This window comes from Hippichthys cyanospilos, chromosome 20 (assembly GCF_059441005.1).
Source record: "Hippichthys cyanospilos isolate Australia breed blue-spotted pipefish chromosome 20, RoL_Hcya_1.0, whole genome shotgun sequence".
NCBI lineage: Eukaryota > Metazoa > Chordata > Actinopteri > Syngnathiformes > Syngnathidae > Hippichthys > Hippichthys cyanospilos.
This window is the reverse complement of record NC_142388.1, coordinates 2,423,931-2,669,353: the sequence shown is the minus strand read 5'-3', so window position 1 is coordinate 2,669,353 and position 245,423 is coordinate 2,423,931. Positions and strand designations below refer to the sequence as shown.

Genomic DNA, 245,423 nt, shown 5'->3' with positions numbered 1-245,423 from the left:
ACACTGTAATGCTAATTTTACAATTTCATTTTTCTTTACAAAATGTGCGAATTTTACACAAAAAGGTGGATTAATCAATCCACTTTTCCATGTTCCCCCATCTTTTTTCCCCCCACAGCTAGCAGTTAGCTAGGATTTAACCTCCGGTTCACCCGTGCGAACTAATGAGTACAAATCCTGGGTAAAAAATAGACGGACGGACGGTGTAGCCGATAATACTCATCCTCTCTATCTTTTCTTGCTCAGGGCTATGTTTGCACAGCATCTTTTTTCAGAAACGTAAACTGCATAGCTGAGACCACATGAAGCTGCGTTTGTGTGGGGGGGGGGGAACCCCTCAGATTAAGTTGAACACGTTGATGAAAAAGCACAGCGGCCTTTTGACTTTATATAGAGCTGAAGGGCGTGGGATGCGGCTGTGGAGGCTTAAGGCCGCTATATGCGCGCGGTCGGCCTCGGTGGCCAACCAGCGTATACGATACTCGCCGTCATTCATGCACGCGGGGGCCACCCTTGCCTCTAAGTAAATTTAGTTGTGGGTGAAACGGCCAAAAAAACTGCGGTCTGCTACTCTGCTAAGGGAAGTGAACAGCGGAGGCGCTGTTGATTTAGAGCGGAGTGCTTTGCTGTCAGCGATAGTCGGCTGTGACCGCACCCACAGTGGCGCAGGTCCGCTGACCTGTGCGCATCGGCGAATTTGCCAAATTGGGGTCCCACTCGTCTCTGCGGTAACAGTGTGTTGTTCATCAAACAAGATGTAATATATTGTCAGAATGGGACCACTTGGTGACATTTTTGATTGTTTTTTTTGTGCTTTTTTTGTTGTACATAGATAAACAATTGACAAATCTGTGTCAATTTTTTTTTTTTTAAACTATGAATTCTTGAATTTTTATTAAATCCTTCGCTTAGGATATCTAATATACAGACCAATAGATGGAGACCCCCCCCCCCTTGAACTCCCACCATTCCAGGAACCTCACTCTAATACAAAGACCAATAGAATGAGACCACTTGGTGAAATTTTCAATTTTTTTATTTTATTGATTGATTGATTGATTTATTTCCAATTTCATGCGTCAAAAAAGTACATTTCGTAGAAAATTTTGTGACTAAAGGAGCGACACCTTTTTGCCATGGGACCCCATAAAAAAACTGGAGGAACATACAAACCTGTTTAAATATCAATCGGGCATCAATTTAACTTCCTGTGTAAAAGCAAAGGCGCTGCTAAGCAAGGCCCTCAAGGACCCTTTTAGACTTTCTTTTTTTTTTTTTTGGGGGGGGGGGTGCTATTGGCGTATCCATGACAACTGTGTGATTTTTTTTTTAAAAAGGATATTTGAACGGCAAGCCGCAGGGCTACGTTCTAGCGTGCGAGTTTATTTTAAATGTGGGTCAGTCATAAGCTTCTATTGATTCTTTCCCCTGGTGAGCCGTATCCATTTGCATTTTTGCTCAACTCGCGTGTCTCGCACGTCCATTAGGAGGGCGCCCCGCTCTCGCTCGACTATAGATGTGAACTGCGAGTATGAAGAATATGCGCCGGTATTAAATTGCGAGTAAACGAAGGCCAAATGAGGCTCCCCCGCCGAGCAGCCTTTTTTCAGGAATAAATGCATGAAAAGTAGAGGATCAGCCAAAAGGGGCAGAGAGAAATATTTACTTCATTAACTTTGATTTCAAATCTGCTAGCTCAATGCTAATGCATGATGGAGAAACGCCATAGGTAAGCTAATAATTTTAGCAAGCAGATCATCATGTGTAATCCATGTAGAGGATTAATAAAACAACACTCTCAGGCATGCATTCTTTATCCTCTGAAAAGAACTAATATAGCTGCAATTGTTACATGCAGGAAGTCACTGGTGGGATTTTCTGTAAGACTGAATGCATACTGTGCTTTGATGCATTTTTATTTTTTTTGGACACTTATTGAAGCCATATTACAGTCTGACACCACAGTTAGGGATAGATCATTTATTGGTGCCGTTGTTTTGCATTTTGAGTAACATCTGTAGTTTTTGTTTTTAAATCTGATGGACAATATTAAATTCATTTCAATTTTCAATTATTTTTATTAGGGATTCTGCTGATATTGGGAGCATATATGGGACTGTGTATGTGTGTGTGTGTGTGTGTATATACAGTGTGTGTGTGTATATACAGTGTGTATGTGTAATATATATATTTAAAATGAATGACAGGCCACATATTGCCCCCGGGCCATAGTTTGGACACCACTGGCCGAATATTTTGCGACTTTGGTGAGTCGATGTCAAATGCCCTTTTGTGACAAGTTCATACGTTGGCGTTCCGTTAGCTTTTCGTCACGTACAACGCGCGCTTTGTCCGGACGAGTATCTGTCAGGTCCCTTTGCAGCCCGTTTACGCACAGATAACACAAATCCCCAAAGCCCCGACACGTCTGGTAATGAATACGCGCGGCTTGCTCTAAACGGGCTCCCCGGAGGCGCGCTTGTGATGAACGAGCGCTTTGCGTCTGCGTTTTCGGAGCCTCAAATTCCTCCCTAGCGATTATTGAGCCGGCGCGATGACCTCAGCACTAACCCGGACGGAAAACCCGGGGCAGACCTCGCCGAGCTGGATGCGCCGCAGCTATTCACGCATTCGCGGATTTGGTTTCGGATGCCGAAGAGGGGCGCTAATCTTGTTTTTACAGGACTTTGCATCTGGCATTCACCGGGCGCTAAACAAAAGATAGAGCTAATTAAGTTTAGGGAAGATCGCGTGGTCGTCTGCATTTGAATGTGCTTCAAGGTTAATTCGATACAAGTCACACCACCGCAATTAAATGTGTTTTTTGAATGACGGTAAAACAATGAAAAATTGGAATACAATGGATAGCCAAGATGGGGCGATATTTTGTGGGGGAGGGACCCACACTTTTTTTTTTAAATAGCGTGATTATATACCTTAATTTCAGTCAGTTCAATCAGTTTTTCATAGATCGATAAATTACTTTTTTTTTAAATTAATTTCCAACCATTTGAAATGGCTTTTTATAAGGAAAAATTTCCGATGCTCAAAAAATGATGGTGAATTTCCTGGTTTGGTCAGTAAAATGTCACAAAATTAGCGAAATTCAATCCCAGGTACTTGTGAATGGCTAAAGTAATCACTTTAGATACTTTATTAGGTAATCAAGTAACAAAGTAATTGGTTACTTGATGCCTTGAGTACTTTAAAAGCCTTATTAGGAGGCTTTAAAAGTCAATTACTTCAGAAAAGTGTTTAGACTCTTAACACCTAAAATAAATACACACATAATTACCTGGTATTGAATGCTTGGAAAAACGTAAAAATATGTCTTTGGGGTTGAATGAGTTAAGAATGAATAAATACTATGTTACAATCCATTTTATTTCCTTTCTTTTTTGACGTAGTGTTCATGAAACTTACGAAGAAGAAAGATGCTGATTGTTAAATCCTGGGTGCACCATTCGATTAGTCCGTTCGGGGAATTTAAAACGCGATTGCTAAAGATATCGTGTGATTGCTAATCTCTCGTACATCACGCAGCAATCCCGTTTGACCTGTTGTCAAATATGACACGTGAGCAAAATTGAGCCTTGTTTCAAACCTCTGCCAGTGCCTCGACCGTATTTCATCCTACTGCGGTCCTAAAAAGCATTTTCTCACTTGCGAAGCATAGAGAAGCTAAAGAGCATAATGGACCTGTGAGTGCTTTAATCCGGACCGTTTTGGGTCAGAAGCACGGTCCTTCTCGCCCATCCTGCCGTCGTTTTAGCACGTCCTTCATGCTGGTAATGACGCCTTTTTTTTCCATCAGTGCGCCGCATGAAAGCGTGGCTAATATGTTCTAATATGGATAATAGACTTGAATCAGTGTTTCATTTCCCCCACCCGCCCGTTTTCCGTCCGTTGAACGTTCAGCATTTTTGGGAGGATATTTGAGGGCGGTTGGAGGCGTTGCTTTTTATGTGGGTGGGGCTGAAACGTTGACCCCGCCCACCAGACGTTTGACTTTACCCCCTTTGTTTTTGGTTGAACCTTTTTCCTTGAGACTTAAATGGACAGTGTGAAAGTATGCATACATTTAAAAAAAATCTAGATTGAAATGACATCACTCTCATCTTGATGCTTTCAAAGTGTTTATTTTTAATGCAAATATAGCTCATTACTACCCACGTCTGCACGTAAGACTTGATACCTTAATTGTAAATATAAATAATTCCATCGGTAATGGTCTGTCAGCCTTGACAGTTCTATTAAATCTCCTGGTGTTATTTTTGAAAGAAAACATGACTGACATGAAAGAGAGCCAAACCTTTTGTGATGGGATGACAGCTGTTGACATGTTTTTTTTTTGTTTTTTTTTTCTTGGCAAAGACAAGAAACGTCTTTTACAAATATAACGCTGCATGCAGACTTTGTGTTGAGAGTTTTACCGTGCGCAAGACTTCTCTCTGGGGGAGGCGCGCACACATCAAGCGACCACAAGAAGCGTTTTCTTTTTCATTTATTTTTTTTCCCAGACTGAAAAATATTCACCTTGTCGAGTAAGCTAACACCTGTCATCTTTAGAAATCCTGAAAAAAACTGTTAGCATACACACTAAACTCATTAAAGATGCTAATCGACATAGAATGACTGCTTTTTTTTAATCTTTTTTTTTCCCTTTATCTTTGATTGGTATCTGAGACAATAATGGCTTCCGCATTTAATATATTCTTAATTTGTGCCTCCTGCGCTTATTATTATGCAAAACCATGAGCGGCCATCTAACGCGAGCTGTCATTTGGCTCACATGCCATATTTTTCCTCCCCCAGCAATGTGTCATTGGTGCCCTTTTAATTGTAGCGCTGCACTTAAGCTGTCAGCGTTCGATTCGCGTGTCTGGCGCGCGTCCGCTGACTCCTTGAGTACTCACCGATACCTGGACTCGATACCTTTGGTGATTTTAAATTATGAAGTTTCATTTACTTCTAATGCAGATGATAGTGTGTAAAACTGCCCTAATGTAGTGCCAACTAGGACTGACGTAACTTTTTCTTTGTCCTAAGTATCAGTGACTTATATCGACAGCCTACTTAAGACCTCGATACCTGAAAATAAGGGCTGTGGTCTGTTGTATTGCCTGCTCATTCATATGTCTGTTTATTTGTGTCCACTGGTGTGTCCATTTTGTCTCATGCAATAGAAGATTTAATTGCATCCCACCCAAACACAAGAGACATTGGAAAAGCCTGGATGTACTCTACCGAGGACATGATGATTAGTAGGATAACTCCAATGAGTTAAAAGAGACCAAAAATGTACTACAGTGGACACAAATCTACAATCTGGGTCCCAGTAGGATATTTGCACACAAGTGTAAATGAATATTTAAAAAAAAGTGTCCTTTGAATTTTATTTCTTTGAAGAGAAACGTCTTTTGCTCACAATTATTTCCAAACAATTTGAGTATGTTCAAGTGAAATGTGCAAATTACTGCTGCTAAATTAAATAATTGATAAATAATTGTTTATAAAAGTAATTGACAACTAATTTAATGATAGGAATACGCCATTTTGTAACTTACAATTGTCTGGTTCCACTCCAAGCTACTCGACAGTAATTAATATATTTTTAAAATCATTCATAAAAACATATGTTTAATAATCAAAACATTTGCAAACCTGTAACCAAATCAATTAAAATAAAAGTGTAACCGGAGAATATTATTTTCCAATACATTTTCATGCAAAATATGTCTTAATATGAAATAGTGACGGCCATCATTTGAAATTGAGCGTTCCTATTTCCTGAGCTAAAAGTCCTTCAAATCAGTTTTGAGAGCTATTTAACTCGATGTTTTTCAATCGGGGGTACTTGAAGACACCCCAGGGTTACGAGAGATTTGAATCGGGTTTCTGTAGGTATCAACAGACCTAATGTCATGCTTTTTCATTAGAAATTGTTGGTTTTTCCTTTCAAATTAAGAGCAAATTAATTGGAACATGACGCACGAGTGTCACAGCACACTTTAAGACTCTTTTAAAAAGCATTGCCATGGTTTGGGGCTACTTGGCTGAAAAAAAAAAAAAAAAACAAGGACGGTACATCTTTGAATAAACTCACAAGTTGGGCTACTTGCATCTTAAGCCGCCGAGGTATCGGCATTATTGCACTTTTATCCTCCATCTTAATCCTCAGAATTTTTATTAGCATCTGTCAACCCCAGTGAATCCATATGTTTATTTATTCCTTGCTGCCTTTCTCATCATTTACATTTCCCGCCTGGACGTACCTTGAGGGAAGCGCCATCTGCCTTGTTTTCCTCGCTCTATCTTTTAGTCTCATCACGTTGCCGCTCGGTGTCAACATTGCAGCGTTGCGTTGTTAGCTCTTTCCCCCGCTGTCAGCGGAATGACTTGTTTGTCGGTCGGCTTGCTCCCTCGCAGCTTTCGGTGACGACTGAATGAAATGTTAATCATGATACGAGCTGACCGGGGCCAGTGTGCCAGCAGCTGCTTGGCGCCAAAGACGCTGTTTGTTGCCCAAAATGTCCTCCTTGATAACGCTGTATGATGTCGTGGTGGATAATACAGTAAGAAAGAGAATAAGCAAGGCATGCTTACAAATGCATCAATGAAAGACAATAACACTCTGGGAGTGTTAAAGGTGAGAAATCTTCAAACAGTTGACTTTTTACTTTAATGCCCCTCTAAAAAAAGCTTATGACAACAGAAGAAATTCGTACCTCCCCTACACCACCTCTTTACCGCCAGTGCAAGACTAAATACACTCCGACTATATCCACATCTTTGTTTTGTTTTACTTCCGGAGTTGAGGAGAGATTTTTGCACCAAGTCAGCCAAGTAAGCAACATTTCCTTTATTAGCTACAATGTTTTAATGTGGAAAATGCAGAAGTGGCAAAAATCTTTGTTTGGGAGCACACAGCCAGACAATGTCATTCACTCACCAGAGGAACCTTTCTTATTAATACTGAGTTCCAACAGGGTACGATTTTGAATGACAAATGAGTGTCAGTGAGTGTGATCTATAGAAATTGTTTTGCATTTTCATGTCAGTAAAACACCTATTTTTGGCTCAGACATCAAAAAGGGGGCGTGGCAGCCACACGGCCCAGTTTTGAAAGCTGCTAACAGGAGCATGGGACGCTAACATCATGGATTCAGTTCCCGTCGTCCTCCAACCTTATCAAAGCTCCTCCCTAAACTCCATTAGTTGTCTCGGCTAGTTGGACTTTCAATCTGCTTGTGTGGTTCAAGTGGTTAATTAATCCATCAATCAGAGGCTTTAAGGATGCAGCCTCCATTTTCCCCACTTAGTTCCTCCAGTTCCACCTGGATTCACCTGGCTGCCCTTTTAAGCATCCTCGTCGCACTTTCTCATGTCTTCATTCCGCAGAGCCTCAAAAATCAATTGCGGACGGCCCGCGTGAGTCCCAGTGATTGGGTTTCTGTTGAACAAACTGTTAAACATGCCTCGGCGAGAATTCCTTGCTGTATCTGGGGAAATTTGAGTCATCTTAGCGGGAACTCTGAGTCATCTTAAGACATCTTGCCTTCCACTGTGTCAATTTTGTCAGATGAGGCGTTATGTTTCAGTTTTGATTAGCTAGTAGCAAAATGACATAAGTTTTTTTTTTTTTGGAGAACTTGTAGCGAGTTAGAGCATGAGCACATGAAGAATCTATTCCATTGTGATGAGAATATAAATAAAAGGTTGTTACAGTTCACAAAATTATGACCCATTCCATCCAAAAATGTGCGCGCTATTCATATGAGTCGACTGTATGCTACAAAATTAGATAGGATTTAGCTAGCGAAACTGTCTGCTAATTTGTGATAGCAACAGATGAACACACGGAAAAATTCAGTGGACAAATGTTTGCTCTTTCAATTTACAGTACACACGAAGGACCCAATCCATCAGAAAAAATGTAACTTTCTATTCATATGAGTCAGCTCTATGCTACAAAATTAAGCATGCTATAGCTAGCGAAACTGCTGGTTTTTAGTTCAAATATGTTCAGGGGACACATTTTTCCTTTCTATTTATAGTTCACATGAATCCATCTAAAATATAGAACCTGCTTCCAATTGATATACACCAATACAAACAGTTGTATGATATAAAAATAAACCTGATGCAGCTAGCAAAACATGATACACGAGTGACTACCAAACCTGCTAGTCTGCTAATTTAGCAAATAGGTGGTAGTGGTAGTAGCTACTAGGAAACATTTCAACCAAACTGATTCAATTAAACTATTGAACTTTCAACCTGAGATTATTTTGGGTGTAAACGGTGAATATTTTATCCATGTGATTTGTTTCCTTTTGGCGCTATCACCTGTACTGACAGCACATCAGCTATCTTTCTTAACATCTGCGCTTGGCATCCGAATGAGCGGCTCGCTGGTAAAAGACTACGCGGAGGGTGACAGAAAAAAAAATGCCAGGACGCCCTAATCTTAAATGCGATTTAGGTTGATGGTGATGACAGCGCTATCAATGAAGCTATCAGCGATTACGGTTATTTACGGTCCGGCCACATATTTTATCATCGGCCTGGCGACAGCTGCTTAATCTAATGCTGTTATCAAATTGATTATCACCCTGGAGGCTCATGGACTAGCGTCAACAAGTCTTTGGGGATTTTGGTAGCCTTGTGTAAGGTTCTCGGACAAGTTGTGGTTGACACACGCAGTATCACTCGTGCAGAATACACAGAAAGATGTATGAGGATGTATAGAACTATTTTGCAAAATTATTAAGCCCAAGTTCTGATGTGGCAACTTTACGGAACTCTATTTAAGAAAAAAAAAATGCTCGTGTTTACTCACAAGCGGAAATTTGCAACCCTGATTAGTGCCTGTGCCACCGCGCTTATGCTAATTGGAACAATTAGGCGACTAGGGCCTTCTTAATTTATGCAGCTGGGGCCATCACAGAAGCTCATTTGGAAATTTTACCCAATGACGTGGATCATCAATTAAAAGGCGAGGTAGAGGAAACCTGATAACATATCATGGTGATGATCCCTCCTGCTAAAACCCTCTGCATCATTTGCATGATCTATTAAGGGAGCGTTTACAAATGTTGTCACTCACGAGGGGACTGACACCCAGGGCGGATTTTTCTTCTCGTTTGTTTCCTGCCATAATTTGCACATGTGGATTCTCGGTGTGCTTTTCAATAATTGTGTGAAAATGTGTCCGGAATTAGTTTGTAGAATCGAGTCACAAACTAAGAATTCTTAAATGAAGAACCATTATATTAATGAAGGGAAAAAATCTTTAAGGCGAATTATATTGTTCTCGTGTTTTGTAATGCTGCAAATCAAACATAATGCTGTCAAATATGATTCTGTCAATCGTTTTTAAAAAAAAAAAAAAAAATCGACAAAAGGCGGTCCATTTTGTTCATGCCCCCTCTTACCTGAATAATAATTAAAAAAATAAAAACACAGCATTTTTTTTTTTTATCCCCCCCAGGAGCGCATATGATGTATTACTGAAAGCGAGCTCCAAGAAATAATTGACACAGAATGAAACAATTAAAAAAAAAATACATGCCAGATGGTAAATAAATTGGATAGTAGTTCTCTGCAGCATCCTTATTGGGTGGAAAAAAATGCCTGGATGTTTTATAACACGCCAAACACATTCTGTTACATCAGACTGACTGTGTGAAAAGCAACGATTTTTGCACATGTGATGTTATATATAGGCAACACATTTGGTCCTGTTATGTAATCGGTGGTAGTTGAAAAAATACCGTAGGTGTTTTTGCGAATGTATCTTCACGATTCACAATCCTGTTACATTTTCTGTGTTCTGTATCTAGGGTTAACTTTTCAATTTGTAGATTTGTTTCTAGTTGGACCGGGCAATAAATCAAATGAATTTGATTACTTTTTCGTTTCAAAATTAGGAAGTTGTGATATTGAGGTTTTGCTCAAAAATTTAAAGCAGTGTTTCTCAATTTTGCCAAGCCCAACTTGGAGACATTTTGCACCCCCCCGCTTGCCACGCCGATCATAAATAGGTTTATTATCTATAAATATTGCATACTTAAAACGGTATCCTTTTTAACTTTGACAAAAGAAATACAAACAGACTTTAAACAATCATCTATTTTTGCAGCATTTATACAGATTACAGGTTAGTCTAAAACTGAAAAAAGTGCCTGAAAAAAGATGCCATTTTAATCACAATGACGCTTCCCATGACAAAAACAAATCCTTTTCCCTGACCTTGGACGAAACCCGATAAAATTAAAAGAGCCGCTACCTTCGCCGACACTCGCCACCGTTTTTCCCTCGGTGGGATGGGAGATTAGAAAAGCATCCCTCGTGTTCCCTCATCACGATTCAAGCGCTTAGGCTTCCGAGAACAGCACTTCAGGAAAAAAAAAAAAGGTAAAAAATGCTAAGCTTGTTAATAAGAGGGACATCTAGATGACCGTAAATAGTAAAACGGGAGCCTCAACAATCGCTTGTAAAAAGACAAGGACAAGTGAAAGGCCTTTTAGTGTTTTTGTGCCTGATCTCCTGAGAGGACCACCGGTGAGAATCTGTATCACCTTGAGACGACAGATGGTGTTTAACGACACTGGAATTCAAGCTTAGCAGTTCCTGTGAGATGGCCTGAAACCACCACCTTAGCCTTGTGAAACCAGCTTATTTCTACTCAACCCGATTATTCTCCTCCTCCCGGTTTGTAAACTTATCCCGTTAACCAAGCTAACCAGAGTTCAGTCATAAATGTCTTTCAAACTCTTTCACTGCCAATGACGACGGCAAATACCAAATATTCACGTTAGCTCGTCAATTGAATTGAATCGCCCCTTGAATCTTCCTGAAGAGTCTTTTCAACCAACCGTCTTTCGAGCCGACCTTTACGCTCATCCGCTTGTCATCCTGTGGTCCCGTCTCTTGGGTGAAAGTCTGGCCAGATGACAGTACAGCGTCCTCATACCCCATGTGGCCGGGGTTGAAAAAATTGTGCTGCAAAAACTCCACAGGTTTAATCCGGAGATCGGGGTCTAGTTGAAGCATCTTTGTGACAAGATTTAGAAAGAGACGCTGGTTGCGCTCTTCTCCCGTTTTCCGAACCACCTGAATATCCTCCAGAGACTTGGGATTTAAAGGTCTAACTTCCATGGAGTGAAAACCCATCTCTTTGGGAGACTTGAATTTCCAGCCTTGTGGACTTCGGTCCTGTTTTTTGAAGTAAGCGCACGTTCGTAGTCCGCGGTCCAGCATGGACTTGGACAGCTGTCCCTGGGTTTGGATGATGTAGGCCAAAGTGTCGTAGTCTGAGTCCCCCGGGTAAAGATGGTAGCCTGTAGCTAGCTTGACCGCTACGATGCCAAGGGACCACATGTCAATGGCCTCATTGAAGGGAATACCCAGAATCACTTCTGGGGCTCTGTACCACGAAGTCTGGACATAGTCGCCGGCTTTCAGATCGCGCACATTTTTGGCCAAACCAAAGTCGATCAGCTTAAAGCTCAGTGGCCGCTGACGGCGGTCCACCACCATGATGTTGTCCGTTTTGATGTCCGTATGCACGATTCGAATGTCCCTCAGATGGAGCAGAGCCGTTCCCATCTGGTACAAAATTGGCTTGATTTGACAGACGGAAAGTGTAGGGAGATTTTGCTCCTGCTGGAACGTATTCAGGCTCTGGTCCAGAAGTTCGAAGTTTAAACAGATGAGGTATTTGTCAAAGAAGAAGTCATTCCAGCGGACAATGTGACACCGGTGCGGATCCAGACGCTGGAGTTGTTTTAGAACCGCGATTTCCTCCCTTGCCTGGTGCATGATCGTCGGATGATTCTTGCTAATTTTGATGGCCGCCATCTTGCCAGTCGCTGTGCAACGGCATTTGGCAACGATTCCAAAGCTGCCCTCGCCCAGAAAATCTTCCACCTTGTAGGACTGGCCTAGTGTGCTGCCTTTGCAAATGATCAATTTATCTGGATGGGAAACAGTGACACAGTGAACGCGTATGTAAATAGTCAATAAAATACACAAATCGATATTTTAAAGACTAACAAACGTACCTGACCTGTTATTCAATGCCATGGTCACTTTTCAGATACATTTTCAGTGGGAAGTGAAGGATGACGCTAAACATTTTGGCATTTACCCGCAATGGGTAAGAGCGTTGGTCTTGTTAACAACAGAGCTAAATTTTCCTCCCCTGTCACTCAAAGACATCAAGGACATTATAGCCGTCAAAGGGACGAGGAGTCACTCTTTGTATGGGCGAAGTTGATTTACAAGTTGATATGAAAATAAATGGCTTTGGTAATGAGAGGATGATCCGTTACATTTTTTTTGTTTACTGTCACGATTACTTCTAAGTTTGCCTGCACACCCCCAGCCCGCATTGAGACCCTAACTGTCGTCGTTTTTCTAATCACTCTGAAAAATGACTGAACTCGTCTCCATCCGAGTGTGTCGCCGACTACGCCCGCGCCGGCCGCTCCGACATCCATCACTCTAATTGGCACAAATGGCTTTAATATATGCCCCTATGTTGCCTTCATGAATCGGCGTTGCCTTTTACAAATCAATACCGGGGACGGGATGCAGAAAGTGAAAGCGTTGCGCTTCATAACGGTCGCGTTGGTAGTTTATCGTATCTTTTTGCGATACATCACCGAGAGTGTTGTAATTGGACTGACGCTGCTGTAAAATGGTCATGTTTATCTTGACCGCTTGTTATAATTATTGATATCCCTTAGCATGTGTTATGCAATGTGAAATAATGAAGGTGGTATAAAAAAAATCGGCACTGATACTTAGTCAATAGCGTGCGTCTTCATTTCCGCTTTACGATTGTCCTGTGTGACCAAGAACACATGACTCCAGTGAGTTCACGTAGAGGTAACTTACAATTTTGAACCTGTAACAAATTAGTGAGCGTTCCCAAGTCCCTATAGGGGGGAGGAACGGAATATGAAAGTAGGAATCATTGATTGTTGGTCAAAGAACAAGCGAGGTCACTATGACCTCATATACACACCTGCCATAGTTCAAGATCTCATTTGTTGATTAGCGCGCCACTCCACGCAGTTGTCTGATAGCATCGGACGCTGAAACGATTACAAAATGAAAGATGAAATTCCTTTCGACGTCCCGGTTTGCGGATTAGCTTCAGAAATTGGATTTGTAGGTAGGCCTTTTTGATTTGTTGTTTTACACCATAGCGCCGATGGGCCTTCTCCTCTTCATTTTTTACAATGATTCATGTATTTCTATCTTTATTGTCTATCTGCGATTTAGAGGCAGTGTAAAGAAATATGTGTACTGCCCATCAGGGGACATAGATTCCCTGTGAGATCATTTCACTTGGAAATTGTTTTCCATTTCGATTGTTCTTTTTGTTCTTTTAAAGTCTTTTAATGTAATTGCGTTATTTTTCCATTTTTCACATTTCCACAGATCAGTTTCGTCTTAATTTCTGACTGTAAAGTTTGATTTATCTGTTTTGTTGACTTTCCCTTTAGTACAGCTCCATCTAGTGTATGCATAACGCAACTCACCTACTACTGTGGCTTCAATTCTATGCACCTTATAATACGGTGCACCTCACATGAAAAACAATCCTAAAATAGGCCATTCATTGAAGGGGCGCCTTATCATCCCATGCGCCGTATCGTGCGGAAAATACCGTAGTAAATTCAAGTAAAGTTTGGTGATAACAGGAGCTGTGAAAGCGCTCATCGCAAGCTACCTCCAACCTCAACCATCACACACAATTGCATTAGTATGTATGCATACGGAAGACATTTAATTACGTAAAACGTCAATCATCTTCAATTTTCAACCATATCTTTAATTCGTTAGTGCCGCCCGGGTGGATATAACCTCCATCTTGCGTCTTCTCACGATCTTGACGGATCGGGTTTCTCTTAAAACAGAAGCACCAACGGGCGTATTAATCATGGCTAATTGAAGACCCCGCTGGGAGTAAATGAGCCCTAATCTGACAGCTCAGTGCCGACCATTAGCGCTGGAGGGTGGGAGCCATGCGACTGACGCTTTTCGGCTTGGCCTTAAACTAAAGGTATTTACGCTACAGTCAATCGTCTGATATTCTTTCTAAATTTACTCCTGATCCCAAGTGAATGTTTGGATCAGCCTTTGAATGCAGGGAGAGGACATAGTAATCATATTGTGAGTGCCATGACCCGGATTTCACATTTTTGGAGACCTGGGCCACCGTTTCAAACGCAGTTCCGGCCTTTAATAAATCAGACACAAAAAGGTCACTGCTTTAGATCATGCTGATCCTATTTGAAATAATCTCTTCGCTAAATGCTTTGGGATTGTTTTTTTTTTTTTTCTTTTTCTGAAACACAATTCTCACAAAACGAAGCTCTAGGAAAGCTCTACTCTTCCGAGAATTTCATCCGATTAGATTAGAATAGTCGATTGTGTGTCACGTACTATAATTTCGACTCGCTTGATGCCTTGCTCTCTCTCGCTCCGAAGAAATGTTATTTTCCCCAGATAAGACCCGGAAACTTTGAATTCCATTGGTAATATCTGCCTTTTTTTGTATGCGTTGTCGGAAGCGAGTAACCCTGCCTGACTTTCATCCCATTTGACAGATAAGCTCTGAATCTATATTTCTCCTCTCGGGCGAGTTGTGCGCCTGCTAAAGAAAGTGGGGAAAATAGAAGTTAAAGCCGGAAGGCGAACATATAGATTGTATGCAAAATGCGAATAAAATGCGCCTCCGAAGATGGAAGATGGCCACGTTTCAAAGTGAAACACTTTTCACAAGGAAGGCAGCAAACGTACTATCACTCAATAAGCATTCACACATTCCTCTAACACCTTCAGCGCATTCAATTTGAGTGGCGGCAAAAAAAATTGCCGCTCATTGACTGGTTATTATCATTTTCTTTTCGACCGCAACAGTTCAAACGTACCCGGTTTACGGTTCTTGGGAATCAGCGGGCGATCAGGATTATTGTGCCTGACATCGTCAGGGTCTCCATGGCGACACAGGCGTTTACCGGTGCAGAGTTAAAAGACCGGTAAAGGTAAAACCAAAATGATTCTTCCCGCTGATAAGACTTAAATCAAAAAATAGAAAGTCCCTCATTTTTTTTCCTTCTTTACTGTGGTACTAAAATCGCAGTCAGGCAAGGCAATAATTTAGAGCCCAATTTAAATGGAAGCAGACAAGGCAATTGGTTTGAACAGCTTGTACGTGATATACTCATAAATAACATGCACAACATGGATAAATAATCAGCAACACAACAAATCACAATAAATGATGTGGCCCAGAGCGTAGTTACATTATGCGAAATCAGTTTAATCATTCTTTGCATTTCTCTGGCAATGAGATGTGAGAAAGCTCTTAAATGCTTCTGTTACATCTTTTTCGCGATATTGTTGTAATAATTTTTCTACCAGTGTGCAGGGGCAGAGACCACCTCTTATCACTCTGTGGCCACCCCTTCTACCACTCCAATACAAAGAATTTCAAAATGTCATTTTTTTTCCTGCCATCTTTAAACAAATGTACACTTTAACCACTATCCTAATACAATAACAGTTTTTAAATACGTTTTAATGTTTTTTTCTTCCCACCAATCCAGTTAAGATTAATTATTTGCTTAAATATTTGTTTACTGTTACTTATTTATCAATCAAAAAGTTATATATATATATATATATATATATATATTAGTGTTTTTACACTATTTACACTTGGAGTTTTTATTATGCTGAATAGTCAAGCAAATATTATGTATATATCAACATAAATATAATGTAACGCGGTATACAATATAGATTATAGATCTCATGAAGAACTAAATGTATGTAAAATAAAGTAATGAATATCACATCAAAAAATACAATATAAAACTCTCTCTCTCGCTCTCTCTATACATATATATATATATATCTATATATATATATATCTATGTATGTATGTAATATATATATGTATGTAATATATATATATATATATATATATATATATATATATATATATATATATATATATATATATATATATATATATATATATATATATATGTATGTATGTAATATATATAAAATAATAATAATAAAATGGAATGATTTAAAATATCTACAATAATTAAGTGCATAATAAATATAAAACAATAATCAAAATATTCACAAAAATGTCTTGTATATAATATAGTAATCATAAATAAAAATAAATAAATATGAAATGATTAAAACAAAAACAAAAAATATCCTCAAACATATATTTGGAATCTGAATCATGGTGGACTCAAGCAAATACCTCATTCTGTTAGGCTGAAAAAATAAATGTTCCCCGTCGACACTGCTCCTCACTCAAGTCCAGATGGTGCTTACAGAGCACAATGCTGTTTTGCCCTCCCCATCACGCATACATCCCCAGCCAAAACATGTTGCCTATATTGCCAAAGCAAGCAGTTCCCCTTCAGTAAATCTCTATTGTAGTAGCAATAAAGCATAATGAGCTACATTGCAAATTGGAAGGCGGTGGGTGTAACTGTGCTGAAAACGAGCAGCGCGCATGCCTTTCGCTAATCCCTGTTGTGATTAACACTACTCGCCTTTGTCTTTACCCGCCGTCCCGCCTTGTGCGTGTGTATTTTCAACCATTGAACGTTTGATTTTTTTTTTTTCTTTCGACTATGCCATTCAGTCCGTTGTTTCATGAATGTGTGGCAGCACATTTTATTTTTCATCTTGAGTATGTTCTCACCGTCACGTTGTCGGTATTATTATTAACGTCGGATATTAATAATTGCAATTGAAACAATCGATCTCAAAATGATTTTCACTCCATGTTGACAAGTTTAGCTGATTATTCACCGTTAATCTTAAATGTTAATGCCGATATGGACTCATATGGTGACAGAGGAGACGTCAACAGCCGTAGTAGTCATTCTTCACAGAGGATAAAGAATATATGCCTGTGGATTTTATGTCTACATGTGTTCAGTAAACAGGTTACAACTTTAGATGCTAAAAGTTAGCGTGTTCATGCTGTCTTCTATTATTTGTAAGCTAGTATCAAGCTTGCAGACGAATAGCAAAAAAAAAAATGCCATGTCATTCTTGAAGTACTTTTAAATTCAGAAATATTACTTAATATCAAACTTCTGAAATATTAGACTTTGGAGATAATCAGCGCTCTCACACATTTCTTTTTCGACTCCCATCGGATCGGAAGCTGCTCGGCCAATTCGGTGACTGTTCGGGATTGACCGCCTATCCTGCGGCTCATCTTCTTGCTGTTAATTGTCTTAACGCTAATCCTTCTCCGAGTCAGCTGTAACGCAGACTCCACTATTTGGCGCGTGCTCAACTCGCTCCGCCAAGGGAACTTCTGCCAAATGCGAGCTGTTGGTATATTAGCAAAAGTGATGCGGGGATGCTCAAACACTTTGTTGTCGCATAAGCGTGGGAGGATGTTTGTCAACAGGAAGTTAACAACAGCCTCCGTGTATTAGCACAGTTTGTTTTGGAATGCTGTTAAGAGGCAAGCTTTTCATGTGACCATACTGCAGAAACTAGAACTCATTTACTTCCAGCCCAGCTCAAACGAACTGGGTCATATACAATCATAGAATTGTGTTTTTAAATTTCCTTATTCTCATTTCTAAACCCTTAAATGTATGCTTTCGGCATAAAGTACATTGTGAGTTTAGCCTACTGCATCAATGCAAAGCACTGAGCTGTGACACAGCTACAGCTAGCCATAGCAACAAATATAATAACGTATCAAGCCATAACAAAAGTCTTTGCAAAAATAAACTCAAGAACATTCAAGATCAGGTCTGTGCCAGACAGGATGGAAAATGTTTTATTTTAATGTTATTGTTAAAGAAAACTTCAACATTTATCCTGATGGTCAAAAATAAATGTCGGAGCCAGCATGTCGCTTTTTGAGTGAGATTAAAAAGAGATGAATGGATTTAATGAATCTCATTTTAATCTCTTGACAGATTAAATCTATGACGTCTATATCCGTCAATGGCAGTGAACGAGGGACCTAGCCTATGAGATGAAATAAACACAATAGAGTGTTTGACGACAGGATGTTTGAATTGATTCTCTTTATTTGATAGTGTAGGTTAAAGCGGCGGCCATGACAAAGCACAGAGGGCGAACGATCCCTAGATAAACCAATGACGCTTAATTAGCGTTGAGCTAATCTAATTCTATTGCAGGGCCTGTCCTTTTTACGCAGCATTTTGCCCAAGCGCAACACCATGCCATATGCTCCGCTCGGATCTGTCAACTCCCATTCCAGAGATTCCAGCTCCCGCCGTCCCCCTTACTGTCCATTTGCGTCAAGTTCGTCCCCTCGCCGTTGAAAACCGGAACAAATGTTCAGGCTAATTGATCCTGCTTGGAAAAATGATTGCCGTCATGAGTGTGTAAAACTACAAGGACAGAAGTGACGCACGAAACGAGCGGACAAGGACTTCATTTTCACATAGTTATGTGTCTTCTCACGGGCATTTAAACATCAGACATTGGACTGGAAAATGGCGTGATTGCTGATAGGAGGAATTCTGTGCAAAAATTGATTTAAAGAGTTAAGTAACCACTGCTTAGCGACGATAACTTACAAATGACTCAATAAATGATGCTATTTTTTGAAAAATTCCATGTGAAGGCCCTATGGCTGAATGAAAATGTATACAATGATTTGTAATTTAACAATAATTGGAAAGTGAAAGTGAATTTGGGTCATGGTTACATACATACACATTGCATATTTCCTCCTGCTAGGTTTGATGCTAATATCTCAGAACAGAATATCTGTATAAATATTTATTTATTACTATGTGATGGGGGGGGGTGATTGTTAACTTTTGGGGCAGTTGTTTCCAAGTGGAAACAACAAGCTTGTTTCACATTTTCCGCTTCATTTGTTTTGCACGGTGACAATTTCAATGGCGGCGCCGCTTGAAAACATTTTTTGTTGTGCCTCTTAATGGAAAATTCCATTAGGAAGTCAAAGTGTTTTTGTTGAGCCGCTCTGCATGCGCATTGGGAGGTGGTGATGAATCAAAATCAAACTATGCTAATAAATGTTTCCTGCAGCACCCCGCGTGCCTCATCAGGCTTTTTTTCCCTCCCTAGTCGACAGTTTGTCTGGTGAGTGGTGAATACAGTGGCAGCAGACAAGGTGGGAGGTGTTTCCTTTATTTTATTTTTTTTGTCCGCTTGTTTGTCCATTCCTACATTTTTGCCAATTTATATATATATATATATATATATATATATATATATATATATATATATATAGATCCATCCATCCATCCAACAGCCTCTATTGCTCGAGAGCGATAGATCTAACAGCCTGTTAATGCTCGATCGAGAGAGAGCGAGAGAGAGGGAGATATATAGATATGTAGATATAGATAGATAGATAGATGGATCTAACAGCCTGTTAATGCTCGATCGAGAGAGAGAGAGAGATAAAGATAGATGGATGGATAGATGGATCTAACAGCCTGTTAATGCTCGAGAGAGAGAGAGAGAGAGAGAGAGAGAGAGAGAGAGAGAGAGATCTAACAGCCTGTTAATGCTCGATCGAGAGAGAGAGATATAGATAGATATATAGACAGATAGATGGATCTAACAGACTGTTAATGCTCGATCTTGATATATATATTTGTGTGTGTGTGTGTGTGTGTGTGTGTGTGTGTGTGTGTGTGTGTGTGTGTGTGTGTGTGTTGTGCTGATCCAATTCCATCAAGTGGACACAAATGAATAGGCTGGGTGTCAGGAGGATATATAATAGGCACCATAGAAATGTTTATACAGTTAGTTTTTCCCGTCTCAAGAAGGAAAATTGGTTGCTTGGGTCGACGGCATCTTGCCATCCGTCTTCTGTCTTTTGAATGAATTTTTTTGATCATTTGTACGCTCGGAGCCGCAGCGCTTTGTTTGGTACCGAACGTCGTGTAAATCACCGGGACACGCAGCACGCCGCCAGGAAATGACTCGGCCGGCGTTCCAAAACATACCAGTCGGCTCGCAATTTCCTGCCGTATCCGTTTCTTTTTCCGTCATAAAACACCGGCTGGGGTGTTCGTAAAAGACCACGTGCACGATTCGCGATTTCAAGTTCACGTGTTGAAGTGTGGATCCAATGAGGTTATGATAAGTAAGTCTCCTGAGAAATGTTTCTTGCTTAATGCTTCTGTTGAAGCTGTCAACAGCTAATAAATAATATACCACTTTTCTCAGACATCATACCTGTATGCACTCTGAATACCGATAATTTTAAGAAGGGCTTGACTGATATTTATTTATTTACTGATATTTATAGTATTTTTTTTCAATGCTGATTACAATATTTGGTAAGAGAAGAAATACTAATTTATTGGATAATTATTTGAAAAAATAGTCCTCTCCAAGTGCATTTCAATAGGTGTCAATCATTATGCAAATGATCACTATTCACGGGCCAGGCTGGTTGCGTAATGGCCTGATTTAATCAGACCAACGTTGAAATTTGAAGTTTAGGTTTTGCTACAGAATACTGAATATTAACAAAATGATAAAACGCTGTGAATAGAATGTGTCTTTCGGATGCAGATGATGGTTCAACAATATCAGACTGACAGTGTTGTCCCAACCATTGTTTTACTTTTTTATACCTTATTTAGCCCTTTTCAGCGGTTAATATTTTGTCATTAGTAGCAAAATTATTCTAGTTTGTTGACGTGATTTTTGCAAACTGAGCTGTTATTCGTTGTTACAGTATCATAGCCTAAATACATTTTATGTCATTTTCAGTCGACAACAAGTGGCAAAATGCGTTTACCCTCAAGTATCAATGGTTGATATCGGCAGCCTCCACGACTTCTCGATACCTCTATTCAACTGCCGATTTGCGGTTTGTACACGTTTATCAATTTAAATGTCCGCCTTAATTTCTCATTATTATTTTTGACAAGGTTGCCTGCGATTTCTTTCTTATCCGACCCACTCAACATTCCAGAAAAAGAATGCAATCCTGTCGGTGTAGATTGTGAATGGCATGCGTGTATCATTGGTATGCAGAGCACGAGTAGCAGATATGCAGTGGCGAGCAGAAAAGATGTACAGTTTTTTTTTTTTTTTTGGGGGGGGGGCATCTTCTAACCATTCTCTTCTCATTCTCTTGGTAATTTCTCACACTCTTCATCCTCCATATTCCGACAGTCCTCTAGTACTTCATTTGAGTCCGCTTTTTCATATTTCCCACATCCCTTTTTACCCTCTGCGTGCACTAGGCCCATCCGTCTTCATCCGCTCGCTCTCTGTCTCTCCATTTTCATCTTCATTATCATTCTCCCCCTCCCCTCACCTCTTTTTGTCACCTGTAAGATTAGAGTGGAGGATAACCAAGATTCCATCACGGGACTCATGAATAGGTTATGCAGATGTCACCCGCAATCCCTGCGCTTCATAAATACGTTACTTATTACCTGCCCGGCGTGCCAGGCCTCACGCGCGCCGCGTTGGGCTTGACATCTCCCAATAGACTCCTCATTGTATGTTTACACAAGATTGCACGTTACGCTAAATTTAGCGGAACCTCCAAAACTGGTCTTTGGAAAAAAATGGCTTAGCTCGTTTGCTGCCATGATGGATATTAGTGAGACCATTTTTATTTAGCATTGAGCTAATCTCTCCATCTATTTTCTTCCTCGCTTATCCTCACTAAGGTCACAAGCATGCTAGGGCCTATCTCAGATGTCTATGGGCAGTAGGCGGGGCACACTTTGGTTACCAGCCAATCACAGGGCACACAGACAAACGTCCGTGCATACTCTCAAAGATACTTAAGGCCGATTTGAGATGTTTTGGAGTGTCCAATCTATCGACCGTGCATGTTTTTGGGAAGTGGGACGAAACCGGGGTACCCAGAGAAAATCCACACCAGCACAGGGAGAACATGCAAACTCACTGAAAGGATGCATGGACCTCTGGATGCATAACACAACTCCAGCCACTCCCGTAGCTTCTATTCTATGCGCCTTATAGTGTAGTGCGCCCAATAAAAACTTCACTGATAGCCCGATAAAAACGGTTCTTTGACGTCTATAGCCGTCAATGGCAGTGAATGAATTAAAGCGATATACGATTGAATGCCCCCCCCACCCATATGACCCAATCTGTGGGCCAGCTGTTCCTATGAGGACAAGCAGCAGGTCACTTGAACAGCTCCATGCGCTTCTCCCTTCGCAAGCGGCGCCACGTCTCTTGACATCAAGTCAATCCATCCGTGGCGATGGCGCCGACATGGCATGGCGGCGCGAGGTCAGGACATCTCGCCAGCGGTCAACGGGGTTTAAATGAAAATTGGCGCGCAAAGCCAAGTCCCACCGCGTCTTTGGTGTCGGGCCATCTGGACTGGTGGCTATCGAGCGCTGATGCGCAAAAGTGATTGGATGAAAACTGACGGCCGCTCAAGTGTGCCAAGTGCTGACAAAATGGCGTTTGAAGTTAGGCTGTTTGCAAACCCAGGACCGTTCCAGATTTGATTTGCCAAATCCAAGTCCCGGTTAAACTTCTCAGTCGAGGTCTGCATCATAAAGCCGGCAGGCCAGAGACGTAATCCCACAATAAGCTCTTGTATTAGCATCACTGATGCTCCTGGAGGGATGCGGGAAGAACAAAGTTGTTGCACTGAGTTTCACAGACGTGATAGACAGAAAAAAAAAAAAAATCACCCGCTTAGTACTCCCTTTGGGACAGTCCAAAGGGCTTCACAAGTAGAGAGTTGATACTGAGGGGCTCGCAGCATCACCACAATCAAAAAAGCAGAACCAGACTAAAGCAATTGTCACACCTGCAAAAAGTAGGGAGCATTCTCAGGTCAAAGGTTTAAGGGTGCTGATATACATCCAGGATCAATTTTAACAATTTTTCTCTCATTTTATTCTCACTTTCTTCATTCAATCCCAGGTACTTATTTGCATGTTTTTTTTGTCTAAAGTGGTGCTTCTCACTTATTTTTTGCAAAGCCCCCCCAGGAAAAAGTAAACCCTTCACACCCACCCACCACTCACTGTGCTGATTTTAAGAAAGTAAGATTATCTATGAAAATTGTAGACTTTAAATCGTATCCTTTTCAACATTAACAAAAGAAAAACACTTTTTTACAGCGTTACAGCTTACCACGTGCATCCGAAGTGCCTGAAATAATAGAAAATTATGCCCATCCTTATTTTATTACAATTACGCTTCACATGGCAAAGACAAAGCTTTTTGTCTGGAGTCAAATTTTTGAGAAATAACTCTTAGACCCTTCATCCAAACATTTGACGTTTAAATACGTAAATAAGCACCTATGGACGCTTAAAACAAAACAAAAAAGTAAAACTATGTCTTTCAACTTGAATAAGTTAATAATTGGCAATAACCACAAATAGATGCCAAAATTGGTCGTCATCTCTCCACATGTGCAGATCTTAAGAGCGTCAAATCCCAAATGCTTTCCCGCTAATTCTAACCTACTTTTGGTTTCTACTTCAAAAACCCGTCTTCTGTCTTCACTCACCGGCCTCGTTTGAGGTTCATACAAAGGATAGCGGCCGCGCCGGCCAACGCCAGTACTGTACGCATGTGTGTGTGCCGTCTTCCATTGTAGCAAATTATCTTCTTCATTAATTTTGACACACCAGGAAATTAGCCAGTTCTCTGCCGGGGGCTATACATCTAAATTAGAATGCTTGTGGTAATCTGGAGATTTCAAAGGCTGGGGAGCCTAAGCCTATTCATGGCTCTTGTTATTAAAAAAAAAAATGGCTGTGACATTTCTCCGTAATTTATCTCATTGAATGTTATCAGCCGGTCTTTCATGGTTGTTAAACATCTGGCAAGCGACATTGTGATGTCTCTGTTGCCATTTATTTTTAGTATCGCTCATCTCTTTAACAATGGGTGGATTTCATTCTTTTTGCCCGGAGCGAGCGTGTATCGTCCCTTGTCATCTGATATCCGATGATACCTTTCGCTCGGTGTCGAGTCAAAGTCAAACCTTCGTTCGACATACGCTGATGGCGATTGGTAGGCCGTCCTGTGACGATAGAAGCACCGAAATTACTTTTTTGTCCAACTTTCTCCCTTATATTTACCATAATTTCTGCACTATGCGGTGCAAGGGATTATAATGAATGGCCTATTTTAAAACTGTTTTCGTATATAGGGCTCAGCGCATTATAAGGCGCTTAGAACAGAAGCTGCAGTAGTGGGTTCGGTTAAGTTCCAGTCTGCATCCACTAGATGGAGCTGCGCTAAAGGGAATGTCAACAATCAGATAAGTCAGTAAAACTTTTCAATAAAAAAATAAAATAATAATAATTAATTAATCTGAAGAATTGGCGGGGAAATAACTCTTTATTACATAAGACTGCAATATTTAGATCAATGCCAAGACAAATCAAGACTTTAAAAGAATATAATTGAACAATTAAAAAATAAACTTCACTTTTTTTTTAATCAAATTGCATCCAAAAACCTTAAATTTATTGTTCTGTGGATTTATAAAGTTTCTGGATTTAATTGGATTCCAAATTGGATTTAATTGCATGTCAAAATGGAGCATATAGCATTCAAACAGGGTGGTATAAAAAAAAAAATAATTGTGAAAAACATTTAGAACTGATGCGGAGGTACAAATTGAAGAATTTACAATTCAATCACTCAATCAATAATTGGGAACCACACGAAAAATAATTTATGGCCGTGACTCCCGGAGACTGCTCTACTGGTCTTCGGTTTACTTCCTCCACAGATGCAGTTCCTGCCTCTAAGTGGCGAATGGTCATGCGGCGTTCCAGGTATCCCCCCCCGAAATGAAATTGTTCCTTTTCCTCGAATTTATATTTTGACGTGTTTACCGAGACGATGGTTTTCAAAAAGTAGATGACGGCGGCGCGCGCTCACCTCTTTGTGGAGCGCAAATTGAAAAGCGGAGCACTAGACTGTAAAGTAGAGCCGTTATCCCGCCGCCACATGCCATCAAGCGTTCCCCGGGAGAGGGGCCCAGCCAGCCATTTACAGCAAAATAGGCGGGAGCTAAGATATGCGGACTCACACCAGACAAAATCCGCGTCTCTCCACGACCGATTGAGGGAAATTAAATTGATAGATTGTGTCGATTTAGAGCAATGTACGAAATGCAAGGCTGCGGTTTTGCTATCAGGTTCGTATATCGCGTACTACTTAAGTTGGATCTGACTGGGATTGGGGGGGGGGGGCTGAAGACCCCAGGAAAAAGGCTTTGATTTTGCCATGTGAGGTGTAGTTGCAATATTATAAAAATTCACGCTTTTGTTTTGTTTTTAGATACTTTGATGCACTTGGTTGATTTTCTTTCAGTTTTAGACTAACCTGTAACATGTATAAACGCTGTAAAAAATGAGTTAACAGTGGATGGAAGTTCATTAATTTGATATTTCTTTTATCAGTGTTAAAAATGGTATAGTTTTAGGAATACTTACACACATTTTTATGCTAAAGACTATAGCTTTAGGTGTACTTACACAATTTTTATTTTAGGAGGTCTTATTTGTAGTCTGGGGGAGAATGACCCTAGGAGAAAGTCTTTGTTTTTGTTTTTGCCATTTGCACTTTGATGCACTTGGTTGGTTTTAGAAAAAAAAAAAACGTAACGTATAAACGAGTTAATCATTTTTGAAAGTTCATTTGCGGCATAATGCTTTTTTTTTTCTTTTATTTGTAGTCAGCGCATGGGGGTGGGCGGGCATGAAAGGATTTCTTTTTCCTGGGGGGGCTTCGAAAAATGTTATTGAGAAGCACTGGAATCAAGGCTAACTTAAAAAAACAGCCTTTAATAATGAAAATGTTCTTCAATACATTATTCATGTTACTACATTGTTTTTGTTTTTTTTTTACACATGCAGTATTCCATCTTGAAGCACGTTCCTTTATAAAATATAAGTGCACAATGAGTTTCCGGAGCCGCCGCACTTGCAAAAGATTTTAATTCCTAGCGTGTTCTTCCAATTCATATTTCATCAGCTTCACATGATTTTGCACTAATCAACATTTAATGTATCAAAATAAGCAGTGCCAGCCTCTGGCGCCCAACACTTATTAGAAAACAAAATTCAGCGTGGAGTCTAAAACTGACCTTGGATAAATAAAAAGGCAATTTGCATGCAAATGATACCGCTGGCATTTGCCGTAATTGCCATTTGAGTCGCTCGTCTGCAACCATACAATGCACTTTTCAAAGGGACTCCCGCTGTTGAGTTGAACGAGGGCTCTTAAAGAAGCATCGGAGCTCGCTTGATGGATCAGCGTCAATATTTCATATCGTATCGCCGGTCGCGGTCTCGGCCAAAATCATCTTAAAAACCAACTCGTTCACACTGGCGTAATTTGAGCAAAGGTTTTGATGTTTGGCGGTGGCGAGGGAGGCGGTGGGGGAGGAAAAAAGTGGCTCTTTTATCTTTAGATGTTAAAAACTAACAAACATGAGCAGATGGGGATGAAAACATGATGGGAGATGATGATCGCAGGCTCCCGTTTGGCACATAATTCATGAAAATGAATCTGGCCTCTGGCATTAGCATTAATATTTAGCGTTAACCGAGAGTAAAGGGTTGAAAATGACAAAGCTCAGTAAGTCTTTGTGTTTTGTGTCTGCGACAAACTGGGAAGCAATAGGGTTTCTAACTGGTTTTTATCTACTGTATATAAAAGAAAAAGAAAAAAAATATATATAATGGGACTGATGACCTGGGGCACACGAGCTGATTCAGGTTCCAGTTAATTTGCTCTTAAATTGAAGAGAAAACATGTACTGTGGGCATAAACTGGATTTTAAATAGAAAATTGGATTTGCTGTAACCTGGAGAAACGTACTGTAAAACTGTCATACCCCCTTAACTGGCTTGATGTACCCCAAGGGTACCCAAAACCTATTTTAATCAAAATAAATCAAAACTATCGGTCTCAATTCATAAAATCTAGCTTTATTAAAAAAAAAAGTGGGAACAATATATAAGCAATATATAAACAAGTCAAACTTGTATACCCATAGTTTAGTTTAGAATTTATTTGGACAAAAGTTAGTCGTTTAAACTATGGAATTACCACAATGCCTAATTTTCACGAATGTGTCCTGTTCTAATAGATGTCCACTGATATTTGTCTCCCGGTGACAAAATTACAAAGAAGAGAATAAAATAAAATAAAATAATTTATTTGCCTTGAGTATCAGTGGCTAGTATCGCCAGCCTCCATGAGTATCCGATACGAACAATAAATATATTATACTGGAAACCACATCCAAACAAATAACTGTACAGCACTGATCATTTTCCAGCTGATATGCATTTGCTAATTCAAGCAATATGGTTGCCATAGTTTGACATAATTTATTTTTTTGTCAGTTTTTTTTATACTCGGAGTATTGCTCCAATTAGCCATGCATGTTAGCGTCACCCTTTGGTTCCCCTGCTTTGAATTACAACCACAAAAATAAATTCTCCTCACAAAAATGCGGTATACATTAGCAAAAGTACATTCCAACCAGCTGCGAGCGATTAAAAACAGACGAGTTGACAATCGTGCCGCAAAAATGACTACATTGCTAGCACATGCAAAGCTCGCTGGAGCCATGTCAAATCACCACCCAAAAGCGGCCTTTTAGACAAAAACTTCTTTGACGTATGCGAGCCAGTTTGTCAAAACAAACCAAATTTGTCCCAAGTCAAAAAAAAGTGGTCTGACGAGCCCAGTAAACAGAACAGTTGTTCTGAATGCGAGAAGGCGAGAGTAAAATGTGCTCCTGAGGCGACCTCTAGAAAAACTCGTAAAAACGGTAGTGAAACAGGATTCGAGTGTCTGCGAGTGCGTCTGAAGCCGAGGAAACCAGAAATAAATTAAGAGGGAAGCCAACACAAAAGCGGAATGCGGAGCCAATGTCGGAGTCAAGCTTTCGCTCTTCAGACCTCCCAGCAGGTCCACGCCGATATCAGCTGCTCATATATTCCGCCTCCGCCATTGTGCATGAGTTGACCACTGCTGAAGCATATTTAATTATCTAGTGCTTTGTAAAACCATGACTGAACAGTGCATTTTTTTTTTATTTTCTAATTGAGAGCAAATTAATTGGAACACGACACACCTTATTGCTTAATTTTGTTTGCGGCTTTTTGTAGAACATTGGATGCTTTTATTTTGATAAATGTTGATTACATTTGAAGTGGATGGGGATTGTCATTATTTTTTGCGAGAGAAATAAAATCAGATGTTACAGACAGATAAATTTAGGAATGGATGGCACTCTACTCGTTTATTTTTTTTCCCATCCTAAATGCTTTGTACTGATTTTGGAGTACTTGGCTGACAATAATATTTCCCAGGCGTCACATTTTTGAAAACCTAATTTGTAAAGCCCTGAGTAGGGGAATATTTTTTTTCAAATTGAGAGTGAATCAATTGGAACACCTTTATTGCTAAATTGTTAGAAACTTATTTTTCTAAAACATTGTATGCATTCTTGTTAAATTTGATCTGGATTGGTGTTGTCAAGATGCATTTTTTTTTTCGTGCGGACGTCTGGAAAAAAAATGTTGCATCAAGCTAGCGCTTGCAAGCTGTAGTTAGCCAATTTGTGTTTTTTAATAATTTGCGGTCAGTTGTGGCTAGTGCATCAATGGTGCTTTTTTTTTTTTCAGTAAGCGTTATGGAACGGACGACATTTCATTCGACTTAGTGGTTACATGCTAATTAGCTAACAGTTTACTTAGCTAATAGCGTTTACTGTTAATGTGTAGCTGTGTATCAATTTTCCATAATGTTCTTAATGTGAACTGATCATACATTCGACCAGTAGACCAATCGGAGTCGGAAGATCCGCTCGCTTGCGAAATTAGCATAAAAGCGTTCTGCTCTCATAAACCGAAAAACCCAAAGCTTCCATTTCTCGTACACAGGCAAGCGTTTACCGTAAGGCCAGCTGCACAAACCGTCGAAGTGTTCTTGAACAAGAAACAGACTTTTTCCTCCTCCAAGACATGTTTTAGCATCTGGAATTGGAGAAGGCAAGTATAAAACTTGTCGGGTGAAAGTATTTCCTGTTCCTTTTTATCTTCCACGCCGTAAAGGTTGCCCTCAGCTAGCAGCCTCCTTCGCGGACCAAATGTTCTTTGTAGCGTTGTAGTAAATTATGTTTATGCCCGCCTTCATTTCTATTTGATAAAATCTCTTGAAATATTGACAGGCTTCTGTATTTTTTTGCGAAAATCTATTAGGAAGGCGGCGCTCTCAAAGTGTCTCGTAAATGTCGCTCTTGCCGCATATGCATTTAAATAGAAATATTAGCAAGACGTCGGGGGAAGTTTTCGCTACGTATGCCAGTCTCGGAACGCCTGTAATTGGATTGAGAGGTCTGTCGAGATTTTTTTTTTTCAAACGTTTGACCTCCTCCTTGTCTCGAGTTGATTCAACATTCAATCTCCCGCGCGGGACCCTTTGACAAACGACCAATTTGCGGCTGTCAAGACGTTTTGAGCCCAAATGTCCTCGCCGGTTATGAAAAACAAAAGGATTCAAACTGTTAATAGTAGCAGTGGATCATGCAACCCGCTGTGCAAATATCTGGCCGCGCGCCCAACCATAAATCCGCCGAAGAATAGATTTGCCTCCGTCTGCAAAAAAAAGACCTGCGGCCTGGCCCGGCACCTGCCGACCGATATATCTTCATAACCGCCGCGCGGGTGGCTGTAAACTTTGGACTTTTATTTGACAAAGTGGATAAATCTTTGCGCTAATTTGTCAGCGGTAGCGCAGAGAGACATTGAAAATGGTCAACCTCAAAAAGGTTAGGCCTAATAAACATGGGCGTCATAAAGTTGTCGTTTTTTTATTACGTGTTGGCCTGCTTCGGGCCATCCCCCTTGAGAAAGCATCTTGGACATCGTTTTATTTTTTCATGTGCGGTAGGAAGAATATTGGGTTACCTCATCAAAAAAATATATATTTTTTTTGTAAGTTGTGTGGCTTCCTTCTCAGCCGCTTTCCTCCTGATGGGAAGTTTATACCCGTGTTGAATCCTTACTATAGACTCAAATAGGAGGCTTGTGTACCCTAACAGGGTATGTGAGATCCAAACAGTTTCGACAGAGATCGGGAAATCTAATTTAATGCGTCTTAATGCTGTGATAAGTTGCTGATATTTTTTTTCAAATTAAGACCAAATTAAGTGATAAATCCTATCATAGAGCAAAAATGTGTATGCCTTTGCTTGCTTTTACATTACTTTAATGCTTTATGATGATTTGACAGGAGTTGTGCACTTCTTTTCAAATTAAGAGCAAATTAATTGGAACCCACTGCAATTTATTTCTAAATTGTGTGGTGGTGCAACATTTTTTATGCCATTGGTTGGTATTAAATTATTTTGGTGCTTTTGATGGTGACAGGGATAGTGCACTTTTTTTTCCAAATTAAGAGCAAATTAATTGGAACCCGCAGCCACTTATAACTAAATTGTGTCATAGTGCAAAACTTTGTATGCTTTGCTTGGTTTTGAGTTACTTTGATGCGTTGATGATGATGTGACAGGAACAGTACGCTTTTATTTTCAAATTAAGGGAAAACTAAGTATAACATGAAGCAATTTACAAGATTACTTTAGAGACCCCTTTGCAAAAATGCCTTTATTTTTTTCTATCTTTTATACAGATGTGCATTGTCATCAGTGAAGCAATTTTCTGACAGGCAAGCCAGAAATAAATCTTTGGGCCCACTTGCAATTTGAACAAATGCGAAAATGCGAAAGTTCTTCAGCCTAAAGCTCACATGAGTAATAATACCCCCGACTCCTACTGTGAGTGTAATCTTAAATCCAGGCTTGTTTTTCTTGGATGCGGCATCTGGTAAACTCTATTTTCTTCTTCCTCTCGAGCGGACAAACGAAAATTTCCTACAACGCTGCCAGATCCCCCCCCCCCCCAACTCTGCTTATTAATGTTTCCAAAGTGCTGAATCAGAAATTTCAGGTTCTGCGCTGAATTATTTTTTGGGGGGGGGAAAGGGAATTTTTATGGGCTTTTAATGTACTGGCGAAAGATGTCATCGGGGAAGTTTCCTATTTGCCGTAAAGCGGCCGGGCAGACACCGGTGACTTCATTCCATATTTTCTGGAGGACCTCGGCATCGAAGATATCATTTCCGACGCCGGGTTTCGCATTTGTCGGTAATTTTCAAGGGCCGGAGGGGGTTACGTCTCAGTTGCGGTTCACAAGCCACAAATGGAAAGCTTGTGTAAACGTTCTCAACAGTTAGCGTGATAAGCTAGCGGCGGTTTCGCCGACGCGTACGAACGTGGAAAAATTGCACGTAGTGATTACGTTGAGTTGATGAGCTGATCCCTCTAAGAGCATGTTGTCAAACTCGCCCCGAACGGAGTGCGCTACATTTGTCATCCTCCTGTTGGAAAATCATTAGCCGCTAATGGAATCTTTATCCGTAGCCATCATCATCTCCCCCGTAATGATTCGGCAAGAAAAATGAACCGCCACATGCAAAGATGAAGCCATCCATTGAGGCCTGTGTTCGATATTCAATTTGCCTGACATTTTTGTTTTGTTGTTTTTCACTTTGACAAAGACGTGACGCCAGGCCATAAATGATGAGAAAAACATAGTCGGGCCTTTTTTTTTTGTTGTGTATTTACTGTCTGACCACCGAGGGGCATAAACTTTAGATATTAAAGTGTCATAGGGCAACACTTCGGCCAAAAACTGAAAAGATAAAGTGCGTGTTCAGTCGTAAGCTAACCGTTAGCTAGCGGTTAGCTTGACTTTTCATTAAATCACTACTTGTAGGCTACTGTCGCAAAGTCTGGCAAAGTTTTTTTTTAATTTTTTTATTTTTTAAACATTACATTTCAGACCAATTGAATTGAAAAATGAACTGGCACATTTTAATATAATATATATAATATAATATAGTATTTTAACAATTGTGATTCATTAACTCTTTCAGTGCCATGGAGGAGCAATCTTGTCCTTAAATAATTATATTGTATGCCAATGATAGAAATTCTTCTCAAATGCTTTTTTTTTTAATTATTAATATTTACTGATTTTTTTGGACTATATGCCAGCAATAACCTATCTTCAACAGACTGAACATGCCAGCGTGTGACGCACCGACGTATTTATAAAAAATGAATGTAAGAATAGATTTTTTTTCAAGATGACACCAACAATACTGAAAAGTTAAATAGCATTTCAAACTCATAAGCAATACTTCCTTAGCATCTTCTTCGGTTGACTTTTGTTTGATTGCTTCATTATTTTAGTGAACAAATGACACATTACACATATAGTAATTCATATATACAACGTTACAAGATTCAAGCGTTCTACTGTCATATGCACAGTAATACCACACAATGAAATTCTTATTCTGTTGACTTGCCCGAGCAGGCTAAATTCCATAATCGAGCCAATAATAAGGTAGGCGACAAAACAAAAACAAAACAAGCAGTATATAGAGCTATATATATATATATATATATATATATATATATATAGTTGTAACCACAAAATGAGTTGTGCTTACTGTTACGTATTGCAGTACTGCAACAAACCACACGGAACAACTGTGACATTTGCACAACATGAAATCCAATCTCGTCTATTTTCGTAAGTACTGTGCGCATAAATGAACCTTTCCGTGATGACATTATTTCCTTTTATTGGGTATTACAGCAGATCGTTTAATCCGCAGTCTTTTGTCCGGCAAGCGATTTCACGAGCGCTTCCCCCTTCACCGCTACATCTTCCCCATTACCGAAACCCAGTGGACCTCACTGATAGTTCAAAATGCTCTGAGCCTTATTCATTAATATCACATGTTCACCAAACTGGGCTGGCAGCCATCATTTTCCCATCCATTTGAGACAGGATTTATTACAGGAAGACGTGCGCTCGCCGCGTCTAATTGCTCTTTTGTCCTCGTTTCTCCCGAGGTTCCGAAACCGGGAAAGGCCGCCGAGTGACAAATCCAATGTGGAAGTACGGTATTAATTCTATGATTCAGTGTTTATTTCTGTTGGACTTCCCTCTGCATGCTCCCTGTTTCTGTTTCGGACGTTTCTGCGTTTCCTGCGCTGGTCGTAGTCTGCATCCGCGGGGAGCTTTTGCAATAACTGCGTCAACTGCTTTCCTTTGGGAATTACTGGGAAAAAAATATTTTTGAAAGCTTACTCATGACATTTGATGACAATAAAAATAATGTACCGTATTTTCCGCGCTATAAGGCGCGTAAGGCGCACCCTCAATTAATGATATATTTTAAAACCTTTTCCATATATAAGGCGCACCAGATTATAAGGCGCACCCTCAATTATGACATTTTAAAACTTTTTCAATCATAATATAGTAATACTCAAAGTAATAACAGTAATAACTCAAAAACTCTAAACTCTCAACAGCATAATAACTCAATGTCAATATGACCAAGATTGGTCATATTGGGTCATATACAAGGTTGTTCAACTGTAAACACACAAAAGAAACGGGTAAAGCTTACTTTATCACTTCATTCCCTATCTACTAATCCCATTCTCAATATCGATCCATATATAAGGCGCACCTGATTATAAGGCGCACCATCAGCTTTTTTAAAAAAAAAAAAAAGAAATAAGGCTTTTAGGTGCGCCTTATAGTGCGGAAAATAGGGTAAATGTTTTTCTTTCATCCTAGAATTTGATTACCACCCCAAAAAAATTCCAAAAAGTAAAGGTGGCCTTTTTATGTGCTACCTTAATGCTAACTAAGTAGCGACTATACACAGTAATCCTCAAGCTGTCTTTTAATTTCTTCAAAACTTGATTAAAAGTCTGCTGCGATTACACTCCGAAATAGCATAATGGAATGACTCTCAATTATCCACTTGGGTAAGTCGTAGATCACGCGGCGGCGAGGCCTCGGGTCGATATCGCTTGTCGGTGCTTCTGCAGCCAGTCTTTGACCCCTTAGATTAACGCTATACCTGTAATTAAATGCAGTTGACTGCCTCTGCACGCCAAACTAATTCAAAGCTGCTTCTTATCTGCATTCGTAATCAACTGCTTTGAGAGGGATAGTGTGCGTATATACTGTTATATATATATATATAATTTCCTTGAGTTGCATTCGATCATGACTCCCGATTAACATGACGGGAACGGCCAGCAGCCACGTGTCAAGTTTGTGTACACACAACGGCACACAGCCCAGATGCGGAGGCCGGGCGCCGTCATCCATATTAATTATGCAGGCTCCGGTTCACCGTGATGGCGTATTAGCGCTCTTGCCCGGGGAATTAAACGGCTGTCCTTGGAGCATGTCCATGCCCTTTGAGCCACCAAATCTCTGCTGGCAAGTACCTCAGCTGCCGCGCTCAGGGGTCAAAGGTTAGGCGGGTCTTATTAAAGCGCAGCCCAAGGCAATAATGGGAGTCGCATTGCCGGATAATTCTCTCATCAGGACGGCCGGGGTCTCCGAAAATGTCCGCCTCCCGCTACTAAGCGGTAGCTTAGTGCCTTCTGGAGGTGGAAATAAGACGATTGAGGCTGTCGGTCGTTTCGACGCTTTCAAATCATAAAAGTTTATTCCTGGACGACCGTCTGACCCATTTAAGAAAATGACTTGATTATGTGTTTATTGAGATGTCTCCTCGTACGCAAATCTTCCCGGTCCATTAAGCCGCCGGGCCTTGTGAGCGTTCTTTTCACAGCACAATAAATACATTCCCTTTTAACTGTTCCTTTGTCCCGCAAGTGATTTTAATTAGGAATCTCTTTATTTTTCTCTCTCTCCAGTGTGGGCCTATTTTTTTTTTTTTTTTTCTTCCAAGTCCTTGGGAAAGGCTTTTGGCTATGAATGCACACTGCTAATTTATAAGCGGATTGTAAACAGGAAGCTACAAGATGCTGACATTCTGGTACAGAATGCAAGCGAGTGTGAACTACAAACAATGGCAATGTTTCCAATCGGTATCCGACTATTGATGATAGTAAATCTAAGCTACCGGTAACAACAAGTGCGATCCAATGAAACGCTGTACAAATTATCGTTAAAAGAGTGCAGTTGTCTTTTTATTTTTTGGGTCCGCTGCCATGTCTATCCGACGGCCATCTGTCCGTCACCGCCCCCGACCACCTGATCGAGACAAATGCTCAGGTTAAGAGGTTGGCTCCCGCTGAAACTCGGCGTCGGTTTGATTGATGGCTTCTCTCGCGCTAACGCAGACCAGCGACCTGTTGCCCGGCCGATTGAATCCACGGAATGATTGGCGGGAGTCGGAGTCCTCGCGTGAACCCCGGTTCTCCCCGCGGACTTGATGCTTGTTGAAGTTGACGTGCGACTGCCGACGAAGCGCCGTCTGGGCCCTGATATGTTTGCTTCACCTCCGCTCCCCAGAGATTGAAGCCCGGCCAGCCATTTGTAATTAAAAGCGCATGAAGGCGGCTCACGGCCTCCTTTCTTTTCTCTCCGTGTCAGCAGACTGAAATGGGATCCGCTCAATCCGCCGTCCACCGGGGAGCGTTCCCAACTTTTTAAGTTGCCTTTTATTGCATCTCAAGATGATGTTTATTTACCATATTCCGGCCGGGGTTCAAGCCAAGTTTATTCTGTCAAAGCAAAAGCGTAGGTATTGAGCCTCGGTTGCGAACGTTCCCCCGAGAAAAGTCGCGTTAGCTACGGAAAACAGATGCGGCCAAATGACGTGTACGCTCATTATGGGCAACCCTCCGTTTACTTGAGGATCGTTTCCTCTCGTCTTGGCCGTTCCCAAGAGCGGGCCGCCCCGGCCAAGCCTCAAATCTGGAAAAGGCACCGTTTGACCAAACAATACCGCAGACTAATTGAAAGTATCTGCTCCTTTTTACGTTTCGAAAAACTATTTGTTGCTTTGGTACCATTTTTGGGGGTTATTTAGGCTTATTTTCTGGGGGGTGGGGGGATGAGGGCTGTTGCACAAAACGACCGTCCAAAAATGGGCCGTTTTGTACAAGTCAAACTCAAAAAGAGTTGCTGTATAAAACATTCCAGAAAGTTTGGTTGAATGGACCCAAATATTGGATTGGCCCTTTTATGACACCTTTAAAAACAGTTGGGTTAAAAGTAACGTAGTAAAGTGTGTCTCCTGAAAATGTCATCACGGTTACTCAGTTATTGGTACCAACCAATCATGGCTCACTTGTGAAACAAAGTGAACAAAGATCACTTGGGGAGTTCCACAAGGGTCCATTCTTGAACCACTGTAATACCAGCATGTTGCCCCTTGCTCACATTATGGAGATGATCATACTTGTGCGAAAATGAATTGACGAGAATCCCTCGCTCAATTCCGACAAGACAGAACTCATTTTTGTTTCCTTTTTAACAAACTGGTTATTCCACTGAGGTCAGAGTTCACGTCCCGTGTCGCAATCGACGACGATATCATCGCGTCTACCGGCCAAGCAAATGGACTTAAACTCAAACTGGCATTTGTGTCTTTGTGGAGAAGAACCGCCATTTCTATCAGGGGCTGACAGACAGCCCCGCCTCCCCTCCCTCCGACAAAAGCCTGCGCACGGCGGCGGCGGCCAGAAGCCATTCCCCGCTTCAAAGCCTTTTCAAATTGAGCTTTGCGAAGGTGCAATGGAGACCTGTGAAGCCAAAATTTCACTCTGCTGAAATCTTCACCCTCCAAATACTAATACCCGGCTTTTCTTGTTACAAAGGCGTGCAGCCCAGACTGTATCTTGGCTGGAGGTGGAGCCGCCGCTATTGTCCGCCTGCCTCGCGCCCCCTTCCAGCTGTGTCGAGTCCCAACCTTTCAGTCTCTCAATCAACATTCAAAGCGGCATACGCTTGGCTGTCTCGTATTCATTTTCGCCCGCGCTAATGGTATGCGGGATGGAGTTTTATTAAAATGCTATTGATGTAGCGGCACTTTTTTGGCTGCTGGGCGTATCCGCCGTCACGAGGAAGAGCAATGGGTCTGATTCAAGCTTGAAAAAAAAAAACAATAACAGTTCTACCTTTGTGCGAATCCTATGTAGGTCAGTATATGCATGTCGCGAATTCGTGGTCAAGGACGCATTCCGAGACTACTTGAAAAATGCGTTTAAACTGGGGGTGGAACAAAAAACATTTTAATCAAATCAATTTTGATTTGAAAAAAAATTAATGCATCAAATGAACTTCATGTTACAGTAGTTCAAATGAGTCAAAAGACCAAAAATAAACGTCCACCACAGTGGACACAAATGAATAGGCTTAATCTCAATAGGATATTCCCCTCATCTTTACCCATGAGACATCATTGGAAAGGCCTGGATGTCCTCGACTTTGTAGGCTCGCTCAAACGAGTCAAAACAACAAATGTCTGCCACAGTGGACGCAAATTAATAGGCTGGGTCTCAGGAGGATATTCACCTACTCTCCAATTGTGTAACATCATTGGAAATTCTCTAAGGTTTGATGTGGTATCTTAAAATGAGCTCAAATATATAGACAAAAAAACAATGTCCACTACAGTGGACACAAATGAATAGGCTTCATCTCAGAATGATATTCCCATTGCACCTGCTCATGAGACATCATTTGAAAGACCAACACGTCCTCTACTGAGCACAACTAGGACTCAGTAGGATAGCTACAATGGGTCAAGAAATCGAGGCCAAAAACAAATGTCCACTACAGTGGACACAAATGAATAGGCCAACAGGAAATGGAATTAGTCTTTGTTTGACAGGTCACTTTTTTTTGCCACACTTTAGCAGATAATTAACTTCAGTAAATTCAGTGGTGCATCAGAATTTCCTTACAGTGTTTAGCGTTCTCATCTCTGATGATGTTTCTGACATTTTGCCTGCTTGATATGCTAGCCCGCAAGTCCGGGATGGCATGTTTGTTCTCTGTCATGTTCTTAAACTCGCATCCAGCCAGGAGCTGAGACAGTCGCTGTTGCGTCAAGCCCAATCCTAACAAGCTGTCAGCTCATATTTCATAAAGCATGCATCAACACTCGCCAATTCGGCGTCCGTTTGGACAGATTGGACAGGTTCTTCTTTAAACACTGCACGTTCTGAAACGTGTTGCTATAAATGAGGATATTGCTGTGCGATGTTGTAATCTGCCATAATAGGGGAACTTTACTTTCTCTGAAATATTTGAATCAATTTTTGCATTTTCATTTTGGATGTCAATTTTTTAAAAGTCTACATCCAAATTTTATTTTACAGTGATATATTCTATGGCTACGCAGTCTAAATCGTATTATGATTGATAGCGTGTTTGTGGAATATAAATTAAACATCAAAATCAATGTTTTTAGCTAGTTTGTCATTTGCTGTCGACTGAAAATGACATCACAGTTGCTCGGTTCTCAGCTAACAACGTGATTGGTTGCTACCAACCTCTGAGCAACTATGATGTCATCTTCACTCGACAGCAGGTGACAAAATTGCCCCCTGCTGATAGATTAAAAAAAAAAAAAAACGTTTATTCTACACAAAATTATAATCAGGACACCATGTTATACAAAAATATTTGAACTATTTTCTTTAATTTATTTAGCTGATAGTGAGTTAAAAGCAAATTATATGCAGGATAAGGTCATTTAAATCATCTTTTCATAATTGTCTCCATTTATCGACTTCCTTAGCCGCTTATCCCTCCAATACCAGTATTGTGTGCAGTTCCCCCTGTCACCCTACAGGGGGCGCGCTAAGGCGATAAAGCCGACCGTGTGGAAATGTTTGAATGAGTGAGCGAGCGTAGACGTGTGATAGGGCGAGAGGGAGAAGAGACAAAAATCTCAGCACACAGTGTCACCCAAGGATGAACATTAAACTTTCAAATCCTCTAAGGAGCTCCCACGCAACTTTGCGCAAGTTGTGCGAACGTGTGACAATCTGTGTGTGCATGTGTGTGTGTGCTTCCTTGAAGGGGGGCGTGGACGTCGGAGGAGCCGCAGCGTGCAGTCAGCCCGGCTTGCTTGTTGCCTCTTGGCTGCAGTTCCAGCGTGGAGTGAGTGACGTGCACGCCCGAGGAGCACGCGTGGATCTCGCCTGCTTTCAAAGGAGCCACTCGCAGCGAAATCGCCTTTTGTGATTTGACGTCTAAGGCGTGCGAGCGCAGGTGGCATTTTTTTGTATTTGTTATAAGCCTCGTGCGAGTATTTCAAACGCTTTTTTTCTGGAAATATTTCACCCTCCTTTTCGGGGATGGTCGTTTGGATTCCGAAGTGAGGATCTATCTAGTGTCAACATTGGCAGGTGTTGCGTTCGCACGCACACGGATCACCTTTTTTTCCCACCCCTCTCACTCTTTCGCACGGGAATGTACTCGTACTTTTGCACGGAAATGCGCTCGATCTTCTCACGTGTAATTTTTTAATTCCCTAACGAGGGGAGCGCTCATGATGCGTTCAAGACGCCGGGTGGGAAAGTGAGCGTCACTTTATTTTCCGGACTGCCTGCAAGGCAACAAGCGTCCCCTCAAAAACATGACAAGCAACGGACCTGTCATCGTCTACGAGTGGCTCAAGACTCTGCAGTTGGCCCAGTACGTGGAAGCCTTCGTGGATAATGGCTACGACGACCTGGAGGTGTGCAAGCAGATCGGCGACCCGGACCTGGACGCCATCGGCGTGTACGTCGCGCACCACCGGAGCAGGATCCACGACGCCGTGCGCCGCCTCAAGGAGGAAGCCAGGGACTCCGCCAGCGGGCTCTACTTCACCCTGGAGCCCATGCCGCCATCTGCGGACGTCTACACCGGACATATGGTGGACCAGTACGAGTCCAAGATGCGCGCGTCCAAGTCGTGGACCGAACCCGCGCGCGGCGTCGGCTACATGGGCGCGCACAGGAACCTGACCCTGGGCAGCAGCAGGAGGGAGATGCTCATCTACCCCAAGCTCAAACTCAAGATCATGATCCGGGATAAACTCATCAGGGACGGCATCAATCTGGCGACGGCGCCCTACTCCAACAAGGTAAGAGGGGCGGGGGGGGGGGGGGGGGGGGGGGGATAAGCAAGACACGCCAGTATCATAAACAAACTTGCTATAAGGGTTATCATTTGATCTTTACACCAAAATGATCAGATTCAAAGAGCGAGCATTGAAAAAAGACCCTAGGGAGCTGAAATTTCAGCCAAATGGTGACATGTCAAATTTCAACATGACGCAACCGTTTTGGTATCACACTACTATGAGTTTGCCATTCCTTGGCTAAAATACCATGAAAATGATGTGAAAGAAAAAAGCGATGAAAAACCGCGCAGGTGTTTAATGAAGTATCTCACGTGAAGCATTTTTTCAGCCAAGCAACGCCCAACCGGCGCGAAACATTTGTGAATGAAAACAAAAAGACTTAAACGAGTTATGTGCCGTGTGTCTGAATCATTGAATTTCAGAACAACGTTTGTAGTGGCATTTCTTGGTGTCATTTATTTTAGCAACTCCACAAGATGGATCATGTAACATCAGTTCTATTCCTTGCTCATTTGCTGGAAAATGGTGTCACAAATAGTATTAAACTTGACAAAACAAAGGCAAGGGAAGTTTTGAAAATAAGGCACTATCACCCAATTTAGCAATAATTGCTATGGAGGTTCATGTTCCACTTCATTTGCTCTTAATTTGAAAAGTGCACTGTTCCTATTACGGCTTTTCAAAGCATTTAATTGACAGATATCTGCAAAAGCCATGTAAAATGTCACATACTCCCTGAAGTGCCTTCATGTTCCCCACGGGTATTCCCGCCCTCATTTGAGAACCACAGTTCTCATGCACAGGTGTCAAACTCAAGATCTTGTGAAAACGTCTTGCCAAAATGTCAATGCTGATGTTTGAACACACTTGACTTTTTGCGGTCTCCTGGAAAGTCATGATTATGGAGATCTGAGGCTTCCGTCCATCGCCAGTTCTTTAATAGCAGCTTATTATACGACAACGCCATAAAATATATTGTTTAATACCATAAGTTGTAGTTTTGGATCATCTGTCTGAAAATGGTGAAAAAATAACAATATAGCAATCAGTTACTTCCTGTTCCAACTCATTTCCTCTTAATTTGAAATTAAAAAATACACAACTGTGCCACATCAGTCAGCTGGAGCATTTCAAGTTCATAATTTCTTTTAGCTTTGAAAAACAATACTTTTACAAAAACTTACCAGAAAAAAGTTGTTCATAAGCATCCTGCTGACTCCGCCCACTCAGTTGCTTTTGTTTTTAAACACAAACCACCAACTTGGAAAAGCCTTACAGTGCCTTAGTTTTGACTGATAGTGGCTTCCCGGCTCTGAAAAACTACCAAACGTTCTGTATTGATATGCCCCCAGCATCTAATCTACACAAGAGGCTTCAGGTAAATGTCAAGGCATTGAAGTGTCGCCACACTTTGAGCCGGCGTGACCGGCGAGTGGCTGTCACCGTGACTGATGGCAAAGCAGTTGGTGCAGATCGATATACAGGCAGAGGAGTTTTCATCATGCCTGTGATTTCCTCTGAGGAGAAAAGGGGGCAGGGCTAAAATGTACCCCGAGATTATGAATCCACTTAAGAATCAGGTGCAAACTCTTTTCCTTGTCACCTCTATTGTAGGGAATGACTTGTCGTCATGGAAGGAGTAGTACTTTTTATTTTTTCTACCCAAAAAATAAAAAAATAGCTTATTATGACAAAGTTGACATTGTACTTGATCAAGAATTAAAATTACAACACATCGTGCATACAAAAAAATAGAAGTGAGGGCCACTATTTTCACTTTAAATGATTAAAGGTGGTTAAAAAACTCAAGCTACTATACGTTGCCAATTAAAAAAGCTGTGACATCAAGGACATTAGGATCTTTTTTCATACTTTGCGGGCAACGTCAAAATGTATTAATCACGGGCCGCCAAAATGCGAATGTTGGGTCCCAAATGGCCCCCGGGCCTTAGTTTGGACACCACTTTATTAGGCTCTCCTCCCTTTGAATTCGGCATCAGGAGAAAGCTTCAATTTATTTCCTGATTTGATTCATTGCTTAGTCCACAAACCTGGTTTAACATTTTAGATTATTCCCAATAATTTTGAGTGCATTCGGTTGGGGGAAAAAAAACAAATAAAGAGCGCCGCCCAATTGTGAACTCAAGTGTCTGAAAAAAGCCCCTCGTTTTTACTGACAAAGAAGCTTTTCGTTTCTATGTCCACGGGCTTTAGTGGTCTTCTCTTGCCTCTGCTTTAAAAGTGGTTGATGCGCAACCAGACTTGACACGCAATCTGTGTAACTCGATCCCAGCTAAAAGCAAGGTCAGCTGCATGTGGCCTTAGCGTCTTTTAAAAAGGCCAAATGTTGAATCCTTTGGCGGTTTTCACAGGCAGTCGTAGACCACGTGGTGCCAATGATGCTGCTGGGCTAAGATGGAGCTATTCTGGTTGCTTCGCATCAGTTCTTGTTGCAGCTCTCTTGTCCTCGTTTCATAAATTTCACAGAAAAATGCCCAGAAATTCTTCTTAAAAGTCACAGTGTCCTCAAGACCGCCTTGGAGAAGTTTTTTTTTTTTTTTTTTTTTTTTGTGGTATGGGCATGACGTTGCCCACTTGAGTGCCTTTTGATGAAGTTCTTCTTTCATATTCTGAAAGTCACATTCCATAAAATGTACGCACAGCCGCTCCTCACTGAAGTGATGTCGCCCTGGCCACCCTTCTAAAAAAAGTTTCTAACTATGCCCCATGTGAAACAGACATTTTTTACTAAAAGATCTGATATTTTGAAGAGTGAACTACTCAAGGATACGTTTGTACTCTCATCTGCGTCCGACCCGTAATTAGCACTAATCTTGTTTGGAATCAAACCTAATTAATGTATTTTTGGTTGGAACAAAGTTGAAACACAAACGAACCGTATCACTTATTTGGCATTGTACCAATTAGGTGATCTTGAGTAGTTTGAGTAGCTTAGTGTTTAGATATCATACTGAAAATTCTATTGAATAACTGAGTATTCCGTTTGTAATAAAAACTCTGTTCTCTACTCGTGCTTTGGAGAAGACAAAAATACACATTTCCACCTGAAAATAAACAACTTTTTTTGTATTTTTAGATGCTCTACTTGCCTAAATTGTGCTCTGAAATTTTAAACAAAATATTGGACAAATTGCTTCCTAAAGAGTTTGATATTTGAGATCAGGCGATGTCACAATTAGAGTTTTGCTATCTTAATTTTGAATTAGCCTTGTTTGTTAAAAAAAAAAGTGATCGGTAGTAACAGCAACTGTGTCAGTTTATCAGCATCAAAATAAGCTGAGTCATTGTAGTCTATTAAACCACTTTGAAAAGTATTCATACAACTGTTGCCAGCCTAAAGGGACATTTGCTTTGTTAGCTAGCTGCTAGCCGCTAACAATGGTGCCGCGACTAACAACCACTTAATAATACAATGCCTGCGCAATTATTTTATTTTTTTTAAACGTTTTTAATTAGCAATTGAACTTGATTTTGGGCTGACGTGGTCTTTATGTAGGAAGCAACAGGTTGTGGTGGCAACATAAACACTTTGAATCCATCCGGGATCAAGTCAGTCGTTATCCGGAAAAAAAAAACGTCCGATTAAAAACATCTTCTCTTTGAGGAATTTTCTCACCCTAGAGATCATCAGCGCTCAAGTTTATTTCAAAAGGACTACAGGATGCTAAAGTCGTTTAAGTGATAAAAAAATGTAGAATTTTGCTAAAAAGAGAGGTTGACTCAACTCAGCCATTGTGTCAGCTCCTCAAGGTGACGCCAGCTTAGATTCAAATGTGCATGCTTCATACATTTCTGCCACTTTGGATAAATGAATCCTACAGAGATTCGGGATTTGTGTGAGGGATTATCAGACAAACCAAGGCCGAAACAAACAACGCTCCCGTTTTTTTTTTTTTTGAAGGCAGCATTCATTTAGAGGCAAAGCTTCAGCATTGAGCCTCTGGGGATGTCAAGGTTTTTCTTTAGCTAGATTTGAATTGGCTCCAGCCCAGTGCTTTTTTTTTTTTGTCTCCCCCAAGTCTGATAGATAGAGCCATGACCAGCTGATGGAGCTCCGACCAACTGGCCTGTGATTGGTCTTCAGATAAGATGAGATACCCCCCACCCCTGCTACCCCCATCCTTTTCACAGAGGAGACTCTGAGCCGAGAGGGCAATTACAAGACACACAATGTTAGCCACAAGGGACGCCCATTGTATAGTCCGACCGTTTCCACGTCTTCTTTACTTCCAATGCGGCTCGTCTTTGTCATGCAAAAAAACAAAAAAAACTGTCCGTTGGTGCCTTGTGAGACAAGCCATTACCAAACAATTCCTCGAAAGAGCTCAGCTGGGTAAAATAAATACCCATGATCCTTATCAAGGCCGCCGAGAGCACTTGTCTGCGAGCGAGGATGATTTGGTACGGCGTAAATAAACACTTGTAGGTTTCTAAATCTCTCGTCGGAGGACAATATCGGCGCGCGAGACACTGCTTTCAGACTGATGGTAGCCATTGGCTTGATGGAAAACTATACTTGGACTGTAAAACAAACAAAAGCCAAACCGCGCTGAATCTTTTGTTTACTAACATGAACGTTGCAGTCTACATATTTCATATTTATTGAATTACATTAAATACCAGGAAAAAAACTATCCATTCATTAAAAAAAAAAAAAAAAACAGTTGAGCATTGTTCTCTCTGGCAAGTATTTTACATTAGGAAAATTCTCGTCCATGGTGCTGAAAGAGTTAATACTTAAGTCATCAACATAATGTTCATTCATGATGTTGACGGAATTATTTTGCTACCAATTTAGTCAAAAGAATGTATGAATTAGATTCTTCAATGTTTTGCACATCTTGCAAATTTTGCGGTCAGCTTAATGACGTGGATGATGCTTTATGAGCTGGAGTGATTTTAATTTCACAGATGCGCATTTAAAGAGTTAACAGTTTGAATTTCTTCACATTTTAAAGTGTTTCCAACCAAAGAATTTGAAGCTGTTTGACTTGTACTGTACCTGCATCCACATCATAGTCTCAGAATTTCTCCTACCATTTCTAAACCCAAAAGGGGATTATTTTGTACAAAACAAATGAAAATTTGCGGTTTTATACAAAAGCACCGATCCATACTAAGTTTACTAAGTTGGCAATATTTTTTGACAAGTCCTTATTGAGTATTCTAATCGTTAACAATCAGAAGAATTGTGCAGTTTTTGTCGCAATCCTCCGATCTTTACATCAAAGACATTTCACATCAAAGGCAAAGCATCGAAAGAAGACACTAGGGAGCTGAAATTTCACCCAGATGGTGAGAACATGTCAAATTTCAACATAACTTAACCACTTAGCTATCACACTGTAGCATCCCTTGGCTAACACACTCCTAGTAGAATGTGGAAGGATTTGTCCAAAAAAATACACAATACTGCACAAGGATGAAACAAATATGCGGGTCGGCCGATAATGTTGACGATGGCACACGGACAGGTCGAGTCATGTCAAGCCATCATTGTCGGCGCGATGTGTCTGTGGGGGAAGTGGCCTCCAAACACCAGGGCCCGTCTCCATTGTTCAGCGAGACCGACGGAGCCGCGTGTCCTTTCACCGCCTCGCCTGTTTTGCATACCCAATTTCCGTCCATTCACGCAGACGGCACAGGCGCATATCCAGCATTGTACCGATGATGATGATGAGGATGAGACTGAGGTGGCCGTCTCGTAAAGAGACACAGGGAGCGCTTGTAAATAGAAGGCCACCTTGTCGTTTATCGTGCCGACAAGCTCCGGCTGCCGATAAGGTGGAACGCGGCCCGCGCGGCGAAGACGGAAAGTCTTCCTCGTGTCCTTTATCTGACCCGCGCTCGCAACATTGATGCCATTGGCCTGGACCTCTAAAGATAAAGCAGCCTTTTAATCTACTGCCAGGCTTCAGTGCAAAAAGGAAGCTGCCACTTGGAAGGGTACCTTCGTGACGACGGCCGCTTCTTTTTATGTGCGCTTGCCACGCAACTGTTGTTCCAGTTAATTTGCTCTTAGTTTGCCTAATTTACTGTTCCTGTCAAGAATTTACATAGCATGAAATTAGATTTGACGATACCTGCAGAAAGCCTGTTAAAATTTGACGTACCCCCCTTGAGAACCGGTAATTCAGCGTGTCTTTATAAGGCAAACTGGTTGAAACTGGAACGCAAAAATCACATTTTCAGGTCACCCCCAAACTTCTGCACAGTGTTTAGAAGCTTCTGACTTGGTTGACAGCCGTGTTTTCTGACCAAACAGGAAATTAAGATTTTGTTGATTATGGAAATGGGCTTGGGTGTGTGAGTGTGTTTCTTTTTTTTTTTTTTCTCATTTATTGGCAGTTGAGGCTCCGTTGGACCACTGCCAAGACTTTTAGCATGATGTCAGCCATTTCACCCTTTAACACATTTTCCTGTTTTCAAAAAGCATCTGACATGTCGAAGGGAAAGTCAACTTCCCACACTAAATAGACTGTATTTCTTTTACCAGTTGCGAAATCAGAACGCGCGTGTTCGATTGCTACAGTTGAGAATCCCAGTGAAGCGTTAAATTTAGGCTTAATGTTTCTGGCAAATATTTCTCAACCGTACTTTATCCTGAAGTATACAGCTGGCGTTTTGCCCTGAGGGGAAAAAAGGGGAAAAGCGTTCACAAAAGCCTGTCTGTCGTTTTTTTTGTTTTTTTCGCTCCCCCAATTTCAACATTCTTGTGAAAGCGATGTTTGCTTAGTCTTCATTAAGAGCTCCTTAAGCGTGCAAGCCTATAAAGGGGCAAGTCGTAAAGAAAGCCAAGGACCCCCTGTGTTTTTTTTTTTTTTTTTCAAATGTCTTAGGATGTATATTTAATAAACAATTTTTGGGGGGTATTTTATTCCCATGCTTGCAGCAACATCACCAAAAAAAACTTGGAATGTGACCTGCTAAAACGGCGATTCGTTTGTCGAAAGAATAACAACCACGGGCCCTAATAATAGCGTCGTTCCGTTCCTCTTGGGTTATATGGACGGCTATAAAGTGACAGCTCGCGTTTAAAGAAGTGCATCCACTCTCTTAAGGGGCTGCGCTTTAAACAAACCGTGCTTAGGTCCTCTTAAAAGCCTTTTGTGAGCCATTAATGACATGTAGCCGCGTTGTCGGCGCGCAGAGGTCTGATGGTTATCACGGTGAACTTTAAACCCTTAGCATGCTTTACCGTGCGTGGCGACTGAAACGGTCCCTGTAAAATACAAAAACAGTTACCTCGACGTTTAATTTGTATGTTTTCATTTCACATTTCCAGTGATCCAGGAATCGCTTACAAGTCCACACATGCAACAGCATTTATTTTGGGGGATGTAGCATGTAAGTTTACTTAAGTTTAGTTTGGGGTCTTGCGAAGTGCTTCCTGTGTGATGCTATTGCCTGAAAAGCAAACGGCGTGCTAACAACGCTAACGTCAAACGCGACTACCTAAGGTAGGATGTTACATCTGTGTTTTTAATGTCAATATCTACAATGTTAGCCGTAGCTAATGTCAATTTTACATTTGTTAGTTCTACGGCGTAAATTGTTGGATGAAACAAATCAAGATAAGTGGAAGACCACAGTAAACCGGTACAAAAAAACTAGTGTCTCGTTTGGGGGCAAGTTGGCATCTTAATAAACTATAAAAATGCACCGTAACTACAATAAATATGGTAGACATAACCGGCTGTGATAATGTACTACATTAGTCATGTTGCACCATCGGATTGTCTCCTTGTGGCTGGCAACATAAATAAAAAAATAAAAAATAAACCCTCTAGATAAGCTGCACTTGACTATAAGCCGCAGGGCTCAAATAATGAGAAAAAAGTTACGGCTTATAGTCCAAAAAATTTGGTACATTTTAGTTGAGCCGCCAAAATATATCAGCGTAAAGCCAGCTTGTTTTCCGCCTGAAGAGTTCAAGCATCTCTTGGGAACGTGTAAAAATGTGGGAAAACTCGCATACTGTGTGCTTGCAGCTGGCTTACTCAACTAAAACAGAAAGAAAAAAAAAAAAACAACAACTCGCTCTGTTTTTCACATGATCAGGTGACTCAGTATGCGGACATGTGAATCCGGTTAGTGGGGGATGACATTTTGCTGGTCTCATGTTTGCGGTCGGCTTCTCCACTTTCAGTCATACATGATAACGGAGAATGCGGATTTCTACCCGCGCTTGTATAACTGTCACTGAGATGTACTTGAACAGCATGAGCGCAGCTATCTAGCGTATGCCACAGGCTCTTAAAAATACCAAACTTGTGGCTCCCCCATACAGTATGTCTTTGAAATATTTAAGAGCCAAAGCATTCTTTGCAGTTACTATTGTCATAACAAAAAAAGATCACTTTTGCAGGCTTTCCCATATAGTTAAATTCCATGAATAGTAGTCTTTTTTTTATATATATATATATATACTGTATTCACATTTTTTAGACCACTTGTGTTTTTGTGACTCTTTTGTAAAACTTTTTTACGTATTTTTCTTTTAAATTTTACATGCTTATTAGATGCAATTACCCAGCAGATGAACCTGTAAGAAACAAAGATGATATATGAGCTTCTCCAGTTGTTGAATAAACTAGGCCAAAAGGTATAGAATATATACATATATTTATATATATGTATATATGTGTACACTGTATACAGTATATACATTCGTGGGTACTGTGGGATCAACAAGCAAAACTGCTATTCCAATTAATTTGTTCTTAATTTGAAAACTAAAAAATGTGGCGGTCCTGTCTCGTCCTCACAAAGAATAGGTTTTGCTGTTAGCGCCCCTATTTGAGAACCGACGACATTTTTACCAGTACCTAGGTAGTAAATACAAAGCATTGTTGCGACCGTGTTGCCACTTTCCTTCGCTTGTGCTAACAATGTGAGTTCAAGCAGGCCAAGCAAGCCTTTGAGGTGTCGGCCTGTTTTCCGCAGTTTGCGGAGGAACACGTCCTGATCGCGCACGTTCGTGACAGATGCATTATCAGAGTTATTCTGGTCCAAGGCTTCCAGACAGCCTGTCGACATAACCACATAGTGTGCGCGTGTGTTTACCATGAAGGAATGAACGGCTGCGTGCGCCATGTTCGGGGAAAAAAAAAAAAAAAAAAACACACACATAAAAGTATAGCGTTTTTTTCATGGACTTTTAAATCACAGTTATCATTGTTTATCGTTAAGCCATGAACGCTTTGTGTTTTGTTGTACAGGTCATGTCGATGGCTTTTCCAAATCTCATAACATTTGTTTTATAAGGCACTTAAAATATTCATACGGTGAACCTCAGCCGTGTACAGTTGGTTCACCAACCACAAACCCCAATGGAAAAATGGTCCGTCCCCCTTTAACCACAAACAATGTCCTTTTTAATGGTTTGGTAGTATGTTGGTGTCTTTTTATTATGGAGAACTTTCCAGTGAAGATTATGCAGAATGTAGGCCAACACTGAAAATAGAAATGTTTTGTCAGATGTCAAGAAAATGTAATAATTTGTCTTGCGGTTGCAGCTAGAATTTTTTTTAAAATAATATTTCTTCATGAGTGAATCTTTTTTTTTTTTTTTTTTACCAATTTATTAAAAAAACTAGACATTATGTTAAATTGACTGCAGAAAATGTGAAAAAAAATAAAATAAGTACAATTCAGTTACTTTTTTGGCCGTAAAATGTTTTTTCCTAAGCAACTGTATAGAAACGAGATTATATTAACACAAGAGGCTGAATTTTCAAGTATTTGGAAATTCAAATTTCAAATTATACGAAGTCTCCAAACTCATCAAAAATTACTTCAGTAATCGAAAAAATAGGTCAACTAGTCAACTAGCTTTATTTTAAGGTTCCAATGCTCTCAAAGAATAGATAATTGACATCAATTTCTTGCAATTTTAAAGAAAATTGGTATAGGCATATGGATGTCCCTATTTACACTTACTTTTTATTTTTCTCATTACTTCAAAGAAAATTTATTTAGCATAAATATTCGCGGTATTCGTTATTGGTGTTGGCCTCTCAAAAATCGAGTACTAGTATCGGTCTAAGAAATAAGAATTAAGTCTGTTCATCTCTACTTGTTTGTTTTTTGTCCTTTTTTTTATTGTTTGCGAGCACATACTTTTTAGAATTGTTTGTTTCACCGATTACTTGAGTGAATGAACAAACGCTTATGATGCTTTATCAAATCTCAAAATAATCACACGAGGATCACTTGGGGTCGTTAACCTCACAATCCAAACTTGAACATCTATGACTTTGCATGCGTGTGGCTTTAAAAGGCGGGGCCTAGTCTGGGAAGCGACGAAGGAGTCAGTAACAGAGTTAATTGATTAATCGGGACAAACGCTTTTTCCCGTCGACCTTGGCGACGTCTTTAAACTCGTTAGTAAACAAAGACGTTCCGATCCGAGTTCCCGCCCCAAAGGGAGCAAAAGTGACAAGCGAGCAGGTGCGAGCATCTGCCGGCGTCACAATGCGGATTGCAGTTAGCTCGCGACTCAGGCGCTTTCCGTCGCTGGCCCTCGCACTTGCCACGCTCATTACTCTGATTACTCGGGAGAATCATCCCGTATAAATAGAAACTGATTTTCTTTTTGATACTGTATTCAGTATCCCGCGGCGCCTCGCGGGTTCTCGTGACCTCGAGTGCGGTCATAATTGCCTCCGAGTCCCGCCGATCTCCGAGCGGGGAGGTCGCACGTGCTTGCAGGTGTTTGGATCAAACAGTCGCCATGGAAACTGCAGCATATTTAAACAACAAATGTCGTATTGCCATAAAAGAGAAATACAGCACTCGCTCCCGTGAGTTTTGCGTGGTGTTGATTAAACTGGCATCTGGTGGTGTTTATTTTTTATTTTTTTTGGGGGGGGGGGTTCCCCTCCAGTCATTAATGCCCAATGTTACCGTTATGACAGAGGTTAAACCGCAAGCACTTACCCAAGGTTGTCGAGGGCTCAGATCCTTGAGCTTGGAAATATTTCATCCACCGGGCTAATTATACACCGTTCTCATGAATAATTGCTTGCTTTGAGTGGACGTTTCGCACAGAAAAGGAGTCATATGATCAAAGACAAAAATACCATTTGTATCTCTTAGGCACAATTTCGCTATTAAACCCCCGGGGCTTCGTCCAAATCAAATAAATTGATGATGATCAGTCAGGTATGCATCATGTTTGATTTTTGTTCATATCCTGAAGTTTTGAAATCAGAAAATTATAGTAATTTGTTCGGCCACACTGTAAAATTAATAAAAAAAAAAAAACAGCAACTTGGTTGCCAGAAAAGTACCACTAAATCACGGTAACACATTTTCTACATTTAAGATAAGATATGGTAAGATATGGTGTTGATACTGTTGATTTTACACTGTACATTTTGTAGTCGTAAAATCAGTATCAATACCATTTTTTTACCGTAAAGTACCGGAAACTCGATTGTCAGAAAGGTGTTGCTAATATACATCTTTTTACCGTAATGCAGACAATTTTACGGTAATTTAACAGTACTTGACACCCAATTTGTTTTTTTGTTTTTTGTTGTTTTTTTTTACTTCTAAAGCCCTTTATTTTCTCTCAACAGTATGGCTTAACAAATTGTTATTAATGTTACGTTATTTTACCATTAAAATCTTTTTTTTTTTTTATGCGCTATGCAATACAATAATGTCTAAGTGTAATTTCAAGGGAAAAATGCTAATTGAAAGATTTGACGATGACAGTTGTATTTTACATAACACTTGGCTCACATTTCCACTTTTTTTCTCCAATTTACATGTGACCTGTCTGTTTCCTGAACAGGCATTACATATGTAAATACTTTCCTCTTATAAAGCTCCCTTTTCAAAAGCGGAACTTTGGCCTTCTGAAAAAGAAAGAAAAAAAAAACCAAAACATGACCAAGCACATTGGAGGCCTTTCCATTTTAAAACCCTGTTTCCAGACTGGAGCCCCAACTGGAGGAAATAATCCTCTTTTTCCAGGGGAAGACGCCATCGCCATAGAGTGTTTCCCAAGAAGCACCGGGCTCACGCAAATTCTGTAAATCACGACCGTTACCGGGAAGTTAAAAAAATTCCTCTCGGAAATTTGTGGCACGATTCTTTTTATCGAGTTGTTAAATCTTGACATCGGAGCCCAAATGTCTGTCTTTTGAAACTTTGACTTGCAAAAGGCATGTTTTCTTTGTTTCCATTATTTAACCACTTTTGATGGTAAAACTAAAGAATAATAAAACAAAAAATGTGAACTGTCACATAATGGCCATAAAAGCCATTGAAAAAGCAAAAGTGGAATCTTTTACCTCCCTTTACCTTTTATTAAACCGAAGGCTAAACCTGGTATGAGACGGAAATTTTAAATCCTAAAGTGAAACCTTGATTTGAACACTATGAAAATCTCACATACTTAAATGGTATTAATATTGATTAATTCGCCGGAGGGCCCTACACGCTCCACATACTTTAGGTTTGGAACCCGCAGCCCAAAACCCCAGTCGGGCACAACGAGAACGAAACCGACACGGAACGTGAGGATAATTACTTTGTCTCTAAAGCTCTGTCGGCTTGCCGCAAGGCACGCCAACACTCAACACCTCCTCCCTTCAGCCTAATTGGCCCTTTGCCAAAGTATGAGGGCGGAGCCTCGCTGAAAACTTTGATCCGGGCAGACCACACCGGCGTCGACGTCGCAACCCGAGCCTTTTACAGTCAGTCATTCAGTATTCCTGGCAGAGGATTAAGTCGTACGAAACCTGCTGAGTGTCTGCCTGCCCGCCTCATTCTGCTTCTGCATACCTGAATGTGGACTCGTAATTACGTAGCAGTTTCTGCATTCCTCCTACACGCCCATACACAGCGCACGCTAACTCTTGCGTGTGTCTTATAAAAGACAGCATTTTAAATTTAAAATATTTGTCTGTAAAACCACACGTTCTCACAAGTATCCCCAGGATAGGAAGGCCTTTATGAAAGGCGATGAGAAAACCCAATACAAAGCGCTCGCTAGCTATTGCTTCCCGACTATCTTGTTTGTTAGCGATCAGTTGCGCTACTTTCACGCACTCTTTTCATACGTTAAATAAAGGATGACTGAAAATGTTCGACCCTGTGTCAAACGCATCGGTTTTGTCCGCAAGCTGAGGACATGAGCTGTAAATCTTGCAGCACATTTAAGTGTGCCGCGAGCCACTTTTCAGGACAAAAAAAATCTTCAGCTCAGGCTCCGTTGTTGTCATGGTTGAAAGTTAGGGAGGGTACGCAAACGCAAGAAGTGAAGCACGCTACGTTACTCTGCCGTGCATGCGCACCTGCACAGCTATGTCCATACCCACGTATGCGTATATTAGGTAAGCGTATATAAATATAGGCGTATGCATACAGTACATACATGTGCGTATACATTATGTAAATCAACAAAATGGGACCTGAATTGTCCATCCTTTTTCTGGCAGCAACCGTAGAATGCGGCTTTAAGAAACGGACTGGTCCTTCCACCAGGCCGGTCCTCTGCCAGAGTCAAACACACCATTAGCCGATGCATCTCGACAACCGCAGCGGGGAAGGTTAAAGGTCACCGCACTAATTGCCGCTGTTTGACCTGACTGCATGCTAGACTTAATTGTTCTATTCATTCCACGTTAACTGGGCCATGCAGTGACGGATGAGAGCCGCGTGCGTCGAGCCCACAAGAAAGAAAAAAAAAAAAAAACCTCGGAACACAACATCAGGAAAGGCGGCAGGGGTTTGGAGTCCCCGCGGCTTCTGCCAAGACACGTCTGGTCAAGCTGCAACATGCACTGTTATTAAGTTCTTATGAACTTGGACATGTTGCGAAGCGCTCGTTCACCAAGACCGGGCCGTAGGAGATCCAAAGAGGAGGACTATATATAGATGCGGCGCTTTTCAGCTTCCATGGAAGGTCATGATCTTGATTGGCCCACAGGTCCTCCCTTCTCGCGCTTCTTGGTCGTCCTGCCATCAACCACCAAGAACCCGCAATTGTCATGTCAGCAAATTTGCTTGTGCCAAACCAAACCCTTACTTTAATAGCACCCCACAATTTTGCCTCAGAATTTAGATCTCCAGGACGGGGGGGGGGGGCTGGAATGGCATTGTGTCCTCTTTCTGGTGCCTTGAGATACAAATGACCTAATTTGGAAAGTTTTCCCGATATAAACTGTCATCTCACCGATTTTTGACCCAAAGTTTTCGTGCTGACCTAAAGTTCTAGTGATCGGTTTGCTTTAAGAAGATCACGCCTAAAGTGCTTATTCATTTCTAGGTGAGGAAAGGTTTGAACAATAGAGGATTGTTTTGAGCAATGGATTAAGGACGTTGATTGTAAGGGCAGGCATGAGAAAAAAAAACCAAATCGACAAGTTCAAGGCCTAAGCAGGGGGATTTACACCCGCATATTCTCACCCCCTTCTTGTGGTTTGCATGACATTATTCATTGAAAAAAAAATCGTTGCTACTTGAATCAGAATTGATGTAGTTCAGTGCAGTGTAGAATTCGTAAAATACTTGACTATACATACTCTAATTTTTAACAAAAACTATGCAGTGCTAATAATTTTTTTTTCAGCTTTACACCAATCAATACAATTATTCGTACAAAACAATTCTGCGAAATGTGTTGTTTACAGTATAACTTTGATTTTTTTTTAATCTTCCTATTGCTTTCTCTACGTGTAAAAAGCAGGACCGCAGAAAACATTGTCGTTTTTAACAAAACAGGCTGCACTAAAATAATCGTTCGATTTTACTCAAACTAAATGGTGGGCTGCCATCTAGTGGTTAAGTAATGTAATGCTTCTTTACTGTATAGCTTACAAACTTTATAACCGTTTACCAGAAATTGACGATCAAACAAATTTCTTGCCTAATAGATGACGGAGCAGAAACTCAGGACATTTAAAAACTTCGGGCGTGCTCGTCCCGCTAATCTTCTAAATTCCATCTTTTCCGGCGTGACTCCGGGTGTCTAAAGCTGCCGCGACGCACAAAAGCTTGAAACAATAAACTGGCTTATTGACAGCTCGCCGGCCGGAGCTGAGTTGAGCTGAGCCGAGCGAGCGAGACGAGGCGGGGGTCATGCATCTGGAATTTTTTGTCTGTGCTCCGCCAAACATCCTCGCCCAGTTTCACCTCATTCTCGCTCGCTCACGCACCGGAAAGACAGGCTGCAAAACAAACAAACAGATTGGCAGGCCTGTGCAGCCGAGCGGAGATGGGCGCAGCGGCGGTGGTGGTGGGGGGCGGGCAGGTAGATCCAGATTGGCGGATTCATTCTGGGAAATATTGCAAAAGATAAAACCTTCCCTCATTCACCGTCGTCTTCTTCTAATCTGTATGCATGCCGGCGTTTTGCCGCCTTGCGCGCTAAGCAGTCACTAATACTATATATGCTCCCGAGCATTTAAAGTGTGAATAATTAATACGCGGCTCATTAGATCATAAATCAGTTCATAAAGGATGTGTGGAGGGTCGCTAGCTTTACACTGTGGCGAGGCTGGCGAAGTATCACTTTTTAAAAATGGATCTTGCCGCATTTAAAGACTTGTTTTACCACCTTTTGCATGTTGATATTCCGTAGGAAAATTTCTAATGTAAAGTAACACCTACTCCACACAAAAAAAGATGAGAAAAATTTAATACACATATATATCATATTTTCCGCACTATAAGGCGCACTGGATTATAAGGCGCACCCTCAATTCATGACATATTTTAAAACTTTGTCCATATATAAGGCACACCGGATTATAAGGCGCACCCTCAATTAATGTTAACGTTTTCAATCACAATATAGTAATACTCAAAGTAATAACAATGACTCAAATATTATTACTTGATGTAGGATACATTTTGCTGTATATAATGCTTAACTTTCAATAGCATAATAACTCAATGTCAACATGAGCAACCTTGTTCGACTGTAAACACACAAAAGAAACAGGTAAAGCTTATCACTTCATTCCCCATCTACCAATCCCAATCTCAGTATCGATCCATATATAAGGCGCACCTGATTATAAGGCGCACCATCAGCTTTTTTAAAAAAATGAGGCTTTTAGGTGCATCTTATAGTGCGGAAAATACGGTATATACGGTATATTAGTCTATCTTCACAGATAATTTATATATATATATATATATATATATATATATATATATATATATATATTAATTACACGCACACACATAGATTTCTGGGATATCCCTCTCAGTTTGCTTGTAGTCGGTGGGAAAGAGTCTTTGAAAATGGCCCATTGGGGGGGGAAGCCTGGGAAGGCTCGCCATGAGCTTCCCCCAGGAAGAGCGTATTGTGTAGTGCGTCTGGGTGATGGTCACTTTACCATGAGAGCAAAGTTGCCAGCCCTCAACAATGGCCCGCAGGAACGAGCCGCTTCTCCTTGTGTGCAGCCATCCCTGTCCACTCCATTTATGGAACAGTGGCGCTCAAAGCCCCCGCACCAGCCCCCCCGCCCCCCTCCGCTCACCCCGCCCCTCCTCGGTTGCCGCATTCCTCAAACTGCACACGGTGACCTTAAATACGTACCAGCTGGTAAGCGTACATCCCGCGCGAGATCCTTCAGGGTGACCGGAATAGCTGAGTCAGATTGGATTACCTTGCTAATATTTCTCCCAAGATGACCAAAGACGGAAATCGCCCCATGAACTATTTCAATCCCAAATACATTTTTACGCTTTTTCCATTTTATCCCAAGTAATTTTTTGGGGGGGCTGGAGGAGGCTGTAAAAATAAGATTTTACTTCGTACTACATTATTCGTAGTATTAATCGGTAATTAAGTACTAAATGTATTTTACAAAGGTAATTTACTCCGGTACTTTGGTTTATTAAGTCCTAAAGTAATTGATTACTTTACCTACTTTACTTAGGTTTAAAATAATTAAATACTGTACTCACATAATCGATTACTTTAGGTAACTGTAACAAACAGCGAAAGTCAAATTAAAAGACTTCTTTAGGTCAAAAACTACTTGATTAGATTAAGTAACTAAGTACAAATGTAATCAATTAAATTTAATTAAGTTCATTTCCATGAGGTAATTACTTTACTTTAGTATTGTTACTTAAGACCAACACTTGAAAAAATGCGAATACCTGGCTGGGATTTAATAAATGCGCTAAAAAAAAAAACCCAAAAAAACGTAAAAATACGTCTTTGGGATTGAATGAGTTAACAGCCGGGCCGCGCGTCACCCTTTCCAAGTTGGAGGGCGGAGAGGCTTCTCCTTTGTCACGCTGGAATCCCACAGCAAGGCTTCACCCGCATTGTTATGTAAAGTGGCCCTTCATACTTTTACACTCAAAGGCCCGAGATTGTTTTGCCATTCCTGCACGCCATGCGTACAAAGAAGCGTTTCCTCTCATTATCGGCCATTAATCACTCTGCGAGATGGCGGCTTTCTCTTTCGGCACATGTAGCACAACTGTAAACGGCTCATCTTTTAAATGTTTATCGAGTCGAGGGCTGCTGATGAACGCAAGCATAATCAAGGATATTGTTGATGAACCCTTTTCATTTTTTTTTCCCCGTGATGAAGGTTTTTGTTGTTTGTGTTGTTTTTTTAATTGTGATCAAGTTCAAACGTACAAAACACGCACTTTAAGGAAAGTCAAATCGTCAAGTTGTCTGAATTTTTAGTATTTGTCGAAAATGAATTCAACAACAAATGTGGCGGCTTTTTTGACACTTAATGGCGAGATCACAAGCGGTGACCAATCATGGCTCAGCTTGCAAAGGTCACATGATTGTCATGATTGGTCGTTTCCGGAGCCCCGATCAACTGTGATGTCATTTTAGTCGACAACAAATGGCTGCCGCCTGAAACGGACAAAAACAAGTGGCTTTTGCTGCTTAATTCATATTCCAATAACAATATTAGTCAGTATACTATGTTAGTCAAATATATGCATGCGAGTAAGTTTGAAATATTCATAAAACAAACTTAAAAGTCTTCACTATAGCGACAACTTGAACGCAGTTCTGGTTGTTAAGCAACTTCAGCGGAACACTGAGAAAAGAGTTTGAATTTAAGGAAACATTGGCTTGTTTTTGTCATATGACCTTTTTAGGAGTCATATTCCTAAAGGTCTTGCTCATATTCTAGTTCTCGTCGATCCGCGAAGATGTTTGCTTGCGGTTGGTGGTCAAGCCTCAAAAAGGATTGAAAAGGCTCTTCCCCAAAACTGTTCTCACGATGTTGAAAGAAGAAAAAACATGATTTTAGTCCAGTTTTTCGTTTTTTTATTGATAATTCATTTATTTATTATTTTGTTATATATATAGATACACCTCAATACATATATATATAGATACACCTCATACATATAATTCAAGGCCACCTCATTTGGACCTTTGAAGTCCGTTCCAAAAACACTTCCTGTCTTGATTCACTGGAACTAGGGAAAGCCTTGTGAAGTCAAACCAGCCAAAGAATACAAAAAGCTTTTTGATTTTTTTTTTTCTTCTTCCCAACTCACGCGACACTGTTTGATTTGTGTCATCCTGGAATTTCTTTCCATCTCCCTCCCCCTGAACTTATCACACCTACAGTCAGCTTCTGTGTTTACCATTGACAAAATCGCCCTTAGGCCAAGGGGAAAAAAAAAATGAAATCAAAGTGAGCCGGCAGTGTTTGAGGTCTTCATATTTGGCAGTGACAGTTTTCTCTCCTGGCTTTTCCTTTTCTGGCTGACAAGGAGCATAAAACATTTATGTTGACACTCCTCACCCCCCCCCCCCCCCCCCCCTTAGCCACTGATCCACATTCATAGTCGACTCATTATGGGATGTCACGTCTGTTTCCTTCTTGCTTGTTTCCAAACCTTGAGACTGTGTGTGCGCGTATGTCTGTGCACGCTTTTTTTTTTTTTTTTTTTTGGGGGGGGGGGGGGGGGGGGGGGATGGGTAAAAGGTTTCCAAGGAAACGTGGACAAAAGGGCCAGTACAAGGTACAGTTGATGTTGCCTCCTGTAGAAATCTGGAAAACATTGATCAAATGTTGGAGCTTAACCAGATTTTTTTTACTGTGTTTTATTGATAGGAATTTAACGTAGCTCAGTGATTCCTCATTCCTGGTGAAAAAGATTAAACATTGTTTATTCAACTACCAATATTTTCACCAAAAACTACAATTTTTTTGTTGTGTCAGTAACAAATTCTGCTTTTAAAAAAACAAGCCACTCTCTCCCAAAAAAACACACTGCTGTTTTAAATTTATTTTTTACATGTGCTAGTTTATGCTAACAAAATGTGAAACCCCAGTTTCTTTTTTTTTTTTTTAGCAGGAAATGTCTACTAGCTTAAAGCTAGCAAAATGTGAAACACCTCAGTTAGTTTGTTTTTTTTTAAACAGGGAATGTCTGCTAGCTTGAAGCTAACAAAATGTGAAACATTGCAGTTAGTTTCTCTTTTTTTTAGCATGGAATGTCTACTAGCTTGATGCTAACAAGGTGAAACAATGGTTTGTTTACATTTTTGTCTAACAGAGAGGCCGCTAATGCTTTTGACTTCTCGACTACTAACTTTTTTATTGTTTGTAGGGAAGGTTTGCTATCTTAATACTAATATTTAATCTGAAACACCACAGTCAGTTTAAGGCAAATTTGCCGAATTTTCCGTGATCCTCATGATGAAACGTTCGCAGAGCGATCGTTCGTAAATGGCGTTGACGAGAAAATGTAGCTTTGTTGTACTTTTCAAGCTAAAGCTGGAGAATTAGGTCAGCGTGTGTGGGAAGACGGCGAGAATGCCAGAATGTTCCGCGCACAAAAGTGCCAAATAGCGAGTCCGCGGAGGAAGGCGTTGGTATAGAAGTCCACCCTCGGCCGCCATTAATCCTTTTGGCCAGCGTGCCACGTTTAGGAATCTGGCTGACTGGGCCAATTCGCGTCGGCCGCGAGGCTCTCGAGTGTCGGAGGTGGAGAGGGCTCGCGCCAAGCTCCCGAGTCCGACGTGAGGTTGAAGATGCTAATCCGGGGCCTCCGTGTTGTCGCGCCCCCTGCTGCTCCGTCGCTTGACTCGGGGGTCATTTGGCGGAACTTTCCCTTCACCACGTGTGTTGTCATTTATTAGTTGTCAAATGTACTTGAGAAATGAAACCTTGAAAAAACTCATTCATCCTTTCTTTCTTTCTTTCTTTCTTTCTTTCTTTCTTTCTTTCTTTCTTTCTTTCTTTCTTTCTTTCTTTCTTTCTTTGTTCTTTAATTTCTCTTCCAGTCCTGTTGAATTTTCTTTGTCACATTTTTCTTTTTCTTTTTCCTTTTTCTCTTTCTTTCTTTCTTTTTCTTTTTCTTTCTCTCTCATTCTTTCTTTCTCTTTCTTTCTTTGTTCTTTCTATCGTTCTTTCCCTCTTTCTTTCTTCTATCCTTTTTCTTTCTTTTCTTTCTTTCCTTCTGTCATTCTTTTTCCTTCTTTCTTTCTTTTTTCTTTCTCTTTTATTCTTTCTTTCTTTCTTTTTTCTTTCTTTCTTTCTTTCTTTCTCCTGTCCTGTTTCTTTCTTTCTATCTCGTTTGTTCTTTATTTTCTCTTCCCATCCTGTTTCATTTTCTTTATCACATGTTCTCTTTCTTTCTTTTTTCTTTCTTTCTTTTTTCTTTCTTTCTTTTTTCTTTTTCTTTCTCTTTCTGTCTTTTTATCTTTCTTTCCGTCCTTTCTTTCTGTCTTTCTTTCTTTCTCTTTCTTTCTGTCTTTCTTTGTCTTTTGTCCTGTAAAAAACAAATGAAAAAAACACGAATGTACTCGTATTCCTATTTTCTATGTACTATCTACTCTATACTCTATTTATTTACGTGCAGCCTTCTCTGTCATCAGTCAGCAGAGGCAAACCTGCTGACTCATCCATTTTTTTTTCAACGCCGCTTGTGATGTCGTTAGGATGGGGCAGGGTCATCCGGGAAGATTAGTGCTCATTGGAATCCTATAGGAAAGGTCGTCGCTGCAGTATCGCGTTCAAATCCACTCTCAAATCCACACCTCGAACCCAACACGTTCCGCACACGCCTGACGCTGTTTTGTAAACGTCTGCAACATCTACTTTGCTGCTTTCGCTTGCTCTGCCATGTTTGTTTTGCAGAACTAAGGTGTGCTGGACTTGATGTAGGATACATTTTGCTGTATCTGTGGCTGGTATCAGTAACCTTCACGAGTACCTGATACCATACAATAAAGCCTGAGAATTGGTTACAGTGCTCCCCCGTCTCTTGTTATTAGATAAATATTGATTTGGATCTGCCTCGGATGATGTGCATGGCACAGTTATGTATTTTGCTATTTTTTTTTTGTGTTGTGATAGTGGTGGTATTAACAGATGGATTCAGAGATGGTACCACATGCGCTCTTTCCTCGGTGATAAAGTCAAGTAAAGCAGTCCTCCACAGTATCAGTTGATTGTGCGCAAAAGCACACTGCTGCTGTCTGCACACAAGGCAGCGCCCCGCGGCGTCCCCTTATTACCTCGTGACAACCTCTCTCCGTTTCGACTCGGTCACAGTCGCGTTTGCTACAGCGGCGATGCGCACGTCTTGTCGCCTTTCATTGTGTTTGCTTTCAACTAATGGGAAACGGTATTTGCCGCCTCGCCTGTTTAAAGCAAACTGCATGAGGTGCGGGACGTCGCCCGCCGACGCCGCTCAACACGCAATTGATTTGCCGCGGCTCGCAATGGTGTGGATTAATGCAAATACATGCGAGGTGATGTACACAATGGCAAAAAAAAGTGTCAAAAGCGTACAAAGAAATCGTCAGACCGAACTGCGAATGCGTGGGGGCAGTTTAATACGATTGAACGGGACAGTCTCAACTCCTCAGTGCGGCAGTAATTTTTGTCATTTCTGCAGAGGATAAAGAATATATGCACATGAGTATTGCTCTAGTGCTCATCTTCATGTGTTGCTCTGCCATGTTTATCTTTTTTACAGTTTCAGCTCAGGCTGCAGCTGACAGTTTAATAGTCGATTTATCTGTCAGTTTCGTTGATTAATTGATGAATTGGCTAAAAACAAAGTTAATGAATTATTGTGAAAACTAAACTAAAACTAAACTAACTAAAATAGTGTTAAAAAGTTTGTTACATCACTTTATTCAAAAACAGAACATTGTTTTCGATTGACAGGGCACAAACCAAAAAAATTAGCTACTGGTGTAGTCGGTCAGGAAAAAAAGGTAAACAAAACGTTTTTGTTTTTCTTTCACAGTAAAATCAAATTGGGACAGGTATTATTTAGATAAGTCTGCTTAAATCTAGGACTACAAATGGACTATTTGTCAATTGATCGATTCATCGTTGCAGCCCTAATCAAAACACTGCAACAACAAAGCCATTTGTTAGCTTTTTGGAATCCAACTGAGAATAGCATCGTGTTTTTTCGGAATTTTTTGAGTTTGTCTTTGTGTCGACTTTCATTTTTATCTGTCTTGTACATTCTTTGACGCAGACCTTGTCTCGCTGCTGATCATTTTAATAAGGCATTCCTAGAAAATGAGATTTTTTTTTTGAATGACCTTGCTTGTTGGAATAGTTTCTCCTGATACATATATATAGTTTTAATATTCCATTGGTTACCTTTCTTTGAAGACTATAAAACAATGCCCTTAATTTATTTTCCTTCTACACTGAGACATCCGCGCCATAAAATGCCATCATCATTATCTCGCCCGAATGAAGGTCCTCATGCAGAACTCTTCATTAGCCTTCGTCTCGTCTGCGAGGGGGCCGCAAATGCCAGCGCCGCCATTTTTGTCCACCACGTGTTCTCATAAAGACACCAACTGCTGGTTTAATACCGGGCAGGCGCTGCCCACACAATTTGGGGTCAGCCTAGTGTGGAAAATAATGGATATGCATCATTAGGAAAATAATCGAGGGCCATGCATGGTAAAAATATCACCCAAAATTTCATTTTAGTCGAAAATGACCAGTGCAGGGGTGATGCATGTGATTAGATGATAGAGGCAATTATTTAGGTTAAAGTTAAAAACTCCCCTCATTAGGAAAGATGGAATCGCTTCCCATACGATGTTGATATTGCAGCCTAGACTACTGTCCGATACCAATATTGATCCAATCCAATATCAACATGAAATGTTATGAGCGACTTGATAAAGTGATCCTATTCAAAGAACAATAGTGAGCAACAGTAGGTCTGAGAAAATGTTACAATCAAAATTAAAATCGAGATACCGATACAGATACCAATCATTAATATCAGTGGCTGTAGCAGACCTGTATTTGCTTCCTGCTTGAAATGAGAGAAATACCATTTTTCTGTGCAATAAGATGCACCGGATTAAGAGGCGCACCTTCAATGAATGGCCTATTGAGAAAAAACAAAAACTGAAAAACTTGTGTATAAAAGATACACTGCATTATTAGGTGCATAGAATAGAAGCTAAAGTAGTAGGAGTAAACCAGCGGTTTTTGAGCTCTATAATATGCACCAGTTTATAAGGTGCTGCTATTGAGAAGAGCAGGAGCGGCGTCTGGATTGGACTGATTGAAAAATGATTGCTACTCCCGGGCATTTTGTTGACCAATATACTTCTATTCTATTTTTTTCTGGCCGATATGTCAATATTGATATCTGATGGGGATTCAGGTCATTTTCAATTTTTTTTTTTTTTTTTAAGAACTAATCAATCGAATTACTACGATTTATTGGCCAGCCCTATCACTACACAAAAGTACGGGTATGCCACAATTGCGAGTTCAGCTCCACACACTAATCAAGCTTCCATTGGGCTCCCTTCATGGAAAATGAAAGGCCGCTAACAAGCCTCGGAGTGAAGCGGCGTCTCGTTCTCCGCACCGGTGACTCGGCGGCGCCGCCGAGTAAATGAGCGGCTGTGTGCAAACTGCGGCTCACCCAATGACCAAGTGCAATGAGCTAATTTACTTGACGGATCCTCTCCGTACGGGAGAGGACTCGGCAGCGCGAGCAGATGGCCGCTTAACCCAAAGTTACCCAGAGGGAAATTTGGCTTCGGATGAAGCACCGAAGGAAAGATTTTGATTGGTCCAAAATAGCTCGGACTCACACAATGAACATTCTCTAACAGTTGCTGACTTAAATCAATAAGTAATTATAATCAACAGGTGGAGAAGATTAACACTATGGAATTTTGGTGATCCCTTCGTTATATATTTATTGAATTTTTTAGAAGCGTATTAATGACCCGCCCATACGAGATGAAAGTCATTGCACCGCCGATGAAGTCCAATGATGGAAATCATTGAAAGTAACAGAGGAGACGCTCTCACACCCATGGCAAAATGTCTTGGGAATCATTAAGCCAATAAGTTCATCATTAATCGATCGAGGAAACGACTTGAAAGAAATGCAAACAGCATACGTTTGTTCTTTGTTTTATTCCCTTCTAAGATGGTGGAGGATATTTACTCTCGTAATCTTTTGACATTAAATTGTTAGCCCACGCAAGGTTCAACATGGGCACATACTGTTAGAAAGGATTTTTAAGGGTGCCGCTCGTCTTAATAAAAAACCTCTTCTCATTTTGTTTTCGATTTGAAACGCACTTTAAAGATTACTTTTGACCTTGGTAGTGTTTACAGAAAAAGCAGCGTGAGAAGGCGGGCATCAAAAATGAATACACCCATAAGTGAAAATGACCAATTTGGGCCCAATTAGCCCAAATAACCAAAAACGTTTGAACACACTTTACCAGAGTTGGAGTCTAAAGGCTAAAAGAAATATATTTAACCTCAGTGCTACAGGGCATAGATAAACTAGTACCTCATGCTACTTAGGGGATAAAATGCCATTTTTAGCATTTACCCTCCAAGCACGTTTGAACGCATTTGTAAGTGTGTTTGAATGTACTTGAAAATATATTTGAAAGGCCTTGCTAAAATGCTAAATGCTAATAACATCACAAAATTGTTTTTAGCGTTGAGCCTACAAGTACTACATTTAAGCATATTTGCAAGTATGTTCGAACATTCCTTGCGTTTTAAAATATTTGCTAGTACATTTGAACACACATGCAACTACGCTTGCGAACGTTTTAGCAAATAAGGTTGACTTCTCCGGCGGCTGCCATGTTTGTTACAGCTACGGACAACGATAAACGCAGCACCACCTGCTGTCCGCAATGAGCAACAGTCTAAATCGTATACATTGTACTTTTAATACAAACGTTTTTCTTCCCATAATGCCGCGGGGCATGCAGAAGTCATGAAGTACCCCATGACGTTATGGGATAAAATGCTATATTTTTAGCTTTTAGCCTACATTTGAACAAGTTTGCAAATAAGTTCAAATGTATTTGCAAATACGTACGACGGTAGTTGCAAACACATGGTCAGCATGCCTCAGATTTCCCACCGCGTTCCGTAAAGATGCGTATGTCTGTCACTCGGACTCTGTATACTACCAGGTCATCTATTTTTTTAATTTTTTTTTTCATTTTGTAGCAATTACTACCCGTTAGCCTTTGCTGCAGTTGACGGGGTTGACAGCTTCAATTGTGCTTTAAAGCACTCCGGCACATTTAATCAGAAATAAGGGGCCCGTTCGCCCCCTCATCCAGGAAGCCGGCAGAGCGCGAGCGAGGAATCGCTAAGCAGTCTGGGTAATTATTTCTGAATCAATATTGTGACAAGCCCGGCCGCCGGTGCGCGTGCCAAATTCCCGGCCTCGTCAGATCCGAGCGCTCCCATCCCCGCGGAATCTCTCTCCGCCGAGCTCAAACGTTTTGGCCTTGATTGATTTCCCGCACGATACCTTTCACGTGACGGCCATCTGCAACGCTAACGCGGACGGCCTCATCGACCGCAAGCCTCGGCGGTGGAATACAGCGAGGCGAAGACTTGTTACGAGCGGTTCTCACACTGCCCGTGAAAGCTGACTTTTTCACGCCGCCTTTCCGTGTCACCGCACTTTAAAAATGACGGCCGATCGCAGCAAGGTCAAGTCGACGGAGACGCTTTTTTCTCGGGGGTTGAGAATCGCGTCTTGCGGATTTGAAATCGTAGTTTAAGTCTGCTAGCTTAAGGCTAACGCTAATTAGCATTCATGTTGGCGTGATATCACCGTTTAAGAAAAAAATTCAAGCTGATGATCTGAAAATATATGTATGTAATACACTTAGCTACACAAAATGACCAATAACTTGTTTCTGGCTCAGTCGAATTGAATATTTAAATTTGATTGTTTATGCGAGACACCGAGAGTTTATTTCGCTTACTTTTCTAAGCTCTTTTGCAGCTAGCTTGTTTTACTCTTTTCTATTTAGGTATGGCCACAGCTCTTGGATTATATCGTATGTATAAATTCAGCCCTTGTATTTGCTCGACCACATCACTACAACAGTTTGCAGATCAAAGAACAAACTGTGTCCTGTGACCAGCTCGACTAATCAACGTTAAACCCGCCGTTCCGACTTTTATAGTGACAGTAGGCCACAGTGAAGATATAAAAAGCCGTCTCCAGATGCACGTTTGACTGCCGCGGCGTAAAAGCTCCGCCGCCAAACCGACAATAAAACAAACAAATGAAGCTTTTGGGTTTATTTCGAAACGGCGAGCGAACTGCTTGTTAGGATGACGTTAATTGCCACTTGTGACTTCCGCAACCAGGATCGTTCTGTTCGTCTGTAGCATATGCCCAATCCGGCGCTTCTCAAATGGGGGTACGGGTGACCTTGGGGTTACTTGAAGGAACTTTGGGGGTACTCGAGTTTGAATAAAACAAACATGCAAAAATCCTTTCAAAATAATTATTGAATGAATTAAATGTTCTCAAACCTCATGTTATAAAACTTATTTATATGTGTGTGTAATTATTCATAATGATCAGGTCAGACACTTTGATTATTTTTTGTTATATTTGTTAATATTAAGTTAATTACTTTTTTGTGAACAAATCTCTAATGTAATCCCAAAAGAGGACGATTTATGTTTAGTATTTTTATGTGAACAAATAATTATTTCGAATTTCTTTTTGAGAACAGGTCTACTTTTTATGTTGACTATTTTTGTGGACAAATATTTATTAATAATTAAGTTCTTTGTTTTTTGTAACAGATATTTTCTATGATTCAAAAGAAGACACTTTATGTTTTTGTCTTTTTTTTTCTCTTTTGGCGTGTTTTTTAACTCAATGCTTTGCACTGGTTAAGGAATATTTGGAAACATTTCACATCGCTGAAAAAAGGTTGAGAAGCGCTGGCCTAATCAACCACATTTTTTTTAAGCCAGTTTCATGTACTTGGAGGACGTACAAAATTGTCTCAAGGACACATTGCAAATTGTTGAGCAAGTCAGTCGGTTTGACTAGTTATAAAATGCCCCTCAAAATAATTGCTCCTCGACATCCCTCTTTGTTAGCGTCGGCAATAACATTAAAAAAGCGTAACCGAGAAATAAACAAGCTAAATAAAAATCAATCGGAAAGCAGAGCTCGGCGCGGTTTGGTCGAAATCTCCGCCCTTGTTATTCTAGCCATCGGATTGACAAAGTGAAGAGAGTACGAGAACGTCTATTAAAATAGGACGCTCCCTGCTTTGTCCTATTATCACCTCCTCCAGGGATAACCGCTCCATGTCCTTCCCGTTTGCATACCTTTTGAATTGTGTGTGTGTGTGTCGACTTTGTTAGCATGCAGAACACATTAAAGCGGGTGGCTGGGGTTTACACACACACACACACACACACACACTAACTGTATGAAATTAAAAAGGATTCAAGTGGAGATCAGGCGGCGTTAAATTCCATGGCTGCTAAACACCTTCTGTTTTTGCTCCGTAGATCAGGCAATTCCAGGGGGTGCGCTAACAGCCAAGAGTGATTTAGATTTTCATAAAATAGTCTGGTTAATAATTCATGTTTGCTCAAATGCATACGCTATCATCTCAAAGTTCAGTGTTCTTGAGTGTGGAGAAAGAAAGGTGCACCAAAAAAAAAAAAAAACTACCAAAGATACATTTGTCGTCATCGCATTGGGATTTTTTTTTTTTAGAATTCAGATTGTAATAATCCACCATGAAATTTTTATGATTTTGGGTGCGTTTTCTCGCGATGAATTGGTGTGCGCCAACTTTGTCATGTACAAAGAAAAAAGAATGGACAGAATGAATTTATTGATTACTGGAGGATTTCTTACAATTCGGTTTTTAAGGGCTTTGATATGCATGATTCTGCGCGGTGTAAAGGGGTGCAAAAACTCACTTATAAGGAAATCATGTTTTGTTTGGACGTGTACTTGGGTATGACCATTTCGACTATATTATTACCTTAAACAAAACAATACCCACAAGTGAAATTTGGATTGGAGTTTGGTGTGCATGTTTGTGTGTGGTGTGAAGGGGGTGCACCAACTCATTACCTCCGTTAAATGACATTCTTACCACTATAAAAGCTCTTGTTTAATTATTTTCACTAAAATATTATCTTAATAAAACAAAACAGTACCCACAGGGTATAATTTTCCTATTATAGGTGTTCAAAGGAAGGAGGTGCACCATTTCTGAGTTTGAACATTTCTATTGAAAAAAACAGAAACAAAAAGAAAAAAAAAAACATGTAAGGAATGAATTTATTGATGAACAAAGGATTTCTTAGAATTTTTTTTTTTTAAGCGGTTTTGTGTTGTGGTGTGAAGGGGGTGCACCAACTTATGAGCTCCATTGTATTATGTTCTTAAAACAAAAAGCTTTTAAAGAAATCACATAATTTGTGATAACGTGTTCTTTGTTATAACCATTTGTGCTGTATTATAGTTTTAATAAAACAAAACGGGACCCGCTGGTTCTAATTGCACTTTTATAGGCGTTTAAAAGAAGGGGGGGCACCAGAAGATTCTCTTTGTTAAAAATACATACTTGCGCAAACGGAAAAAAAAGACAGTTTATTTTTACATGTTTTAAAAACGTCAACAAATCCTTTAAAAAGAGAATAAAAATATATTTCTAACTGTAAAATGAACAATTTCATAAAATGTATAATTCAGGTGCATTGACAAAAGTGGGGTGCGCCATGTGCGCGCTGCCATAGCGAGATCTGCCTTGATCATGCTCGGATTTTTTTTTTTGATGGTGCAACCCCCCCAAATGATTTCATTGTAGGATTTATCCAATAAATGTGCAGAACAACACACTCATCAAAGTGACACTAGCGCTGAAGGCTGAAAATGTGTCATTTGTGGCGCAGAGCCAAACCCTAATCCCTCCCTGCGCACCGTCAATGTTGCCGGCATCTTGATCGCCGATAGCGTATCTTGAACGAGGTTATCAGCGCCGGCGTCCCCCACGTCCCCAAGACAAAAAATTCCTGCGCTCCATCGGCTGAGCGTGCAGTTGGCATCCTTGCTTTTGGGGTTACTTTGTTCCATTTTGCAGTATCGGGGGTTACGTAGAGTTCACGGTGGGATTAGACGGAGGCTGCGGGGCCCGCCATTTAACAAAGAGAATTATCAATCCTCTCAAATCCACACTGACGGGGCCCGCGTGGCCAGGAATAGCGCCGGCGAAAAATGAAAATGAGCAAAACCGGAACGCTCGGCGCCGGCTTTGATTTGTCCCGCGTGGGCGTGCGCATTCATGTGTGTTTGTGAAATTTGAAAGTGTTTCTGCGGGGGTGTGCGTTCACACATGCCGCACGCCAAGCAGCTTTGCACCAGGCAGACAGCCCGGACGAGTGAAAGCTTTTGGCGGTGACGCATCCCGCTGTGATTTGGGCGTCAAGGATGACAGGACGTATTTAGCCGATCATTGTAATCGATACAAAACCGAACCTATTCATGTCGTCTCGTTTTTTTGGCTTTATTCTCGCAAATAGTCGTCACCGTGTCCGAATGAGTGTGCACTCAATCGACGCTTCATTGTGCTTGTGAGGGAACCAAAAAAAAAAGAGTAACAACTATAATTATTTTCATTCATAATTTCAGGAGTGCCTCAACTCTGTTAATGGTGAACCATGAATCATTTCCTCTATGAAATTAAATTGACATACATCTGCATGTTGAGTAAATAAACTCTCCAGTATTTTTGGAATCAGTCTTCATCATACGGTGGTGCCATGTCACATGACGTTTGATTTGTTCCTGGACCAAGTTCTGAAGTACAGTAATGTTTATTATGCCATGCCGATGCGTGCATTACCACGATTATAAATTTCGGACAACAAGCTGCACCGAAAGCAGCAAAAATTGCACGAATAAATGGATTGTTTATTTGATATAATACATAAACATTGCACTTTTGATAAATGCAATAATACACATATAAATATATCTATATATAGCTATAACATTTATGTGACAAAAAGTATGTAGTAAAAAAATTTAGTAAAAACTGCAGAGAAGCCGCACTGGACTATGCAGCGCAGGGCTCAAATCATGAGAAAAAAGTTGAGGCTTATAGTCCAAAATTTGCTATTTTATTATCATGAAGCATGATACCTGGCATTTTTTGGGGGGGGTTGTCCACTTTCAGCCTGGCAATCATTTGTAATTCAGCGTGACGCTGTGCGTTTGCGGCCGACCCGGTGGGGCCGGGCCTGACTTTTCCCGCTGACCTTGTGCTGTCTGGTGGCCACCTGGCTCCAGTGGGGGGAAGGCACCGTGACAGAGGACATGCTTGGCCCTCCCAACACACACCTGACCAAGATTAATGGCAACTCCGATATCCGTCATTATTCTCCCTAATGGCAGACGCGTATGGCCCTGGGCCCAGAGCGCCGCTGCCAAACAGACGCCTCCTGTTGTACTTTAGAGCATCTGTGACTCGGACTATTGCAACAGTTTGAAGACTATTAAATTGAAATGGATGTTTAATGTTCTGTAAAAAGGGCCCACATAACTTAATGTCACTGTCTGATAAGAAGCTCCAATCCTTGATTTTATCTAAAAAATATTTTTAAAAAAAAGATGCTAACATTCTTCTGGCCATATTCTATCCATAGACAACCAATGCAAATACCACACTGCAACACAGAAACAACAATCAGTAATTGGTATCTCGGAACATAGTTATGACCTGTGGTGTTCCTCAGGAGTCAATTCTAGCCCTCGATTGTTTCTTCTAGTTGATCAGTTAATAAGATGCTATAAAGTGCACATCTTATGGAGATGATACTTGGCTCTACTATTTACTTACAGCAGGTCAACACAGGCCTGTATCTTCGCTGGGATGTCCAATAAAAATAAAATAATTGTCTGACAAAATGAAAGTATTATTAGTCACCTTGGCACAGGCTACTATGTAATAGTTAAAAACCGTGGTGTTATATTACTCAAACTTGAGTTTTAAAATCAGGTAATCAACAGCGTCATATTATCTGATTTAAAATATTGCACAGTTTTGTTGTTTGTCTTTTTTCAGTATTTTTAACTTTACCACACAAATTCATCGTTCTATTATGGACTTGAGTTTAAGGCAGACAAACAAGACAACCACTTCACGTGTGTGTGTCAAAGTTTCTAAAGTATGAACGATACCTTGCTCGCTTTCAGGATGCAAAGTTGTGTCCAATGTATTGGACACTAGGTTTTGTTCAATATCTTTAAAGTCATTAGTGCGACCATATTCAGTCCCAGTGTGCTCTCGAGTGGCCACCCTGACTTTTCCATTGATGTGTCATTTGTGATGATGTGTCAACTTTGCTGGCTTGGTGAGACAAAATGGACACAGCAATGGGAACAAACGAATAGGCTGGATCTTAGAAGGATACAACATGTATCACAAACAAAACGGGTATTTACATATTTTCCCTTAACTAACACAGAGACGCTCGTGGCATTTTCATTATCAAGTGCATGTTATCAGTCTGTCCAACAACATGGCGCTTGACACAACATGTCTGTAACCTTGGGACGGGGGAGACACTGACAGATCTACATTATTATCCATCATTTCTGCTTTCCAGTTGCGAGTCGTACGCGTCAGGCCCCGTTGCAACCTTTGTCGTCCCTCCTAATTATCTGGAGATGAGGGTCAATCAAGTCCATAGAAAGGTCTGCTGCAGAGAGCCAAAGAATTGTTGCAGTAAGATGGATTGAGAGGTACTTGTGGGGGTTGGGGGGGACAACAGATGCAGAGGCAACAAGGGGAAGGACAGCGGGGTCCATGTTAGACGACGGATGGACAAAAGGGCAATTCTTCTGACCTAGATTGTGTCACCTACCCATGTTAAAACCCTCAAGGACCACATTATTTACAACTAGTTTAACCACAGAGCTGGTAATAATGCAGAAAATAACAGCTTGCAATTAAAGGGTGTGTCGGTGTTGCTTGAGTGCCATTTTTCTAAATTTACCGTCGTGAAGGCTCTGCCATTAATGCGCTTCATTTGAATGAATTTCCGATGACGCGATGCCAAAGGTGCCCGGGATTGGTGCCGGAAATTGCCCCGCACGCCATCTGTTGTACAGTTTCACGCCCCGCTGTTCTAATATTTACATTTTGGAAATGCAAACCTTCCCCTTATCCGAAACGAAATTCAGTGCTTTCTCTTCTTTTGATGAGACCTTTGCTGTTATTCCGTTGTGTGCCGGGTTGCCGCCGGACAGCTGCTGGGAAGTAGATTGAGGTTTGATCAAAACTGGTTCCACTTACCGCTCGGTTTTTGTTTTTTAGCACGGGTTGGATAAATTGAGGTCCCTGCCCATAAGTGTGAAATGAAACAACCAAATATGTTTTTTTTTCTTGTCTCCCTGGTTTTCAATAATGATTTTCTAAAAACTGCCCACCTCAAGACAGGCTAAATTTGAGGGTGAGGGCAAGATCTGTAAAATATCATCTTTAAGGTATAATGATGCCTGTCTGAAAAATGGCGATCCGTGTCCTTTCCCCTTTACAAGATTTAAGCTGCGAAAATAAAAACATGCACTGTTCTTGCTGAAACTCTATCGGATCGATATCGTTATTTGGTAGTACGCTAGCCCTCAATAATCGTATCAGAACTGAAAGATGTATTGAAACCCTTGTATTATCTGACAGTATAAGTATTCGCATTCCAAAAGGTTGCTCCAAAAGTCTTGAGCACATTTTTTGCGATTGAATATCTCCGAAACTGTTAAAGTTATAAAAATGCGCCTGACATTTTCTGAAAGGAATCATTTTACATAGACGGTTAAAAGATTTTCAATGTGAGCGCCATTGGTCACACTGCGTATATCAAGCTGAGTCAAATTCATTCCAAATGCGTTCCAGCGGTATGCTTTTGCTACGGGAGATGAAAAAATATCAAATCATCATTTGTATTACACATACCTTTATACCATAGGTGTCGAACTCCAGTCCTCGAGAGCCGGCATCCTGTATGTTTTCCGGTTTTCTTTCCCCAACACACCTGATTCTAATAATTATCTCATTAGCAAGCTCTGCGGGAGCTTCGAAATGATCCCAATCATTTGAATCAGGTGTTTTTGATGGAAAAGGTTTGAAAACATGTAGGATACCGGCCCTCGAGGACTGGAGTTCAACACCTGTGCTTTATACGGATACCTGGTATTGGTGTCCGACCATCCGTAATCTTTCTCATTTTCTCTCGTAAATCCATAGTGCATAGGTGCCTAAGGTCTCCTCTATTGTCTTAGCTACGGCAATATAGGACTAGCATCGAAAAAAAAATCCCTTTACCTTTCTTATCCGCTGCTAGATGGTAGCGGGTATTCGCTCCCCCTTTTTTTTTTTCCACCTGAGGCTTGCAGGGATTTACAGTCTTATCAGCTGCCGAAAACCTGGTTTGGACAGTGAGCTGCGAGCACACCGGCGGACCTGGAGCTCCGGTTATCATCCTGCACCGGTGGCACAGACATGGAGCGCTGCTTATCTCATCAGTAAGGCTGGCAGAAAAGCGGCGCGTGTATCGGGCGCACCGCCGGGAGCTACTTAGTCCAGTCAATGGTGCGAGCGTTTGCAGCTTTTACAGCGTCTAGTCCGCTGAGATTTTCGGCTGGAGCGTGTCTCCGAGATTGTTTGTCCAATCATCCGGAAGAGATCACCTGTGTCAATGCAACTTCGAAAACCCAATACGAGATCTAAGAATTCGGTCTTAAGTCAAGGTACCACTCCGTTGCCAGATGTGCTTCAAATCGCCTAAAAACCTCTCAATTTTTCACGTATTGATGAGCGAGCGGGAACGCGATGCCTCGGGGGGCGAGGTGTACCCCAGCCCGCTGACCTTTTCCGGCGGCGATGCGAACTTTGATCCGTTCACCGCGTGTGACTCATTATAGAACCTGCTTCCGTCCGTGACCTTTCGCAAGATAAATGGGAGGTGCCAAATGTCAGCGCCAACCTGAAGCCACGTCACATGATTGTTTATATATAGGTTGAGGGATGTCTAGGAATAGAGGCTGTTTGGATTTGACATGGTTACCGTGATTTATTCGGAGGGTTTGGATCAGCCGTTGTACGCAATGGCTACATTGAAACGGGCACATTCAAAGTATTTCAATACTTTAAAACATACCTGTAGGAAAAATGCATTTTTTTTTCCCGAATAATGGCACAAGGTCCTGATTTGTACTTTTCGCTTTTTTTGCTGGTCTGCGATTTATCATTTTGTCTGTACCTGAACCCCCTTCCGTCGTCATTGGTCCGTCATTTTTGTAAATGTACCCAAACTGTAAGTCGTCACTTTACATCGGTACTTGCTAAAATAAGACCGGTTTTGCAACCGGGTTACCTTGATTATTCAACATCCAAGTGACTCATTCCCTCCTCTTGAGGTGAAAGCCGATGTTATGCAAAAAACAAAGCTGCGCTTGCTTGCTGCAGCCTACACCCAATCTCTTGACATATGTTTATCTGAGTGCTAATCTGCACTGCCGTAAAAAGAAAGATTTGAGCAGAGTCACTGGCCAAGTTCTCAGCCGAGCCTAACGCCGAAACCAGTTTAACATACTGTATCTTCTTCTGCCCGTTAATTCAGGAAATCCCAACGTCTGCGGTCAAAGACGTTGGATTAGGATGCTTCAATCCAGTTCTTCATGCACAGGATTAAATTTATCCAAACCCTTTGGGTGCAAATGTTTCTGTGAGCCTTTCCGATGCCAACAAAGACAATAGTTCTGATTCTCCAAAGCTCGCACACCCACATGACGTATCACTGAGCCAAAGGTTGGTTTGAACCACAGCCTTTTTTTTTTATGATGAGGTAGATTAGTGTTCGCACAATTAAACCGGGTCACTACGAGTACGGTATTTGCATTTTGGGGAATATCCCGTTAGATTAGGACATTCTTTTCACACTGAGTCTAAAGCTAATTTTGAGAGGGAACGAAAGTCTTTAATAAGTTAAGATTTGAACTCATTCGCTGAGTATTCACCGCCATTGGGGAGGAGTCAAGCCAGTTAATTGCCGTCGCTCTGAGTACCCTCGTGCCATGGCGCCACGTCTTCCCACTGCATTTCAACACCCGGCTTTCATCGCTCTGACAAGAGCTTTTAAAGGAAGCAGAAGGTGAAGGGAACCGAGTCCTGAATCAAGACAGCGCCAGGAAATAATCAGTCTCGTGTTTTAATCCTGACATTTCAGCGCAATACCAGCGATGATCTGATTGCCATTCGCCTAATGGCGGACGATTGCCGATTGAACCAATCATCATTATCCCTTCTAATCAGGCCAGCGCTTTAACATATAGACTTGTACGTCATTCTAAAAATAACTGTCTGTCAAGGCTTGTTATTGTCAAATCATATTAAGGTGTAATTTGGCGCAGGAGGGTCTGACTTTCCTGAGCTAGGCTTGATGATGCCCTGGAAAGATGGGTGGTCGGGTGCACTTAAAGGTCATCCGTCATGGCATCCTTACTTCAAATAAGCTGTCTGCCCATGTAAGCGTCTTCAGTGTGTCTACTACCTTCCCGTATCTTCAAAACGTACTGTGGGACACTTGACCACAGGCTGTGTGGGTTGACGTGTTTAAGGGTGTGAAATTGACTCCCATCAAATTGACTCCAAGACTCAAGCAATGCATTTCAATGGGCGTTGATTAGTGTTTTAAAGTGTAACTGTCGTGCTGAGAAGAAAGAAGGAAGGAAGAAAAAAAGAAATATATATATGTGTTGTCGAGACAAATAGGTTACCCCAGCTTTTCTAAGCTAGAACCAACAAAACCAAATATGCGGTTGGATGCTGTTTTTGTTGACAACGTATAAATATTTCTCCTTTAAAGCACCACGCATACATTTTAGCTAGATTGGGCTATCTTCTGACTTGATTGTAATTTTTTTTATACTTTTATCCAATCATGTTTCAGATTTTTCATACCTGGTTTTCGCAAACCCCGTTTTTTCACATTGGTGTTTTTCTATTCTCTAATTTATGATTCAGCTTGATGAGAGCTAAGCAGACTTTCAAGTAGTGCCACGGGTTATGTTGTAAGATCTATGCTGGATATTATTAACCATTACCTTTCCAGCCCAACTTTTCAGGGAAAACTTGACATTGTGAAGATGGGTCAAACCGCGGTTCCCGACGTCGCATTTATTTAAAGCTAGCGGAAGTGCAACCGATTCCGCGACTCCGACTGCGTTTATTTTCGTTATTGCTGTGCTTTCATTTCAAAGCTCATCCGTCATATAAGGAGCGTCGGTTGGCCAACCCTGAACGTGGTTTCCGCGCAGCGCTGAGTTTTTGGCGCGGAATGCGCAGCGGCAGGCGGAGGAGGGAGTGTCGGCCTTGCGGGGGCTGTTGACAGATTGATGTATAGCGCTCGGCCCCTGGGAAATTGATGAATGACTCTTCGGCTTCTTGAGAGACTCTCGATTCGTGCAAATTTCGCGGGCGGAGCGGTGGGTACCTGGGGTGACTTTTGATTCTTTTTCAAAAAGATTGTAAATAAGGAATGGTAAATATCAGGTATTCGCCCTTTTCAGTTATAGAAAAAAACAACAGAATACGTTTTGAGGCCCCCAAAAAAACATATGTCAAGGCTAACTTGTCTTTTCAGATTCGGTTCTCATCATGAATTGCGGCTTTTGTGACAAAGAAATATAAGTTTCAAACTTTTTTTGTGTTGTTTTGCCGATACCGCCCAAGGCTCGTCTCCGTCTCTAGCAGTACGGCCGGTGTCATCAAAGAGATGGATGGACAGTGGCCGTTGCGTCGGCTCTTTTTAACAGGGGCCGGGGGGGGCGGGTTGGATTAATAGGGGACATGCGGTGACGGATGGGGTGACATCGGAAGACGGCTGTTTCAATTTCAGCCGCCCACTCTGCATTCTTGCGGCGATTCATCATGCAGAATCCGCATAGAGACGTCTCATCTCACTTTGCCGGTGGATTCACATTGAATTTATTGTGCCTCAAATAAGATGTTTGAGTGAAGACTGAAAATGAAACATTAACAATACTAATGATGTATTGTCACTCCTTTTTATCATTCACGCATTTTCAGTATTAAAGGGAAATTTCCATTGCTGTACACATTGTATGCTTTGTGCGTGTTAAAAAAGCGGTATTTCGGAGATTTATAACGACTGTAACGTCTATGCTAATTTCCACTACGCTGTCTGGTGTTGCTTCTTATATGATAGCATTAAGCTAGCAGATGTTCTTGTGGTGAAATTATAATGTATATCTCCGTAGGTGTTGTCTACAGTGTTGCTTGTGATATGGTAGCATTAAGCTAGCAGATGTTCCTTACAGGAAATTATAATGTATATCTCCGTAGGTGTTGTCTACAGTGTTGCTTGTGGTATGATAGCATTAAGCTAGCAGATGTTCCTTACAGGAAATTATAATGTTTATCTCCATTTATATGTGTTGCTTCTCCATGTGTGTCAAAGCAGCAGCATTTTGAATGATTGTAACTACGGTATTTTCAATGCCAGTTACTTTTAGACGGTTATTGTTATTTCTCATATGATAGCATTAAGCTAGTAGACTATACTAGGGATTGTTGCTGTGTGAACAAGTGAGGGATACAATCTCTAATGTTGGTAAAGCTGTTTATGGTGTTTCTGATATGAGGATATCATCGAGCTAGCTGGATTGAGATGAAATTATAAGGTCGTCCTGATGTTTGTTTGTGATTGTGTTTAAATAGTCACACACCTCTGCTAATTTCCGTTAGTGTCTGTGATGTTTCTCATTTTACGATAGCCTTAAGATAGCACGTTGGTGAGATGAGATTATGAGATTCGTCGCTCACTTTTGAATGACTTTTTCAAGTTTTGAAGGAATTCTGAATTTGCACTTAGCTGGTTGCACTTGTGCCTCACCATGAAACGTCTCACCACTTTTCTCACTACTTCACACTTCCCCTTGCGTACGCAGCTGCTCTTCACCTCTGCCGGACTTTTAAAGTCGAAGCAGACACTCCCACTAACCGCTTGCACGACGCTCAGTCATAAATCGTGGGAACTGCGAAGAAAGGGTAAAGGTAGCAGAAGCGGTATAGGAGGAAGCTGGGTGTGGTACACGAGAAGCGCATTAATTATTAATGAGCCCTCCGCCACGGGTAATGGGAATCACATCTGTTTTAATTATTGAACGCCTGACCGTCTGTCTTCATAAGCATTCTCCTCTGGGGACCGCGCTCCCTGACAGATGTATTCAATTGTTGTTTATGTATGATGCGGAGGTAGGCGCACGTCGGTTGAAATGGATGCGCTGGAAATGATTTATCGCCACCCAAGGCAAAAGTTTCCGCCGCCGCTTCCCTTTCGGTGCGTCCTGCCCGAGGCCGGAGCGAGAGGGGACGGTTTTAAGGTCGGCTAACGTTACAGGTGAAATACGGCTATTGGCAGTCGCAGCGAGCCGTAAATAGCACGCTGTCAAAGGATACATCTTTGGCAAGCACCTGCGTAGTCAAAACCAGTTTTTTTCCCTCCCTTGGACAGGAATATGACGAAAGTTGGCCAGCTCGAGTTGTCTTTTTGCCTCTTGAGTCTTGCGGTACTCAGATCCGTTGCCAACTGGCTCTCAGTCAGCCAGATCGCGGCGATACCGGAGTAGCAGATGGCAACCGGAAAAGGCTGAAGGTATCTTCCCCAAACATGGGGTCCCGCCTTCGATGAAAGTCGGCAGAAGCAAGCTTGAGATGTTTTGTTTGCCTCTCAGTCATGCAGTCTCCGCAAACATGGCATCCATCTCGCCCCGTCCTAATGGGCCCCCGGAGAGCTTGCTATTGAAAGGGAGAGCGGTCGGAGACAGTTATCAGTACCTGCCTTCTGCCGGCGAACCACTAACAACGCCAAAGACGGGCATTTATCACCTGCCGTTGTCAGACTTGATCAATGTTTCAATTAGGCAACATCACAAAGACGTGTGATTTGAAATTCTGACTACATGTGCAAATTTTCATCTATGAAGGAAATTATAGACGGCACTACAATTTAAAGTACATTTTTGGCTTTGTATGATGTCCCTTAAAAGTAAAATTATGTACTCCCATGGTTTCCAAATGTTTTCCCCTGAGGGTCATATACAGAAAAATAGAAAGACATAAGGGCCACGTTATTTATTTAGTTACTTTATTAAACAGTAAAAAAATCAACCAAGCAAGTACACTTTGTTTCTATATTGTACTGTATTTTTTTAAGTAGCTTTGCCAGCCACGTCAACATGTATTTTTCATACATGCCGTGGGCCATCAAAATGTGAATGGCGGGCCACAAATAACCCCCCGGGCCATAGATCGGACACCACTGATTTACATGTTTTTTTTGTAGTTATTTGCTTGAATTTGACGTGTGCTTGAGAGCATTTCAATTTTGAAGGCGTTCTCGAGCATTTGACTGGTACTGTACATACAATTGAACCTTTGACCCACTAAACCCGACGTCCTTTACAGACCAAGCTTCTGTTTCTGCAACGTATCAAATAAATGTTCCGGACACCTCACTCTGGGCCACGCCCTAATTTCACAGATGCAAACATCCTCAAGGATCTACTAGGAGCTAGATTACGCACCGGACAGTTTCAGACAAGTCCAGCTGATGAATGGGCCCTATTAAACACCTTCTGCAGGATGCGGCTTGCGCAAAGGGTGGACTTGCTAGGGAGGGGATGGATGGGTGAGGGCTTGTCCTGTCGCTGATGGATGACTTCAGGGATGGTCTTTACCGCACGTGTCATACAGCATCTTCAGACGTATTGATGGGCTTGCACAAAGGGTTGCAGCGCTCTTGCTTCATATTGCACAAGCAGAGGAGGGGAAAAAAAGGGAAAGTTGACAGGGAGTATGTAATACAGCTCTCCCACTCTGCTTCAGTCTGTTGGGAAAAATGGAAAAGCTGCGCTGCAGCTGAACATGGGTGTCCTGTTTTTGATTAAAAAAAAAAAAGATTTCTCACAGGATGATTAAAAAAAAAATCGCAAGTATGTTTGGGCCTTCTCCCTTAACTTGACTTGAGGGGTTCTCACAGACCAAGCTGTGCCACAGGCGTGCACAGTAGTAGTCAAGGGTCATTCCATGTCAATTCACAAAAGAAAAAAAAACTCCCTACTGACAGCTTGTCAATTGGCCTGATGTTTATTCTATCACCTTAGAGCTTAAACAGTTTTTTGAGAATACAAAATTGTGCATTATTTTGACCTTTTTTTAGGTCATTGGATGGTATAGTTCTTGTCGCGTGATAACTAAGTGGTCATGCCATGTTGGAATTTGACATCCCGTCACCGTCCGGGTGAAATTTCAGCTCCCTGGCTTCTTCTTTTACTGCTTTCCTTCTGATGCGCAATGCATTTGACGTAAAGATCGAAAGATTGGAGAAAATACTGCTCGTTTCACGTCACAATCAGCCGAAGTAAACCACACACATTAGGATTTGCGCTTGTAAATATTGAATAACATTTTTTATTGTTTCTGCCTAAGCTTTAATGACATCGGTGAGGAGACCACAGGGTAGTCTTTCAGTGACAATCAGCAATCTTTTGATTGCAAGGATTGAAAAATCCTCAAAATTTGGTCAAAACTGGGTCCAAAGCGCAAACTAGGGAGTAAATGCAGCGTTTAATATTACTCATGAAGTATCTCCTCACTTGGAACCAAAGCACGGCGATGTCATAGATCTGAATTGCAGCGAAATGCAACGGACGATTGTAAATTTAGTCCATAAATCAACGGAGTGACACTTCCTAATCGGCCGATGAGTGAGTGTAAATGAAGAGTCGTGGCCCGCTACCGCTCGCTGACGTGTTATCTTACCAACAGCGCATTATCCCTCGTTAGAGCCAGCCCAACGTTTAATTCTTGATTAGCTATGCGAAGATATGTCACTCACTAAAGACCTCATGCGGGGCGTCGGGGACATTGTGCTTCTTTCCCGCTGGGCACTGGCTGCGTGTGCTCTTAATCACTGTACTCACACACTAGTAGCATATTCCTGTTGTTATTAAATATAAGCACTCGCTGCTGTTATCGCTTCTTTAGTATTTCCGAAATGGTTTATTCAACGCAGTCAAAGATTTATCCGCTGTGAAATCTGTTTTTTTTCTGGCCCGTCAACCGGAAAATTGCATCACTAATGACGAAGCGCATTTGTATAACACTTAACATAATTGTACACAACGTTTTGCAAAGGCATTTTAGCAATAAGTTGCTTGAGCTTCCATTTGATTTGCTCTTAATTTGAAAGGCAAAATACATTATCACAACAATAAAGCACCGCATTTGTGGGATGATGAGTCGCACATTTTTTTCTCATAATTTGAGCCCTGCGGTTTATAGTCCAGTGCGTCTTATCTGTGTGTATTTGTTTTTTTGTTTTTTTTGGGGGGGGTCGCTAGTCACAAGGAGACAATCCACCGGTAAAGCAAATTTGTGTATCAGTTTAAAATGTCAACTTATGGATCAACAATGAAATAGAACTGAAATGATGTGAAACAATTGACTGCAAAAACGGTTTATATATATATATATATATATATATATATATATATATATATATATATTATATACACATACATACATACACATATATCTTTGTATAAATTATGTGGGTATATGTTCCCTAAAATAATCAATAGTGATTTTGCATAACTGCTTTTTAACGGTATTTTTGTCGGTGTTATGTTGAGAATATCCATCCTTTTTCTCGAAACATGTTGACGCTAAAAATGCAGGCATGTTCAACCAGTTGAAGATACGATGCTGCTGAAAGCAGGCGGTTAAGAAAAAAAGTTTCAAATAAAAAATAAAACGTTAAAAAAAACTTGCATCTTTCTGCATAAATATCTGATGTTACGACCTTTGGTTTACAGTCCGGTGCGGCTTGTCCGTGACAGAAATGCTTTTTTGCTCAATTCTTGCCGCTGTTTTATTCAGCGGTGCGGTTTATATTCGGAAAAATGTGGTACATTATATTGTACGTGTATAATCCCTATTAAAATCTCATTGTATCCCCAGACGTACTCGTTACCTCAAATGGCGACTATTCTTGACTCTTTTGCTTGACGCCGTACATCAAAAGACAATAGCTGCTGTGACTTTGTGTTTGGATTCCCGTTTCATGTAAATTATTACCAATTATTCCCATATCCTGTTATCGTCACCGTGGATTCTCCCGTAGCTTCTGCGGTCGGGGTCAAGCGGGGCAAATCTGACTTCATATGACTGTAGTAGTTAACCCAAGCCAGTAAATGGACTCCGAGTGTAAACCTCGCACAGACATTGTGAGGTGCTGACTTATCTAGTTCACAAACAAGAATGTGATATAACAGCGTGTGCACTCATTGATTTTTTTCTTGTCCCTCTAGGTAAGTGGCAGTGTCGTGCACCGCAGGGGTTTCTGAGGGATGATCGCCGGTACATGCAGAGTCACGCTGAACACCGGGTCATTTGTCAACGCGGTCCCCGTCCCCGCTCGCAAAAGGAAAGGTCATGTGATCGTTTTCATTTACGTTCGGTCACTGAATCTCGGAGCGTCGGGTAAGCGGATACTTCCAGGTGAAAAGGGTACGCGCGGAGGATTGATGGTGCGCTCGCTAGTTTCATTAGTCGCACAGAAATAACTATTTTTGGTGTAGATGGTTAGCTGAGAAACCTTGCGTTGGGTTAGCATTGTCGCTAATATATCTCAGTAAAGTTAACTTGCTAATTATGCTTATTAAGGATACTTAAAATTGTTAAAATTATTTATGCTGGCATTGTATGACAGAGTGTCTGTTTCTGGCGATTAGCGTCGGCTTCAATGTTAGTAGCTAGCTACGGCTGGCAACGCTTGCAGCGTTAGCGGTTTGAAGTCCTCGTATAGGCTGAGGACAGCCATTGGATTACTTTTCAAAAGCAGTTTAATCGATGTAATTGTCTCAAGTGACAGAGTTGCTGTTCCTACTGATCACATTTGAACATACTCAACTTCCACAAATGTGCCGTTTTAGCTAACAAAATCTCTCCTGTGGTTCCAACAGCACTCTAAGACTAAGCACAGTTTTAATTGAAGTAAAAAAATCTTATTAAAAAAGCACTCCTTTTTTTCTTCTGTTTTCATAATTGTTCTTTAACTAAGCAAAAATATATCTATTTTTTTTTTTATCAGAATACCTTAATAATAACCTGAGCCCAAAAATATTAGCTAGGTGGTGCATGTCCAAGGCTATTTGCTTCTATTACGTCTAAGTAGACAAGACTGATTCAACTTCCCATGAAGAACACCTGCATCTTAGAAAAGACTCCCCCCTGGCACATTTAGGAAGCATTTTTTTTTCAACATAATCATACAAATTACCCTTATTAAAAGTGACATTTTATATTCAATAACGTGGCTTCACGGCTCCCCGTCGACTGCACTTTAAGGCCCGCAATTACTTCCCGCCACGCTCTTTGTCTTTGTCTCCCGGGATTAACGTCAATCTTCTATACACCCTTGAAACGCTCGCCAAGCCTTAAAAACCGGAGAGCAGAATAAAGCTAACGACTTTACGCCTCCACTTGGGCGAGCGAGTGACACGGTGGACAAAGTGCGCCGCAAAGCAAATGTAAAAATAATTGCGTAACGCAGACAAGGGAGACAAAGCCAGGGGACGGCCAATTAATCCATTGTGGGCTTTTGTCTGCTAGGATTTGATTTAAAAAAAACGGCTGGACAGTGACCGCATGTTTGAGCAGCATTATAGCGTTGGTCTTTTTCAATGGATTTAAGCAAAGAGCAAAGCTAACATGGCGCTGAATATTTATTCAGCAGATCTACTGGAGACCTAACACGGCACAGTGTGGACAAAAGCTAAACCTCTGGACAGGTAGAAGCTAAAAGAAAAACACACACACACGTCCAGCAAATTTGAAAAGGTCACGCCGTGGACGTAGCGCCGCACGCGCGCCGCCTCGCATCTGTTCAAGGCTCGGCTCGTGTCCTCGCCACTCGTCATGGACGCGCACGGGATGGCGAGAAAGTAAATGTTTAACGTACATATTTGATGACAGCTTGGCCGATAGAATTAATCCCGGAGTTAATGATACAAGCGCAGGAGCAATGTTTGAGCTTGACTTTCGAAGTTTGTCTTAACCATATGTTCTGTTCAGAAGTTATTTTAAACAGTAGTTATTTGAAACATAACAGTGCAGAACTAAGGCTCAGGACTTAGGTGGTACCTTCAGGGAGTACTGGAAGAGTCTTTGAAGAGTCTATTCTGAGTTTTCCTTCTTTTAGAAAATTCCACGTTGCTAGTTTCTGTTTGCGATGGAAAATTCCTCTAAATTCTGGATTGTATGTTTTAAATATGAAATATGACATTTCAAATGGCACCCTAAACCCAACAAAATCTAACCGGTGTTTTTCCGCATCGTGGTGGGATGCGGGTGGTGTGCGTTTCATCTTTGAGGTTTAGCATATCTGGTATGATTACCTCTACAAGCGATGATTCGTGTCTCATCCCCTTGGGGAAGAGGAGCATATCAAGATGTTCTGGGAAAAGGTTAACCCTAATCTGCTTTATTATTCAGAATTCATCTCCCTCATTAAATGGGATGAAATGCACCATATCACATTAATTAATCTTCCAAGACTTTTGATGCACTGTCTCCAAAGTCTCATTTACTTCTTCTCACGTTTGTTCCTCAGTCATTGTATTGGTTGAAGGCACTTTTGCACTTGTCTGCATAGACTGTCCGAAATTTTGTCCGGGAGTTTTGGGCGGTTCGGTAGGGTACGTACCATCAACTCCGATGTTTCATGGGGTTCAGGTGCAATAGCTGAACATCTGAAATAGGGTATCCCCTCATAGGAAATTTTCAAATCTGATCACATAAAGATTAGCATAGCTACTAGCAGTCCTATTGGAGAAAAATCCAACAGGGATTACAAGAGACGGCGCTTTGTGTCAACTAATCCGCAGAAGCACAGGTTGCGTAGCGCCCCGCCGAGGGATGCGCATGTATCATGTTCCCGCGGCCTACGGCTCGACACGACACTTCACTAAGCCTCTTCGGGGGGGCGCCGTGCCGTGTGGACGTGGCCGAAGGCTGCGTGCGGCGCACCAAAAAACAGAGAGCAAAACTAAACCAGCTTCGCACCGAGCGGATATTCCAATCACATTAATGCGTCTCTCGGAAATGGGAGCGATTACCCTCTGTGAGGAACGCTTCGTGATAGCGCCGTGGCCGTTTTGGGATTATGCACAAGCTAGCTGATTTTCCAAAGGTCATTTTTGTTTATCGCCTTTGGCTGCCTATCGGCGCTTGAGAAATGTTAATCCAGAAAAAAAAATGTTAAATCCAAAAATGTTCATGGCCCTTTGTATGCACAAGTATTAGTACACCCATAGCGTAGGTTCCATTGCTCGGACAAAAAAATGCATCAATGCATAGTGCGATATCTCTGAATAATGTCGCAATGTCACAGTTTATGGTGTAAGATTTGATTAATGATAGGGAGGCGTTAATGCTCATAAATGCTTAAAATCTCTGTCCAAGAACATGTTTTGCTTCTGATTGAAATCTATATATCTGATTTATTTTATATTGCCCTGTTGCTTGTCTTACTAGCAAATGAGCTCGGAAGTCAGAACATAGTCTGAAAGTGGTTCACAACCATTTTTCAAGGCAAATCATTTTGGGACTCAACCAAAAAGATTCAAACAGAGTTCTGACCTTCCAATGCCTAATTTATTAAACTTTGGACCTTTGGCTGATAGTGTTTATGTCGTGAAATTAGAAGAAAACAAATATTTGCGAAAATAAACACAAAAGTGTAAAGATGAACAAATTCACTTGATACAATAAGATTTTCAAGCCTTCGACTCAAACTTCCTGGCAGAAGTTCAGAAGCACATAAAAACGTCAGCTAATATTTATAGTCAATAAATGTACAAGGAAGAGGGAACAAAACTGAATACGGTGTCGTCGTGACCTCATATTCTCACGCCGCCCGCAAACTAATTCCTCACACGTCGTTTGTAACCGCAAAATGCCGTACGTCTGGAATGTACGACTCAGCGATTGTGTGGGGAAATGTGAAGCATCGAGACTTAAGCTCCGTTCTGCCCGCCAAGCTGTCAGGCACATCAGCCTGAGCGAGTCTTGACGGGATCCGCCGGTTGACCCACATATGCTAATTTGACGATGGGTTCCTCCCAGGACCCGCTTTGTCGGCTCCGTTTGTCAGTCACGGGGCATTCGCCCGAGGCGTAAATGGGTGGCTGATACACACGGTCTTGACATCTCGCAGTTCGAAGCCAGACCGTTTGGACGGATGGCTCGAAACTCCAATCGGCATCCGGACCGTCGCGAATTTGTCCCGGCACGAGGGACCGTGTTGATTCAAGCTGGGAATGTTCTACGCAAGCTCGCTTGGGAGAACCGCAGAAAACCACAGGTCGCTCTTGACTTGGGTCCAACCTTCATTATGGCTTTGGCCTCGGCGGTGAGGCTGGCTTGTCGAGGCCGCTTCCCCTCAGACGTGCGGTTCATTAAGTCATTTTAACCCTACTGTGTTAAACACCGGTTGTCTAGCTTGGGAACGTGATCAACTATTCGCCTTGCGCACGCTTCAGACTGCCTGCAAACACGCAATACTTGTCTGGTAGCTCTAAATATAATCGTGATCACCCGTTTGTAGAGAAATATCTTTGTACTTTGAGGAGAGCGCCATTAGCATGCGTACGTCTTACACCTGTCCCAACTGACACACTTGTTAAGTTCAATCGGCGAATCGGTTGAAATGTAAATATTAAATCGTGCGGGCTTTGTTTTGATGAAGAGGATGTCGAAAAGAAAAAAAAAAGTGTCTGAAATCTCGCAGATGAACACTCTTTGTGATGCTAATGAGATGACACGCTGGATGACAGCCATTGGTTGCGGCGAGGACGAGGGCTCCGCGGCAGCCAATGGCTTTTTTGTTATCAGCGTCTGGCAGCTGGAAAAGCCATAAAGAACTGGAAGCCTACTTTTTTTTCCCCTCCTTTCTTTTTTTTGTGAGGCTCTGAATGAAAGAAAAGTGAGATGTCTGCAAATAGCCTTGTGACAACTATTTCATGAGAATTGGAAATTATTAATGCAAGATCCAGAATGGATGTTTTCCTTCACGGTCTTGATTGTGGATTTCTCCGGCTTTTGTGATTGCTTTTTTTTTTTTTTGACAGGTTCCTTTTGTTAGCTCTGAACTGATCTTTAAAGTTGTTCTCTAGTCCTGCGTTCAGTTGACTAAATCATACGCGGCGATTCGGACCGCAACAAAAACGAACTACAGGTGTAAAAGCGGCGTAGACCGAGGGAGCAAATCTAAGGAAGACTGAAGGCTTTCATTTATTATTTACAGCATAACACTTTTCCCATGAAGGACAGTGGTTGGAGCTTGGTCCCAAGGTGGAGTTGCTTCAGAAACATGGTTTCGCCCTGGACATATTCACTCTCACTCACAGGGCTGACATTTAAGAGTCAGATGACCGTTAACACTTCTGGGGATTTTAGAGGAACCCCATGCCCCAGTTGATCAGGGAAAAAAAAAAAACGGTACTACCAACCTCACACTGCGGTCAGTATGTGGTGAAAAAGTCCAGTGATTATCCATCATCGTTGATGCGTTTCCGTAGATAGTGGTTCTCAAGATCGGTCTCGGTTTCAAGTTAAATGACAAGACTGTTTCTTAGGGTACCATCTCATTTCCAAATCAAACACATTTGACCTTGGTTTTGTCTTGGTCCTGGACCGATCTTGGACAGGGCGGACTACTAAAACTACCACTTCTGCGATTAGTAGTTGATTGTGTAACAACAACATTGCTGAGATTGGAGGCCGATTTCATCATGCTTGTTCAAGAATAAAAAATTGTTTTTTAAAAAGTAGTTTGGGAAAAAAAAATACTGCTTAATTATTTTTTTCCTTAGGTATAGTCTTGGTCTTGGCTTGTTCTCAGTTGTGCTATAGACAAACTACAACACTAATTTTCCACCACGAAAGCAAGTACTGGGTACTATTTCTGGTGTTCCAGAGTTCCAAGTTTGATAAGTTTATACGATTTATCCATTTTTTTATGTTCCTATTCTGCTTAAGCATCGTGATGAGCTTGAGTGTGATTTCTCCATGATACGTTTAGTCTTTGTCTTGTTTCAGTCTCAAACTCCAAAGGTCTTGGCCTCGGTCGACCTTTAAAAGTCTTAATCTTGTCTTGGTCTCGAGACGGTCTAGCCTTAGTAATGTCTTGGTCTCTGATGGTTTTGTCTGGACTACTTATTTTCCATCACCATCACCAAAAGCAAGCACACGGTACTATTTCTGGTGTTTCAGAGTTCACCCAATTTATCCAATTAGCGTCTTGGTCCTGTACCGGTCTAGACAAAATCTAGTCTCAATAATGTCTTAGTCTCAGTTGATGTTATCTTGACGACAACACTACTTTCCGTCACCAAAAGCAAGCACTAGGTTTTTTTTTTTTCAACTTTTTATGGGGTTTCGGAGTTCCAAGCTCGCAGAGTTTATACCATCAATCCATAATTTTATGTCTCTATCTTGTATAAGGGTTGTGGATGAGCTGGACTTACTTTGGGCAGCAGCACTACTCACATTTTGAAACTACAGTCCCAGTTTAGAAATGTTGTGCCATTGTTCGATGTCCCAAACCGCCACTCCCCATTATCATCAACTCATTTTCTTCAGTGGTCTTCTCGTCTTGCTAATAACCGCCGCAATCAACATCTATTCCTGGCAATTGCAGCCCCCCTCTTAGTCTGATCAATAAAAGACGCCAATGCAGCAGGCTGCCGTCCAACCCCAGTTGCCTTCATACTCCCTCACTGTACGCAGGAGCCACGTACTCTTCTTCTGTGGTTTCCTCCTCCTGAAATGCACCAAAGACTGATGATGAACCGAGCCTCCAGGATTCAGCTGAACTTTGTCTACTCCTCACCAAGCGCTGGAGTGCGTGAACTCAAAATGAATCACTGGGGTTAGAGTCCCCCCCCCCGTGTGCCAGTTTACTTGCCTTCTTCCCCGAGCACTGTCAAAACATGCCAACATTGTCGTGGCAGCTGCCACTTGCAAAGTAATCTATAGCATATGCTTCATTACTGGGGCAAGTAGAGTTCAGTCGTCTCCAGCGGAGAATTTGCTTTGTGAAAAAGCTACCGGCAAACAGATGGAGAACCAACTGGAGGAGCTTTCCAGTGGGACGGTAACGTCGCAGCTACATCACCTAGCAAGCATGGGATATTTCTCTATAAGTCGGTTTGTAAGAAGGCAAAATTTGCTCAATTTCTTAACGCGCTATGTCTGCTTGATCTAAATGGAGTTAAAAGATTATCGTCCAGGGCTGGTGTAGCTCAGGGGTGATGCGGTTTCTCCCAAAGGAGAGGTTATCTGATTCCCGCCCATTGTGAACATACCGAAGTGTCCTTGAGCAAGATCTTGTCTAAGTCTACATGTAGCCAGGGTTCTTGCAATTGTGCTGTAAAGATTTAGCAAATTCTCCAGATCCGCGTTTGCGTGTGGCAATCATAAACAGGATATTTACATCATTACCGTCAAAGACGCTGACGACGTTAAAGACGGAAGTTCTTCAATTGAACCGAATTTTGTGAATCTACTGCCGCCTAGTGGCTTGGCATGCTTGTGAATGAATAAAACCGCACTATGCGGATTTTTGTAGCAGCATTTTTTTCAATAAACAATTTTATTTACACACAAAGACGGGTCAATTATCCGCGTTAACATGAAGACACGGCACAACGCCAACAGTAGAAAAGTGTCGTATAAGCGAAAGAACGTTTAACGGTCAACCAAACATTGCCTCGTGACCTGGAAGCAATTGTTCTGCTACTTAGGTTTAGCTAGCTCCCGTTGAGTTGCTAGCCTGCTGAGTGACCTCATCCATGCGCCGTGTGACCTTTTGTACAAGCTTGACTGCGGAGCCCGTCGATCAAGAGATACATCGTATTCTTTGCGTCGTTTGCGCTTCAAAAGCATCTTTGCTGGTGGATACAATTTTATCTATTTAGTTTTGATAAGACCCGCAGTCCTACGAAACACATTTTAGAATCCATTCGTTGCCTTTAATTCCGTCTATCGTTGTCATTTTTTTTTTCTTTATTAGCTACAGACAAGGTTCCTTCCAAACCCTTGAATGCAACTATCTCATTACAAAGACCATTTAGAGAAAATGTAGTAAAGGGGACTTTGATTAAGGCCGAGTGCCTAATCCCTCTCCGGCCCTCGGCTCAAGCCAGTCGATGGCCGGCGCCCTCCCGGGAGGCGCAGCCGATCGATCGGCAAACGGCATTCATTGATCCCGGCCGCTTTGAAGTCATGTCTCCCCCAGCCGGAAATCTCCGTCTTCCCCGCGCACCGCCGGCCCCCCTCCGTCACCGAGCGTCTCGGCTGGTTAATGGCTGTCAGAAAACAGAAACCTGTTTGTTTTGGCGCCGTTAACTGGCTAAGCAGACCGTTTGGGGAATAAGCAATAATCGATTAGCCTCACTGTTTGAAGATTTGGATTCATTAAAAAAAAAAAAAGTATCACCCAGTAAAGCAATAGTAAAGTCATAACAGAACTTCTTTAACGTACTTGTAATGTAAGCTATAAATATGGAGGTTCAAAACAAAACAATTGAGAAACAGTAGGTAACGTATCCCAGATGGCCTGTCCTGGACTTTTACGCAGTTTTTCCTCAGATTGAAGCATTCCCTCCCAGAAAGAGGCCACTATGTTATTATGCGGTTCTTTGCGAAGCTCCTCTGTCCCTGCCTGCGAACCGTTTCGTAAGACAGGAGGGATTCAATTTGCCCGAGGTGTGGAAATGCAACTTTTCCAGCCCGACGCGTACTGCTCGCGCTCGTTTGATTCGCCAACCTCGGCCGTAATTTTTCTTCTCCCGGAAACTTTTTTTTTTTTTTTTTGTGGACAGCACGATTCCTCCCTGCGCCACATTTCGCTGACTGAGGCAGTTCAGACAGAAGCATCAGCGCTCCCGATAATGTGAGCGTTTCCACCGGTGAGCACGATGAAAGGCTTCGCAAATCCATTCATTTCGCCACAATGGCTTGGAAATGGGGCGACACGCCGTGGGTTTTCATTCCCCGGATCAACGTTTATTGCATTTTATTTGGGCTTTTTTATGGCCCCTTTTCTGCTGCAAAAATGTCGTAACTATCACGGACAGGCGTATTCATTTGCTTTCATTTTTATAGACGATAGTTCTGGGAAAGCCGCGGCTAGCCGCGCAATCCGACAAACGCAAGCGATGGACAACAAGGATGAAAAAATGTTGGGCATTCCCGATCTGTGTTTAAGACGACAACAAAAAAAATTAGGAAGGGGTCCGGTTTAACAACTCTTAAGCGGCCACCAAAATCGTAGTCTTTTCTGGCATGAACTTTTAAAATTGTTTTTTGTGGGTCTGTCTACTAATGATAGACATTAATGCAGCTACTTGTAGCTTAAAGGAACAATATTAGTCTGAATTGTCTTATAAGGACCGCAAAAAATTTCAAGTGACCCTAAAATAGCTTTAAAGCATGGATTTTTTTAGATGATTTTTCATGTGTCTAATTACGATGAGACATTTTACCGAAATCCATGTCGCTAACAAGACCAAGTTTTCCTGAACTGGATTTATTTTGGAGTACCATCTGAAATGTTCAGAAGTAGCCCAAGCTGGAACCAAAATGCCAGACTTTACATGTCTTTTTAGCGAGGATTTTTGAGCTTTTTTTTTTTGTGTGTAATTATGGTAAATTTGCCAAACTGTATGCAACAAGAAGAAGGTTGTCTGACACGAAAATGATTTCTTCGAACTCAAGTGTCAGACTGTGTCATTTCAGAAATGGGTTTTTGATGGAAGACTTTTTATGTAAGACTATTCAGAGATATACCAAGGTATACCAAATACCAAATTTCATGAAGCTAACAGAAACTGTCTTTTTGGATATCATTTGTTTGGGAGGACCCCAAGAAATATTAGTGACCCTAAACCAACCATTTCAAACCAAAAATGCAATTTTCACGCATCGTTTCCGGTGTAGCTTTTTGAGTACCGGTACTGGTATGTGTATGATATTGTAACAAAAATTTTAGCCTTCAGTCTTAGCTGCGCACATGAAAAATGATTCATTCCATAACACCCAAGCAGCAGCTGCCAGACGGGACTCGCTCGCTTAGAGGAAGGCGGTCGATGCCGAGTGTGTAATTACACCAAAAATCTGAAATGGCAGCACGTTGGGGATGGGCGTCGCTTGGACGGGGTCTCGTCAATAAGTGCAGCCTTCATGTGTGAAGCCAACGTTCACACGTTCTCTCTTGCCCACGAGGCAATTAACACACACGTTCGGACAGCAGCCATAGGAATCGGACTTCCGATTACGAAGGAGGCGTGCTGTTAACTCGTTCAATCCCAAAGACATATTTTTACGTTCAAGTGTGTTGAAGTGTTTTTTTTTTTTCAAGTCTTTGGCTAATGGATGGTCCAACAACGGCTTTTATGAAAAGAAGTATGTGTTAAAGTAATCAATTAGTTTAAGTAATGTAAAATAAATGTAAAGTACTAAAGTAATCAGTTAATTTAGGTACCAAAGTAATTGATTACTCTTTCCTAGGGGGGGGGGGCTTGGAAAAATATAACCGAGAAGCACTGACCTAAAGTACCTCATTTATTTAGTGCCAGCCATTTTTAGACCCTACTTTAGTCAAACAATTAAAATATATTGTAAAAAAATATATATATAAATGAATGTCTAGGCTCTTAAAAAACGGAAGAATATGTCTTTGGCATTGAATGATTTCATTGCGCTTGAGTTCATTTGGTATCTGACAAAAAATCGTCAAAATAAGTCATCCACGTGCAATAAACAAACATTTCCTGCTTGGAAACGGTGAGTTGGAACTCTAATTCCAATTCGTACGTGCATATTCATCCGGGTAAAAAAAATTGCGATCGGGGTGGGAACCGGTGCCCTCTTTCAGACTTTCAGACTTGATTTTGTCAGCATTGTGGCGTCCCCTCCCCAGAGAATGTGAATGCCTGCATTACACTTTTAATGAGCTTAGCAGTCATCCGTGACATGGACGCAGTCTCCCCGCTTTGGACCTGCTTATTATTCATGACTTGCTGGTAATTGCCATCATGCTTTGTTTCCCGCGCCATTCCGATACCGCCGTCACCTAGCTTTACACAACAATCACTGCCGGCCGAGTTCCAATGTTTAATACTGGTTAAAGCTTGAAATGGCAAATTCAAAGTGAACGAGGTTTTAACCCTTGTGTAGTATTTTGACCATTTTGGCTCTTTTTTGTGCGATACCTAAGTGGTTGTTTGTGATTGAACTTCGAAATGTTGTCAGCGTCTGGGTGAAATTTCAGCTCCCCAGTGTCTTCTTTCAATGCTTCCCCTTTGATGTGAAATGTCTTTGATGTAAAGATCAAAGGATTGGAGAAAAATAGTTGAATTGTAATCCTGTTTTGATCATATTTGACCTGAAACACAATTTACATAAATAAGCCAATATGTGGGTATTTTATTCATATTTACTGTACATGTTTGAGTGCTCACTCATGAAAATGTTGGATTGCCAAATCCATATATTTATTTGAAGCTGAGAGTATTTTTCTTAATTGAAAAGTAATCTTCATATGAATATTAAATCAATAAAATGAATCATTCTTTTGAATTATATTTGCCAAGCTCAGCAGCAACCCATTTCTAACCATGCAAGTTTTAAAATGTATAACCATGCAAGTTTTAAACGGAATACTAATTATTCTTTTTATTATAGTATTTATTCTATTGATTATCCCATTATCTTAAAATGCACCAATCGGAACCGTGCTCTCAATTTCATTGTGTACGAGTGTACAATAGCAATTAAAAATGAAAAAAAATTAAAAAGTACTTACTATATCGATTTGAACTTCCTTGTTCTGCTCTCAGATTAAAAAAAATAGTTTTAAATACTGTAATATACAAGCTAGATATATACAAGCAGATACCTTCGCTTGCGTCCATCAACCAGGTGGACTTGTGACAATTTTCGCGTCCTCAGGCTGCTTGTTGCTGGAGCACAGACGTCGACCCAAGTGCCTGCAGGGCATACATGAAAAGACTATTTATTTTCTTGCTTGTTTATTGTATTTTTTTCCTCTTGTCGCTAAACTGGAGGAGCTGAGACATGGCGGCATGGGCCTCGGGCGCGCAGCTTGTTGATTTGTGGGCTTGAGTGTTCTGACCTCTGTGCCAGTGTGTAAAAGCCAAGACAGCCCCCCCCCCCCCCCAAAAAAAAAAGAAAAATCTCGAGCTATTACCACTTCATATGATGTAAAATATAAAACAAAACGTTAGTAAAATGACTTTACTTTTTACCAGCGGTCTCCAACATGCGGCCCGAGGGCCAGTTGGGGCCCGCATCCTCATTTTAGCGGCCCGCTGCAAATATTAAAATTACATTTTAACATGGCCCGCGATGCTACCTAAATAAAAATCGAAAAAAACATTTTCGATGGAAGAGATTTTTAAAAGTGTGACATAAATTCCTTATTTTTCTCGCCACCTTGAACAGAAAGCCTTGATGTTGCGTTTTTTTTAACAACTGCAAAATATAAATAGCTTGTTTTCTTTATTGATTTCTAAAATATTTAATTAGTAAAAATAAAAAAATCATAAAAATGTGTCACTTGGGTCATTCTACTTCTCTGTATGTGACCATCAGCAGAATTCAATAAATATCTTTTTAGTAATTTTTCTTTTGTGGTGTATATATATGGTACATAAATATGGTACATATTTGCTGTATTTGCATGACGCTTCAAGTTGAGTATGCTAGGCTAGAAATTTTCGTGTTCCCCAGGAGTCATTTAACCACTGTAGCAATTTGTTCTTATCTCTCGTTTCCCCCTACAAGACTGTCGTTATTAGACTCAAGGGTTTCTTTCAGCAATCTGCGGCTGCACAAATACGCTAAGTGGCATTTGCGATTATACGTAGAAAAAAAAAAACAATAATAACAATCCCTCTCTCTCGGCCCTGAAAACATTCCCACAGACACTACTCGGTGCTCCGAATGGGTTTTAATTCAGAGGCGGTAGCTTCTCTTAATTGGCTGGTTTATACCTATGAATAGACATTTGTAATGTGTTTTCATAAAGAAACTTGGACCCTATTTTATATTTTACAGAAAGAGTAAATTAATATATATATATATATATATATATATATAGCTACAATTAGTTTCACACATTTATATTTACATATTTACATATATAAATTTGAAAAAAATTCAGCTCCTTCTGTATTTTAATCAATGTAATATTGAATTAATGTCATATTTAATGCCTATATTTAATACCAATAAAAGTTTAGAAACAGCTCCTGAGTCAATTATCTGAAGCACATAATTTTAGTTAAAAATTCAAGCTAACTGCTGTGAAATGAAAGTCATTCTAGCTCATAAAACATCGTCCACATCATAAAGTCGAGTGAGAAAATAACAAGATGTGCAAAGCTGTGCACAAGGCGCCTATTTTGATGACGCTCAAAATCAAAAAAACATTCTATTATAGGATATTTGTTCAAGCAATTATGTTCGTTGTTGGTCGATATTTTGATTCCCAGGGAAGACTGTTTTCAAGTTTAACACATTTATAGAAAAGCTACGTATATGTTTACGTTAGGGGTGGTGGAACTGAAAATAATTTGATCTGTATTTTTTCATTCATTTTTACTGAATAATGAAAAAACAACAACACAGATTTAAAGGCTGTTTCTATTTGCATCAACGTGAAAGTTTCAGGAAAGTCCCAGGCATCGGAATCGGAACCTGAAGCGGGGTGGTGTGGACCACACCTCGCCACCGCATAGCGCCGCCACTGGTTGTGCTAACATGTTGAATGCGAGTCACGCTGAAACAATGTTTTCTCATTTGGCAGTGACAAGAACATAATTGCTCACACTTTTTTTTTTTTTTTGCAGTCGCCAAGTGTTTGGCGGTTAAATACGAGGCTGTGTTATAACTCCTCGTTTTAATTACCGCGCAGCCAAAATGATTTTACCTTGGGAAGAGGAGGACAAGAAAAAAAAAAAAAAAGCCTGAAGCGAGGAGCACTCCAGGGAGCGAGAAGCCGGCACGTAGCAAGGAACGCATGATTAAACCCCCAAAAAAGCTGAGGAATGCGTCTTGGGTTGCTCTTTGATTTTTTTTTTTTTTTGCCGCATAGAAGATCAAACAAGAAAGTATCATTATTGGCTCGGATATGATTAATCATTTAATATGTTGAATAATGCACACCGCCGCTGTTGCTTATGTACAAAGTGCGCAAATAATTTAAGTCAGTGTAAATTGTCTGGCATTGATTAGTTAATTATTGTCATTTTTTTTCTGTCAACAAAGAATATGGAAGAAAATCCAGGGGCGTAGTTAGAAAATTTTCCATGGGGTGGCAAGGGTGCCCCAACACCTCAGGAATTCAATAAAACACATTTATTTTATAGTGTAAACTTGAATGTAAGTATGCAGTTAAATCAAAATATACATTTATTTTATATTATCATTCCACATAGTTCAAAATCATCCCTTTGTTCATTCATAATTTGATGATTTATTTTAAATTAGATGCCTCAATTCACAAATGTTAGCTTGTCAGAAACAATGTTTCACATGGCTCGCTGACACTTCAGCTCTCTTATTTGCATTAAAAAACAATAGATCATGGTTTAATACACAGAGAATTGCAGTGAAAAGAAAATGAAGCTTCATGAAGCTTCATAAAGCGTCTGTGGTGGATTTGGTTTAAAAATAAACACTAGTGCTGTGGAAATAATTTCAACTTTGCTCTTTAAACCAAGAGTACCATCTAGAGGAGTCAATAAAGTCAAAAGTGTTTCATGAAGCTTCGTTTGTCCATTACTAGAAGATTGCTATTACATAGCGTTCTACATAAATCTGGACTGCACCCCCATTTTGTTTGTCATCATGCATTCCCTTTATTCCGTATTTTGATGTTTTTCGCTCTTTTTCGGAGTTGCCAACATCCTGCATGCTGGGATGAAGGCAAAAATGTTCTCAATGAAATATTGATCACGGTTTGCAAGTTTAATCTCTCGAAAAATGTTGAGTGTAAAGCAGAGGGCAGCGTGAATATCAGGAACTGTTTGGCGGCGGTAATTGCTTTATGATGCTGTTTACTCGGTTGCAGCGCTGTAAATAATGGTACCGGAACGTTTTCTAGGCCGACCACGTCAGCAGCCTTATTTCAATGGCCGCCTTGGTTGACCCTGAATGAACTGCGCTTGTGCAGCCGTCCTGTCTCATAATCGTCAGTGCTGAATGCCGGCAAAATAAAGGCCATGCCTCCAGGTATTTTTATTGTGATATCCAGGAATGTTTGTGTAGTCTACTCGCTGATTAGGAAAGAAAAAAATGTCCCTTCAAATCACCAGTATATTGAGTATCATCTAGTCTTTTTTTTTTAACTCAGCAATTCTATAAGACTTATTTATTTTTGCCCCTGAAACATTGTCAAATGACATTACACATATGAATAAAAGTATACAATGTTTTGCATGTTCCAATCAATTTGCTCTTAATTTGAAAACAAAGCTGTAGCCTTCATTATGGATTTAAAAGTGTGAAATACGATCTGTTGACACTTGCAGAAATCGTATTATACTTGCATACAGTTTGAAGTGCCTTTACCGCTCTAAGAGACATGTACAGTATTCTGTCAATTTTTTGAGTCAAATGACTCATTCTAATCGCAATTTTATAGCCAAGGAACTCATTGATAAAAAGATTATGCTAACATCTGGAGTAAATTAATTGGAAAGGCTAACATTAGCTTCGCGAATCTCGAACCTATTTTACATAAACCTTCTCAAATTGGACGTGTGATAGCTAAACGTGAACAAAAACACCAAAAAGTAAACAATTTGTAGCGAGGAACAAGTAAACGTGTGTAATTAGCTTTCTTGCTATCTTTAGCGCTCGTTCTTCTAGTTTTCTTGACTTTGACTGTTACGTGAAGAAAATAGATAAAAATTCCTCGGCTACTTCTCACGGTTCACAAACACATAGATTAATTGCTAAATAAACAATTCTGCGAAAGTGTGTTAAATTATCTACTATACATAAACATTCTCAAATAGAGAGTGTGTTAGCTTAGCATAAACAGTAAATAGTATTAATAGCAAGTAAATATTCAGCGTTAGCGTTCTTGCTATCCTTAGCGCTTGTACTTCCAGTTTTCTGGAGTCTGATTTGACGAAATTAAAGATATCAATCCCTCGGCCACTTCTAAAGGTTCACAGACACGCCGAGAGATGGATTCATCGCTAAATAAATGATTATCACTGACTGATTTTGGTTATTAAGAATATGACAGGCGTTTTGTGCCTCCGGCTTGTTCTAGCAGCTTTGTTGCTTTCCTTACGCAAAGATGGAAGGCTTTTTTTTTTGTTTGTTTTTGCTTCGACTTGGCTCATTGCGCTGCTCAAATTGGAACAGATGAAGATGTATTTGCATGCTGAAACGTTGGTTAAGCGCAGATACATCGTGACAGCTTCTTGGCTGATTTTTTTTTTTTTTTTTTCTTTCGCCCCGTCTTTTGGGCGGGTGCCGCATCTTTTGATGTGTCACTGTAACAGGCGGGAACATGATGGGCCTTGTCTTTCTCCACCCAGTCTGGAACCGCGAAAACCTCGGCGCTGGCTGGAGGCACGCCACGGAAAGAAAAAGACATCCACTGATTATGCGCAAGCAGTTTGTTGTTTCTGTCATTCAACGCAATCGTACGCTTTGATGTGATTTTGATTTAAAGCTTGGCATACATGGAAGGGAAAAAAACATGCGCAACAACGATGGCCGCAAGAAATGATTCATGGAGAAATGCTTTGGAGGCCTTTCCAAAGTTCAAAATGTCACCAATTTTCAAAATCTGCGTTTCGTGATGGAGTGACAAGTGACCTTTGAAAATTGTCTTTATTGCACAACTCGCACCATTTTTTTTTCCCTTTTGGATGATTACAAGTTCAATAGATTTTTAATTCATGAAATGAACCAATTGTTTATTCAAAAGTAGGATTTATTTAAAGAAAAAAAAATCAAACTATTCAAACAATAACAAAAAAAAGGAAAATCTGTTCAGTGGTCACTTTCATTAGCAGGCGTTCTTCAATAGTTACTGATGAAATAACCTAAAATGATTTTTTTTATAGTCAAACAAACGTGATTTCCTTTTTCAGGAGCATAATTTGCACTTAGATTTTATAAAAAGTGCTCTTTGCATTTCCTTCCACAGCACTGACAAATGTGATGTAAAATTTGAGGCTGTTAAAGTGGTATCGGTGTGTTAGTATCGGAGTACTTTTGAGAAGTATTATTATTGCGTCCCGCAATGGAAAACGCCGGATGTGTTGAAGATGATCAAATGTGATGTAAAGGTGCTATAACCCCTGATTCAAACATGGCCTTAGCCAATCAGAAGCCTGAAGACAGTTTTATATTTTATTCTAGAAAAGATAGTACCTAAAAATGTTCATTTTAATCATGATACTCAGACAAAAAGTCATATTCCTTGGAATATTGTCTCTCGGCGTCCATAGTTTTGGGGTGTGCGTCGGTCATCCCTCCCCACGGAGGTGTGAAGGTCATTCCGACTGACGGTATCACCCCGCAGGTGCTCGCCTGCCGCTTGAGCTCAATGCGGCCCCCCCTCGTAGAGTCACAAAGCTTCCGCCATATGCTTGGCATGCATGGCCTGTCACACAGCTCGCTGGTGGCACCTTGGCAGAGGGCTCCACCCCCGTCGGGGATGCTCACATATACAAAATGGCCCGCCGTGCCGTTGTAGTGGACCGGGAAGGGAATTTAGAGTGGATTTTCTGGGACACTTAAAAATTTCAAACTCATTCAATCCCGAAGACGTCATTTTTCGTCTTTTCGGAGACCAGGACTTTACTGCCGTTTTCAAGCATTTAGGCATTGCTTCTTAAATATAAATAGATGTTTTTTTTGCAAAGCCCCCACCAGGAAAGGGAAAACATGCACACACACACACACACCATCACAGTAACTGTAAATAATATCATTATTTACAAAAAAAATGTAAAAGTATTCCTAAAATTGTGCCGTTTTTAACGTGAATAAATTAGTTGAACACATGTTAACTTCCAAGCCCATATGGTAACTTAAAAAAAAAAACTTTAAAAAAAAAAAAACAGTAATGAAGAAATATTGATGGACTTACTTAGTTGGTAAACCAAAAAAAAAAGGGAATCGAAACAGAATATTTTATAAATGCATTTGTCATTTTGGCCCAGAAAACAGCTTTCATATTTTGTCATTTTTGTGATGTGATCTTTTTAACTTGGAATGGCATTCACGTCACAGCAGTACATTTTCACGTGTCGATAACTTGATCGCATTTCCTTGAATAAGATGGTGTTTCCAAACTTTTGACTGGCAGGTTTGCTTTGAGGAAATAATCAGTCCAAGATGTATAATTGTAGAACTTTAATAAGAAAGTAGAAGTTTGAATAATTTATAATGGGGATGTGGATTCATTAAAAATCACATTCAAACCAATGTTAATGTTAATCACCTGTTTATTGTTTTTTTATTACCGTACAAATAAATAACACAAATAGGTCATATCTTGTACCCCATTTTTGCGTAAATTTAGTCGCATCTTTTCTCTGTCTTGCCCACAATCGAACATGACCGCCCAATTCTGTTCTTCTCGTGAGTGTGTGTTTTTACAAGATAAAATTGTTAGAATTCAGTCAGACGCCTGTTACTATAGCGACATGAAAAAAAAATGACCTCATACCAGGCTGTGTGTAAAGTACCATGACCTGTGAGGAATCTAGACCAGGAAAAATTCCCACCTGTCCACTCCACACACACACACCTACACACACACACACATATAGGAGCCAAAATGGTGTTCCATGCATTTAAATAGGAATATTATTACAATAACGGAAAGCCTCGTGGAGAACGCGTATGACTGAAGGTGTCACATTGATGTTGAGAAGCAAGCTCGTAAAAGTGTGACATGGGCTCAATTCAATTGACCTCAGTGCTAGCTTAAAACGTTTGAAAAAGTCTTTTGCCGTACATCAAACCATTGTGGCTAAACATGATTTTTTTTTCAGCAAGCATTTGTAATGGGGGGGATTGGAAAATTTGCTTTTTAAAAGTTTGACAACCCCTGTTACTGTCTCCTTCAAATCAATTAGCAATCTGCGGCGTCGTTAGCCGCTAACACTTTTAGCGCAGGCGCCAGGAAAATAATTCATGGCTTTGTGTTAATTGTTAGTGCTACGCTAATGATTGGGTAATTGTCTTAATGGCGGAGTAAGATCACGACACTAAAACATGTTTTTTTTTTGTCTTCTTTTTTTTCTATGTTCTGGTCCCCGCGATGCTTCGGATGAATCGTCTTATTCAGGTAAGAAAAGACATTTGTTGTGCTTTTTGTTATCTTGCGAAACCATGTGAATGAAAGCACGTTTTGAGGTTAAAATGAAATCCACGAAGAGACAGACAACAAGAAAAAGGAAAAAAAAAAAAAAAAAAAAACCAAGGTCACCTCAGTCGTCTTCATGAAGGACCATTGAGCACTATTTACCAATGACGGGCGAGCGTGCCAGATAGCGGGTCGAGAACGGCGTAATTGAGATATCAATCAAGGAGGTTATTTCGGGGGTAATTGCCCAGGTGCTTTTGGTCCGCTGTTTGTAAGCGAGACGACGAGGAGGACAGAAGATTACCAGTCGGAAGTGGGAGCGAAAAAAATGTCTTTGTCGTTCATCTTTATAGATGAGCCGTCATATCCAATTTACCGTGTTGGGATTTCTTTAAAAAAAAAAAAAAAAATCTCGGATACTTTGTGCTGCTGTGTGCCTTGGGAGTATAAAGCTCAGATACTAATAGACTCCTTTGGGATGAGATCAGCTCCTCCCCCTATTCTCCTCAGTACAGCACTTATATTTTTTCTCAAAGGGCAAAAATATATGTCTGTGAATATTGTTGTAATTATATGCATGTGTTGAGGCGCCATTTTTTTAAGGTAGCTGCTGATTGTTGGCCTATACGTCTTTGGTCTTTTGGTCTTTCCTTTTTGTGGGCCACGTAAAATGTGATGGATTGGATCTGCCCCCAGGGCCTTGAGTTTGACACTTGTGATCTAAACTTGTAGGTTTCAACCTTTCACACTATTGTACCCCCCTGTGAATTATTTTATTTTTTATTTTTTGGTCACCTCCTAACCAACACAAAGCATTTTGGGACAAAAAGACTGAAGACTGAAAACACAGTGCTTTCCTATAAATGTCTAATTCAATGACTATTTGTGGTGCTATCTTTTTGAATATTATTCAGCAACTCCAGAAGAGAGATTTTGTTAAATTTGTTTGCAAAAAAGTCAAAAGTTCCAATTAATTTGCTCCTAATTTGAAAAGAAAACCATACTGTTGCTGCCACAGCATTAAAAAGCATTCAATTAGATTTGCTGATACCTCCTGGAATGCCTTCACATACCCCCAGGGGTACTATTAAATAAGAACCACTGGTTTAAGTGCAGTATTATGGTTAATATTATGTTTGCAAATATGAATGAAGCAGCAAAAGCCACTTGTTTTCCGCCATCTTAGGGGTGGCCATTTTGTTAAATGAAAACAATTACTCAGGTAACAACCAATCAGGGTTCAGCTTGCGAATGTCACATGACCAAACTCAACACATGGGTGGGGTTATTTTTAGTCAACGGCAATTGGCAAAATGGCCGCCCCCTTGCGACTGATATTATGAAAATGACGTGAGATTAGTCAGAATAATAGAACACATAATGGTAAATAAAATTTGGCGGTGGACTTTTTTTACTTGCTCGTCTTTCAAATGCTTTTGCAAGACTTTCCCATCCTATAAAAGATAGTAAAACCTTTCGGTTGCTCATTTTCACAAACAAGTTGAAAAGTTTCTTTCTGCTTCCGCGTGCGGAACGTTTCAGTGGATTCAACTCCAAGGCCACTTTTTTAAATCCGCGTCCAACGTCTGAGTGAGCCGCCGCCGTCTTTGTTTTAAGGGCGACGCGGCGCTCATGAATATTCCATTTCCTCGCGGGATGACTTCGTCTAATAGCGCCAGTCCTCGTCCCCAAGGACAAACTGAGTCTCCACGCGCCGCTTCAAGTGCTCTTTTTTTTTTTTTTTTTTTTTTTCACTCTCGCGTCGTCTTCATCTCGCAAAACAAGCCCGCGTACACATCCAGGTGGATTATTTATGAATTAGCATAAGTGTTCACTTTTAATTTGCCATTTTCTGCCCAGATGCTTCGGCATGCTTTGCTCATTGCTTGCTTACTTGGGAGAAACGTTTTTTAATTGGAGTGACGGTAATAACGTTGGCGGCCGCGCGTAATGCATGCAAAATACAAAATAGGCAGAAGCGTGAAAAATCACATTTCCCTTCAGGCATTAAAATGAGTTTAATAAAAAAATAAATAAAAAAATGGATGAAAGGGTCTTGGGATTTTTTTTTTCTTTTGCATAAGGGTACCTTTGCACTAACGAAACTGTAAAATAAAAACTCTAATTAAATAATTTTCAGTGCTTTTCCTCCAAAAAAGCGTATTTTTAATGGATTGCTGTGCCATTAGAATCTGATTTATTAGACTTCAGAACTATAGTCATAGTGTTATCTCTAGGCGTAGTTTATTCAGCAACTCTATGTAACATCTGTTTGATTTTTGGCTGCTAAAAAATTGCGTCGCTAATAACAATGTGCATCTATATAAATCTTAAGCATGCGACTTTTTGCGAAAGATTCCCTATGTCACACAATTCATCAATGTGCTATGTTCCAGTTAATTTGCTCTTAATTTGAAAAGAATTTACCTTTTTTTTGTCTCAGCATTAAAAAGTGTTAAACTAGGTTTGCTTATACCTGCAGAAACCCTGTTTAAGTCTCAATGTACCCCCAAAGCAATATTAAAATTGGAAACGCTTTGTCGAGGTATCACTACGCGTAATTTACTCGGCATCTTCTGAAGGTAGATTTTACAATCGGCAGCCGTAAATAAAATAGAAATAAATAACGTTAGGGGCCATTTTGACACAATTTAGCAATAAGTTGCTTCATGTTCCAATTAAGTAGCTTTTATTTTGAAAATAAAGACGTACATATTTCGTATCGTATCAAAAAGTGTTAAATTAAGTTTGCTGACACCTGCAGAAACCCTATTAAAGTTTTATGTACACCCATTTGAGCATTTTTAGATAAAAAAAATAATTTACTAATGTTTGGAACTGTATTTGTAGAGGTGTCATTGGCATATTTTATTCTGAATGCCCAGAAGATTTTACAATGTGCACTCCATAATGAGAAAACAACAACACTAAAGATAGGAGTCATTATAACACTATGTACACAATAAGTTGCTTCATGTTACAATTTGCTCTTTGAGAATAAAGACACACCTATTTTGTCTTAGCATCACAAAGTGTTTTAACTCGGTTTTCTGATACCTGCAGAACCCTCGTTATAGCCTCACGTACAACCTAGCAATATGTTGCTTCATGTTCCAATTAATTTGCTCTTAATTTGAAAAGATGTGCTGTTCTTGTCACAGTAATCCAATGCATTAAATTAGTTAGCTAAATCCCTGTGAACATGAGGCGCCTTCTTATACCCCCGTTTGAGAATCCCAGCTCTTATGTATCACAAATACCCAAACGCCCAGTGGGATACAACACGGTCGACTATGTATGTGCCATTTCCTTTAGAAAAATATTCGAGTGTTATGAGGAGCGGTCCAAGATTGGCTCCCAGCAAACATTTATTCACCCAATCACGGTTGGAAGCCGGCCATTAATGACGGCTTCAGCCAAGCATGACTCAGACATGATGGGCACATTAGAGCGGCGGCGGCGGGTGGCGAGGTGGCAAAAGACGAGAAGGGACTATTTGCGCATGCTGTCAACAGGCTGCAGATGTGGCAGACAAATGAGCAGAACGTGTTTCTCATCAAGCCGCTGTCTTGTCTAATTCACAAGCGCTGTGTCCGATTGAATAATGTCCCCCTCGGCGGTGAAAGGAAGTGATTGAAATGAAACTTCCAAATCCACCTTTGACTTGTGTGTTGGATTGTATTTCTTTTCAAAGAACCCATTGATAAGCGTTTGATTGATCAAACAGCTGTCTTGAACTGTGATTGATCCCAAACCTTGGAAGTCAAATATTCAACCTCCAAATTCACCTTGAAACCTTTTGACTTAAGGGAGAATTTATCATTTCGTGGACTGCAAAAAAAAGCTATTTTGTATCTATCTATCTATCTATCTACCTATCTATCTATCTATCTATCTATCTATCTATCTATCTATCTATCTATCTATCTATCTATCTATCTATCTATCTATCTATCTATCTATCTATCTATCAAGATCGAGCATTAACAGGCTGTTAAATAGATAGATAGAGAGATCTAACAGCCTGTTAATGCTCGATCTTGATAGATAGATATAGATCTATCTATCTATCTATCAAGATCGAGCATTAACAGGCTGTTAGATCTATCTATCTATCATGTGATCTTTTTGCTGTCTTGTCATTTTGGGCTTCAATGAGCGCTTTACTTTTAGATAGCATATTTTTCATTGACTTGACATCTATTGGTGTCCTGAACCAATACTTATCAGTCCAAAAAATAGTACTGGATTATATTGGTTGAACGTTTCAGATGATTGCAATCGTATACAATATCTTTTTCTCTCATTCTTATGTTTGTCCAGCATAGAGCCATTTTGCTCTCATACCTAAGCATTTTTCTTTGTTTGAATAGCATCATTTGATGAAGTCTCTTCTAACATCATAAAAAAATAAAACATGTAATAAAACAATGAAAAATTGCATCGAGACACCCCTAATCTAAAGCTGAGTCGCCTTTGTTTTTAACCTACATTGAGGCCCCTATGACTGAAATTGTTTTGACATGTGACTGAATGCCATGCAAGATATTAATGAGCGGCTTCAGGAATGGCTGGCTCCTCATACGGAATATAAAAAAAATGGCTGGCAGTAGTCCGCTTGATACGGTCGTAAAAGCCATTTGGCGCGTTTGAGAAGCGACGTTATGCATCAGGACTATAAAACTGCTTCTGGGAACCGGATTAAAGTCAGGAGTTTTGACAGGAAAAATCCAGCGAGAAACATGGAATCATCAAATATCATGCACCTACCTACAATTGCATATCCATATGATGCCCATAACGTCCGCTGGTGAGGCAGAGAGAAATAACGGAGGAGTGAAAACATTATTAAATACAGTTCGGCGCGGTTTTCTTACAAACGGAGACGACCGAGAAGGAAGGTTGAGAAATCACATCATTATAGCTTTGCGGTCCTTCTGTTGGTGGAGCTGCAGATCAATAGACTGTCCCTAGTGGAGCTGCGAATGGCGAGCAGGTCCGCGCAGTTTCTCATTATGGCCTCCGCCATCCATTGCGGCAAAAAAGAACTCCAGCGTCCATCTGTACGTGTGCCGGTGTATACAAAGGCATACTTTTGTCAAGACGACGGAAATGATGTGCTAGAATTTGCCACAAATGCCTTTTAAACTACGAAAACAGTATGCCCTAATCTTGACAGCGGGGGTGTCAAACATAGGGCCCGTGGGCTGGTTCTGGCCCGCAAACGTTTTTTGGCCCGTGAGGTGATTTTGTAAAGTATAAAAATGAGCTGAATTGTTTGTATATGAAAAACGTGTTTTAAGATTATTCGTGATGCTGTGCTTGTACTATTTGTATTAAAAAAGACTACATTTGAAGTCGTTTTAAAGTTGTATAAATATAAACCATGGTGTTATTGGTCCGGCCCACTTGGGAATAGTTTTTCCTTCATGCGACCCACAAACTCAAATGAGTTTGACACCCCTGCTTTATGTGTCAAACTCCAGTCCTCAAGGGTATCCTGCAATGTTGCCCCGTTTTCTCTCCCAAGTGCACTTTATTCAGATGATTATCTTATAAGCAAGCTCTGCCGGAGCTTGAAAATGATCCTAATCATTTGAGTTAGGTGTGTTTGAGAAAGAAAGTTCCAAAACATGCAGGATACCGGCCTTCAAGGACTGGAGTTTGACACCTGTGCTTTAAAGTATTCAAAATGTCCTGCCCCCAGGGACAAATGTGATTTTGCAGAAAAATACAGGCGTCCTTGGTGAGTATTTGACACTCGTTTAAAATATAACGTATAAAAATCTGTGGACTGAGTATTGAGCCTTGGGGAATGCCACAATTTTATTTTGCCTTTTTATTGAAAGATGAATCGTTCTCTTAGTTTTGCTCTTTTCTAATTTGGGTATTATAGAATATGTTGAGCATGAAACCGTTTACCGTGAAATCACAATACAATTATGGATAAAAAAATATTTCATAAGTTTAGTATTGCTGTTTCAAATTTTAGTTATAGCTATCGCAGTTCAGCGTATTCAGTTGGGCGTTTTAAGGTTTTACGTTCCATTTTTTGGCACTCTACTAAATCCAATCAGAACATGACATGGGTTTATACATAGACTCCCACGGTCATTTCCCACTATGAATGAAATGAGGTCATGATATTTACCGTGCTAACGAGTTTCTATTTTTGAATAATTAACACGGAGTTTGAGGGATTTGCGCTGGGAATTGGGCGCGGGTATAATCCTTTTCACCTTGATGGAGCGCTCCAAAGAGGGATTTATCAAATGTGATCAACCCTCACTATTTCCTTCTGTGTGTCATGCCTCGAGTATCTCCAAGTCTGGGAAGGAGGTCAGCCAGTCCTCTCCACGCGCAAGCCCGTGCAATTTGCATTCGCCCAGTCGGTCATTACGGCGCACTGATGCGTTGAGCGCCGCTTGTTTTCTCACACTTAATCAAATGAGTCCCGAGCCGGCGCAGCCGCTAGCTTGTCTTTATTTGCTCCGCGTGGCTCTTGATGCGTCCAAAATTGAGTTGGGGATGCTCTCTGGGAAGTACAAGTGGCTTGACGGTCTTCCCCCTCCGCCTCCCCCGTACACCCTCCAGCGGATGGAAAACAAGCTTCGGAATCTACAGCTGTGCCCCCGGCGGCTTTATTGTCGTTTCTTCGCTCACTTACAGCACTAAACAGCAATTGCGCTTCCCTGTTGGATAGCTGCTGACCTGACCAATTAATATCGGAATCTAATAACACGGTCATTTAAAATACAGTAATGATAGACCAGCAATGTACACGTTGGGGCACGAAATATGGGCCATGTCCTACTGAGACCCAGTGTCCACTACAATGGACACAATTAAAAAAGCTTGATCTCTGGCTGGGCCTCAGGAGGATAGATATCAATAGTTGCAAAGCTAACCACGCTAACGCTAACAACCGTGGTTACAGATTTCAGTCTTTTTCAAAGGTCTTAAATCCTTGCACAAATGAATCAGATTAGTTGAATAGACACTTTGAGGACTGTATTTTCTGGATAAAAGGCAGTTTGCAATGACATAATTTGCATGATTTGTAGAAGTGAAACAATAAATGTGCTTGGATTTGAGATTTGTTTCATTGTACTATTCCAAAAAATAACAGCAGAAATGAAGACACATCATTTTGTGTGTGTGAGTATTTTTCTTCTGCGATTTCTCTTTGTTAATTCATTAGTCTGGTGTCCACCTCCACAAGTCTTAGGCTTGTCTCAGTCTCGACCTCCAAAACTCTTGATCTGTACTCAGTATTGACCTCCAAATGTCTTGCTCCCATCTCGATCTCAACCTTCAAATGGCTTGTTGTTTCAACTTTCTAGTCTCCATTATTTCTTTGTTGTGTGCGGTCTTAGTGTTGTCTCGGTCTCAGCTTTTAGACGTCTCGGTGTTGTCTGTCTCAACCTCCAGATGTCTTGGTCATATCTCTGTCTAGACCTCCAAAAGTTTTGGTCTTGTCCCTGTGTCGACCTCCAAATCACTTGCTCCTGTCTCGTTCTCAGCCTCCAAAAGGCTTGGTATTGTCTCCTTCTCAACTTTAGTCGCCTTAATGACTTTGATATATGCAGTTTTGGTCTCTTATTCTCTTGTCTTGGTCTCAATACTCTCTTGTCTCGGTCTTGTCTTGGATTGTCCTTCAAAAGTCTTGGTCTTATCTCGATACTCTATAGTCTCTGATGTCTTTGATTGATGCAGTTTTGGTTTTCTCTCTTTTTGGACCTCCAAATGTACAAGAGTTGTCTCGACTTCTAATAACCCTCGGTTTCAACTTCAAAATCCTCGGTCTTGTCTCGGCCTATCCAGACTTCCGATTCGAAGGTGACATCATGCTGCAGAACTCCTGCAGTTTGATGGAAGAGGCAGAGACTCTTCAGGCAGTTAAGCTTTCATGAGCGTTAATAGGTTAGTTCTCAAGCTCGGTTTTCGATACTTACTAAGAAATGTGATTTTATCCAAACAAGTTAGCGTTGCATCTCAAGGTGAATCGTAAAACAGAGAAGAAAATTTAGAGCAAAAAACAGCCCGTTTGATCTGTCTAAGCACTCATATTTATCACAAGTAATAAATGAGAATCTCTCGGTGTGTTTACTGTAATAAAATAACAATAAATATCGCAGCAATGAGAAAATTCTCAGTCTATGTATGTATTACATTTAACAAAGCATGTGATATTATCATAACGCTCCTTTATTAGCGTTTGCCGCCGTCTAGGAAAAGACTGCGTAAATTCGGCCTTTGCTTGAAACTGGCAGCAGCATCATATTTTAACGGAAGACAAACGTTAAAGCTCCCTGGGGTTCGCTAAGAAAACTTTGACTTTACTAGCGCGGGTTCCCCTTTGCCGTTTGTGGGCGTAAAGAGCGAGATCCCGTAACTTATGGGCTGAAAGCGATTTCGTTCCAAGGCTCCGCTTTTAAGCCAATGCGCTTCCGAAGCGTGTTTGTGTGCGGTGCTGTTGTTGTTCCTCGTGATCCGCCAAGGTTGATATAGAAACCATATTTTGACTCCGCCGCCAGCGCTCGGAAGCAAAGGAACCGATCTAAGCGGTTTCTCTGTGGCATTAAATATGCATCGGTCTTTCATGTGGCTGCGTCTCAAGGATATTTTCCGTCAAGAAGCACACTTTTTTTTTTTTATCTTCATCTTTTAATTAAGGATTTTGAATGAGGTCTGCGCCAAAGAAGAGCTAATCTTTATTAAATGGAATTTCGAGGCCACTGGGTGGCTTCGGGCCCTGGTTAGGAAATTTCACGCCGACGACCAACGGGCTTTGCAATCGCTCATTTCTCGTCAATTAACCTTGGGAATCCGAGGGAAGGGAGCGCGGCGGAATAATGCGAGGGTCACGGAGTGCGCCCCCTAATTAATATTTAGCCCCCTTCACCTGTTCGCCTGATAACAACAGGCAAAGTTCTAGTAGGCTGGTTCTGTGTTTGGGCCGCCCGGCCTGGTGCCACCTTGTAGACGTGGCAATCCATCATTTTCAGACCTGTGTCCAAAACGGGAGGGGTTGAATTCTAATTTCAACACTCTGCCGGTTCCCCCCGACCACCGGCGTTTTCCCCTTTCCCAGAAGCTCTTCTCTTATCCTTCTCTGTGTAATTAAAGGCAGTCAAGGGGAACTGAGGGGAGCGACTCAGGGTAGGTGTCCATATTTCACACCGAAGCCTGCTGGCAGCCAGGACCAAGCAAACTAATAAAATATGTCCTAATACAAACATGTCCTCAACCCTTTACCTTTTGTAATTCAACTCCAGACAGTTATTGGAGTGCATTGCCAGATTACTTTTGACTTGTATTTTTCTGGTATTTATGACATGCACCCCCCCCCAAATATATTGCAGGGAATAGGGCCTGGACACTTGGAACATTAATGACTTTCAACAAGGGTTGATAATCAGTCCACAGATTCACACAATGTCAATGTCAAAATCGCCTGCTGTTTCCTTTGTGGTGTTCCACAAGGGTCAATCTTCGGTTCTCTCAACATTGTCAAAATTACTTAGTGTCCCAGTAATAAAGAGGTAAAAGATTTGTGGGATTAACAGAGCTGGGCAATCTGTCACTAAATCGACCCATCGCTGACAGAACGTCCAAATACGGTGAGCACTTCCTCAAAATAAAAAATACACAGACTTAGAACCGACTGAAGTACAGATGGTCCTTCTGAGTCAGTGTATTTTTATGAGGCTAACACTCCCTGAAATTGCAGGAGCGGTTCTGTCAACGATTGGACTATTCATTAACAGATTGCTCAGCTCTGGAAATTGACAACTAAATGAATGTTTTTGAGTCAAGTTTTCGTAAAAACGGATTTAACATCAGTATAACTGCACATCATTTAATATTTCTTGGGTTTGTTACTTCAAATAAAATTGTAATCATTCATAACGACTGAAAAAATGTTTCATGTATTTGGGCCATAACACCCAGGCCTAAGATGTAGGATGCATAACTCGGTCATAAACCGACATTCTGATCTACTGCACGTTTTCATTTTCGTTTTTATTGTGAGAAGCATGTTTCATCCATCGAGTGTTGATGTGGTTCAGCTCGACATCAACAACCTCCCTTCATTTTTTTAGTAAACCTGTCAAAGTCTGCCCCTCCTGTGAATTTAATTTGTGGGGGCGTGAGTAAAAAGACAACATTTCCAACTTGCCCGCAGACACTAGCGCGCCCACTCTTCACTCCTGTCACAAACCTCAAACATTCCCATTCACAGCTCCCCCGAAAAATTTGTTGACAGTGTTGGGAAATAACAAAGTACAAATACTTTTTGCTTTTCTAGTATTTTGGTCATTTTTGGGTCATTTTGCGCCATTTTGGGATGGCGCACGTGATAACTAAATGGTCGTGCCATTTGGAAATCTGACATGTTGTCACCATCTGGGTGAAATTTCAGCTCCCTAGTGTCTTCTTCCAATGTTTTCTCTTTGGTGTGTAATGCTTTGATGTAAAGATCAAAGGATCGGACAAAAATACTACACAAGGTTTAAATGTTGACGATTGAGTCTAGAGACTATTTTTTTTAAACACTTAGATGTTTGAAGGAGCTAATATCCGGATCAATAAATTTTACCTTTACTAAAATATTTTTACTGTACAACTTCTACTCAAGTCCAAGCTCTTGAGGTGTTACCCCACAGGTTGACGTGGTCACCAGGCCAGCTCCAACTATTGAGCAAGATTAGAGCCCGTGGCAGTAATAGGGGTCTCCAACCCGCAGACAGTCGAGCGTGTGTGTGAAATCTTGGACCCAAGTGTGTGCAGTCAAGGCTGAGAACGCAAAGCTCCCCGATGGAGCCTCAAGGGCACGGCTTGAGCTACCATATAAACATGTGGTCAGGAGCCATCAGTAGGGAATTGATTATTTTAAATGGCGATGGCGTTGCGCTCATAAATAAACATTGATTACACATCCTTGAGCTGATACCATTCGATTTTCTTCTTGTTGAAAAATGGGAAACTGTTGACTGTTCCCGAAAACAAATGGGCGTGAATCATATTTATACCTTGAAGGCTCGCCTGAGCCTTTTTTTTTTTTTACGGATGTCTTATAAATCCACACTATGACTCACTCTAGTTTATAATAAGGAAAAGACGCAAAACCAAGGACCCCGTTATCAATTACCGGTAATTTTTTATTGCCCTTGTGTGGAAACCCTTTAGCCCATAGAAACACGGCTTTAGCTTATCATGCTAACACTTCCTCTTTTACAGGCAATGTCCCAGTCACGTTTATATAATATATATATACACACCTACTGTATTCGGTTTAAATAGTTTGAGGCCCACGTTGGAGAACTACTTTGCGAATGCCAGATATAAATTAATTGATAAGATCAGCCTTTTTTAATGAATTTTCCAATTACAGCGTTTGATTGCGATCATTCCATTGACTTTTTAATCAAGGAGCAGCCCTTAGCCTGACAGAGCGCGACAGGCTGCATCTTGGCTTCAGGCCCGCAAGTGTCAAGAGCTTGATCTGTCTTTATGGTGTTTTAATTACACGTGGCTAGGCAGCTCCCACAAGTCCCCAGAGCAAGACAGGGGGTGGGGCTTACTTTAAGACCGGCCGTCACTCGACCGGATGGCAGCTCGGCATTAGCCTACCTAAACATCCTCGGGGGAGGTGACTGTGTGTGTGGGAGAAAGAGTGACTTCAGAAGACCGCAATCTGGGGTCAATTCTGAAGTAGAATTTATATAAAGAGCCTTTACCGACTGCCCTTGGTCAATGACGCAAAAAATTCAGACTCGCATTTATTTACGTATATGAAAACTGTAGCAGCAGACTGTTTTACTCTCTAGGAACATTAGTGAGATTTAAGACGGCTATCTCCTCATTTGGTTTTTCAAAACGACCCACAGTTGTGATTTTCGCATCCCTAAAACTGCAAATTAAAGCCTGGTTTGTTAAAAAAAACTATCAGTAGGAACAGCAACTGTCAGCTCATTTACATCTTTTAAACTGCCTATGAAAAGTAATCCAATGGCTCTCGCCAACATGGGGCATTTGAGTGCTGCCAGTCGCTAATATCGCTAGCATTTTGTATCGCTCGCTCCCATTAGCGCTGCTAGCCATTAGCATTAGAGCCGCAGCTCTTTGCTGGCAACAAGCGCAGTGTAAAACAACTTCAGCATCCTTTTGTGTACCTTTGAGGAAGGTGAGATTTATTCCGAAGTTGGCTTTCTCACCGCAATGTGTTACCGTCGCGCATAGCCTGAACATTTGCTGCTACAGTTAGCGTGACTTCTAAAATAAAGATCAGATTAAAAAAAACAAAAGTGCCTCGAGGGTTTGTTTTGAACCGAGGTACTCAAATGACTTAGACTCGTTTCGCCGGTAATTCCCTTTCGTAAAGATGTCGTCCTGTCTCTATTACACCACCGACGCTACCTCCCAAGCCAGAAAATTGTCCCGTCACCTTCCCGCTCAAGGACAGGAGGTTCGGTTTACTCTACCGTGCGACTCAATGATCGTCCGCGTGCGCGAAATGACAAATTCCAACACTCCATGCACTAGCATACTCCCGATGGAATAGACTCCCTCGGTCCCCTTTCCCTGTCAGTCGCTCTCATATACCCCCGGAGCCCTTTAATTCGCACGCCTCTCACCTTGGAGAGCCGTACTTCACTCTGGAAACGAATGGCGTCACCTCCAGGCGATGTCAAGGTGGCGGAGAAAAAAAAAAAAAACCTGTCTGCGCCTCCATCGCCAAAGATTTTCCTCGCTCCGGTTAATGTTGGCGCGCAGAGAGCTGTTACCTCAGGCAGGCCCGGCCAGATGAGCCCGGAGGAGACGGTCGGCGGGAGGCGTCCGGGAGGATGCAGCCTGTAATCACAGGCAATCATCAGCCTTTAGTGGATTTCTGGCCTGACCCGGCTGCCCCGTGAGCCGTCATTTGAGCCGTGAGCCGGAGAGAGAGAGACAAAGGGGTGATGACAATGATTATTTATAACAAGACAGGAGCAGCGGTGTCCTTACTGTCTCAGGGCCGCCAGAGCACCGGGGGCTTTTACGACTCAGCCCGTACCAATTGGAAAATGATTGCTATCGTTTGGGATGGCGAAGCTTGTCTGCTGACTACCGGACAAGGACTCACGGGCTTTAAAATAGCTCGCAATTGTCCCGTGTCCGCCTAGTACAAACCCCAAATCACTTCTTCTGGATTGTAGAGTTAGTTGCCAGTGGGAGCTCAGAACAGTATCTTGTCACTCATTTTCTCCTGCTGGTGTCACTAGCAAAAGCGGCAACAAAAGCAGCCAAGATTCAAACGCTGGAACCTTTGGTTTTGGGTTTTACGGTCTCACGACTGAGATCTGGGATATAGCAAGACCATCATTCTGGATCAGTCGGTCACAAAGAATTCACCGGGTCCGGAAAAAGCCCGAGCAGCATGTTGTCCCTGCTAGCTAGCTGTTGCGAGCGGGTCGGCCTATGACCAAAGTTTCGTCTGTTTAACTCTTGGCTATTTTGAAGGTAGTAGCTTCCTCTTTGTCACAAGATTTGGCGTTTCGGAATTGCCTCTAGCAGTTGCTTTCAACTGAAGATGGGAGAAGTGAGAATCCAGTTTTCAACCTGACTCCTTTGCATAATTGAAGTCTATATCCACCTGAGACCAAGGCTGTCCACTGTAGTAGACATTTGTTTTTGGTCTATATCCTTTGATTAATTGGAGATACAGTACTAAATCCTAGCATGCTCAATCGAGGACATCCCGGTTTCTCCAATTATGTCTCTTTTGTTTAGCTCGTTGAACACAGTGGACAAAAATGAAAGAATCCACAGAGCAGAATTTAGTCTGTACTCCCCTGTTTTATGTGCGTGTCGTCGATACCCGAGTGCAAAAAGCAACTTTCGCCTTTGAAGACGTGACCCTTTTGGAGCTTGTCCAAGTCGTCAGGTGCAGTCAGGATCGCTATCGATCTCCATCGGTCGACTTCGCCGGATGCTGTCTGCTTCCGCTGTGTTCAAACGGATAAAAACTTTCGAAGGACGTGGTGGGTGGCTGCATGAGGAGGAGGAGGAGGAGGAGGGTGATGATGCACCGAGTTCTGTGTAGCCTCCAGGCCACGTTTAATGGAGCTGTGTGTCATCTGGCTCCACTGCCTTTATTCATCAACGCACAAGCGGCACCCGCTCCGAGCTTCATCTACCAACGTGACACACAATGTTTGTTTGGCCGCAATTGAATGCTTTCCATTGCAATATAAAATATACAGCGTCTTCTCCAGACTTTAACTCGTTCACTCCCATTGATGGCGTTTCTACTGCTGCCATACAAGTCGAAATGCGTTTTAAATGGACTGGAAGTGAATGTGTTAACATTGTAGTTGTATAGTGAGAATTCTGACTCCAGTCGTGCGGAGTCTGCCTTCAACTGTGATCTTTCGTCATGTTGCCTGTCTTTTTTTGGCAGCCGCACACTGGACATATGTGTGCGGCTCGGTGTGTGTGTGTGACCGAAAGGAGTAGGTCAGGTCAAGCCAGCTCTCTCCTGCCATCTAGTGGATGGGGAGAACATACTGGAAAGTAAAACGAACCAGCGTTTTAGTTCGGATGCTCTCAAATGACTTTTAGTAGAGTTGTCCAGTTGTGGGGCGTCACTGAACATGGATTTTCAATAACAGCAATTTCTAGCAGGAGATAGAGGAATCAGAATTTAGAAAAGCACTCTATCGGTGTTAATTTGTGCATGCCTGTGTGTGTGCATCGGGTTATTGTTTGCCTCAGGAGAGTTGAAGCTTGACGCTGTCAGTAATTGAATCGCCTTTTTAACGCATCGCTAATAGATTTTGGGGCACTTTTGTGTGATGTGCTGGGGGAAGGGTGGGAGGCGCGGATACGTTTTTTGACAACACAAAGGAGTGATGTACCAAAATAAACCATTTTGAGGTTGAAAGATTGTAGGGAATAATTTATTTTACTCTGTTGTTAGCTTAATGAATTTGTAATTGGAATTGTGTTCAGGGGTTTCCTAAATACGGTTTTTAAACGCCTTAACGCTCCTTAAAAATAGCACTGAACACAATAAACAACCATGTACTTTTCTTTAGAAGTTTTTGTCAACATTTGTTGCAATTAAAACTATTTAACTGGTGTGGTGTTCACAAAGGGACGTTTTAGGGAATGCATACAGGCTCAAAGCCTTACAGAAAGCAAAACTAAGTCTCACTTTAGAAATTTTGAGACTATAGGATACAAGGAGTGCATACAGACGTGTGGAGGACATGCATAATATTGCGCTTGTGTTGATTTAGATCAGCCTGATAATGTCTTTGATCTAAATTGTATTTTAAAATGGGTTTAAGGCCATCGCCGTGTGCATATAGGGAGTGCATACATTCGTTTGGAAGCCACACCCACTATTGAGCTGTCCGAATTTACCTCTGTTATACTTTGCGTTCAAATGAGTTTGATTCATTTCGTTTTGGTATGTATACACAGACATACACACCACTGAATCATTTTGCAATCCTGTAGGGAGGTCATACACAAATGGAGGCATACATACTACTGAATTGCATTTTTTTTTAATTCACACGAGCTAATCTCACTGTGCTGATTCAATTGTAGGTGTGAGTCTGAATCTAGACATTGTAAGGAGTGCATCCAGACACAGGGAGGTTGTCAATGCTTATTTAACTCTATGATTCTAAATTCATATAATGCAGGGAGCGCATAAAAGAATGTCTTTGTAAAGATTTTAGCGGTTCATGACAAAGACAAGGCAAAATGTCTTTTTTTTTAGATTAAACAAATTGTTAGCAGCTCATACTAAATAAATCTAACCTCCTTGAGTTGAATCCAAGTGGCCTAGAAATTCTTCAATTTGGCTCGCTTAACCAGCCTGAACTGCTTTTGAAGGCACAGATGGAGGCAATAAACATTTAACATGTCTGCTAGTAAGCATTTGGCGCGCGAGCGTCCACTCTGCTTTTAATGTGTCCCTCTGGTGGCCAACTGACACCGTGATGCTCCGAAAAAGTGAAATGACAGTTGAGGTTAAAGTCATCGTGCTTCGCTTTACCTCAAACAGGAAGTCGCGTTTCCCAAACACTTGATCGAAGAATGTCGACCTCCTTTTTCCCAGTGTATGTTTGTGTGTATGTGTGTGTAAGTTTGGGCTCTCTTGGAATTTGGTTCTGTTATAAAGTTGTGACGGCACATTTAAACAGGATGCAGGATGCTTCGGTTTTAGTTTATATAATATGCATGCTTGGATCTTTGAGTGTGATTCTGAGGATACATAGAAATTGTAGGGAGTGCATACGGGTGTATGAACACCACTGAGCTGACTTAATTGTATTCTGGATTTTGGATCAGCTTATGTCATTGTTTTACTTTGAAAAAGAATGTGATTCTGAATTGAGTTAGGAAGTGCATACAAGCTAATTGTAGGGAGTGCATATGGAAAACTACTGAGCTGATTTAATTGTATTCTTGGATTTTGAGTGAGCTCCTGTCATTGTTGAGACATGTTAGGAAGTGCATTCAAGCAAACTGAATGTGTTACACAGAGCCAGGGAATTTGCATAAGCCTACCGCCAAGCTGCTAAGTCTTGATTTTACGTCTGTTTCTGAATCCTGATTTCGCATACTAGCATGTGGCGGCCATACTTACTACTAAACAAATTGTGTCCTTTTACAGCAATTGGATAAGCAAATGTTCTCGCTGCATTTTCACTTTTGGTGTGATTCTATACCCAGATGTGGTAGGGAGTGCATACAGACGAATTGGGTTATACATATTTGTCGGCTGTCTTATAGAAAGCCGACTTGGCTCCGCCTCTGATGCCACGGATCCACTTTGAGTACTAGGATTCTGAATCGAGGGCCTGTAGGGAGCGCATACGGACACACTGGGTTGTACACACAGTCAGCTCAACTGAACGTGAGGTTTCTTCATGCCGGCTTCTGTTCATCATCACCACAGTCGCAACGGGCTACCGTCGTAACGCCGCGTCGTTGTCGTTACCCTCTCTTGTTTTATGTTTCGTATTGTTCCATTTCTTCTTCCACTCCCGTGACCTCAGGGATTCCACCGGATCCGCGACGTTCCAGAATACCGTCGTTTTCCCCCTTCTCACCCTCACAAACGACACCGAGGCAAACCCAAACCTCATCGATGAGTGACTCATGCAGATAATTGTTACTTTGAGGGAGACAAATCTGTTTTTTCTCTCTCTCTCTCTCGCTAGCTAGTCTTTAGTTTCCCTCTTACCATGTCTGGGACACTTTGGTATTTGGGGTTTTGAGGCAAAAAAGAAGTTAATCTAGAACAGCTCGTTTTCCATTGTGATATATCAAGTTTGTCTGCAGTTCGCTTATTAAGGTATCACACTGACAGGCTCAGAACTGCGTTTTTCGAGATGGATTTAACCCTTGTGCAGTTTTTTGTGCAATCCTTTGATTTTGTACATCCAAAACATCTCACGTCAAAGGGAAAACATTAAAAGACGACACCAGGGAGCTGAAATTTCACCCGGATGGTGACTGCATGTCAAATTTCAACATGGCACTACCACTTAGTTTTCAAATGTACAGGACTGTACAAATACTGCAGGAAGGATGCGGGGGAAAAAGTGACCCAAAATGGTCAAAATACTGCACAAGGTAGTTGTTTTCGATGGAGTTATCATCATGAACAAAAAGTGGGGCAAGAGGTAGTCCCGTGTTATGAGATGAGGAATTTTTGGTCAGAGGAGAATTGAGAAGAATCCCTCCCACTTTGAAATCCATACACAACACTGCCCCCCCTCCCCTCCCTTCCCTGGTCTTCCACTCCCCACCCCATGTGAGCGTCAGCCCAACGACGACTGGCCCCGGTCTGTCCCCGCTGTGCTGACGCGTTGCTGCGCTCCGGCTGGCGCGCATTGTTTTGCGCGCTACTTGTTGCCGCCAAAGCTCGCACGCACACGCCGTTCAAGTCCTGCCTGGGACGTCGGGTCGGGAGAGCGCGTCGGACGGAGCTGCCTTGCGGTGAGTTTGGGCTTCTGAAAAGACGTTGGACAAAAACCCAGCTGAGCTCGTCTTGTAAAAACTTCAGCGTGTAAGAGAGATTGTGGCTTTCTGCTGACTCATTTCTTCTGCGTGGCACACTGTTGTGTTACGGCGGTATCCCGGAACGATTCGAAGCCCTCTTACGTTTGGACATTTGCTTTAAATGACACCAAACTGTCGTAACATTTCTTTAGGAAAGACTGTGTGTATTTACTTGCTGTAGTACAATTGATTACACACGGCCTTCAAATACAGTATATATAGATATCAAATATGAATAATATTTCAACTGAGGTTATGACGTTATGGGGTGCATACAGGCAGGTGGAGGCCATATACTGCCTTGAGGAAATTCACTGAAGTTGTGTGTGTGTGTGTTTGACTATTTGAAGTATGATTTTGAATTGAGTGGGTGAAGGGAGCGCATGCGGACATATCTTCTGATGTGGAAATTGTCAGATGTTAGCTCAGCAGGTGATCCCAATGTTGTCCTTTTGATAATGACTTTGATGTAGTCGGGAGTGCACACAGGCCAAGCAGAGGCCATGGATACAATCTAATGAAATTCCCTGAAGTCTGATCAGCCAATGATACCCATTGATGTAATACATTTTCAGGAACGCATACAGATCCATGAAGGACATACACCATCTTGAGCTGTCCTTTTTAAAACAATCAAAGTTAGATCAGCCCATGAGATAGTTTCTATTTGATTCTAAATTAAGATGCTGTAGGGAGCACATACAGGCATGTGCATGTCATAGTAAATGTCTTGTGTGATAAAGCGTAGAAGTTGAATCATTCTATGATGCAATGGTACATATTTGAGTTTGATTCTGAATGAACATGCTGTAGGGAGCGCATACGGGCATAGGCAGATTAAAAAATCTTTGTAAAAATGAAGTTGTATCAGTCTGTAATTTCATTGCGCTTTCATTTTTAGTGTTTTTGTGAAGGGAGTCATTATAGGGAGCTCATACAGGAAGACATTTTGGAAAATAGTGGTAATGTCTGTCAAATCTCTCCCTAATATTCAAATATGACCTAAAATATAATGCATGTCCGGCAATGACAATGAAATCCATTTACTGCAAGATGTTCACTATTTGTTTTGACTCCACACACACCAACACACATGCTTGAGCCTCGTCCAGAGGGAGCGCATTGTTTGCTTCACATCATTGTCTTGACTCCTCTTCCCGTCCCCTCCCCCCGTCCTCCTTCTACCACATCTGGATTGGCCCACCAGCTGACTTGGGAACAAGGGAGCGGATGGGATCGAGAAAGAGTTGGGGGTGTGCATCCAAATGTTCGGAAAAGGGGCCCTCGGTGGACTTTTTGTGCATGAACAATGTCCTTGTGAAAGCGCGGTGCGAGAGAGGAAACACACACACACACACACACACACACAAGGTGTGTTTTCACACCTGCCTTGTTCAGATAGGCAAATCATTGTTTAACCCCCCAAGGCACAGTTTGTTTAGGGACCCGCTGTAAATGAGTAGTTTGCTTGCACATTGACCTTATTATTGACAAAAAAAGATTGTTTAATATTGTGGACAAAATCTTGGATATTATATTAACTCATTCAATGCCAGAAACATATTTTCACGTTTTGTAGGAGTCCAATCATACTTAAGTATGAATTTAATATTAAAGTATCTGGAAATTAATGTCCTTCATGTACTTAAGTTTCGCTTTAGTACTGATTGAATGTCCGGACTCTCAAGAAACGTGAAAACACGTCTCTGGCATTGAATGAGTTACAGTAAGATGGTTTTGATGTCATCGATTAGTCATAGCAAATTGACCAACCCGATTCAAGCGACCACCTTTTTTTTCTGCTCAAAATCCTATAAATTTGGGCGGGAATCAACATTTTTCCACTGTCTTCAGTGTGCCTGCTCATACAGCGCCTTTCAAAAGTATTGGAACAGCAAGGTCAATTGCTTTCTTTTTTTGTATACTAAACATGATGTGAACTTGCTGTTCCGAAAATGATTTGTCCTTTCCAACAACGTTCATCATCATATCGAAGACGTGTGTTGACATGTATTTAGTCCAATCCTTTGATCTTTACATCAGAAGCATTTCACATCAAAAGGAAAGTGTGGAAAGAAGACGCGAGAGCTGAAATTTCACCTAGATGGTCGAATTTCAGGTTTCGACCCAAACTAGAAAAAGACTCGACTATCGACTTGATGTGGACTTGACGGGTCTTTTCCTGTTTACACTCGAAAATCGTATCGGTCGGTATTGTGCGAGGACGTGGGTGATGAAACATCTCGGCCCGCGAGGACGGCTTTTGGCTGTGCAGCGGTGCCATATGCGCGAGTGCAATTCACGGCTCCCCTGCTGTCAGCGCAGCTGCTCGCGTCTCACTCCGCTCCTGACTGTAACAAGCCAGCGTCACTTTGATTTAGTGTCAGGCCATGCCATTTTCTTACGACGCGTGTTTTGCGCTCGAGCAGTCTCCAGAATAATCGAAAATACGCAAAAGTTAACCCCTGTGCTGTATTTTGACCATTTTGGGTCATTGTCTTCCACATCATTCTTTCAGGATTCTAGCCGAAGGGATAGCATTCTCTGATAACTAAGTAGGGTGAAATTTCAGCTCCCTGGGGTCTTCTTTCAATGCTTTCCCTTTGATGTGAAACGCCTTTGGTGTAAAGATGAAAGGGTTGGACAAAATACCGCACAAGGGTTCAGATGTTCATTGCTGAACATTTATTTACTGTAGCATTGGAGTGTTTTTCTTCACGCCGTGAGTCTTTCCCGTTCGCCCGCAGCGCTAGCCAACGCCGCTATCCGGGGAAGCGGCAGAGCCAGCAGTAATCACAAGTGTGTTTTGTACGGGCACAAAGAGGCAGCTTGCCTCCGCCTCCACACCAATAATAGCTGTAATCCAGCCCTTTCAATATGATGCATAACATGGGGAGAGCAAAAATCACACTGCAGCGTTTTGACTCCTTTTCAAGACTCGGCGAGGCACATTTGCGTATGTGATTGTTGTTTATGAAGGAGTAAACGCTAAGCATTTGATTGGGCAGTTTGATTTCACGTTCAGGTTCTGAACCCTTCAGAAATGAACGTAAATCACTGTCGCGAGTGAAGTGGATTAGTTTTTCGTGTGCGCAGGGCCAGTCAAAAGTTTAGAAACAATTCAAATTATCATTGTCAAATATGGTGAGATCAGATATATTAATAATTGTTTTCAAGCATCACCTGAGGGAGAATATTGAAACGTGCAAAGTTGGTATTTGGGCAAAGGGGCCTTTATATGAAAATTAAATTGCAAAATATATAATGTTTTGATTAACTCTTTTTTGTTTGTTTACCAAGTAATTCCAACAATATAATATCAATAACTTTAGTATTAATCTACAATACTGGACATTTTATTTTTGGTTAATATTTGTTTTGTTTACCAAATAATTCCATTTTTTTTTTATGTCTGACTTCCTTATTAATCTACAAATCATGATGTATTGTTTTTATAAATGAAAAAAAAAAACCCACAGAATTAGAGAATGTTTCCAAAATTGGCATTGTACGAATCAGTAAGAAGCATTACATATAAATGATGATCATTTTGCTATCTATTTTTACGATAACACAGTATGTTCCTTACAATTATAAAAATGGCACTATTATTACTTTTTTGAACTATGAATTAACCCAATCAATACTAGCCATTTTTAGACTTTATTTTAACCTAACAGTTGGAGGGAAAAAACAAAAGAAAAAAACAAAAAAATACCTTGGAATGACTTGTCTGTATTCTGGAAAATAGTCATTTTAAACAGCAAAATCCACATATTTTTATCCATATACAGGGGTGGCCATTTTGCCACTAGCTGTCAATTGAAAATGACATCACAGTTGCTCAGGTACTGGCCAATCACAGATCACCTGTTGACTGCATTTGTGACATTCCCTGTGCCGTGATTGGTCATCAATTGAGCACTGAGCCACTGTGATGTCAATATTAATCGACAGTAAGTGGCAAAATGGCCGCTCCCAAGACGCATAAAGACAATTCAATTTTGCTGCTCGATTAATATTCCACAGACGCAATATTATTCAGGATTCCATGTTTAGACGAGTGGGGCCACATATAAGACATATTTTTGAGTTGTCCTTCTTCCCTGCTTCAATTTTCAATGAATTTTTATCAATTCATGAACATCCATCCTCAATCCGTCCTCTTGTCTGTCGAGCGTATTTGAAAAACATTTGAAAAACATTTATAGGCACCCGAAACCTCCATTTCAAGAAACAATGCAGGGCCTTCATATGCGCGCACGCTTCCAAAGACGCCGGACACTGGCGCACGTTGTTTCGCGAGAACGCTTTCCGCGTCATCCCAAGACGTATTCCATCTCAGTTTTCATTGTGGACGCGTGTCCGCGCCACGTCATTGTTTCTCTCTGGACCACAACGCACTTTTATTCTTCTGCTATGATTTGCTAAGCAGCACTGGCGCTCTCATTGTTGCGAATACCATGACCTCAAAGGTTCTGCTGGATGGTCGGCCAATTGCGTCATTGGCTTCATGTCATTAATAGGCCCTTTCATACTGTACGTAGCTCGTGGTTTAAAATGGCTGCTATACCGTGACAATTTGTATTTGGATGCTAGAAATGGGATAGCAAGGGGTGTCTGGATTTTTTTTCATCCGGGGGCGCTTTCAAATTATTTTGCTAAATTATTAAACATTATAATCAATCAGGGAAGTTTTGTATGTGATAATATTTTGGATCATTTGGGGATTTCTCTATAAACAAGCTCCTTCGGGTCTCAACTTTCATTTCCTTGTAGCCAAAAGGTCAAAATTGTTGTTTTTTTAGCTACTTCTATCAAAAAAAAACAAAAAAAATCATTTTAAAGGGGATTAAATAAAAAATTGGAATATATCTCAATTTTCAAAGATGAAGATCTTGCGAAAACGCATCACATATTGACTATTTTCAATTAAATTTGATCAACTGCTTCAGAGCAGCTCTCTGTTAATGACAATGAGACATATGAGGAATTTTCAAGATTTTTAAGGGGGGGGGACAAGGAGGGATGCAGATGAACCTTGGGAAAAGGCTTTGTTATTCCCAATGTGAAATTGCAAAAAATTGATTGTCATATGTTTAAATTATTTCATGCATTTTGATGCGCCTGGTTATTTTTTTCTGTTTTGGACTAACCTGTGTAACCTGTGTATACACACTGTAAAAAAAGTAGATTTTTGAAAGTTGATGTATCTCGTTTTTCTTTTGGTAATGTTAAAAAAGGAACGTTTTTGGTATACTTGTACAATTTATTGTGTTAGTCGGTGAGGTGAGTGGGGAGGATGCGAAAGGTTTTCTCTTTCCTAGGTGGCTTTGCAAAACATAGAGAAGAACTGTACTCGACCAAACTGCTCCGGACAGTGAAGATGTGGTCTCAAAATCATTGCATTCTCTTAGTCCACCACTAGACAGCACTAAATTCTATACACCGTCTCTAAAGACCTAGAATTTGCAAATGTTCGTTAATTTGCTCTTAATTTGAAAGGCAAAACGTTAATTAGACCAAGCCATGATTCAGAATCCAAATTCCGGCTGACAATTCATATTTGAGGTATCGAATAGTCTTCACAACCTTCCGGAACCTTGCGACGACGGTGGCCTCAATCCGGGCCGCTGAACACAATCTCGTCCTTGTCTGTGATTCTCGCGGCCATTGATCCATAAAAGAAGACTCGACGCATGGCGGGACAGCTTCCTTTCCGGTCGCCACTGAATCAAATAATCCACATCCGTGAACACGGATCAAAAGTGTGTGAACTGCGAGTGTGTGTGGGCGCCAACAAGCGGCAGCCCACGTGCGCACTGGTGGGCACGAACCTGTTCATGTGTCAGGGAAAAGTTACGGACTCTGTTGAGGTGTTAAAAGATGGAGAGCCTGGCAGCAAGGAATGAATCATACTTGGTTGATTTTTTTTTTTTTTTCTTTTTTTCAGCCGCCTCCCATTAACGTCTCACTCAGAGGTGGGTATTTAATGCGGCTGTAAAAGTAAAGGCTAGTAAACACATAAAAGTGTGGAAGTGACTGCAGAGTCTGCTTTTACACCAAATTGAATTCTTGAACGTTCTTTCAGACACGCTCGGTCAACTCCAGGCCAAACATTTGTCAGCGTGTGCGAGTTTGAAGGCCAAATGTAGTGCAGCTGGGGTGTTTTCTCAGCCTCGCCCCAGGGGGCGCTCTTGCTCCAGCCGCGGACTGTAAAAAACGCTCACGCCCCCCAGTTTTGACCTCTAGGCCCAGCATCCATCAGCAGGATCTCCCGTTTAGTCTTCTGTCCTCGCTGCAGACTCGACGGCTTCCGTTTTGCCCGCCTCGGGGTTCAAACCTGTTAGCGACACAAACTGGAGTCCGGTTGAAGTTTTGACCGAGCTCCGTTTCTGGGAGCCCCCTCGGGGCCTTGTTGACCCTTCGTGAGGAGTGACTCATGCCTTTGTCTTCTACCACTGATATTTTTTTTCTGTAAAAACATGAAGAGGGACCTTGTCCCTGCTGGTTGGGTTTATGGATGTTTTTGGAGGATCGCAAGACTAGCAGACTTCTAAAACAAGCTATGGATTGAAGTCTGGAATGGTTTTGGAGCTGTTATGCATTATTTTTGTCCCCGTGACTTTGAAAGTCTTCAGACATTCCTTCCAAAGTCTTTGATGATGACTGATGAGGGTCCATATGCCATCCGGTTGTTTTTGGAGATTTTTTTAATCATCTTGAGCAAACATGTTTTCTATAAGTGCTTTCTAAAAATATGTAGCGATGTACAGATGAGGCTTTAAAGCAGGGGTGTCCAAACCCAGACGCCATGATTTGTTGTTTTTTTATTTTTTATTTTTTTTAGAAGTGCTGCAAGACATATGGAACGACGTGCTGTCTGTCAAGCCACTGTAGTCTATTGTTGTGAGGAAGCCAACCAATCCTTCAAAATAAACTATACTTAGAGTACATCAAATCAATTCTTATTTTCTCATTGTCTCTTAATACAGTTTGACTGATTTATCTGAATTAGTTGGCAATCCCTTTAGCGCAGCTCCATCTAGTGGATGTATAACGCAAACACAGTCACTACTGTAGCTTCTATTCTATGCTCCTTATAATGCGGTTAGGGTTAGGCTAACACTAACCCCAAATGTCCACTGCAGTGGACACAAATGAATAGGCTGGTACTAAGGAGGTTACTTAAGGTAAATTAATATCCCCTTTAGTGAAAGTTAGCCTAATAACCGCATCAGCCCTGGTCTCTCTATAATACAGATTTTCACCAATTGCAAGTGGGTGTGGAACGTATCCCTGTGGTACTCCAATTTACACAAATACGGCAACATTGTAAAACCTGAAAAATCAGCACTTTTTTGTCCAGTTCACATGTCCCAACCTGTTTTCTCCACCATTTAATATCCCCATCCAACCTCAGGCAAGCAGCCATCAGTACCCTAAAGTCAACCTGCATTTAATCTCGCCGGCCTTATTAGCTTTTATACGGCTCCTGGTCCCGCTGAGTCGTCTTGGCTGCAGAAGAGCTCCGCTCTTCCAACGAGCTGGTGGGGGCGGGATGATCCGTCGCAGACAAGGCTCATTTATTTGGTGCATCGGGCTGGCTTCGGACCCAAACAGGAAGGGCAATCATTAGTAGCGCAGCGCTAATGACCACAGACGGCTCCATGTGTCCTGGTCTCTTGATAGGCTTGTTTGTGTGTGATCACATGTTAGCAGACACTAAGAGTCAAAAAGGGGTGCTAATTAGATTGTTTTTTTGTCGTCTGGAGTTTATATTTAATACAGAGCTGTGATTCATTCTTCGGCGTCATGTCTTGTACGCTACTTATGTGTACTGGTTTCTTTATTTGACTTTGGAGAAAATATTAAGTCATACACACAATTAGGAAAATAGTACAAGATTTGTTTGGTGTCTTGTTTCATTGCGGCTCAACGCCATGCCACCGGGTTCATATTTTGTCGGTGTAAGCAGGGACGGTCTGGCCTGGAACTGAAGCGCGGAGGCGTACATTCCTGTGAAAGCGGACAGAGGCTTGCGTTGGGCTGAGCTTGCAACTTTGTTTGTGTGTTGTGTGCGCTTGTCGTTCATGTTTTGGCAGCCACGCTGGTTGCTTCAAATCCGTAATTGTTGAGAATTATTGTGAACAGGCTGAATTAACAGGCTGAATTATTGTGAACAGGCTGAATTAACAGGCTGTTAGATTTATTATTTGGGCTGGCGTGTTGTGCAGGTTGGGGTTTGTAAACCGATGCTCCTCACATCCCATAAGTGACATTTCAAATGAATATTTCATCATATTAAATATGTAAACGCAACAAGATGCTGTTTGTTAGCCTATACATGGTGTTTCACACTTTGTTAGCATTAAGCTAGCAGAGAAGTCCATTTTATTTTATCCATCCATATATGTGTATTCTGTCTGTCTGTCTGTCAAGATCGAGCATTAACAGGCTGTTAGATCTATGTCTATCTATCTATCTATCTATCTATCTATCTATCTATCTATCTATCTATCTATCTATCTATCTATCTATCTATCTATCTATCAAGATCGAGCATTAACAGGCTGTTAGATCTATTTATCTATCTATCTATGCACACGCATCACACTAAAAAAAAAAAAAAAAAAGTTCCAATCAATCAGAGACAGTTCTTTATTTGGAATTTCACTCATGTCTCGAGGGCCAAAAGTACAAGCAACTGCAGATTAACTGATGTGTATTCGACCAAGGGTCTTTTGAGGTTATTTGTTGATTCTTGCATATGTGTGTGACATATCACGTGTGTGTTTTGCCGCTTGTGTGTGAGCTGCGCCGCTAATTACACATGGCCACGCCAAACAGCAGCCGGCGGCGGCCCTCGGGTTTGCATAGCGTCTCATTTATAACCCAGCGTCGCCCATATTTATGCACATTTGTTCCGGGCCAAGGCAGAGTGAAGACGCGCTCCACCAAACTAGTTATCAATGTGGGTTAACGATATTTTTAGATGGGATTTACTGAATGGTGCGAGCGTGTGCTCTTCCTGTCCAGGGACCGCAGCGCTAAGCTGTCAGGGACTGCAAGAATGTCTCTGACAAGGGCAATGACCTGCATATAAAGACTGTCTAATTTATTAAAATGAATATATATATATATATATATATAAGAAATGAATACAAATGAAAGACAAATACCCAATCAAAATATGTGGTTGCACAACTACTTTTCAAGGAGTACAGTGAAGTGCAAAGAAAATGAAACTGAAAATCGGTACTGTCGTGTCTCAGTTTGGTGGCACCCACGTAATGATGTACATTTTTGAAGACGTTGAAAAGTCACAAAGATGTCGTGATACCATGCTATATGCTAACTGCTAAGCTGTAAGTAAAGTCCATTTATCATCTTAACAAATGCTTCTGTCACACTATTAGATAAAAATTGAGTCTAATCTGCTCCAGTTGATGCACATGGCACATTTGTGCATCCTGTTACCACATTTCTGTATAATTTTAATGGTTTCTATAATTGTGACGCAAAGCCAAATAACTCGCGTTAAATGTATTTTTGATGTGATTTATCACCTGCATTAAAGAAGCGAGCGGGCGCTCTTCCTGTCTGTACACCGGATGCGGGACGTGCGGCAGGCAGGATGTGGATGCTTGGGAAATGCAATCTGGCTCACAGGAGGCAGCGAAGTCGGCCAAATGACTTTTTTCTTCTTTTTTTTTTGTTTTTGCTGAATGTCTTTATCTGTCATTTGCATATGAAGCGGCAGAAGTTTCTCATCTATTTTGTGTGTGTGTGTGTGTGTATACATATATATATATATATATATATATATATATATATATATATATATATATATGCATTTTTTAGTGCATATAATATTAATAATAAATAAAATGCCTGGGGTACTTCTGCAAGGTGTACAATAATATGACCAGGCTTTATTTGTTTTCATAGCGGTGCTCATTGCCCTGCAGACATGCGTGTCACCAGAAGGGGGTGCCACTGTGTGCATTTTCCCTCTACAGATTGTCAGCACAGTTCCAAGTGAAACGACCCACTTAAGGAAAGCAAGTGATAAGATTCATACTGGCTTGTACATGATTTAATCTGATAAACGACTTATTTGAGATATTTTAGTTAGTGAGGAAAAGCGGCTATGGAGAATAGATGGATGTATGAGTTCTCAAACAGGGGTACAAGAAGGCCCTTCAGTGGGTACGTGAGATTATAACAGTGTATCTGCAGGCATCATAAAATCTAATTAAATGCCTTCTAATGTAATTACATTGACAGTAAAGTTTTCTTTTCAAAGAACATGTTAATTGGAACATGAAGCAGCTTGCTGCTGATTTGTATTAGTGACTCTCTAATTTTTTTTAAGGTTTTATTTGGATTTGCATTGTCACTAGTGATAGTTTTGTGGTAGACCAGCCAGAAATCCATCATTTATTTTCGATGACATCACAAGTGAGATTTTGTCACCGCCAAATGTTGCAAGTCATTGCAAGTCTCATTTTCAAAAAGAATTCCAGTCCTCATAGTTCTGCGGTCTCACTTTCCCCAAAACAACATCTGTCCCCCTCTGTCGCGGGTGATGGGAGAGATTTTGCTATCTGGCCTCTCCGGCGTTCACAATGGCGTAACACAATCGGTGGACACGTGGTCTGCACAGGCGCCGTGTGGAGAATGTGATGATGCCATGCGGGGCTTAGCAGAAGTTCTGCTTTGCTGTGTATTTGTTGCATGGATGCACATAAAGACATGAAAGGGGGTCTTTCTGAAGCGTGTAAAACAGTTTTTTGTCACACGTTTTTATTCAATTCAATGCATGTTGTGCTGCTTTTCCCAGTGTGTGGCGCTTGGCCACTAGGGGGCATTACAATGGCCAATTCATACCTAGCTATTCTTATTAGTTTATTTTTCCCGTTGACTTATTTGTTAGTTTTTATTCGTTTGTTTTTTCCGAGCATCCCAAGTCCATTTGGAGTAGGGCTGCAACCTACAACTCACAATTATTGAGATGTATTAATCTGTTATTTTGTTGGGTAATGGACACATCGCTTCAAAAATGTCATTTGATTTTTATCTCCTTTTTTTTCCAAGTTGACATTGCAGAAGATTATTTTATGATTTTGGTTGGCGGTTTGATTTGTAATGTCATAAAATTGGCAAAGATGTTGTAAATTAAAAGCGGATTTTTGCAAATGTCTTATTTTGATTCAACACAGTGATAATCTCCTCTCATGCAGGAGTAAAGATACTTAGAATATTTCCATTTGAGATGCTGAAATTATAAGCATTTGGACCATTTTGGGTCTTTAAGCAATTATTGACTATCAAACGATATTTACAGATGATTGCATCATCAATTGGTTGTCCAATTGCAACTCAGATTTGTAGTCATATAACCCATCTGTGTTTTGCTAATTCCCGTCTTTCTATTGTTTTTTTTCTGAGGAACATTTCCTCTCCAGCTGATTGCCTTACTGAAAACAAGCAGCGCGTACCATCATCACCCCCCCTTAAAAGCGCTTGATTAACGGCGGCACTGCAGCCAAGGGAGGGTCAGAGGAAAAGGACGAGTTGTCATGCTAATTTGGCTCGCCTCCGAGGCGTGGGAAGCCCGGGCATCCGCACGCATGCGTGCGCGTCTCCATATCGCCTTGGAGGAAATCGCCTCAGAACCAACAGCCTTTTGACCCCACGACCGAGTTGAATTAATGATGAGGAAATGCTTCGACCCCAATTACGTGCGCATAGAAGCCGTGGAGATAAGGCTAAGAACTGTGTGCATCATTTCTGTTTGTATTAGAAAAACCAAGCGTGATAGTTAATATGGTGCATGAATCCAATATATGCATATGTGTCAGTGCACGGCATTTCTTTCGGCGGAGTTTTACTGTGTTGACCACCCCCATAAATCTCCCCAAGGGACTATCTTTGACTTCTTGGGTCACTGACCTCAACAACAAGGTTCACTATCACAATCAGGCGATACCAGTTTTCCTCCTACTCTAGAGCATGAAGAATTGGTCTTGGTATAATGGCGGTTCTCAAATGAGTATAAAATATCGTGATACATAACTGTCGTGGTTCTCAAATGGGGTACATGTGGGTCCCCAGGCCCTCCAATGGGTTTGTGAAATTGTAAGTGGCTTTCTTCAGGTATGGGCAAATCTAATTTAACGCTTTTCAATGCTGTAAAAGGAACAGTTTTTGACTCTTCAAATTGAGAGCAAAACAATTGGAAAATGAAGGAATGCATCGCTAAATGTTTTCATTGTGACTCTTGTGTTAAACATGATCCCTCTTTATGTTTTATGCAGATGCATTTGAGACAATTCTGTGACATGAGCTGGCAGTGTTTCTTTTCAAATTAAGAGAAGCATAATTGGATCATGAAGCAATATTTTGCTGAATTGTGATATAGTAACTAATTTGCAAAATGTTTTACGTCTGATTTTCTTAAATGTTATACATATGCAAAGAGTCATTAGAGATGCAACTGACGTGACAGGAACAGTTCAGTATTCTTTTCAAATAGAGAGCAAATGAATTAAAACATGAAGCAACATTTTGCTAAATTGTGTGATAGTGACTCCTTTGTTAAACATAGTAATTCCTTATTATGTTCTTAAGTTCTATATGGACGCAATTTGTCATTATTAGAAACACATTTGACTTGACATAGATGGCAGAACCCCCCCAAGTTTTTTTTTTTTTTTTTTTAACGTATGAGAAGTTTGAAATGATACGAGGTGGCCTTTAATGGTCACACAAAAGAGGTTTTGTTTCCTCTACAAGAGCCGTGCGGCACGGGCCACTCGTGTGTGTGTGTTTCCATGACATCATTACATCTAGCCATCAAGATGTCAGACCCAACCTGTGCTCCACAGACACGGGAGGGCATGAAGCCCACCCCCAACCCAAATACAAGCCGGTGTCCCCCCACCTGCCGTGTCCCAAACAGAGAGGTCAGACTGGTAATGAGGAGGGAGGAAAGCCTGTTGACTCATCAAACACCACTCTGTATGCGTGCGTGTGCGTGTGTGGGCGTGGGTGTGTGTGGCACACACACGGAGGTGTCATGTTGTCAGACGAGAGGAAATTATAAATGGGCTTTCCGGCGCTTGAACTGTATGCTAATTTTTCACTGATGGCGAGGTTGCTCTAGGAGACAAATTTCACAAGAAAATAAATACAGGAGTACTCGTACTTTCATTAAAGAAAAAAAATGTAAAAAAAAAAAAAAAAAAAACTCCCGAAGCCCATGTCAGATTGTCTATACATATATTTAATGTTTTCTTTGATATAGTTTGTCTTAGCCTTGGTTGCTCTGAGCGCATATCTACCCAACTGTCATATGGCGTTCCACAAGGTTCAATTTTGGGGCCCTTGTGGTTTGCATAATATTAGCTTCCCCTGAGACCCATCTTAAGAAATCATGGAATTTCCTTTCTCTGCTGTGCAGATGGCAGTCAGACCTCTGTCATGCTAAACCTCCTATGTCTACTTTTAAAAGTCTTCTTATTAAGTCATTTGCTCTTAGATGTATTTTTACAGTTTTTAAGAGTTCCAGACATTCAATATCAGGTATTGATCCTTCCGTTTTGTTTTTTTGTTAGGTTTTTTTTTTAAGTAATGGATTATTTTGGGATTGATTTAAAGGACTCAGCATGAGAACTGGTGACATTTTAGAGTTTTGTGGCGTTTACTTTTGTAATGTTATTCATATCGCTTGCACAGCGTTTTTTTTTTTTTCCAAAGTGCTTTATATCCTTGTGAGACCCAACCTAATCATTTGTGTCCAAAATGTCATAGCAAGACAGAAAAATTCCTGTCCTCTACTGAGTACACGAGGACTTAATCGGGTAGCTTCAATGAGTCCAAAGATTTAGAGCAAAACCAAATGTCCACTACAGTGGACACAAGTTCTGAAAGCCTGACCTCCTTAACAGAGATCATAAAAGCAGAGCGTGTCTGTTTTGTCACAGAGTTTTCTACCGCAGGATTTGATGATTTTCGCATGGCAGCTTGGAAAGAATGTGATGGTAAATTTTTCGTCTTTTTATTATTATTTTTTTTAATCTCGTCTGTTACATCTGTTATGCTACTTTTAAATGTGGGGTCGAGGGACGACCGGAGCTCGCGGAGGGGACAAACTTGGATTGTACATTTGACGGGGCGGCTCTTGTGGCATCTGTCACATGACTCGGCAGCTGTTGCCGCTGTGTAAAATAGAGAATCCAGTGAGGACTCATCATGATAGGTCAATAAGTAGTTTACAGTAGTGTGTTAAAAAAATAATACTGGCAACACTCTTCTGAGACCCATCTTGTATAAAAAACTAATATATATATATATATATATATATATATATATATATATATATATATATATATATATATATATATATATATATATATATATGTTTTTACACTATGCTCTTATTTATTATTTATTTTATTTGTTTTTAGTGATTATATTTATATGTATTATATTTATTTGTTTTATTAGGGCTTGCTATTGCGTGTATAGTGGTATTTTCTTCATTTTTTTTGTTTCAAACCAGTAAATACCCCATATAAACACTGTTTATAGTTTTCTAAGGCAGGCGTAAACGTTTTCCCAGATTTATCGCGCTTGATTACACACTCAAAATTAAAGCCCTGATTAAAAAAAGAAAAAATCCTCAAAACAGCGAGGCAGCGAAAGGTGACCCGCGTTACAGCGAGGGAACACGGTTTACCGGTAGAGTGTACCTAATGAACTGTCCCGGACGTGCGTTTTGTTTAGTGTGCGTGAGAGAAGTGAGGGAGGGAATGCAGCCTGATGGAAAGAGCTGCAGAGGGAGGCGCACTGTTGGGAGGATTAGCCCCCCCCCCCCCCCCCCCCCCCAACATCCCCCTCCCCCTCACTCACCCCTACACTGTGTTTTCGAAACTTTCCAAGCATGCGTGCACTGCTCTGATACTTTTTGCAACCCTTCGCCCGCGCGCAGTGTGATTTTTGCCCCCCTAAGAACGTTACAAAGTTTCCTTTTTTTGCATTTTAAAAACCTTGGAAGTTCGAGTTGAACGCGCACGTATGAGCACGCGGTGAGAGCGTTAAAGCAACAAGTGTTTACCTGCATCTTACTTTTCGGAGTTTCTTCTGCGGGTTCGTTTTATCGCAATGTCGACTTGGACTTTTACGTGGAGCTCTTTGGACCGGACCATGTCACCTCGGAGTGTTCCAACTGTGTTGTTGTGAACACACATAAATTTAAGATTTTGTCCCAGATTTTTACGGTTTTTCGTAAATTAACGTGACACCCCACACCGCTACTATGGACGGCGACCTGGGGACTGGACCCCCCTCGGAAGAGCTCGCCCGGGTCGACAGCGCCACTGGTTCCGACAGTTTCTCGCAACTTTGGAGCGACGTGATGGGGATGCTGGTAGGTTCAAAATAAATAAATAGGAGGGGGGGTATTATTCAGTTTTATTTATTTATTTATGGGTGGGGTTGAAAGACTGTGATTTCCAGGTGTCTTGTTTACAGACTGGGATGCCGGTTTGTAAAGCGGTGTGTGAAAACTGCACAAAAGTGTTTTGCTTGCACTTGCATTGTTGCCATTCCACGCTTGGATTTTTTCGTAACACGTGGACGCCTCTGACATGCAGCTATTACAAAAAAAAATGTCGTTGAATGAGCATCAAATTGTTCTTGTGAGGAAAAACAGGACAGACACAAGTAGTTGTCCTAAAATGCCATACTACTGCATACTGTACTACTACGTATACCTTGAGCTTGATTTCAAGTGTATGGAAAAAAAAACATTTAAAACGTTTTTCTTAAAGCTATTTCAGCATTGATTTGATATCAAGCTCAAGGCCACCTACTGGTTTGATTTGTCCTCATCGGGATAGTTTAATCGACTTTTTGTAGTTCAGTGTATGTCAAATGGGGGTAAAACCATTTTTTTTTTCTAATTAAGAACAAATTAATTGGAACATTTACTCCATAACATTTTCAAGTTAGGAGCAAATTAATTTGAACATTAAGCAGCACATTGCTAAATTGTTTTTATAGTGACTCCTTTGTGAAACTTCAGTTATGTTATCGTCATTCCTGTACCAAGTATTGTACTTTTGTCTTTGGTTATGTTTTGTATAGATTCAAATTGTCACTGTCGACACAATTACTTACAGGAACAAGACATCATTCCTTTCAAATTAAAAGCAAATTATTAGGAACGTGAATTATTGCTAAATTGTGTATTAGAGACTCCTTTGCAAAACATTTGAGGTCTTTAAGATTCATACGGATGCAAATAGCTATGACAGGAGCAGTCTTTTCAAATTAAGAGCAAATTAAGTGGAACATGAAGCAACACATTCCTATATTGTGTTATACTAACTCCTTTCCACTGTATTATTTGAATTATGTTCCAGTACTAAGATAGCAGCGCCATTTTCGACTACTATGAACAACTACGAAGTCAACTTTGTACTAATACAGAACAGTAATACGAGTAAAAGGTCCGATTTAAAAATGAGGACAAAACGTATGATTACATGGCTGCATACGAAAAACATGGATGTCCCGTACTTGTGCCAAACACTACTCCATTGTTTGAGCCCAGCAAAGGCGTTTGCGGCCATTTCCGCTCGGTGTCGAGACAAGAGGTGTTAATTTGCTTAGGTCTGGCCCCGAAGATGTGAATGGTGTATAAATGTCCCGCGTTTGTGTTGCCAAACGCGGCGGGGGGCGAAACTGTCTTGACCTTTGACACCAGATGGGATAGCAGGCTCCCACCCGGCCAATTTATTCCGATTTATTGCTCCCATGGCAGATGTCTGCAAAGGATGTGCTCATGGTTTGACGTTTTTCCTCCTTCTCTTGTTGCCAGCAACAGAACGTTTTTTTTTTTAATGTTTTTGTAGCCCTTAAATGCTGACTAGCTTCTATCAAATCCTGATGAATTTTTAACTCATTCGGTACCAGCCTATTTTCGACCCTAATGAAAAAATATAAATCAAAAGATACATGGTATTGAATTTATGGATAAAAAAAAAAACGTTTTTGCAAGTGAATGTCGTTACATGAGTTTTTCCTTCTCGCATGGGAATGACCTTTTGACCTTTTGGGGTTTAGCAACATGCCTGTTGAAATGACTTAACTCGGTGTTGCTGATGTGTTTAGTTTTGCTTGGTTCGGAGCCTTCATACTCGTGGAGATAGCCATCAATCCCGATAAACATCTTCACGCTGGCCACGCTCTTCCTCTTATCCGCGTTTCACTTCCAAGGCCTGCGACTAATGACTTCACATTTCCTTTACATTTCATCTGGATATAAAATGTTTGCGTGCATGCGGCAAGGAGGTCCAGATGGTTGTGGAATGCGAGTAGGAGTTTAATAAGTGTTAGCGCGTTAGTTGTTGACCAATACTTTTTAAAAATAATGACGATACCTTTCTTTATGTTGCTCCTCGGCAACCATGTTGGCTAACGCTAAAGTCGTCAGATTTTGCTCCTCAAGTTTCCAGCTAAGCGATAAGGTCAGAAATCTCTTCAGGTTAAGGATTTAAAAAACATTATTGCCTGCAGGGAATTCTGTTTGAATAGAGATATGTGATATTACGTATATTGTTTTTTTTTTTTTCATGTAAACCGATGAATAAATAGCGCTTTAGAGACTCAAATCGATTGTGTCTGGGATGTGCCAGGCAAAGTGATCCTTTTGTGATTCCTCTCGTGTAAACGCATCACTGTACCATGGGGGTAGTTGAGTCATCATTCCGTAGTCGGGACATATCAGATAGCGGTAGCTGAAACATTTAAACGTAGGACCAAGACAAAGCATTTTTGGATTAAAAAAAAAAAAAAGCTTGAGAAAAGCTTGTCCTTTTCTCACCCTAATATATTATTTACCAGTGTGAAATGGCATTGAGTTTCTCACCTGATTCCTAATACATAAACCGCTGCCTGTCAATTGAGAGCCAGTTTGAAAAAAATTAAACCATACTCTCAAATGTGTCGATAACTGCGGTTGTTTTTGATACGTTGACAGTTTTTATCTTTAAAATTCACAGAGCGTACCAAACTGATCGGTAGACTCAAGCATTGGAGCGTAGCCAAGCCATCTTACTTTTCATTAACCGCCCTTCCCTTGACCGGTCTCATCACTCAGTTCCTGCAGGCTTCCTCTGTTGCTTTGCTGTTCACGCCACGGATATCCTCAGGAAGCTCTCTCAAAAGAACTGGGTCGGGACCCCTCGTTTTACCTTCCTCAATCTTCTGCCTTGTCTTTGACTCATCGACTGCATTTTGTGGAATTCTAGACCAAGCTAAATGCAATTTCTGGGGTCTCCTGAAAAGCCATGATTTTCCAAGAACAAGGATTCCGCCCGGCGTCACGATCTTGATCTTACTTTCATGCTAACACCACGTCGGGTGACGTTTAAAGCTTACGGGTAGCCATGCCAGTACAGAACAAAACATTAGTACAATACGACACAAAACAAGTCAGCCGTCTGTAATCTTAACCGGCTGAGCCAGTCCGCAAGTTACGCAGTGTGTGAAAGTGATCGCGCCGCCATGGCTCTGCCGACATAATACGAAACACTTTGTCATTGTTCTTTCCCATAAGAGAGCAGTCGCGAGGCAATGCCACGGATACCGCCGTTCAACGTCACCGAACCCCGACACGTTCTGGAATGTAAGTCCAAAGAATTGACCCGGAGGTACATGATAGCTTTACAGCTAGCGTTTTACCACGTGGGGATTACCTTTTCAAATCTACAATACTTTCAAAAATGGCTTGTGTATAGCTGACTAAAAGGTGCTAGCGTTAGCATGGGGAATTTAAAACGCGACCTAAACTTATTGGATTTTAAAAATGTCAAGATTACATGGAGAACTGATTTTAAAGATGTGTCAATCATGGAGTGCGAGATATTCAAACGGCGACCAAAATCTACCGTGTTCGTCTCTGGCCGGACATCCTGATGAGTCATAACATGTTCCGATATGTTCATTAGGCTTTAAATAGGTGTGGAACTTCCCTAAATTACCTACGTGGAAGGAGGTAAGCGGTCCATTCAGGCAAGAATTCACGGTTGCCGGAATGCTATGTGAGGAATTCCATGGCCAATTGATTAAGCGAGGAGAGTCGACTTGGCCTTCTGACTTTTTTTTTTTTCCATTCTTAAAATATCAGCTGCATTTGAAGGAGAATGGAGCTCAGATAAGACCATTCATTTATATCAATGTATCAAAACTGAGGCTTGCAAACATTCACTTGCACTAAGTTCTTCCATATGCCATAAATATGTGTTGCTGGGCAGCCTTTCATTTAGCTTACATCTTTTGAAACTTTAAAATAAAAGGTGTATATACTGTATGTATATATATTCATGGCCCCGCCCTACTACATACAAGAGTGACACATGCTTCTGACTGTGTACACGCAAGCATTCCTACGTGCGACTTGGGTGTTGCTTTTATTGTTCCAAGTCAATATCGGGAGTTGGTCCCTCCCTTTTCATGGAGGGTGGAGAACATTTACGTCATACAGAGCAGTGTGTCTTTCAGAAACTGCTTGAGATTTTGTCACAGACAGTTTTACGCGAACTGAATTTGAGTTTTGAGATTTAAGTTCGCATCAAATTGGAATCGAGCCGAGATCTGTTGACTTCTCTGCCCAGGCTGCAGTTATTTGATCGGAACCAAGATGTAGACCCAACACCACCAAAGTTGATCCCTCCGTTTGAACCCTTATAACCTAATCCACTGGAGGATTTTCAGGTTTCTGCGGACCGGATCGAATGTACACGTGATGCTCGGTCAAAAACGTTCATTCGGCGACATTGACGGCACAGCTGGAGTTGTTATTTTCGCTGGCGTAATCAAGATAATCCATCACGGTTAACACCTACTAATCTAGCCCGCAGCCAAGTAGGAGAATGACAGACATGCATGTTGCCTGATTGTCTCCATTAAAACTGCTTCTAAGCCTTTTTTTCAGTGATTTTCCCCCTCCTATTTATTTTTTTTTTAAGTTCTGCCTAACCGGTGGATTTCTGATTTCTGGATTTTACAAAAATGACTTGAAACAAAGTGTCATGTACCCCCCATTTGTGAACTTCTGGCTTAAAACTGCTAGGAAGAGCAAAACTGCTGAGGGGAATGTTCCTGTTAAGATTGTCCGTCAGCTGGAACCATGTGTTTGGGCACAACTGGTTTTGTCATCCAACGGGAATGAGAAGCTGGCCTGCCGCCAGCCAAATTTGACACTTGGGAGCGAATGCGTGTGTTCGAAACCCACCCCACATCTTATCCAAACCTCAAACACTTCAGGACTTTGCGTCACAATTTTTCTAAAGGTAATCCAGTGATTTGTTGCCATGTACGGTACGAGATTGCAAAGTTCTTTTCAGGCCACTCTGCGTCTGCCTGGGGTTGTTTTGGAATCTCCTGCATGTTAATGTGTGTTCTCTCACTCGAAGACACGCACACACACATTGGCAAAGAAGACCCCATGCCTGTGTTTGCATGTGTCACTGGCAAGCCTCACTTCCACTCACAGTGATCCATTCATCTGCGTCCTGGCACCCGCATAGGGAGTCCAGTTGAGGACGTCTGAGAGAGACTGTTCGGACCCTCGCCGAGTGACTCAATGCTAGTTGTCCGCCTGGCACAGATTAGATCAACACTGATGAATATTTATCGGGCTAGCGTCGCTAAGGGTGGCCTACATTTGTACTAATGCGAAACCCCAAGAACCAAAACAAATAAAGAAAAGCTGGACGAAAGCTTGTCACAACCTCTGGTTGTTAGCATACCTGGCACGTTGTTTTTAGGGTTAGAACATTTTCCTGGAGAACCCTTTCCGTTTTTCAAAGGAACTCAAGAATCTGAAGGACTAAAGTTTCTCAGAAGCTCTAGCCCGGGGGTGTTCAAATCTGTCCACATCAGGATCGGTATCAGGCTTCTGCTGAGCTTGACGATAAACTGATCATTTGAATCAGGTGTCTCGGGGAGAGAAACCTGGAAAACATGCAGGATACTGACCGATTTTGCACACCTCTGCTTTGTCATTAGCAAAAGAACACTTTCCTTGAGAACCCTTACTCTCTCTGTTTGTCAAAGGAACTCCAGATTCTGAAGAAGGACTAAAGCTTCTCAGAACCTCTAGCTGGCAAAATTATTTTTGGTTATAGTGATAAAACGCTTTCCCCAAGAACCTTTCCTCTCAAACACATTTCTGGAGAACCCTTCCTCTCTTTGTCAAAAGAACTCAAGAATCCTGATGAAGTCCAAAGGTTCTAAGAACCTCTAGTTGTTAGCATAGCTGACACGTTCTTTTCCGGGCTTAGCCGTAGAACACTTTCTTCAGGAAACCTTCCTTCCTTTGTCTGACTAAAGAACTCAAATCCTAACGATGGACAAGAGGTTCTCCGAACGTCTAGTCATCAACCTACTTGGCATATTCTTTTTCGGGCTTAGCCAGAGAACACTTTCCTCCCTGGAACCCAAAATATAATTCCACCAGACAATGACAGGAATTGTGTGATCCGAACTCCAGAAAGCGGAAGACGGTGTTTTGATTTTGGGTTCGTAAACGTCTGAGGAGGGAAAGGGCACTGGAAACAAACGGCAGTCTTGACAAAGATGTCTGATTCAAAACAATTCAAACAATTCTGACCTTTTAGTGAAATGTAATCACAACTTCTCTGTTTGTGTTGATGAGCAGTGCTGTGATTACCCAACAGCGACAACGCACGGTCTCGTGTGCGTGCCTCTCATGTTTGGGTTTCGTAGAAAGTGTTTAAATGATGCGTGAAGCAACAGCATTTTCCTAAGTTTCTTTTTTTTTGGGGGGGTAAGGGACTGATAAGTTAACTCCATCAAACTCTTTAAACACAGAAAAGAATGTCTTTGGGATTGAATGATGTCATGAATTCGTCATCACCCTGAATGGCATTTTTGACCCCACTTCCGTAGGCCAATGTGTTCTTTTAAGGTTGACATGCCCGAGAAGTTAAACACCATAAAAGCATCATTGTGTATGGAGTTTTAGTCATTTTTGAATATTTTGAGGCTAAACATCTCTTTATCTTTCATTTGACAGGATGGCTCACTGGGCAACATAGATGACCTTGCTCAGGAATACTCTGAATACTACAACACCTGCTTCAGCGACGTCAGCGACCGTATGGAGGAGCTCCGCAAAAGACGAGTGTCTCAGGAGCTTGACATGGTGAGCAAACACTGTCACTCATTTCAGATGTATGCCAGTTAGCAGCTACATATATCTGTGGTCTGACGAGACCCAAAAGCAGGATGCGTACTCAACACAGTGGCGATTGTGGGAATTCACAGGAGAGTCGGGTTGCCCCTTTCACATGGATGTGGGGTAGTGGGGCACCTCCGGTTGCCTAGTAGCATGCAAACATATGAAGGAATGCAGCGGGTGCTGCTACAAAGGTTGTTTGTCTGATAGTGTTCTAGCCACAAAGCCCACATGTAAACAAAACGAGTACAGTGGATCCTCTAAGGTCAATCATAATCTGTATTCGTAGTTCAGAAGACATTTTGTCTAACAGAGATCATGTCTGCATACTAGCTGAATTCATCAGTTTTTTTTGAGCGCCTAAAATGAAAACAACTTCACTCCATAGTTTCTACTCACGCTGATAACACGTTGCGTAATCAAGCATCCGTGGCTGATAGACTGCTCCCAGCGCTCTGTCCAAAAAATTGAATTACGATTTTATTATGATGGTCACGTTTCATCCATGACCCATGCTGGCGCTCCTCCATTGTGTCAAAGCTGGGAAGCCCCGTCTTGAATTACGTTTAAGTGGAAAATGATGAAGTCATGTAGGTTGTTGCAGGGACCAAGTGAAAAATGGAATCTGCCAAATTTGAGGTCCGTGGTGAAAGTACAAAAATGTGTAGGGCTGACCTCCAGATGCTGATCGCGTGACGCAATATTGGACTCAGTTATTGCTCACACATGCTGCACGTGATTGAATTGGTTGATCCGCATCCTTGTACTTTTCTTCGATACTCATGCGGTCACTATTTTTTGCTTTTTATGGGGGCGCCTAATTCTGTGGATTCGGCTGTGTGAACATAGGCCGCCATTTATGAAATGCAAAGTCGTTGACGGCGGAAACACTTATGAATCTGTTTGACTGCTCTCGCTGTGTGGCCCTGAGTTAAATATAATATTCGTCACATTGTAAATTGCAGGAAGATAATTTGAAACAGTTTCATCCACGCCGGACAAAACCGGTGGATTGGAAGCAATCGGAGGATGCGGACTGGGGCGAAGCGATGAGGGGAATGAAGAGGAGGAGAGTTGAATTTGAGAGCCTGCAGCTGTTCACGCCACTCTGCGAAGTTTGGCAGCAAAATTTAGAGAGGAGGGGAAAAAGACGGGAGGAAGCAAGGGTGAGACAACACCTCATTGAGGTTCTCTCAAAACATGCGGAATCAACCCACGCTTTATTGATTTTACTTCATGCCTTTTCTAAAAGTGTGAGGCAGTTTTTACAAAAACAAGCCCTCGGTACCTCCGTTGAAAAAAACGCTCCAGGAATTTTTTTCTGCCTCGTGTACCCGTGTGTTTAGTATACGCTGCCAGGAGGAAGTCAAGCTAACCTTAGCAACAAGTGTTGATGCGATGCATGACAGTAAGACGCCGCCGTCGCGATGAGAAGGCCGACCTCAAAACAAATCTTACCTTCCCAAATAACAAACGTGCATAAATGCCTCAATTGCTAATTTTGCTACCCAAAAATCCTTAGGAGATTTAATGATTCTGAAATTATATTTTTACAGCACATTTTCCCAGCGATTAGCAGCGGCTCCGGTGTTAGCAGCTAGCAACGCTAATAGTCACGGGAAACACTGAAAGCTAACAGCATTGGTGGCAGGCCAGAGCCATCAAATTACTTTTCAAAGGCAGTTACATGGATGTTAGTGACTCAGCTGATCCAGTTACCGTTCCAACTGATCACTTTTTAACACATCTGTGAAATGCAAATGTATTTTTAGCTTGCAAAAATTGCTACTGTGGTCACTTTGTATTTGTATAAAATGTCACAAATGTTTCGAGAGAGTGGAAGTCTGCTGCTAGCCTGCTAAACAGGGTTTAGCAATGCTAGCACTTACCGAATACTCGATTGTTTGATAGAATTTTCACTGCAATATCTAAATGCCCATGAAATCAGTATCTGCAGCTGTAATAACTTTGATACAATACTGTTGCTCGGAAGGCATCACGGTTTTCCTTTTGGGGTCTTGTAATTTGAAACAAGAGCGTAATAGCTTGAATGCCACACACCTGTCTGCCTGTGGATTGACGGCGGTAAAGAAGGTCACAATCAATGTCGGGAATCTATGATAATGGCGAGGCATTTAGAAAGCGGCACTCAAGAGGAACAAGGCCTTTATTCGAAAGGCCAAAGACTTGTAAAGGCTACAAGAAGACCGTGGCTCCCTTTCCGGTTATTGTCCTGCTTCCGGTCTCGTTTAAATGAAATCATCGCTCTCCTAATTTGAGAAATATGAGCGATCGGTGTTGCATCGTCTAACTGACGAACGCTAAACCTTCATCGTCAATGAAAAAAAGCACAAGCTTATCATACTCAATGCGCACAGGTTGCTGTTTTTGGCTATCGGTAGCGAGATAGCGGTCCACATATTTGATACAATGGCTCCGAGACTTACTGGCTATCAGGATGTAGCTAGCGATAGCATGATAAGAGGTATTTAAAATGGACTGATGGATGGATGGTGTTGATGTTCCACTAATGTTTATGGTGGAGGTTGCGTTAGGACATTGTTTTTGCTTTGTTTTGTTTCGCACAATGCTAGGCCTTTTAGGGGGCCTCTCATGAATACAGCCATGGCCGTTTAAGGAAAACATATCTCTTCTCCTCTTTAGAGCCGATGATGGAACCTCTCAAAGATCACTATCCACTTCCTGCCGGGGCCCCCCAGCATGTTGTTTCTCTCTATCTTCATGTTAGCTTGCTAACAAAGGGGGTAGATCAACATCCCCTTAGGGAACTGGGACCTATGGATTAGCGCTAGCCTGCAACGTTTCCCAGCAGTCTTATAATATAGATGGGAATTTTACCGATATGCTGATGATACAGAAAGATGTTAAAGCTCCATATTGTAAATAGGGTTCGATATGTAGACAGTACCAAATCGTTCCGGGACCCTCTTAAAGTCAAACACAGTCCGTCATGTTTCAATTGAGAGTTGCAATAATTAAGTGTAAAAATCATCAGAAATGTATCAATAGTTTGGAATTGAATATCTTCTTTTATTTATAATTGTCCAAATCTTGGAATTTAGATTCTCAAAAGTGAATAGGAGCCAATTACTGTAATCCTCCATGAAAGCAAATTTGATTATCTTTGTGTTGAATCCAAAAATATTTGCTTTTAGTTTGCAAAACAATGATCCTCTTTTTTTTTTCTCTCCCCCTAATGTTACAGACCAAACCAGTAGCAATATCATCATTATTTTATATTAAATTTTGATTAATATTTGATCAAGTCCGTTTATTTGTAGGCTTGTATTTTTTAATTTTTTTGTTAAGCTTGTGTAAAATTTTGACCATTTTTGGACATTTTCTTCCCCGTCATACTCACAATATTTTCGGCAAGGGGTGGCCCACTTCTGGTAGTGTAACTAAATGTTTGCGCCATGTTAAACTTTGACCTGCTGTCACCATCTGGGTGAAATTTCAGCTCCCTGGTGTCTTCTGTCAATGCTTTCCCTTGGATGTGTAAAGATCAAAGGATGGGACAAAATACTGCACAGGGGTTAAGTGATGAAACCGTTCAAGCCTCGGGACTAACCTCAGGAATGTTCACTGATTGGTTTTGAACTTGGCGGTGGAGCCTGAATATGATTTTTTTTTTTTTTTTGCTTCGCCACGAGGCAAGCACCATCAGAGCCGAGTTGTTTGTCAAAGTGGGTCAGCTCAACGAGGTTACGACTACAGAGGAGAAGAAAGAAATGCAAACTCCAGGTGCTTGTTTGTTCTTCCCACCTTGGGGCATTAGCATGGAAACGTAGCCCGCAGCTCTTTTGTTACGTTAAGATTTTCTTCAAATAATGTCGGCACTCCTTCGGTGTTGAGATAACCCGTCAGCAGGTGTGAGATTTGTAATTCTTATTGCGTGGTTTATTTGTCGGCCCACAGAAGGTGACTATGTCATTGGAATCCGTAATAACTCTGGTATTTGCCTTTGAATAGCAAAAATAACGTTGATCCGCAAGGCTTTGCCCGTTCTCACTAAATGACCAGAATTTGAAACAGAAAAGGCAATGGGGAGTTTTGTTTGTTTGTTTCACTACTGGTTCCTGATAACATATCACACTGGCGTGTTTTTATTTGCGCCGCCAGTTCCGCGTGCTCTATTCACACCATACAGGTCCCACAGCTTAACGTCTTTTTTTATTTAGTGCTGGTACCAGGCTTTCCGGTCGGTGCCTGTTCCTCTCGGAGCGCTAACGTCGCCCTCGCCCACCCGGACTCGTCAGACCACGCCAGCTGGCATGCCTCCACCTAGCCACCTGGTCTTTCGGGTTTTGCCGCAGAGCCGCCTACCTTTCGCTTACAAGCTTGGCACGGGTTGCGCCATCTCCTGCCGACGCCGGGCTTTGCGGTTATGCTTGGACCAACAGTTGCAATTTAACACTCGCACGGGCTACTTCTGCCTCCATTTCCAAGACGGTCTGGAAATTCGGCTGTGAAGCACAGTTCGGCTCAAGTCTTTAGTTTGTGATGGATAAAAGTGTGTTTTTCCCTAGTATGTATATATATATATATATATATATATATATGTATGTATGTATGTATATATATATATATATATATATATATATATATATATATAGAGAGAGAGAGAGATGTATATATATAGATATATATAGATATATATAGATATAATATCTATATACAGTATAATATAGATATATATAATATATATAGATATATATTAGTTGCAACTAACAAGTAATATGTATAAAAATATGTAAAAAAAAAGTATATATGTATATATATAGAGAGAGATATATATATAATATAATATCTATTTACAGTATAATATAGATATATATAATATATATATAGATATATATTAGTTGCAACTAACAAGTAACAATGATTTTTATGACTATCCATTGAAAAAGTAAATGTTTTTAGTACTCTAACAATACTTTTTATAATTCAAATGACTAATTTGTCCAGTAACATCGCAACATTGGCTTAAATATCGATCATCGCTTTCCAAAATACACACAATAATAAATCGCATTTTAGACACATTTTACAATCAAATTCCAATTTTGGTTGAAGTATTTTGTCGTCGTTCGTTTTCAATCGATTTCTTTTTGAAAGGTGTTATTTAGCGACCGCTTGACCCATGTGCAGTGAGCGTGATCTTCATTAAGGCCAACATGCTCCGGCTACGCTCCTCTCACCTGATCTTTGAATCAATTCAGTCACACGTAAGCCATCAAACAAACCGGCAGCGTGTTCTCCGAGCCCGAGCGCCGGTTCACGCCGAGGTAAGTGGGGCAACATCTCGGGCTGATGCCGACAAGTTCGCGGAAAGGATAGCGCGGCCTCCCGCGGGATCGTTTCGTGTGAACTATCCTTCGCACGCCCGCCAACAAACGCGGCCAAAACATCGATTTTTGTCTGTCAGCAAAGCTTCTGACAGAAATCCGAAATTTCACCCCGTAAGCTTTCGCATGAATTTTTCAACAGCGCCGCCCCGCGCTACTACAAAGTCAATCTCACAGATCTTTTTTTTTTTCACTGATCTTTTTCATTCCGCGCTTTCAAAGCTTCCGTCTGTGTCAAAGATGAAAGTGGGAGGAGCTTGGCGGTCCGAATCTGTCGTTCGCGCCGAAATGTCTGAATCTTCGTCAGATGGCGTGCTTTGAAGGCGCGGCCGGCTAACGTTAAAAATAGATTTTGCCGTCGCGCGCCGGCGGAAGCATGAAAGAGGATCCGATAGCCCAAGCAATCTCCTGCCACTTTCCGCGACGGGCTGTGATGTGCCGGCGAGCGCTCACCTTGTTCACGCCGCCTCACTTTCTTTGTTCGCGCACGTTGTTGTTGCGCAGCTCGCTAGTTTCAACTCGGCGGGCTGCCAAGGTTGTTTAAAAGATAGCTTTGTAGGACGTTTGCAAAGTTCTGCTTCCCAGATAGACTACAGTACCCGACAAAAGTTTGCAAACAACTTTGAATTTTAATGGCCTCAAACACATGTACTCATTCACACTCAAAGACATACTTTCACGTATTTATTTTATTTTTTTAAAGACTTTCTATCCAAGTTATTTATTTTCTCAATTTTTTTCAAGTTTTTGTATTGAGGGTCTGAAAATGCCTGGTACTAAAATAACTCATTCAATGCCAGGGACGTATTTTCACGTTTTTTCAAGAGTCCGCTCGTTCAAATCCAGGGACATATTTTCACATTCTTTTATAAGTCCGGACATTCAGTCCGAGATAGTTAAGTATTAAATTGATACTTCAGTATATTGAGGACATTAATTTCCAGATACTTAAGTATTAAATTGATACTTGGATTGAATGTCCATACTCTTAATGCAGCACCTCCTGCTGGCAATCAAGTATAAAATATTTGATAATGACCGCCCTATTACCAAGTGTTCCATCAATATGTATTGATATTTATTCATTGGTATTTTCTACTTCTACTATGACTCTTAGCTTTTCCTGACACGAATCCTGGCAATGGAATTAAAACCACATCCTGTTCCTCCGCCAGCCCATCGGAAGACATTTTTATGGCCAGATACCTGCCATCTCGCTTAAGGGAATATTCCGGCCTTTCCAGTCTGGACAAATTGTTTGCAGGCTGTTTTGACATGTCCTGGTTTGCATCGTGGAAAAAAAAAAAAAAAACAAGGCCGAAACTGAGAGACGGGATAATGGGACTTCAAAATATGGAGTACGGCGCTACCCTTACGTCCTGACTCATTGTCACACAGGAGGAAAAAAAGCAATCAAATCCAAGCATATTTAGGAAGGCGATATTAGCTTCTGTTTCCTTTTGAGTGCTCCGCCATGATTCATCTGGAAGAAAATTCGTTTCTCTTTTCCTGTTCATTTGAAATGATTTAGTTCCTCTTTTGTGATAAAAGGTCAGCCGCCAGCCGCCCAACGCCACAGATGTCACTTCCTTTATGCGGGCATGTTGTTGGGTTTAACATGTCAAATTCAGTTCTATCATTTCTCATCATTGACGCTGGGCAAATTTAACAACCGCTCATTTAATTAATTATTTCAAAATTGGCTGTCATCGTAAAGGTAACAGTTTGAGATTACATTTGAGAATTCTGACAATTCTGATCAGAACTTTCAACCTTTAAAGTCAGACTTCTCTCACTTCAAGCTGAGAATTCCGACTCTTCTTAGAATTCTCACTTTCAAGAAAGCCCCTTTTCTCGTTCACAATTTTTGCTCTTTTCCACTCTTGTAACGACTCTTTTTTTTCTCTCCTTTAGGAGAAACAAGATCCAAACATCTCCTTGCAGCTCCGCAATGAGATCCAGGTATGAAGATGACACAATCACATGCACTTTCACCAGCCGCCTCATTCGGTACAGAGCACATTTTACCACGGAAAAACGGCATAAGGATTTCTCCTGAAAACAAAGCTGCGGCTTTTAGGAGGATATGCTTCTTGCTGAACTGTTAGGACATTGGAATGTATACAAAGCGTATTGTGTGGACAGCGGCCGCCACAGAAGGAGCTTGAAACCAGTTCCGACCGAGCTGTTTCTTTTTCAGGAGTCGTTGGGCTTCAGCAGTGAGCTTTCCACTCCAGAAACAGACAGAAAGTAAGTCCGCCACAAACATACCATCGCGTCGCGTCGAGCTTCTCGGCACACTAGCGAATGTCCACCCGTGTGATCGATCGGGTGCTCGGATCGAAGGGTGCCCAAGCGCGCCCGCGGCCAAGCTAGGTCACCGCCGAGGTGGAAAACTGCCTCTTAATAGACCAGTGCAGCCAGGCGTGGGAGAAGAGAGCCCCAGGTGAAAATTCTGAATTGTCAGACTTCTCTCAAAGGTGAGAATTCCGATGTCAGGTTGATGAGACGCCTGAAAGAGAATCACTTCAAAGTGAGAATTTTGATAAGTCAGAATTTGCACTAAAGTGAAAAAACTGAAAGTCAATATTCCCATTTTAACCCCCCTGGTGTCAATTTCGACCCAATTTGGGCCATTAATCTATGACCCACTTTCCACAGATAAATCAACACCAGGAGCCGCTAAAAAAAAACATATTTATTAAAAAAACATTCTTACGACAAATATGGTCATGGGGTGAGTGGGAGTGAGGAAGCGGAAGGAATCAGTTGTGTGTTAGCAGCCACCGGAGTAGTTGCTGCAGTTTTTGTTAACTAAGGTTGTACCACATTATTTTCATTAAAAAAAGCAAGCAGACAGAACCAATGTCTGAATCCATCCATGTTCACAAACGGGCATTAAGATGAGATGTATTCAGTGTTCAGAATTTTTCAAGTTCTTAACTGGTTTATCCTATTTTGAAATACTTGTTTTTCATCTGGAAGGCCGCGCTGTATTTCCTGTTTACGTTCTCCCTTCGTCAGTTGGCTTTTTGCGGTGTTTGTGTTAGTAGAGGTTGTTACCGTCTTGGTTTCAAGAAAAGAACTCGCAGACTGACCCAATGTTTGAGTCCATCCTTGTTGAGATGTTGACTTTTATTTTGTGTTAAGAATCTCCAAGCGTTTTAGTTTTTAACGTTCACTTCCATCTTACTTTGAAAATATGCGTTTTTAATCTGGGAGGCCGCGCTATATTCCAGTTTCCTGTTTTTAACCTTCCAGATTTTAGTAGTTTCTCAATCAGCTCTTTGACGTGGATGATTCATGAGACCATTAGAAGTTTCCCATCTTGTGGCCGGTGCTTGTCCTGCCATATGCCAAGCATCTGGTTCCAACCATACAAGTGATGACAATTTCTATTATATAATGCAGTTTACATGATGGTGTATTGTTTTATTATACATAAATCGCATGAGCCGCACTTTGTGTCCACGCGGTTACGGCGCTGACAGGAAAACGTCTGGGCGCTTCCGCCCGCTGGTTCCGCCAGCCTTTCTCCGTTCTTTCCTGCCTTTGTGTCCAGACGGGGTTAAGAGGGCGAGGAAGGCGCATTTTTTAGGGCGATGGCCAAATGATTACAGCCCAAAGAGCCCGGACCGAGGAGCTTTAATGAAACCGGGTTTGGGTGCGGTTCCTGCAACACAAAGTGAATGAGATCATGCCATAGAAATGGGTCAGCAAAAAAAAAACAAAAAAAAAGTTCCCTCGTTCGTACAGAGCCCCTCTGGTGCCATGTTATGAGAGAAAACAAAAAAGATCATCTGTTCCCTCAGTTAACGAGTCTGTCTTCTAAATGTCCTAATCTGTCCTCTCAGTTTACACATCTCTTCCCTCAAATTACTAATCTGTTCCCTCAGTTTACTCATCTGTTCCCTCAATTTACTAATCTCTTCCCTCAAATTACTAATCTGTTCCCTCAGTTTACACATCTGTTCCCTCAGTTTACTAATCTGTTCCCTCAATGTACTAATCTGTTCCCTCAATTTACTAATCTGTTCCCTCAGTTTACTCATCTGTTCCCTCAATTTACTAATCTGTTCCCTCAAATTACTAATGTCCCCTCAATTGACTCATCTGTTTCCTCAATTGACTCATCTGTTCCCTTAGATTACTAATCTGTTCCCTCAATTTACTCATCTGTTCCCTCAATTTACACATCTGTTCCCTCAAATTACTAATGTCCCCTCAATTTAATCATCTGTTTCCTCAATTTACTAATCTGTTCCCTTAGATTACTAATCTGTTTCCTCAATTTACTCATCTGTTCCCTCGGTTTACTAATCTGGTCCCTCAGTTTATCGATCTGTATCCACAGTTTACTAATCTGTTGCCTCAATTCACTAATCTGCCCCCTCAGTTTTATTTTTAGCAAACTGAGGAACGGGATTCATGAATTTAGGATACAGATGAATAAATTGAGGGAACAGGCCAGTAAATTGAGGAAAAGGATTTGTGAATTTAGGGTACATATTAGCAAATTGAGGGAACAGATTAGTAAACTGATGGTGCAGTCTAGTAAGCATGCAGCAGATTACTAAATTGAGGATGCAGATTCATAAATCGAGGGAAGAGATTTTTTTTGCCCCCATAACCTGGTACTAGAGGACCACCTTGGTAACTTCTGACGCGCTGTTAAATTATTTTGCCTGTGCTGCCCCATTTGAGTTGCTGACAGTGTTGTGGTTCTTTCAGGTCAAATACTGTAGAAAAATGTCCAAGCTTCCATATTTTCGGGAAGGCTGTCACCCCTACATGCCCCTTTTTTGGGCTTGCACTAGTCACGTGACAAGCATGTGCACTAAAGGAAGTGCATACCACATGCCGGCCCCTCTCCTCCATGTATATGTTGCGCACACAAAAGGCCCAACATGATGGGAGCCAGATGCCAAAGCATCGCAAATGACGTCTTCCCTTTGCCTTTGACTCGTTTGCTGAAGCCTCGTCGTCTTCCTGTCAGTCTGCTTTCTTTCGCTTGGGTTCCACGAGTTGCTTAAAGATCACCTATTGCTTTTGATTACTTTTTTTACATTTTCGGCATGAGGCAAATGACATTCGAAGCCCTCCGTTTTTAGCGTAGGGGAAAATATAGGCCTCAAAACTTAATGAATACCTCAACACTCTAAAATAGCATGGAAGTTTGTTTTACCATTTAGGAAAAATGATAATGCATACTATAACTCTGCTGATTGTCATTCCTGTCGTGATGGCAGCCAGGAAGTTCAAGCAAGGGACTTCCTGTTTTGCCTGTTCTTACAGAAAGAAGGGCAGCATACTAATTAAGTGGCGTGAATCGATTTACATAAAATCACAATTAGTCGAAAAATTGCTATTTGACTTCCACTAAAAGAGAAATTTACATTATACTGTATGCCTTCATTGGAAAGTTAGGGTTTAAGCGATAAACGTCTTCTATTCAACGCGTAGGATTGAATTAAAAAGTGAGGGAGGGGTCGTAGATGGAGGGGAAAACCAATTAAGTTGCCAGGCTGCACAATGCCTGGATTGACACTGAAAAGACGTTCCGGCGCTTTTTTTAAGTGTGTGAGCGGCATTGGTGTGTGTGTGTGCTCTGTACAGGCTCATTTATAGAGCATGAAAGAAGAAGAATGGGGAGGGGCTTAGAAAAGCTCCCGTCGACTTTGCGCTATTTGCATTAGCTTTCGCTTTAGTTTGTCGACAAGCTGGCAAATTAGTGGAGGCATCCGTTCAATTAGCAGTTTATCTTTAAAAAAAGAAGTTTGAAGAATAATCTAAAATGTTCATAAGACCCGGCGATTCAATTGTGTCCACTTTTGTGTCCATTTTATCTCAGAAAAGATGATTTTATCACACCCAAAGAGGGGACATCACTGAAAAGATCAACATGTCCTCTACTGAGCGCACTAGGACCAAAGTAGAGCGGTTCCAATGAGTCAAAAGATGTAGACCAATCACAAATGTCCACTACAGTGGACAAAAATAAATTAGCTACTCATGAGCCATGGTTGGAAAGGTCAGGATGTCTCCAATAAGCCAAAAGGTATCGACCAAAATAAGAAATGAACACAAATAAATCGGCCACTGAAACACATCGAAAAGAACTGGATGTCCATAACTGAGTACATCAGGACTTAGTAGAGTAGTCCCAACGAGTCAAAAAATATAGACTAAAAACAAATATCCACTACACTGGACACAAATGAATTAGATGGGTCGCAGGAGAATATAAAAATAATACACCCTTCACATCTCTTAATACGTTTGTCCAACTTACAGCCAGTAATGGAAAAAAGACTTTGCTGTGCCTCTCACTTGTTATTTCTCACTCTTAAATTTGATTTCTTTGGACAGTTTTGAGATATGTCAGGACTTTTTCTACTTAGTGCTTTCCACGTCGTAACATGCCCCCCCCCCCCCCCCCCCTTCCCCCGCCCCCCCCCGTGTCATGCTTGTGAGCAGCGGAGAGAAATGGAAACACAAACAGGCTGAGTCTGCCCTCTTTGAGTTTTTTTTTCTCTTTTTTTTTCTTGCCCCCTCTTAACTGCCCCTTTTCCCCTTCCATATTTTGCTGTCTCGTCTCTCCTCAGCACTTTTTTTTTAGAACCATTTCTGCCCTCATGCGGTGAGGAAGTAGAACTGCAGTTGCAAAGACGCTGCAAATAGAAGCATTGTTGTCGATATAGTTTTTTCACAGCCGTAATTTTGACATCATAAATGATGACGTCACTTTTGCTAAGGATATGAACTCTCTCACTGCTCTGCTGTTTTACTGAGTCAAAATGTCCACAACTTCATTGGTAGTGAGTAAATGAATGATTATTTGGATTATGGCGCTTCTCCACGATATGTTTTGTGCTTTGGCGCACTCATTACGGCACTGCCCGTCCGGGATGTCCGTTAATACTTAAACCAACAATTTAATCAATAAACACTGCACTCAGCTATGTTTATATAAAGTTCAGCTTTGCTGGAGGTCTCCTGAATGACATTCCGCTGGCGTATGACAATTACAGCATTGCTAAAATAACAAATTGTATGGTATGACCTTCCAGAAGATTTCAGATGCTGTCGGAACTTCGGGGAAACGTCTTGGAAATCCTTCCTAGCTAAAAATGATCTTGCGTTTTGGAGACCGGATTGTTTTGGAACTCTTTAAACGATTGTGTTGTCGTTCTAGGAAAAATATAATAATAAAGATAAAGCAAACGCGGGGAAGCTGCACACAGTAGAAATAAGTTGCCAACAGTCAGTATTTAAATATTATTTTGGGTTTAGTTATGTGAAGCCCATTGAATTGAAATTAACCTATTTTATTCACTCATTCAATGCCAAAGATGCGCTTGTACTTTTGTGTGTGTGCGGACGTTCAATCCAAACTTATTTATATTTTTTTCCCACCAAGTATCTTGCTAAAATAGGGTCTAAAATGGCTGATAGTAGGTAACTGATTACATATGGTAATAAAGTACTAAAGTAATCAAGTATTGGTATTGAAGTACTGTACTAAAAAGTACTTTAGGTACTGAGGTAATTTGATTACGTGGATTTATAAGTATCAGCTATTTTTAGCCAAACTTGAAAAAAAAAAAGTATCTGGATGTCTGCACTTAAAAAAATGAAAGCATCATGTAAAAATATGTCTTTGGGATTTCATGAACTAAACTTGACTCTTTTTTTTTTTTTTTAGGATGTCCTTGCACAAATCCAACTCTGAAGATGGATCTGGAGGTAACGGGTCGATTCTGTCCTGTTCAAGATGTAAAATTTGAACCTTTTAGAAGACAATAAAGACATGTGCTCTGGTTAGGCAAATGGGACAACAAGAAGAAGAACAAGTCCTTCTGGCAGAATTTCCGCAAGCCCCAACACAAGGCGGTCGTGCGACAGACTTCCAAAGGTTTGGGTGCCACATTTTCTTCACTTAAGCAATCCCAAAGTCAGATTTTTTTTTTTTTACGACAATCAATCCCAGGTGTTCATTTATGTTGTTTACCAATTTATTTGAATTTTAAGCGAAAGTGACCTCAGTTATCTAATAGTATCAAGCACTAAAGTAATCGTTTACTTTATGTGCTTAAGTGGTAAGTAATTGTTTACTTTGGTACATTGGTACTTAAAGTAGTTGACTAGGTTCAATACTTTTGTAAGTAATTAAGTACTAAAGTAATGAATTACTCTTTGCAATTGAGCACTAAGGTAATTCTTTACTAAAAGTAATCTAGTACTAAAATGATCACTTTGAGCTCTAAAATATTGAAGTAATCAATTGCTTTATGGTTAGTTATTGATTACCTTTAGTAACCTAGGGACCTAGGGAGACCTAGGGTAATCGAGTACTGTAACTAAGCAATTGATGACCTCAGTCATTTATTGTTAAGCACTGAAATAAATAATGTACTAGAAGTACATATGATAGGTACTAATGTACCAATCAATTACTTTACGAATTGATTACTTTGGTACATTAGTACTTAGAGTAATTGATTACTTTTAGAACTGTGAGTAATTAAGTACTCAATTACTTTAGGTAAATGAGCTAGGTTCAAATGTACTAAAAGTAATCAATTACTTTTCAATTACCACTTGGATACATTGAGTAATTAATGTGGTGCTTGATTGCCAAAGTAAAAGATTATTTAATTACTATATTACTTAAAGGACCTCTATCTAGTTACTTAAGTGATAAAGTAATCAATTGCTTGTAAAAACGTAAATTCACAGTTTTGGAATTAATGGCGCTAATGGGCAAAACGGCCACGGTCGCAAAACAGTTTTGTGAGCGTATTATCGTCAAATATCACGCAGTAGTCGGCTTCCACTTTTTTTTTTCTGACGGTGGCTCTCGCCGTCCTTCAGGCGAGGACATCGGCTACGTGGCCAGCGAGATCACCATGAGCGACGAGGAGCGAATCCAGCTGATGATGATGGTGAAGGAGAAGATGATCACGGTGGAAGAGGCGCTGGCTCGGGTAGGAGCTTTCGAACAACGTCCTGCCGCCGTCCTCAAATTTAACCCAAGACTCGTGTCCAACTGCGTACTAAAATGACTCACTCCTACTAACCCGCACAAACTCTCGTCCACTATCTTAGATTTTGTTTTTTTGTTGTATCGGGTGGATTTTTTTTTTTTTTTTGAGTGTGGGTGTGGAGAACCTGCTGTTCCATGTGGTGAGATGTAGGACTTTGGTGCATAGTGGCTTGTAGTTGGACATGGTGGATTCTCATTTGGCTTCCCCTCCTCCTTTTGTTCTCTTCTTCACGTTGATGCCCAAGAGTTCCCGTCCTTCCTTTTCTCCTGTCACCTCCTCAAATGCCTTGCTCACGGGCGCCTCGGATTGCCTCAATTTTGTCTCTTTGATTTCTCGATTGGACAAGAAGACATAAAGCGATCAGTGAGCAAGCTTTGGGGATTGTTTTTCCTTGTGGGATCACTAATGAATCAATCGGCGTCATCTTAGTGTAGAATGCGCTTAGGAACTACCAAAAAAAAAAAACAACAACAAACGGGTGTAGTGATGCGACTGCTGTGCAAAGGTCTTTGGCCACCATTTTTGTTTTATTGACAGTATATAATATAGTAACTATTAGAATGTCGCAATGTACAGCACCAAAGGAAGCATTTTAAATATATTTTTTAAATATATCCCTGCATTTGATCACAAACGATTGGATGTTTGCAGGGTTGAGTCAAAGAGCCACTTCTTTGAAGTCAAACTTTTTTTTTGTTGTATTGACTGTATCATGCCGTAATGCACCAAGGCAAAAGTAAAGAAAAATCTAAACATTTTTGATCATATATGCGACAAGATGCAAATCAGTATAGTAGAAGTCGAATAATGACTTCAAGGTTTCTTTCGTTAGTAATAAGCGCTTTTTTTTTTTTAATTGGACTATGAGTCATGGCACAATGTGATTGGCTGTTTGCAGATTTGAGTCAACAAGCCACTTCTTTGAAGTTAATCAATGTAAAAATAGCTTGCAATATGAATTTAAACAAAAGATTAATGTTAACATTTATTTACTTGTATTTTAAATTAATGTGTGACATGCTTGATGTAGCAAATACTCAGTTTTGTTTGAAATAGGTTGACTTCAATGATGAAAAATACTGTTTTTATTTACCCTTTTTTAATGGGCATATTTTAATACTGCAAGATTTTCGTCAAAATCTGGTGAAGCATCATGTGACTCTTAACTCATTCACTGCCAATTTGTGAAAAGGAGTTTTTGACTTATATTGTTTTCTATGGCAGCGATCCAGTAAAAAATGGATCTTTGACGCCTATTGACGTCAGTGGCAGTGAATGTTTTTTTTTTTTTGCATGTATGGTTCAGAGACATTTTAAACAATTTTACAACATCGATCACATACAATGTTGGTAAAAAAACCTTTTTATGACGCTTTCTCTGCAAAAGCCCCCATTCATTTTCCTCAGTGATACTTAACCATAAATGTAAAAAATAGAATCTTAGCGGTAGATTTTCCATCAACTTGCTATAGATCATAATCATCAAAGATCTAGTGGCGGCCAAAGACTTTTGGACAGAAGACGAGCCATTTCAAACTCTGTAGGTAAAAATACAGCCGGCTTGAGCAATTTGTCCGACGAGCGTAATTAGCGAGCACTCCGTCATTCGGACGGCACGCCGCAGCTGCCCGCGAGAGCTCGGCGAGGCCACGCCCTCTTCCTCCGCCTCTCTAAACTCTTCTTCCTCCACGTAGCTCAAGGAGTATGAGCAGAACAGACAGTCGGGCAGTACTGACACTGCAGAGTGGACTGAGGGATCCGCGGCCGGTCTAAACCAGTCCGCAAACTGCAACGTAAGTACACCCCACCTCCCGCACCCCCACCCCAAAAGAAAAGCCTTCACATCCTCTCCTGGGGTTCTATTCCAATGCATGTCGCTCTTCTTCCTGCTTTTTTTTCTATACCACCGGCCAAACGATAGGTCCATATGTCCTATTTGTACATACTGTCCACCATGTCATTTGGATCATTACGTTACGCTTTGAGGTGTGGATGCTTGGTGCAGAAATCATTCATTTTCTAGATAGTATTTTATGGATTTCGTGATGAGTTTGTTTGTTGTTGTTGTTGTGTGTTGCTGGCTAGTGCTCTTTTTTTTTTTTTTTTTTTTTACAAGTCGAGGCGTTCAATCACATATACCCATTTTTATACATATCAAATAAGCAATAAGGTAATCAATTACCTAAATTAACACTTGTGCAGTTTTTTATCATTTTTGGGTCGTTTTCTTCCATATTCTTGCAGTATTTTAGTCAAGGGGTGGCACACTCCTGCTAGTGTGCTAACTAAGTGGTCATACCAATTTGAACTGGGTGAAATTTCAGCTCCCTTCTCTCAAGTGCTTTGTCTTTGAAGTGAAACATTTTTGTAACAATTGAAGGTTTGACGTAATTGATTACCTGAGGTACTAAGGTCATATGTAGGGAGCGAAGTATGAAAGTAATTAATAAATTTAAATAATTCATTCATTTAGTACCAGCATTTTATAGAAATAAGTACTAAAGTAATGAATTAACCACCAAGTATTCTATTACCCTATGAAATTAAGTATTGACTGTAGGTAATAAATGACTATATATTTATTAAGAAGTAAAATAAACAACAACGTTTGGTAATTATGAAAGTAATTGATTACTTTTTTAGCATTTTTTAGCATTTTGTACCGGCCATTTTTAGAACCTCCTTTAGCCAAACAAATACACTGTATACATATATATATATCCGATAGATGAGGGCTAAAATGCGCTACACGGCTCACAAGCTAATCGGGATTTGCTGTTCCAGACTTTGCAGCGCAGTGAAGCCGCAACTAGCTGGTGGATTTTCAGGCGGCGAACCCCAAACTGCCCAAAGCACAAAAGAATGTGCCGCCATAACTATTAGTCATTAGTAGTTGTCTCGTTACTTGTCTGTCTTGTTTGGCTTTTCTCATTTTTAATCTAGGTCACAGCTGATTTTCATTACGCACTATGGTATCATATGGGCGAAACGTGCAATTTAGCCCAGCTCGCCGACCCACTTTTTTCTTTTTTTGTTTTTTTCTGCAACAGGATGTGAGTTAATTCTAAAATCCAAGTTCCCCATAAGTAATGTTTCTATTTTTTGCCGCCATTGAAAACAGTGAGGGACATCCGATCCTCTCTCTCCCTGACTTCTTTTAGCTTCTTGTTTTAAAAGATAGATTGTCTTACTCTGGCTTCTTTTTACTGCCTGAACTTGACTGTAAGGGAAATGTCATCTAGGGTCAGCCTGTAATGAAAAGAATCTGTTTTTTAGAAGCCACTAGAATGGGGTCAATAAAAGACCGGGTGTTTTTGACATCTGGCAATCAAAAGTACAGGAAATGAAAATAAAGCAAACATATGCACATCAGTGTGTCAAAACCCGGTTTATGGTGCTGAGATAACAATCTTCCTCGAAGGGTTTCGGATTTTTTTTTTAAGTTTTTTTTTTTTCCTTCGTGGGTACAAGATTGGACTCGGACGGCGGTTCAGTCGGCTCGCTTCTTTTATTGAAAATAATGCCGTAACAACCTCAGCTAACTCGAGCCGCCGTTTGCTGCAACAGGCACTTGCCGCTAACAATTAATTGACGTCCGCCCTCTAGCTTGTCCTTCCTCAAATGGTGTTGAATTAATTTTTAAGTTATCGTCAATAGATTCCACCGAAACATTTGGCCTTCTTTTTTTTTTGTTTGGAAAAAAATGTGCGTCTTATATGTGGGGAATTACGGTACTTTTGCTACTTTTGGCGACGACAAAATACAGGAAGAAAAAAACGGGCAAACAATAAAGCGGAAGTCCTACGATCGCTTCATATTAGTTTAGCTCCTTCCGGGACCTATATGATGTCAGCCACTTTTTTTGAATGGAATTAAGGTCGTCTGTGATTTGGCTGGCTATATGCGGACACGCCTGCACAGTACACGCCTGTTCCTCAAGTCATCACACTTTGCGAAGACACGCCGGTTAATAAAGGCCATTCATGCCGTCTTCGCTCATGGACCCGTCTTCCTTTTTGGCCATCCCGGCCGCGCATTCCAGGATGGGCCATTAGGGATGAGGGGGGGCCACGGCGGGGTCGCAAAGGGCCTCAAACGCCGGGATTGTTCTCTGTGCACAACACGCGCGTTTCTTTGCTGCGCGGCACGGTTCCGCCGCCCTTTTTTTCGGCCATCGTGCGAGCGAGCGCGCTTGGCGTGTGATTTTGGACCTGGCGTTTTGCATGCGCGACGGCGGGAGACAAGAGCTTCCATGGTCGGAACAAGGCGGTGAGGATCAGACGCATGTCATTATGTTCTTTAAAGTGCTTGCTCAAGTTGATCTTATGGCAGCTTTGGAGTTCTGTTTTCATTTGGGGTTTTCTTTCTGCACCACTTGTTTATGGGCTCACTTTGCATGGGTTCTCTCCCTCAGTACACATTTTAACGTGTTATTGAATCATTTACTACCGGCAGTTTTTAGGACCTTCTTTAGACTGACGCTTGAAAAAAAAATGGGGGGAAAATATCAACAAGCAGGGATTGAATGCATGGAGTCCTTAAAAACATTTAAAAATGTGTTTAGGATTAATGACAAAGAAAAACCTGCCTACAGGTATTTTAAATCACCAATAACATTACCATTGAAATTTCTCCAAAAGCAAAAAAAAAATATATATATATATATATATATATATATATATATATATATATATATATATATATATATATTATTTTAGTTTATTTATTTATTACCAGCCATTTTTAGAACCATATTTATCTTGACACTTAAAAAAAATAAACTTAAAATAAATATCGAGTAGATGGATACTTAAAAAAAAAAACACGTAAAAACATGTTTTTGGGATTGAATGAGTTCAAGAAAATCCTACTTTGAATCACCAATAAAATGTACACATTTTAACTCTTAACTCTTTTAGTGGCAGCCATTTGTAGAACCTTCCTTAGCCTGACACTTATATACACTTATATGTATATACATTTTTGAGCTCTTTACTATGCTCCAAGCTCAGTTTTAAGCTTTTTTTTTTTTCATCCAAAAATGTGTTTGCTAGTTAGAGAACACATAGATGGAAAAAAAATTCAGAGGGTATAAAAAAATGTTGAGTACCACAGCTACGGAAGAACTGAATAAAAAAGAGGCAGAATTTGGTTCAATGCCTTTCCCCTGTCTTCTGGGACATTTTTTGTTTTGACCATGCGATGGACGATAGGCAGCGATGTTAAAAAGGCAGACTTGGCTGGGTTCTGCGTGAAAGGCTGAAAGGAGGAAAAATTCCCAATCTTATGTTACGGCTCTGAGGGAATCGTACAAGTTGTAAAAGTACTTGAGCAAGAATTGTGTGGTTTGCAAATAGACAAAGTGGACGTTTATTTTTTTGTGTTTGTGGTTTGTCAAAGGTTAAATGTGCGTGTTTGTGGAATTGAGGACAGGACTGCTGATCCATGTGTTTTTTTTTTTTTTGTTTTTTTTTTTTCTCAACTTGCCTGAGATGAACAAAGTTTTACTAGACAGCGCTCGGAGGCGTCGGAAACTTGGAATGTTGCTTAGGTGCCATCGCGTATTTACCAAATGTCACGTTGCTTCCAAACCGCACTTGTTGACATCATTTTTGCAAGATGGCGGCTGACACACAGCCAGGCTTGTGGTCCCCCCCCCCAAAAAAAAAAAAAGCAATTAAGCTATTTCTTCATACTAGGCGGACTGGGACAGTCAGGCTCTGTGTACGGTTTTGTGCGTGACAGTCAGGCTCAGCCTGAAGCGCCAGGTTGCCATGGAAACCATTGGAAACAAATGAAGCCGTTGGCACGGCGTGCTAGCCGTGGTACGCTATCCAGGCAGGAGTTATGCTATGCTGGGGCCGCCATCTTTGCCCTGGCACAATTCATCCCAAAATGTAGTGAATTATGGATAATTTCATATTTTTATATTTTGCTTATTAAATATGTTTTAGGCCAAGGGTTCTCAAACTTATTTTTGCAGAAACAAACAAACAAAAACTTTATTAGATGTATTAGCGTTATCAAACTAAATGAAATGTAATACGTGCCCTATTTATTCACCAAAAGATTAGCCATATGAAACTTTGACATAATGTCACCGTCTGGGTGAAATTTCAGCTCACTCGTGTCTTCTTTCAGTGCTTTTCGATGTAAAATGCCTTTAATTTTGAAATAAGGCCTGTACCGCTAATATCACTCATTCCTCACAAATACTAGATATTTTTAGAATGTTTGATGTATAAAATTTCAGTTTCCATGACAATAAAAAACGTAAACAAAGACGTATCTGATCCAGATTATGATTCAGCTTTGTGCCAAATCACCACAAAATGCGACATATTTGCCTTAAGTATCAGTGACTGGTATCGGTCGCATCCACGACTACCCGATACCTTAAAATAAAGCATGATATTTCGACTTGTTCATGCAGTATGCAGTCATACTCAAAGATATGAATTGTAAGTTTTTTTAATTTTTGCATTTTTTTTTTCAAGCTTGATCACAATAAAATAATCCATAAGGAATTACTGTAATAATTGTTTTATAATGATTTTAACCTGTGTTCTAACATGAGTGATGAACCTACTGAGAGAATCTGTTTTTCCACTCCACTTGTGCTTCACCAAGCTTTGAAATGCAGCGGCCGTAAAGGGAAAAAAAAATTAAAAAAAACACTTGTGTTTTGTCACCCATAATGGAGTGTCCTTGCTCGCTCCTGTTCGGAGTAAACGTCCTCCGACGGCCGCACTGATTCATGGCGGGTCCATTCAGTGCGCCCGGGTCCATTTTGCGGTGAATTAATTGTAGTCTCCGGCGAGTCTGGCCTCCATTACTCACCACACTAACTTTGAGTCCATCTTCAACAATGCTCCCATTGACGGCATGCGAGGATCACCAAATGCATTTGTCTCACTTAGCTGTTTTATTGCCAAATCCATGTGCATCTGTGATTTTTATCCCCCTTCCATTTCTGCTGTTGTCGCATTCTTGCGCGCTCCATTGGTCAGGCCCATACTTAAGAATAGCGGCGTCCAACGGAACGTCAACCCGCTTCCTCTCTCTCTTTCTCCCTCCCATCGCAGCAATCTCGCGAGCAGTCTGACGACGAGCAATCGGAGGACTCGGTGAAGTTCAAGCGGCTCCACAAGCTGGTGAATTCCACTCGACGGGTCAGGAAAAAACTCATTAAGGTGGAGGAGTGCAAGAAACATGGATCTGAAGGTTTGGAAACAGTTTGAAAAACTTATATTTTTGTATATATGTATATACGGTATATGTATACATATGTGTGTGTGTGTGTGCACATATATTTGTATTTATGTATATATGTAAATATGTACTCTATATATGAGTAAATATATGTATGTGTGCGTGTAGACAGTATGTGTAAATTTATGTGTATATATGTTCACAAATTTTTATATATGTGTGTACTTATGTATGGAAATGTGTATATATGTATACGTTCTGTGTATACATGTATTTATGTACGTATTTATGCGTATTTTTATATTTTTAGAAATCCGATCGTTGATTAACCAGCAAAGATTGATGGGTCATTAAAACAACCGTTGGTCAATAGCTTTAATGACAACATTTAATTACGTTTGCAAGCAAATGATTGATACATTTATAGGCGAAGGAAAGAAATGATAACAGAGTGAATTTTATTTTAATGTTCTTAAAAGAAATGGGGTGAAAGCATGCTTTTCTGAAAAGCAGTTTGACCTGCAGCACAACAGTGAAATGCTGCTTCACCTTGTTTGCTTTGAAACTTGAGTTCCAGAAATTGATCCGAGCCTGCAGGGAATTGTGTTCCTTTTTATTCATAGTCCAGGCCATTTAGAAGAAGCGTAAATCGTCCCTCTTTTCCCGTCAGATTTCCTAAATGCGGAGCCAGCGGCCACCTGCGACGACAACGCGGCGTTATACACGGGCGTCCAGAAGAAGCACTCGCTTCCCCAGGAGACCTCCCTCAGCCAGGATCAGCTCTCGGCAGATGGCGACACGGACAGCCTGACCACCTCGCCGTCCTCTAGTAGCTTGGACACCTGGTCCGGACACCGTCTGGTCAAGACCTTCAACAAGTCCTCCGGCTCCCACGGCCTCATCCGGCCGCCCAGGAGAACCCCGGCGGGCTCGCTCCCCGGCGCCGGCGGCAGCGGCTCCTCCTTCTCGGAGCTGGATGGCTGCGGACTGGACGAGGACGGGAAGTTGTCGCGCTCCACCACCGACGGCGAGATGCGGAAGGCCCTGAGCTCCATCTCCCACGGGGTAAGTAACAACGAGGCCCTGTACGCCTTTTACGGCCTCACCAAACCCCGGCCCAAAGCCCAAAGCCGCCGCCTCATCCCCCTGGACGATGACCTCTCTCAAGGCGGCCCCAAATATCACACGGCCAACCGACTCCACGGCGGTTGGACGCTCAGAAAGCCCGACCCCAACTACTCGTATTCCACCAAACACCTTCTGTACCAGCGCTCGCGCAACACCAAGAACCCGTCCTCCCCCCTGTGCGTGCCCCCGTCCTCCCCCGCCGTAGCCAAATCCAAAGGTTTGGGGCCGGGAGGGGGATGGGCCTTCCCCTCCCGCCGGCTGCGGGGTCGCAGCGCGGTCAGTGAGCTGAACATCACCTACGTGGTAGAGAGGAGCCTGTACGGTCACCTCAACTGGGCCCAGCTGGTCCGCCCGGTCACCCTTAGCCGAGCCGAGCGGCGCTGTCTGTTGGAGGAGGAGCGCGAGGCGGACAGGAAGTGGGCGGCCAGCGTGGACCGCTGCACCAAGCGCGTGCTCTTACGCATCCAGCAGAAGTCTGTGAGTTGGGACCGTCAGGTTCCAGTCGGCCGCCTCGTGTGAGTAGGGCTCGGCGTACGTCGAAGCTGCAGAATAGCTTGGAGGGCGAACCGGCAGGAACCGCAATGGATTTTTAAGGAGGACGGAGGAACCTCTAGGGTAAAAACGGTTTCTAAAATTATGTGAAATAGTTTCCTAATGTAAAACACAGTACAACTTTACATGCGTAGCGGTCATTACCCTTTGCTCCTTTATTTACTGAAAGCTTTCCAACAGTATTTGTTGCAACTAGTGTTGCTTCGCGCCTGAGAACTATGTTGATATAAGAGGAGGAGCTTCTTTCAACAAGCCAAAACCGGGATCCGATTTGAAACGTTTGCCTCATAAAAAATAGTGTCTCGATGCATGGTTGTCGTTTTTTAACCTTTGCTGCATTATTTAGTGGAAGATTTCCAGCAGTATTAATCGTAACTGCTCAGGCCAAAACCCTGAACGATTAGGCCCAAGGCCTAAGAACTATGTTGACATAAGAGGAGGAGCTTCTTTAGACATTCCAGGGTCCGATGATAAATGTTTTCCCCAAGCCTTTTTTTAAAATGATACCCCAGTATTTACTAAAAACATATCTAATTATTGTAATTGGCCTCTTAATGCCAAAGAATTGTGTTGATATAAGAGGAGGAGCTTCTTTAGCCAGGTAAAGGCCAGGTTCCGATTCAAAATGTTTTCCCCATACGAAATATTGCACAATGTTTCTCAGCAAAATTCGTTCTTTTTTAGCTATCCTCTATTATTTGCCAAAAACTGTGCAATATCAGTGTTGCTTTAACACCTTACTGTGGCCTATTGTTGCCAAAGAACTTTGTTGCTATAAGAGGAGGAGTTTCTTAAGACAGGCAAAATGCTGGTCAAAAAAAACAAGTAATTTGTCGCCATCTTACGGCAGCTGTATTCAAAAAGTTCTATGAAAACTTATGTACTCGTTTTTAGCAGTAAAAAGTTAATATTCATATTTATAGTAGTCATAGTTAATATGACAACAAATCTTTTGTGTAAAATGAAGTGGATGTGCTGAGTGTGAGGTGGAGCTATCCTGCAGCTTCGATGCTACCTGAATCCTGCCGTGTACCAGTGAGGTCCTTCTCATCCAAACAATTTTTTGGATTCCACTTTTTTCTGTTGTAGCTTTTTGTGTTTTATTTTTGTTTATATTTTTAATGGGGGCCCGTGCCTCTTATTTTTTCTGGATGGATTTCGTTCCTTATAATTAGCTCCAAAATCTTTTTTTTTTTTTTTTTTTTTTATCTTGGATGCATGTCCATTCCATCGCGCATCGGCCATCACGTTATTTTTGGACGCCGCTTCAAAGGTGTTTGTTCTGCAAAAACTCGTTTCGCTGGGAAAGTCGCAATGTGGCCCGCAGCTGTGGACGCCAAATAATGCGCCAGAAGTCCGTTTTGCTTTTGAGGGATCTTCATGCAGGGATTTGTTGCTCAGATTTAGTGGGCTAATTTTGGACGTTCAACATTCATGTGCACGTGTATGTCCTCATAAAAAAAAAATATATATCTCTTAGATGGATCCCCCTGTTATCATTTCATAGTTTCTCATTAATTTCCAGAGTGAGAACTACTTCCCCTCTTCAGAAATGCTAAAGCTAACACATAGTTAGCTTTGTGTGTGTATGTGTTTGCGTACCTTAGCCTATTTTTTCCCCCGCATGTCTCACGATTCCGGCTCCAGCAGCCAAGCGCGCCCTCAAATGTGCGTCGAATCCTTGGGAGCGTTTGATGTGGCCACATCAAGAGACTCCACATGTTGGAACCCATTTTTACGCTTTTTAGCCTCCATAAAACAGCTCATTGGCTTTGAAATTTTCTGAGAAAAACTCCCATCACGTCCTTCATTTGGCGCATCCCGTATGACATCACGTCCCCTGTCCTTCAGCAGCCATGATCGGTGTTATGCATGAATCACAGCGCCTTAAATCCCATCATCCGGTGTCCAATCAGGTGTGTTAAAAATGCGGCTAATTGTCTTTTGGCGCTTCTCTCCTTTTGCAGAGAACGTGCAGCTTCGGTGGATTTGACCTTTCCAACCGATCCCTCCACGTGCTCAACACGAGCACAGATGCCCATGTAAGTGTACGATCACAAAAATGTGAAAAAAAAAATACCCTTTTAATAAAATGAATCAAATACATGTTTCCACCAGAATAAAGAGCAGGAGGCCATTTACAGAGAAGTGGTCAAGTCCCCCACCACATCTCGGATCTCGCTGGGCAAGAAGGTCAAGTCGGTCAAGGAGACCATGAGGAAGCGCATGTCCAAAAAGTACAGCAGCTCCGTGTCCGAACAGGTTCGACTTTTAAAACTCAACCTTTTTTTCTGTGGCGTACCTTCTATAAAATATATTTTAAAACATCACTATATCAAGGCATATAACAAAAGAGGAAAACAAGGCATACATTTTGTAAAGAAGTCATTGTTTAGTTGCCAGTTGCTTCATGTTACTGCTAATTTGCTTTTAATTTGAAAAGAAAAAACATTTGCTCTTGATACTGCAGTCAAACGCAGTAAATTAGCATTGCTCATACGTGCAGAAACCCAGTTAAATTCTCGCATACTCCCTCATAAGTGCTTTAAAAAAACTTCTCCCGTTCTTCTGCCCGTTGGTTACTTGAAAAGAGAATGCTTTGCTCAACCATGTGTAAGCGATTTATTCATTCAAATCATATTTAACTCTTTCGGTGCCATGGACAAGAATTCTGTCTTTTAAAATAGTAATAACAGTCATAAATGAGCTCATCAAATACATTTTTTGTATTAATTTATTTAGGGTAGCTGACACCTTTGACAAATGCTTACCTATTATAAGCCAACTGAGCACTGTATTGGTAACTGTGACCATTTTTCTTGGTCACTTGAATGGAAAGGGATCCCAGAATGCTTTGTTTAACTATGTGCAAGCGATTTATTAATTCAAGTCATATTACAAACAAAATATCACAAAAGCTTTTAAATTCTAAACATTGCTTTTTACTTTGTCTGTAGAATGAATGTGTTGAGCAGTATGCTGTTCAGTTCACACACTTAACTGTATACTAATGCGCATCTATGTATCTTTTCAGTCTTTTAAGATTGTGTTTATATTCTCATGCTCCCAAGTATATGTTACGGTTTAAACAGTTTGTACAGTTGAAACATTTCTCAGGCGTTTTTAAGATGAGGTGATAAATCATTGTGGTGATGTGACAGGTGGTGACAGATTAAAACGGACCGATAGACTGTCCGTGGATTGTAATCCCAAATTATCCATATTGTTCAATTTTCAAAAGACGGAGAGCAGTGTAGCAAAGTTATAAAGAAGCGGTCTCCCCTGTCTTTTCAAACACTTGCAGGATGTTTTGCCGCGCTAGCCACATCATTAACATGCCAAGCGTGTGGGTGGGTGGGAGTATTTGTGTTGGTTACAGAGTAAACACGGCTCGGAAACAGTGGGATTGTCACTGCGGGATCCGCTCGGATTGGGTGTGTGCTCCTTGCAGAGCCCAGTGGAGTGATGCAAGTCTCCCTTGGGTTTGCTCTCAAGGACCAGTGTGAAAGTGTGTGTGTATACTTTTGCTTACTCTGGCTTCAGTTTATGAGTCGCTGCCATCTGTCCATCGCGGTGGTCTCATCACAACACCGTGACCCACATTTCGAAGCTTGCGTCATGACATGTAGCCGCTGCTTGAGAAAAACAGGAAAATGTAAATAAATGCGATGCGTGGCCAAATTGAAGATGTTTTGTTGGTCACACTGCCCTCTAGTGTTCAAACGAAACAATATTCTGCAGCGATCTCATTAGCAAACAAAATATCATTTCGAAAGAGCCAATGAAAGCATGTAAACAAAATATTTTTACATGTATCCGGTTTTCTTAAATGTCAGATGTCCTAAGTAGTTATCTAAATGTTATTAAGGAGTCCGAATTAACAAGAATTAATTTTAAATGATGACATTATCTGATGCAATGAAGCCTTGACTTTAAACAAAAATGGTTTTTGATGTAAAGAGTATGTTTAACAACTATTATTTATCGTAAATTACTGGTTTAATTTCATAATGAAACATTTTAGCAAATAAGCATGGCCAAATGTTAGTGTGTATGTGTGTGTACACCCCAAGGCGGTATTGTTATAATGCAACTATTGCAACGCCTAAAAAGTAAAAAAAAAAATGCACATATTCATTTATCGCCATTGTTTATTACAAATGAATTGTTTTGATACTCATTGTGCGTTGATGCCTTCCAGTCAAGTCCAGATGGAACACCTGGTTCTCCACAGTCCCCTCAGCCTGACAGCGACTCCCTGGAGAAGCCCAAACTCAAAGCAGGAGGCTCAGTGGAAAGTCTCCGAAGTTCACTGAGCGGACAAAGCTCGATGAGTAAGTTGTTTACTTTCTCCTTGCACGTTCAATAAAACGTTACTGTGTAGTGGCAAGAATAGTGGACTCCTCAAACGAGCCACCAGAGGGCGCCGGTAGTTCGTTTTTTCTCCTGTATGGTGCTTTTGGAGACCTTTTTTTTCCCATTGAAAAATCTATTTTATTTGGAAACACAAAATAGGTCATTGGGTACATTAAGAAATATGTAGCATGTTTTCTCCACATATTAAATAAATAAATGAGCATTCGTTTTGTTTTTTAATTGTTCTTAGCAAGTCACAGTGCACCACTGGTAAACTATTTCTAAGACAAAGAAAAATCAGCGATTGCCATCTAATTTATCTGGCATCTAAAAACATGAATATCTGTGAATAAATCACTGAATTCATGAATAACGTATAAACACGTCTTTGGGATTGAATGAGTTAAACAACCCCTTTCTTAGATTAAAAAAAAAAAACTTTTCGACTCGATGGTAAACTGTCAAAACAGTTATCGGCAGACGTAAACATTGTTTTGCGAAATTGTACACCAGTCAGTTATTTTCATAGAAAATGTGACGTATATTTAAGATCAATCATTTTGCGTGTTTGCGTGCAGGTGGTCAAACGGTGAGCACCACCGACTCCTCGGCCAGCAACAGAGAAAGCGTCAAATCGGAGGACGGCGACGACGAGGAGCCGCCGTACCGCGGACCCTTCTGCGGCCGCGCGCGGGTGCACACGGACTTCACGCCGAGCCCGTACGACTCGGACTCTCTCAAACTAAAGGTGAAAAGCCCCAAGCTTTTATTTCTATAACCCTTGTGCCATATTTTGTCCAATCCTTTGATCTTTACATCAAAGAATTTCACATCCGAAGGAAAGCATTGAAAGAAGACATTAGGGAGCTGAAATTTCACCCAGATGGTGACAACATGTAAAATTTCCCCACCGAAATTCCCCAAATATTACACACATTTCTTTCCTCAAAAATGAAAGTCTAAAGTATGGGTGCGTCCTAAAAAAGGTAACTTAATTTCAATGTATTTTTTTTTTTATTCGGCACTGTTTGAGGAGGATTGATCCCCGAGCAACATAAGCCGGGTTTTGACACATATATGCATTTCCTATCAGCCGTATTCTAATTATAATCATTAGCATAACGGGACGAGTTTGAGGGTGGGCGTCAGTTAGCTGTTAGCATCCAGTGCCTGTTGCAGCTAACCACAGTTCATGTTAGCTGAGGTTTTTACGGCATTATTTTCAATAAAAGAAGCAAGCAGACTGAACCAATGTTCGAGTCCATCCTTTTTCACACATGATAAGATTACTAAAATGTAAAGGGTCTTGTACAAGTTACAATGTCTCCGATTCAACTAAGAGTACACTGAAAGGCATTCCATTTGACTCGTTTATTATCTGTGGTCTTTTGGCACATACACACACAATCATAAATCATAAAACCTGACCTTGTCGCCCAACGCAGCGAGGCGACGTGATCGACATCATCAGCAAGCCGCCCATGGGCACCTGGATGGGCTTGCTCAACAACAAGGTGGGCACCTTCAAGTTCATCTACGTGGACGTGCTGTGCGAGGAAGAGGAGAAACCCAAACGGCCGCTGCGGCGGCGGAGGAAGGGCCGACCGCCCAAGCCCGCGTCGGTGGAGGAGCTGTTGGAGCGCGTCAACCTCAAGGTGCCAAACAGCATCCCGAGATATTTGCCGCGGCGCCCTCGAAAAGTCGCGTCATCAAAGAAAACGTTGTTTCCGATACATTAAACGGAATTATAGGCTAGCTGAATTTAGCGCAGGAAATTACAGGCTACGTGCGTTTTAACGTAAACGTTAACGCCCGACTGAACTTAACACACTTTGCTGGCTTTTTGTTTAAACTCCGCCCACACCGCTGGAAAATGGTCAGAGTTAAAAATGTCCCGGTTATGTTCGGATACGTGAAGATTTCCATTTATTTGGGACATCTGATAAATTGTCACGCTGACTCAATGATGTGGAAAAGAACAGTAGCTTACATGTGCAGTACCAGTCAAAAGTATGGAAACACTAAACAAAGTCATTTCAGTTCAAAACGCATCTTCCACATCATATGGTTGACTGTTGAAAGATTTTGGAAACACCTTCAAATTCCAATGGTCTCAAACACATCAAGAGTGTGTAACTGTCAACTCTAGATAATGCACAGCTGTGAATGACAATCATTCCACATCGTAAAGCATCGTTCACAACATTATGTGATTGAAAAATGCCTAGACATCATCCACATCATATACGACAGTGAATAAAAAATGGAGACACTTAAACTTTTAACATAAACGCCGGCAATAATTCATCATTAAAAATGCTTGAATTGTTTTAAAAGTTAACAGTAGACTCGTCCACGCAGGAGCACATGCCCACGTTCCTTTTCAACGGCTACGAGGACTTGGACACTTTTAAGCTGCTGGAGGAGGAAGACCTGGACGAGCTGAACATCAAAGATCCGCAGCACCGAGCCGTCTTGCTCACTGCTGTGGAGCTGCTGCAGGAATACGACAGTAAGGAATATCAAAATCTGGCGTTATAAGATTTTTTTTACATCCGCAGTTCGGTGATTTGCGGCGGATGGTGCTGCTGTTTTGGTTAGCGACGATTTAAACGGGGACGTTGCCGATCGGCTGTTTAATTTAAATGAGGTGTCAGAAGTTCATTGCGCTTTTAGAGTGAACTGCATTTGAAATGTTTAAAATTTTAAGTCATTTGTTTCTGTGAAATTTTTGTAAGTTTTTAACGCTTTTAACATTTAAGTAGCCCCTGTGTCGGTATTATATACCAACAATTTTCATCCTTTTGACTAGAGGCAATATTTTTCGGAATAAGAAAACTTTCGTAAGTATTTCTTTCTTTCTTTCGTATCCTAGCCTTTCATTTGTAAAAGAAGAAATTATTTTTCCGAAGAGGCGTTTCGTAAACTGAATTTTTCGGAACAAGAGACGTTCGTTAGAATAGGTTCCGTTGGACTGCTGGTGTCTGGCGTCTCAATATTATCGATCTTTCGCCTTTCGTATCCTGAATTTTCCTTCATAACAAGGGCAATATTTTTCCGAAGTGGTCTATCGTAACCTGAATTTTCCATGGTAATGAAAGACGTCGGTGAGTAGGGGTAGCAGGGCTTTTTCTTTATTTTTTTTCTCTTTGTGTAGGCAGCAGCGACCCGGAGCGCGGCGGGCTCTCCAGCTCCCAGGAAAAGCTGCTGTCGGAGGGCCGGGGTCTGATCGGGGACTCCCCGCGGGATTCGGGTTGCTACGAGAGCAACGAGAACTTGGAGAACGGTAATGTTGCCTCGACCGGGATTTGCGCTAATGAGGCCGAGATACGCACGCCATCGCTTCACGCTTCTGCATTCTAACGCCAACCGTCGCAATCTGAGAATCAAACCGCTTTTCTGGCTTTATCGGAGACGCTCATTTCTGTCCCACTGTCTCACGCTTTTGTCCCTCCAGAGTCGGATTTCACAAACTTTTGCGGCTCACTTACAATGTGCAAAAATGGCTCATCCAGTATATTGGATAGGAAGAAAAAAATTCATGAGGTATTTTGGTTGACATGAATTTTGGTAGCGTGGTGGAAAAGTGGTCAACTCAAAAGCTTCGCTTTTTTAGGTTGAGGGTTCAAATTCGGGTGGAATTTGCATGTTCTCATGGTGCTCGCTGGGTTTTCTGCAGGTACTCATTTATAGATTTCTATTCTGGCATATTGCATATTGTAAAAAAACATAAAAGTCCCAATTTTATTTTCTATAAAAGGTTGTTCTTTTCTGTTGAAACTACAATTAGGATTTTTCTTTGAAATATATTTTTTCGTTATTTCATTCCTAATGTCATATCATTTCCTTATGAAATTAAACTGTAACCAATTTCTCATTTCTTACTTGTCACTTAAGACTTTTTTAAACACAATCACTGTGTGTAATAGTTTTTTTTTTCCTCTAATTTTGTGAAATAATTACAGCCGTTCAACTATTCTCCCAATTGGGACCTTATCATTGCTGTGGTACAGAAACATTGACTCTTTTGTAATCATATAATATCATTATTTCATATTTTAGTAATAATCATTTTCACTTATTTTGTCAATCAATTGATGAAGCTGATTTTTAAAAGATATTGAAAAGAACAGCGCAGCAAACAATATCAAACGTGAAAATAAATTTAATCTTTTCAAAATTATGAGTCAGAAAAAAAAATTAAGGATATTTACTCTTTAAGAGGAAGGATTTTGAGGATTTTGGTCAATTTTAAAATGATCAGTCTGCTTTTGAGGAAGACTATCAGAAATTTATTTCATGATTTTTACTGTTACGAGGGTTAAATTTCACAGTTTTGGGCAATTTTCCGGTACATCAAATTCCCCAGCTGATTAGTCGATGATCAACCAATATGTATTGATTAGTTATCTATTATTTAATGAATTGCTGTGTCTCTATATTAAAGAGTTTTTTTGTCATATGCATAGCAATACTACACAACGAAGTTCTTTTTCTGTTCACTCCTCCGCGGAGACTACATTCCATAATCGAGCAAATAATAAAGTAGGCAATAAAACAATTAAAAACTGTTATAGAGCAATAAAGGCAGTATAATAAACCACTCATAAATGAATACACTTCCACCCTAATAATAATAATAATCTTCAAGAAGAACATCAAATATAAGAGTCAAAGTCTACCAGGACCCTCGTAGTCCCCCCCCCCCCCCCGAGCCACAGTTTGAGAAGGCCGCCTCTGGAGAAGCCACCTCATGACACACTTGTCCCTCTTTTCCCCCCCCTCTCTTCATCACTCTTTCCATCCTCGTAGGCCTCGCGTGCCCTCGGTACCCGAGCGGGCACGTAAGCGGGACGGATCCCGGGCCCGGACCGCTAAGCCAGCCGGGAGCCGGCGGCCAAAGGGCGAGAGCCTCCCCGCGCGTTCTCGTGAGAACAAACTCTTTGCCAAACAAAGGATTCCAGGATCCAACCCCGCCCGTGGATTCCACATTGACACTTTTCAAAGGGGACCATTACGAATATTTCTGCTGAACGCGTGCCGATTGGCCCAAAGAGACTGTTGCGCAACGGGCCCCTCGCACGATGTGCCTCCGCGTTTGCGGAAAGATGCGCATTTTTAACAGAGAAACCTGCTTTTGTTTGAGTGCCGGAGCTTCCTCCCTTTTCTTTCTCCCGCGTATTTTTAACATCCATAACCCATAAATCACTGCTCTGTCAAAAACCACTTTTCTTTCTGATTGCTGGTTTCCACTAGAAATACTGGCCTCAACTTGATGTGTGTGTGTGTGTGTGTGTGTGTGTGTGGTGGGGGTGGTCGGGAATTGGCCACAGTCACTGCGCGCAGTAATACAGATTGAACTTGTGGAATTAAAAAGAAACAAAACAAAAAAAGTCTCGACCCCAATCCACCAAAAGAAATACAATAAAGACGGATTTTTTTTCGCTTTTGAAGTTTCGTCTCGACGTTTTCCTTTTCACGACTTCGCCAACTTTCTGCTCGCTCACAAAACATTCTGCATTTTCTGCATGTTCTTTTTCAGGTTCAGACGCATAAAAACGTTTTTGGGAGTGAATGGGTTAATAAGAATTACACTTAAGAGAAAAAGAAATTGAAATGTTAAGGAAGAAAGTCATTATTAAAAAATATGTGATATTACAGTAAAATGATCATTTAATACTGCATCAAAAGTCACAGGAGAATAATTTTCACAAAAATGAACATTTTAAATTATTGTCTGTCATATGACCATAACTAGACTTTATACAATCAGAAATTTTGAGGCCCATTATCATTGATAAGAATAATAATAATAAAATAAACGATAACCAACTTTTGGATGGTAAAAAAAAGAACTTCAAGAGAGTGCTGTGTCAACTGTGTCTTTAAAACTAGAATAGCATTTGTCATGGTATATCTATATTTCTGACTCGTATGCCAAAAAAATTGTCACTAATGGAAATGTGAATCGATAGAAAACTTGAAAAAGAAGGCATCAAATGTATATCACTATGTAAAAATTTTTGCCAGAAATGGCTCCATCTTCCAACTAATTTTCTCTTAATTTGAAAAGAAAAATGCAGTCTTACACCCTATAATATTTTCTTATTTGATATTTCCCTCCTATTCCAAAGAATAGCAAACTGAGATGTAGGTGTTTGATGAATTCAGCATTAATATCATATTTACTGTCATCATTTTACATATTTAACGTTACCCAGAGTCTCCGTACTTTGTTCTTCGGTCACATGGGCCAACCACTTAATGGCCTTTAACTCCAAAAGGTTCTGGAAGCAGAACTAGAAGCTAACAAGAAGGAACTAACAAATTTGACATAATTAGACATTCTTGGCTGCTGCGACTGCATTTCATCGCATTCCATCCGCAGATTTTTTTCTGTCCATCCCATTAAAACTTACTCCGCTCACCCGTCATGCTTTGTAACCCAGATGACAAGACGGTAAGTTTCTCCTGCTTTTCATTCTACCATGCTTGACGCCATAACATCATTTTTGGGAAAGGGAAAGAGCGAGGCTAAGCTAATCGTATTTTTCGTGTAAAATTGTTAAGAATGCATAGAAAGTTTAACAGTAGCAAGATGTCGCAAACCTCTAAAACAAAATGTGTTTTGGCGCTGTTTTGTTGCCAAGGATGTTGAAGTGAGGGAAGGAGTTTGACTCAAAGTAGTACTTTGGCGCCATCTAGAGGCAGATTGCAGCTCTTAGTGGGGGATTGCAGTCATGAGTAAACTTGATTGTTTTTATTTTGCAGGCAAAGGCAAGAGGCCCTCCCGTTCCGGCCGCTCTTCTGCGGGTCAATCCCCGGACTATCCCACTCTTCCCCTCACCATCTCCAGCGAGGCCCTGCAGCAGAACGCCAAGAACCAGCGCTCCAAGTTCCCCAAAAACCTGTTCGGCAAGTCCTCCCTGAAGGGTTTCAACCTGCTGGGCCGCCGCAAAACCCACAGACGCTCGCCAATCCCGGCCAGCCGGAGCTGCGAGGACCTGGACGAGCCCTTCCGGCCCGCCGGGTCTTGGAAGCGCTCCCGTTCGTTGGGAGACCTGCGCCGGGAGCAGAGGAAAGATCAGGAGGAGGAAATGAAAATGGCGAAAGATGAGCCCGGTTCGGACACGAGTCGAGCCGTCAAGCAGAGTTCGCCAACTTGTACCACAAGTCCGCCGGTGAGTCCCAAACCAAGAGTTGAGAGACCGCCCGTACCCGCACAGTTACCTCTGAGACCCCCTTGTCCCACAAGCCAAGCACCGAGTCCCCCGGAGTCAGGTGGAGAGAGGGTCGTTCGGACTCACGCCAAAAAGCCGCCGGTACCGCCTCCCGTTCCCGCCAAGAGGTCCAGAGAAAGACTCGCCAACGGGATCTGCCACTCCCCGCTCTCCGGACCCTCATCGCCGTCTCCCGCCCCGTCCCCGACCCGCTCGCTTACCCGATCCCACCCGAGCAGTCCCGTGGCGCGCTGCGCTTCCGGGCCCGCCCCGCCCCTTCCCGCCAAGACGCCGAGCACCCCCGGCAGCCCCCGTAACCCCTCGCCCGCCGGGGAGGAGGCGGGCGCCTCGGTGGCACCCCCTTGGCTCTCCGACCTGGGGGGCAAGGCGGCCGTGACGAGAAAAGCGTCCCATTCCAAGATGAGTCCTGACCTGCTCACCTTGCTGGAGCAACGGCTGGAGGCCGAGGGCATTGACCTCACGGAGGAGCCGTACTCGGACAAGGTAGCACAATGATCTTCATCGTTTACAAATTTCTTTGTGGTTAGAAGTTATTTGAAGTTTTAAAAAATTGAAAACAACTGTTTTGAATTTTTCTGATGCTAGGTGGTATTAGGATTTCCTTTTGAACAACAACAGGACATTTGTTTTGTTTTTTCTCAAATTAAGGCTAAAGAAATTAGAATTGGTGCAGGGGAAAAAAGTCAACCAAGTTGGGTCTGTATGAGTTTTCATTTGTGACCACATCTATTGAATGTTTTCCATGTAATTTCTCTCTAAATTTCCAAAGGGCATTTTCGGGTCATTCCTGGGGTGTCCTAAAGACTAAGTCCTCCCAAAAATTGTTTGGCTCTCATTTTCTCACCACACATTTACCCCGTCTTAGCAAACCAAAACAAAAATTGTGGTTTTAATACACGATAAAAACAGGCCGTCCGTGAGACAATATTCTTCAAATTCATCTTCTGTCACGTCTTCATTCCCCAGCACGGCCGCTGCGGTATCCCTCAGCCTCTGATGCAGCGCTACTCCGAAGACCTGCAGCAGCCCGTCAAGGAGGTGGCCTCCACCATGGACCAGCTCAGAGTCCGAGAACTGCGGAAACAACACCGCATGGCCGTAAGAGCTACTACTCTTAAAGTTCCTCGAAAGTGAAAATGAACGTCTTCTAAAAGTGACACGGCACAGAGTGTTTAAATTTGAATGGTTCATCAAAACAAATGAAGCTTCAAAATCAGGAATAATAAGCTGTCAAACGCTGAATAATCTTTGTACTACGACTAACTCCTGATACAAAAAAAAACACGTTTGGCAATTGCGGTCAATGACCATTTTATGTCTCTAACAAATGACTTCAAGTGTTTATCGTTACAGCTGCGGCTAACTTGAATTAGCCGCTAGCTAGCAGCCCTGAATGCTCTATATAGGCTGGCGTGATAGACGTAAAGGACACTCTGATGCTGACACCCTGACACAGTTGCCGTTTCTACTGATCACTTTCTTATATTCATATAGTATTAATATTTTTCGTAATACAATTTTCCCTTGCTACATCACACTTCGGTTATTGTGACTTCGGCATCCCAAGTGTAGTTACTCTATCCACCACTAGGGCCATCGGAAGTGACGTCATAATGGCTCGGCTACACCATAGAGATACACAAAAATACTCAATGGCGTGTAAAATGTTTGAATTCGAAGCGAGCGAGATTTGACGTCATGGCTCCAGAAATACCTGAAGACGTGAGAGCGCACGATTCGAACTGCCAAACACACCATTCAGAAGTATTTCTTCATTAAACTGCTGTATACTTTCGATGTAACCCCTGACCTTTAAATATGTTGATGGAGATTTTTGTGTCCCCAGATCCCCTCGGGCGGCCTGACGGAAATGTGCCGTAGACCAGCGGCGTCGTGCGCGGTCAGCACCGTCTCGGACTGGCTGGTGTCAATCGGACTCCCCATGTACGCCGCCGCCCTGGCTGCGTCCGGCGTGGATTCGCTGAACGCCGCGGCCTCGCTGACGGAAAGCGCCACCTGGGAGGCGGGCGTGCGTGACCGTGGCCATGCCCGCCGATTGGTCAGCGAGGCCCAGCTGCTCGCCGGCCGCCGGGACGCGTGAACCCGTCTCGATGCGTTTCACGTAAATCAAAAGTGTCGGCGGTCTGCACTTGAATACTTCCTGTTTCCCAAGACGCTTTTCAGGCTCTTTTTTTCTAATGTTTACGGCAACTTGGAGTTAATCCCGGATGCTAAAAGGATGCCTTTAAAAAAAAAAAAGTCGCTGTGAGGTGAAGACAACGCCCTTTTTTTCGTTTAGCTAGCACACCGCCATTTTGTAGAAATGGACGCTTCACAAGTGCTTGGCTGGTTTTTTATATCTACTCTGAAACACTTCAACTTTGAAATGGAATTTCACTCCCTGAAATGTTGGGTAGCATCTCGTGCGTTTTAGCTAACCCTAACATTTCACCCCAAAGGTCAGTTTTCCGATTTTTTTTTCGTGTATTTTACACCGCCAAAGTGATTCCCGTGCTTCATGACCATACGACAATAAGTGACAGGTGGCTTACTTTTACGCTACTGTATTTCTGTATTATAGCTTCATTTCTTTCACATGTGTAAAAGTTGCCGTCGGGTCATGACCAATCAGCATTCCCGACCTATCCAAGCACGTTATTATTATTATTTTTTTTTTTTTACGGTAAGTTTTGCCTTAGCCTAATCAGTGTCAGCCATTTTTTTTTTCAAATACGCTAATTTGTTTCATCTTGACTGATGAAAAAAACCTTTTAAGATCTTAGTAACAATTTCCAAAGAGACAGAGGCGATGTTTGGAATAAACAACTGTTTTATACACAGTGGAATCTCTAAAGTTTTTAAGGGCAATTTTTCTTACTCGGAATTACAAATATGTATGCGTAGTATGTATGGATTTCTTCCCCAATGTGAGGAACACTGACATCCAGTGGTCACAGTTCATCACTACAGTGCTCAATTGGCCTAATATTAAAGTAAGTGCTAGTCAAGGGTGTCAGCTACCCGGCGAAAATATTTTATAAGATGAGAATTCTCGTCAATGGCACTGAAAGAGTGAATGAAAAAGTTGTTTTGGTGTTAAGGCCAAACTTCCTCAGATTTAAAAGATTGATACCGGAATTTATTCTGCAGTGGTCATTTTAAAATCCCTGAAAGTTTCAATTCAAAATCTGTTTTCTAACATACCGGTTGCTATGGACATTTGAAAATCAATTTGCCAAACGTGTTTTTTTTTTTTTCAAATGGCGTTTTCTATGGCAAAATTCAAAGTCTTCTAATTTTGTCAATTTTTGAGCTAATATTTAAAAGGGAATTACATACAGAAATAAAATATATTCCAATTTACAGAGACATTGACCCGGTTTCGTAAAAACATGTCATATATATATATATATATATATATATATATATATATATATATATATATATAAAAAGCTGAAAAGGAAATTAATTGTCCTCAGCTTTGGAGGTTTCACTGTATATCAACTACATTGACATAATATTAACTTCTCATATTTGCAAATACACAAAAAATGACATCAGGTTGAAAGCTACAAAAATAAAATCAGGGAAAAACTGAGGGCACACTTGGCGTGGAATTCACGTCAACTATCTTTTTTTTTGTTTTTTTTTTAAATCGTCCTTCTGCGGAGGATATTCACATGTGCTTGAGGTGAAACGAAACGAGTGTTTGGTAAAGATAAAAATACTGACACTGTAAATGCACTTTAGAGGGTGACTTCATCTAGCTGCGAATTTGGCTTTGTTTTTGGAAAAAAAAAAAATGGTGGCTCCTTAATGAACAACCGGCGTAATAATGAGTATTAACAACCCCCAAATTCCCACCGTGTGCCATCTTGATTACATATATGAAATGCTTTGCATGCCTTGCACATTCTATATATGTAATTGATATTTAAATAAGTTATTTGCCATTTTCCTTTCCATACGAAGTGTAATTAGCTGTACTATACAAATAGCAATACCTTCCTGCGTAACGCAAAATTGCTTTAGCAAGTGAGGAGCCGCCTACAGTTTGTATTGTAACATATGTGGAAAAATGATTGTTTTATCTGCTTTTCATGATTGTCCATACAGATTTGCTTGTGTATTGAAATAAGAACAAAAAAACTCATGTCCATAACTATTTGCCACTCACAACTATAATGATAATAAAATGTTTCTTGTCATACGCAGTCCTTTTGATATGGCTTGAAATGCGTCTGTCTCGATTCATATTTTTTTGGGAGCAGTTTCAAATCTGCAATCTGTAACGTACTTTGACGTCCAAGTGCAAAAATGAAGCACATGTCTTGCGGTAAGTGTCTTTAATTTTTAGTTTCTTGCCCTGTGTCATATCTGACTGGTGCTTGATAGAACAGAGATTCCATGAAGAAAAAGAAATGCCCCCATTGCAATGTGCTTTACATATATTGAACGGGACGACTACAGAAATATAAACGCGAGTACGAAGCTGCTGTAGGCCACGACTCACACTCGGGCGCTCACACGCTGACTCACTAGGCCACGCCCTTAAAAAGGATGTCAACCCCAAATTTTTTCTTTACAATAATTTGCTTTATGTGCCCTAACGCTAATATAAACACACCACTCTCATTTATATTGAATTTTAATCTCTTTTTGATCAATCGCAGGGGTGACCTTAGTCACTTTTTGTCACGTGAAAATTACGTCACAGTTGCTCAGGGCTCAGATAACGTCTCACCTATTTTCAGAGTGGTTAGAAAACACACACACGCATATAAAATTAAACATTCTTCACAGTACAGTACTCGATTTAAATTCATTGAGTTTATTTATTTTAATACAATGCAGCCCTAATCCTCCGATTTTAAAGCAGTTTGGGGAAATATTTTAGCGTGACATCAGAGCATATTGGACCGAAAGTGTGAAGGACCGAAAGTGCTGAAATAAATCAATTTACCGTTAAATAAATATATTTGTCATGAATTAAATGTTTCTATGAATATTGAATTAAATAAATTGATGTTTCCTTAAACGTGTCCTTAATTAAAAGTTTAATTAGGTAAATGCTAAATTATTTCGATACGAAATTAAATTAAAGTCGTTTAATGGGGACAGTACATTTATTTATTTAATTTTGGCACTTTCTGGCTTCCATACTCAAGGGTTAGCTACACATCTGAATCAAATTACTGTGCAATCTCATTAGTAAACTCTGCAACAGTTTGAAAAGGATCGTATCATTTGAAAATGTTGCGCTTGAGAGAATCATCGACAACACAGGTTGACATCTTTGTTTTACTTTTGTTTTGTTTTTTTCCCCCTCAAATCGATTATTGGACTCGCGGATTGTCGGTGTTTGCAAGCCAGTCCAGTCCCTTTGGTGAGCCACTAGATGGAGGCGTTTCCTACCCAAAAGTGCGAATGATGAAAGTTGGAACTTTTTGACTGTACGGTATTCCCTCCTCCTCTCTCTCTTTCCACGTCCAGTAATCTGACACCCTTCCAAAAAAGAGGGGGAGCCGGTCTACACGACGAAGAAGAAGAAGAAGAAGAAGGATGGACCCTTGAAGCAGCTTGCAAAGAGCCTCCACAGGCGAGCCGGAGCGTGCACAGCGAGGCAAGCCGAGAGAGGCGCCAGCTCGAGCGGACTGCAGCGCGCCAGAGCAACCGGTGACGGGTCGGAAGGGGATTTTTTTTTTTTTTTCCCCCTTCAAAGCAGGACTTTCCGATGGTTGTCCAATGGGTGACTTTGCACGGCGCCTTGTGAGGAGCAGATGATGAAGAATTACAGCGTCAGCCCGCCTCACAGCAACAATCAGAGCCCCCTTCTCGTCCACTTCAGGGACCACCGGAATCACCGCAACTTGTGCTCGCTCGCCTCCATTCCTTGGCGCGTGTCCCTCCGAGCGTATGGATTCTGCATGGCGGCGCTTTTCGTCTTCTGCCTGGCGTCCCTCTTCTACCAGCTCAACGGAGGACCCCCCAGAGTCCTGCTCGACTTACGGCAATATCTCGGTAAGCGCCTTCTTCTTTTTTGGGGAGGGGGGATCCCCTGTCTGGATGCTTTTCTTCCGTGCGCATTGGTCAAAAATCTGCGGTGTGCGTAAAACTGAAAAAAATTAGACTGTTTCACGGGCTGCAGCTTTAACATTTTAAACGTCATCACTTTTAGAGTGCAAAACTCACTTTTCAAGCGTTATGGTTGACTTTCGCTTTTGCAGGGTCACGTGTCAACAAAAGTCTATTTTGTCTGCAATTTTCGCTTCAACAGAGGGCACGTGCGTCTGTCGCTTTTCAACGATTTTTATCACGTCAACTTTCACTTGTTTTTACTTTAAAATTACCACCCAGGATTTCATATTCTACTGCGTCTCTTTTTTTATTTGTCTTTTTCATTTTTTTAATGCTACGTCACCAGTTTTCAATTTTTCATGATGACAAGTTTGGCGTTTAATCTATTTCCTTCGATTTTTTTTTTGCGTCATTTGGTTGCAATCTCAATTTTCAGTTATGAGTAACTTTTACTTTTGCACTTCCACATGTCAACAAAAGTCAATTTTGCCCCCAATTCTCGCTTCAATACAAAAGTGTACGTGCATTTATCGCTTTTTACCGATTATTATCAAGTCAACTTTCACTGTTTTATTTGACAACTGTTAATTTGGATGGATTTAATATTCTCTTTTTCATAATCCTGCTGCAAACTTCACATTTTTACGTCATATGGGTGCAACGCTCACATTATAGGTAAATCACTTTTGTCACGTGTGCACAAATCTCAATTTTACTCTTGTTTTGTCTCCAACTTTTACCTTAACAACAAAAAACGTTTATTTTATACCGTGTGTAACCATGCCTTTTGCACTGGTGTGTGTGGATGGACATCCATCACTTTAATATCTGCAGCTGTCATTTTTACAGTCAAGTATTGTACTGAATGTATGTACCAAGCCCAGCTGCACGCTGTTCTGGTTGCCAACTTTCACTTGGTGTGCAGAAATGACAATATCTCACAATTTCACATTTTAGTGAGTGAAATACTATACGTTTTGCACAATTTCACATGTAAAACCCTCACTGATGTGTTTACAACTGTCACTTTTCCACTGATAGGAGAATGTATTGGTCCAGTAAATGAAAATCCAGTCCATCTACAGTACCATTACCTTTAATTATAGAGTAAGGAAAGGAGAAAAAGTAGAAAAGGGGGCTGAACAACATACCATTTGCATGACCTTAAACTAAAGTAAACTTACATGCTCAAAAATATCAAAAATGATTATTGCTCCTGATCACATGTAAAAATGTAAAAAAAAGCCTAAATTTCTCTGCACTCAGCGCCAACTCAAGGCAAACAAACTGCATTCATGTTGTCAACCACTACAATTTATATTATTAAAGGGGTTTGATGCTTTTTTGGGGGGGCGGGGGGACTTGGAACAGATTGTAAAAAGCACCCCCAATGCCACTCTGAGCGAATTAATTTCGCCAGTAGAGGTACCACTGTATTACATAATATGAGCACTAAATTTACAGTACAGCATGCATGACGAACAGACCTCAGAAGTCTTTAAAGAGCATCCAGTGATAAGATGATTTATTTGCCTTCTGCCAGCTCGTGTTACTTTTGGCCGCTGCGTGCCAAGATGAAGGCGAGGGTCGGCCAATGTGAATGCGGGTGTGTGCAAGCGCCGGAGAATAGTGGCTTGGTTTCGCCGGGGAGGGCCAGGAAGGTAGAACAGAGGCTTTTTTGTTTCTTCCGACAAGGGGAGCTCGGGTTTAAGGATGTCACTCAACGTGCAGTGGGAGAAAGGTAGCAGATCTTTCGGGTGGGGTGTTTGACTGTTGACCCCCGGCTGTTGGTGGTATGGACGTCTGTCTTTTGTTACGAGGGGGAGAGAGAGTATGTGGTAAAAGTGGTCATTTGCTTCTCTGGTATGGCAGGAAATTACACTCAATTCTGGACTACACACACACATGTGTATTGGTGTGTGTGTATATATATATATATATATATATATATATATATATATATATATATAATATATTAGAAGCACTTTTGTTTCAAATGTCCTTTGACAGCTCTTTGGTCTTGGCCATAGTGGAGTTTAGAATGTGACTGTGGACAGGTGTCCTTTATACTGATAACCATTTCAAACAGGTGACATCAATACAGGTAACGAGTGGAGGACAGAGCAGCTTCTCAAAGAAGAAGTTACAGGTCTGTGAGAGCCAGAAATCTTGCTTGTTTGTAGGTGACCAAATACTTATTTTACGTAGGAATTCACCCATTAAATCATTAAAAATAAAAAAAAGTTATTCTATGGATTTTTTTTTTCTCATTTTGTCTCTCATAGTTAAAGTGAGGAAAATTACAGGTCTCCCTCCCTCATCTTGAAGTGATGAAAATTACAGGTCTCCCTCATCTTTTCGAGTGGGCGAACTTGCACAAATTGGTGGCTGACTAAATACTTTTTGCCCCACTGTATGCCGTGTATGTGTATGTACATGTGTGTGTATGTATGTATGTATGTGTGTGTGTGTATATATATATATATATATATATATAAGATTTACTATTATGTGTGTGCCAAATAATCAATTAACCTAAAGTGTAGTTTGCTACTGACAGTCTGCTATTGCTATTGCAAAAAGAGCTATTTAAAGTACAGTTGATTACGTAATCTGTAGTTTTAATTGGGACACCACAATCCTTAGGATTAATTATTTCAATCCACATGAATATGATAATGATCTGACTACTCCTCTGTGCACAATTCTGTCTTTCCAAAACATTTCGCTGAGCTCCCTTGAGGATCACTAACCGGTCAGCAAACGTGAAACATTCAGCATTTTCTAACATAATACGTTTTCAAGGAGGCTCTTTGAACATTACACTTTCCAGTCGCCTTACCAAAAGTCGTAAAAGAAAGGGACGCGAGTGCCAGTTTGCAGAGAACACGACCGTGTAGCCTTTGAAGCAACTTATAAAGTCATATTGACAAGCGCTTAGACGAGTGTGACGCAAGAATGACTGTCGCCTCTTGTCCGTCATCGCTGGCCGGAACCAAATTCTGCCACTCAAAAACTTTGTGTGTCAATATTTACGTCATCTTTTATCAGCTAGCCCTAAAATGAACAATACTCTAAAATTGTGCCAGTTTGTTAGCTTAATGCTAACACACAATATGAAACAACATAGATGGGCTAACGTAATAAGCATAGAAATTACAGTAATTCTAAGCTGTCAAACTACTTATAGGCAAACATAAAATACATGAATAAAGACCCATAGCTAAAAATTGAGAATATAGTTCCCAATTTTGTACATACGTAGCGTTTGTAAAAGAGCCTTGTTGGCCTAAGTGGCGCGTTCACGCACGTGTGATTTTTGGAGTGAAACTCGCAAGCGTTTTTTTTTTTTTTTTTACCCACCACTCCACCCGCTTCCTGCTGTAGGATATAAAATAACAAAACAAGCGCTCCAACTGAATTAGACAAGTGACACTTTTAGTGTCACGGGGGTGTCGTAAAAGATCGACGTCTGCCATGCCACAGTCAGACTCCAGACTCCGTTTTCCTAACTTCAAATCGACATGTTTCTAGTTGCCGTCACGTCCGGTACAAATGCCAAAACAATCAGACGGCTCGTAAAAAAACCTTCAGCGGTCGAGGTGAATAAAACAAGCGTCCACTCATTCTTAAGTTGGCTAGTTGGTAAAATCATGGAATATAACGTAAAACAATTTATATGTAGATTATTGCAATGCGCACTGGCTTAGTCTGTAAATATATTATTTAACGATAAAAAATAAACAAATCTAGATTACTATTGGGAAATACTGTTTTGCCTGCCGTATATCCCAATATAGTGTTTTTCCTTAAACTGCATGAAATTCCATTTATTCATAAAATACATATTTTCTATAGAACATGTTTGATGAACTAAATATGAATAAATAATTACAATGAAAGACAAATTTCCAGTGGAAGGAAAATGCCCCGATCAAAATATGTGGTTGTACAAAATCTTTTAAGGAGTACAGCGAAGTGCACAAGAAATGGAACAGAATAAAATGATGCAGTAGTGTCACATTCTGGACACTGGGTGGCACCACTGTACTGACATAAATGACAGAAGAAATTGAAAACTCACAAAGAAGTAGTCACGATATGCGCTAACTTTTGAGCTGAACTAAAATAAAGTCAATTTATAATGAAATACAAAACTAATAGATTGATAGTGACCCCCGCAGTCTTTATAATCTCACAATGCTAGTTAGATGCTAATGCTAGCGTGAACACTAGTGAAGTGTTTCACTTTGTGTCACTGAAGTGATCAGCAAGCTATTTAGCACATGCGCGTCAACTGGTCACATTCGCTTGGAATTTGCCGTGCTCATCTTGGCGTAAGAACTTTTATTTATTAATTATGGACAGCGGACTAATAGGTTCAGCCTTTTTTTTTTAGTGCTTCACAATATTCATCTTGCAGTCTCTAAACAATCAATCGTTAGCGCTAGCATCGACGCGCCGGAGAAGCCGCTATCCTCCAGTTGAAACGATGATGCAATTGGATCTTCATTATGTTTGTTTTCCCCTCACGGAAAAGGAAAGTGAATGCATATTAATGGTAGAATTAAGGACAAAGCCCAGATGCATTAGTGGTTAATGGACTGTGACTGGGGATGGTGGACTAATTAGAGATGGGAAGAATTGATGGGGCTTGATGGAAAAAGTTTTTTCATAATTGTTTTGGTTGATTGACCTATTGAGAAAAAAAAAAAACAAGGGCAATTAGCTTAAGCTTAGTTCAGTATCGGCCAAAGCCCCGAGTTAAAAATAGTTCGACCTTGACTTACGTTCTTCCTTGTGAAACAAAAGGAACCTGCTAGCTATCAAGCGAAAAACAGCATCACCCCCAATTGCAGAAAAAGGTAAAGGCCTGTCATCTTAAATTACCTTCAGAGAACCCAGACATAACAGGCGAACTAGCAAATGCGTGGACCGAAAAAAAAAAAAAACCTAAACATTGTCCCCGATGGTATGATCCAGTTAGTTTACGTCATTCTTCGTGAACCAGCAACTGGACCAAAAAACCTAAACATTCTCTGTTATACTACGATCTTGTGGCCGTCGAGTAGGAAGTAGCCTTCTGACGAATGCAAACACTAAAATATACAAACATCTCATGCTCGCTTTTACCCCCCATTTCAAAATGGTATGGTCTTGTCTTAGATCATTCTCCATGAACCAGGAAGTCGCCTGCGAACTTATTAAACGGACCAACAAATCGAAACGTAAACATGGTCCTGTCAGTTTCTGTCCATGAACCAGGAAGTAGCTTGCTAACTAACAAAAGCTAGCACTAAAAAACTGCAAACACCTCGTCCCCATTCCTTCCTTGAGTCAATCTCACCATGTACAGATCCCTACCCACCAGTTCAGATTTTTAAAAAATGGTACAGTCTTTTCTCTAATCGTCCTCCATGATCCCAGGAAGTAGCTTGCTAACTAAAAAATGCTGGCCAACACCCCGTCCCCACCCCTTCCTTGAGTCAAAAATGGTACAATCTCACCATGTACAGATTCCTACCCACCACTCCAGATTTTAAAAAAACAATGGTACAGTCCTGTCTGCAATCAGCCTCCATGATCCAGGAAGTAGCCTACTAACTATCAAACAACCAACACCCATTCCAGCCACCGTTCCAGAAAAAGGTACAGTCCTGTCACTTTACATCATTTTCCATGATCGCGGAAGTAGCCAGTTACGTCGCAAATGCGTGAATAAAGAAAACGGAACTTTTCCCCTTTCTGTGTTTACAAAAAAATAGTTTGAACCTATTTGTCATTCTTTGTGGACCAGGAGTCAGCATACCAAAAAATCCTCTCCTTGTAATCAAAAATTACTGCCATCTTTCAGCATCTTCTGTGAAGCAGGAAGTAGCCTGCTAGCTTATGAACGGACCACCTAGCAAACATAACCATTCACCCCACCCCTAAATAAAATAATGGTCCGGTCCTGTCGCTCGGCCTACATCTGTCCAAACATTTCTTTTAGACGCAGTGTTGCATTCAAGGGTTTCCGATCATAGCTGGCCGGGATGTGAAACTGGTGGGTGGCTGGTGGGGCCACCGTGGGCTGTCTGCGTGAAACAGATAGCCCATAATTTAGGAGATCAGAGCCAGGATAACTAGTGTTCTTTTGAGAAAATTGTGCCTTTGCTTACAAGATGTAAATTGAGTGTTCGCCTCCGTGGCCTTGCCCGACCTTTCATGTCCATCCAGCGCCGTTCACGCTTTCGATCAGAAACACGATAATTGCAGCTCCTTTTCGCACGTTAGCGTCAATCTTCCGTGTTTGCCTTTTCAACATTCCGCCCGTTTATTGCCCGACAGTCCCTGACAACATGTTGCCATTTCCGCGTGTTTCCGTTCTTTGCGTTTGTTTTGGAGAATCAAACGTTGAAGGCCTTCATTATGCCCTTAATTGGGTTCTTGGAGTACAGGGTGGCAGTCGTTCGGAGCGTGTTACATGGTGGTCACTCACAGCGGGCATACCTTGTTGTCATTCCCTCTCTATTTCGGCTGAGGTTACCACAAAGAAATAAGTAGTGGTTTTGGAAATAGCGGCCTTAAATATACAGATGGAACCGCCGCGCCCCACCCGAGATGGCAAAACCACCAAGCGCTGGCTTTTAAGTTTTTATATAGCATACATGTCCTGTGAGTTCAGCTGAGTTGAACCGGAGGAACTTATGTTGTGACGGAGAACTCCGGTAAGGTCAAAAATGTCGGCTAAAGCAAAAGTTCTAATGAAATGATTGTAGTGTTGTTGCATTTAAGCGTACTGGGAACTCTTAGCTTTACGTAAACAATAATGTTTCCCACGGCGTGTGAAAATGGTTACCAGCTATTCAAATCTGTATTTATTGGTCTTACTTTGGTCCGTTTGAAGTTCCAATACAACACGCTCTGCTAGCAGGATAGATAAGCTAGAATAGCAGTCGACGTTTTTCGTCACAGATTGAATTTAGTATCACAATCAAATATCACAATCAAGTTGACTGTAATTCATGTTGCCAGGAACAGGATTTCTGATTCAAAATCCTTTGCTCACAAACTTGGGTGGCTAGCATTATAAAATATAAAACTAAACAGCTAGCATCACAAGCTAGCATAGTTCCCTCGTCTTTTTTTTTTTTGTCAAACATCATTCAGATGGAATAGCAAAAGATCCAAAATCTGTCCTTTTTTTTCTCACTAAAAGACGCAAAAATGTTATCAGTTAGCACGGCCAGCTATTCAATTATATTTAATCAATAATCCTTCAATCATACTGACTGAAATACAACTATTCCAGAACTTGCATTTTCTGTATTTAAACTCTTAAAATGAGTAAACAGTTGTGACTAACCTCTTCTGGTTATTCTGGAAATTGGTCAGGAAAAAATATATATTTATCTAGCAAAAACAACTGGAATAAAAAAAATAGGCTTAAGACGTTGAAAATCAATTTCCTTTAAAATGATATTGCCTTTTGCCTGCTGGGAAATTAAAGTTAAGAACTTAAGGAGGTCGTTTTCTGTAGAAATCCCAAAGTGGACATCTCTTTCGAAAATGCGTATTTTCATTAATGACTCGAAACTAATCAGCCTGGTTTTGTGAAAATGCATCACCTTTCAGATCATATTTAGTTTTTTGTCGAGGAAAAATAAAAACTGATTATAACTTCCATGTTTTACAAATATAAGCTTCATGTCTGTTTACCGGCCTAAACTAGGAACCCCCCCAAAAATGATGATGTTTGGAAAACAGTCAAATGTAATGGCCGCATATTCCATGTCAAAAGACCGTTAAAATCTCTCATGCTACATTTCCTCTACGGTGGTATTTTGGCGAGGGGGAAACTCTGCTTTGAAAATGGCTGGCGGTGAATGATTTAGGTCAAGAAATAAAAGCTCAACTCTCCGGCTGTATTTTTTATTTTGTATTTTGACGGTACATATCGCATTTGCAGGAAGTCCCGTGGGATACATTGCGGTTGCATACGAGCGACGTTTATGTCCCGTAGAAATGAAAACGGAGGCTTGGCTGTAATTAGTTTTGTGGTTAGTATGATAAACAATCGCAGGACACCCCTAGGGATGCATTGCGCTCCAAAATCACGCACTGCAGTGTTTTTGTTTTTGTTTTCTGGGCCAAAGTAGATGAACGCAATAAAGGCTCAACTTGTATTGTTTGGTTGAAGGATTTTGATGCTACGTTGGTCATCTCCAACCACGTGTTTTGGCTGCAGAGCAAATACTCGCCACCTTATTCCTAAAAACTGCGTAATTAGGCAATCATGACTCATGTTGTCCACCCGCGCAAGATTCGACTGCACTCCAGTCATTTGGTGTGAAAGTGCAGGGCCAGATTATTATGACAGAAGAGAGCGAGGAGCATTTTTGAACGCTTCCGAAGGAATGTGGACGCTCCCCGCGGAAAGCAAAGCTCGCACCTCGGTCTCAAACGCATCCTCTCAAACCAAGCTTTGTGTTGCGCACAGAAAATATCCCTGACACGTCGTTACCTCTTCCATGTAAGGGCCAGTGCTAAAATCCTCATCCGGCCATCACTTGTCACACTTAGGAACTCCTCAGGACAGAGATGTTTTTCCCCTTCTGTTTGAGGCGCACAAGTGCACTCGGGTTTGTTTTTTCTCTGCTCCGCTTGGAGAAAACCACATTTCCAGATGTTCGGAGGAGACGTCTTAAACGCAATTCCAAAGATAACGAAGACGCTCGCTTCCAGGAGTAAACTTTTCGAAGGAAGTCAAGGGTCATTCTAGGACATGTTTAGCTTTTTCTTTCAATGTTGTTCCGCATCCCGGAGAAGCGTCATTCTCTGGCTCGGGTTGACGGTTCTGGAGCGTTTCCACCGGTCTGGCCCAGAACAACCTGGCAGCCGCTCGCTCGACTCGTTTGGTCTTAGGACCTTGGCTGTGGTGAAGAACCATCTGTCACTCCTTCCACTCAACTTTCAGCGGCCATCCTCGGAATGATCTGAGTCCTCTCTACGTGAAAAAATGAAAATATTCACGTCAATTATTTCCTAGATGGAAAGCTCACAAGTGTTGTAATCCCTACATGAAGTTGCGCTACAGTATATTCGCAACCGCGGGATTTTCCAAAACAAACACTCCGGCGCTTTGAGGACTGTCATTGAGCGCGATATTGTTTCTTTGCAATGCGTTAGACTACAGTGAACAACTGTTTTTTTTTTGTTTGTTTTTTAAATGACAGATAATAAGCACCTCAAACAAAAACGAACTAAACATTGTACCGAAATATTCACCCAAACCATATAATTGTGTCGAGAAAAGATGCTACAGCTTAATACTCACATATAATGTAAAACGCTATTTTAACTGTAATTAAAAACTTCTGTCTTATTAAAAACGTTGACTAAAGAAGCATTCTCAAAGCTAGCTGACACTAATTTTAACATTCTATCAAAACAAATTAAACATTGTACTTTTAATCACCAACATGTTCAACAAAATTATAGTTTTGTCAAGCAAAGGTCAACTAGCTCAATGCTAACATATAATGTCAAACCAAATTAAACAATGTTCCTTTAATCACCAAAATGTTCAACCAGTTTGTATAATTTTGTCTGGCAAAGGTGCACTAGCTTGATTCTCACATTTAACGTAAAAAAATATCAAACACATATTCTATTTGCCAAAATGATCAACCAAATCGTATAATTTTGTCAAGAAAAAATGCACGCGGTTAATGCTAACATATAACATAAAAACAGATTAAACATTGTAATTTTAATCACCAAAATGATCAACTGAATGTTATAATTTTAGCAAAGATACACTAACCTAATGCTAGCATAGAACGTAAAAACAAATTCAACATTGTACCTTTTAATTACCAAAATGTTCAACCGCGTTGTATAATTTTGCCTAGCAAAGGTGGACTAGCTTAATGCAAACATGTCATGTAAAGTATTGTCAACATGCTAAAAAACGTGCATAGCTGTTACTGTAATTAACAACGGTTCATGAATGATGAGCCACAATGTAGCGGGAGTGATATATTTTTTCTCGTAATTCCTTTTCTCGCCTTGAACTAAACATTTTTGGGGTTCGAGAATGCCAAGATAAATCTGAGCACCCTGTTTGTTTTGATTATGATTCCTCGCTTTCCGCGACTCCCTTTGAAAAGCAAACCAACAAGAAGTCTTTGGAAGGCAACGCTTTTTTTACAAGCTTTTAAATAGCTGGAACAAACAGAAGCCCGAACCACCTGCCTGTCGTTACCTGCGTAATTGAACGCCGATCGAAGTTACACATGTAAGAGATCGCCTTCAAATTCCACTTAGCTTTAATGCCTTCTAGTGAGTCGTCGTACTTTGTAGTCATCACCCTCCATTGAGTTTATCCCCGAGCTGCTTTTTTGGCTTCAGCGCTCCCAGCGGGGTAGGTAAATAAAGGGTTTGTCGGATCAGTCCGAACGGGGCCCTCGTGGGTTATTATCACCGCAAATATTCCGCGGCTTTCCTGACTTTTCCAGAAGCAGGAAAGCCGCAATCCTTGCTGGCGTCGACGCCAGATCGACACTTGTGGGAGGCACAAGACCATTTAGGGTCTCGTGGCGTGTCTCCATTGTTGTCGTTGTTTTTTTATGCTCATCTCCACACCACATCAGATAGCAAAAGCACGGTTTGTACTCAAATACAAGTACAGGTACATTTGCTTATAGAAAAACTATGAAAAGGTTCCAGGTTGTAAAGCATCATCTACATCATAAAGCTGACTGTGAAAATCAAGAGTTGAAAAATCAAAATCAGAAATGTCCTTGAGCGTCATTATCCTGCATGTTTTTGATATTTCCGTCATCAAGACACCTAATTCTACACCACAGGTGTCGAAATGCAGTCCTCGAGGGCCGGTATCCTGCAGATTTTCCGTTTTTCTCTCCTCAACACACCTGATTCAAATGATAAGCTCATTAGTAAGCTCTGGGGGAGCTTGAAAATGATCCTAATCAGGTGTGTTTAGGAGAGAAAACCGGAAAGCCTGCAGGATACCGGCCCTCGAGGACTGGATTTCGACACCTGGGCACCAAGGCTTGATACTTGACAAATAATAATAATAATAAACTAAAATAAAGTAAATAATAATTAAAATAAATTCACCCAAGACATAGCTAAATCTGGCACACGGGGCAACACAGCTAACTGACTTGCTGAGTGTAAACCAATGAAAAAAATACGCCTACTTAGAACCAAACAATTCTTTTTATGCGAATTTGAATCAATTAGCAGTCAAATGTTATTTTCGGTCATTTCAAGTTGAATTTATTCCAATTTTGGGTCTCAATTGAAAGCTAGCACGGTAAATACAAAGAATCAGCTAAGAAACTCAACGCCATTTCACACTGGTAAATAATATATTAGGGTGAGAAAAGCAGACACTTTTGTCACACAAACATGCGGGAAACCTTGCCCCCTGGTGGTAGGATGACAACGTCTAGATACCTGTCTGAAGTTAAAAAAAAAAAAAAACGTAAAAATACGTCTTTGGCAGTGAATGTTTTGCACATTATTATAAGGGGCTGTTAATGTATCTGCTGTACTTCATTTAGAGGTGTCAACTTACAAGACACAATCACCAAAATGTTATGTTCTCTCTACTGTACATGGCAGTTTTTCCACCTATAGCAGGCCTGGCTCATACCCACTGCGCTAAACGGTTTTCAGTGTGTGTAAAAACAGTGCTAGTATCTGTTAGCGCTACATTAGCATGAACCCACAGCCATGTTTGTTTGCCGTCGCCTCGCACGCGCCTTTTCGCGGCGCTGGCTCCAGTACAGTGCGTCAGTGTGCACGGGTGACGTACGGCGTGAAACCCTGCCCTAACACGGTGGAGCGGACGCGTTTAGCACCTTCGCCGTTGACCCCAAACAGAGCCCGGTTTAGTTCTGCGAGCGCTCGAAAAGCATGACTTCTCATGACCCTCCATAGACTCATATTTCTTGCCTCGTACATGCGGTCTGGCACGCCGTCTGCAAATTAGGCTTAGCCAAACGCTCCGCTTTTGTCTGAATTTCTGAAAGATTAGCGAGTAAGACCAGGAGTTGATGTGAAAACGTCAACTTTGAAAGCAAGTGCAGCTCTTTTTTTAGGGTGGGAAATGAAGTGAGAATGATTGTTTTATGACCGCGTTGTCATTTCACGCGCCGTAATTAGTGTCTGCTGTACATTGTGTGAAATTCTGCAGATGTCTGGCTCCTCTCTGTGTTGTTGTTGTTGTTGTTTTGTTTTCCCCTTTCTTTCTCCTTTGGTCCCTTCCTGGTTTCATTTTTTTTTTAACGTAAAGGGGGAAAGCTGTGATGTTGCGTGTGGGAATCCATTCATTTTCTGTTGTGATTGTCCTCATTATTTCAAGCCCAATCCCAAAAGGTTCTGTCATGTATATTTTAATGAGGGGAAAATAGAACTAAAATACATGAGTTGGGTCAAAAATAACTTGATGCTGCGTCAAAATGGGACTAAGTGTTTCGGCTCAATAGATATGAGGTTTTTTTTTATACTGAATTGTTTTATTGATTTGTGCAAACAAAAATACTCTGAGTAATAATGAAATAATTCTACACTGATGTTTGGGACATTTTTGTTTCAACTCGTAAAGCACCACCAGATTTATTGTCATTCGATTAAAAAAAAAAAAAAAAAGAGATGCTAGAACGCATTATCTGCTTTTCCATTCATTCCAATGAGGACAAGTGATTTGAGATCTAGCCTTAGTGTTTTGTGTTGAGTGAATTGCAATTTCATCTAAAGACAACGCTGCACTTTTATTTTTTTATTTCTGACATTTATGCTTTCCAAGTAGCATCACGTCACTGTATGTATTAAAGCACATTCATTATAATCGCTTAATGTCCCACAAGCGGATTTCATGTCAAGCGTCGCTACAGACGCTTCTGCCTGATTGATGTCTTTTGGAGCCGACCGTCAATTCGCATTTATTCGGCGGTGATAAACAACGACGGCGTCTTTGTTTAGGCCGCAAAGTTCAATTCAGATGGATGTTCAAAAGTGCGGCGTACACTTGGACTGTCCGCAGCCCTCGTTCAAAGGCCTCGTCCATAAATACGGCCTTGCTTTTCTTGGAAGCGAGAGCTGCCATCTGTTGTTTTATTTTGGGGATTTTGCCTTTTTAGACTTTGCGCTTTCACTTCCATCTTCGATCGGAACCTTGAGTCGTTCGCGCTTTAGATGTTTTCTCACCCCAAAAAAAGCCCCCCCCCCCCCGACATGTGCGTCGCATATGGCACATGCACTTGATTTGGCTCTTGATGAGGAAAATAACGGGGCGGGAAAATGTGAACGTGGACCTTTTTCAGGAGGCTTTCCGATGAAGTCATGGGGGTTACGAGGTGCTTCTGGTGAAAACATGCACATCCTTGTGGGCTCCTGGTACAGACGCAGTAATTACATTCCGCATCGCAGTTTTTCTTGCGCACGTGTCAAACATACGGCCTGCGGACTGGATCCGGCCCACGAGGAGGTTCGACCCGGCCCCCTAGATGACTTCCTGAAGCTTTAAAGTTACCCCGGTGCAAAGTATTTTGGGGTTGCAAAAAAACAAAACAAAAAATGAAAACATGCCATCAGCGTCTGATTAATTGAACTTTACACCCTTTCAAAGTTCATTTGTATTGGTCCACAAAAAAAAAAAATCAACATAAATGTCTTTTGAGGTGACACTAGAGATCTGTTCACAAAAATAAATCAGTAACTTAATTAATAATAATTATTTGTCCACCAAGAAGAAATTGACAGTGTCACACGAAAATATTCAATTTTGGGGATCATAGTAGAGATGTGTTCACAAAAATAACTCGACAGGTGACGAGAGGTGGAACCATTCTAGTGTGGGGGGGGAATCTGTCTTTTTACAGTAATGAAATTGAATAACCGACTGAAAATTTGTTTTATTTTCCTGGAACATTTAAGTAATTCAACAATTATTTTGAAATGATTTTTGCATGTTTGTTTTCTTTAAAATCTCAAGTACCCCCTGAAGTTCTTTCAAGTACCTCCAAGGGTGCTAGTAACCCTTTTTTAAGAACCACTGGTTTATAATACTCTAATTTCCTTGTGTGTCATGGTTCTTTCCGGAAAATTCTTTTATTGAAAGAAAACTGCTGCGGGGGGGGGGGGCACATCCATTGTTTTTTAGGCGGCAGAATAAATTAGCAGTGTTAAACTCAGCTGTATCTTTTCCGCCATGTGAAATGCAGCCGCACTGTCACCGCTTTCCATATTGAAACCTTTCCACATGACATACATTATCCTTGTTACGTGACGCTAACTTCCCATTAGCTTCCCGTGACAACTACCAGAACATTCCCACACTGGCCGTTTCCGCTGTTTCCAGCTGTGTTGTGATGTTGCATAGTGTCAAACTTTCAGTATAGATGTGATGCGCTTTCACAAAATCAGCCTTATGTCAGCACAACTGGATTTTTTTTCTATGTATAATGTATAATCCTTTCATTTTTTTTAAGATTAAGCTTCATCCTGAATAAAATGTCAACATTAAGAAAAAGGATCAGAAAAATTTTATCTTTTAGGAACATTATAGAAAACAAAAAGGAAATATGTCATTATTCCCCTCCAAAATGTAAATAAATCTCTTTTCCCAAATGTGATTAAAATTTGGTGTGTATCATATAAGCCAAAACAAGGGAGTGTCCTCTTGACCTGGCATGGGCCAACGTGGAGCTTGACAGCACTTTCCATCAAATGGGAATTTATGCGCCAGATGCAGCCGCCACTGCATACTGTGTAATTAGCCCGCGCTGTGGGCTTTCGTGCTGACACACACGTGCACCAAGACATGTCTTCTTTTTTTTTCTGACCGGTGCTATTTTTTTTTTTTTTTTTTTAAACCAGAAATTACAGACAATTTTCAGTAGTGCATTTATAGTAAGGCACGCGGATGAGTTGAATGTGTCACGCCAGCACCACAGTCGCTCAATATTTTGTATCTCCTACCTTAAAAAGAACTCCTGTTGTTTGTCTTTGTAAAGCCATTTCTGAGCGCTACTACAACCTTTTTTTTTTCCCCCTTCCAATGCCGTCATCGCATTCCATCATTGCTATGTGTCGCATTACTCCTTTATCCTCTGCCATTTTCTTCATCTGGCCACTCATATTTTCCCCCCCTTTGTCTTCCCATTCCTTCTCTTTTGTCTTCCATCAGTGTTGTTGAGGAGCAGCTGCGGATGGAATAAAAAGTGTAGTATTAGTTGTGGTCATTTACCATTGAGTGATCCCTTCACTGCTGTGTCCATTTAAGCTTTGTTGCTAACCAAAACAGCAGCTTTGGGAGACAAATGTAAAACAAGTGAGCAGATGAGTCTCTGGTGCAACTCAATAGCAGTAATAAATGGCATAATATAAATGGCAGTTTTAATTTTGTATTGGCCGTAATTTATAACATGAATACAAAGCAAAGAGTGTTAGTTTTACTTAAATAATAAACGGCAAAAATCAGAGACAATAACATCATTTTGCAGTGGTCTGGTATTTGATAAGGTGTGTTTCTTTCTACATGTTACAGTTTGTCTACATGTCTACAGTTTAATGTTATTTAACATGTGCAGTTTTTTCGGCCAATCCCTTGATCTTTACATCAAAGGGAACGCATTGAAAGCCACCAGGGAGCTGAAATTTCACACAGATGGGGAAAACATGTCAAATTTCAGCATGGCACACCCACTTACCAGGACTTGGCTAAAATACTCTGAATGGAATACAGGAGAATTTGTCCACAAATTGGACACAATTCTTCACAAGGGTTACAAATTGTAAAGATGTTTTTATGAAATCCTAAAAGAATCAATGGGAAAATAAAACTTCCAGCAGATGATTAAAACATGTAAAATTCCAAAATGCAGCGATTCTGACATTTCATGTGATTGCAGATGGACGTGCGAGATTTTGCTTACAAAATAAAATCATTGTCCAAATTTTGGACCATATCAAACCAGCATAATCACATTTTTGGAGATGCATTTGAATAGGATTTGTTACATTTATTTTCCTGGGATTTTTGCAAGAGTCTTGAGCAGCGATCAAACTATGTCAGCAAACTGAAAATTCTTTAACTTATGTTTCACCTCAAGACAGTAGGTGGCGGTAGAGACCATTTAATGGCTACGTTTTAAAGTGTCATCATCACGTCAAGTGGGTGTTAATAAATTGAACTTACATATGTATGATAGAACTGATACCACGGAACAATTAGAGTGGTTGAAGGCAAAAAAATATTCATAAATAACTTTCTTTATTACGCCTTACGCTTAATGTCTTATTTAGTGCTCTCATTCCGTGTACCGGTGGAGTCATTGAGCGTTTTTATTTTTTTCTCCCCGCGAGGAATGTCAAGCCACCGAGGAAGTTGCCAGTAATTAATCTTGCGCTGACGTCAGTTCACAAATCCGCTCGATAACACGATTTTTCCCCCTTTCTTTTCCCATCGGTCTGGCCGTGTTTTCTCGGGACTTCCTGACTTTTGTCACGTGGTCAAACCTGGGGGGGGGGGGGGGGGGGGGGGTGTTCTGTTTTTGGTTGACCGACAGTCTAAAAATTGCCTGTTAACCGTGCATTGTTTTGCATATCTTGAATTGTTTATGACTCAGCAGCAGAAGCGCTTGCTCCAGTAAACACAGACAAGAAATTTGAGTTTCATGACTCTATTTTTCAGAAAAACGATCTGGACTTTATCGTTTGGGTTGTTTTTTTAAAAATATTTATAGTTAATTTTGAATTGTTTTGGGGAGTTGTTCATGGGTAAATTTTTGATTAATGAATTTTGATTTTTGTGTACGTTTTTAATCGTGTATATTTTCTGATTTACGTTTTATAAGGTTTTGCTTTTCAGTGTTTTTTTTTTTTTTTCTATGTCCGCCTTGGCTACCACTTTGAAAAAAAACTGCCTTTTCCCGATCACGTGAATGCAAAGGATCAGTCAATATAAATTTTTCAGGTCTGGCATTGGGGGAGGCCTTTGTTCCACCAAAGTTTTATTTTTGGACTCGCAGATGTTTGATTTGACGACTGTTGCTCGGCGGTTCATTTTGGCGGTTGCATTCATGTCCCCAACCTAAATTTTTGGCGCGTCAGTTCCGCGCCGCGGTCGACAGCACCTGCAAAAACAAAGCGACGTGGCGGCGTATTTTATTTCGATCGGACTTTTATTTCCCTTGACATGACAAGCGGAGTCATGCAAAGTGGGGAGGGGGGTGGGGGGGAGGGGTAGGCAAAGACCGTGACCTTCTGTAATTTGGGTGATGGCTGCAGTTTTTGCTCCCTCCTCCAACACCTAATCAATGGGTGGGGTGGCAACACACACCCACACACCCACACACACACACATGCTCGTATATAACCAGTGTGTTTGCATATGGTGTCAATTGTAGCCCATACTTTTCTATAAGTATATGGCCATGTTTCTAAGTTTAACAGTGTTATGTACCAATCTTTTTATCCATATCTTCAAAGTTCATGTTCATTAATACCTTTTTGTCGATTCATATTTATCTTTATGGCTCAAATTTAAAATCTCTTTTGCCCAGTCATTCTGAAAATTACGATTTTTATTGAAATAATAAACCCAATAAATATAGACTTCAATGTTTGATTTTTTAAAAATAAATCCTGTGGAGCTTGCGCATATCTTGCTTTTAATTGACAAAATTAATCCAAAGCCATATTTTTCCAAATTACAGTACTTTTTTATGAGACTAGGCTTTCAATCTATTCAAATTCAAACTTATTTATTTTCATGTGTTAGCGTAAAGGATTGATTGAAATTAGATTGAATCTAATTTTCAAATCTAGTTCTATTGAAATAAATATTCAGTATCTTTCAATGTGATTTTAAATTATGATTAAAGTCCCACAATTATACATTTATAATTTAATTACAACACAAAATTGCATAATAGCCCATACTACTACTTTTTTATTTAACTTAGTGAAAATACAAACACATGATTTAAAAAAAAAGATTTAACAGTTGAAAAAAAAAGGACTTTGATAAATGTACTTACTTTAGAGGAGTATGGTCTTTTGAATTATGTCCATTAAAAATAAAATACTTTAATTCCTCAAATATAATACGTACATGATGCATTTTCTCATTAATATCCTTTTTTTTTTTTTTTTGGGGGGGGGGGGGGGGGTTAAAGTGTGTTTTAGAATGGTCAGTAAAAGCATCCACAATCTAATATTTATGTATGCATGTGTGTATATAATTATACACATAAATATACATAAATATATAATTGTATATATTGTGTATAGCATTATTATTGCCACTAAAATTTGTAAAGCTAGCATGCTATAAATGCGCCTACTCTAAGGTGAAATATGCATGGAATTAGGTGAGGCTGTCCCCTCGGAAACACTGATAGATGGTGGCTGGCATGCAGTAGACAGCTCATATCATCGGAGCATGAATATTCGTGGAATCTATCATTTCCCCTATAAAAATAGTTCTGAAAAATCCGGAAAAAAAAAAAAATCTTCCGCACATGTCTGACTTAAGTGGGAGCGTGCACACCCTTTGGACAGCAGCATGTGGTGAAAGATGAGAAGAGATCTGATCTTGACACTCGCTGAAGAACCCGTAATCTGCTTTTTACATAAGCGGAACGTTCCAGGTCAATCGTCTGGTGACCTTCCGAGTCCCCTTGGCTTCATCTCGCCGCGTCGTGCTCATCAGCGAGCGATTCTGCGTCTTCTGGCTTGCAATAGAGCTTTACCGTTCCCGGGCGTAGCGGAGAATTCCAGGGAAACAAGCGAGAGGTCATGTTGAATTTTCACACGTTGTCACCATTTGGGTGGAATTTCAGCTCCCTAGTGTCTTCTTTCAATGCTTTCTATTTCATGTGAAATGCATTAGATATAAAGATCAACAGATTGTACAAAATACCACACAATTGTTAACCCTTGTGCAGTATTTGGATCATTTTTGGGGTAATTTCCTTTTCCAAATTTTTTTTGCTGGATTTTAGCCAAGGGATAGCACACTCCTATAAGCGTGATAACTACGTGATCGTGCCATTTTGAACTTAAACATGTTGTGACCACGTGGGTGAAATTTCAGCTCCCTGGTGTCTTTTTTCAATGCTTTTCCTTTTATGTCAAATACCTTGGATGTAAAGATGAAATGATTGTACAAAATTGTGCACAATATTATGATTATTTGATTGTTAGAATTGGATTATTTTATTATGATTATTATTTGATTATTTATCATTTTCTCTTCCACATTTTTCTGCAATATCTAAGCCAAGGGAAATTACACTCGTGTTAGTGTGATAACTAAGTGGTTGAACTTTGACATGTTTTTACCATGTGGGTGAAATTTCAGCTCCCTCATGTCTTTTCGATGTGAAATGCCTTAGATGTAAAGATCAAAGGATTGGAAAAATACAGCACAAGGAGTAAGTTAAAAAAAAAAAAATCTTGACCTGAATATATCGCATTGAGAGGAAGACATTAAGCATAGACCTTTAAAAAAAAAAAAAGTTGATGGCGCGTGAAGCAAGATCACGTTAAAGCACCGCGTTTCTTCGTCAAAAATGCCTCAAACGTTTGTAATAAATGTGTTAAATTAGATCAAACTCCCACGCAGTCGCCATAATCCAATTTAACGGCCGGTTTAAAAAAAAATGATATACCGTTTTATTTATTTTGATGAGCTGCAGCGGTTTATGTGGCCGTTTTGACGGAGAAATGAATCGGGCCGTGCATCTGCAGGCCAAAAGCAAAGCCACAGATCTTGTGACACAATAATCCAATTAGGCATTTCGCTACACGCCTATGCGCCGCCGCCACATTCCACTTAACTCGGCCATCGCTCACTTCCTGACACGCGCGCAAATAACCTTATGTTTGACTTGCGCCCCCCTTGCCTAAAAAGACACTAAGAGTCTCACGCTTGTCTTCATTAGCCGGCGGAAGATAAGCAGGAAACGGGCAGGAATCGGAAGCAGCAGGTTGCCCAATTTGCCGCCGCTTTACCCTTAACCCCAATGGGAGAAAAGTGCGTTGGGGCCTTGGGGCCTTGCTGCACAAATTACTCGGAAGTTGCGTGACCTTTGATGAACTCGGGATTTCTGAATCCCTGTGAGGTGGAATCAGGTGACTGCGCACGAGGCGCATTCGAGACGGAAACTAGTTTGAACGCTTTTATTCAGGTGTAAATTGTCTTGCGTTTGTCCATAAATACAAAAAAAATGTATTTATATATTTGTGAATGTCATTTTGTAGCCCCCTTGAGCTGTATTGTGTCCAATCCTTTGATTTCTACATAAAAAAAGCATTTCACATCACAGGAAAAACATTCAAAAAAAAGGACACTAGGGAGCTGAAATTTCACCCAGGTGCTGTCAAAGTTCAACATGGCACTTAGTTAAAAGCAAAGTGGAATATGGTGACTGTGCCCAAGGTTGGTTAAATTTATTTAAAACAAAAACTAGTTTGGTCTTTTTTCGGCGTAAATGGTCTCACATTTATCTATTTATGAAAAATTACCTAAGGACAAAAATGTGTTTTTTTGTAGCCTTTAATCCCTGTGCCGTATTTTGTCCAATTCTTCAATCTTTACATCAAAGTGATTTCATATCAAAGAAAAATCATTCAAAGAAATCGCAAAGGAGCTGAAATTTCACCCAGATGTTGACAAAGTTCAACATGGCACTATCAATTTGAGGTGGTATCAGGTGACTGTGCACAAGGTTAATTAATTTCATTTCACACAGAAACTAGTTTGAACAGTTTTATTCATACGTAAATTGTCTCACTTTTATCCATTTATGAAAATTTACCGGACCAAAAAAAAAATCTGTGTACTTTTGAAACCCTTAACCATTGTGCCATATGTTGTCCAATTCTTCGATCTCTACATCAAAGCGATTTCACATCAAAGGGAAATAATTCAAAGAAGACATTAGGGAACTGAAATTTCACCCATCTGCCGGCACATGGCACGAACCCTTAGTTATCACCCTACCAGGAGTATGCAATCACTTGGCTAAAATACTGTGAGAATACTGTGGAAGAAAATGACCCTTAAATAATCAAAATACCGCACAAGGGCTAACAACGTATTAACAATCGGCTGAAAATCATGTGATCAGGCCTGATTTCCGATCACGTTATCAGGATTTGAACATCACCAGTCAGTAACCTACTCAATTATATACTACGAAAAAAACTTGATCTATAATGTTTCCAACTACCCCAGGCAGGGGCGCCTTTACTCCCCATTACCACCCCGCGTCGAATTCAGTCTGTTATTTTCAAGTCCAATTATTACCGATTGTTGCTTTAAGGTTTCCCAGCGGGTGGCTTGTTGGTCGGCTGTCAACTTTAATGAGTACTTTTATTTCCCGAGAAAGTGCGCGTTTCCAAAGAACCCCGGTTCCTAATGACCAGCCCGCATGGAGAGGTTGGGGTTACGTTTGGGGTGGGGTGTGACTGATGACGGTACTCCCACACAGCCCCCTTGTGGAAACCACAATTCCAGTCTAACAAGGCTGAGCGTTGTTCACGTCAAGTTAGCGCAACAAACAGCGTGTTCCTGTCACAGGGCCAACACAGAAGACCGCTAATAAATCAAAAGGTCACTATCGGGGCCGTACGGCTTAAATTTCGCCAAATCAAAATGATACGGCGGACATCATCAGACGCGTCGGGAGTCAAGTGGCCGTCGTGTTTATGGCGATCTCGTTTTCAGAAACACAGGCAGAGGTTGTTCTCTTATGTAACATTTCCTCTACTCCGAGCTTTATTCCCTTGCTCGCTGGCCAATTTGTCTCCCTCCCTGCGGGGTCCAACCACCTGGATGTCAGAAAAAAAAAGGGGGGGCGGGGGGTGTTGTTTGTGGCCACAAGAAAAGGCTGCTGTCTGAAGTCAGCGCCTCCATTTAAAGGCAGTGATGAAAAGGCCTTGAAAGAGCTTCATTGTTCCCGCCATTGAGCATCTTTGCATTGCTTAACTGTCCATGATGCTCCCATCGGGAGGAGTGATTGGAAACGGGACAAAATACACGCCGGCTTTTTGTTTGTCTAGACCAGGGGCTCTCAAACTTTTTGGAGTCAGAGACCCCCTTTCCGGGAGTCAAATTCTACTTTTTCATTGGATAGTCGTTAATTATTCTTTCAAAAATGTGGGAAAAATGGTTTTCAATATTGTAAAACCGCATCTAGCATAGCCGCGGAATTCGTAGATTTGTTTCTGAATCACATAAGTGTTTTTGCTGCTTCGCTTCAAACAAAATGACTGACGATATTGTTACATAAATGCTCAAATTTAAACTCTCAAATACCAGCCTCGCGAAAGAAAATAATTTTCACAATCATCCAGTATGTTTTATCCAGTAAGTTGTTTGGATTTTTTTTTTTTCGGCTAACGTGCGCACCCGTCTTTTGCAGGGTCATCTACATACGAGGACGACCATGGACCGCCTCTTCCAAGAGTGAGTCCTTCTTCCCCCCATGATGTTTATTCTTTTTGAGTTGATGTGTGTGCTTATGTCTTTGCATGCATTCCGAAGTACACGCAGAATGTTGACACTGACGCTTTGTACGCATCCAGCTGCGTGTGATGTCTCGGAGCCAGTTTCTTCCTCCTCCTTGTTCATTATCTCCCACGTCAAGTCATCGCTTTTGTTTATCGCCAGACACGTCAGGCAAAGTAGCGAGGCTAGCCAAATCAGCTACTTTGACTGAGTTATTAGCCGCATAGCTAGCGCAAGCGTTATTCCTTCGTGTTTACAGTGGAAATCCGGCCAAACCAAACAAGCAACGTGTTCTGTTCTGATTACAGCGAGGAGGAGTGAAACAAATCATGTCCCACGGCAACATTGTTGATGCTACAGTTAGCATGATTGCTATCGCGCACAGTAGGCCGAAGGATAAAACTATTTCATTCCAAAATAATTGTTTCCATCTTTTCTTACTTCAAACTTCAGCTGGCCTAAAGGCTGGAACCTTTTTAAAATTGTTTAATTTTTTGGGTTTGTTTTCATTGTTTAAGACGCTAAAGACTTTTTTTAAGCCTCTGGATATGTCAAACTCGTTTTAGCTTGCAAAGAGCGTAGAGGAAACTATCCGCAAGTGGATCGGACCAATAAAAATTATGCTACATATTTATATAACTTAAACACAACAACTTCAGATTTGTTATGCTTTTTTTTAATACTGACCAAAATGGTACAAGCACATCATTACTATTAGGTCATCATAAAACATTAACATTATTAATAATAAAAAAATTCAAGTTTTTCATTGATTGAAAAAAAAAAATCAGCTCATTTTTTGACTACGTTCCAGAATCATCTTGTGGGCCGGATTAAACGTGTTCACGGGCCAGAACCGGCTCACGGGCCATATGTTTGACACCCATGCTCAAGACATTAATTCCCAGTACTTTCTTATATTTTTTTCAAATTTGCTCACCTTTTTGGTTAACGCAGTCTCCAAGAATTGCTGGTGCTAAATGAATTGAGTACTAAAGTAATCTGTTCATAGTTGGTCCACAAAAAAAGGCTCTTAAACCAATGTAAAGAATTAAAACTAGTTGCTTTTATGGAACAATTTTATTGTCAATTTGGGCATTTCCTGGTGGCTTTCATAGTCAATCTAATATACATTGTATACTCTCAATAAAAGTCAGATTCATCATAGTATTATGTATTATAATCATTTTTAGGGCTTGCCATTTGGTATGGGCAAAGCTTGACCTCGCAACAGATGAATTACCTTTACGTTTGAATATCATTCATTTAAAATTGCCAGTGTATGTAAAATAAAAGAAGAATCAAAAATTAAAGTTTTAAAGTAGAAAACATCAAAAAAAAAAAAAGACCAGTTTTTAATTGGATATTTGTGTGATTATTCAGCAATGTTTGGCTTTACCTTAAAACATGAGTCAATATTCCGTCACTCACTTCCAGGAAGTTGATTGTGCAAAATGAAAGTATTACGCAACAGGTTTGTTTTCCAACCTCAAAGTCTTGCTCGCAGTGTTTCAGCTTTGACAGACACACTCGCCATTTCCTCAACTTGAACTTTTCTCGGCACCTCGCTCGCACGCATTTGCGCAATACACACACGCACAAACACACACTGTTTAAACACATTTTCAGAGATGGAGTGGCCTCGTCTCACATCCGTGAAAGATTTGATTTACTTCTTTTCAAGCAGCCGTGACAGGCCCCTCTCCAGTCTCGTGTCATTGATGGATTCATATTTCACCATTTGGACATGTTGGAAAAACTGTTATTAGTACGTCCAACAGCCGACAAACAACTGGAGTAGCTTAATTAGCGTGTCAGAAATACAATTGAGGGCTCTTTCTCACAGCAAGGACCTTACGACGCTTATTCAAACACACGCACGCACATGTATATATATATATATATATATATATATATATATATATATATATATAATATAATAATGTGTGTGTGTGTGTATATACAGTATTTTTTCTGATTGACTATCAACAAATTCAGCTAACAAACAAGTCCCCGCAACGTATCTTGTTTTTATGTCGAAGAGAGTCTGTAAACTTTGAAGAATGTACCCTAAAACATGAAACAAACAAAATAAAACAGGGGCGGGGCACATTTTTGTCATGCTTGCTGATGCATAAAGATTTTATTCTAAGCCTTGCGTGGTTTTTCTATACGCTCTAATTTTTTTGGATTGAGCGCCAAACTCTTATATAAAAGTTATAATCTTTGGCATTTCCCTAAACGCCTACACATTTGCACGCACGCACACGTAGACACAAACGCACATTCTGCAATGTGAACAAAACATCAGTCTCAATTTGTACAGGGCGTTGACAAAATGCCCTGGAGAACTGGATGTAGCATTCACCGCTAACATGACTGTCTGTAAGAAGATGATAAATATGAAACAGTCCACAAACTGCTTTTAAACTGCTACAGTGATCCCTCGTTTATCGCGGGGGTTAAATTCTAAATATACCCCGCGATAGGCATTTTTTTACGATTATTATACATGTTTTAATGCTGTAAAAGCGCTCACAATACATTTTTCTCAGACAGGAATGAACATTTAACATAAGAAATTAATAATAGGATGGTCAACCTTAACAAAATATCAACTGTTTTGACCCAAATTCAACATTGAATTAACATCTTTTGCTATCTGATAATGGATATACGATGTTAAATAATACTGCCACCTAGAGTAAGGGAGAATATCGTCCGACCGCGGGGGAAGGCTGCTCTGAGTATAAAGTGCTGCAAAATGCGTGCTGGTGGGTCAAACTAGACTTTTGCTGTAGGCTTGTTTCCGCCGTCGTGAATTTCAGTGCAACGCTAAAGCAGAAAGAAAACATTTCGTATTATGCAACAGGGGGATTTTTTTGTTGTATGAGGAAGTAAGAAAGAGGGTAAGGCTTCAATGCATGGATTTATTTTTTTTTCACACTGAAGTGTATTTTTGCAGGTTTTGTTGTAGAAGAATTTTAATTTAAGCTCAGCAGGTCCGTTCCTCAAGCCATAGAATCATAACCATCTAAACAACCATTATAGGTGACGGTTCCACTAAAATGTGTCACATTTGTTTGAATTTCATCTCTCACATACACTACTTGTACAAAGCAAGGTATTGCTGAGCTTGAATTGACTAAAAAAATGCACTTTATTAGGGAATTCAAAAACTTCTATCTTGCATTTCCTTGCTAAGAGCCAATCAGAATGAGCTTGTCATCGTGGGATGTGCCAAACATTGGCCAAACATTTTTTTTTGTCAATCATATTTAAAAAACAAAATAACACACACAAAAAAATTCTCTTAACACTTTATTCTCAACTTGACTTTTTACTTTAGGTCTGTACAATAATTCTGGTGAGCAAGATTGCGTACAGTACTGTGCGCCAAATGCGCAAAGAAAAACTACTACTTTATGAGTTCCGTTTGAATTATTACACCTGGACTTGCACATATTGTACAGCCGCTTTATTATGTCGCAACAAGTTTTGAGTGAAGCTCGATAAAACATGTGTGAACATGTATTTTTGACGCGTGGCGCTGTGCCGCCCTTTATCCCGATTCACACATGCTTATTCACACCTTGTTCCCACATGGAGGCAATTTGGTTTCATTCCACACGTCAGTCAAAACGCTAAACAACAAGTGTGCGCTTTGCCTTGTCATGGTTCACCTCGCCGTTTCACTCCTGTTGTTTCTTTTGCCGAGCGTTCAGTTCACAACTTGCGCGTATGTGTGTGTTGATCCAGGTTTAAGTGTGTCTGCGGCACCGGAGTACTGTATGTCTCCCAAGAGGCTAGCCAATGGAACGCTAAATCAGGCATGGCCGCGGTCCGACTGCCGGGCCATTTGTGGCCCAGCGTGTTCTTGAAAATTTGTATTTTTTTTTCTCAGGTTAAGAGTGAGTGTAACTAGGCACAGGTGTGATCATCATTTTAACAGTTTCGTGAGGTTGAAAAAAACAATGTTTAAAGAAGGCCTGGGTAATAAAAGATCGGTTATTTATTTAAAAATCGTCAATTTGAAAATGGGATTGAGAACAACAGGCCGAATGTTTATAATAATTAGTCATCTTGATCGTAGCGTGTAAACAAGCTATTTTTTGCACAAGCTATGAATGCTATGTTTACAGAATTAAATCTTTGACATCAGTATACATTATAATTGGTTGAATAGGATTTTTTAGGGCCAATATTTAAGTCATTTGGGGGTTTATTATTTAGATTAAAACAGTCCTTTTCAAATAATCAGGTGGGGGGGTTCAGTCTTAAGCTAACCTGTATAAACTCTAAAAAAAAAACATAGTTAATAGTTGTTTAACGTTTATTTATATTGCTGTTTTTGTTCATATTAAAAGGATACCATTTTAGCTATAACTAAAAATGTTTTATCGATAATAATTTTTCTTATAGTCGGCACAGCGAGTGGGGGTGTGCAAAAGGTTTTCTCTTTTCTAGGGAGGGCTTTGCAAAATATCATTTAGAAGCACTAGGTTAAAGTCATTGTCATCCAGAATGATGAAAAAAAAACAAAACAAAAAAAAATTATATCAAGAACCTCTAATATTGTCAGTTTTTAGTGGGAGTTTCTGATTTTCTTTTCTTTTGAGGGGACTCCTAAACAAGGTTCGCTATGATTGGCTGCTTGGAGTTGAGTCAACAGGCCGCCTCTTTGAAGATAGACATTAATCCCAGTTTTTTTTCCTCTACCTTTTGCACAAACTGGGCGGTAGGTGGGTCTGATGAAAAATTCAAACAGAAGGAAAAAAAAAAAACTCAGCATGGTGCACTTAATGTGCCGAGAGTAATATTGTTTAAAAATCATATGTTTTGTTCAGTGGGGAAAAATGGCATACATTTCCTATGTACATGTAAAATTGGCAACTTGACTAATAATTTGAACGCCGACTAGCTAGCTGCCATGCACTTGTTCAATCAACTAAATGTGAAAAATATCAAAGCTGACTTTTCTTTGGTGGAAAAAGTTCCCATTGGTTCAAAGTGGGCTGGCTGCGAGATACGCAGAGCACCCCTTTTCGCCACCCCCCCTGTTAAGATAATAGTATTACGATTCCAGACTGGGAATGTTAACAAAAAACCATCAAGCTCTGCGTTTTCCTCCCATCAGGAAAAGGAGATAAAGGGAACAAGCTTTTAAGTCCTGTAGCAAAACGTTGTTTTTAGATCCGTATCGTTTTTTTTTAATGGAATTGTTTATCCCTTCCTAATTGTTGAGTCATTTCCTGTCACTCTGTTACATGTGCTTCAACCGTGCTTGTTCTTGGTGATTGACCAAAATGTGTATTATCGTCCTAATATTTCTGCTTAGCTGACACTTGGCTTCAATTACGATTCATTTAGTTGTCATGCTACGCTCTTGCTGAGTCACTGAGTCATGGCCGCTTCTCTGGTGAGTCACGGTCTCATTTGGACGTATCCGTGCGTGTGTGTGTGTGTGTGTTCGCAGGTGCTCCCGTTCCCGAGTCAGGTGGTGTACAACCGCGTGGGCAAATGCGGCAGCCGCACGGTCGTCATCCTGCTACGCTTGCTGGCAGAGAAGCATCGCTTCAACTTGATCTCCTCGGAAATCCACAATAAAACGCGACTCACTAAACATGAGCAGGTGAATATTCCTTTTTTTCCGACACGGTGAACCCCTATTTATTGGCGAAAGATAAAAATATTGAGGATTGTTGTCAAATCTTGACAAAGGTCCAGCCTACAAAATAAAAGCATGTCATCCCCATGGTAGCAAATATAGCATTAAGATTAAGTAAGATTTTAAGGTTTCTTTTGACCCCCCCCCCCCTCCCTACTTGTCACGCTGACTGTAAATACCATTATTACTTATAAAAATCGTATAAGCATACCTAAAACTGGATCATTTTTAACACAGACACAAGGGGGGAAAACAGCTTTCAACAACTGTGAACTACGTTTTTACAGCATTTATAGAGGTTACAGGTTAGTCTAAAACTGAAAAAAGCACATCAAAGGGCCTGAAATAAAAAAATAATGACGTCAATCCTTATTTTGTTGTAATAACACCTCACATGGCAAAAACAAAGCATTTTCCCTGGTGTCAGCCACGAGAATCTTTTGCAAACATACTGTCGTTTGCATAGGTTTTTAATAGGCATGTGCATTGCTGTGATATGATTTTCTGGCAGATGAGCCAGAATTAAACTGGTTCTACACATTCTATTTTCTGGAGTTACTCAATAAAATCCGCATTGAGAAACCAGTACCAATTTAGTGTAGTTCAAAAGTATAATGAATCAATCATGAAAGGCACAGCACTTAGTTTGTCTAATTGCCCCCCCACCATCCAACAATGGGGCTACTTTGTCAATGAAAAAACTGAAAAAAAGGTTTGGAACCACTGCACTAGTTGTCCAACTTGCATCTTCAGAGAAGCAAGCGCGCTAGATTGGAGCCATTCTATGCAAATGTCAATATTGAAACTGCTCCTTGTTGACTCATTCGTCAAACCCCGAAAACCTGGCAGCACGCGGTGGCAAATGACCAATTTGTTAGATGGGATTGGGCGTCAGATATGAAGGGCATTCCAGTGGGCGGGCGGGGACCGAGGTCCGCTGTTTGCGTGCATACTTGAGCGGTCATCAAGCTACGCGCATCCACTCCGGCTAAGTTTAGAGGCTCTGGGCTCGTCGCTTGCGGTCTGCCCTCGCGGACCCCTTTCCCAACTGAAGTCCCAGTAGATTTGCGGCAAGCATAGTGACCCGTCTGTCCCGTTCAGAACCCAGGCGGCTGGGCTCCACGAGGGGTGCGTGAAACCCACTTCCTGCCCAAGCTCCTGAAACAGAGAGCCGGCATGCAGGACTTCCCAAAAACAAACTTGCGAAAAACAGATGTTGAACCTCAAAAACCCTAAACGGCATCACGACCCTTTTTTATCACAGGGAACCAGTTCCGGAGCCTACTAAGGTACCAGGAATCGCTACCACATCTGTTCACATTTGAAAGCATTTTTTACAGCGTGTATAATGTCATAAAACCATTGGGAATGTCCTGAGCATGTGATATAGTGTGATAAGACATTGAAACTGATCGTTTTATTGTGCTACAAAGCAACGATATACGATACTATACACAGATATTGCCAAAGAAAAATAATATATGTATAATATACAAAATAATATACAATAATAAATATACATATAAATGTGTGTATATATATATATATATGTGTGTGTATTTATTATTGTATACTGTGTGTATGTGTGTGTGTGTGTGTGTGTATATGTGTATTTTGATTTTTTTTATTCGTTTCATAACATTTTAAGGAAAATTGCTAAACTGGTATGTCTGTTTCTTTTGTGTCATTGATTTTGACGGGACAAAAAATTTACATATGAAAAAGTGATAGTGACATCGGTAATTAATCTCAATGATGAAAAAGTATTACTGTAAAAAAAAAAAAGGTATTATACCGTATTTTTTTCATTATTATAATGTCTTAACACATGACAAACATTTCCTATATGATTAAACAGCAAAGAGGAGGTGCGTATGTATTTCCACTCAGGACGTTGAAAGCCAAATGCAAGCTTTCTGCGGCATAAGAGCCCCGCGCCCCCTCTCCCCCCGTTTCCCTTCACGAGTCCTGCGAGGACGCCACGGGGCGCAGGAAGAACGGAGGGGCGGGGGTTGCAGGTATGCTTGGAATCTCTCCGCATTTTCCCTCCAGCGGCCCGGCCGGTTGAATGAGAGGCAGTCTGGCCAGAAAAAACGCACGCACAAACACACGTACGTGCTGCCAAATGCGCTTAGGGGCGACACATAAACCAGGGAAAGGAGTTTGGCACTTAACAGGGGGGAGGGGACGTCAGGGGTTAACTTTGGGCTAATTGGTCTGGACCCACTACGGAGTCCATCAGCCTGAAAGAATTCTATATTTCTTTCATATTTAATGAACGTTGAAAAGGATTCCCAAAAGTTCGAGCCGAGCTAGTGGAAATGTACTGAGCGCTAGGGCCAGCGCCCAAAGCTGACCGGAGCCCAAGATTAAGAGCCTTGTGTACATAAACAAGTATACATATTGCCGCCGCTATGACATAACTGCCGGTTTATAAGAGCAGCGCATTCAAACAGTCGGGCAGATAAACGTCCCCCTTCACCCGACGCTCCCCATAAGAAGACTCATTCAGCTTTTAAAGGGCGGAATATTAGCTTTTCGCGCCAAACGAGACAGCCATAAAAGCCAAATTTGGCTGCAGTATCGGGGAAAAATGCCGCAAGTGGTGCCATTGCTGCGTACTTTTACTGGATTGTTGGTGTTTTAAAAGTGCTATTAATATAATAAAACCTCTACATGCTGTACTGTCATTCATTCGGTGGCTGCAGTGATTCACTTAATCCGGTGTTTCTCAATTATCGTTTGCAGAGCCCAGGAAAGAGAAAACCTTTCACACCACTGTGTGTATTTATAAGATTATTATCTATTAAAAATGTATAATCATACCCTAAAGTGTTTCCCTTTTAAAATTAATACAAGAATAAAGCAATATGAATGATCTTTAATGAACGTTAACTACTTTTTGCAGCATTTATACAGGTTACAGATTAGTCTAAAACTGAAAAAAATAACCAGGTGCATCAAAGTGTCTGAAAAAAAAGCCAATACTTATTTAATTGCAATTACACCTCACAAGGCAAAAACAAAGCCTTTTCCTGAACCCCCCATACCACCTCATGCCCCCACCCCCAGCCCCAGGGGGCCCGCCCACCATTTTAGAAAGACTGACACAATTTACAATATATTTCTTGATATGACTACTGTATATATATATATTTTTTTTTTAAACTGTCAATACATACCATACCATGCATACATTTTGGGCTATCAAAACAAAAATTTCTATTGCGCCCCATTCACGAGTTGCTGTTAAAGGATTAATGCAAAAAATTGGGGGAAAATGCATGATAAAACATCAGGTTTTCAATGTTAAAAATATTATTATATTTATATTATATTTCCAGTTTTGAATGGCAGTAAATGAGCTTGACATGGGCTAAATTTGACACCTGTATAATGTACTGCTTTACCTCCCGTTTCCTGGCATTTGCAAGCACAAGTGTTGCATATTGAAAGTCGTCATGTTTTGACGATCTATGCAATATTTTAGTCTCCTAGTGTTTTTTTTTGTCTGCTTTTCCTTTTATATTGCACATCCAAAAGCCCAAGTGGCCTCAAAGTTTCCCCCAGGGGTTAAGCAGTCTATTTAAGACTCCACCCATGTTTGATGTTGAATTTATGTGAACCAAACGTTTGAAATCAAAGGGTCATATTTTCCTCATACCTACTGTTGCTGTTGCCTTTTTTTGAATCATATGACTCGGTCAAGTCGCTACAGACATTTCATTCCTGCTGATACCGTATCAATATTATTAATCGACAGAACTCTGGCTGCAATATCAGAATTATATTGCAGGTGGACAAGGTGACACCAAGAATATTTATAATGTCTTTTTTTATTTCTTGTGGTTGTCGTTAAACAAAAAACAGGTGAGCTACTTCTGATCAAAGAGCACTACTTCTCGCCGTACACGCGTGAAAGAGATAACAGTAAAGATCGAAAAGTCGACGTGAATATTGTGGGGTTGCATAACCTCCAGTTGGCTTTTGCGCAGTTTATGACATCATTGTCATATTTCACGTTTGCTTTGGCTGCCGCCTGCGCGCGCTCCACGCAGACCTTGAAAGCCTTCAGGAGTTTCTTTCATTCGCAGTCAAAGGAAGAGGAAACCAGTTCCGACTGCAGAACTCGGCCAAGGTTGAACCGTTTACAATAATAGGGGTACTTTACGATGTTAGTGGGCATTATTTGTTCTGAAATGGGGGTAAGGATTATATTTCTAACGCCAAGGACAAAATCTCAGTGAAATAATTTATGAACGACAGAAAGAAAAAGACAAAAGTGGCGACATTGATTTTCTCACAGAAGGAAACTATTTCCTGGTTCATGAAAGGTGACTGGACTGTACCATTTTTCTCTGTGGAACAGGTAGAGGAACAATTAATTAATGGAGGAAAATAGCCTATAGAAAGTTTGTCGAATCAAATTTATTTGGTCGTTATATGAACCCCGAGCAACTATGATGTCATTTTCAGTAGCAAAATGGCCGCCTGCAAGGATAAATACGGTGGATGTAGCAGCTTAATCCGTCTCCTCAAGCACAGTATCGATCGTAATTTTTATCTAAAGCAGACTACTTCCTGTTTTGTCAAACTATTTCGTTTTGCTGTTTTCATTGTTGCTTTGCAGTCCGGTATTTTTTCAAACAGCAAAAGAGAGAATACTGTGTGATAATCACTTAATTTCTTTAACATATTGCTCTCATATTGACTTGAATCATAAATATACCAGCGGTGATAAATCGTGTGAGAGGAAGCTAACAGTGACGTAATGACGCGCTCTAGGGTTAGCTTGCACTTACTATTGTACGCTGAATTTGATTAATGTGTGATGATGTCACTTTTTGAGTTTATAAAGGCGCTTGTGTGTTGTCTTTTAGTAAGCTTCTCATTAGCAGAGGATGCATGTGGTTTTAGTTAGCTTGTATTAGCTAAAAGCTAGCTCTTTATCCATGAGGTCATGGATGTTTTTTTTTTTATTATTTCTTAGAGAGTTTGAATTAGTTTTTCTTTATCTTCAGGTGGATCTCATGAAGAACATCAGTAGTATCCCTCAACCGTTCCTCTACACGCGTCACGTCCACTTCCTCAACTTTACCAGGTGAATAAATAAGCTAACCTGCGCGCTGCCTGTTGTTCTTCCTGCTACTCACTTCTGTTTGAACTTTAGGTTTAAGATCGAGGAGCCCGTCTACATCAACATCATCCGCGACCCCATCAACCGCTTCCTGTCCAACTACTTCTTCCGTCGCTTCGGCGACTGGCGGGGCGAGCAGAACCACCTCATCCGCACCCCCCAGATGACGGACGACGAAAGATACCTGGTAGGTTCTCTCCCCCCGGAAGTTGCTTTTTCATGTTTTTGTCACGTTAGCGACCACTTCCTGCAGTCACATCAAAGCATGACCTGTTTTAGTTTGAAGGTTGTGAGAGGAAGGCGTTGGAACATCACAGCAGCATAGAGCCATTAATTACTAGAAGTCGACTTTGATTCCGATTAGAGACCCGATTTGAGTTTGGCCACATCACAGATGACATATGCCTCGCAGACCTGTTTTGAAGACGTTTTGTTTCCTTTCATGCCGCTCGGCCAGACAAAGAGAGAGAAAACATTCGATTATGTCATTTTGTTAAGTGGTTAGTTTTTTCATCTTTAGCTTACAGTATCAGTCGAAATCTGGAAGCGTTCTTTTTTTTTTTTCATTTTTAAAACATTTCCTGATTTGCAGATTAAATACTGAAGTTCAGTCATGGAAAATTACTGGCGGAATTAATCGGTAAACAAAAAACGGTGATCAAAACAGATGTATTTAAGATTTTGCTAGCATAGCCTTTTGCAAATCTTGCAATTTATGATTGCTTTTTTTTCCCAGACCAATACGAGTGTGAAGGATTTTATAAATAATGATGCGATATATTTTAAATGTGTTTTTGATTTTTAAAAAAAAAAGTCATTTTGTCTTTTTTGAAGTCTCATTTTGAGAGACATCATGTAAGATCCAAAAAAAGCAGGAAGGACATGCTAAGCATCATATTACATTTGATCGTTCAAAATTTGTCTCATTGTCCCCCAGAACATACTGTATTTATTCGTTTAGTCCCCTGTCATGCCCCCCCCACTGCATAGCCTTTCTCTTTAACGCATTTGTGTTTTTTTTTTTTTTTAAAGTAGAAGTAGAAAAAAGTAGAAATTTATAACATTCACTGCACTAGCCATAATTATTAAACCAAGAGCAAAGAGTAAAAAAAAGTATCAGAAGTGCTTCATGAAGCTTCATTTTCTCATCACTAGGTAGAAGTTGATTCGGACATTTCATAAGAAAAAAATAAAAGCATGTATGACACTCGCTAAATTGGGATCGTTATTAAATCATGACAGTGAACAATTCATTTTAGCGATACGGATAGCAACCTTTATCAGATCAAGGCTGTATTGTAATACAGCCCTGTGGTTAGTTAGCAATGTAACAACACTAATATTATGGGATGGCAAATATACCATGATAATAGGAGCCCGACACACTGTCATCCTGGCTTGAGTCTGACTGGCAGTAATTGAGCGTTGAGGAGTTTCGGACCATGTGGGTCGAGTTATTAAGGTCGACAGACCAGCGGGGGGGGGGGAGCTTGCTTCATTTGATGGGGGTAAAAGTGAAGATTGTGTTTTTCCAGCCGGCCTTACCTGCGGCAGACAAGTGTCACATAGATCAGCACGCTCTCGTAAGTAAGGAAGTGCTCCCAGTTTTTGGTTGTTAATAGTCCATTTGAACTTGGCCGCCAGTTCAACAAACGTATTGGTTGGACGTCCACGTCTTAATCGGCGTCGCTATCCAAACTAATCCCGAATATGAGGTGTCCTTGAAGGCATGTGTCAGGCCCAGACCGCGTCAGAGGTGTCAATGAAAGAGGTTGTCAGCTGGCTCGGCGGCACCGAAGGGAAGCCGAGACATTCCTGCGGCGGCTCAGTGTTTTTCCCCCGGCCGCTCGCCGCAATAGCGTGCGTCCAACATTTGGATGCATATTGTGCATACGCCCCGTTAGGACTTGCCACATAAGCATGTAAACACATCATGGCAAACATGGCGGCTTGATTGTTTGTTAGCGGCCAGAGGAAAGTGTTCTCGGCGACGTTTGGCGCCTCACCTAAATCGGATTTGTTTCGCTTTGCAGCACGTTTTTGCTCGACTGAGTGTTCATTTATGTCATCAGTATGCACCCATTTATAGTCTAATTCGAGTCACAATGGTCTGATTCCAAGTTGAGTCTGACTCCAAGTCAAATTACAAGTTCAGATGGGCTCAAGAGTAAACCTTAACCCTTTACTGGGCAGTCTAAACCGACAAAGCGGCCAAAAGCGGCCTTAACAGCCAGTTCTTAACTCATTCATTGCCAGGGACGTATTTTCACGTTTCTTAAGAGTCCAGACATTAAATCCTGGATACTTGGGTATTAAATCGATACTTAAGTACATTAAGGACAATCATTTCCAGATATTTAAGTATTAAATAGATACTTAAGTATCTGGGGTTGAATGTCCAGACTCTTAAAAAAAACATGATAATACGTCCCTGGCATTGAATGAGTTCAATTCTAACATACTAAATTTTTCTAAAATCCTGAAAATTCTTGTCTGTTTGAGACTTAAAAACAGAAAAATATGTGCTTAATAAAGGCCTGTGTCCCGGGAAGGATTAAGACGAAAAATACTATTGACATGTAACACTTTGTAGAACAATTTAAAGAAAATAACTAAAAGTGCGATGTAGTGTCATAAGCGTCCAAATGGTCTCCTCATTGAATCTGCAGGTTGCTTTTTTTTATTTTATTTTTTGTGGCATTCACAAGTCAATTGACCAATCAAATTGATTTTATTTCTATTTTGATTATCTCAAAATCTTTGTTTTATTTTAAAGGAGATTGTTAATAACATAGTTGGATTCAGTCGAGTTGGTAAAAATATTTTTATAATATAATCATTGTTGCCGGTCTCAAAGTCTGAGTCAAGTAAGAGTCAAATTCCAAGGAGTCAAAGTAGAGTCTGAGACAGCAAAAAAAAAAGTCTTGACTTTAATCCAAATTCAGACTTGAGTACTAGGGCCCTGCCAGACCCACATGCTGAAACACTTTTTTTTTTTTTGTAGTTGTATATATGAAAACACACTTAAACTTAATTACGAAACTAAATATTAACGAACAAAAATTAGCTAAATTCAAGATTCAAGAGTTTTACTGTCATATGCACGGTAACACGACAAAATGAAATTGTTTTTCTGTTCACGTTCCTAAGAAGATTTACATTCCACACAATAGAGCAAATAATAAAGTAGTCAATGGTGTACAATGCAAAATAAATGGTACTGTTTAGAAGAGTCGAAACACTATAACTAGTGGAATTGTTAAAAGAATAATAGTGGAAAAGTAAAGTGGTGTATATAAGTATTCATCCAAAATACATTTGAAATTGTAATACAGTATTACTAAATAAAAATCTGTAGTCTTATCTGCTTGATTGTCCAAAGAAAATGACACTACCTAGTTCTGTCTCACTCACTCTCTTTTTCAGACAAATAATATAATTGGGTAAAACATGAACCCTTTGCGAGGTTGCCCTTTTGGCTGACATGTTCTTTGCTGTCTGAATGTGCTGCCAAACCAAAGAGGAGCGATCCGTTCAAAAAAAAAAAACCAAGTCTGAGATATTTACACCATCGGCCCCCTGCTTTTTGGTTCACACGCTGGCATTTCCATGAAGTGCGGCGAGAGGCTGTTTGACCGATTAGCGCCTGTTTTGCTCCGCTTTGAAAGACTTTTCAGTGGGCTTAATCCACACACAGAATAGTGACAATGAGGCCGAGTGTGCGCGCTGGCACGCTCCCGCAAATACTAATGACTTTTCTGAAGAGTGGTGTGTTATGCGTGCGTAACATTGACGTGCGTGGATCCCGATAAGCCCCGAATCACTTCACAGTTTGAGAACTTTTTTTTTTAAGCTTTAAGACGCAACTTTTTTCTCATGATTTGAGCCCTGCGGTTTATAGTCCACTGTGGCTTATCTGCAGATTTGTTTGTTTGTTTTTTGCTAGCCATGAGGAGTCAAAGCAAATGTAAAGCAAATGTGTGCATCTGTTCAATGTGTCAATTTATGGAACAGCTACGTAATAAATTGAAAAGAGTTTTAAAAATATGGTATTAAAAATTTGTATAAATTGAATACGTCTTGTATATGTGGCTTGTTAAGTTATATACATATAGTTCTGAAGAGTTCATTGTGTTTGCATAAAATCAACTTCTGTGAAACGTGAACACAATAATAACAAATTACAACGTTCAAATTCAAAAAGAAATATCAAGGTGGCCATTGTGCCTCGTATTTGTCTCCCTCGCCAAGGTTGAGGCCCGCCTGCCTGCTGGTAATCGGGGTGATGGACTATGTAGGCCTCGGCGTTGGCATTGACGAATGGCTCCGTTTAATTCAGCCATCGCCTGCTTATCAGGGCATAAATCTTCTTATTCGTCACGCTTTCAATTTATGTTCGCTTTTCTCATCGCGTCGCCGGCTCCAGAGCGCAACAGGCTAAGGAAAATTGGATGGTTTTGTATGCCTGTATATATATAATATATATATATATATATATATATATATATATATATATATATATATATTAGTTGTTGATTCATCTCTGCAGCTCTAATATAGTATGTATTCATTTTGTCACAATGTTTTTTTAAACGAGTAACTATGTGTACTTAACTCATTTAATGCGCAAACTGTTTTTTCGTAATCCAACCGTTTGGTGTCATCCACGAGTTAACTCGTTCACTACCGTTTACAGGCGGTAATATGGAAACCATAAAACTGGGAGGGCTGAGTTTAGTGGGCATAGATTTAACTGCTTCTCCATTGCCTGCCTTTACAGGCGTGTGTGTGTATTTAATTTGTAGTTTGCGCACGCTGCGACACCGAAGGAGGTGATTGAAAGTTCACTCGCATGTAATTTTTCTTTTCGTCAGCGTGTGGTCCCACTTGGCTCTTAAAGCAGCCTTTGGTGCAGAGCTCCCTCTAGTGGACGGAAGTCGTCAATATAGTTTATTCGTTTTGGTTCTAAGGAGAAGTGGACCACATCTACTTTTTAGGTTTTCATCACAGCGACAGTAGAAAGCACGTAATTATATTGTATTGATTTTCATTTATTTGAACTTTCAGGACATAAACGTGTGCATTCTGGAGAATTACCCAGAATGCTCCAACCCCAGAGTCTTCTACATCATCCCATACTTTTGCGGGCAGCATCCTAAATGCAGGTATCGGCATTCTCGGGAGACTCTTATCACATACTGTCAGGCACAGCTGCTCTTCTAATTTTTTTTCCCTCCGTCAATCAGAGAGCCGGGCCCGTGGGCGCTGGAGCGAGCTAAACAGAATGTATTGGAGAACTACCTGCTGGTGGGCATCCTGGAGGAGCTGGAAGACGTGCTGCTTTTGTTGGAGAGGCTTCTACCACACTATTTTACTGGAGTCATCAACATCTACAAAAGCCCGGGTAAGACAAAGTCCTTCTTAGTAAACCACCTACTGTACACCCATTTGTTGGAGATTAGCGTGTGTAGCGTGTGTGTATATATATATATATATATATATATATATATATATGTATGTATGTATATGTATGTATATGTATGTATATGTGTATGTATATATATGTATATGTATATGTGTATGTATGTATGTATAGTACAAAATCACATCAATTCCATACCAGGAATATTTTTTCCATTACTTTTTTTTTTTTGGGGGGGGGGGGGTTATCATAAATGTTTTTTCTTTAATATTTCATTAGTGTATTAGCTTTTTTTTCTCCCATCTACGTTTTTTTTTAATTACACAATATAGAACCAGCCAATTGATTTGTGCCCACTACAGTGGACCTTTGTTTTTGTTTGTTTTTGGGTTGTTTGCATTGTTATTTGGGGTTTTTTTTGTCAGTAGATTTTGACTTTACATTGGACACAAATTTGCTGGGTCTCAGTAGAACATGTTTTGTTTTGTTTTTTGTATTTTTTTCATTTATAGCACATGTTTTCATTGTTATGTTTTTGTCAAGGTTTTTTTTTCCTATTTACATTATTCCTTTTTGTTTGTTTTTTTAATTTATTCATCATATATACTGATTTTGTTTCCATTTTCTTTTCTAAATGTTTACCATGGTAATACCCTCACCCATATGGTTTAGAATTTTCAGAGACAGGCATTAGCATTCTTATAAAATGAAACGAAATCAAACTAAAAGGCCATTCATCTATTTTCTTCACCCATTTATTTTATTCGTATTTAACAAAAAAAGGGAGGTTTAAGTCATAACAAAATTAATTGCGATGATCAATCTACGTGGTTGGACACAAAATAATATTAGCATATTACAACTCTTTCTCTGACTTTGATTGACAATCCTTTAACCAATCAGGACATAGAATAAAACGCAACTTTTTAAGTTTAAAAAAAAAAAAAAAAAAGAAAAATGGCATGGGGGGGAAAAAAATCCGCCTAGCAACAAGTATGCGAAAAGTGAATGGGATTATACTGTAGTGAGATATCCAAATTTTGAAGGTGTGAGTTCTGGCCCAAAAATAACAAAGGACATTTGCATGTAGACCACAGGAAGATGGGCAACTTGACGGGCACGGTACGCAAGCACACGCCCACCCTGGAGGCGCTGCAGGTGCTCTACCACCGCATGCGCTACGAGTACGAATTCTACAACTTCATCCGGGACCAGTTCCACCTCATCAAGAAGAAAATCGGCCTCAAGTCGGAGGCCCACCCGCCCGCCTACACGCCCGACTTCCTCCGGGAGCTCGACCTCCGGACCCCCGAGCCCCTGGACGAGGACGAAGAGCTGGACTCCGATATGGAGGACGCAAACAACTGGCTCATCCATCAATAAAAAGATTTTTTTTTTTTTTTTTTTTTTTTTTAAGCAGTTGAACCCTCGCCCCCTCCCTCCATGTTGCGGTCTGTGGACTGTGACCGGCCTATAGAAGGTAAGGTCGGTTCAGATACCGGACTTGTGGACGGGCTCGGCACTGGGGACGGCAAAGGACGAGATTATTTAAAAATTGACTGAGGATCACGAGGAGGAACGCTTAACTCGGTTCTACGTGAAGCGAGGCTTTCCTCTTTTTTTTTTTTTTTTCTTGTTTCCCGCTCTTGTTCTTCCACACGCAAGCGGTTTTTGCTGCAGTCTCCAGGAGAGATAACGCAGCGACCGGGATGTAGACTGGGGTTGCACGGTCTTGCCTCCACAAACGGAAAGGTACATTAAGGTAAAAAATGATATTTGTGTGTATATCCTCCGAGGACGCAGTCTATTCATTTGTGTCCACTAGAGTGGACATTTGTTTTTCGTTTATAGTTTTTGACTCGTTCGAACTGTCCTACGAAAGTCAAACCGGACGAAATGGACACAACAGCTGACGCAAATGAATAGGCTAGGCCACAGGAGAATATCATCAGAAAAAAAGCTGAGGAGCCAAACATGATTGGAGAGATTCAAAAATTATTTTATGCTACTTGTAAAAAGTTTGCGATATGAAGCTATCGGGTGAAATTTCAGGATGAAATTGTAAATTTTGGCATTCATTTTTTTTTTTTTAAAGAACAGCATGTTTTGCACCAATTCTTTTTTTTTAATCTGTCTTGCACAAGATCCAAATGTTCTTGTGCATTTTTAGGATTCATCCTGAATTTTCATCTCAGTATTCCAAACTTTTTATGTGTCGTGTACAATATGTAAATCAGTGCCAAATGTCGCAAAGGCAAGAAGCTGTATATAAGCGCGTTTCAACTTGGCAGCAGTTTGGTTCGGTTTTGTGTGGTACGTTTTTTTCTGACTTTTGGTACAGCACCTGAAGGTAACATCACATCCTACAGAATTATCAAATTTTCTGACTTGGACTTGAGAAGGATAAAAATTACTCCAATTGGGCCTTATTGTCACTATATGCTCCTGAGACCCAGCCTAGAGTGAACAACAAAGTCCCGGTGTCCTCACTAGAGGACACGGCATTTCAAATAATATCTTTTGTGTTTGAGCAGGATGCAATTAACGTTTTCTGAGACAAAACGGACACATGAATAAGGTGAGTCCCAGGAGGATATGTAAACCCTATCGTAAATATTTACGATTTTCAGAAGCTACCGTTTTCTGAGCAGATCGAAGTATGAGAAAAAAAAAATCACTTGGTCAAGATGGAATCGCCATGATCGTAACATGCAAATCGAGCTATAGGAACCAAACAGCGCTACTTGGTGGAAAAATGGCTGTGAGTGATTCGTGTATTCTGTTTAAAGATATTATTCTTATTACGGAAGGTATAAATGAGGGTTAAAGCATATGCACTCCATTATGAATTCAAAGAATTCCAGCAAAGTGCGCAAGTATGACTGAGTTTGACCGAAGACGTTTATCAGAGATTTATAGTTAGCTTTCACTTTGTTGGGACTTGATGTTGGCCAGACAAATAAAAGATTGCCCAGTGCAAAGTGTAAAAAAGAAAAAAAAAAAAAAACAGCGATAGGTCATTCTGCTACAAATGATGCGTTATATCATGAAATTTGTCATAAGAGGCAATTGAAAGAAGAGAAATCGGATATTTATATTTTTTTAAGAAACTCAAATCTGTGGTAGACCATGTTAAAAAATAGTTTTGCCCTTCTCACAGACCCTAAACATATTTAAACTAATTAAAATACTTCAACCTACGGTATTAAAACGCACATTTTAAACTATTGCTTAGCGCCTATCAAGAAATGGGAGAAAATCACATCACTCTGAAGAAGTGAAAAGAAGTCTTGCTTGCAGTTTTCCAATTGGTTCTTGTTTTAAACTTTTAGCTGCTTTGTCACCCCGTGTTGAAGTTTAACGTACAATAATTCCATCTAGCATGATGCAAAATGTCATAGGCTAACGAACATTAGCATAGACGTTATGGTTATTCTACACCTTTTAAGCAACTGTTACTGCAATACTCACAGGCATCCAATCTGCAGTTTTTGCACTGTGGGAACGATAATTACTGGAGCTGAATAGGGGACCTTCTCTGCCTCTTTTTCTTGCCATTAATTACGCTGCATCTCTCCAGAGAGAGTTCAGTGTTGGCTGGCACAACGTGGTACTACACTGAAGGCGTGAGATTCTCAATTTAGCCAGCGGAAATATATATTAAAAAAAAAAAAAAAGTTTAAATACCACAGAACTGTTTGTATATTTGAATTGTTCGTAATTAAGGCAGTGCCTGTATACTGTAAAAATATATATATGGATAAAAATATATTGCTCAAAACCGTCAGGATATAGTGACTTCTACCAGCAGCTAAACAAAATATTCCTTCATGATAACCTTGAATAATAACCTTGCTCGGTCCTCTCCCAAAGTTGTCCTGCTTTGTTTTCAATTTTAATTTATTATTATTTTCTGTTTATTTCTATGCATTCCGCATCAATTTCTCAGGAAGGAAAAACACAACTTTTGTAATAACTGTATCCAGAATGGCGGCTATGGAAAAAAAAAATATTGGCGTTCCACGGGAAGCCTTTGGATGAGTTGGTGTAAAAAAAAAAACCCAAAAAAACATTTTTACACTCTTCCAAAATAAACTTCCTCAGAATAAAAGAACTGATGTGTCTTTTTTTCGAATTCATTCGGGGGGGGGGGGACGATGGAATTTATTTCTACAGTTGCAAAATTGAACAGATGTAAAGTATTCAGCTGATGTCGCCGTTTACTCATTAAAATTGCGGTTTATAATTTAATTTTAGACCAAACAAACCCAGTGTTGCCACTTATAGTCAGCAGAGGGCAGCAGAGCACCAACTGATAACAGTCGTTCTAAAAAAAATACAAATAAAAAAAACACCTAAAGAAATATCCAGCGCTTCGAATACATCATGATCAACATTAAAAGAGTTTTAAATTGTATTCGCGCACAATTAAAAAGGAAATTCGATATCGTGCTCACAGCGTTGCCGGAAGTACCAAGAATACACACTCGCCATTGGCTGAGACATGCTTCGTCCCGCCCTCTTTGGGCTGCCCTATCTCGTGACAAGCAGCCAAAGCAGAGGGCGAGACAGCGGCCACTAACTGACCCGATCGCCGGTGCCAAGCCCCTGCCGACACCGTGACGTGTCCGTGTGGGACCGCGAGAGGAAGCTAGCCATGGAGACCAGACAACAAGGTCAGTCAATGTCGGCTCAAATACGTACTTTAATGAATTATTTCAAAGAAAAAAAACATTTGATGAACTCGCTCGGGCCAGTAGGTATTTCGAGTGAACTTGAACGCACCAAGTTATCTCCACAATTACGATTCAAGAGATAAACAATCATCCACGACTGCATATTTTCTTAAAAGTGAGTAAATGACCACTTTGAGTGGATTTGGCCTCATTTGTATTGTAAAAAGCGTCGATTTAAACAGTGCAGGTGAAATATAAGTGACGTCATCACAGAGACCACTTCACGGCGCGTTTGAGGTGTTGTTTTTTTCCGAGTAGACGCCGTCTTGTATACGTCGCGTTTTGCTCTCTTTCTTGCAAAAAAGGTAACTTAAGTTACGGTGGGTAAAATTACAAACTACATTTTAAGTACATTTTAAACAGGTGTAACCGACGTTAAGCTATCCTTCCCACATTTTAAACAGCAAATGACTTCAATGGTTAAACGTTTTCCGAGTCGAGCCCAGCAGGTGTTCTGCCAGAAGTAATCATATTTCAATTAACTACCCCGAAATTTGATTACGAATAATGTGACTCTGCTAATATTTCTGTCAGCAGATTGTTGTGGCAGGCAAACCAAAATAAAGACTCTAGCATCATCAGTAGGAAAATTATGAATGAAAGGTCTGAAACCACGCCCACTCAGCTGCCAATCAAATTTCCACATGGGCTACAAATGTAATGTGTAATGTTAATACCCCAAGATGAAAATATTTAAACAATTTATGGAACACTTTCTATGCATGCACTTTGATATGACATCCACTATCCATGTTGCCATTTGTACAACAAATTAATAATTGCTTTGCTTTGCTTTGCTTGCAACACAATCAGCTGTAACATTTTTTCTTGATGGTGTGCCTTGAGGTCTAAAAAAAAAACTGGACAGACTGGTTTATTATGTCCCCTCTGCGATTGAAAGGATGAACACTTCCTGGTTCTACCCGCCACTGTAAATTGTTGGCATAGTTAACTTGAATGGGTACATTTGGATCATTTTTTATGATAAGACCATGTTGCTGAGCTTCTTATTGCGGGTTTTGGTTAGTTCAAGGCCGTCGGTTGGCAAGGCGCTGTTTGTTGATCCAGTTAGGTAATTGCATTCCAGTTCTAAGTGACTCTCTGTCCACTGGCTAATAGTCTGCCAACAAACTTGCAGAGATGAATGGCCATTTTCTATTGGTTAACTCCAAATATGCACACTTTGGTCTTCACTTTACTCGCTGTATGAACATCCCCAGGCCTCTGATTTAGTTTCACCACATGACCCAGATGGGAATCTTGTGACTAAAGAGGTATTCAAGGCCACAAAAAAAAAGTACCCGAGGAGGCCCAAGGCAAACGAGTGCACTGTACACGTTTCAAGCACGAAGAGTGCAACTAGCAATTATTTAAAGAATCTGTTCATTTCTCTATGACTTGATTTAATTCATCTCTTTTTTAAACATTTACTAATTTCTTAAAAATATTGGCATTCACTCAACAGTACAGAATACAAAAAACGCAATTTAGTTTTTTATGACTATTAAATTCCTGGTTTGGAAAATACAATAACATACTGAAAACGTGCTCTCCGAATTAAAAAATGAATGAATTAATTTAAAAAAAATGTAAATATCTTGTTTTTAACACCATGAAAATGAGCCTGCTTTCATTGGAACTAAATAAATCCGAGAATATTTACTGGCAAAAGGCTGAAGTTTTAGACTAGTTTTTAGTCATTTTTTAAAATCATTTATCCTGTCAATTGCTCAATTTATTAGATGGAATAATCAACCCCAAAATGATTATGGTTGGGTGAAATATAATTACTCGGGATTCATTATCTTCTATGTGTGTGAATTGTTATACAACAACAAAATGTGCCTTTGCTAACCGATTAGCAATTACAGTTAGTGTTAGCGTGCTAGTGATTACTGTTTTAAGGTCAATAAATCAGGTTAGGACAAAAAACGTTCCGTTTGGTCTTGTGTCTATAAGTGTCACTAGTTTTAGTCTTTTTAGTCCATGGTTTAGTTTTTAGGCTAGTTTTTAGTATTTTTTGGAAATAATTATTTTGTCAATTGCTTGATTTATGAGGTGGAATAATCAACCCAAAAATGACTAAGGTTGGATATGGTTAGGCCTGGGTACATATAACTGCTCATTATGTATTATCTTCTATATACATTATGTGAATTTTTTAGACAGCAAAAAAAAATTACCTCTGCTAACCAGTTAGCAATCACACTTAGCATTAGCGTGCTATATATACTGTGTGTGTGTGTGTGTATATATAATATATATATATATATCTTAAGGACTTTTGCTAGACTTTTAGAAGTTTTGCGCTTTTTAACAAACTTTCATTTTTAACAAGGTTTCATTTCCTGGAAGTGTTTGCAATCCATTTTCACACAGTTGGCATTTGTGCTTCTGCAAACGCAAAAGTCTTCCTCTTCTCTACATTTCGACACCGGCCTTGTTTAAAACTGCCAACGCAACAATTCTAGCAGATTAAATGTCCAAGAAGTGTTTATGCGCCTCATATTTCCTTTGCTAGTTCCCAGCAAAATAAGCGTAGGAGTGATCTAATGGTCTTTAGCGATACAATATTTTTATTTTCTGCTCCCAAGAAACCAAATAAAATTTCTTGCACGTTTTAATGACAAAAGTATGCCACTTTTGTGTGTGTGTGTGTGTTTCTGTGTTTTTTTTTTTCCACCTTGTCCTCTGTCACCCACAAAGTATTGGTGAGGAAGCAGGCTCAGAAATGCCCGACAGTTCTGAGGTTCAGGGGTCAAATCTGTGCTCCAGCATATGTACAAGTTGTCCACAAATGGAGAGGCGTTGGTACCAAAAAGTAGGGGCAAGTCCAGACACAATGCAGATCTGGCTTGGCTGACCTCCATTGTTGTTTTGTCCTTTGTTAACTGCGTGTGCCTTTTTTTTTTTTTTCTTTTGTGGTCACTTCAATGGTGACTTCAACTGTCGCACTAGCAATTTGAGTGCAGAAATTCACAAGTGACACTAATGGTGCTCTCCTACTTTGTGCTGCATCATCAAGATGTAGGGCATCTCTCAGGTAACTTTTTAAAAAATCTCATTATGTGTGTTGGAGGTATCCATGTATGTGCTTATATGTGTGTCCTAGTGTTTTATGCGAAAACATGTACACTTACGTTGTGTGTTAGGTCGTGCGTTTTTTCCAGTGTTTTGTGTATTGAGAGAGTGTGTGTGTATATATATCAGGTCAGGTGTGTGTTTGTCTCCTTGGCTTTTGTTTAATGATGGGGGGCTAAATTATGGCTATTACTGTCTTTGTGGGGACCTCTTGCACTAGTAGGGACCATTTTAGTTGACCCAACTAGTCTAGACCTTATTATTTATTTTTGAAGGCAAGACTTGCTTTTAAGGTATAGGTTTGAATTGGATTTTGGTTGTGGTTGGGGTAAAAGGTTAAGATTCGGCAATCTTTTGTGATGGTTATGGTTAGCGGCTAGGAAATGCATCATGTCAACGGGATGTCCCCACTACAATAGAAAAAAACCCTTTGTGTGTGGGTGTGCGTGCATGCGCGCACAGCCACATAATCCACGCCTGTTAATCTGGATTACAGCACAGCAGGATGCAGCCGCCCATTATGCAAGTTTGACGCAGGATGAATTGAGAAAACACATGGAAACACAACACTAGAAGGTTTTAGAAAAATAGTGAGGGCACCTCAGGGGTATGTGTGGTTTTAACAGGGTTCCAGAAGGTATCAGCAAATCACGTTTAATATCTTTCCAAATAAAGAGCAAATGAATTGGAGCATGAAGCAATTTTCATGAACATATTCGGATTGTGCATGTCAGGTTTCTTTGACTCCGAGCCGCTGCGGGAAGCAGAAGAAAACACCACGTCGGACATCAACCTCAGCAACGCCATCATAACAGAGGAGGAAAGGGAGGCGATCCAAGTGGAGTTAGCCAAAGTATGAACACACGCACACACAAATAGTGTGTCGCATTGTGGACTATATTTGGATTCATACATCCGGTTTGTTATGTCCCCGTGCAGCTGGAGGATGAGATCAGCACGCTGAAGCAGGTGCTGGCATCCAAAGAGAAGCAACACACCGAGCTGAAGCACAAACTGGGCATCACCCCTCTCAGCGAGCTCCGCAGCAACCTTAGCCGAGGCTGGCTCGACATGCAGAGCTCCACCGCGTGAGGCCGACGCTGCAGTCCAACACTTACCGTCAAAATATGAGCGCACTTTAGATGATTGATCGCTGAAGGCCACGCCTATCTTTACAATACGATACAATTACTGTGGTGCGGAAGTCCAGTAAATCCAATTGCAGACAAAATAATCTAGTAAATGCATTTAGAGCTGTTTTCGCATCTCCGGTTGCGCTAAGAGCTGCAGGTCCCACACATCTTTATCAATAATGAAGCACGGTGACCGCATGGGTGTCGGGTAACGCTAATGCTAGTGAGCACAAAGAACTGAGCGCCTCAAATCCGAAGATGCACATGTGACTCAGTTTGAATGGTGACTAGTGCTGTCAAGAAATTAACCTCAGTAAATATAAGGGTTTGATTAATTAATCAAGCCTCAACCAGTTTGTTTTGATTTTACATGTTGTTTTGTGGCAGATCAAAAGATTGATATGAAAGAACAAAAAAGAGGCTTCCCAATTGTTGGCTACACTCCACCAGGAATGTTGCTATTTTCTTTTGTCAATCGCTAAATAACTAAAAACTAAGATAAACATATCCGCCAACTTTTGTTGCTATCATCAGCCATGGCTTCATTTGCAGCTGGATGTTTTGGATTGATGTAGTAAACCAAACTTGAACTCCCTCTTCAAGTAAGTATGTTCTATTACTCCCCCCAAAAGCATACCACTCCATTTTGATCAAAGTTGCTGTTGGGATTTATTCATTTATTTATTGATCTTTTAAGATAAATTGACCATTGGATCGACAATTCTTACATGCTCTTCCATTTTCACGTCTTCCTCCCGGTCGCTCACTCACAAGAGGAGCCTGTCAGGTTCCGCCAAACACAATGACAGCAAATCAGCGTCCACTTCAAAGTGTGATTGACCTTTTCATTTCGAAGTCTGTGTTCATGTGAAGCATCTTCTTGTGCTTTCAAGGTATAAGAGAACGTCTGAGACCCTGAGCTCGGCAGGACAGAAGACCACGGCGGCCTTCAGCACACTGGGCAGCGCCATCAACAGGAAGTTTGGAGACATGAGGTGTGATGCAACACTTGAGGCGCTTCAGCGAAATTTAGATACTGTTGCTAATTTGGCATCGGGTCATCATATTTACACAAACGCATGGTATAACACCGGTTAAAACCAATATTTGACTTTTATTTCCGTCAGTGGCAGTGAATGAGTTTTAAATAACATTGTTTGTGTTAGCATTAGTGTGATATGCTAATAGCAAGAGTAGCCTGCAACTAACACTTGACAGTATGTAACAAATGGGCAAACTAGCATTAGCATGTGCACACTAGTCAAACTGAACCCCACCTGTGGTAGTCTATGTAGCTATCTAGTTAGATAGCTACCTAGCTACCGTCGTTCGCTAGCTGGCTCGGTAGCTAGCTATATCGTCTAGCTATCTGAAAATAGAAACAAGGAATTAATGTTGTTCATACAGCATGGCTGGCCTACAGTTGCTATTCCCAAGGAGGTATGTGTGTGTGCGTGTGCGTGTGTGTGTGTGTGTGTGTGTGTGTGTGCGTGTGTGTGTGTGTGTGTGTGTGTGTGTGTGTGTGGGTGGGTGCATGCACGTGTGATTACAAGGCATGTTTATCTAACTTTTCTGTGTGGTGTTTTTGTCAGACATGTTTTGCCGGTTTACAGACATTTAATATTTAATTACTATTACAAAACCAGAAAAAGAAAACAATTAGCGACTCACTACAAAATAACTGTAGTCAAAATTGAATTTCTATGTTTAAAACTCAATCAATACTATGTGTGTGCAAGCGAGTGAGCAATTTTTAATTCCGGCGGGTGTTTAGCTTTTTCTTGCTGTGCTCAACTTGCATTCAGCTTTGTTGTGATTTTGTCTTTGTTTATTTTCAAGCCTCATTTTTCACGCCATCATTTTTTTTTGCCCATTTAACCATGGACTAGCCGTTAACATAGCAAATTTATAACAAAATAAACGTTTCATAATGTTAACTCCTCCCACATGCTCCCAAGGTCTGGATCCATTGGGTAAGAATCTGTAAAGTGTTACCATATTTTTTTTTGTTTTAATTTCCAAAAATATTTGATTGTGTTTATTTCATTTACATTTATTTATGTTTTTACATTAGTGCTAGCTTTCTTAATAAACGTGTGTGTGGTGGGTGTGTGTGTGTGTGTGTGTGTGTGTATAATATATATATATATATATATATATATATATATATATATATTTTTTTTTTTTTTTTAATTCTGCCCTTGATCTGCTTCTGTGTGCTGACTGCTAACTCTGATGCGAGCTCAGCTAATCCTTAACTCCTCTTTCTGCGCACAGCTACTCCATCTCGCACTCTATGAGCATGCCTGCCATGAGGTAATTGTTCTAATATACATTGTGCGTGAATGTGTTTTACATTTTGTAACAAACTGAACAAGCTAATCCTTGCTACGCTGTATACAAACAATCAATGAACTCTCAGTTTTTGTGTGTGTCCAAGTAACTGGATATTCTAAATGCTAGATTTAGCAATGAAACTTATGCTGTTGATACACATTTTAGTGCTATTGATACTGATTTTGTTCAGTTGAAATAATGTCGGAGTTGTGGACAAAAATGAATAGGTTGGGTCTCAGGAGGATACAGTGACTGTAATATTGGACACTGTTCTTGAAAAAAAAAAAGTGAGTGGAAATCACATGCAACTGAATTTTAGCAGTGCTAATGATACATTGTTTTTTTTTACATTGTATTGCTATTGTACACCACTAAATTTGCTAGCAATGTAGTGTGCACATGACTGCATATTTTTCATTTGGTAGCTGCTTTAAAATCTAGTGTCTATTGTCAACATGATTTGATTGGTGGAGAAATGAAAAATACGTTGTTGTTTTTTTTCGTTCCAGGAATTCTCCCAGCTTCAGGTCTTTTGAGGAGAAGGTTGAGAGTACAGTGTCAAGCATCAAGGTGCGTACCAGTACCACATGCATAGGTAAAAATCTGCGGTAGCATTAGTTTTACTCCTCACACATTTTAAGCACATTTAACCCTTGTGGCATTGTTATAAAATTATGAAATTCCTTAGATTTTTGCAATTTTGCAATTTTTCCATTGAGCGGCGGTCAAACTATGTCAACAAACAGAAATTCCATTTTTTGTGGCTGTTAATAAATTCAACCTACATACGTATGGATTGAACTGACGCCATTATTATAGGTTTAAAAATCAAAAGGTTGAACTCAACCATATTTAGATTTATGCTAATAAAAATGCAAAATACTTTAAGGTAAAGGGGATTTGCATCGAAATAAATCCATGATATAGACCAATCTGAAAGGCAAACGTTTGTCAGTGACCTTGTTTTTTTGTTTTTTTCTTCCTTTGCGTTTCCCAGACTAAAGTGTCAGGTCCCGGAGCAGGGGGAAGCTTTGAGGACGTCCTCTCGTCCACCGCCAAGGCCAGCTCGCAGGACACACCTACCAACTCTGACTTGACGGAAACGCCAGAGAGGCCGCAGTAGGAGTCACAACAGTATTTATATTTGCATGTTTTTTTTTTTATATAGGATTATGTTACAGTATATAAAATACATAGAGAACATATTGTATGTGATTGGTTTGCGCTATCAATATCATACAGTACAGCGTCAGTACTCCTCCTTTTCCATTTCTCTTCTTTATGAACACAATAAAATGATCATGCAAGAAAAAAAAAATTCCGGGAGATTTTTTCCCCTATTTTTCATTGTATATTTATGTTTACCATCTAAAATTGACTTGTTTCCATCAAATATTTTGAGTATATTTTTGCTTCTAAAATAAATCACTCATTTTTAAAATTACAATTTTTTTTTCTTGCAATCTTTTATTTTGAAAACCTCAGATTTTATTCCCACGAGACTATAATATTAATCTTGTACATACACCTTAGTAAGTAATAGACTTTGAGTTGCACGCCAAATCCATTTTGGAATGGCGGATGGCGTGTTGAGTCTTTTCTAGGAGTTCGTGCACAGTTAATTATGAGCGTTTTGTGCTCTTGTAATGTAATTTCAAGTTTTATTTTTGGGTGGGGAGGGATTTCCCATGACTGCCTTGATGAGACAGAACCTAATTAAGGTCTCAGGCTAATGAAATAAAACCAAAGGGGAGAGAAGAATTGTACACAATGTTCTTGGCCAACTCAATATCTTCAATTTTAAATTATTACACAGTACAGTACATATGTATTTATTATGGTTCCGTAACAATAAGGGCTTTTTTTGGATAATGTTATGCTAGATGAGCTGAAAAGTACATCTCAGGTCCCGTTTTATAATAAAATGTTATTTGTTTGGAGCGTTGCTTTCCCGGACGAGCGTTCGTTGGACGTCGCTGACTGTTGAAACGTGGAAAAATGTTGCGGTCATGATTGCGTGTTGCCAGAGTTGTTTTTTTCAGTCATGTGATTTCTCCTTTCGTCATTCAAAGCCTTGACCAGCTGGAGCACATCGGGATGCTGGAAGCAACCTACGAAAAAACAAAATGACTGTCATATTTTCTGCTCTCATTTCATCTGCTTGAACAAATAAACACAACTCAAATACTGTAAATGCCTCCTTATTTATTTCCCCACTGAGAATAAGGTAGCTGAAGTTGTGCTGCAGTTTGCTGAATGAAAAAAGTTATTAGCAGCCCTGATTTCAATGTCTTAAAATGACTGACTTTGCTGTACCCCAAGTGGCAGTTGGGCTCACCCTGAGTGGAGTCAAAAAAATCCTGCAGTCTCCCTGGCGTTCCCTCGAGCTCTTCATACTCGTGAGCCTGCAGGATCATCTCTAGGCGGTCAAATTCTTTCACTAGTCTGGCCTCTGCGCTGCTCTGGTGCTCATATTCCTCAATAAAGACAAAAATGATATATATGTCACGTTGAAAAAAAATATATATATTCATTCTGGCAGTTAAAATAAAATACCTCCCATAGTGCATAAATCTCCTGTCCAAGGTTATCTGGTGTGAGACTCGAAAGCTGCTTCATGGCTGCCTGACAGAAAATCATTTTAAACAACAACAAACATCAGTAGAGCGTTACTGCACGCTCACTTCCTCCCGCCGGTGTTTCTCCGCTTTGCTGACTTTGTCCGCCGGCGCGATATCTCCCACGATGCACTCGGCCATGTCATGTACCAGAGCCAACTTTATACACCTGAGGACAAAGGGGAGCTTATAAATGATGATGGTGTGCTCACGGGAGACAGAATGCAAATGAACTCACTTGTCCTTGTCCACTGTTGGATCTGTGATGACCAGAGACATCAGGGCCATGCGGTACATGTGGTCCGAAACACTCTCTGGGTCCTTCACTTTCCTGTACACCCAGCCTGTTCGTGGGACCCTCTAAAGCAGCGGTGTCAAACTCATTTTAGCTCAGGGGCCACATGGAGGAAAATCTATTCTCATGTAAAATCATGCTAGTATTTTTAAGGAGTAGAGTGAAGTGCAAAGAAAATTAAACGGAATGAAATTGTGATGTAGTCTCTCATTTTGGATACTGGTCGGCACACTCGTAATGACATACATGACAGGGCTATTTTGCACAAATGAGGCAACTGATCACTTTTGCTTACAGCTGAACTTTAGTTGTCATTAAAACAGAACATGTCTTCGTCACACAGATTATTTAAAAGAAGCATTCTAATTGAGTCTAACATGAGCACTACATATGAGGTTGTGGTCGAACGTCAAAGTAAAATAGGATAAATCGGATTCAAACACACTATTCAAAAGTAGTAGAACTGTACGCTGAATACAAATAATTAAGAATTAGTGGTATCTTACTTTAAGACGGCCGATAAGTTTTAAAAATTGGAGCATATTTATGTTGCTCGAGGGCGCCGCCATGTTTTTTCTTCTTCTACGTTTGACATTCAGAGCACAGACACCAAAGCGCCCCTCCATTGCATGTAAAGTAACTCCAACCACGCCTTAAAAAATAAACATCGCGCTTCCATTTGAAAAATAATTTACGCGTAAGGATGGTAACTATTATTCACTTCGACTTTTGTTTGTTTGGCATACATCAAATATTGTAAATTATGTTCAATTTGAATGGCGGTAAAGCGAAAGCAAGCGTTGTAGCTCCCATACAGTAAGTGGCGGTAGAAGGCTAAAGTGGCGTAATCCGCCTAATACTAACTAAAAAGGAAGAGAAAGCATTCTGGCAAACCACTGAAGGGTTTAAAACCGGAAGTCAATGGAAGCGGGTTATTTGAAACCCCAAGTGTATGTTATCGCCTTTTCAACCTTTTCAAATCTCTTCTGTCATGCTTAACAAGCCATCGGAACTTAAAAAAAAAGTCAAATCAAGGATGAAAAGTCACAAAATCGTAAGAGCTTCCAGTGAATCAACGGTAAGGCGTTTTTTATGTGATCCCGGGTGTGATTAGCTTGCTAAGCTAGCTGTGTTCGCAGATGGAGCTCATTATTCTACTGGTTATCAACAATTTGGCCCAGGAAGCAAAAGCCAAAGCGTTTGAGGAAAAATCCTCAACTATCACGGCCCGTCACGTCAAAGCAGTCGCCAAGGTAATTCAGCAAACATATTCACTCGATAAGCTTAAACTATCTTACTAAAATCTACATACACTATTAATTTAAAACTTATACCCCGCCCTGGTTGTTAATTCACTTTTTTTTTTCATTTTGTTTGTTTTTTCAGGGAGTGCTGAAAAAAGCCAGAGGATGAAATGTTTTTTTCATGTTTTTTTTTTCATTGACTTCTGTCACGCCTCCTTTTCTCTAAATATTAAATGATTTATTTACCCTAAGCAAAATCATTTTTCTCGTTGTTTACTTAACTTTGTTCCTATATTCATAACCATGTAGGTTTTTCATATTTTTCAATGCATTCTAATGCCTGTCGTGAATGTGTACAACTGTTCGTCGTGTTTTCTGGTGATGTGTTTGAGGACCTGTCGGAATTTACTCAAGTAACCATGCCCATCGAGATACTTCTTAAGAAGTTTTCCATCAAGGGGTCAGTGGACATTTTACTACTTGACGAGAATGCGTTGATCTATTTGCATGTCTTAATTATATATATTTTAGCTAGCGTAGGCGAACTTTTTAAAATCATTATTATTGCCCGCTTTTTATTTTAAATTGTTCATTTTCACATCCGATTTCACCAAATGTTTGCAATTTAAACTATTTTTGTTTTGCAATGTTCTTGCTATGTTTAGGATTTAATTTTACTAACGACTTTTTGGCATTATTGTCTGATAAAAAAGTATTATTCTCTCACAGTAACATCATTTCTGGAAGCCCTTGTAATGTTATGTCTTTTTTATTGTAAAACTGCTCTTGAAATTTTTTTAGTTCATTCAAGTAGTCATTACTAGTGATACAGATTGAACTTTTCCTCAATCGTGTAGTATTGTGAATGGTCTTTTTTTACTGTGCATCATATGATATAATCTTGTAAATTTGTAGTCTCGGAATACACCTTTCTCAGACTAACGTCACTATTAAAGAGATTTGTCTAATTGTTAAATATTTTGTTGTCATGCAACTAGCCTTGATTTTTGTTCAAAAACAAAAGACTTCTGGTAACATAAGTTTTTTTTTCCGTAGTTTTTCCATGATATCGTGACTCATAAAATAAAATGCCGCTATTGTTGGTTTATTGAAATTGCATCGGATGTGCTGATATTGTGCTTTGCGTTGTGTCCACCGAGGTGGACTGTCTGACGAGCCTCCACGCCACTGCGACCTCATCAGCAAGAGTTGAAGGCAGCCTCCAATCAGGGTAAGTCAAATGAAAACAGGGTTTCTCCAAATATAAATTTCACGTGCATGTTTTTTGTTTTTCTTTTAAATGGACGGATAGAGGATTATTGGGAGAAAACTCATACTAACACAAAAAGTGCATAAATAGTAGACTAGACCGCTGTGCAACTGTTTCCATTTCATTGTGCGTGATCATTTTAAATGGTTAGAAGATATATATATATATATATATATATATATATATATATATATATATATATATATATATATATATATATATATATATATAACATTTCCCTGGTCTTTCAGATTTAATTTACTTTGTGTCTTAATTCCCTAAAAACGCCATCCACGTTCAAATTGAAGTATGTGCAATAACGTATAATTCCACAAGGTGATGCTGTGGAACAAATGAAGCGTTTTGTTGTGACGCTTGAAGTCAGGCAGTTTTACTCTGGAGACGTCTTCCCAAAATTTAAAAAAAAAAAAAAAAAAAACACATTAAAAAATATATGTATGTATTTAAATCACAATAGTATAAGTATTTTTTATTTATTATTTCAACAGAGAAAAAAATATTACTTTCAGTGAGTCTTAAGCAAATTTGTCCATGATCTTTACATGAGCTCATTGTTCTCTGTTGACTTGTATTGTTTTGCCTTATATATTTTTTATTCAGTTAAAATGTATGTATAAGATGTCAAATTTCAAGCTGACACAAAAAATAATTAAAAGACAGTAACTACATATAATTTAAACAATTTAAATACACTAATATTTAATTGTATTTGTATTGAGTTTTTTTGCGTTGATTCCGCCAATTTCCCCCAAATATTATTACACTGTAATTAATCAAACAAGATAATAAATTATAAAATTTATACACTTATTGTATTAAACGACAACAAAATAAGTCAACATATAATTTCATAAATTTCCTTTCCTCCATCGCATACTTTTAACAACTAAAAGAAGTTTTGTGACAACCTGCAGACAAAGAGTGAAAGCTACATTTTTATTTATCTAATTGTCTCCAGGACAGCAACAACTTAGTTTCCCTGCTGTTTGGCCTGACACACAAAGGCTGTGAAAAAAACAGATGCATTCATGCATAAGTAATGTATTGGGTGGAGGATGGAGACGGGTCTGGGAGGGCGTTGGGGGTGGGTATCATTTTAGGACAGCAGACACGTGATGTGGGCTTGTTAAAGAAAGGACAAAAGACATGATGGGATTGCCCGGTCCAACTGATGGAAGGATAAGCAAGCTAGCTGAGTGCTCCACACGACACGCTATGTGATGTATGTGGTATATTTACAGTGTGGTAATATATGATAGGGGCACAGACAGACAGGCAGGGGACATTTTACACATGCTATCATGACCACATGTCTGTGCTGTAAGGGCTCTGTGTGAAGTCCCTGGCCTTTTTTTTTTTTTTCCCCCCCAGTGATCTTTTTTTTTAGCTTGTGGAATAATAGCGATACAATAAATGTTTATAATAATCTTGGGAACATGACACAATTTGCAATCAAAGCAAAGAAGAAAAGGGTATTTCGTTGTAAGGATGGAAAATGAAGATTAAATAATGGTCAGCTATGATTAAAAAAAAATAACGTTTGTATACAAAATAACATTCGCATTGAGAGTAGTTGTGGTGATGATTAACTTCCCAAGATCCTTTCCAAACATTTAATGCAATAAGATGACTAAACAACAGTGATTATGGCCCCAAAATAACATTTTTTATTTTCTTAAGTCATTCTTGACATATCGGATTTTGAGCAAATTTATAAACACCACAAGCATTCATTTATAGGTTTGAGTTACGAAACAATAAATCCCGTGGAAAATGTTCTTAACAATAACTGATTTTAAATCAGTTTTAATATTAACGTAACATTCCTAATTCGATTTATTCCCAGCCTTTCTCGGAACTATTACAGTATTCAATGTTTAACTCGTGGTAGGGTGATAACTAAGTGGCTGTGTCATGTTGAACTTTGATATGCTTTCACCATTTGGTTGGAATTACACCTCCCCAGAATCTCCTTTCAATTCTTTGCCCTTAGATGTGAAATGCTTTCTTAGTTTTGATGAATTTTCTTGGAATTTTCTTGGCGTTTTTTTTTTTTTTTAATTGTGAATTATTCCACTCAGTCATTTTTAATCAAGATGAACTACTGATACAAACTTGTCTTTTCAGTATGTTTGGATTTATTGAGATGCACCTGTAGATTCTTCGCTCCCTCAATTGAAATGAAGGGATTATTTTCTAACGTTTTACAAGCCAAGCAGCCATCGTTTTGCGTTCACCTCTCCTCTCTTCGCACTGCAGAAAATCCGCAGTATTGAATATCCAGACGTCCCACAAATAGTCCTGTCACGCATCTTTCGCCACCTGGAGGCCCGCGTGCGCTGTATATAGCTTTATTGTGCGGGATTATTTATGACTTTAATCACGCTCCATTATGCACTTTTATAGACATCCATAGTGCTTGAACTGATTTCGATCTGTCATCGCCGCAGCATTTAAAAACAATGTGTGCGTATGTTAAATGTATGTCAAGGGTGTTGGCAAAGGGTCAGGGGGGTCTGTCTCACGGCTGCAGGAGCCAGGGATGACCTCACCGCGGTTGCCGTGGCTATCATCAAGCTGACGGCATCAGCGCCTATCAAGTGACGTGCCTCGCTAAGCCGCCCGCTACCGAACCATTTTTAACGGCGATGCATCACGGCTATGATGACATCCCGAATCTTAAAGATGATATTCTGGTCGTAGCGCGCGCAGATTGGGCCACGGTGACGGCAACGCGTATTCTGGGCCACGTGCGTTCTGTAGGATCAAAAACTATGGTGCGCGGCTTTGCAATGAATTCAGTAAACTAAAATAAAAGCGTCCTTGGAAGCTTGGACCTCTGCCGAGGTGAGTAGGGGAGCTTCATTCAGCCAAAAGTTGTCTTCTGCCTTCATTTTGTGGCATGTTGATGCGATAAAGAACCTTGTGCAGAAGCAATGAGTAGCTTCATATAGCCTTTTAAAAAGTGCCGCGGATGTGCAATTACACTTCACGCTGCAAAAGCAAACAAAGCCTGGTCCCTGGTCATATGCGCCTCATCCCACCTCACTATTTGAGGAGGACTGATTTAGACAAGCAGTTCTCGCAAGTTCTCATGCGTTCTCACAAAACCAGGCGCATGTTGCAGAGATTAGCTTTGAGGTATTGACGTCCATTTTGGGATTTTTACAAAACCTTAAGGTGCTCAAGGTCTCCACTGTGACCTCCCAGCAGCCAAAAGAACCAAATTGTAATCGAAGTGTATGGAAATAAGAGATTAGGAGATAATGCATCATTCTTGAAATGCGTTTTTCTCAAAACTATTGATTTCTACTACAACAACATTCAAATTGCCGCAACTGTCAATTTCTGAGCTATGCGCATGTATTGTTACATCATTTCAATCAAGTGTAGAATCATAATTTCAACATCTCAAGGAGACATGAGCCTGATTTAGTGGAAACGCATCACAAACAGTTTGAACTGTAATGTGATGAACTTCAGGCTCGTAATTGATACATTAGGGAAAACAATTACGAAACCCTATGCCAATGTCTTATACTTTGAATGTTATTTACACGTTATTTAAACTTGTAATAAAGCATATAATGGTAACGAACATATAATTCTATTTTTTTTTAAGTGAAGCTCTATCGTTCTTCCTGAAACTGTTTGATCGAGCAGAGTAATCAAGAGCAGATTACTTCCACGAGTTATGTGAATATCCCCATAGTTTGGTAGCATCAGTACATAGCGTATCTGTTCTTTGGCACGGAACATGGACTTGTTGGAGGAACAGTGGGAGTGGTCCGCTGTGCTAAATGACACTAACTGTGTGTGTTTGGCGGCGTCATATTTTCATGCGTGCCATCAATCTGTCAAACTAAGTATTTACAGTTGCTGGATTTAGAACAACGCGGTGCTGATATCATCTGGGTAGGACCCCTGCCGGGTTCTGCCGCCTCATGTTTGCCTTCTCTGATACATTATTCTTATATATCTTCAGGCAAGGTAGCATTAATATAATTAGCAACATATGTCATTTGGACCTGTAGCTATGTTGCGTAAGAGCCCCAATTTTAGTGCGTGGTATTGTTTCACTTGAAGGTTCACTGCAATGCCTCCAGCAGAATGCATTCATTCAGGTAACTGCTTGAAAAGTTGTTTTTTTTTCATCATCGTGCTGTTTGTGAGGTCGTGTGCGTAGTCTTATGGTATGCTTAGCTCTTTTCTGAAAACAAAATGGGTGGCGAGATTTGCATGAGTTGATAACAGGGATTTATTAGCTTATGGCCTTCACGCAGACCTCAGCAAAACTTTTCATACATTGGTTTCAAAAACCATAATAAATGCTCTAGTTTCGGCCGCATAAGCACTTGGAATTTGATAGTTTATCGTCTTGTTGAGCTCAGAATAACTTTTTAGCGCCAGGAACCTGTGCAATTGTACACTGCCGAGTCCGGAAAAAAAATGTTTAACAGTTGCTTTTGGTGTAATTGCAAGAAGTAAGTTTCCACATGATTGGCACTATTTCCAAAGCAGACAAATCAGTGGTTCTTGTTTACTCTAGTAGCCAGCCGTGCGAAAGGGTTGGTCATTCCGTCATTGAGGCCGTACGCCAGCTTTTATCCGAGCCTCCAACATCAAATTCCAAAGTGAATTAGAGACTGTATTAAGTTCGCACCGTCCCTGGCGTACTCCTCACCACTTGAGCGCGAGCCTTCAGCAATGAAACGATTCAGTATTTGAACAATTGAAGGAAAAAGGAGACTTTTTTTTTCCTTGGTCATGACAGATTTGAAGATTTACTTTGCTTAAAAGCAAACTAGGAACCAGCTGTCTTGGTTTGTTTTTTTTGCTTTAAAGCTGGTCTTCCAGTTTTAGGAGCCTGTAGCACTTAATTGTCCTGAAAGCTCAAGTTCTGAGTCGGGAATGTTGATGTCATCCTAGCTCAAAGTAGGACACTGCAAAAGACTCGTATTAAATGATTCCAATATTTCACAACATCTCAACTTGATGGGGCATGGACCTTGAAATATTTCACAAGTTTCCACTTGGACACTTCTGTAAAAGTTAGTTGAGAACATTTGCTCGGTTCTTCTATCTTTAATGCTCACTATGCTAATAGTGATTACTGCTTACAGTCTTACTGAAGACTGCTTGATTTCCATTCAACTTTTACTTCCTGTCAGAAATACACAGCTATGAAGCCTTATTCTGCTGGAAGCGGGTCTGCATTATCACAAAATGTTTCCATGTGGCTACCTGTGACCTCACGGTCATAACTGGTTCCGACGAGATGACGGGTGCCAGGCTGTAGATTGACAGGAAGACGCAGAGCGAGGGAAGGTCACAATGTCCCAAAGAGGCCGAATCAATCTGGCGGTTCTCGTTCGTGATCTTGACACAGACATTAAAAGTCGAACCATCTTGACGCCATGATATCCATAATGAATGGCATGTTAATGTCACGCGCGCTTTGGTCCGCGAACACCCCAGCGATATCACACGTCTATTAACAAAGCGCCCCGACTGCCGCGCCCGTCACAATTCTTTGGTGTGCTCAATTCCCCCGAGCTAAATGTGTGAGGAGCCACACATCATCACAGCCGCTCTCCGCCATCCAAATTCAAATTGGTCATTCGTCACATGACAAAGTAGCCTGGGACGCTTCTGCCGGGCAACACCGGCTAATCCAACGAGATCAACCCCGCACCGTCCCCTCGGGACCGTGTTGTTTTGAAAGATGATCCGAGACGGGTCATTTTTCAAACGGGGGGGGGGATGTTTTCTATTTTAACCGACAGGCCAGAAAGTCTTAAGATCCCTTTGTGGACCTCTCGGCTTTTCTTGACGGGCCTACCTCTCATAATCATCGACGGCCATTTGAGATAGGAAGTCAGTTTGGGCAGGTGGAGCGAGAGGACTGGACTATCTTGGATCTTGTACACTTTGCAGAAAAAAAGGGCATTCATCGTTCAATGGTGGCCTTTTCAAACGTATCCGCCACTGAAACATCCCAACTTTGGCGCGCCCTGTCTTTTCCTGTCTGTTTTGGTGACTTGACTCGCGAGCAAGATTTGAATGTAAGATCTGGGCCACGGTGTTCAGAGGGGGCCAAGGCAGGTGGACTGCTGAGAAGTGAGAGCGCGGGATCGGCGAGGAGACGTAACGCCGGCCGTCCAGATCTCACGCCCGACAGATGTCGTGGCCGTTATCACGAAGGCGCTGAAGATATGATAGCCACTTGAATAGAGACTGTGGAGTCTGCCTGGCACCAGCCTGGCATTCAATCTCTCACTTTGAGGGCTCACGGCGAGATCAACTTTAGTGTGGTTTGCATTGTTTATGATGTGGCATGCCAATAGGGTGCAAGAGCATGTTTTTCCATGCCTTTTTGACCATTAATGCCCCAACCACAAAAATAACTAAAGCACAGGGATACCTTGAGATAACGTTTGAATTTGTTTCCTTAGTCACAATGCTTACTGAGATCAAAAATAACCCAGCAATATCCATGTAAATTAATTCCGCTGCCTATAAAGAATTCGTGCCCCTGATACTAAATGACAAAAATCTATGCAGTGTTTTCATTAAAAAACTACCGTTTTGTAATTTTGTACTTCAGAAAAATATATGCTGTTGTAATACCGCAACGTAATGAAAACCGATTTGAAAAGGGGATTTTTTTTTTATTTATAGTTCCTCGCTACGCTGCAGTTCGGTTGT

General features: G+C 40.7%; 6 protein-coding genes across 16 annotated transcripts; 4 read left to right on the top strand and 2 right to left on the bottom strand.

Annotated features, from left to right (window-relative positions):
- Positions 1-10,119: 10,119 nt before the first annotated feature.
- Positions 10,120-12,278, bottom strand: LOC148406946 (homeodomain-interacting protein kinase 3-like). Of its 2 annotated transcripts, none has more exons than XM_088403602.1 (2): positions 12,069-12,278; positions 10,120-11,981 (listed from the first exon to the last, which is right to left on the bottom strand). In XM_088403602.1, exons 1-2 carry the CDS (start codon positions 12,088-12,090, stop codon positions 10,828-10,830), a joined length of 1,176 nt encoding a protein of 391 aa, XP_088259728.1. In that variant the 5' UTR covers positions 12,091-12,278; the 3' UTR covers positions 10,120-10,827. The 2 variants fall into 2 exon arrangements, with proteins under 2 accessions (XP_088259728.1, XP_088259729.1); XM_088403603.1 differs by having other exon boundaries at positions 12,074-12,276.
- Positions 12,279-39,049: 26,771 nt separating this feature from the next.
- sash1a (SAM and SH3 domain containing 1a) lies at positions 39,050-181,352 on the top strand. Of its 4 annotated transcripts, none has more exons than XM_088403330.1 (20): positions 39,050-40,038; positions 142,072-142,200; positions 149,517-149,564; positions 149,803-149,852; positions 155,308-155,348; positions 155,428-155,517; positions 156,477-156,589; positions 158,344-158,442; positions 163,735-163,873; positions 164,532-165,466; positions 167,509-167,583; positions 167,660-167,803; positions 169,743-169,875; positions 170,476-170,645; positions 171,343-171,552; positions 172,259-172,409; positions 173,055-173,183; positions 176,669-177,621; positions 178,105-178,236; positions 178,985-181,352. In XM_088403330.1, exons 1-20 carry the CDS (start codon positions 39,547-39,549, stop codon positions 179,237-179,239), a joined length of 4,488 nt encoding a protein of 1,495 aa, XP_088259456.1. In that variant the 5' UTR covers positions 39,050-39,546; the 3' UTR covers positions 179,240-181,352. The 4 variants fall into 4 exon arrangements, with proteins under 4 accessions (XP_088259456.1, XP_088259457.1, XP_088259460.1 ...); XM_088403334.1 differs by having other exon boundaries at positions 39,051-40,038; positions 164,532-164,926; XM_088403333.1 differs by lacking the exon at positions 39,050-40,038 and adding an exon at positions 134,910-135,393.
- Positions 181,353-182,392: 1,040 nt separating this feature from the next.
- On the top strand, positions 182,393-225,736 carry usta (uronyl 2-sulfotransferase a). Its single transcript, XM_088402708.1, has 9 exons — positions 182,393-182,524; positions 182,632-183,159; positions 205,668-205,711; positions 211,230-211,385; positions 216,443-216,522; positions 216,592-216,745; positions 221,626-221,723; positions 221,805-221,962; positions 223,071-225,736. The coding sequence occupies exons 2-9, from the start codon at positions 182,919-182,921 to the stop codon at positions 223,361-223,363; spliced, it is 1,224 nt and encodes a 407-aa protein (XP_088258834.1). The 5' UTR covers positions 182,393-182,524; positions 182,632-182,918; the 3' UTR covers positions 223,364-225,736.
- Positions 225,737-226,510: 774 nt separating this feature from the next.
- On the top strand, positions 226,511-235,461 carry tpd52l1 (tpd52 like 1). 6 transcript variants are annotated; one of them, XM_088403340.1, is made up of 10 exons: positions 226,523-226,656; positions 229,742-229,759; positions 230,532-230,650; positions 230,737-230,885; positions 231,824-231,925; positions 232,889-232,903; positions 233,208-233,246; positions 233,777-233,837; positions 234,265-234,386; positions 235,340-235,461. In XM_088403340.1, the coding sequence occupies exons 1-10, from the start codon at positions 226,638-226,640 to the stop codon at positions 235,395-235,397; spliced, it is 702 nt and encodes a 233-aa protein (XP_088259466.1). In that variant the 5' UTR covers positions 226,523-226,637; the 3' UTR covers positions 235,398-235,461. The 6 variants fall into 6 exon arrangements, with proteins under 6 accessions (XP_088259463.1, XP_088259465.1, XP_088259466.1 ...); XM_088403335.1 differs by having other exon boundaries at positions 226,524-226,656; positions 234,265-235,461; XM_088403337.1 differs by lacking the exon at positions 229,742-229,759 and having other exon boundaries at positions 226,511-226,656; positions 234,265-235,461.
- hddc2 (HD domain containing 2) lies at positions 234,715-236,790 on the bottom strand. 2 transcript variants are annotated; one of them, XM_088403341.1, is made up of 6 exons: positions 236,687-236,790; positions 236,124-236,245; positions 235,952-236,054; positions 235,824-235,892; positions 235,606-235,744; positions 234,715-235,378 (listed from the first exon to the last, which is right to left on the bottom strand). In XM_088403341.1, exons 1-6 carry the CDS (start codon positions 236,747-236,749, stop codon positions 235,275-235,277), a joined length of 600 nt encoding a protein of 199 aa, XP_088259467.1. In that variant the 5' UTR covers positions 236,750-236,790; the 3' UTR covers positions 234,715-235,274. The 2 variants fall into 2 exon arrangements, with proteins under 2 accessions (XP_088259467.1, XP_088259469.1); XM_088403343.1 differs by having other exon boundaries at positions 235,985-236,054.
- A 269-nt stretch (positions 236,791-237,059) lies between these two features.
- On the top strand, positions 237,060-237,706 carry cenpw (centromere protein W). Its single transcript, XM_088403768.1, has 3 exons — positions 237,060-237,258; positions 237,320-237,433; positions 237,567-237,706. Exons 1-3 carry the CDS (start codon positions 237,133-237,135, stop codon positions 237,591-237,593), a joined length of 267 nt encoding a protein of 88 aa, XP_088259894.1. The 5' UTR covers positions 237,060-237,132; the 3' UTR covers positions 237,594-237,706.
- Positions 237,707-245,423: the final 7,717 nt, after the last annotated feature.

Bases quoted from the DNA above. Each gene is read 5' to 3' on its own strand.
- cenpw (XM_088403768.1), top strand. From the start codon at position 237,133: ATGTTATCGCCTTTTCAACCTTTTCAAATCTCTTCTGTCATGCTTAAC. The intron at 237,259-237,319 runs GTAAGGCGTTTT...CTGTGTTCGCAG, and splicing joins GAGCTTCCAGTGAATCAACG to ATGGAGCTCATTATTCTACT. The intron at 237,434-237,566 runs GTAATTCAGCAA...TTGTTTTTTCAG, and splicing joins ACGTCAAAGCAGTCGCCAAG to GGAGTGCTGAAAAAAGCCAG.
- sash1a (XM_088403330.1), top strand. From the start codon at position 39,547: ATGACAAGCAACGGACCTGTCATCGTCTACGAGTGGCTCAAGACTCTG. The intron at 167,584-167,659 runs GTAAGTGTACGA...TGTTTCCACCAG, and splicing joins ACACGAGCACAGATGCCCAT to AATAAAGAGCAGGAGGCCAT. The intron at 177,622-178,104 runs GTAGCACAATGA...TTCATTCCCCAG, and splicing joins AGGAGCCGTACTCGGACAAG to CACGGCCGCTGCGGTATCCC.
- LOC148406946 (XM_088403602.1), bottom strand. From the start codon at position 12,090: ATGGCATTGAATAACAGGTCAG. The intron at 11,982-12,068 runs GTACGTTTGTTA...TTTCCCATCCAG, and splicing joins GGCATTGAATAACAGGTCAG to ATAAATTGATCATTTGCAAA.
- tpd52l1 (XM_088403340.1), top strand. The intron at 233,247-233,776 runs GTAATTGTTCTA...TTTTCGTTCCAG, and splicing joins ATGAGCATGCCTGCCATGAG to GAATTCTCCCAGCTTCAGGT. The intron at 234,387-235,339 runs GTAGGAGTCACA...CGTCATTCAAAG, and splicing joins GAAACGCCAGAGAGGCCGCA to CCTTGACCAGCTGGAGCACA.
- hddc2 (XM_088403341.1), bottom strand. From the start codon at position 236,749: ATGGCGGCGCCCTCGAGCAACATAAATATGCTCCAATTTTTAAAACTT. The intron at 236,246-236,686 runs GTAAGATACCAC...CCGCTGCTTTAG, and splicing joins AACTTATCGGCCGTCTTAAA to AGGGTCCCACGAACAGGCTG. The intron at 236,055-236,123 runs GTGAGTTCATTT...CTTTGTCCTCAG, and splicing joins CCAACAGTGGACAAGGACAA to GTGTATAAAGTTGGCTCTGG.
- usta (XM_088402708.1), top strand. From the start codon at position 182,919: ATGATGAAGAATTACAGCGTCAGCCCGCCTCACAGCAACAATCAGAGC. The intron at 183,160-205,667 runs GTAAGCGCCTTC...CGTCTTTTGCAG, and splicing joins CGACTTACGGCAATATCTCG to GGTCATCTACATACGAGGAC. The intron at 216,523-216,591 runs GTGAATAAATAA...TTTGAACTTTAG, and splicing joins CACTTCCTCAACTTTACCAG to GTTTAAGATCGAGGAGCCCG.